This window comes from Pelecanus crispus, chromosome 4 (genome assembly GCF_030463565.1).
Source record: "Pelecanus crispus isolate bPelCri1 chromosome 4, bPelCri1.pri, whole genome shotgun sequence".
NCBI classification, from domain to species: domain Eukaryota; kingdom Metazoa; phylum Chordata; class Aves; order Pelecaniformes; family Pelecanidae; genus Pelecanus; species Pelecanus crispus.
The window spans coordinates 70,252,135-70,540,492 of NC_134646.1; the positions used below are offsets into that span (position 1 = coordinate 70,252,135).

Below are 288,358 nucleotides of genomic sequence, written 5' to 3' on the forward strand. Positions count from 1 at the left end.
CAGTCACTGGGCTGTAGCACATCCTGGGAGTGAGTCTCTTCTGTTCCATGTTGCATAGATAATTAAGTAATTGGATCAGAAGGACTTACTCCATAGCCATCTACAGTTCTCAAGGATAATACCTAATGGTTCTAGAAACCACAAAGGATATTTTAAGTTGGTATCAAAGAGCACTGCAATACCATGTCTGAAATACTGCAACTGTCAAATGGGGTCCAGCGTTAAGTGAAAGTGTTTCTATATTTTTGTTTGTTTATTTTGAAGGCAGATAACAAACAAAACAGAGACCATGAGGATCAAAAGCTTTGGACTTCTTTGTGTGTTGATTCTGGCCTTCCAGATGCTGCTAGCCAACTGTGAAAGACAGAAGGAAAGAAAAAAAGGAAGACAAGGCATAGAAGACAGTGGAAAAAAACAAACTGTATCTAACCAAGAAAATGAAAAAGGGCAGAAGTCAAAAGGAGGAAAAGCATCTCCTAAAGGCAAATTTAAAACCAAAGAAAATGCTGAGTGCACCTGGGCAGTGGCCGACATGAATGCTGCTACTCTGCATGTGGAGTGCAAGCATGGTGACAGCAAGTTCTGGTGCGAATTCTCTGGAGACCCTTCCGCCTGTCCACAGTATGCAGCAAACCAGAAATCCTACTGGAAACAAGTCTCCCGATCCCTAAAGAAGCAGAAGCAGATCTGTCAAGACCCCAAAAGTGTCCTAAAATCTAAATTATGTAGGAAAGGCCCACGAAGTGCTCATCTCAGGTTGGCCCGCTCAAGCCTACTAACATCAGTGAGTCCTGCAAAAGAGACCACAATTCATCACGCAAAAGAAATTGTTCAGACTCCAGCAGCTGCCTCTGTGACTGAAAAAAAGCTAGAACACAGTCCTCAAGACTGTGTTGAAGACATCGATTATATTGATCAGAAAAAGGTGGCTGAGGAATACTGTCCAGAAAGCTTGCTTTCTTTCTGCAACTTTTTTATCACAATGGTGCAAGATAAAAAATGTTGAGGAAGTGTTTCTAAAGCTCTGTGTCACAAAAGTCCGGTCTCACCTAAGTTACTGCAAACTATTCCAGATTTTATTCTCATGTTATATAGTGTATATAAGAAAGAAAAGGCATATATTTTTCTGATTTTGTATATACACAACAGACTACACTTGACATACCTGAAGATGTTATACATTTTATTTGCACGTAGATTGCTACACAGGTATTACCAATGGATGTTACATGCTCTACACAGACGTATATAAGTAGTCTCTTTGCCCCTCTTTGAGCTGTGCTAGCCAAAGTGATGAATTCAGTGCTATGCACTTCTTGGTTATGTACAATACTTTTGACCTAGAAATTATTAAGAAAAATAAACTTCAAAATATATTCAAAATATTCCCTCTCTCTCTGTGTTTAACTAGATTTCTCTGTAAGTGCTAAGCCTTTGTCAAAGATTGATCTTTCACAGGATCTAGGCAAAGTGTTCCTTATAAAGCAGTTTTTAAAATACTTCTGCAACTTTGCAGACTTCATCTTTCTCAGCCAGTGCATGCAGCATTTTGATAGGGAACTACACTAACATTAGGTTTTCATCATCGTGATAATGAAGGGCAATAAGATTTTCAGATTTTTCCATAATTTTGCAAAGCTTCAGCTTTCAAGTCTCATCAAAGGAGGTCAGAGAACTTTGCGAAGTCTAACTCTCTCCTGTCTCCTATAGTATGAAGCATATTACACTCATTTTCTGGCAGGTAAACAGAGATGCAGAGATAAAATGACTTATACAAGTTGGTACATAGGCCCAGGACTGGACCCCTTACTCAAGCAGCTAAAGCACTTGTGCTCGACTCTGCCTGTATGTTCTTTTGAAGTTCCATTTTCTGTTATCTTTATGTATGGACAACACTAATAAATACTTTTCTATGCATTAGACTTCATCTGAATTTCAACAAAAGAAATCCAAACTCTACAAGAATAGACATTTTAGAAAATGTAAAGCTAAATAACAACTGAACTTTGCTAATATTTGAAACTCTAGCTGGAAGAAATGTAATATACAACTTACACTTTTCTGGTGGCACATGGCTGGGAAGGATGGTCCCCTACCACAGTGGTCCAATTGGAGAAACTTGAACTTTCATGAAATACAATTTTCCTGAGCATTTCTAGTAAATTATAATAATATTTCTCTTTCTTGAGAAAATACAGGCAGTTCCTTTCTATAATTATCTCACTGTCAGAATATTTGAGAAAATATTTCTAAGATGTTATGAGTAAATGACCTCCTGCAACTTCCCTCTTTTCCTTCATTGTCACGTATACTCACTTTTTATTTAAATGAGCATGTCTGGGGAGGGCATTTTAATGCTACTCTGTCTTGTTGCTACAGCAATAAAGGCCCTTACCATTACTGAATATCGGTTAGGTGTTTTTTTGCAGTGAAGAATTAACTTAGCAAAAATACTTAAATTTAGATGGAAGTCCTCAATAAGAGAGAAAGTCCTACTAAACACACAGCTTTTCTTTTCTTTTCTTTTTTTTTTTTTTTTCCTTTGCTTGTTAGTAGGAATCAAGCCTTCTTACGCAGGGTTGAAGTGATTTTGGCAGAGTTGAGAAGAAGGCATAGCATCAGCTTGGGCATTAGCCACAGCATTTTAAAGAGGACAGTATTCTGGAGGCTCTCATAAGTACTTCATGTGATAGTCATTCACATTTTTTTGCTCCTTACAATATTGCAATCTCTATGTGACTGATATCTTGAATGTGGGATGCTGCTATTAGTCAGGCAAACTGTCTGAGAAGGATGCAGCTGTATTTTACCAAGTCTGAATGGCAAAAAAAAAGAAGCAGACTGAAGTTCCAGCCTCTGCCTGCCCTGCGGAAACACTGGGTATTACCAGGCTGTGTAGGATAAATTCTGTTAGACTGATGCCCACAGCAAAGCAAAATTCCAGTAAAAAGGGGCATCAGTACTAACTCCTGTAGAGGCTGGAAGACACAGCCATCCTGGTGCCAAGCAGGTTGGAAAACCATCTACCAGCTCCTTACTGTTAAGGTAGATATGTAAGTATTGAGAGTGCAAGTGAGTTCCAGCTGCTAGACACTTTGCATGTTGACCTACACCACTTTGCATTAGGAGATCATTGAGATAAGAAAGTCAAAAGATGCAGAGGAAGGATTAGGAGCACACATTTGGGTCAAGCAATCATATACCGTAGCAATTAATTATTAATATCTAATCAGGATGCAGACACCTGTATAATAGTCCCAGATCACAACCAGAGCACTGGGCAGGCCTGGCTTAAGCGGCTCAAGTGCTCCAGATGTTTTGGAAAATGTCCAGTCCTAACTACCCCAAGCTGCTGTTACACTCAGGAGTACTACAGTAAGTACTTTGTTGCCTGAAGCATGATCCGCCCCGCTTTGAGTTGCCAGGAGGCACTGCTTCCCCTGTGGCTGCCGGCCAGCCAGGCACAGGGATTTTGCAGTGACATACCCCAGAGCAAATTCCAGCTGGGGATTCCAGAGCTGTGAGTTACACGTTCCTGTGCAGGACCATCAGCACCAGGACCCACGTGTGGGAGCTGCACACTCTTCTCGAGGGATGCATTACATTTCTGCTGCTTCATCTTCTTGTTTTCTTTCAGGACTGACTTTTATCTTCATGTATGGCTCTTTGCAGAGGGAAAACATAGAATCATAGCATCGTTTAGGTTGGAAAAGACCTTTAAGATCATCCAGTCCAACCATTAACCTAACACTACCAAGTCCACCACTAAACCAACATGCTTCATCTCAACAGTTCCTGGGTGCATTTCACCTGTGATGCATGCAGTTGTGCCAGTATCCTACAAGGACTGTGTGGAGCATCAGGAGGAAAAGATCTCCATGCAGCCTTTTTCCTTGGAAGGTGGGCTAATGTGAGAATGCAGAGCTCAAAAAGGTCTCAACCAAAAGATGGGATTTTTAACCCATGGGTATGTAGTTTTGACTGTTCTTCAGAAGGGTACATTTCAGAATAGCAGGGTCTGAGGCAAATATATCTGGAGTCTAACTTCATGAACAACCTTTTCTGTAATTGCACAGACCACAAGTCTATGGCTAAGCTCATCTAAATTCTCATTGCAGTTACCAAGCCTTGTGTTTTAGTCCTACATCTACAAAGCATTCACTTGATAGCAATTACACAAGTTGCTTTCTTCTGGGCATTTACAGAGCCAGTTAGGTCAGTATAACTTTGGCACTTCTGGAGTCAAGCTGGTTAGGATAAATAAAACATTTCCTGGCATTCTTCATCTTAGGATCTGTGGTCATTATGAAAAAGTTCACAGCTGAGCTCTATTCTGTGCTTCTTTTCCCCAGGTGCACCAGTTGTCATTGTGTCAGAACTTCATGTTTGAATAACTTGGAATAATGGTGGTAGTGACTTTTCTAACACCTTCTATAGTAGGGCATGTAGGAACATGGTGAAGGAAAACAATGAATGGATTTAAATTATATCTGTGCAACCCAATTCGTCTGTTCCTACCATGTTGAAAACACAAGGATCTCTGCTTTCTTAGCGCCAGTGTGAGTTATGGAAAATCAGTCCCATCTTACAGCTAGGGAAATGAGGTATAGGAAAACTGGATGACCTTGATAGCCATGGGGAGAGAATCAGTGGCTGAATCAGGAACCAAACAGAGGTCTTCAGAGTTCCAGTAGTCCTCTTCTCATGCCTCATGATTAGATCATTCTGCACAAGAACTACATGTATTTGTTCTTGAAAATACCCAGCTAACTCCTAGGTTTTTTAAAATGATTAGGAGTATCTTTGGGAAAAAGTAGCTTACTCTCTAGGCAATATAGTTTGTTTCTCCAGACAACCCTGAGTATTATAATTTGAATATTTACTTGGAAAGAAGGTTAGGGCTTTTGAAGACAGGAAACTCATTCTAGCTTCAGAGATGAAGAATTTTCAGGCAGTTTCCCTGCTCTTGCAATATGGAATACGTATTCATTTGGTAACTGCTTTAGACTATGGATGATCTTTTTAGGTGGACCCAACCCCCACATACTCCCACAAATTCTCAAACTCTCACCAAACTTTGGAGAGTCAAAAAATGGATTTTTTAAAAAAAGGGAGAGAAAAATTTGAAAGTAAGTGTTTTTCCAAAGTTATCTGCTAATATATGACAGTCTTATCTGGAAAATTTTAGATGTATTTTTGTATTCACTAGGAAATGGGGAGACATTGTTAACACCCAGCAAATAGCTCTGGCAATGCAGTACTAAATAAGAATCTGTAAAATCTGAGCTCCTTTAACTTTAAAGCTTTTATTCTTTTATTACTTTCTGCAGTGTATGTCCTACTCACTTTCACATACAATTTCATTTGAATATGTTTCCGTTCCTTTTGCAACCTTCTTTATTCATTTACCACTTTGGCGACAGTAGAGATTACATATCTAATCTCATATGTTGCATGACTACTTGTAGGAGAATAGAGCTGAGTGACTCAACCTTCCTGCTTCCAGGAGTGCCCTACCCTCCTCTTCCCCTGAGGGAGCCAATGAGTCCCTACCGCCTGATATCACCTCACCTGGATTTGACCAACCATAGCAGAGACTGCGTTCAGACAAGACACATTTTACACAGCTGTACTCAATCCATGTAGACATAGCTGAACCTAGATAATAAATTCCACTCCCTTTTCCACCTTTACCTTATTTTTTTTTTCTGATGCAGCCCTGAGCAAGGCAGCTCAATACTTGTTGCTACACCTAACCTGTGCCTTTGCCTGGTTTTCATTCCATTTCAATATATTATATTGTTTGTTCCTTTAGGCTATTTCCAAGAGTGATACCACTTTGATTAGCTGGGAATTGATCAAATGGAAAAATCCAGCTTCAAGGATGGGAAGTTCAGCACGTTCCAGCCTGCAAGTGTTCCTTGCAGTCTTGTCACTAGGGTGGTGGTAACATCCTGGCTGGGGCATGCATGGCTCCTTCCTGTTAGCACCATAAATGGCATAACAAATCCTATGGATCTCAAGACCACTGTAGGTATTCCTGTGTTCTAACATCTTTGAGCTTCTTTTCATTCCCTTCCTTGAAAGAGCAGGGGAATTTTGAACCCTGGCTGCAGTCATCACCTCTCTTCAAAGAGCCAGAGAAGAGAAGGCAGAGTGCGATAATCCTAGTAGGGTTAAAGTTATCAGACACTGAACACATAGAGGTTTCAAAAGGATATCCAGGTGCCTCACTTGCTCCTTCCATTGCCATTACTGCAGTGAGATAACACAGGATCACACATAAAGATCACACATGTGGCCATGTCACAAAGCTTTTTCCCTGTTCATAAAGGTACTACTAGCAGAAAAGGATGCGTTAGGGCCCAGCTTATCTCTCTAATGAGGATTCATGTAACAGGTTTCTCCAGAAACATGCTCCTATCCATGTAAAGTGTGTGTTTTATTCAGCTACTAGAACTTCTTCCAAAGTTGCTTATTATCCCACTAGCAATAGGTGTTTGAAGGCAAAGAAGTGATAATGAGTAGGTGGAAGAGCTGTGAAAACTTCCCATGAAGTTGTTGCTACCTGGCTGCCTCAGTCACTGATCATGCCAGGCCCCATGTAGAAATGATAGACTTAATTAACCTGAAGCTCCCAGTGGACCATGGAAGTCTCACACTGATTTCCAGGCAACGAACAGACACATCAAAGGGACTTTGTTATATAATAAGAGCCTGCAACATGTTGAAAACTGTCTGCGAGTGTGCACATATAAGCACTCTGTGGTGCTTTGTGCATGCCAAGGAAGAGGAGAGTTGTTCCAGTCAGCCAGAATGTTTGATGTTAAGACGAATCTTAAAATCCAGGAATTACAATATTATCTGTAACAGGAATGTATTCTATACATCCATAATATGTGCAGTAATTATATGTAATGAGTGTGTTTAGATAATAGAATAATATTTATATAATATGAGTTACCTTTACATCTGTTGCCTGAAGGTGATGTGGTTTCTAGAGTCACTCTAGAGGTGGTGTGATTCCCTGGAAAATTCTGGACTGCTTTGGGGCTATTCCACAGCAGCTGAATCCCTACAGTTGTACGATGCATGGCAGCTCTGTTCCTACTGCTTGTTCCAAAGGGCTCTCCAACGGAAAGCTGCAGTTCTTCCCTGCAGTGCAAGCTTCCAGGGAATTTTGTGCCTTGTCTCTTATGCCTGTAGGTATGAACATGATCTTTGCTCTGTATGTGTGGCAGCCTATCGACCTTTGTGTCCTATAGGGAGGACTCCAGTTAAATGTTGTTCTCGGAGACTCTATATTCCTCACTTACATGTGCAAATGGCACAGAAGTGAGCTGAAGAGGTCAGTTTGTGGACAGAGAAAAGTTGGGACATTAGGGTTGCTGGTTTGTGTGAGATTTCAGATGACATCTTGTCTCAAAAAAAATCCTCACGCAAAGCATTAGGGGTTGCATGCACTGCTGCAGATGGGGTGTTTGGGTTAACAACACTCCACTTGTGTTAGCAATCAGGTTGCTGGTTGTACAGGGTCATTAGAGCTCCCATGCTACTATCATTGTGAGAGTGAAGATGTTAGCTGATGATGTCCTGGCCGATGTCCAGCCAGGTAATTACACTCTGCTGCCCAAACCCTTCTCAGAATTTCAAACAGATGCAGCTTTCTTCACCACCTTAAACTGCTTTGTGCTTTGACCACTAACATTTAGATGTGGCTGATTTTACTTAGGCAGGGGGCTGGAAGGATATTTACTGAAGTCCCCCCAAGCCTGAAGGAGGACCAGTTCTTAAGGTAATTTCCAACTGTTATTTAGAGAGAAGGCAGAAGGAAAATTAAAAGCGAGGGTGTAAAAACAAAAGCAGGAAAATGGCTGTTTTCAGAGAGGTAGAGTTAATGTTAACAGTTAGAATCAAAGTCTCCTTATCCAGTGTTTTTATCTTGAATGTCCTTGTGCTTGATGTTTCTTTTATACTACAACCCACAGAATCCTATGACAATGTATCTCAGCTTTCATTCAAATAAAAGTATAGTCCAGCCCTCCCAGTGTGAGTAAGGCTTAAAAACACAGACAAGTCCCATCAGCAGTTGAAAAGACAAATGCCAAATATACAGACACCCTCCACCCCCATTTATTAGTCCCTTAAAAACTGCATTCTAACTTAATCTCATAATGGTGAGCCATGACTTTTAAGTGCTTCGAATTAGTAAAATGGAGGGAGAAATTGCAGGCAATGGAATGGGAGCAGCATTAATAGAAATTGCAAGTTGACTTGTTTTTTCAAACTAAAAGGAGATAAAAATGTACATGCAAAAGAAATGTTAAGAAATGATCACATGATATTCTGTAGGTGTGATGCTTAGTGATGAGTAAAAATATAATTCACAGAAAACAGAGACTGGTAATTTATGTCTACTTTGATTTCAGTGTATTTTATTCAGAGTATAGGGGAGGCTCATTAAAAAAAATTATATCCCCAAAATTAAAAGGCTTTGAAATAGTGTGTCTTGCTACATTATGCAGAAACAAAAAGAGGAAAGACCTATTTTAATACCCACTAATTTTACTAACAAAAGTAAAACAAAGCTGTCATGGTATTAAAAAGACTTCTCAGAACCTGAGTATGTAGTTTTTCCTCATTCAGCTGGAGTATGTTTCCAAGCAAAGTTCCAGTGGAGTTTCCCTTTTCAAAAGCTGGCAATGTTTAGCTGGATGCCACTGCTATCATTCATAATATTTCTTGCTTGGCATTACGAACCTACCCCTTATCTTCAGGTGGATATTCAAGTACCAACTTGTTTTATAGCCCTTTTTGGCAATGAAAGAATGGGAGAAGACATACATAAACCAGGATCACTCCAGAAGAACATCACACAAATTTACGTCTCCTTCCCCTCTAAGAAGAACAGATGAAGTATGAGTCAGCGGCATATGGGAAAAAAAAAAAACAAATGAGAATTGTATTAGAGCAGGTTTAGTGAGGCTTGGTGAGTCATTACAAACCCTTGAACTGGCAGGTGCTTGTTGGCTTTTTGAGCCCTTCCCTTTAAAAACTGTAGGCATTCCTTTTTTTCCTAAGTTGTTTTTTTGTTTGTTTGGGTTTTTTTTGTTTGGGTTTGGGTTTGTTTTTTTTTTTTTGTACCTAGTACTGCAGCACTGAGGCCACCTTAATGCCTGAATTTAGGCTTTTATTAGGAGCCAATAATACCAGATAATGCCTGCATGGCTCATCTGAATTTTCCCCATGCTTGCTCCTGTAGACAGTTCTGGCAAGAGTATAGCTAACATTTCTATTACTGTATTGGCTTCAGTCTTTGGAAGCAGGGCAAGATTTACTTAGAGATGGAAACTAACTTGCCTTCCTACAGAGCACCAGTCTTCATATCACCCTTTCTATCTCTTGCCAAATGAATGTTGAATTTGGCTTCTCCTTTGCATTTGAAAACTTTGTTTTTGTATTCATTGAGAGGCCCTGTGTTTTCTTCCTGAGGTCCACCCATTTACACAAACCCACTGTTTTCAGGGACATATATCCATTCAACACTAATGGAGCTCCTCTGGACTTATGTAAGTACTACTCAGAAGTAAATTTGGCTAATAGCCTATCATTAGGATTAATTTTAGTCTTTGAAATAGCTACTGTAATTTACTATTGACAGTAAGCCAGAGGTGGCCAAATAATTAACTGCTTTCAAATAGAATTAATTGAATAACTGAAAACAGGACCAAAGGAGAAAGTAGCAAAGGCACAAAAAATGACTGTCAACAGCTGTCTCTTTCCACAGTCCTCATTAATGTAAAGAAATGTCATACCTTTTAGGCTTCTTCATGATTACAAGGCACAACTGCTGCATGAGTTCAGCAAACGCTCCAGTTAATATGACCTCACTGATACCTAGAGGTAAGGTATCTGACCTGATGAATATGAAAGTTCTTCAGTTTCCAAAAATATGCAGCTCAAGTCTCTTAATGATGGCAGCCAGCATATTGAGCAGTACTTCTAGGCAATATATCTTCTACTTTACTGATGGGGCATCAAATGATGATTGTGTTCGAGCATACTTTTCTCCCTTACATTTGCCTGCAATATCTGGTTCGAGTGGATTGTTAGTCCATGCAGTACATAATATCGACTTCCTAATGTTGTCTTGTTAGATAGTTGTGTGACACAAAGAGTTGCTCTCAGCTCTTCATCCATACAGCTTGTGGAATTAATTGAGAATAATATTTGTATAGTAGCTAGCTTTGTTCTGCTCAGATAAACAGCATACTGTTACTTTTCCTGGCAATAGATGTGTCAGGAAATTTTAGAGAAAGGTAGAGGCTCTGTCTTTAGGAATTGAAATAGCAAGATGAGAGGAGAAAGAGAAAATGTGCATTGCTGCAGGAACAACAGAAGCTGCTCTGTTGCTCAAGTTTGGACAATGGGAACTGTTTGGCGTTTTTTGGGAAGAAAAATGCAGACTCAGTAGAACTGACCAATATTCCCTTTTTTATGTCTTCTGATTATGGAAATCAAACTTTTGAAAAAGTTGAAAGCTCTTTGGGGTGTGATATAAGCAACGGATGAGATCAACCCCCTGGAAAGCAGATGAAGCCATCATGTATCTGTAAGTGTCCTTGGCAGTTCTAAAGATAATTGCCTTCCATGATTCCTGTGGAGCTGAAATAGGTTCTGCCACATATCACAGGAAGATTTGTCTTTCTTAGAACATGCTGAACAAAAATTAGCCATGTTTCATATATCTTCAGAATGCTAGCCAAGTGCTGTAATTAAATCTTTTTCCTGCATTGCTACCATTAGTCAAAGTCAGCAGGTAGCAAAAGAAACAACAAAATACCAAGGACTTTCATTCATACATAGAGAAAGACACCTCTGTGCAGGGAAACAACAAAAGGCCCAGCTCAATGAGTCCATCTTAAGACCTGCAGAATCATTATAAATCCTTTTGCGTTTGCATCCTGCAGCTTTCTGTTCTGGAAGATGTTGAAAGGCTGGTGTGGGTAGTTTTCTTTAAGTCTGAAGTACTGAAATACTCACCACTGCCACTAAGTCAGGTAGATGAGAACTCATCCTCTGTGTAGACATGAAAATTCATGATTAGCAACAACCAGTAATCAACATAGAAATTAATGTACTGAGGTATACAGGCAGAGAAAATAACAGACCAATCTATTTCTTGCTGCCAACCTTTGACTCATAAAGTGCATCAGTTTAGATACATTTATGTGTGTATGCAGGACTGCAGGTACTTGAAGATAGATTCAGAGGGGAAAAAAAAAATCACACAATTTAAAGATTTACAGTGTCACACATCTTGTTAAAATTATATGCCAGAAATCTTTTATTCAGTAGATAGCTTTTTCTTGTTTTCATAGTTGCAGGGTTCAGAAGGTAGAATTTCTGGGTTTGGGGAACAGTGGGCAGAGCTGATCAATGAATGGTTACTTGCATATTACTGAGATTATTTCTGTTTTACAAATAGGAGAATGGAGGCAGAAGACTAAAACGACTAAGACTATATGTCAATGTAGCAGTGGAATCTGTAGAGTACATCTGTTCATAGTTTAAGTGCATTCAAGTTTCCAGACTTATACTAAGTATTAATTTGGTTTCAGAATTTGCAGATTGAGTGTTCATTTTGTTGAGTCACCACAAATGGCACTTGGGAACATCATGAAGCCAAGTGACCAGAATGACCAGGAGCTAGCAATTTCACTGCAATTTCTGATTCGTCTCTCTGAATGTAACAGTGCTCTCCTTGTAAATCTTTGATGACTTCCACCAGCACCTACACTCTCCAAAATCTCAAAATGTCAACACTTGTATCAGCTTCTCAGTTCCTCCACAAACTGGAAGTGTTTATGTGGGTGTATGGCTGAACATAAGCAATATGAACAATCATGAAGTGGGAATCCAGCTAGATTCTGGAAGAACTGATATGTAATCCAGAGCCAGTCTATAAGCTTAATCCAACTCCCCTGTCAAAATTATCAGTCTAGTGGACAACCTACTCTATTCACTAAATCAACTGAATAGCTTTAATTTATAAGCAAAAGAAATCAAATCAAAATTCTGGGCATCTTAAAAACATTTTTATTAGATTATATAACCAGTCATGTGAACAGAAATGTATGGAAAAAAGCAACTTAAAACTATACACTCACATAAACTATATAAATTATGTAAAACAGTTGTGTGCCTAAAAAGATCCAGGCATATTTGTTCTGGCTGGTATTGTGAATGGGACATCCAGTTATCATGGAGTGTTATTGCCACTCTTGGGCTGGTCACTCCTGATTTTTGTTGATGATGGGAAGGTCTTAAGGGTGCCATTCCCTTGTAGCCCAGAGCTCACACTGATTGTTGGTAGTGAGCAATAGTCTCATCCAGTGGCTGCTATCATGTCACAATATCCTTCCTAAATTAAGTACAGAGAGAAAGACACTTCATTGTTTGTAGTAACACTTGAAATGTTTATTGTCTTTAGGCATGTTTCCACTAGTTTAAATGTTCTTGTTGCTGCAACCAACTATGCTGAGTTTCTGCTCATCATAGTCACCTCACATTTCATCTACCAATTGCAGGCGTGCAAGAGACTACAACATATCTGCTGTTTGCTAGAAACACCTTGAGACTAGATGATCTTATGGTCCTATTTTCTCCCCTGTGTTTGGGGTGATAAATGTTTCCAAACGCCTCTGGTCCTCAGAATTCAATCAATAGGGTCTAAAATTTGACTTCTGAACTCTGAATGTTATAAGAAAAGATATTTTCATGGAATATGGGAGTCTTTGGATTTGATCCACCAACTGATGAGCTAGAGGTAGCTGAATTATGCTTCAGAGCTCTGATGGAGGATGTGTAGCTGTGTGCAATTTCATCATACAGTACTAAATCACCAAACACACATAGTGCTGGTGCACAGGAAACAACAAATAATGGGCACAATCTGAGCTGTGAATTGCAGTGCAGACCATTCAGAGCCCGCAGGGGCTCCAGACTGGAGGTATAAAAGAAATCGCCTTTGAAAATCATTGTAGAAAAACAATTACCAGTGCTCTTCTTGTACCAAGTTGATTTATTGCACGTTGGATATACATCTGTCTGGCAACAACCAGCACTTATGAACAATGTTTTCTTTGCTCTTTCCAGAAACCAGCTTGCTTCACTGAGATTTGCAGAGACCTCCCACTGAGATGCTAGTATGCAGTGAAATCTGTCTGATGAAGGCATCGTTACTGGTGAGCTGCCAGGAGAGCTCCAGCTTGGAAAAAGAGTTAAAAAAATATCCTTTTTCACCCACAAGGAAATTCTTGTGCCTCTTTTGTGGTCAGCATCTCAAAATCTGTGAGCAATGAATGCAGCAAATGAAGCAAGCTGGCAATCCTGGCCACCATTCCGTGCGGACTTTTAAAATGCGTATGCAGTGACTTCAATTTTCTGCACAGTTCAAAAAGTTTCATGTCTTCTACATCCACTTTTAAATCGCTCAAACCTGTATGTTGCACTAAAGAAATATCTTCCCTGGCCTCACTGTTGCTTTAGACTTTCAGACTACACTGACAGCTGAGCAGGTCTGCAATGTCCATCCTGCCTTGGAGACGAAGCACCATGCTCGAGGGAAGCTCCCAAAGATGGAGGTGAGTCCCTTTCATATGCCTTATAGCTGAACTTGACTCATGCTTGCCACTGTAAGGAAGACACAAATTCAGGTTAAATGCTGTCAAAATAGCCCTGCAGTTATCACAAAGGTGTACATATAAAAAATTCAGCCTTTGCCCAAAATTTTGGAAAAATCAAAGAGTGGTAATAATATAACAGTAGGATCAAGTAATGGTACCTGCTGCTAGACATTTTGTTTAATGGCCATTCATATGAAGAGACGGATCAAATGTGGAATGAAATATTCAAACAGTCATGCCTAAGACTTCAGTTAGTCAAAAGCCTACAATTATTCATTATTCATTCATTATATATCATCTGCTAATGAAGAAATATGAAGTGCCTCAGGATATATGAGGGACGTGTTTGACTGCATGTAACATATAACCAAATCTTTGTAGTGCTTAGTTACAAGCAGCACTACAGAGCACCCTGATAAGAAAACCTGTTGGCATTTTGGATCATCAGTGGCAAGACCTGGGACAGGAATAAGATGGGAAATAACAAACAGCAGCAGAGCAACAGTAATGGTTATGCTGAGGGGCATTGCAGAAAGCATCCATTTAACTCGCCAGCAACCCTGCACAGTCATTCTCAACCACAAGGGTTATATGATGATGGTGAATACCTTGTTTGCTAGTAATAGAGCAGAAACCTGTTATAATAAATGCTGTGGAGACAGGGGGAGAGAGAAATGTGTTGCAGCTTGATTTTCCTTTGGGGAAATAAACTAGAAGAGCAATGTGCGTGGCCTTGTCTGAACTTCATCTCTTTTTTCCATCAAGAAGTGTTGTCCTGGAGTCCTCTGGGGACTTCAGGCATTTACCTAGGATTCTGGACATCTAGTAGTTCAAACAGAGTTGAAGGAAAACAGCATATGCGTACTATGTTAATAAATTCTGGACGTACTGGTGTCATATCACACGCCGTCTGCAACCAGAGTCAAGTACAGTAGTTTTATTAGAGGAAACACAGAGAGCAGTGACAAGCTGGCAGGAGCTTTAGGAATCTGTGACACCAATGCTAATCGTATCTGTGCTACTTGCAACTTAGACGCATACCTTTGATGTGTGCTATTGTCCAAGGGCCTGTAGGTCACAGATTGAATTTGTGTTATTCCTGTGTTATTTCCACGAAAGATTTAGCCAGAACACATAAAATAATCCCATGGCTTACAAGCAGCATATTGGCAACAGAACCTGCTGATGTTGATCCTGTCTGCAGAAAATTAAAAAGTTAAAGATGAAGCTGACAGGTCACAATCCAACATTACTCACCCTTTACTTGCTCAGTACTATTGCCAGAAAATTGCCAGCAGTATTTGCCAGAAAAGAGCCTTTACCTGAGGCTATCTTGTGAATTTTACAGGCAGGAACATCCCAAGAAACATTTTCTATAGGGAACATTTTGTTCTGTTTCAGTTGGTAACAAGAGCTGTAGTTTTGTTGAGACCTGTGTTGAGATACTATATCCATGGCAGGGAAAACTATAATTACAATAATACAAGTCCTTTATATCTTGATTATGCTATTCTGTCATCATAATTACTCATACATGCATATTACCAATAACTCTGTAATATTTCATTCAAGCACTGAATTTGGTTTTAAATTCCCTGCATTTGCCAGTGTGCTGAGCATCACAAAAATGTGGGTGTTTGGAGGGTGTGCTGGGTGCTAAATGGGAAAGCAGTCAGAGAAGCTGTCTAATCCCACTCTTTTCTGACTGCCTTTATGGCTGCAGCACGCCTGGTGAAACCTCCCAGAGATTACACACTTTTTTCTAAGGCTTACGTATTCTTAGGGGTAACCAAATCCAGACAATCACACCAGGAAGAAAAATTCATGACTACCAATGATACATCATATTTCTTCAATCCTCATCCAGCTTTTTATTTCTGGGCAATGTTTGGTCTCTGGCGACAGAGCTCCCATCCAGCCCCTGGGGGATATTTTTCCTGCAGCCGTTCCTGTTTTCCCTTCCTCAGGTCTGAGATGTTTGAGCAGGCCCAGGGAATGGCTGATGCTCTCCTCCTCTGGGTAGTCTTCCACTGCCAGCACTGCTCTTCGAAAGGGTGTCCATCGCGGATTCTGGTAGCCCATGGACCAGGCTGCTGCAGCACATTAAGGATGCCGCTGCATCCACACGCATGGGAGCTGGACAGTTTCCTGGTTGGACTCAGAACTGGAGATGAAGCAGCATAGAAGGCTGGGTTCTGTCTCAGTAATAATTAACTGGAATATCCCTGTCAATACTAAGCAGACTTTTTTAACCAAATTCAGGTAGTAATAATAACAACGACATTCTTATCTCTGGCTAGGGACATTGTGCAACAGACTCCATGGTGGGTTTATGGACCAGTAGGTGCCTATCAGCTCATGCAACAGCCCAGGCATTTTCTACTTTTGCTGACATTAATATTTAATACAACTCACCCGCTGCTGAAAATAGTACTGGAGGAGATATACAAATAATTTCCTATCCATTTTTAATTTACTGCGTCAAGTTTTATCATGCCAAGACTTGGCCAAAGTAACCTTGCCTGAGTTAATTGAACATGATGTCAATGAAAAGAGTGGCAATTTTAGAAATACAGAATGGTATATTTCTGCTGTGGGACTGTATAATTTTTGACGTTGTAATTAAAAAGCAATTAGTTTTTGCACTGACGCAATTTGTCATGCTGTACATCCCCAGAACAAAATCAATCATCTCCCAATACCTCATCTCTCTGCCACTTATTTTAAGGTAATAATGAGACTGTGAACACAAGCAATCCAAACCAAAAGCACATGGAATATTAAGTGATTTTGCTCCTCTTCTTTGAAATGTCGATCATCTCTTTTTGGCTTCAGTGTTCAGTTCTATCCCACAGCCCACATGCTTGTGCCTTCCATCTGGTTTACTTACGGATGTCTCCATTTTCCCTGGGGACTGAGTAGAAATTAGGCATAAACAGGAAAAATGAGTAGAATTATGGTCAGATGGAACATGTTGCACTTAAGCAGGGTTGAGGCATTAAAGAGGACTACAGAGCATCAGCAGGTCTACAGCTATGTTTCCTTGATTTTCTGTGGTTCAGTTTAGTATTTAGATTAGGAAGGATCCCAGACATTGGTAAAGAGCTCTCTAACTTGCCAGGATTGTTGGTTTTCTCTTGATAAATTGAGACAGTGATATGTTGATGCTGGTGAGGGCTTTTTGGTTTTCAGGAAAGCTAGTAAGTAAAGCGTGATACACACAATTTGTATTTGCAGGTATATTGCTATGTAGAAATTCTTTTTCTCAACAAGGTTGGAGTGACAAAATGGCTGGATTAGAAAAGAAAAATCAACTTCTTGTAGTTCTGTTAAGATAGAATGTTTAGGCTAATAATTAAAGGGAAAGGTTATTTTGTAATCAATTAACCATGGTGGAATGATAAGAAAGTATTCTGGCGTAAGTTTGAAAAAAAAATCTTGCCTACCATCTGTTAATTGATGCCATGATGTTATGTTATGGAAAATAATGCGTGAAATAGATTAAATGAAAGACATACTTGAAAGAGAGGTTCCCTGAAAATTTCCTGCAGCTATTTTGACCACAATGTCCACACACTTCTGCTTGTTAGAGTAACAGCTGAATTGGTTTTCAGTAGTAGAGAATCTGCCTCTCGACTTTGCTCCAACAAACCTTAAGTACTTTCTGTAATCATTTTACTATGACTCATCAGCAATAAACACAATAAAAGCAGGGACTGAATTTCAGTCTAGCTATGTGAATCTAATCCAATAGTCAACATGTCGCAGGGGATATAAAATGTCTCTTTGCACTACAAGAATAATAAAAAATGGGAGAGGACAAAGTAAAAAGTCACAATGTATCAAATGTATCACCCTGAGATGTTTACAAGCTTGATCTCTTTAATTCACCAAAAGAAGAGAGCGAGAAGTGTCTGGATTAAGGAATCCTTCCAGGAAAGAAGCTACCCTTCCCCACAAGACAAAAGATCTTTAGCACAGGATACAAGAAGTTGCTAGAACCTGAATATAGGCAAAGTATAAATTAATTTCCAATAATGGTGCTGAGCAATTACTGGAACAACCTACCATGGGAAGCGTGGATGCTTCATCGCCTCGTGTTATCAGAGAGCATGAGGCTAGTGCCTCTCTGCAAAGATTGCATTAGCCTAAAGCACAGTTTCAGGACAGGGCAGAGGCATGATATAGGATGAAACTAAAAAGCTATAGTATCATAAGATCAGCTTAGATATTATGATAACCCTCATAATCTTAAAATTTTAAAATATCAACTTATCATTCCTCCCATTCAGGCAGGAAATCTCCAGTTTGGAGATTATATTGTTTGCCCAGTGTCACATAACAAGTCCCTGGTAGCCCTAGAAATGAAACCCTATCTACACAGTGCCTTCAATACAGCTACAGGTCAAAGAAAAATGTAGTTGATTAATGGGAAAAAGGATTCAAGCATCCCAGGACTTGCTTAAACTTATCAAGCCATATGTTATTCTTTTACTTCTTCATGCAAAGCAGCCCCACATATCACATATCACGTGTCAGAAATGCCTGATATTACTCATCAAAGTTATGAGCCTCTGATAAAAAATTGTGGAAACTGCCACTGTCTTCCTGCATCCTGTTTATTTCTGTAATTTATGTCTGTCTAGACCACTACTTAGTCTTTTCTTAATGTTTTCCTGCTGTAAACCAAACACATAGCCACAGTCTGATGTTGAAAGTCTGACTTCAGGGGAAGCAAAGCTGGCTCCTTCTGGTCACCTAATGCTGTATGTAGCATATTATAGCACAAAAATATGGCTCTGCATAGGGCCTCATCGCCAAGAAGTTTATTATCTATCCCAGTGCAGGTCCAGCTGGTTGTTTAGTGTATTATACATCCCTTCTGTGTCTGACCCACAGAGGATTTAATTTTGGTAATGTTCTCAGACAGGAGTCCTTTTGCTCAAGCTCCTAAGTTTCAGACCTCAGCTGTGGGAGCCCCAGGTCTAATTGCAATGCAGTGCTATCAATTTGATTAGTATTTCAAGAAGAGTAGGAATGGAAAAAAGTTTTTTCCTGGAGTTTGTCCCAGTCCTGTGCAAACCATTAGTGTAACTCTCCTATATAGACTAATTTCTGGATTTTCAATTTCAGTAAGAGAAAAAAACATTTAAGCTACCCTTTAAGCTATTTGCATTTTTTAAGTTGTTGCATTTTTAGTCCATTAGGAAATAGGAAAGGTCTCTGCCATGGTGGCATCAGGCAATTTTGGCTGTGTTTCTGTAACTAAATTGGCAAAAAAATCTAAAGTATGGCATGTGCACAAAAGGAAAATCCTAAAACAGGCATATGTGGTCTCAGCCTTGAAAATGGAGGCAGCCAACAGAACAAGACCTATGAAATGGAGGCAGCAGATTAATAACAGCATTTTTTTTCCCTAGCACTGTACTAGATTTTCTAACTGACTGCATTTGAGATGCTTGAAAGACTGCATTATCACACAGTCAGCTTCTGAAATGGTCAGCAAATTTTAAACTGTGGCTCTACATACTCAGGAAATTAATTGTGAAATTATGATTTTAAATATTTTGCAAAAACCTTTTGTCTCCTGTATGTAAGAGGATGCTTAGATGTCTTTTTCTGTTCAGGAATATTTCTCACAGGAAAACATTTAGAGTTTGGGATTCGTTTTATGCAACTTTAGCCACCTGGAAGCTAATTTTATAAATCTGAGCTAATAATATAGGCAACTTTCACAGTCAGTGGAGAGAGATAAGAAGCTTCTGTTGGAGCACACATCATCCCTACTGTGTTACCCTCCGCCCAGCGCAGAGTGGGATAACTGCTTTCAGGAGGTGCCTGGTTTGTCCCTTTGACTATGGAGAAAACCTGCACAATCAGGTGACTAACCTTAAATTATATGAATCCTATCTAAAGTATTTAGTATGGTTTTTAACCCTCTCCTCTCTACTGTCCCTCAACACACACCCAAATCCCAGTAGCGGAATGCATCAGGGTTAAGGCAGCTGTACTGTGAAATGTGCTGCCGTGGAGCAGATAGTGCTGTGTGCGCTTCGTGGGCTCTTCTGGCCTGGGCAAGCAGTGCCGCACAAGAAAGGAGGAACAGCGAGCAGGCAGCTGCCCTCTCCTGCTGCACAAAGCAGTGATGAGAATAAGTGTACAGTTTGAAACAAAAAACTTCCATTGATTCACATTTTTCCAGCTAGATAAGTGGGTTTTTTTTCTTTTTTCCCCAAGCAGGGGAAAAAAAAAAAAATATTATCCCAGACCATTTGCCTGTCCTGGTTCATCAGGAGTTTCATGAAACATTTGTGCTGGCAGAACAGAGGGCTGCTGCTGCTGCAGGGTAAAGGAGCGAACTGGAAAGGCTGCGTGGGGACGGCTTAAGCCTGCGCAGCTCTCTGTGGTTAGCCAAACACTGAATCCAGCCCTTTGACTTTGAGGACAGGTAGACGAACACCCCATGGTCATAGGTATGTGGGCAGTATGGTCATTATGATCCAACTACATAGCTAGATCTTTTACATATCTTTTTCTTCTGCTACTGCAGCTCCTGTTGTACTTTCCGTGGTTTTGCTTCTGTCACTCAGCAATACTATTTTTTTTTTTTTATCTTTTCACCAGCCTTCATGTTTTACCTGCACATTGTTTTCTTTGGATTAGCCAGTGCATTATTCCTTTCAAACTATTTAAGAGGAAGGATCAGCCTCTTAGCACATTTAATTGTTGTCTTAAGCCTGTAAATGATATTGTTATTATGAAAGTGTTTCTGAGATGCAGCCTGTTTGCAGGGTTTCCTACCTGAAGGGATCTCCTTTTTCTACTCTTTCCACAGGGCTCTTTTATGTAAGACAATGTCTGCGGGTCACTGTTTTGAGTATCAGGGAGTCGTCCCAGGTACACACATGAAGGGCAGCCCAAATCAAGCAAGGGGAAACTTCTGCCTCTGCCTGATAGACCCTGCAGTGCTGCAGCTATGTCGAGTCCCATCTAAAACCACTCCCCTGTCGCCAGTGTCTAGGGGGACCCAGATCCACTGCGCCGTATGCTGCCAATGCACATATAAACAGAATCAAAAGCCCCTCTCCAAAGACTTTTCCCCATAGATTGTCACAGGCACTGCACTCAGAATTTTGGACGCCAAAAAAGCAGCACAACAGCTTAAAAAAAGAGCTTAAAAAAAAAAAGAACAGATGCTGATGGTAAAGTTTACTGCCCTTCACATGTTTAAATCTTTGTTTCCAGCTTTCAAATTTTTCTCTAGACTCCTAAGTGTTGTTATTTTAAATGAAAGCCTACAGTCACAGTCATTAATTTCACCCACGTCCCTGCACTTAAGCAATGGAGAGAGCTAGTGGCCCCTGAAGGGTGACTGCAGGGAGATTCAGGAGACCGAAGTGATGCGTGGGGGCAGGTACCTGCAGTCAGCCAAGAGGAAACATGGGACATATGGACCTAAGTGGAATTTGGGCCATTCGCATGCCATCCTGTTGGGCCTCTTGACCCTAGGAGAGGCTGACATGTTTTAAATCAAACACTGTGATCCATGGTAAGCACACAAGGCCAAGTGATAGCTAGCAAGGAGAACGGTCTTTCTGTATTTCATTTGTTTCCTGATCTCAAAAATAAGTTTAATAATTGCGAGTTCTCATCAGGTTAAGTACATCAAAGACTGAGGGAGCAGCAATACTGTGGTAATAGGGTGACAGAAGCAGGTTTCCCAGCTCCGTGTGGCTCTGGGATTGCATAATGTTGATATCACCTTACCACACAATACCTCAGATTCCTCTCAGGTTTCTGAGCAGGGCTCTTTGGCAGTGTTTGCTATGGGCCTGGGGCACAAGCTAGCCCATCTATCTTCAACAAGTTGTGACAGAGGTTAGCTTCATCAGATTGAAAGAATATTTTCAAAACCTGACATGTTTTAAACTATATTAAGAAACATTTCCTCCACGTAGTGGAAAAAACTCATCTTTTTCCTTTTAGTTAGTTTTCTGTGAATTTGGGACACTTTGTATTGGTTTGGAAGGTTTTTTGGTTTATAAATTTTTAGCAGAGCAGTAGGATTTGCAATTATACCTGGTGTGGTAGGGCATGTCTGCATGGCATGTCAAACGTGTGATCATGGGTAATAAAAATGTTTCTCCTTGCTTGTTGGAAATTAGCTCGTTCTTGTTCTGCTACACATGTAACCCAAGCAGCACAGACTTGAGTGTGTGTTAGTGGGCCACATGTATACCTACAGTGCATCTGTACTAATAAAGTGGGCCACGTTAATGCTCCCTCCTTAAGGGCAAGCAGCACGACACAGCAGATGACACCAAGCTTTGTGGGCCTTGGGAGCAGTACTGGGGAAAGGGGCTGAGGCATCTCCAGAGGGTGCGAGAGCCACAGTACCTGGGCTGACTCTTCTCCCTTTGCAACGAGTGTTAATACGGGGAAAAGCAAATGAGCCATTAGTGTCCTGCACCCTCTTCCCAGTACATCCACCTGCAAATCCACAAAATTTGCAGCCCTCTTGGCAGCAGAATAACCACTCAGAATGAAACCAGGCAATCGCAAGTTCAATTATTTCCCTAATGTTAATTGTGTTTTATTGCCAAGATTCCGTGTAAAGGCGTGTCATTTTTACATACCTTTAAAAGAAAGATGTTTTGCTGGAACAACGTTCATGCCAACCACCTGTGTTACAAAGTTGTCATTTACTCCAGCACAGTTGCCTGTATTAAGTGTCCACCTCAGCTTTCAAAACCACAGATCTGCTTAATATTTTACTATGTAACCACTGATAAGAACAGTCATCTTTCTTAACTAGTATGGCTGAGAACAACATACATTATCTGAATGTCTGTGTTCAAGATAAAGACACAGGATGTTTCACTTCCAGCCACCTACAAAGACAACAACTTCTCTGTACAAGATGGAGAGGGAGGTAGCGAGAGTACAGTCCGAGGAGGATAGGTGCTATGATCTTTCTCTGCTTTCCTGGGTAGGTGTATGTGGAGTTTCGTAAGTTGAATGAATTTCTGAGTTACTTTTAGGAAGTGGCTTATTTTTACATTCAGTCTGAAGTTAAGTAGAATGTGAAACTGAATTAACAATGTTTGCCATCAGCAATTTTATTATAGATCTTGATTTTACAGTCAACATTTTATACTACAACAGAAGAGGTACAAAAGTGAGCATGAAGACAAACTCTTGACCTATAGTCAGAAATAATCTATTTGAAAGTATTAGTTTGTGTCTGCATTGATGCCTCTAACTAGTTACATAACAGAGTGCAAATAAAAACACATTTCACTTAATGTAAACATTACAGGTGAGGTCTTGGGTGTGGTCCAGCTATGCTCAGTGCAGGCCTGTGTATTACAGAGCAAAAGTTTATCTAGAGACACTCAAAATTACACCAGCTTGTGTAGTTCCATAAGGATGCTTCGCACTCCGAGTAGTCACTAAAATATATGGCATTATTACCTTCTGCCTGTGGGATCATGGAAACCTCAGTCTGCCTAATGAATTGCAATTGCTGGTTATGCTGGCACTGCAACACCTGGGAGTATATCTGTAGCAAAGCCTACTCCGCTCTCCTGGTGTCAATGGCACTGCACAAAGGCACTACAGATGAGGACACAAGCTGGCCTCAGATCTTCATTTTGTTATAAACACTGCACTTCAATATGCATATGAGACCAGCAAAATGGAAATCAAAGGAAATCAGTGAAACCTGCTGTTTCAGTGTACTATGGCATGTCCGTGCCTGTGAATTACACACCGCAAGGCATCACCTTTCACCTCACCAACGGAGGTCAAGAGAGACTCCTTATTGTGGCAACCTTTTGATGTTTGTCTCTATTTCAGCGGATGGCCAAGCTGTGGCCTGAGGGACCTTTTATGAAAGTTGGAAGGCTTATCCTTGCTGCTATATTAAGAATAAAATGTAATCTGAACTGCAACAGTGTTTCCAGTAGGATTTTAATGGGGTTGTCTGAGTCAGTCTTGCTATTTTCTCTCCCCAGCTACACACTCGACCTGTTCTTACAGATGCTGGCAACCCTCTGAGCGGTTTCTGGTCTTTTCTTGGCTCAGCTCAGCCATTTCCCCACCAGCCACTTACCGTGATGCCCATTAAAAGGTAAGAACCACTCTGCCACTTCCATCGCTTGCTTTACCTGCTCAGAGGTGTCACAGTCCCTGGCAGAAACATGTGCCACGAGGCAATATTCTCCTCCGGGGGATGTTGCACTGGGATGCAGGGAGAGTGCAGCATGCCCCGGTCATTTCCCATCCAGTTTTCCAGCTGGGAGGAAGCCAAGCGCTGATCCGGGCGAGTTCTGCCTCCACTGGAAGGTATCTTTCTTCTCTGTGCATGCCCCAGGGAATCCGTGCTCTGAGGCTCTGGGCACAAGGGGAGCTGTACAGGAGGGAGCAAAGCATCTGCCCTTGACCACTGAACGTGACCCAGCCCCTCCAAAATAGCATGTTTGTGTGCGTGTGGATACAGTAATCACACCCAAAGTATCATCTCCTGCTATTTGGCTGTTAGTATCACAGCAAGGATTTCTGGTTATGGACTTTGTACACACCACGCTACTATTTATCACTCTAAGCTATGTAGCCACATCTTTTCCGGCGTTACACACAAATAACAAAAGCCTTCAGTAGCGCGGAGGACTTCGTTTCATGGAGTTGCCGTGGTGTTGGTGCAAAGTCTGCAGTCTGTGTGGTCAGGGTTATGCACACACTGAAGGAGCTGGACTGGCCTGTGATAAGACACAAAACCAAAAAAATATTTAGTAACCACTTTGCAAGTACAACAGAATAGCTCCATAGTTAGTAAATGCAATGTGAAAGTCAAAGTGCATGTTACATCTGTACTTATCAAGTGGATGTCTTTTCTTAGGATAATTTTTTTTAGATCTTGCTGCAGAAAGATAACGTTGGTGTTTGTAGGGGCTAGGGACAAGAGCAAGTGAGCAGGAAATATAGTAGGGTGTGAACTCACAGCATGTCAGCTGCGCTGCAATAACAAAAATAATTATGAAAAGGAAGTAAGATCTCTTGCATGGACTACGGAGCTGCTGGAAGTTCACCATCTTGCTTACTCAGTGGTAGCCCCTACTGCTACAATGTAAAGCTGTGCTAACAATGTCAGTCAGATATGATTAGATTTTTTGCTAGAAGTATATCCAGTGAATCTATTTTTTGAGTTACTTCTGGAAGACCCTGCTGACATGGACAAAAGCAAGAGAAAATGATCAACATCAGTTGCTATGTGGCATGAAAAGCCAGACACTCAGCTGTTATGGACCCACATGGTTCTGTTTGCAATGACTTCAGGGGAGTGAAGCTAACTTACATGGCCTATCCTGAAGAGTTCTACTGCACATGTAAATTGCTTATTTTATTATTGCTCTGTACATAAAATAGTAAAATAAATTGTCCGTGTTGCTCTACACAGCTGTTTATGTGTTAGCTGAGCTCTAACAAAAAGCCCTACTTGTTATTCTATTAAGAAGCGAGCTGTGAGCCACAGCAACAAGTGCGTCAACAACCCTTCATCATGTGTTGCAGGTTTCTCCTTGCGCTGAGCCACAAGGGATCTAAGCTACAACATATTTCCCCTTCCTCCCTGGTCCCTTAGCTTATTTCATCACAGGCTGCAACAATCTTTGCCTACTCACAAGTCCTGGGAGTATTGGTTAAAGGCTGCATTTACCCAAAGAGAAAGCGAGCACGAGTGTCATGATTTGGCAGATTTATGCACCACACCAGTGTTAATTTTTTCACAATGTGCAGAGCACCCATTAATCAGCTTCAGCAATACCTAAACAGGAATATATTGCTCTGCCTTCAGGATTAAAGTCCTATCACCAGATAAGGCATTTGTCTCCTTTGCAGACCAACTTTTCCTTATTTAAAACTAATGTCATGGACTCAGTAGTTTATAGAAATGTTTGTTTACTCTGGAAATGTTCTTATCTAAGTGTAAGTTCTTCTCTCTGAAAAGCTGTTCCTGAAAGATAAGATATGAGTAATATGGAACCTTTGCTGCTTTTCTAATGTCACAAAAGAACATTTGCTCTGTGTGAAGGTCTCTGAACCCACACAGAGGGATAAAGAGTCTCAGGCTTTTGTATCTCCTTAGCAGGCAGATAGAGATTTCAGGCAACTCAAAATTTGGGCTGCTGTTTCCCAGGCTCCTGTTTCTCTCCTGACAATGGTGAATTATAGTAATTAATAATGTTTATCATGTTCTCATGCCTGACTCTCTGACAAAGCAGCTGGACAGAAAGTAAGCTGAAACTATAGTAAAGGAAGTAAGGGCTATCCTTGACTGACTGAGTTATCTGCATGCAGCAGGGAGAAAAGCTGTCTAGTTGGTTCCGAATATTGTAGGTAAAAGTCTGGTCAGATGAAAATCTGATGAAGGGGGCTGGATCGCTCCTTCCCTGAAGGCAACTGGACGTGCTCAGTGGCAAGTGCAGGGCAGAAAGCAAGCCCCAGCCCCAGACCACGAGGTCTGCAGCGCGAGTGGAAGCGCCTGAGAAGCACGCAGCCACGTCAAAGGGACGTGATGGCAGTAACAGGGGAGTCTGCTCTAGTTTGCTGTAAACCTATATTAAGTCAAGAGGGAGATGCAATATTAGTTTTATGTTAGCAAGTTGTCACCGATAAGAGCAGGTAATTACCTGTAATTGTCTTCACAGGTGATCTTAAAGTTTCGCTCTTCTAAGATGCTTTTTAACTTCTTTATGGAATGACCTGAGCAGGATTCACTGGAGAGAAAAGTCTTTTGTTACTTGTGTTCCTTGTGTGTACAAGGAGCTCAGCTAAATTCCACACTATGTCACTTTGCTTTATTTCAGGTAAGATTCTCTAAAAGCTTGTTTGCTAATGTGCTGTAAAGTCCATTGGTTTGTGGAGTTTTGGCTACCATTGGGCCTTTGCTGGTGGAAACTATGTGATGTTCAGCTGTGCATCTTGCACAAGAACTTTGTGTGGGAAGGTGTCTGTGGGAAATAACTCAGTTCCATTCATGGTTCAATGTGCTCTAGAACTGTTCCAGAGCTGCTGGTGGTCTTCTTCCACGGGAACATAATAAAAGGCTCATTCAAATCTGTGGAAGGACAGAGAGATCGAGTCCTCCATGTGATGAGAAAGGGCCAGTCATGAAAACCAGCAGCTAAGTCCCAGGCAGGATGTAAGGTAGGAGGAAGCAGATAGAAAACATGGGAGGAAGCAGGCTATGAGCACCTCCTATCTGTTTGACTCAGCCCGTGGCTGCTGCTACTGTTTTGACAAGGGGCTCTTTCAACCACTTTTCCATTGGTGGGGGCCCTAACTTGTATATTTCTTTTCCATCCAGCTAATGGTTTCATGAAGCACGTGGCAATGTCATACCTTTGAGATCTTTCTCTCTATGCTTAATTTGCCTGAAATAGCCCAAGGGGCCCCAAAGCTGTAGTGAAAGGATTGACAAATGTCATAGACACAGACAGAGACACTGCAAAAGACTTGTTACCTTGGGAAAAAAAATAATCTCCTGGTCCAGAGTACAGGACACACGTCAGGGCAACACTACAGTACTGGGGCAAATCCAGTTCCTAACATACGGCATTAGTGGAAAGCAGAACCAGCTCTTCTTTGTTCACTAGACTTGCCAGATGTGATCAGTGATTCAATACAAAATACAAATCAGAAGATAAAGGGATCCAGTTGGGTTTTGAGTATGTCCACAGATGGAGACTCCACAACCTCTCTGGAAAACCTGTTCCAGCATTTGAAATTGTTTTATCAAAAATGGTTCTGCTCAGCATAATCATACTATTCCTGTGGACAAACATATTTTCCAGCTGTTCACCCTTGCAAATGTAGCCTGCTCTGTGACTTCAGTGCTGCACCCATAATAAAGGTCTGTAGAGCTCAGTGGCGTTGGAAGGAATTTAAAGGTCATGGGATCTTTTGAAAGCAAGGAAAATTTCATTGTGTCTTAGCTATAACTGTTCAGCAGTACCTAGGAAAAATACTAAAGAAAACAACAGTAGAAATGTTATTCTTTCCAGTAAAGTAAGCAGCCAGGAGAGTGAATGTCGAGCAGGTTTTGTGAGCACATTTAAGACAGCGTCAGTGTTAGACAGTCCCTTATCGGAACTGAGCTGCACTGTCTACCTTCTCCATACTGCTCATTGTTTCGTACCAGTGTGACTTACCTTTGAGGTCCACCGATGTCATGCACAAGCCAAATGTGTACTGCAGAGACTTTATCTGGGTTTAGGTTAAAGATCTCAATACTTCCAAAGATGCTGTAAGAATGGGACATGAAAAAGCAAAACATTCTTAGTTATCTGAGAAAGACATACAGAGTATGTTCCCCAAATACTAGTGCTTATTAATGCTGCTATTATTCTCAGTGAAAGAACATTATCTTGCCAATGGATTTTCATAGACTATTCAATTGCCTTATGGCAAAATATTTTCTCCCTGTTCTTATTTCGATTTCAGGGAAACTTTTGAAACTGTCTGCAGACTGAAACAAGCTGAAATTTTTCCATCTTTAATGCCTTTTCTCCTGTTCGGTTTAGTGTTTATTGATTTGGTTCAGTGCAAGGGAAATGAACATGGCTGTTCCCCCGACCGGCATATTCTTCATCTTTCAATATTATTCAAGACTGCACTTCCAGCCAGGTAACCCCAGGAAGCACAGTCTGGAGGAGTAAAATTCAGTCAGCTCCATGAACAGTTAGAAATGTGTCATCCATGTGTAATGAATAAATAAACTGTAATAATAAAGTTACTTTCTGCAGTAACAGCATACTGGATACTGCGCCCACATGCCCTCTGAAGGATTTCAGTTACAGTCACTGTGTAGAAGGAGTTAAGTGAATCAGCTCTACAACAGCCAATGGTTTGGACCTCTGTATGAGTTTACCAAAATCTGCTCTGCACTGGGACTCACTGGCAAAGACATGTTCACCAGCACGCAGGCCCCACAGAAACACGGATGGTAGCATGCTGAGTAAATACCTGCTACTTCTGAAAGCTCCAGCTTCTGCTGATCCATTGAGCATCACTTGAACCACACCACATGCTGCTTCTGCAAACTGAACAAAACAAATGGACACTATACTCTGACCCTACATGCAGTGCCACGTCAGACTCGGGGCTAGTAGAAATTACTGTAACTTCTTGGACGTCATCAGAACTGACTTATACAAGTAGAATATCTGGCCAATATTTTTGCAGAACAAAAAAAAAACCCAAAAACCTTTAAAGGCTATGGCATAACTGTGATAAAGCTGCATTAGCCAGCTATGAATTGGCAGTCTGGGGTTGCATGGGATTGGTATAGCAACTTTGCTGTCACTGCTGTTTTCAGTTTTCATAGGGCTTTCCAGAGCCCCAGCAGCTACAGATGTCTGATGGGGTTGTAGTAACTTGGAATAGTCTTCAGACTGCTTTAACTCAGGTGGTGAGGACAAGCCAGAACAGAGGTACCCCTAGTTTAAGGACACACAAAGCATTGTGTATTCATTACCTTCTGACTCATGCTCTGTGTTCTTTTGTGGCTTGGGATTTTTCTCCCCAGTGGTTTTAGTAAAACTCATCAACAAGTTTTGTTTTATTTGATTTTTAAATTACTGAATCATGTAATCACTACTCTTTTATTCTTTAAAACTCACGTCCAAATATTTGAAAACTAATGTACCCACTCTAGATATATAATCCATTGGTAAGACAAAGAATTTTTAAAAAGCTTAACATAGGTGGATGTACTTATCAAATCTTCCGAGTCCTCTTACATCTAAACAATGTGGCTCAAACTTGGCTCTTGAGAGCTGTGAAGTTGCAGGAAAGTTTCATTATGTGCAACTTTCTAATGTAGTAAGCGTGAGTTTTAGTAGATCTTAAATTTATTTGGCTTAGAAAGCCTGCAGTTGAGCAAGCCTAACTCTGTATGGTGCTTTATCCCTCCCAGACTCTGGAACTGAGGGGATTAATGAGAACATAGAAAGTGTTTTGAGCTTGGAAGACTTATGTACACCAGTTTACCCACAAAACCATTTTTTTTTGGTGAGTAGACTTTTTCTTATGCACAGGAGAGATGAAGCATACAGGAATGCTTGTTTTCCACCTCGGCAGTCATCTACTAATAGTCATATCAAGGGTGAAGTCTTGAGAGACATGTAAAATTAAACTGATAGAGGAGAGCAGGTTTTTTTCTGGCATTTTTCTGTAACATGCTGAATCAACAAAGCCAGGCTAACTGCTTAACTCGGACTAGCAGGCTCTCATTCCTGTGATGGGAGTTGGCATGTGCATATGGGTGGGTACATCGTAGGAACCTTGCCAGATACCGTTGTGGGAGGACGTGCTCTTCAGGTTTATGCCAGGCAGGTGCAAGGGGATTCTCAGCTGCTTGGAAAATTTCTGTGCCAATTTGGGCACCACTCTCAACATTAACATGCTAAAAGGTATTTTATTTTGGCAATTTCAGTCCTGACATTTATTTAAGGTGGTGGTGGTGATGATGATGATGATTATTATTATTATTACTATTATTATTATTGTAAGCATTATTTGCAAAGTTTCAGCTGTCTGCCAAGTGTTGTTCTAGACACTGGCACACAGTCTCTGTGCACAAATAAGAATGCCCAAACTACAGTGACATTAAATATTATACATAAAATATGGGACCTTGGAAATGCAAATTTCCAGCGTCATGATTTTTAGCACCTGAAGCTAAAGCTCATGTGAAATTTTACTATTTCATGTTTTAAGTTCAATCTGCAAACTCACATTTTTGGCAGTGTCAGGAACTTAGTGCCTTTCAAAATTCTTGGATTCAGGGAGATTTATTCTAGGTCTTACCATCTTGGATGCCATTTTCCAGAATACAGAGCTAGGGTTGCTCTCACATTCACTTCGTTTTGGACAAGATTCATAGTTGATTCCTGAGAAGAAATACGTTTATAGATATAGATATAGATATATAGCCAAGGTCAGAATGAATATTGTCGCAATGTTTATATGGCTTTGAGAACTGATTAATGATGGCAAAAAGATTTGCCTCCTACCAAAGCAAGAAGGCTACATGAGGAAAGGGCTCTAAGAGGAAAAGGAACTTGCATGGGTTCAAAGGTCTTCCTGTTTGCTCACACACATTTCAGGGAGGCAGCTGCAGGCCCTGTATGCAAATAATTCTCAGAACACTGAGAAGGGAAAACGTGTAGTCCTAAATGTGAGAGAAACAGGTTGGCTCTTGACAACTACTGTCCGGTTGCATTGAAAAATTAAACTTTGCCCAACATTTTTAGTAATTCCAGCCCAGTTTAGAGGTTGCTAGCCTATAGCAACTAGCCCAGGAACCATGCAGCAGCAATAACCCTAGGGTACCTACATGCTGCTCCCGCCACTTTGACTGGCCTATGGCCAGGACCTTTTTGAATGGCATTCTTTTTTTGCAATTTGTCCCACAGAAGTCACAGGAAGGAAGGGAGTAATCTAGATAAAGAGGGCTAGGTGTGACCATTAGTCCAAGCAGCAACCAGGTTTTAATAACAGCGAAAGTTGTGTTTTGTAAATAAACCTGAGAACAAATATTATTTTCAGTTTTCCATAACATGGGAGAGAAATACAGTTAAGGTTTTAAACCAAACTAGAAGAAAAGAATATACAAAAAGGATTGTGTTTAGGTCTAGATATACAAAAGAAAAGAATAATCTGGAATTCCAGTGTTCATATCTGTTTTGCAAAAAATAGGACTTATTACCTGGGGCAGAGGGGTCTCCACACCATGAAACCCTGTCAGCCATATAACCCAACAAGGTGTCCTCCAAGGTAAGGAAATTTTGATTGGATTTTGTATAACGATGAGCGAGGTCACTTGTCTTGCTCCAAAACAGTGACTGTGAAACAAGGTACAATGTCTAATAAGTGATACTTATACTAGAGCTGGTCAGGAAATTTTCCTGGAGAAAAACAAAAAGTTTTCATGATAATGAAGGAGTTTTAGTTTTTATTGAAATGCCGCAAGTTCACCTTAGTAGGTCAGTTCTTATTTCTGCAGCCCATGGTCCCATTTCCAAAATCTTTTTGGGTGGTTACTTTTTGTGGAAATGGAAGCGTTCAGCCTGTAAAGCATTTTGAAAGACAGGTTTTGACTAGTTCTCATAGGATATATGCCTAATTTGTTGTGCGCTTCTGAGCTGCACATGGAAGATCAGCTTTTTGGAAGCAGTGTCCCTCTAGCAGCACGATAGCACGCTCCTTACAGAGAGCCGTATGCTTGGGGAACAGGGACATCTTCGTCACTTCACCAGGGCCACCCTGGTACTGAGGTGTGAGGCAAGCCTTACACAGGGATGATTCCCAGCAACAGAGAATGAACAGGGCTGCTGGGGGCAAAGGTGGTAACTGCAGGACTACTGCAGTAAGCGCAAGGGCAAAATATCACCCTCGTCAACATACGGACCCTCACAATCATTACGGACAAGATCCCATCACTCAGAGCACTGCACCGACATGCCATCCCACAACAATCCTACTTAAGCAGCCCACCATGCATTGTACTGTTACCTTGTTACAGGGTATAGGATGACTTGCTAACTCCATTAAAGGCTGATAATCTTCTGATGTAATATTACAGGGATTCTTGTAAATGAATGCATGTTTTAATGATTCCCATATTTTTAGGCAATCCTTATCTCTGCCGAAAGATTAAAACATAGTTAATTAGTATTTATGAGTATATATGACTGTGAAAGGATCTCCTTCTGTTATGGTCAAACACTATGGATCAGATTTTAAAAGAGTTCTAACTATGCTCAAGCACCAAAATACATTATCCATTACAAAAGCAGAGTGTCTTCAGTGAATTAAGTACCAGCTGAGGAATGAGCAGTTCTAAACCATCTTTCTCTCTCTCCTGCATTTTACATTACTGATTATTGCAGTATCTGAATGTCCTCTGTTTTCATCTCTTAAAAAGAGCAGTGCTGATATCCCATAACCAGAAGATCAAATGTCTTGATTATTCATACCAAATCATGAGAAGCAAATGTGGCAGACTATAGGTTGTACATTTCAAAAGTCTGGCTGAAGGATACTGCTTCCTCAGGTACAGTGAGCCAAAAAAGTGCCCATGTGTCTCCCTGCAGAGTGTTCGACCCTATAGAAATAATATCTATAACTTTATCTAAAACAAAAGCAGGGGTCTGGCTGTTTTGGACCTGATATTGTTTTCATTTATGCACTAATTTGCAGCTATTGACTTTGCTGGAGCCGCAGCTGATTTGCACATGTATAACCAATATCTAGATCAGGTGCTTGGTCTCCAGTGAGTTTTTTCAGTCTCCTGATCCTCCACCGTGTCACAGGTTCTGGCCCTTTTGCTCTCACTGGCATGAGTCAGAGGGATTCCCCTAAATTTGCATGGGGGGAACTGCTTCATGCCACGACACAACCCTACCACCTCAGCCTGCACTTGTTTCTTAAGATGCTGCTTTGTCAGCCTAGGAAATAAAGCACCTCTCTGCTCACAGAAGAAGGGCTCCTTTTGTACTACCAAGAGGAAATCTGTTGCACAGTGTGGGCAAGCAATCGTATCTCTGTACTGAAGTAGTGCCATGCTCCCTTCCCGAGGCTGCAGCATGCAACAATGTTTGGGACGGCTCAGGACATTTACTTTCTTGTACTTGAGGTAATGAATGAAAACTTTGCATTAAGAGAACTCATAATTATTGTCTGTCTAGTATGTGTTTTCAAGGCTGTCCCCCATGGGTGCACTTCCCTTCCTCTTCATGCTCCCACAGTTTCAAGCCCACGTGGAAAGCCTGCCCCTTACAGCAATGACAGCAATGCAGTGATTCTGCACCCTTCTCTTCCCTATTTTTATGTAAATTTAAAACACTGACTGCATTATCCTGCTGTCTGCATGTCTGAATGGAGCTATTCTGACTGTCTTTGACTCATCCACTCTTTCTTCACTGTTTGCAATCATGTCCCAGTGTGTTCCCACTAAAAGCTGTTTGAAGAATAGACTTTGTCTTGTGTGAAGAAACTAATGCCTTCAGAGGACTATAAAAATAGCACTGATCAATTAGTATGTGACAGACACACAGCTGCAGGATTTGTTACCAGTTGGTGCTTGAGTAACATGTAGGATGTGGAATTTGATTAGTCTTAAAAATAGTCCTAAAGGGACTAAGAAAAACAGTAGTAATTCATTGAAGATTTCCAAACATTTTCAAGTTAATCTTCCCTACAGTTGTGTGATCTTCTCCCAAGTAGTTAGTGATAGGATGAGAGGAAATGGGCTTAAGCTGCGCCAGGGGAGGTTTAGGTTGGAAATTTGGAAAAATTTCTTTATGGAAAGGGCGGTCAAGAATTGGAACAGGCTGCCCAGAGAGGTGGTGGAGTCACCATCCCTGGAAGTGTTCAAAAAACGGGTAGATGTGGCACCTGGGGACATGGTTTAGTCTATTCTACCCTTGATTGGCTTAGAGTAGACTTGGTAGTGTAGGTTAATGGTTGGACTGGATGATCTTAAAGGTCTTTTCCAACCTAAACGATTCTATGATTCTATGATTCTATGATTCTATGATCTCATTCTTAGTACTGAACTTGGTCACAATCTCTACTGGGTGCCCATTTGAGCATCAGAGGGGCAAACTGGAAGGCAAAGAGTTGAGCTGTTCATATTACATGGGTCACACCTAAACTGCAGGACCCAGAACCATTTGTCAGCTCCTGGCCATTTCTTTGCTGTCTGGACATGAACTCTCTTCCTTCCCTTCCCAGGCCTTATGGAAAATAAATATCACACAAAAAGGAGGCCAGACTCTGTCTGGCTGTGTCCAGAAGAAAGCGACAGCACCTGACAGCGCTACGTACCAGAGGGAATGCTGCTATCAGACACACTACAGGGGCTTGGGCCAGTATCATACCGGGAAGGACCAGGCAATCCACGGCAAGATGTCCCTGGCCTTCCTTCCCTCCTGCCTTTATTTACGCAGTAACAAATCTACCTTAGCATTATGTATGATATTGGTTATTAGGAGGTCATACCACCAAGGCGGTTACTACGGCAGGTTTCCATGCCCCAGCTTCTTCCAGTCCTCCCCTGCGAAGGATCTGTGGTGGATATGTCCTCATCTCTCACTCTTGGGGCAGCCAAGTGCACTACGCTGCAGAGCTCTATCTGAGCTGCACATATCCCGCAGCCTGACCTTGCTGATTTAAAACGAGCTGGGGTGTTGCCACTGTGCAGTGCTGTCTGAAACGCGGACAGAGCCTGAGGGCAGGGACAAGGCAGGTCAGCCTGGAGGCTCTCCGTCCGCATGGCCAACCCGGCTTCTGGCCACATGCTGAATTTCCTTTCTTACCATGCCAGTCTGTTACAGGGCCAGCCCCAGCTGTGTTAGTGACCACACCTCTTGTTTATATGAACCAAATTTATCTCCAGGTAAGTAAAGACTAAAAACAATGATGGGTTTTTACTGAGCTATTGTCTTTTATCCAGGAGCACGCACTTTCAGTTACAGTCACTGTAGAGATAAGAAGCCAAACTGGAGATGTTCTAGGGAGAACAGTCATGTCAGGGAATATTCACATGTTTTACTTAGCAGAATTTAACTTGGGTGGACTAAATTTTCTCCTGGAGGAGCCTGTCTCTGGCAGCAGACTGTGTAAGTAACCCACAGACACCATCCTACCAACTTTGGTACTTCATTTAGGGGTTGGTGTCGTGGTTTAGCCCCAGCCAGCAACTCAGCACCACGCAGCCGCTCTCTCACTCCCCCTACCCCGATGGGATGGGGGAGAGAATCTGAGGAGTAAGAGTGAGAAACGCTCCTGGGTTGAGATAAGAACAGTTTAATAATTGAAATAAAATAAAGTAAAATAATAATAATAACAATATAATAATAATAGTAATAATAATATACAAAGCAAGTGATGCACAATGCAATTGCTCACCACCCGCCGACCGATACCCAGACAGTTCCCGAGCAGCGATCGCTGCTCCCCGGCCAACCCCCCCAGTTTATATACTGAGCATGACGTCATATGGTATGGAATAGCCCTTTGGCCAGTTTGGATCAACTATTCTGGCTGTGCCCCCTCCCAGCTTCTTGTGCACCTGGCAGAGCATGGGAAGCTGAAAAGTCCTTGACTGGCATAAGCAGTACTTAGCAGCAACTAAAACATCAGCGTGTCATCAGCATTATTCTCATACTAAATCCAAAACACAGCACTATGCCTGCTACTAGGAAGAAAATTAACTCTATCCCAGCCGAAACCAGGACAGTTGGGAAGTTGTAAATACCTTGCCCTGCCACATAGGATTACAACATGACCACACTGAATCAGCCAAAAGAGAGGGCTCCTGCTGATTAAGGGGTGACATTACAGAACAGGCGGCCATCCCCTTTGCTTTGCACAGTCAATGGTATTGTAAAGAGAATTTGTAGGGCTTGGCTGGAAGCACTGGTACATCTCACAGACATTTATATGGCTCACACTTTCTAATCTGTCAAGTGATTTGTCCTTCTGGCGGGACTCTTTTTTTTTTTTAAGCTACTCCTGAAATCTCTTATGTGTAACAGCATTAACAGCCACAGGTGACAGCTGGTTGCCTGATCATTTATACTTTCATATTGCAAAGTTTTTAAGCCTGGTCTCAGAAGACAAAATATTTTTCACGAAATCATAAGAAAAACCTGTTTTTTTGTTTATAAAGCAGAGAGGTAAGTGATAGACACAGTACAAAGCATTTCTGCTGCTGGACTCAAGTCATGGCCATGAGACGCACGAAGCAACAACCATCCAGGTGATTCACAATCCTGCCAAGACAGCTTGCTGAGTCTCTAATTCAAAGCATCAGTTTTCTAGCACTTCAAGACACCAAGCTCAGCACTTGATGATGTGCATGGATGTCACTCCTATCTGAGAGAAGAGTCTTTATCCACAGTCCTGACAGAGCTGAGCAAAACCATGTATTTAATGTCATAGAAGTGGTAGGGCTTAGCCTTCAAATGTGGGAAGAAGCTCTTCTACCGCTGGTAATCAGTGTGGTACTTTAGCTGCATCACAGAGAAGAATGATAAGCCATGAAAATGGGCTTTTATAAAAACTAGGCAATTTCAGCATAACTAAATCTAAACAGTATTTCATTTTTGTTGTCCTCACCTATCAACATGTATATTTTTACAGCTGAATAAAAACAATTCATTGATTTGCCATCGGAAAGCTATTTCTCTGACACGAAATACAGGTTTTGCCTCACGCCTCAAAGAGATTACCAGTCACATAGAAATGTGATTTTGGGTGATACATGAAAAAACAAGCAGTGAGAAAACTTTAGGACTAGTTAATCCCAGCTCCAGGAAGATATGCCACTCCTTCCAGCCTCACTGTTGAGGTAGACACTATTAATAAAGTTTCACCTGCCCCTTTTTCCAGCACAGCAAGAAAATATTTGTCTGGTGTGCAGCATTTAACCCACAGTAAGCAGAAGTAAGGGCAGAGACCTGCTGTAGCTCTGGGCCTCCCGAATATGAGAAGTTTGCTGGCACTTGGTATGCTAAAAATTCCAGCAAGAACAGTTTCAGGTTGAAACAAGCACATCTGCCTTGCCAAAAAATGCCTGAGAAACAAACTGTCCTCTTAAGGCTACTCCCAACTTCTCACTGGGAAGTTCCTAGTCACTGAATGGGTTCATTTTGTTTTCTTTCTTGGTTTACAAAAGAAAGGAAGGGTGTGAAAGAGATCACCAGCCTACCAGTTAATTAAATTTATCTCATTCAGATACAGGAGTCCATGGTGAATACACTTATGTACCACACTGCTGTGGGGCTTGTGTGTTCTCCTTCTCTGGTGTTTGTTTGTATGTTTTGGGTTCCATATTAATTCTGCACCATATCTGCAAATATCGTATCTTTATGTATAATGGATTTCTTCCTTTGAGGCTAACTTTGTTTATGCTGAAATATTTAAGGCCTTTTATTCTGCTACAGAATCTGAAATATTTAATCCAAATTCAGTGACCTGCAAACTAAATATACTCTAATTTTATGTTTTATTTTTCCAAACCTTTTTTTTTTTTTTTTTTTTTAATGAATAGAGTTTGGGAAATGCTGGTAAATGTTAAATAATAACTAACAGAAGGAACCCCGTGAAACCTGCTATAAACTCAAGAACTGAACCTGCAACCCTTTCTCTGGAAAGCGAGGATTGCAGAACTTGTCTTATGACCTTTTGGAGACACAGACTATATGCTGCACTCAGTTTAGCATTGAATAAGGGCTGGGATACAAATAACCATTAAAACTACATTTCCTTATTAAATCTGAATGTTACATATGCTGCAAAGCATATCCTGCATTTGTCCTAACATTTGGGTAGAAGTTACATTTTCCAATGAATTTGAGTATTTCTATCCATTTACCTTTTATATGAATATCACATCAATCTATCAAACAGAAGCTGGGGCCAAGAATGTTTCCATTAGCAGCTATCCTAGCAGCCAAACTTTAATGTGCATATTAGAAAAATGGACAGCTTCTGCATCATTATCTCTCGCACATCAGTACACTGGTCTGGCTAACCTTGAAAGAGCACCCTTTCACTTAAAGGAACGGAATGGCACTGAGCTACCTGGGAAATCACTGATATAGATTTTTTTCTTCTTTGTGATTTTATTTTTTTTCTTTAACTGACCATGACAGAGCAAATTCATCCCCAATTGAAATCAATTTAATCAGTATAATATCAAGGATAAGTTTCATCCCTGCCGGTTTCAGTTACAGCATGAACAATGTCTTGCTTTCAGTTCTGGACTGACATTGTGCATGCTAAAAACATCTTAAGAAGGGAAGTGTTTCCTTGGGCTGTGCTGCCTCTAGTTTTTTACTCAAAAATTTGAGAGAGATGCTTCAAGTATGGGACCCATTTTAAATTTACAAGTGAAAAATTACTTCCAGACTTTGTTCTGAAGAACTCAAGTCAACTCTGCCCATATTGTTCAAATCACTCTACCAGGCAGAGACACTCCCCTGGTGAGACATGGTCTCCCCTGCAATCAATAGCAGCTTTTCCAAGGTCCCAAGTTTTCTTTCTAAAACATGGCAATGTCTTCAGGCCACACTGAGATTTTAATTGTGGCTCTGTGGTGAGGCTCTGAAGTTAGAGCTGCAAACAGTCTCTCTACGTAACTGGCCTTTGCAGGGATCAAACCTCTCCAGCAGTTGCAATCTGTGTAAGAAAATCCACCTCATTTGCTACCACCGTTAGCCAAAACAGTAATGCAAATATGCACCTAAGCACTCAGAAATCTGGCTCTTTAAAAAGTCAGTGAGAAGTCTGTGGTTATAACAAAGCTCCTTAAAGCCTTATACCAATTCACACTCTGCTGGGAGTCTAAGGCATCATCTTCACCTGTAAAAGCCCAGACTTTTCGCAAATCAAAGGATCTAAATGGTGCAGCAATATTTCTGCATCTAACAGACCCATCTTTGCCCGTGTGTCCATTTATCTGCCTCTTTTAGGTAAATTGCGATGGCTATAGACAGCAGTGCAATTTACACATCCACATTCAATTTGTTTTTTCATGTGAGCTTATGAGTAGCTATGTCTTTATGTCGTCAAAAATTATGCAATGAACAATAACCTTTATGACTGTGTTGAGAGGAAGCCCTCTGTAGCCCCGAATCCTTTTGCTACCCGTTTTGCCCTAAAAACTTCCGATTTTCTTCTGTCGTCCCTTCCCTCCTTCCAGCCTCGCCGCGTCTCACTGCTGCTTTGGAGCAGCTTTTTTGGGGCGGCTGCCAAGACCGGCCCAGGCAGCCGTGCTTGGACTTGTCTGCAGCAGCTTGAGCAGCGGGTGCGAGGAGCCAAAGGCAAGGAGCAGGCTGCCATCCCGCGGGAGCGGGGGCTGCTCCGGAGCAGCAGCCCAGGTCAACCCCAAAGGCGTGAGGCTCTTCATGCCAGGCGATGGCCCTACCCATCTCCAGACCACTGAGTCAGAAAATGGGGACCTGCACACAATGGATCAGCTTCGTTCCTATTATTCCAGCACCTACAATCTCCCACCAGGTACCCCTGTGCTAAAAGTCAGACAAATGTGAATTAAGACTGGTCAGCCAATATGCTGTCATCGCTGAGGATTTGAGGAGACTACTGTCTGCTGCTTTTAGCATTAGGATAATAGAGAAGGGAAAGATTACCGAGGGAAAGGATGAAGGAGAAAAATCACGGAAGAGCTGTCAATCTCAACTTCTTCAGTGAGCACTAGCCTCTCACTACTCACTTAGTTTAATCACTGCAAAGTGTCTGCCACCATAACATTTATGGTAACTGACTTTTTTTCAATATGAGAATGACACACTTGATTTTTTTTGGCAGCTTGGTTTGTAAGTATTGCTCTCTGTTAATTAAATAGTTCAAAAGCCAGTAAAGAAAGCATCGGAGGAACTGACTGGGGGTAGAGACAGAGATCCAAAACTCTGCCTCAGAGAGAGAGCACTTCTGGAAAGGCTGCCTGTAGGCAGAGCAGTTAAATTCCCCACAGCAGAGGTAGGGAAAGGTAGGTCTGGAAAAAGAAGTACAAGGTGAGATTTCCACTGGGTGCACCTCAGGGCTGCATATGTTTGTGTATGAGGAATGACCTGGAACAAATGATAGCTCCTCGTCACACTGGTCCTTCACCTTTGGCAGGAATGAGAAGGTTTTCAGGGCAGGTGTAATTGTGGCTTTGGTTTATAGCTCCTAGAGTATTTTATGTGAGTTGGAAATCAGTGCTCCAGGACAACACTAAGCCTTATCAGTCTTCCGGGAAGGGTTGAGCCGAGAGGTGGCAGCTATAAACCAGTGAAGAGTTCATCTACATAAGCAGATTTTTTTGCTGGCTGGATTTCAGCTTTCCTGGGTGAAAAAACAAGCTGCTTAAGCAGATGGTGTTTTCAGTGATGCTCTGTAAGTGGGACACAGCCTCTAGAAAGGCACAAGTCTCACCTGGACTGCATTTTGACAGAGGGTCATAGTTGCTCTGCAATTTAAGCTTCCAAGTGAGGGCCATGTCATCAACAGATATAGAGGGAACAAATTTAAGCTGGCATCTTACCCCTTGATTAGAAAGTATATTTTTAGTATTGTTTTATTTTTAATATTAAACTCAGAAAAACACTTCTATAAGAATGATCTAAATAAAAGTATGCTATAGCAGGGAAACACTCAATGGCTTAATGCAGCTGCAGATTTTTTTTCCCATAACATGAATTTGCAGTATATTGGGTTTTTTTATAGAACTAAACCTGCTGGGATGAGGCATAAATGCAGTAAGTCAGGAGAAGTCACTCCTTCAAGGGTGGCATGTGTCAGCAGGACAAGGACAAGGGAACAGATCGGAGATTTAGTAGGACTGTGAGTGAGCTCCTTGCTAATATCTTATTTTGGTGCCATCTCCTGGGAAGATAGACTGCATCTTTAGGATCTGGTTTTACCCTTGGACACTTGAGGGATATTTTCATTTGACCCTAGAGGGAAAAAGGATCTATTCCTCCTATCCTTATGGATAAGCAAAGTTATATTTCCCCATGGTGCTCTGGGGTGTTAAACAGTTCTTGAGTTTTAACCATACCTTAGCAATGACAGCTGAACGATATCACCCCTGAGCACGGCTGTTTTCACTGATGTCTCTACAGATGTTACAGGAGAACTGAAGCAGGGAGAGGTGGGAGGGAACAGGATTCCCCCTTTCAGCAGCAAGAAGCTCTTAGATTGGCTCATACAAACATTTAATAATTTCAGTCCTAGCATGGTGCTATAATTTAGACAGACACCAGCCATTGACCTGTATAGACAATTCTATAAAATCAATAAACAAGAGAGAAGGCAAAGAACAGGCAGCTAACTGACTGCGCATGACTAAATAGCTGCATAAAGTTGCAGCAGAAAACCAAGTTGAACAGTATTTCATCAACAAATACTTCTGATTAATGTGTAGAAGGCCAGTACAAACAGAATGATATTCTCTCTGGTATCTGGAATTAAAACCAAAGGAGACTTTCACTACAAGGAGATTTCAATATATGATGGTGGGGTAGTTGTGATGTAGTACGTGTAGGCTAACCCAAATATGAAAAATTATTTTAAATCCTACAGAATCTTGCAGTAAGAACCACTAAATATCTAACCACTGTTAAATAAATGTAATAAGTTTGAGCATATGAGAAATATATACTCATTTAATAACAATTCTTACATGATTATAACTCACTATAGACAACAGACAGATAAGTTGACATATGGCTGTCAAAGTGAGAGATAAATTCAGATCTCAAGAGCATTTTTGTACCTCAGAAGTACATTGATGTTGGCCATGGAGAAAAGACAGTGCATCTTTTGACATGTGCCCCTAAATTTGCAAGATATTCTCAGACTTTGGGTTGCTGTTCTCAGTGGAGTTACAGCCTAGGAGCATAAATTTTCACTGCAGAACTGAGTATGAGCTTTGCACAGAATTGGATGGCCTTTCAGAGTCTAGCATTGGTGTTTATACTCCAGAAGAGCAGAAATAGCTATGTTGGCAAATAATTACCTCAAGAACAAATAAATGATAGCTACCCACTGCCATATGAACTTGCATCTTGCTAAAGAGAAAATTAATTCTTTCTAAGGAACTTCCTCTAGAAAGAGATGACAGTAAAACCTAAATGGAGCCCTATCTTACAGCTCAGAATAGTTATGGAAACTAGCCTTAAACAGTATGAGGACCCATTTGAAGGACCAGCTATAGAACCAATAGCCCTACCTCTAAATTCTAAAGTGCTAATATCCATTTGTACCTACTAAACGTTATATTCCAGTTCCCTGTTAAAGCTCAGTACAGCATATACAATGGAAGTGTCCCTTCAAGTAAGACTCAAACAATTGTTAAGTTTATAATGATTATATCTCAGTTACCAAGAAATTACAAGAACAGTCAAAGTCACTCATATACAAGTTAGGGGAAAACAATCGTAAAAGAAGACCTTGTTCTAAATTTTGAAGGACAGAAGAAATAAAAAAACAGAGCTATGCACGTTTCATATAACACAGGCCAACACAGAAAAGGTATTAAAGTCAACACATTGGCACATGAAATAGGGAGGGGAATATTAACAGCATGCACTGAAGCATGGTTACAAATGTTCTGACTTGGACATTTTAATAAGCAGTGTGTTACTACGATGATACAGTGCCCATCTTGATACTGAGAAACAAACCAAAAGTAGCAACAGATATCAACACCATTGCCACTACATATGAGCCAAAACATTTCTGCATCACTGTTTGTTCTAGTTACCCAGTGGACCTCTTGCAAGTCTAAAAGCATTTTCTAAGAAATAGAAGAATAGGAAGGCATCTCTGGAGATCGTCTAGTCCAACCCCTGGCTCAGAGAAGGTTGCTCAGGGGCGTCTCCAGTGTGGTTTTAAATATGGTAGTATCTCACACAAAATCATGTTCCATATGTTCTTTTTGACAAAATGAATCTCCATCTCCACAGGCTGCAAAGGAATGGAAAGGCAAAATGCATTCATGATCACGCAGTCAGAAGACAAAGCTCTCCTGGATGTGCACCAACTTTTACTAAATTTAATGGAACTATATAGCCTGTTAAAATTTGTTGTAATAGGAATTTGCCACTAACTATAAAAACAACATTAGTTGATTCAATTGTATTTAAGGGGGAAATATAACTTGTGTATCCACACAACACTACCTGAAAAATGTATTGAAGTTCTATGCTTTGCACCTTCATCACCAGGTTTTTGCACCGCTTAGTCAGAGACAGTAGGATTGCTGGGCCTGGAGAGTCACATACGTTACTGAGGTTGCTCCCTGTCTGTGTCCTTGGTGCTCCCTCACTGGCAGAGGTTAGACAAAAAATAAGCTGGTTTGACTTCAGCCATTTTTAAATGGCGGCTCCTTGCAAGGTTGGCTTAGCTTGGGTGAATCAGAGACTGAGAAGTGACTGCAGATCTGAGGAGGGAGTAGTCATTATCTGAGAACAAAAAAAATCTCTTGAGCTGCAAACGTAAGATGAGTTTATTTCTAGATTGAAAGAGCTGCATTGTTTGTGTTTCGAGGTTTGGTGACTATGACCTCCTTTTAGATGTTTCTTCCCCTCTCCTTATCCCCATGCAACACTATAGGCTTGGGGAAGAGGGGCTGGAAAGCTGCCTGGCCGAAAGGGTGTTGGTAGACAGCCGGCTGAACATGAGCCAGCAGTGTGCCCAGGTGGCCAAGAAGGCCAACAGCATCCTGGCTTGTATCAGGAACAGTGTGGCCAGCAGGAACAGGGAGGTGATTGTCCCCCTGTACTCGGCGCTGGTGAGGCCGCACCTGGAATACTGTGTCCAGTTTTGGGCCCCTCAATACAAGAAAGACATTGAGGTGCTGGAGCGTGTCCAGAGAAGGGCAACAAGGCTGGTGAAGGGTCTGGAGCACAGGCCTTATGAGGAGCGGCTGAGGGAACTGGGGTTGTTTAGCCTGGAGAAGAGGAGGCTGAGGGGAGACCTTATCACTCTCTACAACTACCTGAAAGGAGGTTGTAGTGAAATGGGTATTGGTCTCTTCTCCCAAGTAGTTAGCAATAGGACAAGAGGAAATGGCCTCAAGCTGCGCCAGGGGAGGTTTAGATTGGATATCAGGAGAAATTTCTTCACGGAAAGGGTAGTCAAGCATTGGAACAGGCTGCCCAGAGAGGTGGTGGAGTCAGCATCCCTGGAAGAGTTCAAAAAATGGGTAGATGTGGCACTTTGGGACATGGTTTAGTCGGCATGGTGGTGTTGGGTTGATGATTGGACTGATGATCTTAGAGATCCTTTCCAACCTTAATGATTCCTAGTTTTTACTTTCATTATAAATGGTCCAGCCACCAAACCCCCAAGGCATGGGGTTGCTACTCTACCCTTAACTGGTTTAGTTGTGGACTTGGTAATGTTAGGTTAATGGTTGGACTGGATGATCTTAAAGGTCTTTTCCAACCTAAACGATTCTATGATTCTCCAGGTCACAAAGTGCCAATCGTTTCTGACCTCAGCCTGCCAGTTCAAATACAGTGAAGAGGAAAACTAAACCAGTTAACTTTGTATCAACAGGTTTCATGCTAGGTCTGTTACTACCTGTTCTCCCCCAGCAGGAATCAAGGTGCAAAACCATCATAAACAACATCCTTGTGCCATGGGTAAGTTATCAGGTTGCCAAAACTGCTCTTGACCAGCACCAATCTTCTGAATGATCTGGCCCTGCACAAGCCTGGTGCTGCTGAGCATGCATCTCTGCATACCCCATCGTGCTTCTCTCCTCTGATTATACCAGGGATAAATTCTTGTAAACTGAAATTTGTATTGCATGAGACCTGGAGTATGAGGAGTGCGAGTGTTTTGTTAGCCACAAGAGGGAGTCCGGGTTACTGGGAAAGAGGAGACAAAGTAATTTGAAGTCAAATCCTTTCTTCAGGCCAAACTGCCTTTGGCCTTTATTCAGACAAAACTACAATATATACCGATGGCCATGGCTGATGAATACGGGATTTTTCCAAGACCGGTGAAAGCAGAACTTGCAGCTTTTGTTAATGTTGGGGGGCGGGGGGGGGGATGGGGGGGTGGAGACTATTGAGCAGTGACGAACTATTGCTTTAGCTCTGTCTACTGGCATCAGTCAGTATTTTCCAAGGAAGCCAAAAAGAAATACTACTCTTTAATGTGTGTATCTAGATGTGCAACTGTGTGTCCAGGGAATGAAACCCCTAAAGCCTGCTGCTATACCATCTACAGCTTTTCCTAAAAATGAGGCTAATATTGCATATACATTATTTGAAGCATTTGGTATTCCCTGCTTGTTTCTCCCCAATTTTGGCATGATGAGAGTTCTATGGAGGAAGACTAACTGAGGAAACTCTATGTGTACAAATGGTAAGAGTCATCCAGCCAGCAGCAGAAATAAAACCAGGGATTGTATTGCACGCAGGCAGTTAAACAAAATTATTACCAGCAGGTGCTGTGTACAGTACCTGAGGATTGTGCTTTAGTGAGCAAGTTCGCTACAGCGCCTGAACGTTTTGATGATTCTAGAGAATAAGCGAATCAACAGGATAAAATCTGATTGCATGAGGTGCTTACAAAACTCGACTGCTGACAGCAGCAGTCTTTCCAGCGGCCTCACTGGGCTTGGGTTCAGCCCACAGTTTGTATTGGAAAAGACAAGAGTGTGACCAGAGCGTCCTGACTGTGTACGGTGCCTGGGGTCCAGTAAGATGAGGCAGAATGCAAGGAGGTATCCTCTAGGATTAAAGCAGCTGTGACGGTGAAGGTGTACACCAGCACGTCCGTGGCCTTCTCACATGACTTACAGCATGCAGTTGCCACAGCAAAGCTAAATAGGGGCTGTAGAGTTGTGGCCCCTGTTAAATCCATCTGTGGTATCTAGAAACATTATCAAGTCCATACTCACATGTCAACAATCCCCCTCTTTTCCAAAACCAGCCAGCTATTCCAATTTGAAATATGGCACTCCAAAATGTAGTAAATAGTCACACTAACTACTGCAGCAGAACAGATTGCTATTTAAAAAAAAAAAAGAAAATATTGTCAACGATGGAACTTAGTGGCTCTGATACAAGAAAGTAAAAATATGAGGAAATGTCCATGAGTTCATTAAAAACAGAGATTTTTAAATAAATGCACATGTTGGCATAAGATTAAAAGGGCAAGAACAGACTATGGACAACTTTATGAGGAAATTACAAGATTTCTAACCAAGGCAGCGAGGTTCCCATGGTGGAAGTAGTGGCAACAAAAGTCCTAACTGAGTATAGGACACAGCTTGCTCAGCTCATAAGCCTGCCTGAGTTTCTGCAGTTCCCTGCACTCCTTTCCTTTGATTAAGTGCACCAAAGATCTCATGCGACACAAGGTGCAAGGCCTACATTAATGATGAAAGAGTGCGGGATGAAAGATACGGGGGTCTCTGATGTGACCTAAAGGCACCCGCTTTACCATCAGAAAGTGCCAGCGACAGAAGCGGTTGGTTACACGACAAACTGCACTGAGCCCAGCAGGATCAGAAGCCAGGAATCTCAAGTTGGATTCCCAGAAAAGCACCTGTGTTTAATTCTCTGTTCAGGAACCTCCTGAACATTTCAGGTGTATGTAAATGAGCATATTTTTCCTTTTTCACTGCTCTCTGTCTTGGATAAGTTTGACTCTTAAATAAAATAAAACAAAAAAAGGTCCTACTATACAGAAGTCATTTCATCTGAAAGAAAGTGAGCTCACAGCCATGAAGCTATTAAACACTGTTGGATTAAGAATAGCACAAAATGTTGTGCCTCATAAAAACAACCTTTTTGGAAATCTTATGATGATGGGTTTGTGATTTTTTTAAAAAGTGGCCTTGAAAGAATTGCTTAAACAAATTATTCCAGGTCAGATTCAGACTGTGGTGTGAATGAAAACATACGTGACACTGGCCGTATCGTGGTTTAGCCCCAGCCAGCAGCTAAGCACCACGCAGCCGCTCGCTCACTCGCCCTACCCCAATGGCATGGGGGAGAGAATCGGAGGAGTAAGAGTGAGAAACACTCCTGGGTTGAGATAAGAACAGTTTAATAGTTGGAATAAATTAAAATAGTAATGATAATAATAACAATATAATAACGATAATAATAATAATAATAATACACAAAGCAAGTGATGCACAATGCAATTGCTCACCACCCGACGACCGATACCCAGACAGTTCCCGAGCAGCGATCGCTGCTCCCCAGCCAGCTCCTCCCAGTTTCTATACTGAGCATGATGCCATATGGTATGGAATAGCCCTTTGGTCAGTTTGGGTCAGCTGTCCTGGCTGTGCCCCCTCCCAGTTTCTTGTGCGCCTGGCAGAGCATGGGAAGCTGAAAAGTCCTTGACTAGCATAAGCAGTACTTAGCAACAACTAAACCATCAGTGTGTTATCAGCATTCTTCTCCTACTAAATCCAAAACACAGCACTGTGCCTGCTACTAGGAAGAAAATTAACTCTATCCCAGCCAAAACCAGGACAGGCCGGAAACAGTAAGTTACTCACACAAAAGTGTTTTTTACATTTTCAGCACCCCAATTTGAATGAAACAAGCAAAAGTAATAAAGGCCATTAGGCTTCAAAATAATTTCAGATTTAAATAGTGAGTGTATAGTTCTTCAATAAATTAATGCGTGCTTTTAGAAACATGTACATGATTTTGCAAAAGCTTCAGGAGCTTTTAAATTTTATTTGTAAAAGAAACCCCCTTCCCTTCCCTAAACCCATTTACGTGTTTAATGTAAGGCATGCACTTAAAATCTCTGTATGCTCAGGCCATTATTTCCCACATGCCCATTTCCCTTCAAATGCTGCAAATCCGCTTTTTCATAAAGCAGCGGACATCCGAGGCCAAGAGGAGTCCAAATGCAAGCAAACTATGTACAGCTTTGTTTTTATCAGCAAGACGTCATGAAACCGAGAGGTGGTAATTGTCTTTTTGAAGACAAGGCCATGGTGGTTCTGTCACCCGGCCGAGGTGTGTGGCAGGCCCACGGCGCTCAGCCCAGGGTGTTGGAAATCTCTGCCGGAGGCTTACTGAGGACACAAAAGAGAGTGGCTGGTGCCACGGAAGTGATGGCTGGGTCCCTGCTGAGAGACCCGGGCTGCCCTGGATCCTGTTCTGAGGGGCTGGGTGTCCCCGATACCCGCAGGGGGACCTGGGGCACTCCTTATTTCATACTCGGCCTTTCCCTGTGGCAAAGGGGATCAGAAAATCAGTTCTCAGCCCTAATACGCTATTGCAGACCTGGGGCAGGGAATCCCCTCCTGCAGCAGAGGGGCGGGGGGCTGCTCGGGGTGTCGCAGTACTACCCGCTGGGGTGGCTGAGCAGAGACCGCCGCCGGTGAAGGTATTGCCTGGGACTGCCGTGCTGGCACCGTGATCCGTCTGTACTTCTCCGTGCAAGCCGTCTGTGCTCATCACAAAGTCTTGCCCACACGCTAAAAACATCTGTTTTGGATAACTCCAAGATATTTTGCAATGCTTTTCTAACATCTTTGTCCATCCTATAAATCCATGCTGAACCTTCTCCTTCTCCTCCCTCCTGTGTAGTTTCGGTTATTTGAATGCAGTGTCACACGTTACAGGATTTTCGGCAGGTTGGCTTTATAGCCAATTGCCTTCACCCTCACGTACCCAAAGCTGTTAGAATCCAGCTTTTATTTTAGCTGGCATTAAGGAAGTTGCAAGATGCATTTCTGACTGAGTTTTGACCTAGGGTTAGCATTACTTACGTTGGTTCTGCAGGTAGTTTCCCTAAAAAGCCACCGCTCGGGCACCGACAGTCGCTGCCTGAGTTTGTACGTTTTGCTACAAAACAGAGGTCCCACTCCCCTGATTTCTCTCTGCCGCTGCAAACCCAGCGGACGCGGCCGGGCGGAGGCGAGAGACGGCTCTCTTCGGTCCACGCTATGCACCTGGCGCACGACCGAGACCACTACTCACCCCAGCTCAGGGTACCGCGCCGCGACGTAGTTGTAGCATCTTCCCAGGACGAGTTCTTGCAGATGCTTAGTGGTCCCTCTGTCCTTCCACCTCAGCATTTTGGGACGGACCTCGCGCTTCCCGTGAGTCAGGACAGAGGCCAGCACGACGGCGAGGAGGAGGGCGGCCAGCAGGACGGCCATGCCCACCAGCAGCGCGGTGCGCTGCCGCCTGCGGGCAGAGCCCTGCTGCAGGGGCATCCCGCCGGGGCTCCCGGGGAGCAGCGGCAGCCGCTGCCCCGCCGCCGAGGCAGAAGAGCTTCCGACCGCCTCGCCCTGCGCCTGCCCCCCGCCCCGGGCTCAGCCCCGGCGGGCTTGGCGGGGAGGCCGGGCTGACCCCGGGGCCGGCGGCCGGGAGGGGGCCGGGCTCGCCGCCGCCCCGGGGGGCCGGGCTGACCCCCGCCCGGTGCCCGCATCCCGCCGCGGGGCCGCCGGGGCAGAGCCGGGGAGGGCGGGCGGTGCCGGGTTGCCGGCGGGCTCGGGGGGCTGCAGTCATTTTTCAAGGCGAGCAATGGCTTTTCGGGGCTAGCTGTCGTTTGCCTTCTGCTGCTCGCTTTGCCATCACCTCCCCGCGTTGAACTTTGCAAAGCTGTCAGCGATCGCTCGCAAATCTCAGGAGATTACTCGTAAAACTCCCGAAGCCTTTGTTCAAATAAAGATCCCATTGCAGCGACGTGCTCCAGCTAATGCGTGAGTAAAAGCTGAATCCAAACGACCCCAGTCTGTTCTCCCTAAATTAACTCGGTTTTAGATGATAGGTGTTGAATCCGACTTCACCGAAGGCAATTACGAACTTTGCAGTGGTCATAAAAACACAGCTCCTCAACGCACAACGGGCTATTTTCTTTCTCTCCCTTGCAGCTAGGCTTGGATTAGTTGTCACATGAATTTCTAAGACTAGTGTGTAAATTGCGGGTGTTTGAGGCTGCGTGAAATCATTTAACAGAGCATTAAGTGTTCTCTGGAAGACGGAAGTTAGTTCATTATTGTCCTCTCCAAATAGGGCGATTCTACTTCCTTAGTCAAAAGCCAACATAAAATAAGACTCAAATCTTAAAATCTAAACAAAAGAAGCTATGCAATAATAATGCAGAATAACATTAACTATAGATTATTACTAAATTATTAATAATTGCTTACCAAGCATCCATCTTTAACTGGTTGACTGTGAGAAAGGGCACTTGTGACACATCCCAGTTAGGACTAAGCGGCTCTGAAAGACCTGAGAAATGCTCTGCTCTGACCAAAGCCTTCACTGGTAAGCAACATGTTAAGCACATAATCTGAATTTTTCTGATCCTGGTTTCTGCGAAATTATGCAGACTTTGGGAGGGTTTTACTCAGAATTGAAGTTTCAGTTTTGGAGTGGTATATCAGGCTGTCAGCCCTGAAGCAGTCAGGCTGTTGGACTAGATGATCATTGCAGGTCCCCTCCAACTGCAATATTCGATATCTCTTCCTAACAGTGTCATCTCTTCAAAAGAGAGATAACAGTGGTCTCTCTTCATGACACTGCTTGGGTCCCCTCAGTGGTCCCCATCACAAGTTCTGCAAAAAGCACAGGAAGCTCTGTAGGAGACAATTCAGTAAGAATTAGCTCATAAAGGAAGATTTCCCCCCTTTCAGCAAGCATGCAGGTTTTGCCTTGGCAGGCTGAGATGATTGTTCTTTATTTGTTCCTTGTTTTAATCACGCTGTCAATATGAATGCAAGGTATTCACAGCTGAACTTTGTGATCTGCTATTATACACAAGACAAAAGAGATTACTGAACTTGATTTATTTTTCCTTTAATGCTTGTTTGCGTGTCTTTTCAACTTGCTGCTCTTCAGTTTCATTAACTAAGTGCATACCATGCTGGAAAAAAACACAACTAGTTATCCTAAGCAGTTTATGCAGTAAAATGATAATCTCTGCTCTGGGTATTGAAGATGCCTGTCTTCAGTAAGTCTAAGAGTTGCTGTTAGAGTCAAACAATTGAACAGTTAATTAAAAACAGTTAAAAACACTCTTTTCTTCAGTAACATGATGTGAGAAGACTTTTTTCTTCTGTTCAGATATGACATTGACTCACTAGGAATAAATAAATAAGGTGAGTGCAGACTCAGTGGCTCTGAAAGTGCCCTTGCTGCTGATTTTGTAACACCTCAAACTACATAAGGAATGTCCAAGGCAAGTAGATGTCAAGCCTCCTTTCAGCAAGCCTTGGCAGCCTCATCAGGACGAATAAATAGGACAAGCAGGGTTAAGGGGACAGCAGAAAAGCCAGTAAAAGCACATACTCCCAGTGTTTCAGAAGGTGGTAGTGTCTTTCCCAGTATGAATGTGAGCATGAACTCACTCCTTGCAAATGTTCTGGGCCCAAGAGTATTTCCACGAGAGGTGTAAGATGGTAATGGTGCCTTGCAAAGAAGGGATGAAACAGTATTCCCTGAATGAGAGGGTGGGAGGGAAGGACAGAAGAGAAAGTGAAACGCAGAAGGATGAAGGGAGATGAAAAGCAGTGTGTTTTACAAGCATCTTGCACCCCCTTAGGTCTGTGGAGTGAGCTGGATTTCACTTCTTTCCTACGCAGTTTTCCCAGGCAGACGACCTTAAGCTGACTGACTTTATTCCGCAGGAACTCAGTACCCTCAACAGGACCCTAAGGAAACACAAACTTAGGATTTCCGCTGAGATTGCAGGGAAGCCTCACAGATCTGTATCCTTCTTGAACTGGTTTGCTAGTGGGGTTTTTTGCCTTCTATAAGGAAAATTACAGTTTTTAAAAGCACCATGTCTCATAAATTGATAGCCAACTTTTGGAGCCCTCTGAGCTACATGAATTTCCAAGATAGCAAATCTAAACTAATCCTGGTCTTATCAAGGTGTGTGTGATCTTCTGCCAGCCTTTAGTGGTCCCTCTGTCCTTCCACTTCAGCATTTTGGGATGGACCTCGCGCTTTCCGTGAGTCAGGACAGAGGCCAGCACGACGGCAAGGAGGAGGGCGGCCAGCAGGACGGCCGTGCCCACCAGCAGCACGTTCGTTGGGCAGGGTGATTAGAAAATACATGTAACAGATCAGAAGATAGAAATACTTCAGGCACGTAACTGCCAGCCTCTGCTTTGATACCATGTATTGCAGCAGGGGGCTTCTGTAAGAATGGATGTGTATTAGGTGTAATTTATCAGTCTGCATACGTACTGCTAGGAGTATTGGAAGAGAAAAGCAGCTAGCTCCCACTGCTGCCTGCAAGTTCTGCGGATGGTACTTTTGAGTCAGCAAGGGATAACAAACCACCCCCCAGCCATTCCCAAGGCCTGATCACTCAAACGTTTGCTTTATCCTTTTCTTTTTTACTATCCGTCAACTGTAGATTGTTCTGGCACCCAAAACATAGAATCATAGAATCATAGAATCATAGAATCATAGAATCATAGAATCGTTTAGGTTGGAAAAGACCTTTAAGATCATCCAGTCCAACCATTAACCTACACTACCAAGTCTACTCTAAGCCAATCAAGGGTAGAATAGACTAAACCATGTCCCCAGGTGCCACATCTACCCGTTTTTTGAACACCTCCAGGGATGGTGACTCCACCACCTCTCTGGGCAGCCTGTTCCAATTCTTGACCACCCTTTCCGTAAAGAAATTTTTCCAAATTTCCAACCTAAACCTCCCCTGGCGCAGCTTAAGCCCATTTCCTCTCATCCTATTGCTAACATGGCTGAGGACACAAAGAATCCTTCATGGCAGAAATTGGTAAAATGGTAAAAGGTGGTGTGCAGCAGGTGGGATTGAACCTGTCCAAAACAACAGTGACCTGCAAACATAGGAAAGAAAATATATGTTGTGCATCTTTTCAGTGCTTCTAGGAAACTCTGGAAATGGTTTTTTCCTCAGCGAGTAAGAAGTTTGTTAGAAGTATTTTATGATTGTGTGGTTTGCCTGTGTTCTGGTCATTCCTCACTGGCCTCTATTTCTCACCCAGGTGTGCTGTGTGGCCAGCGCTCCGGTAGAAATGGAGACACTGCGCCTGCCTTTAATGGAAGTGAGCTCAGTTACACCCGCAGTGAATTTGTCTGTATGATAGCGACAAAGGCTGCTTCAAATGCTACGCAGTTTAGGAGTCATGAAGACTCATTTTAATGTAATGTCTAGATTACAATGATACCACAGTATTCACAGTGCCACTAATCACTCCCAGTCTTGTGGACACCTGTAATTACTGGCTGTCACTTCTCAGCAGAACTTACAAATGAGAGAATTTGAACTGAAAAGAGCAGAAGCTGTTATAATAATTAAAGAAAGTATGTCTTTCCTGGCTTTTGTTGGAATTGCAATGACTCTTCTCATTGCTTCCCAGTGTCACAGAGCAAATGCTGTCATAACATTTAGAGAAGGTTTGAGACAACCAGCTAGTACAAAGTGACAGCTGTGAAGAGCTGTGTGCCATCCAACCGCACACACCAGCTACTGCGAAAAATGCATTTGTAACTCAGTGTCTCCTTTCTTTCAACTCCCCGGCCTGTGACCACGGGAGCTTTCCTGGAGAGCTGTGCTCTGGGCCTAGTGCATGAGCGCTTGCAGGATATAGGACAGTTAATTAATCTGTAAGCTGCTCCGTGTTTTCCTGGTGGCAGGCTCCACCGAACCTACCCTAGAGCTATAGGCAAAGAGACCAACAGACAACGGTGCCTTAACTCCGAGCCTGCACTGGTGGCCATCTAAAGAACACAAAAAACATCCCATTCATGTCTTCTGCAAAGCCATATCCACTGCTGGGAACACGGACGGTGTTATGCTCCTGTTTACCAGAAGAGCTGTCTGAGACGGTCTGAGCACCACCATTCCCTTCCTGACCCCAAATCTTTTCTCAGCTGGCTGTTCTTACCCAGTTGTCGTCTTCTGCATGGTGGTATTGTCTTGCTCACTTTGTTGTTACTTGACAAAAATTTATACTCTGCATTTTCTTCTTTTGTAAATTCTTTAAGATTACTTCTGATGACAAAACGCTTCTTTATATGTTAAATTCTGAGTATCAGATATTAGGGAGGGTTCATCTCAGAGCAGGACAGTGTGGCTTCCATTCACAGAGATACATACCTTATATAGGCAGACCCCCCTCCAAATTAGATGTAAATGTCTGAGTAAAATGACAGGAACGTCAGTTATGCAGTGCAGTCCAATAGACTTCAGTTGAAATTGGCCAATAATTTCAAAAGTTTTTGGGAGGGAAAGGGCTGACAGATGTAGGAATGGATGAGCAAACCAACTGATTGCTTAGGCTTCCTTTCATTTGTAAACCACGCTTGAGATAAATTACCTTCCCACCTATAAGGGTGCAAACGACTGCAACAGCAATGACACAAAGTGCTGTGTTGTGGTAAATAACAGCATACTGCCGTCGCTTACTGCAGGTGCAATATAAAATCTAGCTGATTAACCAGGTAATTGGCTTTCAGATCTTTGTCAGCTATTCTGATATTGCAATGTTTCATCATATTTTTTAAATATCTTCATCATTTTCTCAGTTCTTTGAAAGGGTATCACATGCTTTTCTCTCTTCCTCTTTGCATACAGAAAGTTCATGTTTGAAAGTTCATAAGCCTTCTTTGTTTTTCCTGTGTGGTTTGTATATGGAGGTCAGGGCTCTGCTGACAGACAGCAAAACGCTGCCCTGCATTAGTTCAATCCTATGGCAAGTGTAGGGATGGACTTTGCTTCCTCTGAGCGACTGAAGCTGAGGGTTTGGTCCATTTGTCTGGTCTATTCTGTTAAATTGTTACCTCCTCTGAGTGGTGATTTAGTTTGTACCTGGCCTATGTCTAGGTAGTTCACTGAAGCAATCACTAATGTAAAACTGACTGCAGAGTTTAAAGATGCACGTATTTGCATTTTCCACGTTTTATTTTAGACACTTGCAGATTTTCAGATCTATAAGATTTCAGACCTGAACTCATCTAATTATCCTGAAAAATAAAACTGTAGATAAATTAGTTGTGCAACAGTCCTCAAAAGTAAAAATGCTCTGTGTGTGTGTGTGTGCACACGTGCGCGTTGATTCATTGCTACTGAATTTTGCATAAGGAGGGACTCCTGAACTGATCTGCTGGAAAAATCAGTAATGTCTTAATTGCTGCCTGCCTCTGAGTTGCTAGTGGACCTGAACCTGTTAATACACCCGTGTTTAAGTACCCAGGACTTTCAATCCAAATGGAAACACCATTAGATCTTAGGTAACCTTATATTCATAGGGTAGAAAGTGGTGTGAAATTGCTTTCTCAAGCCCGTATACCTCTATTCTTCATGAAAGTGACTTTGTACTCTGTAGGTGTTCTGAATATGGCTACTTTAATCTTATTTTTGCTGTAAGTAAGGACACGATCTCATGATCAGTATACCCTCAAGAGCAGCTATCCTAGGAAGGCAGAAGGGTATGCAGAGGGACCATTGCCACTACCTGCTGTTGTACATGTTACCACTTGGGTAGGAGACATACCAAGCCCCATCAGTGTTATCGCTGCATCTAGCTGTGGATGCATGCACATCGCTCCATGCTGACGGTGTGTTTTGGGGTTAACCGCCCTTACGGCATGTAGATCTGAAACTGCAAAGTCATCTGGGCTGCTTCAAACCCAGGTCCTCCTCTGAGTGCTGCAGGCGAGAGCAGGCTCACCTACTGCAGGGCAAGCGGCTCAAGCTGCCCGACCCAGAGCACCGGCAATTATCCTGTAAAATGGCACCCACGAGTCATTATTTGCAGTTTGCCCAGTACAGGCTTCTGGGGCTTCTGTCTCTTATCTGTATCGCTTGTAAGCAGGCTGTTTTTCCACGTGGAAGTTACTAATTTTGTCTCATGTGCTGCTGAGGGGTTTAGGTGGGGAAATGAGTGTGCTAGTTCAGCCCGTGCTGACAAGCACGCTGCCTGTATCCTCTCAATAATGTATTCTGCTCTCTTGACCGGAATGTACTATTTTTCTGCTATGTGTTCTTACACATGAGGAGAGTGTGGGAGGACCAAATGTCACCACTGTGCCTTGTAGTTTTGTTGGTGACCTTTTTATTACCCTACACCCTGGCTATATGTGGTCTGGCTGCTTCTTGTCTCAAGACTTGTGTGGTAAGTTGAGGGTATAAGGAAAGAAAGAAAAAAACAATACAGATAAAAACTAACCAATATGATAGTGTTTCTGCTTTCTGTGCAAATAATGTGAAGAAACATGCGTATGAAGGGCTTAATGCTGGACTGCATCCGAAGGCCGATGCACTGGTTTTGAACCGTAGAGCCAGAAAGAGCCAGAACAGCAGCACATGACAAAGCGACATCTAAAATGAGAAGTCTTCATTCAAGACAAAACATTCCTGCACTTGCACAGGCTCACGCCAGTCTTTTCTCCCTCCCCCACTCTTTTGCCTCCTGTTTCTCAAATACAATACTTGTGCACTGCTGAAGGGCAGGGTGGAGTATGTCTTAAGGCCACCAGCACAAAGCTATTTCATTCCTGTGTGAGTCACTGGATGGTCTGGTCCATCTGTCTATCACCAACCAGATCTGCAACTGGGAATAACCTTAGACGGCATGGGACAGTGCCCGGTGGACCTGCTTGGGTTGTTCAGGGAGATTTCTGCTCCACACCCCCAGCTGCTCCAGCCACCTTCTGTAGCTCTCTGCCTCAGCCCCACTTCTAGGGTTTGTCTTTGTCCATGAAAAATCGACTTCCCAGGACAGATCAGTCCAATGCTCTGGTGCTGGGCACTGACTGCATTGTCTTTCAGTGCCCCAGTGCTGCAGAGGAGTGGTGCTTTGCTATTTTATTAGGGATGAATTGATCTACTAGTAGTTTTCTCAAAACCCATGGAGTCAGTGACCCATTTCTAGATGTTAATCAGCAGGATGGGGAATTCTATGATCAGAATGGACAATTAGTGAAAAAATACTAAGGAAATGTTGAAAAATGGCCTTACAAAGGGAAAAAAGACACAGAACCGGAGTTCGTGTGACAGAAACATTTGTGACTGAATGACTGTGGCTTTTCCAGAGACCTGACAGATGTGACTCCAAGGGATACTGAATGTCAAAGGAGCCCAAGAGAGCAAGTTGATTTAAGGACAATCTCCTCAAAGTGCAAGAGTCGTCCATCTTGATGGGCAGGAAGTTGAAGCTGTGTCAGGAGGCCAGCTTGGCCAAATCAGGAATTCCCAAACGAGCTTAAATATTGGAAGAAAGTGTAGAGGGAGAGCGGAAGCAGGGATGGATTACCTGGGAGAAATGTAGAAGCAGTGCCCAGACTGTTAGGTTATGTGATAAAGCTCATCTGCACACCCACAAAGGCGCTCAGAGAGACAACGGCAGGAGGGGGAGACCAGATAATACACTGCCTGGCTTCTCCCAGGCCCATCACAGGGGCCATCTACCCATCAAAGGCCCATCTGCACAAGCCCAGAGGAGCACAGGGGCACAAAGGCAGGTGGGAACCCAAATTGAAGACTCCTGAGGAACAACCACCTTCTTCAAGTCCCTCCAGGACTGTTGCAGCAGTCATCAGCCCATCACCATGAGTCATGGGGAGCAGCTCTCCAGATCACCTTTTGGACTAAGTGTCTTGCTGCCTAGGGGTGGGAAAAATTGTGGGATGCAGGGGAAAAGCAGTTCATGATCACACAGGACTTATGGGATGTTTAAGGAGAGAACCAAAGTGAGACGAAGGAGGGGTTTAGGTGATTTGGGAGGAAGAAGAGTGGTAAAATAGAGGGGTACAGGAATAAAAAGGGGCCAGTTGCATGCAAGTAGTTGGCTGGTCAGTTCACTTGGCTGGCCATGCCCTGTGCCTGACCAGGGCAGTCTGTCCTGTCATCTTCTTAAAGTGCTTTCCAGCTCTTCCCTGGGTGATGGCTCTCCATTCTGTGCATGCACAGGTGTGTACAGGGGTGTGAGTGCAGCAACGGGTCAGACCATGGGTTGGAGGGCCCATGTGTCCCTGCTGCCAGTGACTGGAGTGAGTTGGGTGTGTAAGTGACTGTGTGAGTGCAGGCTGTGAGATCAAGCTGAATGAGCTGGTGAGCAGGTGACATGACCTGGGAGCAAAGGTGTAAGCAGGTCTCTAAGGGCCAGCTCTGGATCTGAGAGCACCTGGGTGTCTCTAAAGACAAAAGCACAGGGGAGCAGTCAGCTATGGGACCAGGGGAGTCCTGGCTGGCTTTGTGTGTGTGATGGACATGTAGGGAAGGAATTAAGAAAGCCAAACCTGGACGTAAGTTAAAACTGGTGAGGTGTGGAAGGGCACCAAGAATAGCTTCCACAGGCATATCCATAGTGGGATGAACACCAAGGAAAAGATGGTGCCACTGCTCAATGGGTAGGTGACCTAGTCTAAAAGGACACTGAAAAAGCAGAGGTGACTTAAAGCCCTCCTTGACTCACTCTTCACTGGCAAGGTCTGTTCTCAGGCCTCCTAGGGTCTTTGTGCCTACAGTACCCAGGTAGGAGTTTTGAGGAGAAAATTACTACCCATTGTAGAAGACTGAGTTAGGGACTATCTAAGCACCCTGGTTGAATACAAGTCCCTGTGTCCAGATGAGATGCGTCTGAGGATAGTAAGGACAAGCTGGCTTACATCACTGCAAAGCTACTTGCCTTTGAGAGGTGCCTTCCAACCTATATGATTCTCTGAAGCTACAATTTTGTGGTAACAATTTGCAGAATGCAGACAGATCTCCATGCTTTCTAATGAATAACTAGCAGAACTAAAGAACTTTATCAGACAGGTCTCCAAAGATATTAGGATTTGGGGAACTGAAAACAGATGGAAATCCAGCTAATTTTTCCTTGAAGACAATAGCTGAAATCAATTACGTATAAGAGCAAATCTCCAGGTAGCTTAAGGTTGACTGCAAATGCAACATGCTGTGGAATATTTTTTGTGCTGCCTAAATTAGAATTTTAAATGTCCTTGATAAAACATGTTAGCCATCAGGTTTTAAAATAAATGCACCCAGTATGACTGACTGCTAAAATTCTATGGACAGCTAAAGATGTTACAAAAATAAAGCTGTCTTTCCAGTTATGCATTAGCATTATGAAATAAAAAAGGGGGCAGTAGTATGTACGACAGGCCCTTCCAGAAAGAAAACATTTAGTAATTGCATGTCATGGTTTAGCCCCTGTCGGCAACCACGCCCCACACAGCCGCTTGCTCACCCTCCCTCCCACAGTGGGATGGGGGAGAGAATTGGAAGGGCAAAAGTAAGAAAACTTGCAGGTTGAGATAAGAACAGTTTAATAATTGAAATGTAATACTAATACTACTACTAATAACAATAATAATAATAGTAATAAAAATTGTAATAAAAAGGAGAACAACGAGAGAGAGAAACAAAACCCAGGAAAAAAAAACCAAGCGATGCAACTGCTCACCACCCGCCGACCGATACCCAGCCTGTCCTCGAGCAGCAATCCCGGCCCCCAGCCAACTCCCCCCAGTTATATACTGAGCATGACGCCATATGGTATGGAATAGCCCTTTGGTCAGTTTGGGTCAGCTGTCCTGGCTGTGCCCCCTCCCAGCTTCTTGTGCACCTGGCAGAGCATGGGAAGCTGAAAAGTCCTTGACTAGCATAAGCAGTACTCAGCAACAACTAAAACATCAGCGTGTTATCAGCATTCTTCTCCTACTAAATCCAAACCACAGCACTATGCCAGCTACTAGGAAGAAAATTAACTCTATCCCAGCTGAAACCAGGACACTGCCATGCTTGGAAAACTCACAATATCACTGAACAATGTAGGTTGGAAGGGACCTCTGCAGGTTATCTGGTCCTACCACTTGCTCAAATCAGGGCTAACTTCAAGGTTAGATAAGATTGCTCACAGTGTTCTCCAGTGGAGTTTTGAAAACCTCCATGGATAGAGAATCCAGAACCTCTCTGGGCAGCCACCCTCATTGTGATTTTTTAAAAATGTTTAGCTAGAAGTTTGCTTGCTGCACTTTTTGACCATTGCCCCTAGTCTTTTCACTGTGCACCCCTGAAAGAGAGTGTGGCTCTGGAAGAAATATTTCTTTGGAAGACATAGATGAGATTAAGGGCAGCTGCAGTAAAGAGTTACAGCATGGCTGTGTCAGGATCAATTCCTTTTTTTTTTTTTTTTTAATTTATTTCCATTAGGGATTTAATAAAGCAGAAATGGTTGTGGACTCTTCAGTTCCCTTGAGTCCTAGAATACAATCTCTGTCTCGCCCTATTCAGTCCTTCCAAATGCCCTTACTTTCAAATGGGAGATCACAACTGGAGAAAAAAAGGAAGCCAAGTGTCTTTTCCTCTCATCAAACATTGTGCTTTAGTACGGAGGAGAAATCTTTTATCACAAGTGCTAAATTTTCCTGAGCAGGAATTTAGCTTTCCAAACTTTCTGATTGCCTGGATAGGTAAAGTTTGCTTGCAATGTATAGAAGATTACTGCTGTTTGCCCATTTTCCTGTGAAGTTCTTCTGTAGTCTCAAGTAATGATTGAGGGATGTTTTGAAAGGCTTTTTTAGTTGTATATATGTTAATTTTTCTAAAAACCTTTCTGATCAGAAACTCCTACCGAACACTGCATAGAAAATTAACTCCAATCTTTTACGTGTTATTGTTTCACAGCAGACTACAGAGCTAGCATAAGGGATGAGTGCTTTTCAGGGCCCACAACAGAGTTTAAGATCCCTAAATCAGTGGCCTGCTTTTTCCCTTAGTGTTGTGCTCTGCTGAAAAGGCACTGGAAGGACTAGATTTTAAGCTGCTTGTTTTGTAGGATGTGATTTATGGATAGCCAGATTATTTCAGTAGGATAAAGTACCCAGTGAGATCTACTGGCAAGAATATAGCCGTACCCTGATCTTTCTCAGAAGTCGTGACATCTGTCCTTCAGCTCAGATGTTTCAAACTGTGCTACAGTTCTGACTGCCTTACAAATTCGTAACATTATGATGGGATGTGCATTTAAAGCTCATGTCTGGCGAAGGGGTGCTTGGGAACAAGCTGTTCCTTAATCATTCTCCGCACCGACGTGCACAGTGTAGTTCCTTTCCCCTCGTCTGCCTGACTAGCACCAGCTTCTCCGCTTGTTGCTGTGTGAGCTCGCTTGTAGCCAGTTGGAGCCATGACAGCACTGACTGTGCTGTTCCGTGTGAGACAGGGTAACAAGACACTAATGACTGATTTTTTTTCTTTGTTTATTGCAAACAAAGATCCCAAAGGTTCCAAAACTTTCTCCCTTTTTGGACCAAGCTTCTTCCTCCCATTTCTGTGCTTGTTTCCCTTGCTGGCTCTCTTGAGTGTCAGGCCATCTGCTCCTTCCCCTTTGCTTGGAGAGCCTGGCGCTTGTACAGGTGCTTCCTAAGCTTTGCTGCTGCCTGAAGAATTTCCTGCTGTCACCAGTGCTGCTTTTTGCATTTTGCAGTTCCCAGTTCCTTTCTCAGCCCAAGTGGTGGGTTCGTAACAAAACAAAGTCATAGCTGGGGTTTGTGCATTGATTTTTCTCATAGAGTAAGGCAACGTGCCAAGAAATCCCCTATATACAACACACTACTGGTGGGGAAGGAGGTGGAGTGGGGACACAAGCTGTGGAGTAGCTCCAGAACAGTTTGAGGAAACAGGTTGCTTCATTCTTCTGTATCACCTTCACCTTTTTTGATATGCCTTTCTATTTATACATGTCAGAAAACAATGTCCTAGACAAACTTAAAAAAAAAAAAAACCCAACCACATTCAAAGGTATAGTGTTTACAGCACTGATCTGCAGAGTGGGGGACCCACATTTAATGAATCATGCCTTCAACATGAATCAGGCTATGAAGGAAATAGTTTTTTACTCAAGACATGTTTAATATATACAAAATGGAACAGCTGTAACACAAGAGTTTGCAAGAAAGTGAGAGCCATACCAAAGCTATAACCTAGCAGTGAGGGATCTTAACCGTGATTTCTGATGAGGTTGCTGTACTTTTTTTGTGCAAAACATTTTTCAAGGTTTACTTTTAGTGCAGAGGAAAAGCAAATGCAGTAACCTCACTGACTTTCATGAAATTGAGTGCTTGTTTTCTGGCCAGTACCAGTTATTATGCTGCTCACGCATTCTGAAGGGAAATACCCAGCAGGCTCCCATCCCACTAAGGCGGCCAAGGGAACAAAGTTGATACAGAAGTATGCTCTGCAAGCACAGGAGTGTGTAAATTGCAAAAATTCTCCTAAAAGAACTATAGGGGGTAGATCTGCCACTTGGAAAGGATCCATGTGATGGTTCAAAGGTCAAAAAACCAAGAAACTTGAAAACCAAGATCTTTCCTGCTTGCCAGCTATGTAAAATACGCTTTTGTGTACACACATACATCTATTTGTCCAGGATTTGATGCTGTGGCTTCCAAGTTTACTGGTTATTCTTACCGTTTTTAACTTCTATTTGCATGATATATGGCACATACTTTGCTTGTCATCACTCCTTTTTCATATTATTCCAGCAGCTCTTTATTTAACCCCATGCTAATGGGCAGTGTTGACAGAAAATTCAGGGTGAAAGCCCAGAGCATTCATTCTGCTTTGTGGAAATACCAGTGCAATATTTTCTGGCATCTTTCATTAAAACAGAAGGAAAAGTAAGAATGAATCAGGACACAGGCCAGCATGTCCTACAGTTGGGATTTGAGATTGCAAGATTTTGATTGAATACTTATTTCTGCTCATTTGCTTCTTCACTTGCTGCTCTTCAAATTGGTGTAGCGTCACCTAGGAGCTTTTCCACACCTGTACCCTGACTTCGCATATTATATAGAATACCTGTCATTTTCTTAGCACTGCTCTCTTGACTTTACTTATTGCAAATGGGAAAAAACCAGTCCTCCTGCAGTTTGGTGAGCCAGTGTTTGCCAAATTCTTGATGTATCATCGTAGTTTATGCCTGCAATACCTGACCTTCCTTGTTAATTATTTATCCAAGCACTCATTAGCACCTGATATCAGACTGTATCAGGTGTAATCACTAGGAGATGCCCAGGCAAACACAGTTACTGGATTAAAAAATACTATTTCTTCGTTAATTGTTGTAACTGACGGTATAACTTGAGTTACTCCAGACACACAGTTCTGGAGGATCCCCTCTGTCTGCACTTTGGGAACTTAGCACGCCTACTGCTTACATAGCACAGAGCTATTCCTAGTCAAATGGTCACAAGTAAAGGACTAGTTACTTTACTTCACTGCCTGCTACTGAAAGGAAATGTGTATTATAATTTCCTTCTATAATGTGTATTATAATTTCCTTCTATAAAACTTCCAACATCATAATTCTCCACTCACATATTCTGCTAAAAATACAAAATAACTCCTCTGAACTGAGATCGGGCTCACCTCTGCTGCGGCTGCAGGGAAGAGAGGAGAAGGTAGGCGAGGAGGGGCTGCCCAGGCAGGGTGGATACTCTGGCACGGTGTGAGGGTACGAACGCGCCATGCTCCCAGGCTCCGGTTTCCTGCACCCCTCTCCCTGCCAGCCTGCACTTGAACTGCGCGGCTGCACTGAGGGAACGGGGTCACCTCTGAGCTTGCCTTCATAATTCGCAGGGAACTGTAGGAAGTCAGATGCCTGCAGATTATAAATAAAATCTGGCAGATTATATTCTTCGCCTCTTAAAGAAAATGGCAAGTAGATTTAGACTGGGCAGAAGCTGGAATTAGGAAAACCTGAAAAACACTTGCAAAATGCTTGAGCCACCCTAACATTTGGCTAAATTAAGATACTGTGCCTCCCCATACTGAGCTATTTTAAACCAAACTTCTTGGCTCTGCTAAAATGACCCTTCTTCCACTTTACACTATTTTTGAAATAGAATACATCACAATTATTTCTAGCCAATCCAACTGAAAAGAAAACTATCAAAAGAGTTAGCTTTCTTTGAACAATCATTACTAGGCAACTGCTTGAGGTTTCAGTTCAAGTTTCACTACGTTTGAGAGTACTGATTGGAAACACGGTCATGTCAGCTGAGTATCACATCAAGGCCAATATGACAAAAATAAACACCAGCAGTATAAAAAGGGCAGAGAGGTGAACAAGTTGTCCTTGCTTTATTCTCATAACTTCTTACTCCAGAGCCTTCGAGAGTTTGCATTTAAAAGTAGGCAGAGCAGGTATGAGCAGATGTATATGTGTGCATGCACACACATGCTGAAAAAAGGAATTACTCTGAATTAGAGTTCGGCTTTTGTCAGATATAATGACTGGAACACATGCAGCAGCAGAAGAAAGTAGGTTAGCAGAAGGGGAGATTATAGTTATTTCTATATAGGAATGAACCTTGTGACATAACTGAGTTCTTAAGTGGTCCACAAAATGGGCAAAGACAGGAGATACTACCGTAGTATCAGTAGCTTCCAGAAATGCAGAGCACCTTGTAATGCTCCTGTACATGATGCTTTCATTTGCCATGAGTAGTTGGATGTTAACAGATCTACACAGGATTGTGGCATCCAACTGGATTCAAAATGAAGTGATATGCATGATGTTTTCATATGAAACATTTTCCCCCTTGAATTCAGGTCTGGAGACAACTGTTTTTGCAGTACTGCTAGTACTACTACGAACGATTGAAACATTTTGAATCTATGTTTGAAGCACCCTGCTGAACATTACCAGGCTTGCATGAGTTTATGTAGAAGGGCAGATGCCTTTTAGACATTATGATTTCTCCAAATTTGGCACAGCTGTTACACGAGACATTGCTAATCAGAGCATTTACTGAGTGTTCAAGATACCGCACAGGCATACCTAGTTGATTCTCACCACATTAAGTGTAAAGTATATGTGTAAATAGCACTATTCATGCACTTTGTCGATGTAGAAATAAAAAAAGAGAGAGATATACAGGATTCTCTTGCTCACAACTTTTTGTTCATCTCCCTCCCTCCCTCTGGGAGTAACAAGTGACCTTACTGTTTCTCGCTTTGCTGGCACTTCTTTTGCCCCTCTGCTTCTGAGATGCCAGTCACACTGTTCTTTCACACAGATTAAACTCATTGTATTAAACTCAGAACAAGCAATCCACACTCAGCTTGAAATTTGCTGCATTTAAGATCTCAGGAAGCCTATCTATTTTACTTTTTTTTTTTCAAAACAGAATTATTTAGCACTTGCTACAGTGTGTTTGGTATCATACGTAACGGCCAGCACCAACTGCACTGCTGGAGTGGGTTGCATCCAGAGGCTGGTAAGCTTTCAGAGGCTAGAAAAGCAAGCAGGGATGCTTGGCTTGTGGATAGATGTTGCTTAAGAGGCATATGGCTTGTTAATGGTATTTAGCTATTCTCTGAATCCCATGCACACTATGATATACAGGTCCGTGGGTAGGGCAACACTAGACTAAACGATGGCTTGGATGCCTATCTGTGAGCCTCGTATGCGCTATCTCTACAGCCTGCGGTCCAAAACGTGTCATGATGTGACCTGCTGTGGAAAAATAGAAGACTGATCAAAATTCCTCGGGTTTAGTTAGCTGAGATGTGTCAGTGTTACAAACAGATACCTCTCATTATTCTGGCAGCCGCTGTTAAGGACAGCGTCAAACAAACAACAAAAATGAGGAGGTTGGTGAAGGAACTAATCAAAGGACTAATGTTTCAGCACAGGTAGGGAACAATTCTGAGACGTAATACAGCCCAGATTTTCAAAGGCCTGTAACTTCCTATTTCAGTCCTTTTGCAAGTGTCTGAAACAGACATAAAAATCCTTCAAGCTGGAGCCTAAACCCATCTGTGGCACAGGCAAATGCAACTATATGTATATTATAAAGGGATTTGCATTAAAACCAAATTAAAGATTATTACAGGAATGGAATCCAGACAAATAAGCAACAACAACATATTTTAGATAATCTTTCAAACATACAACATTATATAGTCATACCAGGGACTGAAAGGAGCAGTACAATGATTTTTTTATTAAAAAGAGTTGGTGTCTAGATAGAAGTATGCAGGGTTTAAATATGTGGGTTTGCCAGTCCCAGAACTAGGGTGAAATTGCCGTTAGAAATTAGTTAAAAGCCAAATTTATAGCCAGCTAAGGCAGAGGATATGGATTCAGTTGATTAAAGCAAATCTGAATGAAAAGCCTACAAAAGAAACAAACATGAGCTTGTTCCAGCTGCCGCCTCTGTCTGAAGATATAGGTCCTCTTTGTGCTGCTGGTGCAGATCTAAAGAAAAGAAAACAAACAGGATGTTCACAGCACAGAGCTGAGTTAGGATTCTTTTAAATATCAGGGGTTTGTTGCCAAGGATGAAGTTTGCAGTCCAAGGACTAAGCTAGCAGTTCCTTTATAAGAGCTCGCCACCAGATTCCCCTCAGCTGTCATAATTTTATAAACAGGATATCTGTGTGCAAAACCCTGGGAACGCTCCTTTCTGCCTTAATACCTGATCCTCCCTGCCTCTCCACATCCATTTACTGTCTCTGGCCTTATGCTTGAGATCGTATAGAGCTTTTAGAGAGCAGTGGTCCTAGAGGTCTATAGTTTCATGGCACTTGTTGCAACAGTATCCAGATCCGTTTCTAAGTCTCCCTGACATTGCAATAATGCAAGTAATAAATACCACTACTAATAGGTTGCATCTGGCGTCCTTTCTGCTTATGTTTGTAAGCCATCTATGCCATCTAGTGGGTATTTTTTTACTTACAAGTTTTTTTCAAACATCAGGGTGTCAACAAGCCAAAGGCTAAATTTTGATTCAGCAGGAACATAGTTCAAGTCTGGAGAGGAATTAAGGGGCACTATTGCTACCCAAGAAGCCCCAGGTAAATTACAGCACCTTCTAGGTGCTGTACGGACACCTCTGCTACCCTGACACAGCCCTACTCTGCTGATGTAACAGGAGTTGTGACAAAAAAGTCGCTTGCATATCTCTGATATTTTTGCTTGGGATGTTATTCTCTGGAGGCTGAGAAGCCAGCTATCAGTCTTGTAACAGCAAATAGCTGTTGTGAAAGGGGATGCAATGGAGCCTGCATGCCTAGTCTCACTATTTATTATGGAAGTATAAAAACGCAACATGTGTACACGGAACACACACAATGCAAAGGAAGCCTTTTCTTGACAGATACACACTCTTAATAGCAATACCACTACTGACCAAACTGTTCCCCTGTCAGTTAATGGACCATCAGAGAGCAGGGATCCACCCACAGACAAAACAGATCTAGAAGATAATCATCAAATAATTCATATACATCTGCTTTAGGCTCTTTCTGAAAGGGCAGCTAATTTCAATGGAGATGTTATTCATTGCAGAGAAGTAAGTGATTTGGGGAACAGTGTAAGTATGCATTGGTTTGAAGTACTTTAGCTACTTAAATTTCAGGGCGAGGCACTGATAGTTAGCATTCAGATTGGGAAGCTCTGTCTTGATTAGTGATAGCATAGATACGAATTGAATCAAGGCTATTGCATTGCCATGCATGCAGGAGGGAACAGAAGGCTCAGGAAGGGAAGAAGCATCCTAAGGAGGATGATAACAGCTGAATTGCTTAGTAGTTACCCCAGGAGAGCATGAGACCTGTGCTTGGAATACGCTAGTGATGACGTTAATTTAAGTACCAACGGGGATGGAAAGGAAGGGGTGGCTGCTCCCCAGCTTACATGCTGCAAGCACTACGTGGTAATACTGGAGAACTGGTATGCTCATCCCTTAGGTGAAAGAAAAAGCCTTTTCATTCGGATTTCCTCAGCTGAGGAATGTACCCACATCACAAAACTTTGAGGGAAATGATTTAAAACCTGGGAGAAGAGAAAAATCTTCTGTTAAGAGTTCACAATATTCTATTTTTTGAAGTCCTGTAAAGTGCTTTTTCCTCCAGTTTGTTAATAATGTCACCATGTTCACAGTTGTGATTTTGCATGCGACAACTGTATTGTCCTTTGACACGTGAAGAAAAGCCTTACCATCCACTGGCAGAACAAGGAAACCCTATTTTAATCCACCATGGAAGTAGTATCTAGTAACAAATAAATGCCTTAACAGGCCTGGAAGCGTGTTCAATGATCTACTACCTAGGAGGAGTCTGGAGGTATCAGCGATACCTAAATTGCCACTCTTCTCATCACACACTTATAGGTTGGTGCTGGGATATAATTTGGACATAAGAATAAATGTCAAATGATGAGTAAAAGCTTTCAATGACCAGCAGGACCAGAGAATACTCACTTTCTCTGTAAGGGTGTATTAAAAATGGAACGCATGCTACAGAAAGTGATATACACCTTCTTTTCTGTACTGCATGAAGCACAACTGCCACACAACCAGAGGCAGGCAAGCAGGAGTCGCACCTCTCTGCTGCCATAGCCAGGGACAGCAAATCAGATTTTTCATAGCAGAAGTTATCATTGCAGTTATTACATGGTTATTAACATGCAAAAGATTTTCAGGTGCTTGGATTAGGGCAAAAAGGACAGTAGCAGATAGGATGTGGCCAAATATATGGATCATGCATAAAAATAGGGTAACTAGAGAACAACTTTTATGCATCTATGTATACTGCAACTTTCCAGACTGTGAGGAAGTTTTCATATTCAGATGTTCAAGTATCTTATGTGCACCTATACATGCAACAGAATATAAATTAAGAAACTTAAACACAATTGAAAACAGTCATCTTTACTGTAAATTCACTGAAATACATCATAAATTCATTTAATCCTCTTTATACAATAAAGAAAAATATGGATAGGAAGATAAACTATTAAAATCTAGCTTAGGAGTGATGCTTGCTAATTAAGAAAGTTTTGTCTTGGATGTAATCTGCATTCTCTGCAGCTAACCTACTGGCTCAAGGTAAATACATTAAAATATAGAAATTGGGTTTGCACACAAAATGGAAGATTAAAAAAAACTTCCTCAAAATTTGGAACTGAAAGTTCCAGTAGCTGGAGAAATGTTCTTTAGATCTGTTGTCATTTGACCTACAATTTCATTATTCAAGGAAGAATACTAATGAAAAGAATTTCTGATTTGTAATAGATTTTGCATCAGAACACTGATATTTACAAACTTCATTCATACCGTCAGTGATATACAGTGTGATTGTGTGATCGATGAGAACTGATTAACACCTAATTTTGAATAACAGGTGCTCACAGACAATTGTGCACAATTTGTAGACAGCAACTGCTTACTCAATACACAGTAACTAATAAATTCAAGAATACTGTATATTGCGTATGGGTGATACATAATAGATGATAGAGGTGGAATCTGTTGAGCTGTTGACCTCTGCATTATTTATTTGGTTGTGATGACACTGAGGATGGATTGAACTTCTTTTACTTACGATGAAAGGGTACACTTAGAATCATCAGGATAATCCAGGCAGAGTAAAAGCATTACAGACCTGTGAAGGTATAATTTTATTTAGCATCTTTCAGGCAGAAAACTGAGGAAAACAAATGAAGAAACAAAACAAACTCAACAGCTTTATCATGGCTAAAGCTTCCCTTCAATGATATTTATCTTAGAATCTACTGTGAATAACCAGAGCTGTGGATACTACAGTGAGTAACTACTAATTTTGCAGACATTCAACAGTGTTTTTAACTGTTGTTTAGATTTTCAATCCAATTAAAGATTTTACAGTGAAGGGGAATACCTGAGGCCATCTTCTGTGTCTGACATTGGGTAAATACTATGTTCCACTTAATTATACAATTATACAATAAGGTGTAGTGTTTTGCTCAAAGCATGGCTGAATAATGCGAAGTCTGAAAAATGTCAGATTTAAAATAGATAAGGTGCTTCTGCAAATACAGTGTATTTATGAAGGATTTTCACTTACTTGTAATTGTCAGTGCACGTGACATCATAACCAAGGGTTTTTAGCCTGTTTTCTAGTATCTTTACAGTATGAGTTCCACAGGAATCTCTGTGAGAAAGGATTTTAATATTATTGCAAGTCTTCTATTATCTAATTTGCTTTCACTGAACTTGATGGAATTAGCAAAGTAAATCCCCATTACTTTGCCTCTTCCACATTCCTTAATGTCTACAGAAAACTGGTGTACATTGCTATTTATAATGCTTCATTTGCTTATATTTGTTTAACATTTTATACTCAGTTTGCAGAGACTGGAAGATTGGCTTCAGCCTGGGTAGCATTTGCAGATTCTATTAACCAATATTCCCACATTTAATATTTCACTAGACAAACAGGAAAAGAGCTAAATAATTTTGTAAAATAGTAAGTGTTTCATTTGTAATATTCTTTGGCAGCTATTTAGATGGTGCTAAAGTTGATGGTAGCTGTCTTTACAGAATAAGTTGGTTGTAATAAATTAGAATTATTCTTCTTGTTAGAAGCTTGTCCCCCCAAATACAGAACAATAGAAAAACACAGGGAGAATGAAAAAATCCAGAAACAATCCTCAATGCAGGTCCTGTGTCTAGCACTGATTTTCATTTTGTGGTCCAATTAGCAAAAGAAAGCTTGATATAGTACAGAACCTACTGAGACCTCTAAAACTTGCACCAGTGTCAGGTATTAAGGTCAGTGTTACTTACCCATTGGTCAATAAATACTCATGACTCTAAAGAAACCACATGGGGATGAACAAAGTAATTGTAAAAAGCAATTAATAAAAATACACAAATATTCCCATGCATCCAGACAAGCACAAACTGAAAGATAAATTAACATTCAGTGCTTGTCTTCATTTTTCTTTGTAGTAAGGGCAACTTCTGCAAAGGTGAGCTATATATTTTTTTCCAGAAGGGTACGATTTGAAGAGAAAAGGTGAGAAATGCTTATCTGAACCATGCTTCTCTTGTCATGGACTCCACAGCACTATGGTAAAATACATGGTCTGGGTTGGCCATGCCAAAATTTGATGAAAGAGAAGCAAAAGGAAATAGGAAAGAGAAGAGATGGGACGTGAAAGAAAAATGACAACAAAATGACTAAAAAGGGTTGAGCAGCAAGAACAGAAGCCTCACGCTCCCAAGAATGCCGATGACACCAGGGATTCAGGCACCAGTGGTGGGTATGGTGACGTCTGAGTCTGCTTCTCTGGCCCTCTTCAGCCAGGGCAGTTTTAAGACCAATGAAGTGCCACTGTGTGTTATATTAAATTGCAGGGACCCTGCAGATGGTTGCGGTATAACTGACTTCCTCTGCTCCTCCACCCTCGATTCATCTATGTACATTTGTAGGGGCCCCCACAAAAGCTATAATGAACTAATTCGTCCTTTAATCAGTCCCAAACCAGGCCTAATTTTTTTTTTTTTTTTTTTTTGTTAATTTCAAAGTCCATTTTCCACTGTGTTTCTGTTGAAAATCTTCACTTGGTCTTTGACTATTTACCAACAGGCTATTCTGTTTGGACTGATCTGGTTTTTGTTTGTTTAAAATGGAATTAACAGCAGAATTAGACGCGTTAAAGCCTACTCGTTGTGTTGGATTGATTTTAAGTATTGAGAGAACACAAGCCCCCTGGTGGTATTTCCCTCCTCCTCCTAATTTCCAAACAGTTAAGATAGGTAAAAATGAAAAGGATGCATTTGGGAAGGTAAAAGAAATATTTTACATGAACATTTAATCTGAAATTCAGACTGACCCTTTTCTTAGTAAAACTGTTCGTGATACATCTTCACTCAAGATCTGAGGTCCACACATGCGTATCTTTAAACTAATGAGTGGACTCCAGACCTAATATTAGAATTTATTTTTATTTTGTCTAATTCTGGTATTTACATACTCTTTGGGAATGGCAGAGTATGCCTTATGTGTTAGTAAAATAATCTAAAATATTTTTAGTTTAATTGCTATACAAATATAACCAAATAGAAAACTAAGGTGAAATTTTAAAGACAGGTTCAAAAAGGAGAAATGAATTTTTTTTGGAAGATATAACTTACCTATCTGGCCCTTCAATATCATCCACAACCCAGATGACAATTTGTGAGATTTTGTCCTTCTGGAGATTAGGTATTTCATAATCTGCAAAAAAACTGATTCAAGAAACAAATATTTAGAACCGTAAAGAACAGGAAAAAGAAATCTTTTTTTCTCTTTGCAGTAATCAAAGGTCTGATCCTCCTGTAGGATATGGGTTTGCTTTACATTTTATATCTTCCAATTACAATCAGACTCAAAACAGAGTAGAAATAATCTGATTGACATTCTGAATGTCCTCAAAGGTCAAAGGCATTTAATCAGAAGTTTTGTTTTCATATTCTTCATCTTACAGGGGGTCAGCTGAAAAAAAGTTACAACTTAGAGGTGAACCAGAATGAAGTGAACTTTAACAAATGCAAAAACAAAACAAAAAGCATTTGATACTTAGTAAAAAAAGAAAAAGGTCATTCTTGTAGTTATTGCTTTTAGTCACAGCACAGTTTTGCTTTAAATAAAAAAGCAGCAGCCACAAGACAAATATATTTTCAGACACAAAATCACAGCAACAGTAACATGAAGTATTTGTCTAGGATACATAAGACCATAAACAAGAAACTTCTAGCCGTGTCTATCCCTGGCCTAGGAATAATATTCTACTTTATTGCCTTGTGTAAATTGACTTCGATAGGTGTTTAAATGACAATTAAAACAAGACAATAGAATGGCAACTAAATCTTCTTACATTAAATGGAAGATGCCAAATCCAAAGGATTATTTTGATGTAAGTCAATTGAATTTTTTGTGAGATGCAGGCATTTCAAAGCCACAGATTTCTAACCTTTCCAGCAAGATGTATGCCAATGATGTTCAACCTTTTAATTGCTCTATTTTTTTTTCCTCAGAAAGCTTGTAAGGGCTGCCTCTGCACTGCATGTTTGGTCCAAGCTTGAGCCTAGGTGTGTGCTCTGATTTGCCTATCACGGGTCTTCTTAAAAGTCTACTTCTGGGCTGAAGTGTCTCTTAGCCACTTTAAATGCCCTGAGACCCCCCAGCCTAGAAGGGGCTGTTAGCTGTCACCTCCTGGATGAGACCAGCCGTGGCAGTGTGACCACTGCTCTGTCCTCCTGGTGCCTGCAGGCAAACTACTGGTGCCCTGGCATGGAAGCACAAGACATGTGCTGTTGTCAGTGTCTGTTGGCAGGGAGCAGAGATGTGTTCAGGACGTTAGAAAGTCAATTTAAACTTCCAGAGAAGTGGAACATGAGGAGGCGGATAGCAACAGTTGCCTTCCCTGGTCAAGTCTGGTATGGCGGTGGCTAACCAGAGACCAGTAGCAGCAGCAGTAGGTTTGCTTGTCTGTCTGTGTCCAAGCCTGCCTTAAACACATAGTGAAAATATAACCAAAAACAAAGATGCCAGTTATTTTTAACTCATTTGCTCATTCATGCATACGCTACTGCCAGCAAAAATGCAGCTTCCTCCAAAATATAAAGGAATCTTTAACTAGAGGAGTCAGAAACCGTGGAGGAAAAATGTACAATTGATTTCAGTAAACCAATTCTTGAACCGACTAATATTATTAAAGTAGACTGCCAACTACATTCAAACTGTGTGAATAAGCAAAGTTATTTTACAGTGATGTGATAAACAAATCTTAACTGAAATGATAACAGGTAACTTAATGATGATTTAAGTGTACAAACTGTAATGCAGGATAAACTTTGGAAATGGCTTTGAAATGCCTGAAAACAGACAAGAGAGATGTTTAGGAAGACAGGTAGATCTTTCAGATTACCTGCTGCTATTAATTTTTCAACTCTAACGTTTCAAACAAGGTCTCTTAAATGAATTCAGTCATAAATGGGCCAGAAGATACACAGCAAAGAAAACAGATGGAGTAACTGGCTTTGGTTTTTTCATGGCAGGCTGTGTTCCAGTGGTGGAGATTTCACTGGTCACGATACCACTACACAGGTGACCCAGGGAAGTAGTGGAAAGAATTAATTTATTTGTAAAAGGTTTCTGAAATAAGGGATCTGTAGATTAACAGAAATAAGGAATCTGTTTGTGAAATAAGGACTCTATATGGGATTCTGGGCATTGACCTGCTGCCAGGCATCATCACCTGCAGAAGACTTGATCCCAGTTGACCATCTGACCAACCCAAGGAGACCATGTAAGTCTTCTTGATTAGCTGAAACCTGTGTACAGAGATGGACCTTTTGGGGGATGGAGGTAAGTAGGCAGTAGGTGTTTTGGAACAGATGGTTCTTGTTTCTCTCGTATCCAGAGATAAAATTAACTTTTCGATTATTATTTTTAGTCCTCGCTGAGCACACAGGAGCAGGATCTGTTCTATGAGGTTTTTTTAAGATGTTTTTATGACCTGCCTTGGACAGGACAGTTGCTGAGGGAAGGAAATATGTATTTTTCATCAAAGGTAGGCAGTCACTACAGCCACATATTCAGTAAAAGTTCTTAAGGGTGTATTTTTACAATAAATCCTAAATATAAGCTTAGATGAACTTCTGTATAGTGGTACACTTGTAAATCAAGGAAGATACATCTGTCCTTAATATATGAGGGAATAAGGAGAAGAGGGAGCCAATCCTTGCTATTATCCTTCTCAATGAGTTTTTTTGCTTTCTTAAACCATAACGGATCTCAAACTACCTCCTCTCTTGGTCATGGAGAAATAGCAGGACCAAGCACTTTTGTTCTAGAACTTACCAAGTTTGCTCCTAGGCCTGACAGAGGCTACGCTCCCTGTAACGATGTGCTCTCCTTGGAGATGTCCCTGAATAGAAATGTTGTAACACTCATCTTTTTGAAGACAGGCACATTTTGCCACAGTATCTTGGCTGACTTGAAGGCCGCTTTCAAAGAGCATTTATCCTGCTTGCCACCGCAGTTTGTAAAATCCAGGAGTCAAAAGAATTGTTTTCATCCATTTCATGTTAACTCCTACAGCTGGGGACAATTAACAGCTGCCCCACAACTCAGCAGACTTTGATGCCACAGGCTCTTTCAGCTACACGTCCCATGCTTTGTGCAGCAAGAAGACCCAAACAACTGGTTGACCCTTTTTTTTTGCAGGCGTCAGACCTTGTACACAGAAATAAGTCAGTTTTCTTACCCTGGGTCTGGATAAGCTCCTCCAGCTGCAGAACCATTCAACAAGACATGTATCACCCCAGAACTGTGCTGCGCATACTGCAATACATAACAATTTTTTTTCAGAACTCATCTTACAGATTTGTCATATGACTTGGTATTGTGTTGCAAGCAACACTGACCAAGGAAAGAACTGGACGAAGAAGAGTATCACAATTGTGAAAATAGTATCAAACTAGCACCCTAGCAGTCACTGCAGTAGAGAGGAGAAGAATTCAATGCATCTGCTCAAACTATTTTCTCAAATCTATAGTTTCTTCAGCATAGGAAGAAAGCATTTTGGCACTCTGTATTGGGTTTGATCTGTGAATAAAGGCTGTCAAATGTCACTTAGGACCTGTATTCAGTAGACAACTAGTGCGCTTATTCTGCTTAGTAGATGCTTAATATATATTAGCAAAGCTAACACAGAATTTTAACACATTATCTAGCTAAGGTGAAAGTTAGGTTCCCCTTGCTAGAACACTGTACCCCGTCTAATACAGTGTATTTGTATCATAGGAAATAATCTAGCACAGTTACAGACTTCAATCTGTTTAGATCCGGCGATGTTTTCCTGGGCTACCCAGGACACACTCACTAATGTACGAAGTTAGCACTAATGCACTATTTACAGTGATTGAGGCCATCCTCCAGAAGGACTCCACCGCGTTGTTCTCACATTCCGCCGTGGTAGGGCAAGATTCATAGTCCGGTCCTGTAGGAAAGCATGTGATTTGTGCTATTAGAGAGGTGATAACAAGGGTCATCCTGGTTAGCTCAGTTGGTTAGAGCATGGTGCTATCTGTAAAAAGTGACTTTAGAAAGCAATTAAATATATTCCTGCATTACTCGCTGAACACACAACATGGTCTGACACAACACTGAAAGTTGACAGTTGTATTTTTTCTATCATTTTCCACCCTTTGCATTTTACACAAACAGTGACATCCTGTGGACTCGATAATTTGGCTGAAACGGCTCTTACTCTACACCTGGGATGCAGAGAGCTCCATGTTCAGAGGAGTCAGAAGGAGGTTTAGCTCCTGTGCAGCACTGTTTGGATTTCACTGTGTGCTCCCCTGACTGCAATGTTAAATATTCACACAAAACAGGAGAGAATGAGACAGTGAAGCTATATCTGATTTTTCCTGGGGCAAGAGCAAAATTACCTCCTCCAGAACACAGCAGTCGGTCTCCATTATGGTTTTACAGACAGATGTTTAATATAGCACTCATCGTCTTACCAGCACTGTTTGCCTGCCCACACCAGTTTAGAAAATCTCCGACGAAGCCAAACAGAGTATCACCCAGAGGCATGTAGCGGCGGCCTCTGCCAGCAAAGCTATTGACTAGCAGCTGATTATTTTCCCAGAAGAGAGACTATATGAAAAAAAGGAAAAAAAAAAAAAAAAAAGAACCATCACTTGGGTGTGTACACAATGAGATTATAGGGTGTTAAAAACAGTTTAAAACATGTTTTGGTATTTCTTTCAAAATCAAGCTAATAACCAGAAATGTTAGCTACCTCTTTAGAGGAACAAAGTTTGTTCTTACAGTGGTGTAAATTATGATCACTAGAGGCTTGAGGGGAATTCATACCATGCTGGGAATGGATACAGACCTATATTAAATATAGTTAGGCCTAGCTTTGCCTTCCTCAGCAGACAGATTTAGGAAAAGGGAGAAAAAAGGGAACACAGATATTTATAAGTGAGATGTATCTTACCAGAATTCTCTCATACTGCTATGTTGGCTTATAGTATGAAAAAATCATATGTCTAGCTGTTATTACTGTGTTTGCAAAACGCTTTCATGAATTAAACTATGTTGACAGGAGTATTTGTTGATTTAGCTCGTATCATTTAGAGATAAGGAATAACTGCGCTAGAAGAAAAACTGCTTTAATGCACAACCTTTTAGAGAAGTCCAAAGCACACATTCTGATGTGATGTGATGGCACGAAGAGCCATGTTTTTTGCGCTTTCACAGTTTTCTGCAATTACCAGCACATCAAACGCTTACTGTTTTCTAGCACTTAATGGCGTCCTATCTCATTTCTGCTTATGCTTGTTTAACATGTCAGCGTTTAACATGTCATTGCCCTGCAACTTGGCTGTGAGGAGCGGAAGCAAAAGACGATAGCAGGCACAATCTTTGCAGGCAGAGCACCTAACTTGAGGAAAAGTAGAAGTGCAAGTTCAGGGACTACAGCAGAGCTCCCGGCACAGCAGGAAAAATGGGCAATCTTTGTAGGATGAAAATAGAGAAGTGGCTGAGAAGTTACTGTGTAAAATAAATGCAGCCAAACACATTGAAAAATGCCACCAAGCTTGAGCCTAGTTTGTAAACTACAGACAGGCCAAAAATAGTGATTCATAAGTCAGCCACAGAAGGAGTCTTGGTCAGTTCTGAACTGTGTCATGGAAATCTGCTGGATGTCACAGGACTGTTAACATAACATTAATAATCATTACCTTGTTAGGTGGAATTGCGTGCAATGACAGGTTGATAAATAATTCATAGTCCTTAGGTAGAATGCTGCAAGGATCCTTGTTTATAAATGCATTTTTAAATGCTTCCCATATCTCTGAACAATTCTTCTCACTGTAATCATTGAAAAAAACAACTACTAGAATTGTTTTTTCAAAGCAGAGCAAGAAAGTAATTTGTTCCCAACTTCTTCAAACTCCCAAATTAAAAACCCCACCAGGTCAAGATAGAAGACTAAAGCCAAAACTTACAATCCAGGAAAAGCATATAGGTCTTGTCTTTTCCTGACTCCTAACAGCAGCAGATTAGGAAGAAGTAGCAATGAAAATATTAGGATTTACAGCGTGGAATTAGAAATACAGAGTAATTCAACAAAATTCTTAGATAGTATAGTATACACAGCGAGCTTGCTATCCAGCATTGTAGAAATACTAAAGAAAACAGCTCGCTTTGAAATTTTCCAGATTCAAATCCAGACTACTGGCATGTAAAATTACTCTTAAAATGTCAGATTCAAGTGCAGGAGGAGTTGCTAAAAAGTTTCGATGGTAGAATAATGGTTTTGACAAAGAGATGCCTTCTGTGTGTATAGGCCCTAGGATTACGCAGCTCTACCTTGCTGGAATGGGTACACTGACCGTGTGGGACACGTATGGTCACTGTGCAGTAGCTACGGGAATATTGTTAGGGTTCAACATTTAAACAGCTCATGTAGCGGGGGCCTGAAATAAGACGCTAGGCTGGGCACTTCGACAGTTCCCTTCTGCCAGCTCTACGCTGAGGACAATCATCTCCTGTGGAAGGCCAGCCCAGGCCATCTAGGGATGGAAGCGTCTTAATCGCTCTGCATTTGCAGGATCTCATCTGTCACAGCTCTGAGCCTGCCTGGAGTAATTAAAACGGGAATTGTTACTTTCACCACTTTCCCACAGTACCCTCCCCACATATGCTGTGATAATGCCTATGCTGGGAACACTCTGCAGAACAGAGTAATGTATTTTATGTGCATACAGCATTCCTAAGGCGAACAGCTGTAATTGCAAAGCTGTAGCTTGAACAACAGTAGCCCTGGAAAGTAAACCAAACCTTGTCATTAGAGTGTTTTGCTCATTTAACGTCATCCATAGACAGCGGGGTCTCTGCTGGCACTTCTCCTCCTGAGATTCTTTAAGGGGCTGCTTTGTGATGCTGAATCTCACAGATACTTTAAAGTTAAAGTACCCCTTGTGAGGAGCTATGCAGCTCCCATGCAGGAAACACCACAGACTCTCTTACAGTAATCTCTGGTCATGCTTCCAAGAACTATATAAAAAAACCCGATATATCGTAAGTAAATATGGGATCTTGATCTGAAAATCTTCAGTGATGCAATATGACCCTTGATCAGTAGTTCCAATGTTTAAATAGCCTTACTTGATAAAAGGATTTACACCCCATTTCTGATTTCAAGCTGTTAAACTTTAGCTTCTTACAATTGTATATACTTATGCCTCATTCTGCTAAAGACCTGTCTACTGTAAGCACTCACTTATTCATGCTAGTACTTGTAAATTATGATCAACTCAACCCTTAACATCTTTCTTGACAGTTGAATCCAGGAGTAATTTTCTGGTTAATTCACTTACTGCATTTTTTTTTCTTCATGTCTTCTCATCCAGGTTTGAACAGCTTGTAAATCAAAAGGATTATTCTGCTCTGTTACTCAAAATTTCTTAGCTTGCAAAAATATTTTTTGAAACTACAGGGTGGGGAAAGATTGTAGTTCAGGACAATTCCTTCCAATCTTAATAGACACTAATAAGTCATATTAGATTTATTTCATACTAGTCAGTTAAAAAAATATGTTTTCAAAACTTCCATTATGTACTACTGTGCTGGTTTTGGCTGGGGTAGAGTTAATTTTCTTCACAGCAGCTAGTATGGGGCTATGTTTTGGATTTGTGCTGGAAACAGTGTTGATAATACAGGGGTGTTTAGTTACTGCTGAGCAGTGCTTACACAGAGTCAAGGCCTTTTCTGCTCCTCACCCCACCCCACCAGCGAGCAGGCTGGGGGTGCACAAGAAGCTGGGAGGGGACACAGCTGGGACAGCTGACCCCAACTGACCAAAGGGATAGTCCACACCATACGGCATCATGCTCAGCAATAAAAAGCTGGGGGAAGAAGAAGGAAGTGGGGAAGGTTCGGAGCAATGGCGTTTGTCTTCCCAAGTCACCGTTACGCATGATGGATGCCTGCTTTCCTGGAGATGGCTGAACACCTGCCTGCCGATGGGAAGTTGTGAGTACATTCCTTGTTTTGCTTTGCTTGTGTGTGCCACTTTTGCTTCACCTATTAAACTGTCTTTATCTCAACCCATGAGTTTTCTCGGTTATACTCTTCTGATTCTCCCCCATCCCACTGTGGGGGGAGTGAGCGAGCGGCTGTGGGGCTTAGTTGCCAGCTGGGGTTAAACCACACCAATAAAGAAATATGGGAGAAATGCACTACAGGTACATTTGTGTTATATAGCATACTCCTACTAGAAAATTTGAAAAATGATTTTCATTCAAAACCCTCACAGCTACATGACCATAACATTTTGTAAAATGCCTCTTTTAACTAACACTTTGCATGTTGTGTTTTAACGTAAAGGGAAGTTTTTCTTATGTTTCTAGAAACATCTTTATGTTCTAACTATGTTGCAGTGTAAAGACATACTTTGCTAGTTTCTTGTCTGTTAGCAAAGTATTTTTTAAAATATATTCTATTTCAACATAAATTCAGAAGCAAAACCTATCCAGGTGGCTATGCCTCTATAAAAGTTAGCCTGGGGGCAATTAAGAAACAGACAATGAACAGAAAGGGTTATAAATAATTAGAATATCTGTTTTGCACCTGTGCAATATGAAATTTCCATTTTGTTTAGATTACACTATTTGCTTATAGACCTAAGGAAAAGAGGAAAAAAAACATAATATGAAATTAATTGTGCAGCTCTTCTTTTTATAATGCCATTTTGAGCCTTAATTCAGGAAAGCAGTCCTGATGTCCAGCCTGGCTTCATGCTATTCTGAGTAAGAATACTTTGATGAATGTATTCAGATTTCTCAATTTTAAAAATATATTGTGAAAATGTCACAGGAATTAATTAGTCCACTGGCCTGGTTTCAGCTGGGATAGAGTTAATTTTCTTCCTAGTAGCTGGTAGAGTGTTATGTTTTGGATTTAGCATGAGAATAATGTTGATAACACAGTGATGTTTTAGTTGTTGCTAAGCAGTGTTTATACTAAGTCAAGGACTTTTCAGCTTCCCATGCTCTGCCTGTGAGGAGGTGCACGGGAAGCTGGGAGGGAGCACAGCCAGGGCAGCTGACCCAAACTGGCCAGAGGAGTATTCCAAACCATATGGCGTCATGCTCAGTATAGAAACTGGGGGGAGTTGGCTGAGGGGGGCAGTGACTGCTGCTCGGGGACTGGCTGGGCATCAGTTGTTGGGTGGTAAGCTAGACTTGCTTTGTGTATTATTTTATCATTATTATTACTACTATTATTATTAATCATTACTATTTTATTTTATGTTATTTCAATTATTAAACTGTTCTTATCTCAATCCACGAGTTTTTTTTCTTTCACTTCTACTCTTCTGATTCTCTCCCCCATCCCACTGGGCAGCGGGGATAAGCAAGTGGCTGTGTGGTGCTCAGTTGCCAGCTGGGATTAGACAATAACAACCACAAAATTGTCATGAGACAAATAGAAGTACTTTCAAGAATATTGTATTTACATTTCTAAAAACCCAAATCAGTTAACAATAAGGTTAATGTTTCCACAATAACAATCCTTTATGTTGCTCATTTTAGTGTATTCTGTATTATTAGTTATGTCCTGCTTCAGATATAAATGAAGTGACACCTGTTAACTCCAACAGGAACTTTACCTATCTAGAGCCTACTGCAAGACCAGACTTCATGTACCTACACAACTGTTAACTGACTTAAGTGTTCGTAGTTTATATTATATATTATATTGTAGGTGTGTAGAAATCTATAGTTAAAAGTTTACTGGCACCTTCCACTGTGACGTGGTTTATAAATTTGCCAAACTTGAATTGTTCAGCTGAAATTTTAGTACGGTGTTATTGGCATTAGGATGATTTTTTTCTTTCATGGGGAACTCGAACCAAAATGCTTCTGGTAAGTTAAGAATGTTATTAGGAAGAAACATGTTGTTTTGCCTCTGTTAAAAGCCATGAACATGTTTTCAGTCCTGTATCTTCCTGTTTTACAGCAGGAACTGAAAATGGGAGGTTGGGGCAAGGAGGTGATACTTGCTGGTATTACGCAAAACAATCTAACCCTCTTTAAGACCACGATTCAATGCTGCAGGAACCCAGCCAGGCCCTCTCTGCAAATACCTCTTTGAACTATCAGGAAGAATTTTAGTGGCAGAATAAAGGACTGAAGTCCAGGAGACTCTCCTCCTTATTTTTTTCCTTTTTACTGAAGCCCAAACAATGTAAGGAAGACAGAAAAGGTGGTCCTTTTAGCACACACATTTAAGCGTATGACTTAGCTCCAGTTCTGTGTAATTAACACAGACAATGAAAACTCATGGGTAATCGTACTTCAGCAGCTGACTACTACTTGATTTTTCAGGTGGATGACCTAAGCAGTCTCTTTCAGTACCACACAATAGCTATGAAGTGTGCTGCTTTCCTTCTTACATGACCTGACATACAAGGCATGCAAAGTAAAGCTGGTCTTCCCAGGAGCACTGTGAGATTTGGTGCTTCAGAAATACCACCCCCACCATTTCTGTGTGGTATTCTCCTTACAGAACACTGTGGCACTAGGGGTGGGAAATGTGAAATAAAAAGTTGAAGGATTAAAAAATCTTGCCTTAATTACCCCACTGTTATTAATATGACATCCATCAAAGTTCATTTTTTTGTTTCCAGACAGCTACAAGCATGTTGGCATCAATAGGATTGTGGCTAGAAGCAAAACATCAGGGTTCTGATTCACAGTCATTTTGTGCAGAACATAAAAAACTGATCCAAAAACAAGCAAAACTTACCCAACAGCAGGATTCACAATTCTGATATAGTCATAGCATCTTCCAATGACAATACTTTCCAGGTTTTGTGTTGTACCCTCACCTTTCCATTTCCTTCCCTGCACTTCTGAGAAGCTGTTCATAAACAGAACAGAGACAAGTAAGAGAGACCAAAAATGGCTCTTCATCATGAATTCTTGACAACCCAGGTTCTTAAAAAAAAAAGGGAAAAAAAAAAAAAAAGGAGAGTTAAATGATACAATTGAAATGGAAACCTGGAGGCTAAACGTTTAATATCTTCAGGACTGGGTATAGCTCTGTACACAAAAGTTGAAGTTAGACGGAAATTTGAACCTTGTTGGGAACTGTAATCTTACTGTTTCCTGGAACGATTTCAGTACAGGGATACATCACTTCCGCGTTGCTAACCGTTCCCCATTCGGAAAAAATTAAACTTTTAAGGTCATGATATTGCCACCTGGTGATAACTGGGAAGAATTACAATATATTTCAGTAAAGGAAGAAAAAAACTCTTACCCTTCAGTATTTATGATGCCTTAGGTTTGCTTAATACTCATTGCCATGCTCCACCTTCCTAAAACATCACAAGGGCTTGCAAGTGACATGTTTTAAACCAGTTTCTTTTCGTTTTAAAAGGGCTATACTTTTTACACATATTTCTCTAACGGCTGGAAAAAAAATTCTGAAATACCTATCAAGAAATATGCACGTAAAGTGCTGATCTCATAAACACCCAAATTCTCAGGTGATCTTGTATCACACATAGGGGTAACATTAGTCAGCTCTTTTTCCACCTCTCCCTTGGATACCAACAGCAACATTTTGATGTGTTTTAAAGTCTTCTTCATGAACAAAGCCACCTTGCAGACAGGAATCAATCATACCAAGAACAAAAAGGATTAAGATGTACTTCCTGTGCACTGAAGAAATCTCTTCAACTTCTGCTTACTGTTATTCTCCCTCCAGCTTCTTTTCGCTAAGTACTGTGTTAGATCATCAAATGGCATCAATTAATCTAATCTTCAGTGTAAACATTCTGTGGCATGCACTGCTGCAAATACAGCCACACTACTTCTTTCCCTCTTTAAAAAAATTACTTTTTCAACCTTAGAGTAATTTGTCTATGGACTCACAGTTCTGAGGAACGTGCTGGTTCTTTTTCTATTAAAGAGTCTCCATGCCTCAGTGAAATTTTACATCTTTATTGTTTATGTACTTATTTATATAGTGTCATGCTTACATTGATGCACTGGTACTTAGCTGATGAATGCCTTTGCTGAAGGCATTGAGTAAATTGCTGATGATGGATTTCTCCTGTAAATGTGTGTTGCGTCAAGAGAGGCTTTGGAAGGTACCCAATTTATCGTTATAAGTCCGGTCGCGTTCAGTGCACTGAACTATCACGATTACGGATTCACAAATAACGTAGGCACCTTTCGTCTAGTCGTGCTGCATGAACTATCATGGCCACACGTAAAGCGTCTGGTTGTGTTCAATGACCACTATCACGGCTAGACCAATAAATCACAGCAATTTATTGAAGCAACAGACACACACAGGTTCTTTGGATTACCGGTGATAAATTCACTGACTGCAAGGCACATACAAATACCAAAGCTTTGGATAATACAGATGCATCAAAAGACATAAAAGTGACTCTATAGAGGTTTCTAAGTTTCCCAGGGAGGCACTTGGTATAACCAAGTGTTAGGTTCTTACCCAAAGGCATCCCGATGGGGGGGGAGAGAGGCTCAGCCCGTTGACTGATCCCAGAGGTCAGAGTAGTACACGGTGGTATCTTCCCTAACATCCCCTCTCTCTTAGGCTAATTTATAGTATTTTTACACATCAGGTGGAGCTTGAGGGACTCTAGTCATACATACCTTTGTTACAATTGGTGTAAAACTTTCTTGCTTCGTTTTAAACGTACAGGCTCGGAAAAATTCAGAGCGCAGGCTCAGTGAGGAGGGGTCTCACCTTAGAGGCGGGTAGGTTTGGGGATGGAGGTGTGTTTTGGTATTATAATGATATTATAATGAGCAAAGTTTACCAAAAGGACAGCATTTTGTCAAAATCATGACAGCTTGTTGGCTTAGGACATCAATTATGCAGCTTATCAGTGCCATGGTGCTCTTCTGAGTTCCTTATCTCAGAGCTGGGCTGTGGTATCTCCACACCACTCCTTCCTCTGGACAACTCTCTTTAGAGTCAGCACGCCAGGCTCCCCTGATGCTGCTGACACCCAAGGTTGCAGGCTTAGGGAACTTCCTGTGGGATAGATTCCTTGCATCCAGCTGCATTCCACCCGGAAAGCTTCTTCAATGCTGTGCCTTTCTTGAAATCGTAAATCTAAGTCTGATGTCTAAGTCACTTCCAGCAATTACTCCACAATGTGATAGAAAGATAACCAGTTGGTTTGTAACCTGCAGCAGAGTCTTCGGGAAAGCCAGATTTACCCAGAAAGGTATGTGCAGTGTTGTGCTTGATACGGTGGAGACACAGCAAATGCTGTACTTCAGTTACTCCTCTGATGCTTTTTCTCCCTATTTTTCTTCCTAACCCCTCTGAAACATGGCCATGCTGATAGGGCATCAGCATGTTAATCAAATGGTTTCAAGTCACTGTATTGGGTTCAGGATTAGAGTGTGCAATAATCCATGGAAGTAATTTTTTTTTTTTTTTAAATTATTATTATCCACTTTGCTAAAACCAAATTTTGCTCAATAATTTCAGGACTAACAGAAACCAGAGGCGTCACTGATGTGATGTTCTATATGGAACAGGGCAGAAATTGTCACTGATTTTCGCATCAAGACTAAAACTTCTGCTTAAAATGTACAGTCTAAATTAGAAAGACATAAAGATGAATACTGACTTTTGGAATGGCTTTTCTCCAAGGACACACCAGGTTAGGACTCAGTAACTTTGGGAAGAAGATTTGGGTGCTGCTCAGCTGGTGTTCTCCAAAAAAGAGATGACCTGTCATAACATCCCAGAGGGAATAGAAGTAGTCCAGCAACTGCTGGGATCCCCATCCCATCCCCTGTTGAGCTCCCTTTCCTCACTGGCCACTTCTAGAAACACAACATCAGGCCAGAAGGGCCTCTGAGCTGACTCAGCACAGCCATTTCTAATTTATGTTCTTAGTTTTGATTTAAATACATCATGTGATGGCTAAACTAACATACCTCCAGGGAAATTGTTCCAATGGTTTGATAGCCTTGAGAGTCAAACCTTAGCTCTGGCCTGAACTTGTCTACCTTTCGCTTCCAGTCACTGGATCTCATGATGTCTTTTTCTGTTACATTAATGAAGAACCTACCCTCAGAAACCTTCTCTCTGTGTAAATTCTTGTAGAAAATGACCAAGTGTCCCCTTAAACTTGTCCATGAAAAATTCAGTGTTTTAATCCCATTATCAGGCACTTTCTCTTGTAGTATTGTACTTCACTGCCATGAACTGGCTGTCCATCTTGCCTCCCAAGCTCTGGCAATTCATGCTGGATGCAGATCACTGTCCCCCGCTCTCTGCCCCTCTCTCCTAGAAGATGTTACTGCCCATGAAGCAGAGTCAACAAAAATAGCACCATATCTGCTCTGGAGATACTCTAGTTCACAAGCTGAGTATTAACTCAAACAACCATGAAATTCAGCGTATGCTTATATTCTGAAGCCCTGGAAGATGAGGAATGGACATGTTCTCTCTTGTTGTTTCTACCAGATGGGAGTGGTAACTTCTAGCAGAAGGAAGGTGTTAACAGGTAGGAACATTAATCCTCTATTATTACTCAGGCGTGACTTGCTGGCAGAATAACCAGGATTCTGTATGACTTCATGCTTTACGCCTGGAAATATGACCTTAGAACTGCTCATATTAACAGGCTCCTCTGTAAGCAATGAACTTCACCAGTTTTTTGAGGGCTTGTGTCTTTGGTGCATAACTCTACCTACAGCAGCAACCCAAGGTCTCACCTGCTCCCTTGTATGCTACGACACACTCTCTGTGCAAGAAATGCCCAAGCCCAGCACTAGAGCTGTGCTTACCAGCCAAGCAGTAAATGCAACCATGTGCTGGCTGGCCAGCTGCATAATGCCAGTGCTTTGCCTTCCTTTTTTTCTCTCACATGTAACTGCTTGTTTTCCCCAAAGTTGTATGAATTCAACCCTCCAAGATTCGTACTTATTTGCAAATACGATTAAGTAGGTCAGCATATTCAAAAGTCCTTGGAGGTGGAAAGGATGAATGGAAAAGGAAACGCCCAATACTGGAGTTGCTTAAGCCTCATTTCCTTAGATAAAGAGATCAAAAGATTATTGTGGGCACTGTGATCTAGATAACCCTCATCATGCGATCTCTCCTTCTCAGTTCACTATCTACTACTTTTACCAGCAATAATTTTGCATTTTATTCCCAAGCATTAGTATGTTGAGGAATACTGGACTAAAAACTTATGCGTGCCTTTGCTTGAAATTTTTCAATCTGTTTACAGTGAATTGCTTACCTCTATAACCTAGCTAGCTTTTAATCTATTTAGTATCTGCAACATAGATTTTGTACAGTAATAGTTTTCGGTCAGAAAGGTCTGCTGCCTTTATTACATTTGACAATGCATTTTTGGGACATTTACTACACGTGCTGGTCTGATGGTTTTACTACACATTGCTATGTTGGCCGACAGTTACACATTTCGTCAAACTGATGTGTCATCTCAATTCTGCTAAATGTTCCAACTTTTTTTGAAATGCTGCACGGGCAGATGAGCGTCAACTGCTGGTGTTCCTGCTGCTTTTGTCTTGGATGTTAAACAAACGCAGCATTTAACTCTGCTTATTCGGCACAAACGCTGCAAAAAGTTGGGCGCAGGTTTGCCGCTGCAGCCCAGTTTGGGACATGTCGTACGTCTCCCCTCAGGAACACCAGCTCACCTGCAGACACCCTCGTTATTCCTCACGCTGGCGTCTCCGCAGTTTATTTGGGTGAAGCGAGTTTTCCTTACTTCATGTAAGCACACAATGCAGTTTTTAATTCCTTCCGACTTAATTACAAGCATAAAAACCGCTGTGCCCCCGGCGTGCCAAGTTACCCGGCAGGCACGGAGACCCGCTACCCGGGGACAGCGGCCGTGCCCTGGGCACAGCCCGGGAGCCCGCGGGCCCCGGGAGCCGCTCCCGCAGCTCTGGCCAGCCTCCCCCACCCACATTTTGCGGGCCTGGCCTCCGAGTGCTGCTCGCCACACGCACAACCGCGCAGCGGCCGCGCTAGGGCCAGGCGGCCGCCAGCTGCCCCCGCCGCTGCGGAGAAGAGCCCCCCGCAGGCCCGCAGCCCCCCGCAGGCCCGCTCCCCGCCGCAGGCCCACAGCCCCCCACAGGCCCACAGCCCGCCGCAGGCCCACAGCCCCCCACAGGCCCACAGCCCGCCGCAGGCCCGCTCCCCGCCGCAGGCCCACAGCCCCCCGCAGGCCCACAGCCCCCCGCAGGCCCGCTCCCCGCCGCAGGCCCACAGCCCCCCGCAGGCCCGCTCCCCGCCACAGGCCCGCTCCCCGCCGCAGGCCCGCTCCCCCCCGCAGGCCCACAGCCCCCCGCAGGCCCGCCCCCCGCCACAGGCCCACAGCCCCCCGCAGGCCCGCTCCCCGCCGCAGGCCCGCTCCCCCCCGCAGGCCCGCTCCCCGCCACAGGCCCACAGCCCCCCGCAGGCCCACTCCCCGCCGCGCCAGCAGCGCAGCGCGGCCCGGCCCGGCCCGGCCCGACCCCGCGGGAAGGGGGCGGGGCGAACTGCGCCTGCGCACAGCCGCGGGCCGGGCGGCGGCGCTGGCGGGGCGGCCGCGGTCACGTGGGGCCGGGGCCGGCGGGGCGCTCTCCGCGGCGCGCCGCGCATGCGCGGGGCGGATGTTAGCGCCGCCGTTAGCGCCGCCAGCGCCGGGGCTCTATGGGGAGAACATGGCTCCTTTCCCTGAGGAGGTGGACGTCTTCTCGGCTCCGCACTGGCGGATGAAGCAGCTCGTGGGGCTCTACTGCGACAAGGTAGCGGGTGGGGGCGGCCTCTGCCCCGCTCCCCTGGGGCGGGCGGGAGGGAGGATTTCGGGAGTGCGCAGCTGTCAGCGCCCCGCCGCCCCGGCCCCGGCGGCAACTTCTCGCCGCTGCTGCGGGGCTCCCGGGCGCTCCGGCCCTTCCGCTGCGGGGCTGCTGGTGCCGCCTTCGCCGCCGCGCCCCACGCCCCGCTCGGCCCCCGGAGGGCCGGCCCGGGGCTCCCTCGCTTCCCGCGCCCCGGCGGCTCTGCCGCGCCGGCCGCCGGCGGGGGGGTCCCGCTCCGCTCCGCTGCCTGGCGGGGGCCGCCCCTTCCCGCCGCCTTGCCTCTCGCCGGGCCGCGGGGCGCCGGCCCTCGCCCCCGTGGAGCTCCTGCCCCAGGGGCGGGGAGCGGGCGCCGGGGCCGGCCGCGGCGGAGCAGCCACCGGCGTTACGGCGCGGGGCTGCCAGTGGGTGCCCCCGGGCCCCGGCGGGGCCGTGGTGCTGCGGGGGGCAGCGGCAGCGAGCCCCCTCGCTTCTCGTTAATTAGCCGGCGGCAGGCGAGGCAGCGGGGCTGCCCGCACTGCGAGCGGCTGGGTGCGCGTCTGCACGTGGGGCGTGTAGTCGGCGAGTAGCTTGAAGACACCCTTGGTAGGCTCTTGTTTTAATTATTTTAAATAGTCTGACTCGTGGACAAAAGTAATTTTTATTTTTCCATCAGAGCAGTTAGTAATCAAGGCTGATGCGTCACCCGAAAGGCAAACGTTGCTGCAGCAGCTGCGAGGGTAACGGAAGGGTTTTAGGCAAATACTTCAGAGCCAGCACTTGCACTGAGAGAAGTAGTGCCTCCCATCTCTGGGCATAAATGGCTGTTTGGAGAACCAGGTTGGCTCCAAGACGTTTAAAAGGAGGATGGAGTTACATGAGAGACAGTATAATAGCTTACTGCTGCCAGCAGGATGGGGGAGTTCTCCCTCCCTTCCCCTGTTGTCCACATGCCACCTTGCACTGCTCTGGGGCTCACCCTTCGCGTGAGCATGTTCAGTTTGCTCATCAGGTAAAGAAAACGCGAGTTGTTTTTTGCTGGGTTAGCTAACTGCACAGCCTGAGCAGAGGGTCTGGGGGGAGGAGAGGTGAGACCTTGCGTAATTTCGCTTTGCCTTTTATCTGTGAGCTTGTTTGCAGTTAACTCTATTTTTAATCTGTGGCGGCGTGAAAACTTGTGACATCTTAACAGAGTGGATTTTACATGAAGGGAAGGAAACACCTGGGACTCTTCTCCCCCTGGCCCCCAGCAGCAGTATTAGCGTCTTGTTGACAGCAACTGAACAGGTTTTGTTTGAACCTCCAGATACTGTAGTCATTTGGGTTTTGTTGCCACAGAGGCATTTCTGTCACTTTTATTGAGTCGCCCACAAAGTTTTCAACAAATTTACCGTGGCTTGATAAAAGTAAAACTGCCTGGGCAGGAATGGTTGGTTTTCTTAAATATTGGCAAATTTGATTAAAACTACCCAGTTAGCAATGAACATAATCTCTCATTTTCTAAAAACTTTTATACAGGAGTTTTCTTCAAAAGAAAAAAGAAGCAAGCAGTGCAAGCATGAATGAATGGTGCTTTTTTTTAAAGTATTCAATCTTGCATCCTTTAACCCTGTTTCAGAAGTTGGAGGCTGTGTCTGGCCTGTGACCTTTGTATTGGAGTAACAGTAGTTTTGCATCAGGAAAAACTGAACTGTGTTTGATTTTCCTTCTTGTGTGGTTGAGATGCTGTAGTTAGATAAGACTGTAGTTCTGCTTACATGGCAATTATAATCTGTAAAGCCATGCTCTTTATAAACTTAGTTCGTTCTTGAGGGGCCTGTAATTTTGTGACTTGCATGTTACCTCCTGTTCCTCATGCTCCCTGTACACTGTAATATAGTCGCTGTTAGCGGCTGAATTTAGTAAATTCCACCAAATGTTAGCGAGGGTGAAATGGGCGCATCTGTGCTTTGCATTTCAGGGGAACAACTATGATGTTACTGATGGGTAAAGTATGTAGGTACTTAAATAATCCTTTAGGGCAGAGAGACACAGTTTGTGTTCTTCCAGAACTTAATGTGAGACAGAACAGTGAATGAGACATTTAAGATGTTTGGTGCATTAGGAAAGTTATCCTACTTCTTTTTTTAAACTGTTGCTAGCAGAGATCTCGCCATACATTTGCTGCATTCTTAAATGGCATTTTTACCTGCATTGTACACAGTGCCCTGGACTTGGATAGTAAGGATAACTAATATTCTGATTAGTGAGGAAACCCACAAAGTTGTCAAATCTGTTGCCTAATCTGATGACAAGTAGATTCTTTAAGTCCTCAGAGGATGCACCCCCCTGTAGGTAGTGGAGTGCTACAGCAGACACTCTTCATAGTTAAAATGCTTTCCCTAATGCCTGACGTCATCTTTGCTACAAATAGAGCAGATTCTGTTTTCCTATCTCTAGTGAACCGTTCGCCGTGATTTGCAAATTGTAGCCCTGTCCTCCATCTTAGTTATCTGTTTTCTGGCCTAAGCAAACTGATGCATTCTACTTCACCGTATGGGTCACGCTTTCCGTACACCAGTGTACGTGTTGCTTTTGTCAAGACTAAGCTGCCGTTCTGTAACAGTTTAAGCTATCTGACTGCTGCTGTTACGACTGCGTGCCTTTCTTGCTCCCATCAGCACTTGAAGTGACTCACAAAGGCTCTAAGCTGGCAGAAAACATTTTTTTTTTTTTTTTTTCTGAAGCAGGGTAGTTCTGCTGTTGATGTAGTGCTGCCAGCAAGCACTGGTCAGATGAGTACTGAAGCCAATGCGAGGCAGAGGGTGGGACCGTGACAGCCAGCAACTACATTGGCTTAAGCTACTGTGAAACCTCAGCCTAATTATGTCTATGTTTTCCTGAAATCTGTTGTGCAAAATGGGACACTGCTGGTGTTGAGTAGAGCAGATGTGTTTTGGATGTGTTATTCTGCAAGCTCTATATTTTTATTTTTTGTTTTTTAAACAGCAGCATGCTCGCTTTGTGGTTCTCTGTAAATCCCATGCTTCTCTGAGGACTGATATTCAAATTTGCTTTCATATTTTGTCATTAGACTTCTACCCTGTATGTGGAAGTATGCACTTGTCCAAGCCAGCGTGTCGGTGTCCACTAGAGACCGTTTCTGTTGTCGCATTATGATCTTGTGTTTCCTGCACTCGAGAATGCGCCACTCCTGTTTTACCAGCTTTCCTGCTTTCCCAGCTGTGGCTGAAAGTATCGTATCTATCATGAGGCAGCACAGGTTTCAACTGATCGTGTACTGAAAATCCCCAGCCGCTGTTTGGCTGGAAGCGCTGGTAGCTATGGCTGGAGAGCACTGTTCGCAAGTGCGTGAGCTACCCTGTGATTTCGTGTAGACTGTATTAGTTTGCTGTAAGGCATGGTTTCTCTAAGGTTTTTTTAATACTGTTTTGATCTGTAACGTGTCGTCTTCCTCTTAACTAGTTTTGTTTTCTTATAGAAAGGAAATCAGATATTCCCCCCCCCCCCCCCCCCCCCCCAAACAAATCTGTGCTGGCCGATTGTTACTTCATTAGCTTCAAGATCAGGGCTATTCAAGCAGCAGACTCTGGTCTAGCTACACACTGAGATTAAATTTTGTCTGGGCCTTCCCCAGAGACAAGACACCTTGTATGGGATTTAAAACTCCCTGCTCTCTTGTGGAGTTACTGCAGCTGAAGAGTATGTTTTCAAACCTTTGTGTTATAGAATTACCCAGCAAGTTTAGGCTGCTTTAGGAAAAGGAATAGGAAAAATAGTTACGCTCTAAATGCTGTAATGCAGTTATCGGTGATTGATGACTTGTTCTCATGTCTTTCTCCCTCTCAAAACTAGCGTGAGACTTCTTACTGTGCCTGAGTGGATCGAACAGCTAGCTGCTGCTGGAAGGGTTAATTTTGGATTATATCCTCTGTGCTTGTCTGCCCCCTTGAAGAGCAGCTAGTTCATCCAGTGAAGTGAAAGGTGAATCAGTAAAACTGGCTCGCTAAGAGGTCAAACAAGCTCTAGAACCAGATTGATGGTATGGGATGAGGGAACAGGACTAACCATTGCAGAAGTAAACAGCTGCTTTAATGGCTCAGCTGTATTGTGAAATCTTTGGGTGTTTGATCAAACACATCTAAGGTCCTTCTTCTGTTTGCCTGACTTCAGTCTTCTGTGATCTCATCTTTCTACAAAAGATCTCTGCAGTTATTTCTCATGGTTCAGTAATTACTTTGGCTAGTTCTTCCAGGAAATTTGGATCAATTTTGTCATGTTCTGCTGACTTGAATGTATTGAACTTGTATAAATATTTAACTAGTATTTTTCTTTTCTAACCTATGCTTCTGACTCCTTGTTAAAAATTAATTGCCATAAATATTTTTCCTAATTAACTTCCTTATGAAGACTTCAGCAAAGACGACATTTAATTTTTCTGTTGTCATCTCTGCCTTTACTGATAAATAGTTGACTTAAAGTATCCTTTTTATTCCCTTATCCAAGTATATATAGATTTTTTGCTGTTTTTCTGTGTCCTCTGTTCTCCTTGTTTAAAATCTAAATGCTGTTCTGTTCCACTTACCTGCAGTGGTAAGTTCCTGGTTATTTTTGTAGGATTCTTTTCAAAAATTCATATAGCTAAAAAGTTCCTCTCTTTGTTTCCTAATAATGGTTTCTTTTGATAACTCACATTTCTTTAACCTTTGTGTCTATTTCAGTAGCCGCCTATTGCGCTTCAGTTGTTTCTCTTCCCTGCAAGCTTTGGCCACCGCTGAAGAGAATGAATTGTTTTCATGTGTTAAGTTTGTGATGTTCTTACAATCAGGATATTGCAGATGAACCATTTTAGGAGTGAAAAATACTCCTGAATTAAGTTGAATTGACGTTGTAAAGCACTGGGCAGGGAATTAGATGACCACATTATGGTTACGCTTTTTGTGGCAGCAAGTGGGACTGAAGTATGAAAAATTAGACAAGTTAAGTCTTTTTCTGTTTCTAACAACAAACGGTAAAGCTTTCATTCTACTTTTGAAATCCCTCTTCAGTATTTTGGTACGCTGCCATTCATTTTCCACTGCTGCTTCAAATATGTGTGTGTTGATTTAGAAATTCATAGGATTTGGTTATTGCCAGTTAACATTATGTAGCATTGAGCACTTGCCTTCGCCTACGTTCAGAGTGAATAAACAGCTACTTAGGATGCTTAGTGTTAGTAAGACTGCAAATGATGGGCTACACTATCATTACAGGCAGTAGATGGAAGGAAATTCCTTCCTTCTTGATGGAAGGAAATTAAACCTCCTCGTTAGCATCCAGAGATAGGTGATCAATTTGCTGTCCATGCCTCTGACTATTTCATCAGAGACTCTACCAGTTGTCTTTACATCTTAGCTTCTGGATGCTGAATAGTTCAGTAACTTCTTGCTATACCTATTGGGAAATAAAAGCTTTGAATTAATTTCTCATGCAGAAGAATATTTTGAAGATGAATCTGGAAGTGACAATGTGTTTTAAATATCTACATTTTAAAGCAAATGCATTTTAAATAAAGTGCCAAAGGGGGTCTGAAATGGGGGACAACGGTGACAAAACATGTTTGGATTTTAAGTGAGATTCTTCAGACCTGCATAGCAATTTTGCTCCTTTTTTTTCAGGACACTTTTAGCTCTTGTTGCCACCTCAAACCTTCTCTCCATTTCTTTTTTTTTTTTATGTCTAGCAAAACACCTATATTTTTCTTACTGTCAAGAAGCTTCACCCTTTTGTCTCTCTTTTTTGCCTTCAGAAGAAAAACATGAGGGTATTTTCTTATGCCAGACAAGTAGCAGAGTTTTTTCCAAGCAATTGCTTAGCACCTATTTTTGCCCTTGAGTTGTAGGAAAAAAAGTTTTCTGTTCACCCTTTGCATGTTGCTCTGATCTTTTGTCCTCTCTTCCATCCTGCTCTGGAGAGCAGTAATAACCCACCTTTGCCCTTCTTTACTTTAAGCAACAATTTATTCTCTCCTACTCTGTGGCACAAAAAAAAAAGAGAAACTGATGCCTTCTAAAAAGCTGGAGACTGTAATTAGTGTGTATCCGTGTTCATACAGGTTTTATGCAGCTATCCTAGGATGTGCTTTAACTGATTAAATAGAATGTAAGTTGTAATTCTTGAGAGACTTGGCTTTTTATTTGTTTTGTCAGTTAGTGCCCAAGCTGGATGAAGCTGGAGTGGTGAATTTTTCCAGTGCCCACTTTTGATTGTGTTAGGAAATGGCAAGGAGACTGGTGCAGAGGGTCAAAGGCATTTTTGCTATGTTTGTAGTTTGTGAATTACTGCAGTGGGAGAGCAGAGAGGAGCTTGAGGCTGCTGTTATTTCACTCTTGGGACTTCAGATAACTCCTGACAGAAGGCAGAAAGGCCAGGTCTTAGCAGGAACCTATCTGTGTGAGGATATGAGACAGGAAAGAAGTCTTCTATGGTATCTAGAATGAGTATGAGAAACGCCGTGACACAGACACCTAAATCACAGCACCATTGCAAGTGTTTGTCATGCTTTCGTTTGAGGCCCTTGTATTTCATATCCTTGCTAGATTTCTCTTTAATGTTTTATTGAGGTCATCTCTGCAGACCTGGTGACAGCCTGTGTCCCTTCATCCTGGTAGACTTCTGCTTGTGGAAGGCACATGGTGGAGGAGGCTCAGCTGATTTTACCAGTGCTTCCCGAGCTGTGCTTTCTGCTACGGTCCCCAGGGAGGTCTGACACTCATAGCAACTGCATCACTGAAAATCTTTGTGCAGTCAGTCCCGTATTGTTATTTATGTCTCTTTGTGAAAAGCCCTCCATGATTCAGAAGCTGATCTACAGGTGTTCACTGGACAAAATTGATGTGTATGTTGTGTAAGAGAGTGGTATGGAATTCCCAATAAAAATGGAAGTACAGCATTTTGTTTCCACCTCTCCTGTGCTCTTATGCATGGCATTTGTCAGCTTGATCTTAGCCATTCAAAGTACAGAGTATGAAATTTTGCCTGCCCTGTTGCCTGTGCTCGTTGAAAACCAAAATAATTCTGTGTACCTTAATCTTTGAGTTAATATAGTGTTTGTTGTTCAGGTTTGTTTTTTCTTTTTGAAAGGCTCTTGGAAGATTTTAGTTAAGCTGCAAAACAACTGATAAGATTACATAGAGGACAGGATTATACAGAGATGATGACAGACGGGCATTTGAAAGTTTTGGATTTCTTGTTGAGTTCTGCCGGATCCTGTCCTGCCTGCCTTACTAATTACTATTATTTTGGGTTGACCCACAGCCAAGAAGAGCACCCAGGGTAGAAAACCTGTATTACTCCTCTGACTTAAGGCTTCATACATCTGAACTGGAGCATGAAGTAATTTAGCTGATTCTCTTACTGTTTATCTCCTATACCTCTACATAAAGATAAGCCAAGGAGCAGATGACAGTGAGAGGACAGTCATCATTTTTGCTAGGCTATCTCGACACTATAGCTCTTCCTTGGGGACAGTATAAACTGAGCTTCTTGTTCTGGATTCCTAGGTAAGATGTGGCATGTAACTGGGTGTCAGTGCAGGCTGTCTGTCAGACTAGCTCACTGGCCAGGTGAGAAATGAACCCACTAAAAAGGCACAACTTCTTACTGGATCAGTACACTCAACGGGTTTGTCTTGCAGCTGTGTAATTGCTGGGGCACATTCCAGGGAAGTGGTAGGAATGCACAGCTGGAAGCAGGGGCAGGGCTACTGCTTCTGGGTGTTTTCCTCCTCCACCCCCAACCCCTAATTTACAGCAGATTAAGTATAACATGAAACCACATGCTCTTGGTGTTGACACAGGCACACCTTGTTATGGTCTTTGTCCCTCCATTTTCTTGCTCATAAAATTGAGATAATATCTGCAGAGTCCAAGTTCCTGTCCTTTAGTGCTATTGCAAATGTGAAGTGATAATACCTAAAAATGTAAGAGTGAAAAGTTGTAGCTGACTAGTGATGCCATGCTGCTTTTTTTTTTGTTTGTTTGTTTTCCTGGTGCTATTCTAGTCTGAAAATGTTAGGTTTTCTTTTTAATCAAAGTGGTCTGCCAGCTCCATAATGAAAAAGATTCTATTATTTTTTGTTAATGAGTTTTAAATCTGCCGCGGTAACTAGTGGTAGAAATCTAGTCTGCATTGATCATCAGAAATGCTCTATCTTTATTTCACCTCCAGTAGCAATCAGCTGCTTGTATAGGTCTTAATGAGCAGAGTGGTTACATGTGGAAAGCAGAATATATAGGAATGACCTATTGAAAATGTTACTTGTGATGATCCATGAAAAGGAAGAAAAATTGCCTTTTTTTTTTTTAGATCCCAGATTGAATTTTTAGGGTTAGTGCTTGTTCGCAAGTTATATATGCTGATGGGGAGACCCTTCATTTGAAATAAAGCAGTTTCTGAATTTGTAGCCACTTTTGACTTTAGCCTCGAGTAACTATTCCATTTTAAATTTGTGAAATTTTGGTCAAAGTAGAAAAATTACTTTTCTCTTTCCTGTTCTCTTTCCTTACGTTTTTGTTGTTTTCCAGCTTGTAGTTGGGAGTAAAGAGATACTTGTAACTGGGAAAGTTAGCAGACAGCATAGACTCTGCTTACTGCTGTGCTAGTGTGATAAAATAGTGTACTTCTTTTTCTTTATTCCTGTTTGCTACTTTCTCCTTGCCAATTAATAGTATGCTTGGATATTTTTAAGGAAGATGCAAGCCTTTTCCACTCGTTAAATGTATTTTTGGCATAGATAGTATGAAATAACTGTTTCAATTTACTCACTGTAAACTAACATTTCTGGAAAATTAATTTTCTTCTCCTTCTAGGAAGACATTTTTCCATATTGGCATGCATGTAAAAACACTTCCAGAAACCAAGTAATACTGTGTTTTGTTTGGTGATTTAATTAGCTGTCTTGAGCTTTCTTATTTATTCACAACATTTTGGATAGAAATATCTGTCTTCATCTGACAGAAAGTTTCATTTTTTAAAAGAAAGCAGTAAAGCCACAAAGGAGATGCAAGAGTTGAATGTAGAATTACCTTCAGTTGAACGTCACGAACACAAAGCACTGTATAAATAGCAATTATTGTTAATCTTGCTGGTATTGTCATCTTGCTCTTGAAGCACAAAAATGAAATAATTGCTTAAAGTAAGGAAAGGTGTTTGCTACATCTCTGTACATTCATTCGTCTTGACCGTGTTAATGGCACTGTTGTAGTCCAGTGGAGTTGGGCACTGACCAAAAGCTGGCGTATGATTGTCTGAGCTACAAGGATTTTTTCCAAGCATAGCTATTCTTTAATTCCATAATTTGAGGTTTTAAAAAAGATGTCCATCAAGTGATTTCTTAATTCAGAGTTACTCTTTTTTCCTGCAAAGGAAGGATGGAATTACCTGATCTTGAATCAATGCCAAAAAACTTCCAACATCTACTTCTTAATAATCCTAATACTAGTTTGCATATTGTTTTCAACCCTCATGAAAACCCAATATTTCTGATTTTTGTCTTGATTTTTAATACTGTATACTGCAAAACCCCTAAACCGACCAGTTAAGTATGAAGAACTTCAGAGAACAGCAGTCTTAGGTTAGCATAACTATCCCTTGTCATGCTGTTACTTGGAATAGGTTTGGTACATTTTGTGACCTTGTGTTTTACTTCACGGCTGGCACTACAGTGGCCCTTGGATTATTGATGTGCCTTTCCCAGTTTACATGAAATAAAGTTGATGTGTGGTGTGGTGTGTGGTTTTTTTCTTTTTAAGGGTTTAATAAATAATACCAAGTTTAACAGCTCCTGGCTACTTCTAGAACATGCCTGCATCAGCCAAAGGTCTGTGAAGTGTTTCAGACAGAATTTGCAATGCTGTGGACTGACTGTTGTTTGGCCTGTTACTCAGGCTATTTGGATTATGTAGAATTCTTAAGTTTCATGAGGCTTCAGGAGGCACCATGACTGTTTCTCTTCTGGTGCTGCTCCTCAATTCCAGTTTGCATTCCAAACACAAAAACAGTTGTACTGTAACTTACAATTGTTTAAATCTAATATCTTCAAAAGTCCAGAAAGCTCCCAGGTATCTCTAACACCTGTGGCTGTGATAATCGGTTTAGTGTGCTGTGTTTTAAGCCTGCTCAGGGATCACACATGCACTGTGCTTTGTATTTTTGACCAGTCAGCAAATATTCTTAATACAGCCCTCCTGCCGTTCTCTTGGGATTCTCCATCTGAGTTTGGGGGGCGGTGGTTTTCTTTTTGCACTACTAAACTCCTGCACTAGTTTTCCTTGTGTAGAGCTGGTAAAAAGTGGACCTCGGAGCATAGCAGCTACTGTCTGTTAATAGTCTTGGTCCCCCATCGTAAGATTTCATCAGTCCTGGTAATGAAATTACAGATCTGACCAAGTGACTTTGTTGCTAGGCTACCTGTCCTCTGAAAAACCAGTTTTCCTCAGCTTCGGCTGACCTTTTTAATGTACCAATTGCTGATTCAAGTACAGTCATTAAATTGCAATATCCTCTCCATAGTTCCTAATCTCCTGGATATCTGCTGGAAGGCTTAGTAGCAGACATGAATATGCAAGCATTTCATGTTACAGTGGCGTTTATAACAATACATTTATAACAGGAATTCCTAAATTGGATGCACCAATGGATTCTTTATATATATATATATATTTTATAAATATTCAGGTTTGTGGATGATAATAGGTAGATTCAACAGAAGTTTGAGTCCTGAAAAGATTTTGAGTCAGGAGGATGAGTAGATGCTGTTTTGTATCAGAAGTAATTTCGTGTGGGTTTGTGGTTTGGTGTTTTTTTTTTTTTTAACCTAACAGCAAAATACAATAGTTTTGTCTAACCTTCCTGTTACACACTTCAGCAGCCTTGTTTACGTTTCTACGTCAATCAGAATGCCAAGCATTTGGGAGCAAACGGGATTCTTGGGGAGAAAAGGGTCTTTGGGGACTGACTTCAGGTGTTGTAGATCCTTATGGGTAGAATGAACGATTTTGAGACAGTCCTTGATCAAGAGAAATGCTACATTAGAAAGCAAACTTCACCATTATTGAGGTCTGAATCAGAAATGGCTGGAGGTGAGGGGGCTATCCTGAAGATGTATTTCTGCACCCATCTCCCGTGCTTGTTCAGGCTTCTGCTTTTTGGTGTGGAAAGTGTAGCCTGTAGCTTCATCTAGTACCACTGCTCTGTGTATTGCATTCTCTGAGCTTAGCATAGGATAGAAATGGTCGTCTGAGCCAAGATCTTTTCCCGTTTGTGATATGTGCATAACAGTGCATCACAAACACACAATTTTTTTTCTGACCAGTCAGTAGTTGGTCTAAAAGATCCTGGGGAGGAAAAACCCTTACCTTTGCCTCATTTTCTGTCTCCGCTGAGGCTAAGTAAACGTGTTTTTCCATAGTGGCAGTCATTTTGCTCGTATGTAGAGCACGTAATGTACAGTAGGCACAGCTGAGTTGGAGTTGCATAAGCACTTGGCAGATGTCCAGCGTGTTTTGGTTGCATTGCTGGTGGTTGTCAGGAAGTGGCAATGCCGTGTCAGAATAAATAAGTGCGTTTGGGTTTTTTTTTAAACCATAGAAGTTTTCGGTATCTCAATTTATGGTTATTTTTGATGTATGTAAGTATTACATATGAACATGTAAGTCTCAGATTCCCACTTCTAGTAAACCCCTTAGATACCAGAATCTTTGTAAATTAAAACACTTATGAATAGTTTAGTAGCTTGTTTTCGGAATTAAATTAAAATATTTCTATTTTTAGAATGTTTGCTCTTGTATATTGCTGTAGGCTATGATTCTTGAAGCTGCACGTTTAAATAAAACATAAGAATGGAAAAAATTCTGGTTTTCTACATTCACCAAAGGAAAATGCAGTTTTAAAACATATTGTTACTAGTGGTGACTGTACGCATGTAAAAATGGCACATTACCTAGAACTTTGTGCTGTCTTGATTTGTTGGTTCTTGGTCTATTGGAAACCTTTTCCAATAGCTAGTATAGTTTGTATTCACTTGGTAGGACTCGGCGTTCCTTGTGGATAATACATCCCTAAAGGTAGGCTCAGGGGCCTGTGATAATGGCTTCTTAGGAAGGACTAAAATGCAGATCTGGGAAAGTGGCTAAGCCTTTCAGTTACCTGCCGGGCTGGTGTGATTGCATTGATTTCTACCAGGAAATCTTTCTACATTTGTTTATCTCAAGGTTTCACAACATGGGTTTATGTTCCTTAAAAACAACTTTGATCTTACCGGCTTCTTAAAGCTAATGCTATAACCACGTTGTTCTCTCAAGGATGATCTTCCTTTAACAGTTTATGGTACTACTTTGCTGTTTTCTTAAGCTCTGTTCATTCACATGGAGTGAGACAGTTGCCTTCAGAATTTGTGTGATTGAATGTAACACACCTTGGTTTACAATGTGCGTTATTGCATGTATTACGCTTTGTTAAACTTTTGTAGTTATCATCAGTTCCTTGTAATACTTCTAAAATCCGTAGCTTCATTTTTTTTTTCTTCAGAGCCTGTGATGGGAAATGCAGTTACATAGTTGCTGCTGGAAATGGGAGAATTGTGCAATTAAATCCCTTAGTTTACTTAAACCTCATTCGGAAAGCACAATACTGTTGTAAACCTGTTCTGTTAACTTACTTTCTGGAGTTAACAGAACTCAGGTGTGAATGGCTTACTGTTGTAATGAACTGTAAGAGGAAACATACATGAAATAACCATGCATAATGAGTTTTTGAAAGTTTTAAAACAAGTTTGAGGGTTTTTATATATAATTTGTGTCAGTTCCTGTGAACAAACAAAAATCAAATGGCAAGTCAGTCATGAAGGTTAAAATAATAATGAATTCTAGGAATAATTTCAAAAGTCATAATAATAGGGATATTATATAAATGTTTGTTAATCTGTAGTATTCAAATGCCAATATTAATTCTGCCCACTTCTGGAAGCAGTTGTATTAAATTATATTTTAATGTACCAATTAGATAAATTACAGGAAAGTTACTATTCAAATAGAAGACTAGTTTGTGTATTCCTATCTATGCACTTGAATCTCTGACTTTTATCTGTTGCACTTGAAGACTGGAATTAAAAGCATTCATTACTCTAATTTTTGATGTCTATGAAGTGAGTTGCTCGAATTGCAGACTCAATTTTTATTTTTGCCAGTTTTCTTTATAAAACTGAAGGTTTTCAGCTTTTATAAGTAATGGGAGCAATGAATAACAGGAGCCTAATACCTGTTCTAAGGATCTAACTTGACCTTGACATGATTTTCATTGGGGTTTTTATGAGCTTTTCTTTCTTCTAGCTTTCCAAGACCAACTTCTCCAACAACAATGATTTTCGGGCTCTTCTGCAATCTCTTTATGCCACATTCAAGGAATTTAAAATGCATGAGCAGATTGAGAATGAGTGTATCATTGGTTTACTTCAGCAACGTAGCCGGACAGTGTACAATGTGCACTCGGACAACAAACTGTCAGAGATGCTTAGCCTCTTTGAGAAAGGGTTAAAGAATGTAAAGGTAAGTAGACACTAAGAAGGACTGGTGTCCTAAGGAAGACATGTTGTGATTATGTATTAGTTTGCCTCAACTTTCTTCATATTCTCTACAAAGAAATTAAGGAGGAAGAATAAACATTTGTGGTTTCTTGACACAGTAGTGAAAGCTTTCCAGTCTGAAACACAAATTCTTTTTGCCATTCATCACAGTTACTAAATTTCTAGTAAAAATTCTTTTCAGAGGTGGATTTTGTGACAGAAGTCCTTTGCTGCATAACTGGAGGTGTTTTGGAGAGACAAGAAGTTTGAAATACAAAGACTGCTCTGCTTATTGGTCAAAACAGTTTCTGATGATAGAAATAATGTTTTTTATTAATTTGTTAGGAAACCCCAAGTATCTTTTTTTTTGTGGCATGTAGCATTATATTACTGTCACAAATGGAGATGATTACAGGACTTCAAAACAAAAAAAGCATTGTTTTATTCTGTTAGTGGGTCATGTACCTCCTTCCAGTACAGTAATCTGTTGCTCAGTAATGCTGTTAATGTTCCAGTCCTCAACAAACAATTAATGTTATTTCTCCAGCTGGCTTTTTCACGACTTAAAGTTCTCAAATCCTTCTCCAGTAGAATCCTACTTGAATTCTGCTGTGACTTTCCTCTGGGGTATCCAGCTCAGCTTCCCCTTCCTGCACTCTAAGATAGTCTCCAGTAATAATTTTTCATCCCATATTACATTTCTAGTACACATGGTCCGTATTTTCAGTAAGAAAAATACTAAATACGCAGTTGATTGATTCCATTTTACTATCTAAGGCCGTTTATGAGCTGGGAATGCTGCAAGTAATTTGCCCCCCCACCCCCCCCCCCCACCTCAAAAATTTTAAACCTTAAAATTTCTTTGTTTCCATTAATGAATTGGAAAATGAAGGAAAGTGAAGGAGAGGGGAAATGTCACACTTGACTTTGTGTTATACCTTCTCTGATAGGATGCTCATGTTACTCTGTTACTTGACTGAATTTCCACGCTTTACTTGAAGTGTGGAAAAAACCCCAGATTTCTCTAGCTCTCTTTAGATACGTTAACTGTTTAACTTTTTTGGGGAGTGTGGTTTAATTTAAACATGATGGCTTAAGCTGTAACAGTCAGGGTTTCTTGATTTGTAGAAGTTGGAAAACAAAAACTTACATCATTTACTGTAAGAGCTATGAGGAACTTCAGTATGTTGCAATTACTGGGCAGCCTTCAGAACTAGCTGCTTATTACTGGCACAGAGAACAAGCTAACAAATTGATAGATGAGGTTGGTCTAACTTTTAAATATTAAAGACAGTTACATCTTTATTTAACAGTTCTTTCCATTTCCAGAGTAAATATCTATAGAGCATGTCTTACTATAAATTCTGATTATAATTTGGAAGATAGAATTGTAGAACAACTAATGTCAAATGTATGCAGTTAAAAGTTGAAGTGGAACTGCTGTATCTTAGAATAATTCTTACCCAAAACATGCAAATATTTAGATGAGTCTGTTACTGCTTTGAACTTTGGGTGAGACTGCAGACTGGCAGACTTCAGTCTTTGCTCTAAAATGTGATTCAAGAAGTTAATTCATATCTGATAACAAAATAAATTTGAATCAGGCAGGAAGGGAATACTTTGTTCTGCCTAGTAAGAGGCCAGCAGAGACTGTCAGCTTGTCATGAAACTTTGTAAGTGAACACATTCTTACCATGAAATAGAGCAAATGCACGTATGGGGAAGACATAATGGGCTTTACTTTGAAACACTGGTTTATTTAACAGTTCGACCCTTGAATGAATGGACAAGATTAGATAATAGTTAAATCTTTGCTTTCTTCTCAGAACGAGTATGAACAGCTAAACTATGCGAAACAGCTGAAGGAGAGATTGGAAGCCTTTACAAGGGATTTCCTTCCTCATATGAAAGAGGAAGAGGAGGTAGGTAAAATTCTTCCTCAAATATTATGCTGATCTTCCTTGGGGTGTGGTATGACTGAATAGAGACAAAGAGCTTAGGTTCATTTTTTTTCACATTTCTCTGTTTTTATTACTATGCCAATTTGCATTCAGGGCGGTGGTGTCATTGTTCTGTTCTCTGACTGCGAAGTGACACATGTTGAAATAGTGAATATATTGAAAATTTACGATGAAATTCTGGTCCTTTAAAAAATTGATAACAAGTCCACTGGGGCTCGGATTTGTTTGTAGCTGGTAGTTATTTAAGAGGATGTGTAGCAAAACTGAAAGGAAAAAGAGAAGTCCTGTAAACCAGTCCTTCATGACTCAAACTGACGCTCCCAAACAGCCTCTGACCTATATTTGAAACATAGACTAGTACTGCCAGTCTGATGATTTATGGGTATCCAAAAACTGGGAAGCATCTTCTGGAGAGAGTAAATCTTCCGAAGTCTGTCCAAGAGAAATCTTTTCTTATGTTTTTCTTCCTTGCCACTTTGTGAGTACCTCGATAAGTTATATAGTTCAAGCAACTTTAATCAGTTTTCTGTTGGGGAAAAGTGTTAAACAGCTTGCCTGAGACTATGCAGTGATCCATTGGCAAGCAGAGGGTTGGAACTCAAAACTTTCATGGTCCTGTCCTTGGGTTTACTTAATGTATGACATGTTTTACTTGGAGAGAATTTGAAATAGGAAATTCTGTTTTGGTCGGTCTGTGTAGCATTATCAACTATCGCCATCAGCACCAGACTTTTTTTTTTTTTCCTTTTTCCTTTGCTTTAGGTTTTTCAGCCAATGTTGATGGAATACTTTACTTACGAAGAATTGAAAGATATTAAGAAGAAAGTAATTGCACAGCACTGCTCACAGAAGGAGGCTGCAGAATTCAGAGGTCTTAGTAAGTGGAATCAAGCAGAAGAGCTTCAGAAGGTCTTTAAGTATTCTGTGGATGAGAAGGCAGATCAAGGTGAAGCATCTAAGTAAAGTTAAATAATTTTCAAACTGCAATTTTTATCTAAAAAGCCACACCAGTGACATACCTAAAGTTACATACTGGCAGATAATTTTTTTTTATTTTTTTATTTTTTTTAAATAGGAATTTCTTCAAACCAGTTTTGAAATTTCAGGAACTTTACTGTTTGATAAGGCTTCTTGGCAGGTTGTAATGTAGATAGTACTGTACTGTTCACCTGTTCTCAACCTTCTTCCTCTCCCTTCCCTCCCATGGTAATATTTGATATAATAAACAGGCAGAAATGATAACTTCTAATTTCATACTTCCATTGAAATTATATTTTCTATTTGCAGACCCTGCATTTAATTCTTGGTTTTCAGGACTGCTTTATAAGCTTTTCTGTTGATGGTTTAATAACACAGAATAGTTAGCTAACTGTCAATATTTCAAATTAAAAGTAACTTACCTTCCCCAACTCTACTACCTAACTTCCCTGGGCCTCTCAGGAATCAGAAAGGAGGAAACTGTGTGTGGGGAGTGATGCAAGGGAATGAATCCATGCAGCGTGTGAGTAGGTCAGATGAAACATGCATTCTGAAAGTGGATATTTAATTTGCGTTAATCTGTAACTACCTTTCCTGATGAAACTTAGAATAAATGGGTAACTACTGAAGTGCAGTTCAGGCTTGTTTTATGATTGCTGAAGCAGCTTAAGTTGTCTGTGTTTGCAGTTTTCACTCCTAACTAACAAAGAAGAGTTAATTCCCCTTCTTTGGGGCATCAGTACACCAAAAGTGTGAGACTGATAAGTAGAGCAAGCCCTCAGGAACTGACTTTGTTGTGTTGATAAGATGTGGTGCTCTCATTAGAAAAAAATTGAAAAACTACTTTGTAATCAGCTTTTTTTTTTGGATGAAATTTGACTTCTCTGAACTACTGAACTGGTCATTTTCTGCCCTCCAGGTGAAATCTTCAGAAAAGATCATGGTCCGTGGTGTGAAATACTCTTGAATCTGAACAGATGAATGTGGCAGAAGTAGCCTTATGGCATTACTTGCTGTTAAGTCTAGCTGGAATAGCAGTTTTGGGACAGTAATAATTCTGCAATGGTTGTGTTCTAGACTTCAGGGAGAAGAAAGTACATGTCCTGCATCCATTTTTTAAAAAAATGGAAGAAAATAACACAGCTTACAGTCCTGTGCAGTTTTAACTGCATTTTAGTGTGAAATTCTCTGTAGTTTACCTGCAGCGACTTGCCAGGTATACGAATAAATATATTGATTTATCAAGTGAAACGGTATCTAATTACATTTTTTGAAGTAGCAGTAGATTGTCAGAGGGTGAAGTTCACGTTATGCTCCCTTTTGAAGCTTCTTTGCAGAAAGAAACTGGATCCTTGTTTCACTGTAAAGTCTTATGTACTTTGTGTCCTAACTTTTAAAAATAAATCCCTACTAATTCGTGAAACCTGCTATTTCTAAGGACTCCTGAAAACTATTCTAGAAATATTTTTTTCTCAAGTAAATGGTCCTTAAACAAAGCATTAAAAATTCTCTTAAAACGGCAAAACCGCTAACCAGAGGACTGAATTTGTTATTTTACATAGTTTGCAGCTCTCTTTGTACTACAGTGATAAGGGAGAGCTATTGGAGATGGTTCCTACTGCTGTCCATTGAAGTATTAATTACAGTGGTCAAATTTTAGCCTCTAACCTAATATTTAGTATTACCTTCCAAGCTGGATTGCTTGTCACCATTCAGAAGTTAAAATTAATTGTCTGTGCTAGCAGTTAAGCTAGAAATAAAATGAGACAGCTGCAAAGAGTTAAGCATGAACTTCTTGCTGTGTCCCAGTCAAAAGGTTGAGTGCTTTTACTGAGAGTGGTCCCAGCTGGTAGGTTCTGTGTGCTAGTACTGTTTCCTGGGAATGTGGCAAAGCAGGTATATATATCATCTGTGACATAAGGTATTTTTTTAAAGCATTTCATTTATAGCAGATACTGCTTTCATCTTGCTGTGGTTCAGTAGCAGTAGTTCACTCTCATCCAGGGATTTTTTGGACCCTTGGGGGTCAGGGTTGGAAAAAACTAGCAAGTTGAGAAAATGACAAACAGAAAACTGAGATGATTTTGTTTGTTTGTTTAAGACAGTATTACTGTGAAAGCTTTTTAAAGCCAAAGTGATACCTATTTTTTTCAACTCTTTTGCCAAACAATTGTTTAAAATTTTTTTCAGAAACTATTTTTCTCATTGCCCTAGTCAAAATGTGAGTTCCACTATTATTTAAAGCTGTGAGGCCGTGCTTCACTTAACACACACTTTCTGTATTTCAGAAACCGAAGTAACAGGGCACACCACAAATATTACTAATCTTCCTCCTGAAGTAATGCTGACCATTTTCAGTTACCTTAACCCCCAAGAGTTATGTCAGTGTAGTCAAGTAAGCACTGGATGGTCACAGTTGGCTAAAACTGGATCTCTCTGGAAACATCTTTACCCTGTTCGCTGGGCCAGAGGTAAGTTAAATCTGATTCTTCCTTTGGAAGCATGTCAATTATCAGAATTTCTGAGTCTATAGAAGAGAACGTTTTAGTATAGGCTGTCATGTACAATGAACCTGACAGCTGAGCATGCTTCTGGCAAGGATAGTGCCCCGAAACTTGGTTAAATGTTAAAAATCCCCAAAACATACTTCCCTCTTGTAGAACTAAGAAACTAAAAGCCATCTTGGTTGTAACTTAACGAGGAGCTTTTTTATACAAACTGTTGATTAGTTTTACTGAGGTTTGTTTGCTTGGATGAATGCTAACAAGTATATTCACCAGTACATCATCTTTCTTATGATTTAAGCATCTGTTTTGAGTTATAAATGCTGCTGTTAGACCTGTATCAGTAATATTTTTATTTCATTAGGTTACTAGCTAGAAATAAAATATATATTTTTGTTAGTTCCTGACTAGCGTGTTCTCCTCTGAGAGGTCTGTCTTGTGATTTGGATGTAACTGCAGAATGGAAGTATAAAACAAATGGAGTTCGAACATTTCTTCACAATCTATTCTTACTTTTTATATTCAAACCTCAAAGAAAACTGTGTGAATGTTAGTTTTAGTATTTAGATATATCACTTCAGTAACTTCTACTGCACTAAGGACTAAGTGGTTGGGTTTGTTTTTTTTTAATAACTTCTGTTCCTCAAAATCTCCTGTTAATTAAAATTTCCTATTGAGAAGTATAACCTTTGCAAAAGTACCTGTTCAAATAGACAAAATACTCTGTATTCCATTGAGGCCAGTTACAAGTCATCAGAGTATATTTGTAGCTTTAAATATTTCTATTTGTATTTGTCCATATTTATGTGAGTATTAAACAATCACTGGACTATGGCATTCCAGGCTTTGCAATTGCTGCCATGTCAGTGTAGTTGAGTAAAAAGCAGACCATTTGTGCTGTTTAATAAGCTATACCTTATGTGCCTTTGTAAGATTTTAGGAGAGAAAGCTAACAATATTTAACTTAAATTTTGAGACACATAAAAGCCAAAAATGTCTTTCTTGCCAGACCTTTATGGCTTCTAAAATCTGTACAAGCCAGAGAGGAGTTAAATGACTTCTGGGTCTGAATTAATTTTTTTGGTTGGATAAATCTTACTGAAGATAATAGATTGGTCCCTGAGCTGCAAAAGACTTAGTAGAGAGGAAGGGTTTCAGAGTTTAAACTGTTAAATTTTCATTTTCATCTAAAACCTAGTTGTCTTGAGAATTCAGTGCTATGCCAAAAAAAAGAAAAAAAATTGGCAACTGCTTAAAATGACTTATTCCTAAACCTGGCTTTGGCACAACAGGAGGCTAGTCGCATGATGTACTGTCTATACTACTACAGTTGTTTGTGCAGAAGTGCTCCAAACTGGGTGGAAGCTTCTCAAATAGGATTTACTGCCAGAGGGGGAAAAAAGAACATAAAACTACAGGCTTAGTTCATATTTTAACTTTGTTTTTTTCCTAATACAGAGAGGGCTTCTGAGGCTTTTTCTGTATTATAAAGATGGGTTAAAGAAGATGAGAAATGTTACCAAAACCTTTTGTTTCACAATTGGTTGACTCAATTAGGATTTCATTGTCACTGTACTGCTTGTATAAGAAACCTTGTTCCTTTAGCTGCCCCTCAGCAGGGGTTGCTCTTGCTTTGGAGATAGTAGGATCCCCGACTAGTGAGATAGTAGGGTAAGCTGTTTCTGTTTTAAGCATGTCTGTGCTGAGGGAGGCAGCAGACCTGCTTATACCAAGCCCAGCATTACAATATACCCAAACTAGAAGTAAATTATGCCTGTGCAGTAACCCTCGGGGAGAGGGAGTGCCCTACCAGCTAAAACAGTGGAGCTGTTGCTGTTACTCATGTTCATCCAGATGTTTTAAAAAAAGATTGTCTATTGATTTGAGTCATATGTATGTTATAATCAAGTATTGTATAGCTGGTTTAAGTAGGCTACTTTTGGAACTTGGGTTTCTTGATCCTGGAGTTGTCATGTGCATGGTTAAAACAGGCTAATAAAATATATCCTGGTTGACTGTGAGATTCCAGAGGAAAATGGAAATGTCTTAAACCAAGTGTTATAGTAAGAGTTGATGGTTAATTTATCTACCAGAAAGAAGTTCAGCACCTACACAGTCCAAACATTCCATAGTTGTTCTTGTTATTTTTGCAATCATACTGGGCCCTCCTAAGAAAATAAGGGCAACAGGCATGTCTCGGAATAGCATAATATGCTGTGAGTTCTCTACTGGTACTGAAACTGTTCCAGGAATCTTTTGAAGCTTTAAAATATTGATCAAACAATAATTATGTCAAGGTTCAGTCCAACTTTAGAGATAAATGCAAAATTAATTTATATCTTTAGGTCAGGTCGCAGTATAGTGAGAAGTTATCACTGCTGTTTTCTGCAGTGATGAGAAGTTTGTCTTAATCTCTTTTTCTTCTTTTTTTTTTCTTTTCCTTTCCTTTTTTTTGGGGGGGGGTGTGAGCAGGTGATTGGTATAGTGGTCCTGCGGCAGATCTTGAGACAGAACCTGATGAGGAATGGGTGAAAAACAGAAAAGATGAAAGTCGCGCTTTCCAGGAATGGGATGAAGATGCTGACATCGATGAATCGGGTAGGTAAACTCTGATTTTGGTGATTTCCACCCCCCCGCCCCGATGACATAGCTATAAGGAATAAATGTCTAAGATGGAATCTTTTCTGTAAAATCAGTTTAAAATACAGATTTTTTTTTTCCATACTTGATTCCAGTACATTAAAATAATGACAAAGGCAGTAATACTTACGTTCTGTCTAGATTAAATGCTTACTAAGCCAAGTAGACTTATACAGTAAAAAAGGTCTAGCAACTACTTAAGGTTCCTGAAAGGAGTACTTTTTTCCCCTCATCTTCATCTCTTGCTGACTCCCAGCTGGGTGAAAACAAAGGGGAAAGGAGGGTGAGGGGAGGGAGAAGCTGGCAGCTGGTTTTAATAAGCTGAGTTAATTCATCTAGGAGAGAGCAAACATGAGTGCAGGTAGAAGAAGAGTTACGGGGATATGTCTGGAGTTAGGAAGGAGGTAGAAGCTAGGCTTCATCTCTTTAGGAAGTTTGGATGAATCGTCTTGCATCCTAGGCTTAATTTAAAGTTTGTCTTAAGCTGTTATATCACAGGATATGAAATGTTCTGTGCAATTGTATTTCAGTGTATAAAGCAACTTGGTGGAAACGGCTGCCCCAGACAGCCCTGAGCAGTACATAATCTGTAGTAAACATTTTTCTAAGTCCTTTCATGATGATATTCTGTTAAGACTCTTACTGGTTTTACTTGCCATTGGAGTTAAAACTCTTCAGGACTGTCAGAAAAACAAGCAGATAGTTTTTAAAGATGAGGCTTAAGTAGTATGTTGAGCTAGAGTCAGCTAGAAGTTTGATGTAAGGTACTTTCTGAAACTTACGCCTTGCTAAGCTTTCTCTAGTTTCCTGATAAATTGTTTGATCTAAGATGGCAATGTGAATTCCAAATGACTCAAAGCATATTTTAAGGCTTTCTCTTTGGTTTTATTTTGCAGAAGAAGCAGATGAAGATTCACTTGCCATTAATATAGCACAAATGGAAAAACATTTAATTCATGGCTTAATTCATAATGTCCTCCCTCATGTAGGCTCCTCAGTGAAGACATTAGTATTGGCCTACAGTTCTGCAGTGTCTAGCAAAATGGTATGTAATTTGAAACTGGCATTTCATAATTGTGGCTATGCAGCCTCTAATTAATAACTGATGTGTCTGAGTTTAAAACACTCGGGTAGTGAAAATGAGTTGCAACTCAAGAGAATGTTAATTCTGATGTTGTCTCTTGACACTGTGTGCAGCCTTATTGGCTTGTGTCTTTGCTGATTATTTTTATTTCCTTTTCCAGGTTAGACAGATCTTGGAGCTTTGCCCCAACTTGGAATATTTGGATCTCACTCAAACTGATATTTCAGACTCTGTGTTTGAAAGGTTAGATAATTGTTGTTTCTTTTGGGTGGGTGGGGGGGGAATCGAGCATTTTGGGGAGGAAAAACATTCAAACATGTCTTAGTCCATTGCCAGTAAAGAGAGAAATAGAGAAATCACATTCAGGATTCACACATAACTCAGAACTTAACCAGAGTAACAAATCAATGAAATAGCAAGTGAAGCATGTAACTTTGTAAGAGCCATTAAAAATGCTGTGTCTTCACTATTGGATATGTATTACCTATCAATGTGTAGCTATCCATAACAATAATTGTGTTTTTGTTCTAGTATTAACAACTTGAAATTGTCCATAGATTTTGTGGAGTCAGTCAGTTATCGTAGTTCTTGGTCCGATATAGCTGGTAGTGTTTGGAATACTGCTATTTAAGACACTGATCAAATGGTGGGCAAAGCTCTGAGGCTTAGGTGTAGTAACTGTGGATTCCTGAGTTTTACTGATGCCTGCAGAAATTTCATTAATGTCACTGGGATGGTGCATGGATACAGAGCCTGCGCCAATGGGTCTTATTGTGGTACTGAAACTCAGTGGCTGTTTCAGCGTTCAACACTTTCATCATATAGTGCTCCCAAGTTTTAGGTGTTAACAATGCAGAAAATTTTACTAGCATCTGGTAACAACACTCTGCAGCTTATGCAAGAAGTTTTAGTCAAAATAAAAGCCTTCCGGAATTTCTGTGGCTCAGAAATCAATCTTTGTGAGCTTTTGTTGGTCTGTAGTGAAACATTATTTACTGCTCCTCATATATCTATATTTCCAACATCACAGTTTGTAACTCAAAAAATGAGTTTGTCTTGCTGTAAGTATAAGTAATCACTTACGGAAAGTAAATAATAGTTAACATTAACTATGGATAGGTAAAGGTCACTTAAATCAGCTATATACTTCTATAGCTAATAATGTAACAATATTACTGTAGATCAAATTTCTATTTTGGTTGAAAAAGGTAAGGCTGAAGGGGTGAGGTTTCGTTAATACGAAAAAGTCTGTTTTCATTAACATCTCTAATCCTAATCACTTTTATAGAATAATTAATACTGTACACAGAATGTGTTTTGGGAATCCAGCTGTTCTCTCTGAAAGAAATGGGAAATGACAGGAGGATAGATGATCAAAGTACACTGATATTTCAAGATGTATAAACAGCCACACTTGAGAAACTCAAATACTAGAAATTACAACTATTAAAATACTTTGAAGTGCATGTAACATCTCGGAGGCATTTTTTTGGGAGGTGGTGGTGAAATTTGCTAGTTCAGTAAGTTCACTTTTTTCATCCTTCTTAGAAGTTAGCTGTGATGTCTAGTAACTTAGATGGCTCTTGGTAACTGCATTATACACAGCAGAAGCTGCTTTTTGAAATTGTCACATGTATTTGGTGTTTGCAGTCTGATCTATTTAAAAATTTGTTCAATGTATGGCAAATTTGGACTTTTAAGTCTCAGTGGCAAATTTAGACTTAAGTCTCAGTGTATGGAAAAATACAGGTTGTTACTGATTCATGATTCATTTCACATTTCTTTAGACACAATTTTTCTAGGCATATATACAGCACTTGGAGTCTCAAATCTAACCTATCTCTGGGGTATTTTTTTAAATAGTCTATGAATTAATATAAGTATTTTACTTATGAAATGTCCTTTTGTATATTTAGCCTTAACACCTGTTTCTGAACAAAAACTAAAAAAACAAAAACAAACAAACAAAAAACCCCCCCACCAAATCAAAAAAACACCAACCAAACCATTTTTTCCCCTGATTTCAGTTGGTCTTCAGTTGGTTGCTGTCAAAATCTACGCCACCTTGATCTGTCTGGATGTGAAAAAATCACAGATGTGGCTATAGAGAGGATTTCCAGAGCGCTGGGTATCATATCAACTCACCATAACAGAGGTGTTCTGAAAAGCTGCAGAAACAGGAATGCTAAGACTTTGTGGAAAAACAGAGAGATTGCTCTGCAGTCCAACAAGAAGTACAATTGTTTGCATGAAATCAACAATGAAAACCTCATCGAGGGAGGAGATAGTGGGCAGCATTGGACTAAACCTGAGGGCTCAGAAAACTTCAATTCTCCTTATGTGTGGATGCTAGATGCAGATGATTTAGCTGACATTGAAGATGCTGCGGAGTGGAGACACAGGAACGTTGAAGGATTTTGTCTTATGGAACCAACATCCCATATTAATTGTTCTGCATCTTGCTACAGTAGAGACATTTATGGATTAAGGACTAGAGGGTGGCAGCAGCACTGTGCTTCTACTGACTTGATTTACTGCGGTCACTCATTTTGTTGTGCTGGGACAGCACTAAGAACTATTCGAGCACTTCCAGAGTCCTCTGCACTGTGTAAAAAAACAACAAGGACTAAGCAGTCAGAGAAAAAAGACTCTGCGTACTCTGGGAGTGAAAAAACGGATGAAGAGACTGCACGAGTTCTTCAGTTTCTCAGTCTGTCTGGATGCTACCAGATCACAGACCGTGCTCTCAGGTGAGGAGACATTTTTGAGCTATTTTGCTGCAGTATGTTTTTTCTAATTTTATTTGTTGGGTCATTCTGGGGTGAATCTGCCCAGTTTCAGTAGAAACACTTTTATTGAAGAAACTCTGGTAAGTTTTAAGTGGTCTTTGCATCTTAAAATATTTATGGTACTGGACTTGAAAACTTTATCCAGCTTTTCCTTCAGGGATTTAAAAAAACAAAAAAACTGCCCACAAATAAAAAATTTTTAAAATTTAGACATATCCTCTGAAGTCAAGTTTTTTTGAGAATTTATTGTTCTAGGCAGTATTAATGCTTTTAGATTTGATCGTTGGTGATTTCTTGTTAGGAAATTGTGTTGATTCACTGATTTTTTTTTTCTTTTAATTTTTTTTTTAAGTTTTGTTTTTTTCATTACATCTGTCAGTACACTTGAAACTTTATACAACTGGAGTAATATCTCATTTAACCAGTCTGGATAATGACATAATTTATGGACAGGCTGGATTGATGGGCTGAGGCCAATGTATGAGGTTCAACAAGGCCACGTGCCGGGTCCTGCACTTTGGTCACAACAACCCCATGCAACGCTACAGGCTTGGGGAAGAGTGGCTGGAAAGCTGCCTGGCCGAAAAGGACCTGGGGGTGCTGGTTGACAGCCAGCTGAACATGAGCCAGCAGTGTGCCCAGGTGGCCAAGAAGGCCAAGAGCATCCTGGCTTGTATCAGGAATAGTGTGGCCAGCAGGAGCAGGGAGGTGATTGTCCCCCTGTACTCGGCACTGGTGAGGCCGCACCTGGAATACTGTGTCCAGTTTTGGGCCCCTCAATACAAGAAAGACATTGAGGTGCTGGAGCGTGTTCAGAGAAGGGCAACAAAGCTGGTGAAGGGTCTGGAGCACAGGCCTTATGAGGAGTGGCTGAGGGAACTGGGGTTGTTTAGCCTGGAGAAGAGGAGGCTGAGGGGAGACCTTATCGCTCTCTACAACTACCTGAAAGGAGGTTGTAGGGAGGTGGGTGTTGGTCTCTTCTCCCAAGTAGTTAGTGATAGGATGAGACTAAATGGCTTCAAGTTGTGCCAGGGGAGGTTTAGATTGGATATCAGGAGAAATTTCTTCACAGAAGGGGTAGTCAAGCACTGGAACAGGTTGCACAGGGAAGTGGTTGAGTCACCATCCCTGGAGGTATTTGAAAGATTTGTAGAGGTGGTGCTTGGGGACATGGCTTAGTGGTGGACTTGGCAGTGCTAGGCTAACAGTTGGACTTGATGATCTCAGAGGTCTTTTCCAACCTTAATGAGTCTATGATAAGTTTGTATGTGCAGAACATCATGTTAAACATGACTTCATATAACAATGAAAGGAGAAAAAATAGTTGAACATTGAGATGCCTTCAAGAATTACAAAATTTGCTCTGTGTGGTAGTATTTGCCACTGATACTTTGTATTGTGTCAGAAAAATTTAGTTATTACTTCATAATGAAAATTGGATGAGGCTGAAGTACTTGCAGCCACCTGCTCAGGTATGCTGCAGCACTTCGGGCTATTTAAAGCTTCTTGGAGTGGGAAGACTTCATGCCTACCTGTGCTGCATGCTGTAGTGAACTGAGAAATAGCGTGAGGCACTGCTGGCATTGACTTGTCTCTGGAGACTTCATCCCCATTTGATGTTCAGAAGTACCAGCTGTTCAGATCTCTCCTGTAGTGGTTTTTCTGACACTTCCTCTTCCACTCACCAGTGTTAGTCTTGCTCAGAGTAAGCTCCAGATAGCAGTGCTTTGTGTTTGAGCTTGCTGCTGTTCAAGTGGTAGAGTGGAGTGGAACTGCAGAGTTTTCTTTGGTGCTGATTAGGTCATGCGGTGCATAGTTTGCATGTTACCGGTCTGTTTTTTCATGACTCGGTAATCTAAGACCAAAGCGAGATTGGGTCATTGTGTCATGGGAAGGGTTTAGTTGTGGTGCCAGTTTCCCATTGGTGCTTTTTTGGATAAAAGGCAGTATTTAAGAGCTGAGGGCGTGCTGGAACAAGTGCTTCTTGCACTCACCAGAATAGTTTTGAGTCTCTGAGGAGAGAGAATGAAACCTCATAATAGAAACACTTGCCAGTTCATTTCATAGAGAAGTTGTGAACTGATCGCTGGTTTTGTGGTCAACAGTTCTGCCTGCTGACAGGAGAAGGGTGTACAGTGATGCTCTGCATTTTCAGTTATATGTCCTGGCTTGGATCTGTAGCTTGGTGATTCAAGCCTGGTGTGTTTTTTCAGGTGGGTGAGCTTGTTTGTGGTTGAACTTGGGCTGGCTGCTCTGTGAGCTCGCAGAGAAGCAAGCAGCCTAACATGGAGTGATTGCTCAGGTGTGATACATCCACGAGGCTGTTGCATCAGCAGCAAATCTCTCTTGCAGTCAGAGGAAAAATAGAGAATTCCAGCTGAATAATAAGGTGGTGTGTTGGCAGAGAGAGGCTCCACTGTCAGGCCTAGGAAAATAGAAATTCAGACTTCAAAATAGTTTTCACCAAAAAAAATACAAGACACTCAAACTTTTGGAAGCATAATGCACCAAACTTGGGATTGTCATGTTTTCACGGTGGGTTGAGGAGCATACATCATGTTGGAAGAGTTGCCAAAATCAGTGGTGTTTTGGAGAAGAATGTCTTGGTACTTCTTAGAAATACTTGGTCATCTTTGGAGTCATTCATAAACAAGTGATTTACTGTTTAAGTCTGTCAAAAGGAATTGTTAGTTTGTGTCGACATCATTTTTCAGGTCGGTTACGCAGCTTTATAGGGTATGAAACGGCCAGATTTAAAACCACATGGTTTATTAGAGGTGTGGGGTTTTTTTGTTACAAGATGCAGTTAAGTCTGACTTGGTGACGGAGTGGAGTACTTGTCAGCTTAGCGCTGTGCGGACTCTTCAACACCTCTCTTCTGTCTGTTAACAGGGCATTGACGCTGGGAGGAGGACTGCCGCATTTGGAACACCTTAACCTCTCGGGTTGTCTCACTGTAACTGGTGCAGGCCTGCAGGATTTAGTTTCTGCCTGCCCTTCGCTAAACGATGAACACTTTTACTACTGTGACAACATTAACGGTAATGTATTTTTATGAAGATGTGATGCTTTTCTGGACACCGATGTTTGGTTTAAGGACACTTTTTAAAACAAAACGAAAAGAATCACCAAAACCCCACCTTTTTTTTTTTTTTTTTTTCTTGGCTCTGTAGCACTGAGTTTCACAGACTAGTTATGGAATAACAACTGTTAAGTCAGTTTTTCCTTATTTGTTCTTTTGGTTTTTTTTGCTTGACACTAGTAGAGTTATGTATTACCTAGGAAAGCATTTTTAGTCCATGTATCTCATAATTTAGTTTAGCATAAATAATAGGGGCTAGAAAGTAAGTCTCCATATAGCTAATACACGCTTGCCCTTTCCACATCTTCCTTGTAAACTATGTAGTTGTATGTTTTCTTTATGGTCTTAACTGCCGACAGAGGCTTCATTAGATTGGTACCAAAGCAGTGATTTTTAAGAAAGGAATGACATGTGTTTTGCCATGCAAACCTCCCATATTGCAGTAGTTCTATTATAGGATATTTTTGATCCTACCATTACGTGTCCTTATGGAAAATATAATTTAGTTTTTCTGGTTTTGCTTGAGTCAGTAACTTAGGAATGGATCTAAGCTGGGGAAGGATCTGGATAAATGCATAAAATACGTTTATGAAGCAAGTCTTTTCAGTGTTTATCACACTGGAATTCAGTCTGGGTTAGGTCCAGTAAGCATTCATAGTGTTAGAGATGGGAACCATGGTGTGACTTGTATTCCATGTGTGAATTTAAAACAGGTGAGTGCAACAGAAAGGAAGGGAAAAGGAGGATAATAACTGAGTTCATAGCATTAAAAGAGCTAATTGTGTGTAAACCAAAATTATATATATACCAAAATATGGTAGTTCATGGTGTTCAGCTCTGTCGTTTGCATCTGTACTGAGATGCAGCCACAGCAGGTACTGCAAGTAAATCTGTACTGACATTTGGGTTTTCAGTCCACTGACATGGATATAAGATGATGCACTTGGATTGGATCCTAACATTACAAGTGAAAGCATTAAATCATACTTTGCTTCCATAATTTTTGCACTTTGTGCACTTTTTTGACACTGCTGGTTTTTTTTCTTTTGAGATGCTTGCTTTTTGTTACTTCCTTCCATTCTATCCAGACTACAGCTTTTAAAAATCTTCTAGCATTTTGACCTGAAAATTTTAAGGTTCCATTTTTAAAATCCTTCACTACTCTCCTTTCTGCATTGTGTTGAGTTTAAAGATGCCTTCAAAGACCAGTTAAAAGCCTTTTTCCTTTTACATCTGATTCCTTGCTGGTTTTCCTCTGTTTTCACTTCTTTTAGTAATACCAGACTTGATGTTCTGGTTTGTCTTCAGACATTTCTGTTTCTTTCCTTATCCCTAAAATACACTATGTCATCTTAGTATTAGTTTACAAAGCCAGAATCTCTTGTGTGAGTCCACCACCTTAAAGCTTGGCTGTTCTATAAAATTCTCAAGAAATTACTTACATTTAAACAGAATACTTTTTGGAATTATTCTGTAAAGTTGTCCTGATCCTCTTCCTGTTTATTTCCTTCCTTTTACTGCCTGCTGGAAGCTGTGAGCCTATAAGCTTTGCTTGGTTCTGTAAAGCATCATGCATGCCTTTGGATGAACAGTTACTCCTGTAGAGAGAAATCAACAGGAGAGTGAGGCTGTAATGGTCTGACTTCTCACATCTGTTAAGAAACAGTAGCATCACAAAAGTTTGTGTCTGTTTCCTTTAAGAAGGAAGTTGATAAAAACTTACGGGATGTCCTAGCAAAATTCTGAAATGGGAAATAACCTTTTATAACTGAATCTCCTGCAGTTCTATCTGGGTACTGTTCTTTGTATTTTCACTCAGACGTCATTGTGATAGGGCTGTTCAGTGTGAAACTGATGCCTTGTTCCACCCTAGGCAGCAGGATTTCTGTGACATCTTGAACTATTTCTGTATCATTTGGTATTTCTAAAGTAACTGTAGGAAAAGCAATAGCTGTTTCATTTAAATCAATCCATATTTGAAGGTGTTTATGTTTGTTTGCCCATATGTAGAGTGTATTGTTAACTGCTGCACAAAGATTACTGCTCTGTAAGCATGTAGAGAATAATTTAATAATTTTCTTTGCCCACCAGCTTATCAGGGATTGTTTTCGGGGAAGGAGTTATGTTCTGGGATCATGTTGGAAAACACATCAGTCTTGCAGAACAAAAAATGGAGCCAACAGCATGGACTTTAGTCATCTTTGAATAATAAAGATACCACTTTGTCATCTGTTGACATATAAGGGCTTTACTTTCACCTACAGTCTGTTTTCACTTTTTTTTTTTTAATAAACACTGAGCCTAACTGGGACCCTTACACACAGCTTCATTGGATTTTCTTTGTGGAGGGCTTGCTGGATTTGTTTGGTAGGCATGTTTGCAATTTCCAGATTTTCATTGCAAGTGCTGGTCTAACTGTAGCTGCTCTACCATTTTAGTAGGCTAAAACTGAGAAGGTAGAGCAGCTATGGTTAGACTGACGCAGTTGGGTCTGAGTCAGAGACTGCTGTTGCACAGTAGTAATATGATGCAGCTTTCGTGAGCAGAGACCATGCATTTGCATACATTTCCAAATCTATTTGCTGTTTGTTTACTGTTAGTATGACTTCAATTCTTGGTTTGCATACTAATATTTAGGATCTCTACCTATGTTTTGCTCAACACTGGAGACTTGGAGTTAGATAAACAAATCTGTCAGTATACACCCCTTCTAGTTGCTGATTTTGTTCAATGTCTAAAACACATTTGATTGTAAATCACACTGAACTCAGTAAGAAGAGTTTAATGTTTGAGTTGCCTCTTGCCACTTACAAGTTTATACTTCCCCATAGGCTGTTTTGTCCAGCTGTGTTCAATCTCCTTACTGTATGCTCAGTTTTAAAGCCTGGAGTGCTGTCAGCTTCAAGATTAGAGAAATGGGGCTCCCTAATTTCTGCAGCAGTAGCTCCTTGCAGCTTTTAAGTATGATGCTGTTTCTAGAGTTTTTAAATGATGTGGTCCTCAGGTGCTGTAATTAAAGAAATAGGGCATTAATGAAATAAAGTTGTGGTGATTCTGATGATTCACTCTTTTCTTCTGGCATTTAGAAATTCATTGGTCAGTTTGATCTGTCTTCCAGCAATGGAGCCAAGATTTTGGAATTTCTGTTAAGATTTATGGACTCCTGTGTGCAGATTTATACGGGGAATGTGGTGGTGTTAGACTTCAAGAGTTTGGTCTCTCTTTAAGTTCTACAGATAACCAAGGTGCTCTCATAAAGGTCTGCAAGTGTAACTTTACCAAAGGCTGATACAGAGTAGCACTTAATAAACTCAGATTTTAATTTAATATTGCTTTTATATTTTTTTTAAAGCTGATGCTTAATTTGATCAGTTTTTTGGTAATTACCCTGTAATGTATTACTTTTGCTGTGTTACCATCAAATATGGTATGCAGTGTTGATGGAGCCTCTCGCTGGTGATGGCTGTGAAAAAGAACTGTCTTTCCTTCCCTCCTTTGTGTTCCTCCCAGCTCATTCTTACTGCCTTCCTGTGGCCGGGCCGGCATTAGTCTTGGTAAACTCAGTCAAGAACTGGGGTAACTGAAAGCCTTCCCCGTGCCCCCCTTCCTAGATGGGTCAGGGATCCATCTTGCTGTAGACCACATGAATGTTTCTGCTGCCACCGGCAAGAGCTATAACAAGTGGCTAAAGGGACGTGGTGGTGGCAGCCAGTTGTCCTGGCTGGATTGGCTCCTTCACCACGATCTTGGTCTGGGTTGTCCTGTATTCTTGGTGAAATGCCTAACTTCTTTCTAGGAAATTTTGACTTAATTTCTGTTTCACTAGTACATGCAACAAAACGGAGTAATCAAATAGCTGTGCTCCTTTCTTACATTGCAAGACATGTTTATATGTACTTTATTTGAAAACACAGAGCTGTTCATTGTGAGTAAACAGACCTCTGTTCTGGATCACCTGAAGCATCTGAGTAATCAGACATGCATGTAAAGAGCATTACAATAATCCAGTTTTAGAGGTAACTAAACCAATAATGTGGACTGTGGCAGGTTAGATGAGAATCTGATTAACTTTGCTTTCCTAGGTGACCCAGCCCAAAACATGTTAATTTAGGCTCTTCACTGCTAGCGCTCATTAAGGCTTCACAGTCAGTAGAAAGAGAAACCCTTCTGAATCAGCCCCACTGTAAGATCTGAAATGACCGTCTCGCTCACTGGACAGTATAAAAGGAACTGTATGCAGTTACCATATTGCTTAACCTGGTGCATCAGTCAGGTGAGATAAATTGGAGACCTTGTACACAGAGTCCGAAGAAAACAGGAGTGTGTTTTGTCAAGATTAAAGAGGCCATTTGAATTTAAACAGAGATAGTTTGAAAACAAAGTCCAGTCCAAATGAGGTCAGTAGCAAAGACGGGGGAAATTGGAGATTAGGAAGCCAAAAAGGTATAGCCAAAAGTCAGCTGTAGTAAATAAAGCTAGGGAAGCAAAAATGGTCTCTGTGGCTATCAAAAGTAAAGGCATTTTGATTTTGCTATCTGCATCAAATGTGAAAAGAACAAGCTAAGGAGGGCTAGGGCATTTGTTGAGGAGATAAATGACCTGTGATGGAGGAGATCACTTGCTATGTCAAAACATAAATGAGTCATAATGAAATAGGCTTACTGTTAAAATAACCGTTAATGACGCTTACTACCTTGTTGTAATAAAAGCATAAAATACCCTCCAAATTATGGGAATTGCCTGTACAGGCTAAGAAAGAATCCAGGGTGGGAGATTTCAGGAGATGAGGTTTGAACCCTGAATATTTCATTTCATCTGAGTTCTTTATCAGAGGCTATAAAAGAAAGTTAGTGATGGTATAAGGATTAGGCATGGGACAAGAAATGCAGCGTAGGAAGAAGGTTGAATTTTCACTGTGATGTGGCTAATGTCATTTGTAATTCAGTGCTTAATAAATTAGGAAATGAACCTATAAACTTTTCAGATGATGCAGTTTACTTGGAAGCTTCTAAGTTTTTGAGATTTTAAGTTGCTGTTAAGACACCTGGTTTGAATTTCAAAACTGAAAGCTAATTAAAGGATAGGAAGAAAGGCCAGGGCTTAATGACCACTGTTGAGGATGGACAGGAATCTGGGAGGTGACATCTCTCTCCTCTCCTCTGCCCCCCCCCCCCCCCCACCCAAGAGTTCTGTGCTGTGACCAGTCTTAGCATTTCTGTTGGTGTTGTGGCATAAGAAATGCACGCAGTAATTACCAAGTTTTTGAGTGGTACTGAGCTGCCTCAAGTAACAATACTGGTGCTGAAGATTTCCAGAAGGACTTCTTATGAGCTTCAATATAGCTGTATGTATGGTTATATGTCTGGGTGGTTGGGAATGATCAAACTGTGATTGCATGAAACTGAATTCGGAGCTGGCAGTTGCAACGTGGAGACAATGATTTCAGAGAGCTGTCGGTGCTAATTCTGAGATCTTTCCTGTTTGCAGCAGCGGCCAAAAAAGCCACCAATGTTGTGCATCATCAGGGTGTTGAGAACAAGATAGAGGGTGTTGCTGCATGGTCCTGGAAGCCTTGGGGCACTCACATTTGGAGTACTGCATGCGGTTTTGTTCTCCCCATCTTGAGGAGTGTATGTAATGGAGTTACAGAACATACAGAAGAATTCTACTAAAAAGAGTTAGGGAACTGAGCAGCTGTCTTGCAAGGAGACACTCAAAAGGTTGGAACGTTTCAATATTGGAATGAGAAGGCAGGAAGGGGGATGCCTGTTTACAGAACTGGGCAGGCAGTAGGTGAGGTGAATGTGCAACAGTAACTCTCCAAATTCTGCAGTATTAGAGCTCAGGGACAGTAGGTGAGATGAGTAGGCAATCGATGTAAAGCAGATGCACAATCGAGTGAACTTCTGGAAGTTGGTCCTGTGGGGAATTGTGGAAGCAGTATCAGCAGGTTTAAAAAGAGGTTAAACAAATGCAGGCACAACTGAACCATAAAAAAATTCTAAAGGGGGTGGACTTTAATGTCCTTACTACAACAGGTAGGGATGCTGGGGAGATCTAAAAGGTATGCATGATAGGCTTATATGGTCTCCCTAGATAACACTTGCTGTTGCCAGTGATGGAGGTAGGGTTAGACAGACCATTTGTCAGACCCAGAAGGGCAGTTTTTATGTTCCAGTTATGGGCATGAGGAAGAACATTCTTAAAATGAGCAAGAAAAGGATGGAAAACAGTATCAAAGGATGCATCCCTTCCTTGGGATGTTGTGCTTCTGTACGTTTTGTCAACACGCATTTTAACTAGAAATGTGATGGTTGCTTCAAAATTACTGATGCGCTGCTTAGCTGTGGCAGTGATGAGGAGGGTCAGCTACGACTTGGAAAATGCTACTGCACAGAACATGCTCTGCTAGACCAGCTATTCAGAAGCACCGAGTCTCCTTTTTAAAGGACTTACGAAGAAGCTTTCAAACTCTAGCTCGTAAGTGACTTGGAGGATCAAAAGTTAGTTCAGGTGAATAAAAAGATTTGAAAAGGAAACGTGAGTTTATTGACAAATGAAAGGTTTACTGTTTTGCATACTGTAACCATTGTCCTTCATTATAGCTTCAGGTTTGTTTCAGTCTCATGCATGTTAACTTAATTACCTTGTAGAATATTGCTCATCGGTGTGTGGCATGAAGCAGAAGGCTGTTTTCCAGACACCAGGTTCTTGGAAATTAATTGAATTATGACTTTAAGTTACTGTTCAAGGGGTAAAAACAAGACAGACAGAGCATGGTGCCCTAGTTCATGACATTATTTTGCTAGTCCTTTCCAAACGTATTAAAAACACCTTAAATATTTTTTGATTTGTCTCACATACAAAGGGGAGAAACTTGGGTTGTCCTGGTTAGGTCTTTGCCAGCTTGTTTTAGTTAACTCAGCAACCCACTTCCAATTTGTGTTGGGTGCTAGAGTTCAGCCGACCTGAATGTAAATTTTTGTGTCTCTAAAGCAGGCATATGGCTGCAGGAAATAAAATCCTATGCTAATAAATTTAGTAGTTTCTTATCTCATGATCACTTTAACATTTCAAATTAAAGGGATAACAGTAAGCAAAGGTAAGTGGAGGTGGGTAGAATTACAGTGTTGGTTTATACTGTCTGTGCTCGCAACTTTTTCTTTCTTTTTGAAAGGCTAGCTTTTAGCCTTGTGGCTTCTGATGACTGCAGTGATACCAAAGGTGATTTTTCTCTTTAGTTTTTTAATTTGTAGTCAGAGTACATGAGGTCTAGCCAACCATGAAGTGTTCATGGAGGAAAAAGCCTTCCAGACTAAAAAACTGTTTCCATTATAGTAGAAATAGTTTTGGAGATTGTTTTCTTTGGTAATGCCATGAAGTCATCATCTGAATTTGAAAAACGGGAGTTAAATGTGAAATATTGTGAAATTTGTGAAAACATACCTCAGTTCTGAAAGCTAGCTGCGAGAGCTTGCTTAGACTTGCTCATTGTACATCTGTGTCACTTTGAATGTGTTATCTTCATGCGACTCAGCTATCAGAACAAAAATCTCTTGAAAAATAACTGTTGCAATTGAGGCTTTTGTACTGTGATAGTACTGGCAGTGTTTCAGACTTCACAGTGCTGAATGAAGTTTAGTGTATTTAAAAAAAAAAAAAAAAAAAAAAAGGATGCATTTTCTGAATTACCAGGTTACAAGAATTCTCAATCTAAATAAATGGCCTTTTCTTCTTTTCACATATGTTCTGTTTTTGTGCAGGTCCTCATGCTGAAACCGCCAGTGGATGCCAGAATTTGCAGTGTGGTTTTCGGGCCTGCTGCCGCTCTGGCGAATGACCGCTGACTTCTGATCTTTCAGTCTACTTCATTTAGCTGAGCAGGCTTCCTTTCATGCACTTTACTTACAGTTCGCATCTTGTGTTAACAATCCTTGGAGTGAGATTTGTTATACTAGCCTGACCCTGCCCACAACTTCAAAATCTTAATTATAAGTGTACTGTGCAGTGTTGTAACAATCTCACAAAATCTCATTTGGTTTGAAGGGGTGTTGGGTTTTGGTTTACTTAATTTGGGGAAGATGGGAAAACATTCAGATTTTTTTTAATGCCACTTTCTTTCAAGTTTGGCACTTAAATATACTTTACTGATTATTTTGTGTTAAGTGAATTTTTTTTTTATTTTGAATCTGTAAGTACAATATAAAGCTCTGCAGAGAATTTGAAATGTATTTGGGTAACAATTATACATCTTTAGGAGCCTTGTTTCTTCCCCTTTCCTCTCATCCTGAAGTTGTTCTTTACATTGCAAAATTAGGGAAATTCCCACCTTCCTTTTGCATTTGGTTTTGTATTTGGGCTTGAAGGACATACTCAAATAAAACATTCCCACCAATAAAAAAATTATGTAGCAGTTGAATATATATACTTTTAAGGTGTAATATCCAGGCGCACTATGCCAGTAGGCTGCAGCGATTGGGTGGGAGGGTGTTGTGGCGGTTGCAGAGCTGTGAACCTTGCAATTGGGGGGGTGGCTTTGTTTTTGTGTGTGGTTTTTGTGGTGGTTTTTTTTTTTTTTCTTCTTCCCGTGACACTGTTAAGATGCATTTTTTGAAACAACTTCCAAGGAAGTCAGTTCTCATCCATACGTAATCCGTGGAAGACAAGAATACATTTTCCTCATTGCTTTGATTTTTAAGACGACACCTCATTGAACAGTAGAGACAGTAGAGAAGGAGGGAATCCCTTGTTGGGCTGAGTAAAACCAGTGCTAGGAAGAGAAATGAGTAATGTGTGAGTTGTGGGTGAGTGTGCAGGGCGGTATGGGGAAGAGCCCATTGCAAGAGGGAGGGAGTGTTGTAGCCCATGTTAAGCTGGAAACTTTAATGGCCACCTGCTCATATGACTGGCATAGTTGCAGGTTGTTTTTCTCTGGGGCAGAGGAGGGGTAGCTGGCAGTCTGTAGAAGGCAGACAGGTTTTTTCCCCCATCCTGCCTAATTTTGAAGGCTGACAATATGTCAGACTAGTAATTTTTACCTGTCTTACTAATTGGATAAATTCTCTTCTTGAGTAGTATTTATTTAGGACAGCAGTCATGATGACATATGTAGCTTTCAAGTTTCTTGGTGTCTGGGAAGTTAGCTTGCAGGCGTAGCTGGAGATGACAAACTGCAAGTTTTGACACCACGTTGCTCCCACTAATACTGAAGAGTAGCAAGGTAAGAAAAATACAAGTGGACGTAGAGTTGGCGCAGAGTTGGCTGTTCATGGTTAACAGCTGAATGCGGGCTAGAGGCAGAATGCATGGTGCTCAGTTAGAAGGCTACAGAGGAGGCGCAAAGGAATTGTTCCAGCAACTGTTGTTTCAGGGAAGCTGTATTATATTTACTCTGGTGCCCAAAGGTTAGAGTAGATCCATGGCCGTTTGTGCAATGCTGACTGAGGCAAGATGAGAGTCGTAAAGTACACGGTGGGCTTTCTTCCATCTGTCCTTGTTCCAGAACTCGTTTCTGAGGCTGGGAAGGTGCAGCTAGTGGTCCTTCTCCTCCTTGCTGCTAGGTGGTGGTTTCTGTGCAGATTGGTAGAGAGACAGCTGAGGGCTGAATCAGCTGCAGAAAGTTCTGCTCACTTAACATCATATTTCTTCTTCACCCTTCTCTGAAGGGGAGCTGGACTAAACTTTGGAGATGTCAGCAATGTTCAGCAAAACATCACATGGTGACAAGTAGCTGCTCCTCTCTGCTGGAGGTTTATAGAGGGGACCTGTGGTGGCAACCACAGGCTCTAAACCAAAGATTTTGTCTAGTATTTGTTAGATGGACTGAGTCTAGTTTGGAATTAAGCTCAAGAACAATCTTAACTTTGATATGTTGTGATGGACATCCTTCCTAGCTCAACCGACCGTCATTTTTGCTTGGAAGAGTTTACTTAGTAAGGTAACTGCAGGAAAAGGATATGTATTTATATCAGCATTAACAGTTAACACTGCTACTTACGCACTAATAAGCAAATCTGAGTTTTAGTAAACTATTCTTTTGATAATCTTTTACTAGGGTAACTTACAGATAAGGATCTCATACTCCAAAGTAATTTAATCAAATTCTTGTATAAAATGAATGAGCTTCCACTTTGTTTTTGGTATAAATATTTATTAAATACCTTGTCTTTAACTTTTAAACAAAATGTCATCTTACACCTCTAAATGGTGCTGGCATTATACAGACACTAAGTATGAAGTAGCAGAAGCAGCAGCTTCTTAAAAGTTAAAATACGGCCTTCACTGATGGCTCTTTGGTGCATGAAATTTATTCATGGGTAAATAGTCCTGGTCTTCATTCAGGAGCTCAGCTACTGGAAAACTGTAACTATCTGCAACTGAATGACAGTGTCTTTGAAGGGAAAGAAGGTCTGTAGATAAACTGGCTAGCTAAAAACACAGTTTTCAAGGCTTGATTCCAGGAACCAAGTTCCACTTGAAAATAAGGTGGCTGAACTCTGCCATTTTGCCCTGCAATGTCACTGTCTGTGGGCATGTGTAATGCTTTTCAGAGTGTGATGACCCACTGGGAGCAATAAAATAGTGTATAAAAATCACCTATTAGTACCAGAATTTTAAGCTGTCAATCTCTTCCTTAGCAGTACTAAGTAGTATCTTCAGTGGTTGTAGGGTGAATAAAGCTCATGTGTTTGCAGCTACTAAAAATCAGGTTTTCACTCATTTGATAGCTCAAATCAGCAACGTGAGAAGTCTGTTACATTTACCCCTACCAAAGCAAATTTCTTGAGGTATTCAGACTGGTCTATACTACCTGTTTCGAACAAGTGAAGCAACATAAATCCATACAGAGAGAACATTTTGGGGATAAGCATGAATATACACAGCTAGAGCAAATTCAACATTGGAAACATCAATGGTATGAACTCCTGTGCTGTGTACAGCTTCTATTAAAGGTCTGACTTCAGAAAATGGCATATGAATAGGAAATCCAGAGACCTGGAAGAAAGAAAGAGGAAAAAACAAACACATAAGGTAAGAAGAAAACATAAAGGCACCTGAATAAATACATAGTTTTAAAAATCTGTTCTACTGTGCATGTAACTTTATCTTTTCTGTTGTTGGCCTGAGGAGATGCAATAAAAAAGCCCATTTTGTATTTTAATATTGCCTCCCTATCTCATATACTCCAGGCAAACTTTGACATTTTTCCTCTTTAGTTTGCATTAAGTTCAGAGTGAATATGTTTAGAAATCCACTAGAATAAAGTTATATTATCGAACACATACAGCATAACTTTGCTGCTTTTCTGCCTCTTAACTGGTTTTAATTCATTGTGGTCTCCTTTAGAACAGCCTGGAGGAAGAACGCATGGGTACGCTGGTGGCTGCAGTGAACACTTAAGTAAATTTTCTTCCGTCTTTAAAGAGGGGAGCAAAGAGTAGACAACTGAAGTAAAGCATGTTGTTGTGTGGGCTCCTGCACCTGTGAGCAGACTGTGTGTAGCACTGCTCGGCACCAGTGCCAGGTTCTTACTGACCAGGCTTGAGGCTAATGTGCCAATCGACCCATAAGCATCCAGTGCTAGGAAACTGTGCTTGTATTTATGTGTTTGAGGTAGTGACTGGTGTGGTACAGCAATAACACAAGAACAGTGCACCCAATTTATCGGTATGTTCTTATCTTCATGTTCAACAGAAAATTTTTATCTCCAACACCTACAAATGACAAAATAGATCATCGCTCCTTCACTCTGTAAACATTACATTGGTTTATCTTTAGTAGAAAAGCTCTTGTGACTTTTGGTAGTAGAGGAAATAAATAGCCTAGGACATTCTTCTATACCACAAAGTAGCAATACTAAATCCTAGGGATTTAGATTCCTGCTTCCATGCACAAGCCATATACGTTTACAACTGTACCCTGTAATCTCCTAGCTGTTTTTGCAGCTCTGCCTGATGGTCATCTTCTACATCTTTGCCTCGGTTTTGTTCCAGCAGCGGCAGAAAGTTACGTAGGGTAGAGGTACAGTATCTATTCCAACGAGTTAGGTGCCTTGGTCTCCATTCCATAATCTTATCTTTCAATATTTTTTCAATCCTGCAATAAAATATACTGTTTATTACAGTTCTGGTATTTACTGGATGACTGATCTCCCTTGACGTACTTAGTATAGATTATCGGGAACACAAAGGACCTCAGTTAAATTTACCAGTACCTAAAAGCACAGAAAAGCAATGCCAACATAGCTGTATGGTGCCTTGCATGTTCAGTAACAGCATGGGAGCCCAGGGGCTTACAACCCTTCTTAGTCTACACCCTCTCCTCTCATCCCTCTACAGCATTTCGGCTTATTAGGAAACCATACAGCAGTGCTTCTTCAGTTCTTTCTATCTGGTAATCTCTATTAAAGAGAGAAAATTTTAGAAAGCCCTGCAAGCTACAGTTCCTGATTTTAAGCCATTCTCAATTCCTAGCATTTAAAGCAGGTTTTTAGGACCTAGGAGTGAATATCCTTGAGGAATGTAGGAAGGTGCTCCACCTCTGGGATCACCGCTAGCACTGACAGCATTTGTTTCAGAGGTAGAATTACCTGCCCTGTAGTTCCACCGCAGCAGCCTTGTCCGAATGCTGATAAACTAATTCTTCAGGCTAGCAATAAATAAAAAGTTTAAATATTAAAAAGCACAATCTCTTCCAGGAATGCAGCAATGCAACTTCAGGAGTTACTGCCTTGATGGTGCTCACATGTTTTTACAATTATGCTACAATAACCTATTACTCAGTAGAGACACAATAAAAACATTGATAGATGTTTGTGTGTAATGCTGTTTTCTTTTCCCAGTAAACTTCAACTGTTTATACCTTTGATAAAGTAGAAAAATTCCTGTTTGTTTACTAAGGATGTGTGTACAGCTTGAAATAATGCCTTCCTAGCTCTAAGACAAAAGTTGACATTTTCTTTGTAATACCAAGCTAGTTCTATTGGATAGGGTTGTGTTAACAGTGAAGTAAATGGGACATTTAGAGGACAACATCTGTGCATTCATTCTGTATAAAACCAAGTACTTTGCTGTATTCCTGCTTTCATTTATTAAGGAGTGCCTGGGAAAATTTTTAAAAAAACCCAATACATCATATTATTTAAATACCCAATACATAAAACCCATTACCTAATTACAGAAATATACTCAACCACAGAAGTCTCTTTCTTTATACTAAGTCTGATTTCTCAACCCCTCAAGTGAAGTTGGTAATAGATACATTAATACCTGGATGCTGCAGAGCCCAGGGTATGGCAAGCTTCTTGAAAAGAAAGACTTCCACAGTTTTGGTTTGCTGATATCAAAATTAATCCTTACTGGGGAATCATATTCTTGCATATTAAACCAAATCTACAAGAAAGCAAGTTTGTTTTAACTTTCAGCATATAATCACAGCTATGGAACACATTCCACTTACATTGTGATAAAATACTATATAATCCTGACCTCCTATAGCAATTAATTACCAGTATGAGTTCATATGAAACAAAGCAATCTTGTATAGTCCCAGCTGATGTGCAACTTTTGCATTCTTGCATCAAAAGGGAGGGTGCTGGTCTGTCATAGGTTCTGCTTCCGAGTATGGATTGAGACCAGCATATGAACAGAATTACTGTCTGCAGTTGGCACCTCTTCCTGTTGAATCTTTGCTTTCTCTGGTATTTTCTTTTCAACACTTCATCTACCATGCACCATAGCAGTTTTTATGCTTTCAGAAACTTTCTGCTTTTACCATCACTTCAGCATCATCTGGTGTCGCAGTACAGTATACTCCAGAGTTTCTTCTGCTGTCCTGCGCTGCATTTCCCCCCCTCTGGATTGCTACGCCAATCTCTTCTGAATTCTGATGAAGTTCTTCCAATGGCCCAGCACAGTGCAGCTGTTGCTGTGATGCCTGGTAGCCTGCTGCACCCCAGCACCATTGATATTTCAAGCTTATGATGCAGAAGATACGTAGATATTGCAGACATGCACAGGCCCTACATCTGTTTTGTCATCAAGGGGAACCCATGTCTTGCACTCGACTTCTTCACAGACACGCGCTTTGGTCTGTGTTTGAGCCTAGTCTGACACATGCAAAAGCATAGTAGGCTTCTTGTTCAAAACAACCTTTAAATAATTACTGCTAAGGCTGCAAAATGTACCAACAATTAATATATAAATGTACTAATGAACACGTAACCATTTGTAACTGACGGCTCTGTGTACAGCCTATATGACGCAGCACAGCTGGTTTTTCCCATTGGATACGAAGTGGCATCGCTCTGCTGGCAGCGCACCTGCTCTGAGGCACATGTGGACTGAAAGATGTTGTTGAGCTCTGCAGTTCAAAGTTAGCTGATAAGGTTGTCAGTGCTGAAGTCCTTAGTTGCTTCTTCCAGCAATCAACAATTAAGTTACATTTTCCTTAACTGTAGGTTTAGTACTACTACAAAAACAACAACAAAAAAATCTCCAAACCAATTCAACCACTCCCCAGAACACTTTGAGTGAAAGACAGAACTGACACTTCTAAAATAAATATGCTTTAAATATGCTTAAATTCTCATCCAAAGCCTTGCGTTTAGAATAAAACCCCAGAAGATTAAAAATCAAAACAAAACTTGCAATGCATGGTGCTTGAAAGGACTTCTCCAGGTATGTTTTGAATACAGAAATAAAAGCGAATGTTTGGTATATTTTGGTGCACAATGGAAGCCTGACTCACTGTTTTCCTATAGCAGTTCCAAAAAACTGAGCAGCAAACTTTTAAACTCAACTTCCAGTTTTCATTCAAATAAATCCTGGGGTTCTTTTTTTGAACTCACCTTCTGTTTCCTCAGTTCCAGACTCTCACACATCTCTCTACCTTGCCATCGTGTCCCCCTTTCTGTCCCCAGGAGCTGCGAGGGTTGGCCTCCAGCCAAGCCAGGGAATGCTGCTGGCAGGAAAATGCCCAGGGTTTCTGTCCCTCCCGGACACAGGCTCAGCTCTGCCCTGTGCTGCGGCCTTTGGTTCAGCTGCCCTGAACTGCACAGCTCTTATAATGTCTTCTCTCTCCTCATCCCCGCTGCTATCTCTCAGAGGCTTTCCAGCCACACAATGAATAATATATTGTGAACAGGCACTAGTATTACCTGTATTTTATAGCAAATAAACAGGAGGACTTGACGCCAGGCAAAAAAAAAAAAAAAATCAATACAGCTTTTGTGCTTTGTAATGCCAGCTCTGTTTCGCACATTGGACCATTCAGGGCTGTGCCTACCATTATGTATGCAACTCAATTAACTCATTCCAACATGCTTTATTTTTCAGTTTTCAGTTACATTTCACCTGCAAACTATTAGCTTTGCTGAATTACTACTCCTCAGCTAAGCAGTGGTAAACTGAATGTATTCTTAGGCCATCCAAGTTGGAAAACATGTAAGTAAAACCCAGTAACAAAAATTACATGAATGGATGTCATGATCCACCTAAATGCTGATGTAAAAAAAAAAAATTTTTCTTATTTTAAGTAAAGTAGCTGAAAAACCTACTTAAGATTGAATAAAATCACGAATAACATGACAACATAAATATAGTTACATTGATGAACAAATGATGCATAAGGTCAAGAAAAATACCAGGCTATCAGCTCTTATGTGTATAGAAATGTGGCAAGACTGGGTACACTTACATTATCACAGCTGATCAGACAACACACATTTTGTAAGGGGCAGAAAGTATCATACTGCCCATAAAAACATCCAGTACTGGGATTCCAAATTACATATTGACTTTGTTCCAAAGTTAATACATATGCAGTTGGTCCCTAGGAAGGAAAAACAAGAATGAGAAAAGATGTTTTAAAACTGGCTACAAGGACAGTAAGTTTTGTATTGTTTGGAATATTAAATTTTTACTATTGAGATTAACAGTACTTTTTGGGGCAAACTGGTTGGAAGAATTTACAGGTTCACTACCATTCAACTAACACACACTTGCATAACAATGTGTTCTCTATCTCTTACATGGCAGAGAAATGTTAGACATACACAGCCCTGAGCTATTCTTAAAATACAGATTCTGAAAGTTGACTTGGTTCAGTTAGAAACTGATGTGAAGTTCCATATACAGGAATGTTTAATGTATGCCACTTCAATATCAGCATGTCTTACTTGGCTACTGCCACAGCTCCCATCCACAGGCAACCTCTGAGTTGAAGGACTGCCGCCTAGGCAGCACACTTCATGCCTCATCCATCAGCCTTCCCTCATACAGGCACGTAAGGAATTTCCCAGCTATCTTTTTATATTCTCTATCAGGAATCCCTAAACTGCTCTTCTATTTTCTTGTTATCTCCCACATTTTCCAGGTACCTTGAAATACCTAGAACAATTCCCCTCCTTACAGCACGTGTAAGCTGAATGCTTTATTAAGGACTACCATCTCCATCAGATTTGGAGTGGAAGGAATGTACCCGAGTACCTGTTCCTGCCACTGCAATATCTGAGAACGTGCTAAAGAAACTAGTCTTGACAGGGATTTTTACCAAAATTCTGTTCAGCAAAACTTTCCCACGTGCTTGGTAATTTAAGATATTAATGGTGGAAATCTGCATTATAAACAGTCTTACCATCTCTTTGAAAAGAACAGTATTGGTTACTTGGAAATCTGCGTGCTTCCCTGAGAACAAATGGATCTCCCACGGGGCAAACCAATCTAAATGTTTTAGTTCTTAGCCAGTCTAAGCCAGATTGCTGCCACAGGGGGCTCACAGCAATGACAAGGTAGGCGGCAGCCCAAGGCAGAGCAGACTGCCTAACCTGCCTGTATTACAGAACGCAGATGAAGACTGACTGGTCGAGCCTGAACAGATCTATCATTACTCTTGCTGCAGCTTTGCCATCAGCTGGGAGAGAACCAAGGGATGTGTACGTACCAGTAAGAATCCCTGTCAAGCCCCTAACCCTCTCCCGCCACCTCTCAACCTTTACCCAGCCCCACCCCGACTCTGTCACAGGCTGTGTATTCAGGATGTGGACACTGAATGGACTGTCTCCATTACCTTTGTCCCAGATGCACCATTTATACAAGCTCAATTCCAATCAAGGTTTACAGATGCTTGGTATTGTACTATGAGGACGACAGCTACTACCAGATTAAGCACGGAAGCATGCATCCAGGAAAAAAAAACCCAGATGATATTAATACTAAGATACACTTTCAACTTTTTTTTTTCCCCCCTCTCTGGAAAGAAGCCGTTCCAGCAGCACCAATGTTTAGATAACTTCCCGGAAAAACATGCCAGCAAGAAACAATTCTATCCATTGGTGAGAACCAAAGACTTCAGAGGATAAAAGTTAATATTCAGACCAAATGAAAAAATCCTCTTACCTCAGGAATAGCATTTCCAATGATAAGCCAGGCTTTTTTCCCCATACCAAGAAAATAATTACACAAGAGCACAGCATGTTCTTCCTCATCTCCCGCCAGAAGATACAGAAATTGCTAATTGAGATGATACAAAAAAATAAATAAGTCTTTCTATGCAGTTATCTACCATATTTTGAACTTACAACATTTAGTAATATTTCTTAACACTTCTGAAGCAAAAGAGTCCTTTCAGATCTTTGCAACTGATCTTTATTGTTTATTGGGCACTGCTTCAACATGCAGGATGAAGAGTGAATGCTGTGAAAATCCACGATGCAGATCCGAGATTTTACCACAAGAACCAAGGTCTTTGTCTTTTGAGTTATTCTGAATTTTGTAGAAAAGTTCTGAGATGGTAAAAACATCATCTATGATTAAGTTAATGTCTGCTGTTATTCTACAGATGACAGGATTTATTTGTATGTTACAAAGAACACTAAATCTCCCATTATTGCTGATGTTACATACAATGTTTTTTTCTGTAGTTCCTTGGAACTACAATGATCAATTTTAAGTCTATTTTTTAAGTCTCCATCAGTCAGCATCCTTTCACTTGTGCGTGACTAGCCATTTTGGATTGTTTTATAACTGAAAAAAAACCCAGAAAAAGCTTAAAGCCCTAAGCATTTTTAGGGTCAATCAATTGCAACCTATCAAAGATAAAAATTTTGGCTCATATAAGGATGAGCAGCTTTTCTCAAGCTTTGGTCCTCATTCTTTGAAATAAACAGCTTATAAAGAAAAATAGTCCTCACAATAATAGAATCACAGAATAATTTAGGTCTGAAGGGATGTCAGGAGCTCATCTAGTACAAACTCCTCCCGGAAGCAGGGGCTGCTAGGAAGTTACATCACATTCACGAGGATAAAGATCTTCTGTTTAATGCATTACTTACATCTGATGTACTCCATAAATCACAAATTCCAGCAAATGACACACTATCTGGCAAAAAAGGAATCAAAGCAACATATCGAGCCACCAATTCCTGCAAGAAAACAAAACAGAGCAAGTCACGCCTTCCATTCACGACACAGATGCATAACAATAGTAGTACTATACCAGACGTGAAGCATAGGGCCATTTCCACAGATATCAATGACAAAACACTGACTAACCTCATTACAGTATAGCTAGCTCATTTTAGAATTTATATCAAAGACTGATATGATTTACTCCCATGGAGGTTTGGTATAATTCTTTGTCTTTTAAAGGACAATACACATTAATATATCTATTATTTTCCAGAGAAGACAAATACCCTTTTCCAGCATCATTATTGATAGACTGTGTATTACACACAGTCATTACTACTTCATTTTGTATCTCTAGTTTTTCCCTTACAAAAAGCGTAGCTATACAGCAAACACAGAAAAATGTTATGTGCCTATGTGCACACGCAAACACACACACACACATTCTGAAATCTATATCCCAGAAACTTCACTATCTTTTCTAAGTACTTACTGCTGCTGTTTGAGAACTATTTGGGACATCATCAAGAAGCTCCTGTGGTGGATTCAGGGGTTTGATATATCTGGTAATAAAAACTGTTTTCCCACTGAGGTCAATTACAGTTGTTAGGCATTGGCGGCTTGGAAACTTTGATGTACATTCCGCTTCGTACTTTTCTGCTGCCTGGAGCAATTTCTCGTCTTCTTGGGTATCAAACTTCAAAAGACAGTAGAATTTATACAAAAAGTAGTTTCATTTATAGTTTGGGCTTAAGTCTTTACTGTATTTGGCCTTCTTTCACCATTTACAGGAGCATAAAAGGAGTGCAAGATTCTTTCCTAAGAGCATTTTGAACTTGCTTGTAGTACATACATTGGCTCACAGACGTATAAGAAAGGTCAAGGTAATGGAAAATCAAGCAATTTGCATTTACTTATGAATGCACATAATGACCTCTACCTGTAAGATGGCTTTATTAAAGTACTGAAAAATGTAGTGAAAGTTATGGCCAAGTAAAACTGCAAGGATGAGTATGTAACATCACATATTAATTCAAAGGTAAACAATTATGGGTAGGTACTAATCCTACATGCTGTTCACATAACACTCCATTAAAACCACAATTGAGGTTATGCACAAAATCCCAGAAATTTTTATATAAATAATACTACGACAACCCTACGCAATGCCACAATATTTGCAGAGAAGGTCCAAGTAATTTTTAGATGAATCCTGGTAATTCAGACTTGTCTAAAATTTTAATGGTTTTAGAAGAGATTTTCCAGAAGCAAAGCTAGGACTCTAGCACCTATTAATTATGTCAAAATGACAATTATTTGCTCATATGTCACCATCTTTTAAAGGTATTAGGATCAGTCAAAAGAGTGTTTTTCATCTACTTAGAATCCCTTGTATATTTCTAGTGGTGCTGAGAATTAAAGCTTCATAATATTTTTGTTCAAAATAAACCACTTTGTCCTTTGTTACCCTTCTTCTCAAACTACCCAGAAGTGGAACAGCTGGGCAGGGCCCTGCAGCTAGACCTCCCAAGTCAGCAGAGAAGGCACACAGTGGTGATTCTTCTCAACCATAATTAACAGCGGAAATAGACAGCCTCTGGCACTTTGTAAATTTAAATGTAGTAATTCACTGCAAATATTACTGACAAATAAACAACTACTATGCCAGAGTCAAGTAACACAATGTGCAAAAAGATTGCTGAATGGCACAAAATCAAGCCAAATCTTAAACAGGGAACAACACGAATATCTCAACTCATTTAATTTATTAATATTGTACCTTCTTAAGCATTTCATTCACCTATACAGAGATTCAGGAAGGACAGCAACAAAGAGAGGAAAAATAGGTAAAGAAACAAAAGTATCATAAGATTAAACTAAAATTAAGCTTAGCATCCTAAAACAGTACACAAGTATTTGAAATGACCTAACTACAGAAGGAATGGCTAGAAATAGGAACAAAGGACAGCAAAAGTATTTAGTTAGTTTTTGTCATTTTATGCCAAACACTTTCTATAATATGTATATGTTTACATTTGGGGAGTTGCCGCACCGAATAATTACTTTTTCGGTCACAGTCAGAATACACGCACATGTCACTTTCAGTAATGTTTTTATGTACAGATTTCATTAGATAAATACCACCTAAAATTGAACAGTCTCTTAATGAGTTTGGTCCTGCTTTACTGAGTTTCCTCTAACATGAAATTGTATTTTATTGTTTTCTATTCATATTGCTTTGAAAAAAAATGGATTATTTGAAAATCCTGTACAATATTTGCTAAAGAAATAATTTGGTTTGGCTTAGTATCCAAGGTAAACAAATCATCGGCTGTGAAGTAAAATTTTTATAAGATTTAGAAAAATCTCTAATTCAAAGAGCAAACAAAAATCTGACAAAACTACTGATTTATTAATCACAACTGTTTTTTCACTGCTCTTCAAATTTTAGAAAACAGATCTTACGTACCAATAGTTTTCTTACCTCAGCAACATTTTCCTTATTCCTGGTTTTACTTTCAATGCACTTCAGTGACAATGCATACTTTTTGGTACAGTTTAGCTTTGATAGAATCATAGAGCACCCCAGGTTGCAAGGGACCTTGAAAGACCATCTGGTCCAACCTTTTGTGAGAAAGGGAGCCTAGATGAGATTATCCAGCACCCTGGGGACTCTACCATGTCTCTGGGGAGACTGTTTGGGTGAATGATTGCTCTCACTGTAAAAAATTTCTTTCTCATATCAAGATAAAACCTCTCCCCATGCAATTTGTACCCATTGCCCCTTGTCTTCTCAACGTGGCTCCTTGTGAGGGGAAGCTTTGACATGTAGTATTTCTTGCTACTTAGAACAGGACTCATTTCCTGTGTTGTGATTTAGGGTGCTATGATTCTTTGCTGCATCTTCAGAATGGAAGGTACTTCAGTCTCCTTCAAGTTCTTTATGTCTGAGTTTTGGCAAGGGGCAGTTAGCTCCTACTGTCACATTTGAAATGAAAGAGAACTTATGTCAGAAAGATCTATGACTTTAATAAAATATGCTGTTTTTTTCCCTCTGAAGTGTTCAAATCAATTCTAAATATAGCTACCAAACTGCACCATTTTACTAAGCATTAATACAATACACAGCCTTTTGGTCACTAAGCATCAAATTACATTTGTGCAAGAAATTCTGAACTCATTATTTAAAAAGGTGAAGATTCGCAACATATAGTCCATAATATTTTACAATAATCTCACCCCTTATTTGAATTTCTATGATTTTTCTTTTGCAACAGTACTGGAGACAAGTCTTGCTCTAAAGAGAGATCTATTTCCTTACAAATTCAGTACTTTTTTTTTTCCCCAGCAACTAATTACTGTATGTGAAGATTAAGACCATGAAAATCTCGAGTAAGGTCTCATCTATTAAAGGTGCATCAAGGCTGTTAAGTTTATATTTATGATTTCGAGTCCTAGTAATAATCTTATCATTCAAACTAATTTACCTTAAAAGGCATCCATGAATGCACTGTATTAATTTTCTTAATTTTCAACAATACTAAATTGTAACAATTCCCACAGTATTGCAAGAGAGCAAGAAAACACAGGACCGGATAGTTTCCAAGACTATAATTTAAGAGGAAAAAGGGTTTTTAGAATGCATCATACAATTTGATATTTATTCTGGAAAAGAAATTACCCAATGATAGACCTTTCTCTCCAGTTCCTGTTTGTCTCTAATAAGTGACCAGTGTAGCACTGAATTGGAAAAGAATGAACTGCTGCTGTTTGTGCATGAAAAACATACATCCTTGCTGAATGGATCTCAAAATCATTGCATAATGTTACATAAAATAGCAAGCGGTGTATGCATTTTAACTACACATTGTTGTTGTTAGTGTAAGGCACTTCTGGTTTAGTAAAAGAACTGAAAAAAATAACAGCTGCTATTTAGAAATAATTATCTTCAAGACTTGGAGGCATGCATGAAGCCATAAATAATAAATGCTGTATTTGAATAGTATAAACACAGAAGCAAGAAAATACTGTTTGCACCTGCCACCTCCTTTTCGCCCACTGTTCACAAATACTCACGTGAATACTTTATTGTTTACAGAAGTAAATGGGAAAATTACATGCTCACAGACAATGAATGCAAATCTGCTTCCTATTAACACTGGAACTAGATACCTGGTGAAAGTTATTTCTCATGCATTACGTGTCCGTCTAACTTAATGGTGCATCCAGTTAAATTGAACTGAGCTAAAAAATTTGAAGCAGAACACTCAGAATTTGTATTAATGTCCTCCTGTACTTGTATTCATGTCCTTTGGTACATGACGCATACCTATTTATACGCATCTCAAGAACTGCATCACTGGAAACAAAAAGCAAGAATATGAAGTACTGATTAGTTACCTTTTCTCTGACTGACTCTCCAGGAATGAGCTGTGGTTCAATAGTAATAAACAGTGTTATATACGAGCTGTCACTCAGATTTCGCACAGAATCATAACCTCTCTCGATTCCCAGGTTCTTTTCTTTGCTGTAGCCAAGGAGGACTGGAGGAATATCCACCTTAAATGTACCATCAATCTACAACATATACAGAGAAACACGTCTCATTAGAAGCATAAAAGCAAAACTTCCTTCTAAAATACATTTGTTACCTGTATTCAAGTATTTTATTCCTTTAATTTATTAATCTGAGTTATGAAACAATAAAATGAGAGAACATGACATATATACTGATTAACTGTGGAGAAAATATGAGACATCTCATTGTTAAATGTATTAAGTACAACTGGATTTCAGCCTGTCCTGCATATTATGGACACTAATATTTAATATAATGGAAATCATACACACTAGTTCATAGAGAAAGAAAGAATGCCAGCCTTTCACTGTTTTTCTTTCAAACAGCAACCTCCACATGGCACTATTTACCTGGAAAAATGACAGAATACAGGTTGCAGGACTACGCTTCCGAAGGCAGCATCACACCAACAGGCCTTTGCCTATGTTTGAGTGACGTGGGAATGATGCTCCAGCGTCTCACAGATGGACACCTTCCATGCAGAAGCTGCAGATGCTTCCTGGGTGCAAGTGGAACTGGGCCCATTCAGCCAGCTTCCATGGAAGAGTGCTCTGACAGACTCACCAGCCCTTTGCACCTCCCTCTGCCACCACAAGCAGAAGGTAAGGTCTTTCTGAAAGATTGTGTCAGACAAGAGATGGCATGCCCCACACCTGCTTGGGCAAGTCTCAACAGTGGAAGTACATAGCTTTAAGAAAAAAGTGAGAAGATTAACTTCCTGATTTGGGCTGAATTCTGATGACTGCCATCAGGAAGGACATCTTCAGTGGATGTGGAAGACGAACAGATGACTCACTGGGCTGGCCCATCAAACATTTAAGAACAAAATTAAGTTTTGATGAGGAGAAAACTCTAAATAAATCTCTCGGAATTTCTGCTGCAGTATAGTGGAACGGGATAAGGAAATGCTTCATTTGCTACTGAAATGTAATTGCACCTTGATATAACCGCTGGACTGATCAGGCTTTTTCAAATTCAGTAAGAAATCCTGTTCAAATGAAAAGAATCTCTAATGCTGGGAAGATCTATGCAGGCACGCACACTATGCTTAGGGAATCACAAACTGCAACACCTCCTCAAAGAGAGTCAGGAGTGCATCTGACAGGAATACGGCAGCTACTTGAGTTCTACAACAGAAAGACTGATACACCAACAAGAAATATGAAGAACAGAGCTTGACATCAGTATTGGTAATCCTCAAAGATGGATTCCAGGCTGTGTCCTTCACTACGTCTTGGTAAGCAGCCTGTTAAAATGTCTAAGTCTGCCCATTAAGTCTCTCAAGGCTGTGAGCAGACACACTTCTTGGGTGAATTTCATGGATTCAGCATGGAACATTTCCCTAAAAAGAGTAAAGGATCTTGTTCTTTCTTGTTTGTTGACCTGTAACAATGGTGGTCACATTATGTGACATCGTCTGCACAGGATGCCCAAAGACTCATGAAAAGAAGGCTACACCTTTTTACTACTTGCATCTTCTTTGAAGTCAATGAAAGTTTCATTCTGTAGGGCACCACAACCCTCAAACACCTAAATTCATTGATTAACCTCCCAAGTTGAAGATAGCATATTATTAATGATCTAGCAGAAGCAAGTGGACTGTCACTGGTTAGACACACACTGTCCAAAATTTCTCAGCAATGAAAAGAATCCCATGTTTTCTTGAATCCCACAACAATTATGTTCTGTTATGCCTTGCCAACGGAGAGCCCAAGAAAACCATTTTGAACTCCAAGCACTGCACTTAAATTAAATGAGACCTCTACAGACTTATCCTTCACTCAAAGAATCCAGGAGGCTCACACTATGTCTTAAAGCCCTTAAGGTTCTGAGAAGTGCCCCATATAGCTAGAGAAGAGCCAATTAATGTGTCATTAGGTATGCGACTGATGTCAGAACCTTCATGAAGTAAGAAACTGAGACTTTTATGATATGACGACTTGATCTACACATGAAAGTAACTGCCCGGCAGAAAAGAGTCCTACAGCAAGATTACAGTATGATAGGACTATTGATGTGAAAAGTTAGTTTCCTTAACCTAAGTCCAGGATGGGTGGCTGGACAAAAAAATGCCTTTCTCCTACAAAGAACTGCATGCTTTACTATCACTCCCATGACTAATTGTTGATATCTCTTGAAGAAAGCTTCTCTCGAAAAGTTCTAAAAATGGAGGAAAGAAGAGATTGGGAGAGGCAAAGGTGAAAATTTGGTGATTCATGAAAAGTGTGAAAAAAGAAGAGTGAGGTCAAGTTTCCTATCATCTATCTAGGTGATATTTCTATTCCTAGTTCACCTATCTAGGCTGTGCAATACCAGAGATCTCAAAAGCCACTGACAAAACCATCTAAAGAATTTGCCCTTTTAACCTCATTACTGAAGGAAGCCAGGCTGCTTTGTCAGTGTGGAAGTACGTTTGTCTATCTCTTCTCCCTTCAAAACATTGAACTTACTGGCAAATACTCATGAAATTTGACAAAAACCAGTGGTTTCAAAGACATTTGCAAACAATTCCTTACAAATAAACTAACAGATACAGAGAACATCATTAAATCTGACATTCCATTACCAACCCCTTTCCATTCTCCAGTTTTATATTTTAAGAGATTTACTCCACGTGATTGATACTTACCCTCGCTTGAAAATATATTGTAGTAAATGGAATCTTAACGCATCCCAGCCAGTGTCTCTCAACACGAGTGCTGATTCCACTTCCTCTTTCATGATCATCCTATTCAAAAGTTGCCCAACATAAAACTTTGTAAGACAGCTTCATTTCCTTTAATGCCATCAACAATTTAATCAAGGCATTAGTAAAAATTCTGTACTGGTTTAATAATTTACTATAAATAAGTTCAATTACTAGTATGACAATGATTATTCTTCATGCCTTTCGAGCATGCCAGATACTGAACAAATAAAAGAACATCATGGTCCATGATACAACATGCTTGCCCTTCAGGGTTCAACTCCTGTATAACCTGTGATGGAGAATGCAACAATCCAACAAGGAGTCCTCAAGAGTCTTCTCAGACAAAGTAAATTAAGCTATGGTCTTCTAATGAAATACTTTACTAGTATTTAGAAAAGCTTTTGGAAAGTAAAATTATATGAAAATCTAACTAAACCCTGTGGAATGGAAACATTGTTTTCATGTGTATTGCCTACCAGGGATTTCCAAATCTAGTATGATCAGCCTGCAAGTTATTTTAAAAAAATTCTCTAAAGGCTAGAGTTACATCTGAGTTTCAAGTCTGTATCTTTCTTCCTTCTGCTGCATCAAATTTCTTTTCAGTTTTGAGGACAGAATTCTGTTCTCAGTGAAATGTGTGCATTATTTATTTCTGGGTTATATTTTCAAAGAATGTTGCTGCTATTTTTGTGTATGCTGAATTGACTGGGAAAGCTTTCACTGGTTTCAACAGGGGAAGGAGTTATGCCAACACTGAGAGCTTACAAAAATTTGTTACTAGTACTTGCAATTGTTATCTCATTCCAAAAAATTAATATATACGACCAAAAGATTTTTTTCCACCAAACAGCTTGTAAAACAGGACAAGTAAAAATCCTGATTAAGTTTAAGAATAGAATTCGGATTGCAATTCATATGTAGCCTCTCAATTTTAATATCTCCAATTTCATGAAATATCAGTAAAATAGATTACATACACACATTCAACTCTAGCAGCAGATTATACAGTACAAGCTTCACTTGTACAGACAAACATTAATACTGTAAAGACTGCTCCCTCTAACAATCTTGTGGTATTGACTAGATATAAAACTGTAAGGAATGACAAAATAGAGAAAAAAGAGGCACAGGAGGGTGAAAGCTGTTACACTGAAAAGTCTTATTCTGTCGACTTCAAAAAGCTCATAATATTTTGTAATGTACACTGTCATTCAATTATGAACTCACCTCTACAGCATCATGAAGTACTTCATCAAAAACATTAATGAAGACTTCATCCTTCACTGACTGCAAACTGTGGGTGCTGTAGTCACCATTAGGAGCTCTGAAAAGGTTAAATAAAGCAAAAAAGTGATTTGAACAGAACAGGAAAATTTGAATAAATTTGCATGCTCAAATTAAATTATTATTTGTCAGAAATAATTTTATTTCATTTTGCCATACCTAAACGGAAGCTCAAGTTCCTCATTCCAGTTGGGGTTTGGACCCTCTGCTGTTGTTGTCCGGCAGACGGTTCGCTGAAAAGAAACTTCTACAAAAGGACGGACTAAAACCTATAAACAGCGATCAAAACAAAGGAAACAGACCTCTATAAAAACTGAGCAGAACATATTAAATTACACATTGTCATGTATTTAGAAAAATACACGTATACTTTGTGGAGATCAGGTTGGTCCAGCCCAGATAAAACTTTAATACACCTTAAATATTGCATTTCCCATGCTTCTAAGCATTTATGAAGCTTTTAAAAATATTTTATATATTAGCATTTCCAAAAGAGACTGTGTGTTCAGAATACTTGACATATTTATATACACCAGCAAAACCACATTTTCCCCTGAGAGTGGGAAAGCTACTGGCTATCTAATCAAAGAACGTAACTGAAACAGAACATGCGATCCAGACACCAGTGGAAAAAAGTGCACTTGTATCCTCTTATCTGTAATCCAAGAAGCCTACTGCTACAGTCCTGGTTGTCTCTGAAACGGTCCATTATTACAGATAAGCAACTCCTACTAGACACAACAAACCCCTAATGTGATTAAAAATGCCTTAATGGTGCATTTCATTAGCGTTCAAATGCATATCGCAGAACCTTTTCCACTTTTCAAGAAACAATAATTTTGAAGGAAAATCCTAAGAAAAACAGGAAAAAACCCTGAAGGGCTTCCATCTTCATTCAGAAGGCATGCTGAATTTATATTAGCAAGCAAACGTCATTTCAGTATCAGCCATAAGAATGGCTGTGCTAGTTTAGACTAAGAGTGCACCAGGCCCAAAATTCAGGCTATGAAAATGGCCATCAGCAAACATACAGAAGAGTAAGAACAGAGCAGGCAAATATGATATTTTCTCCTATTACTCTTTCAGGCTTCAACTGTTTTCAGATGAAGGCCTTTCCTAAGCCTGTAATGATTTTTCTATTTAGTAACTCCCAATGGATTACTCTTCCAAATACTTGTCCAATACCCACTTCAACGCAAGCAAACCTCTTTAGTCCAGAACACATGTAAGCAACTTCTCTGGGCACCTACTAACTGATGCACGAAGAATCACAACCTTCTGTTTGTTCTGAACCTAAGTCCTACCAGCTTCATTTTACGATCCCTCACCCTTGTACCGAAAGAGCCAGTAAACAGTCAATGCAGTGTCTCCACAATACTCACGATTCTGTGCCTCTCTACCATATTCTTCCTCCCCTACTCGCAGTTACTGCTATTCTAGCTGAAAAGCCCTACCATTTTGCACTGTACAGTAGCCATTCTGTATTTCTGACATCTGTATCGCCCTTCTCTGAACCTTTTGCAGCTTTACTATCTTTTTGGAGATCAAGGAGTGGGCAAGCCAACCTCACTAATAAGATTATCTTTCTGACGGTAAACGTCACTGTCTGTGGAAAAGAGGAATGCTCACAACTTCACGTAAGAAAATGCTGGTTTTGTAATATACCTGGTTGAATGCCCAATCTGGGCTATCAGTTGGGCTCTGAGCTGACGGAGAGGCTGCAAACATCTCACTAAAGGACCTTGAAGATTTGGATGGCTGTTGAAGTTTGCTATGGAGGAAACAACAACAAGAAGAAAAGACAGAGAACACATTACAAAATATGAATCCCTCACATTCTGTATTTACCATACAGAATTCTGGAAATACTTGTGATATTTTTATGTTATGACTTTAACCTTGGAAAGATATTTATTGAATCAAATAACACAAAAAGAATGCCAGAAAGGGGTAGCAAGTGTATAGCTCTTGTAAGCCTCACTGCAAAAGAGTGCTTTGTGCCCGAAGGCTCTCTTTTCTGAAGAGCTTATCAAGCCCAGACTTCTTTTTTTGCCTCCCCCGTACAATCTCCTTGAGCTACAGGTTTTTCAGTTTAAGAAGATGAATCCCCACAGAATTCATAAACAGTGTAGACTTCATGGTATCCAGGCAAGGCCTCTACGACAAAATTAAACCCATATGAATATTACACAATCGGCAACCCATGAGTGAAATAAAATAAATGTTAATACATTTACTTTTATAGTGTTTCCACTTTTTGTAGTAACACCACAGTAGAGATTATAAAAGAATAACTATTCATGTAGAAAGCAGCTCAAAATAAGATATCATATAATGCAAAAAGACTGGGAGGGTTTTCTGTAATTTATAATGTAGTTATTTTTATGATACTGATAAATGAAATTTTCATCTTTTCCTTCTTGTCAACATGTTTCTAATATGAATTGCTTTTCTCAGTGTGAACTTATTTACAGAAATCCAACAGAACCTTTATTATAGTAAAGAGATAAAACAGAAGATGCTACTAAATTCTGTATGCACAGTAATTGGTCAGCTTCAAAACACCTCCGAGTTAAATGCAAGGTGTGTTCACTCTGGGGGACAGAGAGAGAACACTGGACTAATACATTGCTTCTGGAACTGAACCAGACTGTTCAGAACTCAAGTACCTTTACATGACACAGCATCACACAGTGCAGGCACTGCCTTAATGTGCCTGAAGGTAATGGTCACCTTTAAAATTAGTCAGAGCCAAATTAGGCTCAGTCCATTAAATTAAACAAACAGTTCATGAAGGAAAAGACTAACATGCTACACTCAGGAGGCAAATATAGTATCCCACAACGAAGAACTGTAATTTTTTAATACTTATTTTTGATATGTAATTAAGATATTGTAAATTAAAATTGCCCTGAGTATAACTAGCAGGCTTTCTTAAGGTATAATTCATCTGATATTACCAGAGTTACAATGTTGTCAAAGCTGTAAGTTATCTTTCAGACAGTTTTTTCCTCAAGCAGATGAATGCTGGTTTTGGTAAAACATTAATTTAGCAGTTATTGAAAAATGATCATATTATTCTACAAACTTACACAACAGCTGTTCTTCATTATTATTAATAAAAAGATAAATGTATATATATTTTTATCATGAGGATCAAAACAACATACATGGCGGAATTTCAACAACAGCTGCAACCAGAAAATGAATCTGTACTGGACACAGCCATTTAAACATACCTCATCACTGGTTTTCTCACTGGAATATCATAAGCTCTAATGATGTTCACTAAGAGTTTTATGTCTCCATCTGATAAATTCTGTGCTGTGACCTTCTTCCTTTCTTTTCTTCTTGGCTTTAATGGTCGTTTTGGCTCTGCCAGTTTAAAGAGGCTGAGTCCCAAAATACTAATAATCATAAAACACATATTTAGTCATTTTGGCATAGAATCCAGCATTCTAGTGTTTCCATGACACACATGCAAATTATGCACTAACAAAAAAAAGGAAATATACACTCCTGTTAGTGCCATACAAAACTCTATGAAATGTCAAAATGTTGTAATTTTTTAGTACTACACAATCCAGTTCTGTCTTATATTTTAGGAATTATAACCTAAAATGTGCAAAGAACTTTCTTTTTTTCCCCAAAACTAGGTAAGATACAAATAAGACAATTACACAGCTTCAAGACAGATCTAAACTACAGTGCTATAAACAAGGTATCTAGCAGATGATGACAACCACTCTATGGAGTAGGCAAGAAATCTAATTACACAGCTATGTACAACAAACAATAGGCTATAGAAAGGAAGCAGAATGAATATGCCACAACATACCCTGGACCCTCAGAACTTACAACGCAAGACAAAGCAGAACCAAAGGAAAAAAAAAAAAAACAGGAAAAGAATAAAAAGCAGATGTATGTTTTTACACATCATTGATATTAACTGCAGACATTCCAAAATCTACTTTAAAAACTGATAGCCAATGGCATTATTTCCTTATATATAATAAAAAAATCACAGTAATTACTGTTAAAATAACAGAAAATCATGAGTTACTGAAATATCTCACTAACTAGATGCTTTAAACAAATCATGGTGTATTTTAAATTCACTAACCATATAAACTAGCAAATAGAATCCAGTATGAATTAATATTTATGATAACAAAATATCAATGAAGCAGTTGATTTTAAACAGCTCCAAAAGGTGATTATAGTCTTGTTTGGATTTTTCCTTTCTGTGATGTGAAAACACGAACTAAAAAATAGGATGAACTCTTTTGTAAGAGAGCAAGTCTCTGTATCTCCAGCAGATGGGACTGTTTAGATTTATACTGTTGATTGAAAAAGCTTTGGCTGTACTTTAAGGGTGTCACTTTTATAGTGAACACAACCAACTTCCACATGAAAGAAAAAATAACTCTTTTTCACACCTTGTTTACTTACACAGATTTTAAGTGAGCAATACTAATTAAGAGTCATCTATGCTGTGACAACTGATACATGTCAGAATCAACAAGTATGGGATTTGGAACAAAAATTCAAAGCATGTGCTTAAGTAATAAAACAAGTAATAATCTGAAACGAAGAAAGAAGTAATTTCCAATCCTAGTATCATTTCTGAAAGTAAACTGCATATGATGACATCCAACAGCAGCGAACAGAAATACATGAGAAGTAAAATAAAGAAAATGACCAATAAAAAAAAAAAATCTATTGCACATTATTTGCAGGGCATATGCACTGACTCAAAGTGAGCATCACCTATAGAACCAGTAGTAGTGTTACTACCTCTGATCCTTGACTGATATTTGGAAATCATTCAATCTGGCACCACCTAGGGCTATGATCAGCTCATCAGATCACAGCCTGATGCATTATATCATGCTAAACCTTATTTACATACTGTCAAATTACTTCTGCCAAAACCAGATTTTGTCTTAAAAAAGTTTTTACACACTTTGTGTATCAATACACTGCCTGTACTGGCAGAGGTGTGATTAGAAGTTTATATATTATACTGAACACAAAATTGCATCAGTTGGTCACATCAATACACTTTGCAAAAAAAGATCAGAGATGGTTTGACATTAATTATTTTGATTAGAACAAATAAAGATAGCTCCCTTACCCCAGGCTGGGAATCTGCTCTTCATTGACAAGGTCAGAGAGAAGGAAATGGTGTTTTGCTATGAGGAAACGGTTTATTACTGATTCTCGAACCTGTGAATGGGGAGGGAGAAGCAGCAAATAATTTTTCTAATTTCTGATTACTACATTTCTAATTTCTAATTTTTCTAATTACATATCTAATCCAAAACCACTGCAAATACTTGCATTCTGCCTATTAAACACAAACAAAATATGCAAATACACATTCTTTATTTTTTCCCAGTTTTAAGAGAGTCCTGGTCTGAGGAAAATTTTCATTCCACCAGACCTTTCTTCAGAACATAATATAAGCTCATTTTATGAATACAATGATTCTCTAGAAACATACTGATTTGCCAGATATAAGAATATATGAAAGCATGCATGCAGAAAATGAAGTCTTATCTGCTTACAACTATTCATCAGAAACAATCACAACAATAAATGACACTAACAGACGTCTCTTTTCCAAATGAAGTTGCAGAAGAGCCTGTAGGGAAATCTATATGGTATTAGTTATAGGGAAAAAAGCAACACTTCAGACTGCAGAACAATCGATGAAGCCTGTATTACAAAGACTATGAATTCAGATAGATGTTTGAAATCCCTAGTTCCTTTCATTTCTATGCTGAGGTTGTAGACTGAAGCACAGAGATGAAAGTCTTCCTTCTTCTCTCAACAACTCTGTGGAAGCAGACTAAGTACTGCCTTTGTCCTTTTTTCCTACCACTAGTGCTAGTAACGCCTTTCTATACTGTGTTAATACAAGATCAGTTGCAGAACAGCAATAACAAACAATTTTCTGCAATACATGTCCCTTTGTTATTTTTAAAAGTTTTTAAGTTATTCTTATTATTCTTATTACATCTTCGTGTTGAAGTGATAGGCATATAAAGATCCCATTTCAGGGTGAACTGAATTTCAGTTCTGATGTAAGCAATCTAATTTTCAAGCACATCTGACAATTTAGAAAAGTGTAAAATATCCAGATATTATTCTAAAAAAGGCTACTTGTATTTGATCTAAAAGAGTGACAACTAAAGGTACTATAATTACGTTACTCTGTACTACTATACTATTATACAGTGTGCTGCATAAGCCATATGTTTGAGTACACATTTAAATAACATGCAAAACATATGGGGCTGACACAGACATGACAGCTCTGTTAAAAATAATTTTTTTATATTATCATACTGAATCTGGGTTTTGACACTTGCCTGGAAGATTTAAACTTCATTGTCTGTGATCCTTTCACAAACCATTGTTTCTAACAGACGATTTGTTTTGTCCTACATCAAATCAACCTTATCATCATATTACATGTTTTGCTGGCTGGCTAGGATTTGATACACATTTTGGTATTTCCAGTACTGGTAAGAAACTGGCAGCCATGTTTTGCACTTGCTATTTTGCCAAAATAGTCTGTAATTGCAAACTTCTCTTGGTTATATGACCAATGTTTTCCTATAATTTTCTTCCCTAAGGATTAAAGAGAATGTAATCCTAACAGAATGAACAGACTAGAAAAATAAATTAAATCAAGATAAAGGGGCTAAGATGTTACTCTAACACCACAATGAAGGTAATGTGATGGAAGATATGCCCTCTGCCTCAGGCTGCAGGGCAAGACACTCTGTGTATTGCATTAAATGATTTTTAACAGCCATTAGGGCCACTTTCATGGAGATAATTATGTTCTTAGCATCACAGCTTACAAGAAGGAAACTAGGGAGGAGAGGGAAATCAGTGAATACCTGGGACACAACAGTACAAATCTCTGGGACACTGGAGCAAAAAAGAATGTACAGAACTGCTAGAAAAGTCCAGAATGGCTGGTCATTTTGTATATTGCATCTTTTTCAATAACATTGAGTCATTCACAAACCTCCACTTGTTCAACTAGACCAACTTCAGGCCTAAATTGGATTTTTAAAGATGTCTATAGGTCATGTTTAGAGATAAATCAGTTTTTAGTATTCATGGAAATAAAGCATCCAAGTATATAAGCAACATAGGGCCTAGAGAAATACGGTGGATCCATACTTTTTGCAGCTTACCTTCTGTAGATAGTTGGCAACAACTGCTCTGTGTGCATCTAGGTAATTTTTGCTGTCAATCACATCCCTCTCTTGCAGTCTCTTCTCATAGTCCTAAAGATATTTACTAGAGTTTGTGATTCAATATATATTCAGTGCTTTATTACATACAAGAAAAATGGTAAATATTTCATTAATATTAATGTATGGATCACAGTAAACCAAAACAGATGTCAGAGGTTTCTAAAACTATTTTTAATGCTATGGTATACAGCAATACCATTGCTAAACTTTCATGAATACAGACAAGAATTCCATTAAGTTACAAGATTCATGTGGTTTAAATTACTATGAATAACTTGAAGATTTCCCTCTCTTCTTTCAAAGCTGAACTTTGACCTGCTGCTGTAAACTGAAATTCCATTTGAACTGGAAATAGCTGCTCCTGCTGCAACTGCAATAGGGAGAATCCTTTATAAAGAGAAGCGATGCAGTATTCATGGAAGATGACCTGAAATCTGAACTGTGTTTTAATACACCTAACTAGTTTTCATAGCGTCTAACACTGGAAGAAACTCTACTTTTGGGAGAGTTTGTTGAGAAACAATTATTGAGCTATTTTTAAGTTATATTCAAGAAATAAAGAGATTTAATAGCATAATAAAAAAAACTTTGGTTGTACATTGTGAGAAAGTGAAAACTCTTTAAGCAGCCAGAGTGTGAAGATTTTGCTTTGCCTGAAGGTTGATAAGAGTCTGTAGCCTAACTGAGGGGCTGAGTTGAATACTGGTTACCACCACAGCAGCAGATTTATGAGAAGCACTTGGTTCTTGGGGAGAAGTATGTTAATGGAATATTTCTCACGGTTGTGCTTACTATTCTAGTGGACTACAATGCAAGCTATACTGACAGATGCAACTTTTATTCACAAGTTTAGGGAAGTGTCTGATAAATTAAGAAAAGGCTAGAGCTGACACTCAGCTTCCAAGCAAAACATAGAGCCTACAAGTCCAAGGGGTCTCCCAGGACCTGTAGCTTAATGGCAGTCTGCAGACCAGGTTGGCTTCAGAACCACAGCTAATCATCATGTAAAAGCTACTCAGTAAAATTAATCTTCAGGTCATTTTGCTACTGTTGTTACTTAAAAGAACCTAATTTTTTCCTAAGATGAAGGATCCAGGAAGTGCATTCTGGAAACACACTGCTTCGTTATTTCCACAATAAATCTTTATCTACCTTTTCCAGTGGATAGTAATTACTGTTGAACAACTTCAGATTAGCTGCAAAAGAATAGCTCTTCTGAGCCAAAAATCTTAATTTTTAGGCAGATCTGGTAATGACTAAGCTAGAAGTCCAATAATGGGAGTTGAATGTCTAACCGGTACATGCATATGCATAGCTCCCTTCAGAAGTCTTTTTACTGCAATATGATTTTAAGTACTGCAAATCATTAATTAGTACTTGTTAACTGTTGGTAAACTGCTGGCATTAAATAAACTTTCAGAAGAAATAGGAAAAGATCATAAACTTCTGATAAAACACTCAGATACAGACTGACTGGCTCCTACTCTGATGTCGAACCCCAAATTGAAACTCTTCCCATTTGACCCAAGACACTTGTATTGCTTTATTTCTGTAAATGTATCAAGACATTCTGCTTGCCCATGAGCATGGCATGTCTTGGATTATCAAAATCCTACAGCCCATGCTGCTGGGTTCATTGGTAGAGATGATGGAGCCATTTGATCTGAGGAACACAAGGAACCAAAAATAGAAAGCAAAAGAAGATTTCATAGCAGTACTGCGTATTAGTGCTGAACACTGTGAAAAGATTGAAGAGGATGAATACAACAGAATCACTTTCGCAAACACCACAGTGGGGAAAAAAAGAAGATAATTTCATGGCCTAATTGTATTGGGTGTGGCTGGGATGGACCTGATTTTCTGCATAGCACCTGGTATAGTGCTATGTTTTGAATTTGTGACTGAAATGGTGCTGATAACACACCAGTGTTTTGACTGTTGTTGAGCTGTCCTTGCACAGTGTCAACACCATCTCTTTTTCTAACGCCCCCCCGGCAAGTAGGTTGCGGGTGCGCAAGAAGTTGGGAGGTGACACAAGAACAGCTAACCCAAAATGACGAAATGACCAATTCCATGCCATATAACGTCATGATCAGCAGTAAAACTGCAAGGAAGGGGAACTTAGGGAAGGTAGCCATTGCTCAGAGACTGGCTAGGGATCAGTCTACATCTGGGTGGTGGCAAGTGTCTTTACATCACTTGTTTTTTTGTTTCTCTGTTTTTTTCTTTCTTCTTTCTCTTCCCTTCGCTTATAAAACTATCTCAACCCATGAAGCTTCTTCCTTTTGCTCTACCTATTCTCTACCCTGCCCAGGGTGGGAGGGAGAGTGGAAGTGAACAAGCATCTGTATGGTGCTCAGCTGCCTACCACAGTTAACCAACAGCAGGAAACTTCCATTATCAGGTTTAAGTACAACTATGGAATTTGTCATTTAGGAATAGAGCTAGGATATAGATTGAAAATGTCACTACTGTCAAGAAGTAGAATGCAGTAACTCCTGGTTGGGATAACCTGAGGAAGTATGGGTTTGAATGGACCGAATGGACTGCTTGCTGGGTTGAAAACAGGATGGACAACTGGGTTCTAACAGTAAGGATCAATAGCTCAATGTCCAGTTGGTGTCCTTTAACTAGCAAAGTACCACTGGGATTGATTATAGGGCCTATATTACTCAGTATCTTCACCAGTGACCTGGATGGGGAGACACAATACACTGTCAGCAATTTAGCCAATGACACTTGATTAGGAAGATTGGTTAATACACTGAATGACTGAACCACAGTTCAGAGGGCTCTTGATAATTGAAGACTATGACCACTGAAGTCTCAGTGAAGAAAAGGCAAAATTCTGTATTGAGGGTGGAGTAACTCCATGTGCTGGCACAGACTGGAAAGCAACCAGCAGGATAACAGCCATACTGAAAAAATCTGGGGGTTATGGTTTAATGACAACCAACTTGTTCTTTTGACAAAAGACAAACCACAGGCTACATCAGGAGAAGTGCTCAGAACCTTAGAATAATGTAGGTTGGAAGAAACTTCTGGTGGTCATCTGATCCAAACCCTCACTCAAAGCACGAACAGCTCCAATCAGGATGCTCAAGGCCTTTACCAGTTCAATTTTCAGTATCTCTAGAGATGGCAATTCTACAAACTTGCTGGACAACGTGTTCTAGCATCTAAATACATTATTTGTGAAAAAATGTTTTAATTATATCTAACTGGAATTTCTCTTGGAGTAACTTATGTCTATCAACCTCCTGCCTCTAAGATGAGTCTCGCTCTGTCTTCTCTGCACTGTCTCACTAGGTACCTGAAGGAATCAGTACGACAGCCCCCTCAGCCTTGCCTGCTTAGGCCAAAACAAACTTAGTCCTTTCAGCCTTTCCTTGTATGTCATGTGCTCCAGCATTCTGGTAGCTCTATGCTGGACTTGCTCCACTATTTCACTGTCTTTCTTGCACTGGACAAGTTGTTCAACTTAATTAGTCTGGTGAGGAAGAGATTAATGAGCAATCCAGTATCTGGCCACAACTATTTGAGGGGCAGTTAAAAAAGAAGAGTGTGCCAAACTCATCTCTCTAGTTCCAGACAATATAACAAGGGAAAACAGCCATTAATACAACTTGGAAGGCTGAGGTTGGATGTGATTTTTTTTTTTTTTTTTTTAAAATAATCACTGGAAGGATGGTGCAGCACTGGAACAGGTTATCCAGAAAGGCTATAGAATCTCCTATTTTAGAGGTTTTCAAGACTTGGCTAGACAAATACAGAGCTGACCTCATCTAGTGCTGGCAACAGTCCCACCACTTCTGTGGAAAGCAGGACTAGGTGACCTCCAGACAATATTTTCCAAACAGTATTTCCACAATTCTGTGAATTTTCAGACTACTTTGCCAAATAGCTAGTAAACCAACTAGCAACAATACTGCTTTAAACTTAGTTCTGAAGATCATGTCATATAAAATGAACTTGGAATGGGTGATCATGGGTTTATCCAATTTACACTCAATGAAAAAATCAAATAAAACAATTAAATTTTGAATGATAAAATGAAATGAACAGAGATAGTCCGTAAAATCGACTCAATCAGAAATGTGTATCAAAGATGTGGCACATCTTCAAATAAAAGATACAAAACTAATCTAAAATTTAAAAAGGACAAATATTTATTGTAAAGAGCCAGACATGATTGAATAAACAAATATCTTTTTTTAAAGATATAATCCAAAAGAAGTGGAAGAAAGGAATTTTTCAAAGAAATTTATGTAAGAAGCAGCAGGGATAAAGCAGCAGTTGCCGGAATCTGAGATGATTCTGATCCTGCTAAGGAATGAACACACTAAAATGCTCCTTAGCCACACGAATTGCTAAAGAATAAAAGAATGTGTGACAATCTCAACTCCATTATTAGTGTTAAAAATAATTTAAGTATGACCCAAATAAAAAATGCACACATTGCACTGCAGTAATTAACAGACAGGCAAGGACAGGCTAAACTAATTGGAACAATGTACTAAACCAGAAATAACTGCAACATAGGCTGTAGTAAAACATAAGAAAGTTTTAATTCTCGTTAAGAGTCATTGCTTCCAGCAGTCTCCACTGAAAGGGCTGAAAAATTAATAAGCCTAAGCCTGAATTATCTTTGCATTACCTTTCTATATTTGAAATCACCTTTAAAAAAAAAGTCTTTTACCTTTAAAAAAAAAAAAAAAAAGTATCTTAGAACATTTGCATCTAAATTTGTGTCTGTTATTTTTCTCCTTCCACAGTATAGCGGTGGAAACATTGCCTTGGAAGGCAATCTTAATTAGATTAAAATAACACCAAAAAAGACTTGAGGAATAAAATTCTCATTTTTTACTTATCAGCATAGCTGTACATTCTTTAAGGGACCAACTGACTTAACTGCAAGTCAAACATTATTAGCATTAAAACTAGAAAGAAATATGTCAGATAACACTCTACCTGGAAGATTTTCTCACTGATTTCTCGTTCATGTAAAGGGACTTGCTTATAGTTTCGGAACTCTGCCACCTCCCCATTTCTGAGCTGCAAGAGTCGGAATCGCTTTGATCTATTAAATTCCTCGTCAGAAACAAAATTAAATTCTTGCTGCAACTGTTCCAATCTGAAGAAATCAGGAACATGTGCCTCTCCACTTGTGGCAACCTAAATTAGTCAAAAAATTATTAACTGTTTCATACAAAGTCACAAAAGTCTATAAAATAACTTTTTTAAGTTTTACATACATATTGCAAGGATGTTCATTTTAAGCAAAAGCAATTGAGATGGATCAAACTGAGACTGAAGCACTAAGTTTTTTAAAGTAGGTTTTTGTTGAGCAAAGTATATGAGATTATACATTTAAGAATACAATAAAATTCTACGTCCTCGTAACATAAACAAAACATTAAAGAGTAGAAAAACTGTAACATAGCAGAGTAACCTAGCAAGCTGTACTGTAAAGACAATTTATTTACACAACTTCTCCTATGTAAATAGCTCCTCAATTTGACATTTAGAAAAGTTCCAACTTCTACAATACACTAGATCTCTTTGTGCAATTGTCACTAATGAGCAACCTCCTATTTAATACCACACAAGTACTCTGGGAATACCCCTGCACTTCGAGGAAGTAACAAACTCAAAATTAGTATTTTTAATTTGTAAATTTTGTGTATTCCCTTATACCTATTTTTCACCACTAGAATACTACTGAATAAATCATACTGATTAATAAATTGTTAACCCACTACTAAATGGATTAATAAATCATATTTTCAGTAGACATTTTGCTTCTTAACACTGGCACAAGCATGTCCATCACAAACTCAAATGCTACTACATCCCTGGCATGCGTGCAGATTGCCTGAGAAAGTACTGGTGGCTAGGTGTTTCACAGCTCTATTAACCCTATAGCTCTGAAAAAGCCACCTACCGTGATCAGCTGCATCAGAGCTGCATTGTTTGGGTCATTTGGATCAAGTTTTGCTTCTGCTGCCCACTTAGCTAGTTTCTTCATGTCAGTTAAGCCCGATGTGCCAATGGATGCAATAGCATCAATATTTTTTAAAGCACTAAAAAGACAGAATTGACAGAACTTATACCTAAACCACATGATTTAGCAATATAAAAAAAAAAGTATTTAAAACAAACTTAGAAAAAACAAAAAAGCTCCCCACAACCCAAACAGTAAATTCCACTACACAATTCTTAGTTGTAGCTATGCAACTGAGGGAATGATGAATTGCAAAGGAAAGTAAGGGGGATGTATGAAGGAACTGCTGGAAGGGAACTCTTATATTAGGTAATAAGGTGTTTTTTGATACATTTATGATATACCTACACTATTCCATGTTGCTGATTGCTAGGAAGTAAGATGATAAATTGCTTCACAGCATGAAAGTTAACATAAAATTCTGACAATCCATACTGAAAAGAACTTCTTAGATGTACACTCCTTGTTTGCGCTATGTCTTAAATCCTGTCTTTGACCTGTCTCCTGGGTGACTCTCTCAGACCTGCATTGTAGCCTGGGTCTCTGCCCCCTTCCCTACTGCTTCTGGAGAGACCCTGGGGCCCGATTTATCCCCTCACCACGTCTGGGACTGCTGCCAGCACCCTGCTCTGCCTGTCGTGTTCAGCTCCTTTAGGACTGCAAGGTGGCTGGCAAGGGCACTGCCTGTGCTGGGACACCCCTGCAGCCTTCTCCCTTGTGGCGCAGCCCTGCTTTTGGTCCTCCCTGACACTATGAGTCCCAGCTCCACTCCTTATCCTTTGGATGCTCCTGCTCACTTTCTTGTATTCATAGTAGGCAAGGAAGTACAGTAGGTAGTCTGGAGGCCTGTCAGTCAGTACACTGACTTGCTGGCCAGGCTTCTGGCATCATCTCACAAAAGCCACTCCTGAAGCCCCACCACTACCAAAACCTTGCCACGTTAAACCCAATACACCAGGACATGCATGTTGTTAGCCAAATATCACAGAAGGTGGATGTTGCCCCTTCTCTTGTTAGGGGTGCTAATTTGAGTCTTTTTTCTCTATTTTCTCTAACATTCTCTGAATATTAGACCAGCCAGGTTAGCCCAGTTGGTTAGAACACGGTGCTAATAACGCCAAGTTCACAGGTTCAATCCCTGCTTACTGCAGGGGGGGTTGGGCTCGATGATCTCTCAAGGTCCCTTCCAACCCAAAGCATTCTATGATTCTATGATTCTCTGATTCTATTTTCAAGAAAGCTTTAAGAACTTATGGATCTTTCTCGCACTTGGTTAGTCAGCCAAATATCCAGCAGTTACTGGAACAGCAGACAAAGCGGTAAGACCAAGGTTGTATCTTTAGGCACCAGTCTTGAACAAATGCACACTGAATCACAATTATGCTGAAAAGCTAACATGCAGCAAAACATAACTTTAAGCATGAAAATCTTGTCTCCAACTTACACAACAGACAATGGAAAGTCACAGAGGGCTGTTCATATCTAGAGGGTGAGATTCAAAGAAGAACGTTTTACAGCTAACTTCCTTCTGAAATTTCCCATTTTTCCATTTACTACAGTGATTAGTCTCCCGAGTTTAAAGTTAGCCTTTGGGAATGCATCCTGATGTTTTAATCTCATGTTAATTCTAGTCTCACTGAAGTCAGCAGGTTACTCATATGCTGATCAGCAAATTACTCTAATGGCTGCAGCTTGGGTCAAAAATAGTGACAGAGTGATTTGGATGTCAATGTCTAGTCTCTAAATAAATAAAAATCTGACAGAATCTAATTAGTTGGAAGAGGTACTTGCTCAGTGCTAACAAGTATGGGAAAACTCTTAAGGCTTTACAGTCAAGTTACCTGAGGACATTACAAAAGCAGACTTTATGTACCATCTCCTTGACTTTACTGGAATTATCTAAAAGCAACAAAATGGACAAATAATCTACAATATCCAACTTGCAGCCACAGGGTAAATTAGATTGTTTTGAATAGAATAATACACTCATTTCTACAGGTCAACAGGCTTCAGATGGAGAAAAGTCATGAAAGAGTATTATCTTGGAATGATCCAACAAATGAGAATTTTTCACTGATTAATTCACTAACAGTGTCAAGCCCCCATACTAACTTCTACTGCTTTCATAGCATAATTTTTATCATTAATTACAGAAAAGGCATTTAAAGCATGTGTCCCAGTAGCCTCCCCAAATGCACTTCGGATAAGAAAGAGCTGGAGCTTCTGTTCTTAGCAAAGTGGTTACAGGAAAGTTCCTTGCCAATATATACATCTTCTAATAGAAAATCGTAAAAGTGAATTAATCAGCTTGAGTTTAACTTTAATATTGTCTATAAATAATATACTAAAAGATTAAATTTCTAACTAAAATCTATTTACCAAAAATGTGTACCCTAAGATATCGGCAGAGGGTTACAGTGCAAAGTAAAATATCTAAACTTAGGGAAAAAGATTATGAAAATTCTTCGTTATGAACGTCTTTTTTTAAAAATACTAGTATAATCAGTTTCCCATGAATCACTGAAAAGTCCTATCATATTACCTTGGAATGCCTGTATTTTGCTGAGATACTGGAGGAATTAAGGGGATTCCTTTTTCTCCAACTGCCCAGGAGACACTATTGGATACTTTCCCAGACGTCATTAAAATCATTCTGTTGCTACCATCAGCTTCAAATGAAAAGGACACACCTATCAAGGAGGAAAAAACCCAGAGTAGAATACTTATGCATTCAAAACCAATGTCTAAACATTTTAAAAATACTTCCTGAAAATCATATTCAAATAACCTATGCCTTTATATAAATGGGGTAATGTGAAACAACTTGATTCTGCTGCATGCTGTAGGGAAGGACTCCGCTCTACAAAAGGAGGGAAAGATTCCGTTCCACCTACAGAAAGGCTTTCCATTTGGGTTGGAAGGAAAGGCTATGCCTTGAAAGCTATGCCAAAGGCTTTTTTTTCCTTCACAGATGCACATTATTTAATATTTCTGGTAGTTTTCAGATTCAGCATACTGTTATTAATGAAACAGAAATTCAGAGTCAAAAGAATTATGCATGACTGAAAAGTCAGTCCTAAAGCTTTGTGACACACTATTGTATATACAGTCATCATAGTCAATGACATTTACACATGCATTTGTTGCAATGATTTTTTACATTTCTTTCCTCCACAGTTTTTTATCTATTCTTCTGCTCTAGCTTGATCTGTTTTTCATATATGGCAAATATATGCAAGCCAGTCATCTCATGATGCTGTTCGAACTTCTTATATAAACTTGAAAGTTCCATATGCTACTGTGTATTATTCTTGTTTGCCCTTTTCCTATCTCTGCCTTATCTTTCTAAAGTCCCAGGGATAAAACGTGTTGCAGGATGTCAACAAAGCAAACAGGAAGACAAAAAATTACTCTGCATATACACTTATATAGCCAGTTCTTCACTGGTTTAAAACATTGAAATCACTGGAGCTACATTGATTAATACTATCTGCTTGCTCTGCAGTGTCAGAGGCCCGATTACTTAAAATACTAAAAAAACCCCAAACACCTTCTACAGCTAGTAGAGCTCCACTAATACTACAAGCCAAATAATAACACACACACATTTTTATTATATATGGCTTAACATTAGTAAGAGACAAAAACTCCAGAGCAAACTTTAATAAGAATCATGACTATTTTATAAGATTTAGTTACAGAAGCTGTAAACACTCAACAGAATTTACTCTGAAACTTACTCCAGCCTGCTACATGGTTTCAAAAAAATGAGAAACATTGAACTGAGAATGACTGAGCATCCCTACCACTCCCAACTCCTTCATGGTCCAACATCACACGCTGATTGCTGCTGAACTCTATTTCTTCCATAGGAGCACTGCCTGTCAGAACTGTAGTCTCAGGAACAGGTATGAACACTTCAGCCAACAACATGGTACTGCTCATGCCCATTGTTTCGTATATCTTGAAAAAAATATTGTGACAGACATAGTAAAAAATTTACACATCTATTCATAAGAAGTTGAAAACATATTGTAGGGTATTTGGACAAAAGGTTTTAATATGACTTAAGCATGAAATAATTCATTTAATGCAACTGAATTCATTTACTTTCTAAAATACCCAATTAGCAGACATTTCAGCTACCAGCAGCTAACTTGGTCTGAATTCTTCTTAAAAGTATATCCTTCTCACCTTTCTAACACACCTGAGAACAGTATGACAAACTCTAGGCTTTAAAGAGCATCACTGCACAATATTCAACTGATTGTGAGAGTCACTGGCATCAGGTGAAGATGCCAGAGGGATTCTGCCTCACTAATTCTCCCTTGCCACAAAAGGCAGGGTAAGGCACACAGTCCCCGTTCTGGCAGTACTGCAGGCTGCTTCCCTCTTTCCTGGCCAGTTACAGGCTCAGCATGATGTGAGTGATTTCTCCGTTCAGATGTTTTTAATCCAAGAAGATGGCATTCCTTTTCCCTTTCAATTTGTGCACTACCTAAATGGAGCAGGTGAGGGGTATACACCCTCCCCTGAACTAGCAGTGATAAGGTACCTAAACAGCAAAAGTAATCTAACAGAAGTAAGATCCTGACTGTGTTCCTCCTAAAAATATACTGTATTGGCTCTGAAAATTATTCATGTGACTCATTAATTCATACTTGGAATGGGAGTGGTGGTGGTTTGACTAAACTGCACTGTTGATCAAGTCAAGTACAGTTATGGACATTACTAGCAATGAATTTTTTTCTTATTGCTCTCCAGCAAACATTATGATGATTTTACTGTGTGGACAATAATGTTTTAAGACGACTATTTTGGCAAGTTCATCTGCAACATAAATCAGTTTTTCTGAAATTAAGAGGCTGCTCCACTAACATATTTAATCATGTCCCAATTATTTAATTTCCCCCCATAGTCATGCTATATATAACACATATATATACACACATATACATATATACACATATATATAACACACACGTATACATAAAGCATACACACGCACACATATATATATAAAAAAAGCACAAGCATCAAAAATGTAGCAGCGAAGCTGAAAGTTTGTGACTGGAGAAGCAAGGAAGGTGTATAGGACTGATGATTTACAAAGCATCTTTCACAGGTTTTACCATCTTTACAACACTACCATAAAGCAAAATACAAGCATTATAGGAGTAATTACATTCCATATTATCTTTTTAAAAGTTACTATGATAAATCCTGATCTACCTGTAGTTTCAAACTCTCTGGCCAATTGAATATTTGTAAATTGAAAATCTGTCCAAAGTGAACTCTGAAATCTGAACTTATTGGTCGGGTAACAGTCCTTGATACTTCTTTGGAGTTGAAAAGGACTTTTATAAACACTGACCGTTTCTTCACATCTTCTCGTCGCAAAACTTCTGCTCTGCAAATATATCAAACAAGCTGTCATGTAATAATAACATTTTTATTCTTTTGTTATTTTTAATGAGAATCTGATTCCTCACAGAGAAACAGAAGTCACCTAAATAAAGATGGTATTCTTCTAAAAATGTCACTACACAGGAATTACTTTAAAACTATTATTCAACAGTTGTTTTATCTTCTCATGAATATAAAATGACTTAAAAATGAACAGGTCAAATTTTAGATCCACTAAAGCCACCTCCATATAAAAAGACTTACTTAGGGAAACAAAATTCCCTTCTACTCTCTTCTTCCAAAGCACAACAAATGATATCATATTGAGTTAAGATTTTGAAGTTTTTAGTTATTAGAACAGCCAAGCAATATTCCTTGATGAGGCTATTTGCTGAGTAAGTATGAAACAAAGCAGTTTTTAAATGACTGAAGTCTCCTAGATGTATATTAAATTGTGTGTGTAAATGTGGAAAGTTAACACAAACAGGTAAATTTATTTGTTTTATCCACAGTGAAATCTCTCATTTACTATATGATTTCTTTATTGTTGACTATAGCACAGACCTGGTGTAAAGGACTACCTAGTGAGAGTGGTACTGCCCGAAGTGACCTAGACTCTACACTGAAAACAACTTCTTTATGTATACACTACTGTTCCATGCAGATGCTCAAGGAACATCAGAAGGTTCAAAGGGAATGCATAGACATAGCCCAGTATATACAAGGTTACATGTGACTTGAAAATGAATTAAGTTATATTGGCTTCAGAAGCAAAAGTTTTATCACTGGGCTAAATGGAATGGTGAGCACATGCTCCTGAAGTTGTACAAACAACCAATTAATAAGTAACAGCAGAAAATCACGAACAAAGTAATTTGCAGACCAACGTTTATCTTACCGAGGACACAGCTCAGTTGGAGTTACGCTTCCTGACAGGACCAGTTCAGGAATTAGAGCAGGCTCTCCAGGTTTCCGTCTGCAGTTGTCAGCTTTTTCTCTAACTTGCTGCTCTATTTCCAGGCTATTGGCCATTTTAGGTGGGATGGGTTTTAGACGTTCCTCACTAAGATCACAATCTTCTACTGACTCTTCTTCATGAATGTCTTTTTTCTTCTTTTTCTTCTTGGACTTCTGCATATAAAAATAATAGTGTTCTTCCTGAACTACAGTCAGGAGCATTTTTTTCTCTTGTTCCCTTGATTCATAAGTGATAAACATATATGAGAAATGACTGTATAATTTTAAAATCACCACACACAAAAACAAGATTTGTCATTCCACAGTACTACTTCAGATTCAAATTCAGCAATGCATTCCATTCATATGCTTCAAAAACATAATGTGCTTCAAACAAAACATTTATTTAGCCTTCCCAACCAACTTACAAAATAAACATTTTTCTTGAACATTCTAGCTAGCAGCTGACTTCTCATTTAGCCTGAGTTACCATGTGCCTTCTGTTAGGATTGAAGGAAGGTTACTCAACCAGCAGACACAGTTCTTCAAGATGTATTGTCTGCATAAACGTTGACAAAGTGAATGCATGTGCCACAAACTTTGGAGCCCAAGCTTTTTAGCTTAACAGTACCTTTAGAACAGAATGATCCTTTCCTCTATGCCAAACAGAAGAATAAACAAAAGGAACACCACATGCCTTTCAGCATCTCCTAAACTGCAGAACTCCAGCGTTCATGTGCATGTTCAGCTTTAAACAACTGCAAGCAAGTTCCTGCTTCCACAGACTTACAGATTACTTGGGAGTACAGCTTGCTTGAAAGCACCAGTCACTTCATGATTTAAGACACCATAAGCAAAAGAGGAGGAGTTGAGAAAAGCGAACAGTTTCTCCTCACTAACTGGAGTATTTAGCCAAACAACTTGTTCGCATATTTTTATTAATAAATATTCTTTCTTTCTTAGTCTAATTTTATGTTACCCTTTTTGTTCTTGTATTTCCTTTTATATTTATCTAGTCTCTTCTACCCCTAGTGTCTTCCTTAGATTCATGTGATCTGTGCTAGTAAGACACCAACAGCAGCGATTAACCAACAAAGTACTTTGAGTAAAATAAAATAAAGTACTTCTGGGCATGAAAAGAAGATCTGTGTACTACATTTCACTCTAAAGGGAAAGAACCACAACCATCTCAGTCTCAAGACAGTTTGTGACTAACACAAAAAGATGCCGAGAGAAGCTTTGGCTGGAACCAATACCACCATGGTATTTGTGAAGGCGTAACTGGCTAGAGGTAGACGAACAGTTCCCATTAGGATCAATGCTCAAGACTATCTGCCTTCATCTTAAGGTTTACATTTATTCATCTTATTCTATAGGTGAACTGACATGATACTAAGAAGTCATGTGCCCACTAGTGTTCTGGTAACAGGAATTTCCAATACTGGCAGATCAGCTTCCCCTCAAATATCTTAAGTGCCCTTCATAGATGCTGCTAAAGGAAAGAACTTTACATTGAAGTATAGCAGATGCACTAGATTCTTGAAAACTGTATTTGAAGCATTTCCTTAAACTTTATTTTGCTTTGGTATCAAAAAACCCACAGCGTTCAAACTGGGCAGTAATTATATTCAAGTATAATCACCACTACCCTGGAGTATCCAGTACATTGGATGTACTATGAAAGCAAGTCTGATTTTGCTGGCACTGCCGCAGGCTATTTCAAAGATCATCCTGTTGCAGTGTATTGTTCTAGCTCCTGTATTTCTCAATATCCACTTGAAGCATGACTGAGACCTTAACTATAGTTCAGACTATTAGCAATAAAGCTTTTCAGAGGTAAAAAGGTAGAATACTAATTACATTTTTCAGTTTTGGGACATTCCTGAACATAAATTTACATGAGATGACATCAACAGCTTGTTCATTAGAAACACCCCACAATTATTTTGCTTCACCACTCACACACACAAAATTTATCCTTTTTTTTTTCTTTGCAAGAAGGACATGAATTTAATGGGAATGCTGCAAAACTCTTAAATTTAAAGAAAGAACTGCTGAAGTGCTGAAAATCAATAGCAGGAAGACAATGCTCCACAAAAACCTAGCACAATTAACAATTAATTTACTAACAAATTCAAAGTAGACAATGTATCCAAATACATTACAAAATTTACACATAACTACCCTGAAATAGATTTTTTTTCTGTATTAGAAGGACAAATTTTGAACACATTTTGTAATAGTTTTATTTTTCATGAAACTGAATGATTTAAACAAACCTGTGTCTTCTTCCAGGATTTCCACTCTTGTAGCTCAATTTTATACTCCTCCATTTTCTTTTCATATTCTTCCATAGATTCTTCTAGTAATTCATTTATCTCAGCCTGAATTTCTGCTTCATATGCTTTTTCATCTAATCTCTGATCAACCTCTTCCCTTCAAACAGTTATCAACATGTTGCATAAATTAACATAAGAGCTACAATTAAGTCTATAATATATAACATAGTAAGACTATTTCTCCATGAATTCATTTCATTGTATCAAAAATGTGTCCTATTTAAAAATACTAGCATAGATGGTCTAAGAGTTGATAGCAGATAGTTACCACCCAGAATGAATATAATTACTTTTTCTTTACTTTTAGAAAACCTTTAGAAATTCCTTTCTGGTACTTGTTATTTTAACCTTCCTTCCTCCCCAAACTCAAAAAGAATAGTGGCAGGCTCAACCAGTGCCAGACGCTACTCAAATTCTTACTTTTGCACCCTTCATATCAGAATTTTAAGTTCCCAAATTGACTAATCTTATTAAAACTCCACTGCTGGCAAATGAAGTACAAAAAGTGCTATCAAAACATACTTCCTCAAATAAAGTTTCATGGGTGTGTTAGCAAACTTCTGAAAGTCACGGAGGGATTTAATTTGTTTCCAAACTTTTATAATGGTCTTAAGCAACATTCTGTCTTTTTCTTGTTCAGCATCACGAAGTCTTCTGGTTTGCCTAGAAATATATATACATATGCACAAAATCAATCAGGATTGTATAACTCAGTTCAACAGAGTGAAAACTTGCAATACCAAAAGCCAAGTGATGTGGGTTTCAATCTGATTGATGGCTGTAGTAGTTTAAATCCAAGGAGCACAGAATCGAGACTTGAAGATGGCAGGATTTGATTTCCTTCTGTACTCTAGTCTCTTGCATTTTGGACAATCTGACTTCAATTACAGTTCATTCTCTAGAGATCTCAAAGTTTTCTGAAATGCTTATTACAGCTGTACATCATTAAAAACATTTTAAAGTCAATTCATGTAAACAACAGCCCAGGAAACATACACTGCTGCTATGAAGTAATGCTTATTACAATCATACATTACAAAATATGTTTTAAACTTAACATGCTTGTAGCTCCAGTAAAAAGGACTTGCAGAGATGAAGTAATGTAGTAATGTATGAAGTAATGTAAGTCCTTCGACAGCCCTACAAGATTCTTAACACAAACAAAATTAACAGGGCTTTTTTTTGCCTCAGAATTGGTATTTCACATTTCCACCCTCTAATCTGTTTGTAAAAGAGCTATTCATTAGCACTTTTAATGACCAACACACACTGCCGATGTAAATGTCTATGCAGCACAAGCACAGACTGTTTCCAGTACTATCTTGGTAGCTAAACATGTCTAGTAAAAATAATGTGATTTAAAAACAAAAAATAGAAGATGTAAACTAACACATTACTACTTGTAATATTCAGAGAATATAGAAGACAGGGAGGCTGAGTTAGAGCTGAGAGAAGAAAGACATAATACATTATTTAAAAGCATAAGCAAATTTAGTAAAAACAATAAACAAAGATGAAATACAGACTTTCCAGAAAGCAATATGAGTAACTTCTCCACTTCATTAGCTAGCAGTTTGAATATTACTTATCCATGCAGCTTAACAATCTTTTCTTCCTTGTCTACCACATGAAGCTAGAAGACGAAGCTTAAAGACATGAGGAATATACAGGTCAGTAATTACACTTATCTAATGTATTCGATTTGGAAGCAGGACCTTTCAGTAGAGAACCACCTCTGCTAAAATACATCAGCCAGAAGAGCCTGAAACCTGCAATCCGCAGCATATGTTGGCATCCTCCTCAGCAAATGAGGACAGTAGGGCTGAAATTGCTAATTTGCAAAAGTTTTCTGCGTTCAGATGACATTTCTTCCTCAAACCGATGGAAAACTACAGCTCTGATCTTCAGACAGCGAAGAGTACACATCAGTTATGTTATTAGAGGGTGGAGGAAACACTTAGATTATTTTCCATGCTACAGGCTCTTCACATCTGTAATTTCTCATGAGTGTACTACATTGACCATTAGGGAAATGCAATGTTGAGAGAGACAAGGCAGGTCAGATGTTTTTACCAACATATGTGGTCCAAGTTAGTATTAAACACCATGACAGTAAAAATTCCTGAGCCCATCTGAGCCTCATATGTGTAACAGCTTCCAACAACAGAGCTGTAGCCAGAAAGAATTACAGATATGAAAAGCCCTAGAATAATCCCAGCCAAGCTCATCTCACATTACTTGCGCAACTCTGATCTCACTAATTTCAGCTGAGTTCCTCCTGATTCATAACAGTGTGACACTAAGCTAAAGCACTGAAGACCTAGAAAAATACTTAAGATACCGAGAAGGAATATTCTATCTAATCAGAATTAACCATCAAGCAAGCCCCAGGGTTGGTGCCAAAATCCAAGAATCTCCTTCCCACAGTGAACCTTCTCATTACTATTCTCATGCTTTCCCTGGTGAGAGCGCCTGTCTCCAAGGTACTGTATGGTAACTGCACACCTCCTGCTCCTATTCCTCTAGCAGGTGCATTAAGAAAATATTAGTAAAAGCTACTCCTTTCTCAATGAAAGGAAGATTTTGCCCTTCAATACCAAATAATACATTATAGACTTCTATATGCCCTGCACAGATACCAATGTATATTACAAGACAGCGTATTTGGAGGATGAAAATCTGAAGAAGCAACTCCCAAACTAAGAGTAATGAGTGGATGTGTAAGTGTAAGCAGATGTAGACTTCAAGGCTGCAAGTAGAACTATTACCAAAAAAAAAAATTTTTTTTAATATTGTATTATCACGTGACCCATTACATCACTCTTAACTTGTTTATATAAATTAATACATTATTGCCTACTTTCAGATTGTGAAAAACTTTCAGAGTTTTATTAAGTATCTACTAGTTAAAAGGCTGTTCAGCACAGATCTCCAAAAATAATTTTTATCATACTGCTTACACTTACAGCTCACCATGGTCCATTTGCCAGAAATAATACTAACTTCCACTACCAAGCCAAAAAATGTAATATATTTTTACTACCCAGTTACTGTCCAAGAACAATAACTGTAATCTTGTAAAACAAAATTCTACCATTTTATGTAGGTTAACCCATTGGCAAAAACATGGCCAAAATACCCAAGAATGGGAAGTGAATCAAGAATACTTGTGTAATAAGGAAGATGGAAAAAACTAGGGCTTTTGACTGTTCAAAAAATTACATCATTGCATTGTTGTGAGAGCTTCATACATCCAGCTGATGTCTATTGAAACCTTATTAAATTTTAATTATGCAAAACACACCAGTAAACAGCTACTAAGTAATTAATAAAAGGTAATCAAATTAGACCACTTTTGAATCAAGATTTCAGCCTAAGCTATATTTGCTTCATACTTTCTTTTATTCAACTTATCAGTAAGAAGTCTTAAGCCCTCAAAATTCTTGTAGAGCTATTTACAGCAGAATTTAAAAGTCTGACGTGAATCATATTCTGTACCAGCATGGAAAGGAAAAAAGGAATACAGTTTTAAAAAGCAATGATTTCATGAATCCATACCTACCTGATCTCAATTTTGTATTCAGGTATGCTCTGTTGTGCCACAGTACTCGGAACACCAGCACCACCACTGTCTATACTACATTGCACAGCATTCCTCAAAGCATGCAGCTTAAACGAACAAACAAACAATTAACACATGGTCTGACATTTGTAAGGCATACAGTGTAATGCACCTTGACACAAAAGAGCTAGTTACTACATAACAGAAAACTCTGAATTGTCTTGATTTTGTATTTACAGGGTTTTCCCATGTCTGTAAGGTGCTGATTCTTCAAGATGAAATTCTAATTAGGATCCCTGGATGCATGAAGGAGATTTACTGACTTTGATCACTGTGACAGATCTAAACAAGGGGACAAGACTGATCTAGGGATTATTCTGAAAGCTTACCAATCAAAGAGATAGGGGAAAAAAAGTGCGTCTGCCAAAAAAACACCTTCTATAAAAGATTTTTTTGGGACTAGGAAGGGCCACTGAAGGTAACCCTAGAAAATCAATAAACAACAAAAATGAGTGGATTGTGGATTTGATGAATGCCTTACAGAAGGTGGGCACCTTGAGACAAAGCATTTAAGCATAACACATTGCACGTTACAACTGGAAGAGGAGGTCTAAGGACAAGACAGAACTGGGAACAGTGGTACAGTTCAAATGCACTTTCAAAGCCATACTGTTGAGACAAGAGGCCACCCCTTCAACTAAGATTTCAAGAGAGGCATCAAATGATTATATGGAAGATAGGCACCTAGTTTAGGAGAAAGCAAAAATATACATGGCTGTGAACATAAGAGAATGTAAAGAACTGGCTAGGAGAAGAGAGAAAAAATAAGAAACAGCAGTAGGACAGGAACTAAAATTTTAGTTATTATGTTGCTGTAGATCTCCTTAAGGATAATACTGCATGTGAAACCAGAATTTTGTCGCACTGCAGGAGATGAACGCAACTACATCCACAGTAGAAGCAATGAAAGTACAAATCAAGGAGCAAAGATTTTTTAAACAAATCTGTCAAACTGGAGAGACAATGTAACTGGAGAGCAGGAAGCATACAGATGAAAACATACATGGGCAAACACAAAATGAAACTCACTGGCATTAAAAAAAAAAGACATTGAAAGAAATGTTGAAAGAAAGAGTAAGTGAAGACATGGAAAGCTGCTAGTATCATCTGGGGCACATGTTTTATAAAAGGAGGCAGAAAGTGCAGCTTCTTTAGCCTGCCAAAACAAGGACTGAAAGGTGATATATTTTAAGATAGAAAGAGCAAGCATCAAAAGTGGATAAGGAGAAGTCCACTGGCACATGGCAGGGCAGAAGGGAGAAAGGGAGGAAGAGTTGTTTAGGCTTAAGAACAATTTGGCCGCAACAGTCTGGCCATTAAATAATGACTGTTAGAGGAGACAGGTTTTAAAACTGCCTGTCAGTAGCAGAATGGTGGATAAAATACCTAATTGTTAAAACCTGTTTATGAAAAATATATTATGCAGTTGCCTACAACACTGGCAACATATTGTGGAAACACTGAGGAAATCCCTTCCACACATAGGTTTCCGTAATGCAGGCATGGAGAACCCAGATGTCCTATTTTACTGTTTCATGGAAAACAAAAGCCAGTCCTTCAAAAGTAATGACAGACTAAAGTATACCAAAGAATTATTCTGAGACACTGTATGAAATATTTGTCCAGCATTAGAACTATAACCTAATGCTTTATTCCAAAATTCAGAAGTATCTGTACAACACCTACTGACCCTCATTACAGCAACATAGAAATGACCTTGCATACAATGATTATTTTTCCCTTATAATAGTCCTTTAAAGTAGACAATCATCATCACCTTTAATTTATGGAAATCTGAATTTTTATGTACTTAATAATCAAACTAATTTTTAACAGGCCAGCCTTACTACATAGAGCTATGTCATATTACAATATTTACCTCACATTTCTAAATAATTGTTATCCTTTCAGATTTCAAAAGCATTTTAAAATGCTTTAAAAATAACCTTGTGCGCCTTGATGATATTAGAATTGTACTAACAATGCCTAATGTTCATGTACAAATTTACACCAGAGAAGATGACTAGCATTACTTCCAGTGTACAGAGGGAGGAGGAGCGATGGTACACAGAGCAGCTCAGCCAAGGTCAGCCAGCAAGTCAGTAACGGAGCCAGGAACAGAAGAGTCTACGTTTGGCCTAGGGTTTTGCCGTGTCACAAGAGTGACATAGTAAATGTGACAACAGTATGCATTTAAAACACAGCATCTGTCACAGAGACATACCTGGAAATGGGTCATCAACTTTTGTAGAATTTGGTGAAATTAAACTGCTTCCTTTTACTTTTAATCAACAACTGCAACTAAACTTCAACAACTTCCCTCCATCCTTGAATACTGTCTTTTGCTGTCTGCCTGTCAGAGCTGCTGTACACAATCCTGTAAAGTCTTATCTGTCATTCACTGGAAAAGATTTTGGATACTCTAAGGAATACTATGTAAATACCGTATTCTAACAGTTATATTCCCTTTACCTCAGAAACTGCATAGATTTCATTTTAAACAGAAGATCAAAGACATTCATAATCTTAAAAATGCAGTTCTGCACTGAGCACACAGCAACCTAGGTGAAATACTTAGGTTTTTACCTTCTGACAAAACACCATTCATTATACACAATTAGAATTTCATCACTCTACAATGAAGAAACAAATTCAGCTGTCACATCATTATCTCAATAAGCTATAATGACGGAACAGAAATACCTTTTCTGTGAGAAGTTTGGTAAGATTCTTCTGTCTTCTTGCTAAATACTGATCGTATAACTGAGCCAATTTAGCTGCTAACACATGCTCACGGCTAAAACAGGGGTGATGGGTGAATATCAGTCCAGAAATATCAATATCCAATTGAAACGGCCCTTGAAAATCTCCAGGTCCAACAAGATACTGATTGGCAGCTGTCATTTTTATTGCCTGGGGAAAAAAAAAAAAAAAAAAAAAAGGATTTACAAGCCCTGACAAAACTATCTTGCAAAGAGATTCTGTGACAGAAAGTGACCCATTCAGCACTGCCTACATCTAACTACTGAGTCTGAAACCGTAAAGGCTTCTGCAGTAACCTCTTTGCTTTATTGACAAGTGGGTGGCATAAAACCACCACGGGTATTCTACATAACAGAATTTCGATAGCCCATGTGAGACTGAAATAAGAAGTCATCTGCCTGTACTGCAGGTTTTGCTGAGCAATTAAGATGATGACACTGAATTGGAAAAAGAAAAGCCTGCCAGTTCTCTTTTTACCTGTTTGTTTAGTATCCCTTTATTTCCTCCTGGAACTCAGCTCTAAGATGAACAGTCCAGCTCTGAGAGAGCAGCTTTCCTTATAGACCATTTGGATCGTGCAGAAGAGGAAATGTTATTTGCTTCCCCATCCTAATGCCAGGGAAATCAACACCAACAAAGCCCAATGAAAGCTATCAGCCACAAAGCTTGAAGAGTCTGCTTCAACCTGCTGCAACTAAAAGGCAGTCATGGCTTATATCCTCAGGTGACTGAAATCAGAAGAGAATTAGCAGTGCTTCCTGCCTGACTACTGCTGCTCCCCTCTTAGAATTCTTCAGAAGAGATTCTGGGACCATAAAAGATGAAGTTGTTAGTTATGTAGTGTTTGTTGCAGCCCCTTTGTAAGAACTGGAAAAGGGCGGACTGAGAGGGGAATTCAGCTACTGCATAGCTCTTTTACAGGACTGGTATAAATGGCCACGAAACGCACTTAAGTCCACCTGATCCTTCCACATTCAGTTTCTCATCAAAATGTTTAATATGACATAATCTGTTATAAAAATGACAGCTTTGAATTCCTTATGCTTTAACTGTTTTTCTGCCCATAAGGGACCCCTAAGCTTCATGTCTTACTTTCAACAGTGATTTGGGTATTTACATGTCACTATCCATGTAAACATGGTGTTCTTCAAACATAAGCTCTCTTGGCCTATCTTTACTAAGATCTAAGCAGCAACCTCTTTTCCTGTATGCAGAAAGACCCTGCATAGATCTGTGGTACTGGATGCATCCTGAGAATTACGTATTTGTAACCAGCATCAATTAAAGGGCAACATTCAAGTCTGCATCAACAGCAGCAGACAGAAACACTTGTGCGTCCCAAAAGAGCAATCTACCTTAAAGTCTAAAAGTCACAGTTTTTCCAAGGGGGTAATAGAGTGCTAAGAAGCAGAACAATTAAAGCTTGCTGAATGGTTTTAGCTGAAACTTATTTTGATTTGTACTGACTGCACACTGCAACTGCTGTTTGCTAGGGTAGGTATGTTGTGGTTGAGGGAAAAGCAAAAAAAACCAAAAAAAGATCTGAACTGATGCAACATAACTCAAAATTAGTTGCTTTCTACATGAGCAACTGCATATAAAGACTTATTTTGGAGGATTTTCATCACTGTAAAATAACCATCATGCACAAGCTCTTCAATTATTTCTCTCTTAAGCTGCAGAGAGCACCTCTGTCCTGATCACCAAGTCAGTCTATCAGCTTCTCCCACAAGGAGCTTTATAGATACAGTAATACAGGAACCACCCTACTTTGGCATGAGAATATCCAAGGGTGCCTCACAGAGACCTTAGTGACTCACAGACTTGAAGCAGTTCGTCATGGACTGTCACTTTACTATTTTAACCAGTACTACTGGCTAAACTCTTCACCCTTTTGTCTGCATTATTTTTTACAGAAAAATATAGGTGGAATATACTTGAAAAAGTAGAGCACATTTAAAGACCAGTTGCGGAACCTCAAAAAGCAGTCAGTACTCATGGTTCTTAGCACGAAACCCTTCAGCTCACCAGGGTTTCTGGTACAGAAGAACTGGGATACTGGGTCTCAGGAACCACATATGTGAAATATGCCTACCTTTCTATACACAGTTTCAAGTTCTGGTGCAATGCCTTCTTCCAATGAGAATATTGGAGGCCTAGTAGAAGACTGTTTAATTGGATTAGGCAATGCTAAGATTTTGCCATCATCACCAAACCACTCCTTCCCCTACAAATAAAAACATAATTTTACATTGTTTCTTACTTTACACAGACATAACTTGCAAAATTATAACTCTTATGAAAAGCAATTATGGAGAAAAGGTGACTTACGAATTCTTTGTGACTGAATTAACCAAAACTCTTCTAAGACACCAAAATGAAATCTTCAAATATACTATAGGTAAGTTTTGAAATCAAAAGACCAAGAGCTTGCTCAAACTTTAAATATACCAAATTTTTTTCCTTCAACATTCAGTGTTACAGATTTGCAAGGAAAAAAACAAACATCAACACTTACAACACTTAACATCTAAATGTTATGTTTTCTGAAATCACTAAAATTGAAAGAATTGTACTGTTTTACACAAGACTGCCACCCACATCTTCAAATTGGATTATAAAAACCATAAAGCAAAGAATTGATGAGCTAGATGGCAGCTCAGAGAGATCATTTAGCAAAGCATCGCTCAACTTTTCTAGTCCACAACCTGAACTAATTAAACAGCATCTATGAAAGCAGATGAGTTAAGTATCTTACACACCAATTGCTATCCACGGCTTCACATGTTAACCATTGTCCTAATTCATCTCCCTGCTCTCATGACCTGGATTCAAGAATAGCTTAAGCCAGTGTAGCTGGTGAAGGATGCTGGCCTGCCCTTTTATTCCCACACCTGGTTTAAGCTGACCCTTGAACCAAACACTGATGTGGCAGCACAGTGAAACAAACCAGAAAACTAACCGGGTTGATGCTGGCCTGTTAAAAATTTTAGATCCAAATACTCCCAATCTGATTCACAAAAGTACCTCTGCTAGCCCATGAAGAATTCACAGAATCAAAATAAAATATAAAGGGCAACTGCTGTATAGTGGCTTAAATCTATACTAAACTATACACACACTTACTGTGTATCAGAGGATAATATATCAGGATAAAATATATCCAAGCCACCTTCACAGTGGCTTCCATACGCCGTTCTTAAAAATCTAAAAGGATTCTAAAACCTCTCCAGATAATCTATACCAATATTTAATTACCCTCACAGTCTGATCAGTAAATTCCTACAAGTCTGTTATTTCATATTATCTTCAGTGGACAGAGAAAACAGCCATTCCATATTGCTTTCTTTTGTTATGATCCTCTAATAAATAATAACAACAGTGCCCAGCTCTTGCCTAAGTCTTTATACATACCACTAGCTCTCACAGCACTTTATAAAAACAGTAAATTATAATTGCCCCTATTGTAATGGCAACTAAACTCTGGCACAGACAAGTGAAGTGATTTGTTCCTCAGCAGGCTACGACCAGAGACAGGAAAAGACACCAGTTTTCTAAGACCCAGTCTGGCACTCTGACTGTTGGGATACACTACAACACACTCCTGCAAAAATCCACATTTCCAGACATCTGATACTGCTAAACATTTTAAAGATGAAAGCCCCATATTACCATGACCATCTACCTACTTAACTATAACAAAATAAAATACTGATAAATAAAGGATTTTAAAAAGACAACTAAGAAGGTAGTGGTGACTTACTTGCTCCTGTCTGAGTATTCTGTTTTCTAAAATATTTTGATTAGTCTGTGATACAAAGGGCCTTTCTCCTGTGTAAAGACCCTCATCCTCAAGGTACCTAGGCTGCATGTTTCCAGGCATCTTCTCAGAAGTGGGCACTAATGAGAAATTGAATAGAAAAGCATGTAAAATATCTTGTAACTGCAGTTTTAGTTCAGTAGTTCTCTAAGAACCTATGCCATTCTTAAAATGGCACTGCATATTAAGCATGCTGTCAGAAATATTTTCCTAGCTAGGAAAAAAGAAATAAATATATAACCAGAACAGGTCGTTTTCTTAATGAGGACAGATCCACAGTTTAAACCTATCACAAAAGTGTCACAAGACTTCTAAACAGATAGTTAAACATTTCCTCACCAAAAAATACTTCAAATAAATAACTTAGTGGAGTTTGGTTTTAATGGTTGCTTGCATAACAGTGTAAAAACCCTTTAGCAGCAACAACATTTCTAAGCCCTTCCCATATAAAGTCAAAGTTTAACTAAGATTAATCCAAACTACTATTGCTAGTTTGCTTAAGGTACTCTTGTGCAAAATATGAAACATGCATAAAAAGTCATGTTAGCCCAATAACAGCAAGTGGAATTCTTTAAAGCCTGCCTACAGGACTATTTCACGGGTGTGTATGGGCTCAGTATTTTTCAAGGAGCAATCTCGAAACAGGGAGAGATTATACTGAGGGTTACAATAAAAGTTATCCCCTAAATCAGAACACAGTGGACCACACTGGAAGCAGTCAGAACTAAGTTACAAGACACGAAAAACCAGAGGCACCCAATGTCAAATATTTTGACGTCGCATAGCAAGCTGTGCTGATACCATTCTGGTACAGACCACCGAGAGACTCATTTCTGTTTCTTCCACTTCAAATATTAAACAGCAATAAATAAAGCAATTTTTTCAGACTTTGCAGTTCTATGGGAATAAGGCAAAAAGGTCAGAGACATGATCAATGTTGACTAACTTTTTCCAATTCTCAAAATCAGATTTTGGGAAAAGGGCCCCTTGAATTACAAAAATCCTTATGTTACTTACATGACTCTTGACAACTTGCCACATGGAAAAAAATGCAGATGTGGCCAAGTGAAGAAATAGTGTGAGTTACAATGTACAGTGCATGAGCCACTCTTAGTACCTAAAGGTGTGTACACAGTAACCTGTCACATATGTTAAATAACGTAATAGCTAAACCCCAGTGAAAGAGGGGCCAGCCATCTTGCACTCACTATACACAGCACTAAGGCAATTACGCCAGAGCAACTGATGTGCTCTGAGTTCACTTGCTAGCATACAAGCTGGTGACCTGCTGAGGTGTGCATGTTCCTAGTTAATCCATTTTGTCAGACCTTTTCAGACTTGACCAGATGATCAGTGTCAGAGAACCGCAATTAAATCTCTCTCTACTGCCACAGACAGTCTGATATAAGATTTTTCAGCAGATCAAAGGGTGCCATGCTATGCAAAATCCAGGAACAAAATGTGTAAGCACAATCTTCAAACCTGCTAGCGTGCTGGGAATGAACAGAAATTCTTTTTCCTTTTTGAGTTGCTCAGAGTAGCTTTCACAATAAGCAGGTTTCATTACTAGAAAATCTTCAGCTGTCTGCCCTATAATGAATAAATCATCTTTAACTAGGCGTACGTCTTCATCCTACAGTTTAAGCGCAAACATCTCGGTTAGTTCATCTATTTCTTAATACAGAGATCTTTACAAAGTATACTTTCAGAATTTTTAAGGAAACAAAAGTTGCTATTTTGTATTAGGTGATTAAAATTAATTCAAGAAGTCTGAATAAAAAATATGAACATTTATTCTATAGCTCAGACCATTTCATCCTCCTCTTGTTCATCCTCATGGGTTTCTACACATTCTTCTTCTGCCTCCTCCTCTTCATTTAATTCATGCCTTTTCCTGGCTCCAGCCTTTATACTGTCTGGTTCAGGATCAAAATTGAAGGTAAAGAAATTATATGCTTCTTCAGCAGAAGGAAAATCATTCTGGAACTAAGAAAAGAAGACAAAGATACTTTATTATGACGTTTATAACAAATTTAGGGCAAGTAAAGATATATTTCTATTAATAATAGTAATAACAGCGTGTATAAACACTTGTCGCAGGATAATAATTATTTTACCTCAAAGAGAACTCACCCAAATGCTGAAGCTGACTGAAATTTTTAAATGATACATGAAACGTCCTCTATTGCTATACTATTATTTCATTAAATATTGTTTGCAATGTTTTATTTTAAAAGTTACCTGGTTTAATTTTAACAAACTTATTGTTTTAAATAGAAACAATTTGCAAATGAGAAATGCTGAAGTTTAAATTCTGGCCATAATGCAGATAGCCAGGTGAAGGATATGAAGAGAAATTTCTAATGCCATTTTGCCTCTGAAGGACCCAGGCCCCTTTAGCATTAGGATGAATCCTCTTAAGAATTAACAGTAGCGTTTTGCAACTAATAAATATCAATACACTAATCTGTAAACTGCTTTAACTGCCAATTGGTGGCATTCAATAAAAAGCATTTAAACAAAAGAAACATTTTTCCTCCAAGCTCCAGTAATTGTATCCAGATGGACGCTTGATTTTTTTTTTTAAAAAAATCAAATGACCCAAAGCCATTCTTACATTTGATGAAGGTTCCTTTTTTATACTTCAATTGTTGCATATACTGTTTGTGAATTTTTAAATTAAATAAAACCCTCTCCACTGCTTAAGGCTGAATTCTGTCTGCTTCAAACAGAATCATGAAGCCATATAAAGTTTAAATGAAATTAATATCAGTTATTGAAATGAAGGAATTGGTACTTACTGTTGACTTTTGCTTAAACTTTTTTACAGAATCACGAAACTTTATTTTTGATGGTAAGTGGGATTCATCCTCTTGCATCTCCCTAAATTTATCAGTATCAGACTGCATAAAAATACATATATGAGTTACAGCATACATTTACTGATCCATTAAAAAAAAAAAAGACAAATAGCTGAATACAGAGATTAGATACTGCATTTTCACAGAAAAAAACCCAAACAAACAAAAAAACAAAAAAGAAACACAGTGACTGTGGTAACAATTAATACTGATTTTGTATTTATCTTAAAAGGGTACATCTAAATATTACTTAACTCCTTTCTCCTTTAGGTCAAGAAATAGACTGCAGAGCATCAAGAAATGGTTCATTGCACAAATGTTAGCTTACTTTCTTCACTGCTGATTAGATCACTGTTTCTGCACTCCTGAACACAAGCAACCACAGCCTCCTTTTCTCCCCTTGGCCTCCTTTTCTCCAGACTAAACAATCCCAGTTCCCTCAGCCACTCCTCATAAGACTTGCTCTCTAGACCCTTCACCAGCTTCTTTGCCCTTCTCGGGACATGCCCCAGCAACTCAATGTCTTTCTTGTGCTGAGAGGCCCAAAACTGAACACAGCAGTCCTTTTTGCTATTATTTTGCTAATAATAGCAAAAAGAAAATCTCAAACCCTGGCAATCTGATGGCCAGTTGTTTAACAACAAAACAACACTTCATACGTGTGCAAGTAAGTACAGGAAACAAAAACAAACACGTGGAAGGTTTCAGATATACTTTATATAAAATTAGTAACTACCTTTAATAAGGGTATCACTTCCATGTTTTCCTAAAACAAACATATTAAAACAATACTACTTAACTGAAGGCTATGACAATTAGTTTTTATAAGAAAACACTGCCAAAAACCTCCCCACAACCTACATGAATAGGTAATTCTCCCCTAGACAAGCAATTTAGCCAGGCTAATTCATATTGTTTGGAATTCCAGATAAAAATGTTACTGCTACATACTGTTATTTCCTGGGCATACACATTCTTTGGAACACATTTTCTACAGGCAAGCAATCTCTTTGTGAATTCTGAAGACTATCTGGGTGCAAGGTCTGCACAGGTATAGTGTTTGTTATTTTTTTAATACAAAACTCATATTCTAACAAAGAACACGCTAGTACTAGAAAAAACCCTGAATATAAAATCATAACAAGGAAATACAATACAGTGCAATGACATAAAGTTAATATCCAGCCTTTAGCAATTACACTGTGCAAATTTATATAAAGCTATAATACAGTGGTCCTTTCCGTTACAGTAACTTTTAAATACTTCAAGGCGTCTTAAGTGAGAGAAGTCATGAACCTGTAAATGACATAAGTTTCACATGATGTCTATACTATAATGAAAGCAAATTATTGTTGTTAAATATGTAAATTTAAAGCAATAATCAGAGAGGTTCCTTCCTGGTTACTAATTCAAACAATAGTATAATTAATTAATTAAAATAAATGAAATTGATCTTCAAGTCTCTGTGTAGTCTTTGATTTATTTCATGTTTCAAATTCACTTTCTCATTATCAGAATAGCAAGACCCAATGCACCTTCTTACCGTGTTATCCAGTCTGACTTCTGTTTTCCTTTCTCTGATGCTTTTTAAATGCCTTGGTCGCGGACTGAGTTTTTGTTGCAATAAACTCATTTCTGCTTTTGACTAAGCAAACAAACAAACAAAAAAAGCTTAGCTATAACAGAAATATAGTAAGTCCAAAGCTACAATAATTCCAAGGAACTCAACAATTTATGCTCATTTGTGTTAGGGACAGAATCTTTTAACTATATAATCAGCTTAAGTGATTTTACAGACCTAGATGTTAATACCGCTTATTAAACTGCACAGTAAACTTACAAGGAAATCCACTGATCTCAAAATAGTGTAAAAAATTTTTTGACAAAAACACAGAAGGATCTTTTGAATTATAACACAATGATAACTTTTACATTATTACAAACAAATTAAATATAACCTTTAGAAAAAATACAGCAACAGAAATACACCAGAAAGTAACTGTACGGATGAACTGAGTACTATTTAGGCATTAGAAATAAAAAAAGCAGATATCCCAATTCAGATTCACATAGCACTAAGCAAGCAAAAGGAAGTGGGTGGTACTTATAAGACTAAAGTCAACCAAACAGGACTTCTGAAGGATTCTCACCCTTGCTGCTTTTAGTTTCTCTCTCATTCGCTCCCTAACAGAAAATTCTGCAAAGCCTGTCCTCGATGTAGAAGGAACAGGTGGCAAGTCTGAAACAGAGAAAACGTGGTAACATATTTAAATTAAGTATTTTCTGAAAGAAACTTAAGATTATGTAAAATAAAACCACATATACCATACAGAGTCCAATGTTCCAACAGAAAGAACCTGCATGAGAAAACGTGAAGGAATGAAACATTTTTTGGAATTCAGACCTTATAGACTATCACTTAAATGCTTTTAGCTCTGACAGATCCACCTTTCATTATATACTATGACCCACCTTAAATAAAGCATATACACACTTTTTTCTATTAAAAATACGTAAAGAATTACCTGGCATTTTATAAGCTGCTAGCCAGAGCTGTGTAGATCTAATTTTGAACAGTGGTGTGCTCTAAGTCCTGATACAAGTGTGATCAGAACAGTAAAGAACTTGCAGACTTGCTTCCTTTTTCAGCTTAGAGCTACCTGCTTTCTGTAGTGACAAAATATTAATTTCTCCAGCAGTGTTTCTGTGCTATAGCTCTAGGACAATCAAGAGAGTACCGTGCATTTTACCCTGTCCCATGTATGACTGACAGCATCATCAAGTAACTTCCCATTTCACACACAAGCTACTCTCAGCTCTACTTGTGCCACCCCTCTGGAATCAACAGCTCACCTCCTCCAAGCTCAAGAGCAGCCTGTCCCCATACTCAGAAAGTCAAGGAAGACCCACAGGAGGCTACATGGATGAACTAACTCAACTCATGCATAAAACCAAAACTTGCAAGAGATGTAGACAGGGACACGTGACCTGGAAGGAATACTAAAACACTGTCCGACCATGCAGGGATGAGCTTAGGAAAGCCAGAGCGCAACTGGACTTGAACCTGGCAATGAATGTGGTGGCCAACAAGATGGGATATTTCAGGTGCATTAGCAGCAAAAGGAAGACCAGGGAAAATAGTTACCTGCTGCTGAATGGGGCAGTGGACCTGGTGACAGGGAACACCGAAAGGACCCAAGTAATGACTGCCTTCTTCATCTCAGTTTTTACTGCCATCAGAAACACCAGGCCCCAGAGATCAGTGCAAAAGCCTAGAGCAGCAGAAACTTACCCTCAGCAGAAGATCAAGTAAGACCACATTTATACAAACTGGACATACACAGATCCACGGGTTCTAATGGGATGCTCCTATGAGTGCCGAGGGAGTTGGTCAATGTCGCCTCAAGGCCACTCTCAATTATCTTTAAAGGATTGTTGTGATGATCAAGGGAGGTTCCTGAGGACTGGAAGTGAGCAAACATTACTCCTGTCTTCAAGGAGGAGAATCTGAGGAACTACACGGTGGTCAGCCTCACCTTGATGCCCAAGAAGGCAATGGAGCAAATAATCCTGGAAACCATTGCCAAATATATTAAGTACAAGACAAAAACTGGGAGTCATCAGCATGGATTTATGAAGGGGAAAAACTTCTACCTGACCAATAAGATAACTTTCTATGATGAGATAATTGGACTAGTGGATGAAATGAAAACAGCGGATGTTGTTTATCACTGTTTCCTGTAACACCATTATAGAGAAACTGATGAAATATAGACTACATAAATAGGTGGACTGAAAATTGGCTGAACTGTTGGGCTCAAAGGGTTGTGATCAGTAGTGCGAAGTCCAGCTGAAGGTCATTAATAGAGGCTTACCCCTGGGGCTGATTTCACAAAAATACCAAAACCACCCTCCAACTCCAAGAACTCACCAAAACTCTGCATCCTTTAGGATCAATTATTCTCTGCTGATCTTGTGAAACATACAAATCTGAGTTTTAAATCAGTGGCATATATTTAGATTTTTGGATTGCTAGTAAATACCACGTTTGGACACTGACTTTGGTAATCATGTGATTATGGAAAAGGAGAATTACTGTTTGTTGCAGCCTTTGAATTGCTGCTCCCAAAAAGCCCAAGTTTTTCTTCCATAATTAAAACTGAATGAGAACGTGTCTTTGATAACCAAACTTATCAGGGCCTCCTTTTCCTTTGAAGGACTGATGGTCCTTATCTTCCACATATCAGATCCTCCTAGATTATGATTTCTTCAAGTAGATTCCATAAATACTAGTAGGGTGACCCTGTACCCTACTGCATTCCCTGATACCTAAATAAAAAGAATGAATAATTATTCAGTTGTTTACAGAGAAGCTACACTCTTGGGGTCAGAAATACAAAGTAGTGGATACCTACAACACATCCTCTCATATAAACACAGATGAAAAGCATTTTAAATGTACAATATAAATGAGATTGTATGTGTAAGCAAACACTTCTAGCAGCTTTATGTATTAAACACAATTATGCCTGTCTTCTGTGTGGTATTGTGAGAAGGTACCCATCTCCCTCATGGACTGGCACCACCACTGTAAAAGAGTCAAGGTTATCCTCTTTATAAAAGTCTCCAAAATATTTTTAGCTGAAAATACGATTTTATATACCCAATAGCTTAGAAATGAATCACTTAGGTATTTTTCTTTTGAAAGACCTAATTCATTTTCTCATTAACAAAACTGATTCTAGCTCCCTAATTGTCTCCCCATCTGCATAGACCTCTTCAGTCTCACTGGAGCCCTGGAGTTCACGTGGAAATTCTCAGGAGCTTACTGAAGTTTAACTTTGACTGATATATACAATATTAACATTTTAAAGAGAAATGCTTTACATCCCTTCTTATATGTGGAATCCTCATCTTACTTTTTTCTCCTGAACTTTTGTAACTAGCTTTTATTTCCAGAACGAGCTCCATCATTCCACACAGAACATATTCGCCCTTTTACTGGAACAACTGTATGATGATTAGCAGAACAAAACTGTAGCTCTTTTCACACATGTGCTTTGTGGCGCATTGGCTTTTTTTCTCTTTAATTTTTAATCTGTGAATACATGACATTCTAGGTAAATAGTTCTTCTAGTTATCTCCACTTAGAGATTTATATTACTTGTCAGTTCTTTGAGCCAAACATTGATTTGTTCTTTGCCCTTATGAAAGAACATTGTTTGCCAAGGTCTAAGTAAAGGGTGATTTCAGGTTTATATAAAGCATTAAATTCATGAAAATGAGATAAAAGAGCAAAGGGTAAGGACTTAGGAGTGGTAATGTCACCCAACATATATCACATTATGGCTGATTCAATATTATTCCAAGAGATTTACCAGTGGCAGAAAATACTGCATGTTGAATATGCAACTTAAACATTTAAAGGCGACCCACTATACCAAAGTCAAAGTGCAATCTAATTTCTAGGATGACCTTAGTCCACTGTCATTTAGAAAAGAAAAATACATTAAGATAAACCCCACTAATACTGATCCTACTCAGAAACGTCAAAAGATTTGGGAAAATCCTAATATTTTCAAATTACACAATTTACTGCCTCTACTTGTAAAAAGAAGCATTCATTGTATTTGGAAACTTTCGAAAGAAAGAACAGGGCACAAAGTGAGTATCACTAGCATAAGACACATAAAGAGAAAGGCAAGCATCCCATAACTACTTCCTTACCAAGAGGAATACTAGAGACAGAAATAAGCAAGTACTCAGCAGAGGCACTAAGAGATGACATACGGAAAAGCCTATTTCCATTTTGTCTCTTCTAACAAGGAACACAGTATGAGTAAGAACAGAATTAATGATGGGACAGAAGACAAGATCAAGATAAATATCTATCAGACTGAGCTAATTAAAAACCATCATTGCAGGGTATCCAATAATGAACTGGCTGCAGCAAAATCAGAAACATCAGTGATTCTGAGAAGTGGAGAACAGGCAAGTTAAAAAATGCACTTGCCTGAGATTTTGGAAGAAATGGGTAAGAGTGAGCTGCAGAAGCATACAGAAGTCAGTCTAACTTCAAGTCTACAAAAAAGATTCAGCCTATTTGTAAATATTTAAAAGAGAGTAAAATAATAAGCAACAAAAGGCCTAGATTAGCCAAGATCAAGACCTATCAAGCCAATTTAATGTTCTTCAACATACATTCTACCCATTCTTGTGAATAATGGAAAAAGCATACATCTCAACTTTTGAGCCTGCCTTATAGAAAGTATCTCTCAGTAGGAAATATTTTGATTAAATGACGGGGGGGGGGGGGGGGGGGGGGGGCGGGTGGGAGGCACATGCAAATCACTGGAAAACCACGTTCCAAAAGACAAGCAAGTAAGAGTTCATAATTTTAAACCCCATACTGAGTAGGTATTTTCAGGGTAAAACATTTATTAATGGTTTGAATGATGAAATAATGTCTATCTGTGTATAAAACATGCAGGCAAGAATTGTCAGAAGTCACATCTGCTCAAAGACTGACTTTAAAGAAGTTCTGGAATGGAGAAAAAACTTCAACATCTTTTAAAACTTCAAGCCCACGAAAGGTTGTTGCACACAGAAAAGCTCTCTTTGTCTGCTGGAGATGGAAATGATGGACTTTAATTGCAATAAAGAAGGTGGTTACACGGTAGAAAAGCTTTTTAACTTTTGGGGTATTCTAGCATTGGAGTTGAGCCCCTTAAATAGTTATGGAATCTTCACTGATGCAAGCTTTTAAGTTAAAACAAAACAGAACAAAAAAACAACAAAACCCTCCCCAAACAACCCAACCAACCAAAAAACCTGCACCAAAACCAGGTATCAAGACTTTAAATAGAGTTGAAATGCCTTAGGAGAGAAGTTGGTCTAAGTTACATTTTTATTTACTTTCTGTGACTTTTTTCTACCATTGTATTCTGTTTGGTTAGCAAGTAAAAACATACTCTATTTCATTGGAGCAAATGCTTCATTTCAATTCCATTCTGATAAACGAAAACTAGAAAGCAACAGACTAGAACCTGCCTTTGATCTTCTGAAATACTTGACAATTGCTTGTAAACATTTCCAGACAAGCCAGGTTAAAGTGAACAGCGTAAACATGCAAAATTAGTGCAGAAACAACCTGCCACTACTTTAAGCACCTCTTAAAGCATCAGAACTGATGCTCTGTATGCAGAATTCTTTATGAATGAATCAGTTCCTTGTGACAACAGAGGAATTATCCTTTCTATACATAATGAAAAACATTTCAAGGCTTTAATAGTGGCAGTAAAATTAATTCAATGCATCAATTATCGTGGGATCCTGTGGTCCCTTGAAAAAAGGACCACATAAAAAATATTTTTGTTACTTTCTCTGTAGATATGCTTTTGTTCTGCTTACGTGAATGGGCTCTATAGCCAACTAATTTGTGCTGAACTTCAAAATATATTTTTGAAGTGAAAGAGTAAGACTGATATCCATGAGAGCATTACTTCACAGGATCACCATTACAAGCCTTTATCAAAGAATTTTACACCACATTTTACACTGGCAGTGTCATTATCCTACAATGGCTCCATATTTTACTTTGGGCAGATCTAATAAGCTTGCTGGATAGCCAAACTGAAATTATGCCAAACCAAGAACCTGAAAATGTCATCTAATAGGTTTCTCCCTTGATTTCACCTGCACTCGGAGAAGCCCAAACCCGCTAGGTCTCTGTGTGACTTCAAAGCTCTCTACACTGCCACAGACCCAGAACTGCTGCAAGTATCTTGACACCAATCCCATATCTGAACGGGATGCAGAAACAAGGCACGAGGGAAAGCAGAGAGACAGACATTTATGCTGTGACCAAAAACATCAGCCACAGGACAGAAAATAGGGAATGGTAACTTCCAGCACAGGTCCCAGAAACACACTTGTATTTTTCACGGATACAATCACTGCATAAATGCATAGCAAGACGCTCCAGAAACTGCAACCAAATAGCTAACAAGTTCCAAAAACCCAACAAGGAAGAAAAAGGTTTTGTAACTCCATAGTTGTCCTGGCTTCACAAGGGAATAACGATCAGACACAGGCTTCTTATTTAAAGCAATTCTGCAACTCTTATTTATTAGTCTGACTAGTGGACTGACATATAGCCAAGTCTTTCCATTAAAGAAAGGTATATAGGCATTTAAACACAGAAGTTATTAAGATTATAGTAAAATAATAAATTTCTGCCATCGGACTGCATTACAAAATAGCAGAGACTGACTGAATGCTTGAAGGACTAATAGGGACAAAGACTATGATGAACACTAAGTGAAGAAATAGTTGATGGATATGTTTCAAGATAAGTTTGCCACAGTGGGACCAGAATGAAAAAATGATCATACCATGCAAGCATAAAATAAACCAAGTATTTGAGTAACATCACAAACCGATAATTCCACAAACGTTACCTACTTCCCACTTGTTATAATACAGTCCTTTTTTTTTTTCATAAAAAGGGTGTGTGCGTGTATACTTTTAACATCAAAAATTTAACATAAACAATGAACAAATATGGTGACAACCACAACAAACTAAAAAGACCTAGAAATAGAGGCAATGTGTTATCACAGGCACTAAAGCAAAACCAAAACAAGATAGCAGAGGAAACTGCCTATGTAGAATTTTTCAATGGCACCTGGAAAATGGGTGAGGGTGTTGTTATATTTTAATATTTTTGTAAACGGTTAGTTATCACTTGGCAAGACAACGATAAGCAGAAATTCATACACAGATCATCAGCCTAGTAAACGCAGTGAGGAACTGAAATCTACTTTTACCTTATGACTGGGCAACACAATAGCAAACATCAGTGTCAGCATATTCAAAAGTTTAATATATACAGTATGGAATTTTAAATTATTTATAAAACTGTCAGACTGAATTCCAGGGGAAAAAAACAAGTAAGTTTTGGATAGATGCATGAACACTTCAGCTCAAGGTGCAGTCTTTCTCAAAATTTAAGATTTAAAAAAAAAAAAATCAGATGGATAAATTATACTGCAATTAAGTAAACCACTGATACAGTCTATTCAGAATACCACATGCAGTACTTTTCACAGAATCATACAAAATTAGCAGAATAACAGGGATTTCAGAAGCAGCAGCAGGAACAAGTTACAGAGCAAAATACTTAAGTAAACAAAACATTTATCACATAGGGGAACTAATGGCTAGTTTTCTTCTCAGAGTACTGCTGTGCTGTTCTGTTTATTCTTGGAAAATGAGCTTCTGTAAAAGAAAACAACCATCACTAGAGGGTGTCTCTTCATTTCCCCATGCAATCAATTCTGAAAACTGTTTGGACTCCATCTGTCAACAACACATCACTCCCTAGCACAAGTTGGCACAGTGAGACTCAAAAATCATTCAAAAGAAAAGTACACAGACCTCGAAAGAGCTGGAAATATCCCTAAATTTTAATGTCTGTAACAAATACCATATTTTGCTAAAATTAGTTTAAGGACCATACATACATTTTATTTTTATAAACCTTAATACTGATGAAGAACTAAGCATGTTTATACTTCACTGGATTTTGGGTTTATTGGCTTTTTAATACTCTGTTCTTAATTAGCACTTTTATGCATCCTACTTAGGTAAACCCATAAAACCATGCAGTAAGATTCACAACATTAACGCTGTCCAAAGTATTTAACAGGAATATTGCAGCGATTCTGCAATATAATAATTGAAGATTAGTTTTCCAAGTACCAGCAGCCTCCATTCTTTCCAAGCCTGCAATTAGACATTCACTTCTTCCCACTACATCATTCTCTTCCACTCTACTTCGTAAATTATTTTACATATGACAGTTAAAATAGCCCATCAACAAATCCATACACCATCATAAGCATGAATAACACTTCAAGCACAAAATATCACGTTCACATTCAGATATGTAAATACTGCATGTCTACACGTCCACCTTTGAAAAATGTGTATTTTATGCGAGCACATTTGAAAATCTACTCATGTTTAAATACCATAGAAGCATGTCTTTTGAGTGCAGCGCTCTGACTGTATGCGTAATTCTCGCACTGACTTGGCACAGGACGGACAGACACTCCTCCGTCCCTGCTCTAATACTGCGAAAGAACAGCGAGCTTAAGGAAGCTCTTCAAGGGCAAGAGCTAATTAGCCCGCACCACGCCCCTCCCCTCACAGGCAGACCCCGCAGCAATTCTATGAGCTGCAGGCAACTTCCAAACAGAAACACCCAACCCCGGCAACACCGCTACAGCCAGGGCAAGGCTGCCGCCCTGGCCCTGGCCCTGGCCCTGGCCCTGGCCCTGGCCCACCCCCGGTGCCGGGCAGCCGATAGGAGCCGGAACCCCCGCCGCTGGCTCAGGGCCCTGCGGAAGATGGCGGAGCGGCGCCCCGCCCCCGGCCCCGCCCCGCCGCGGCCGTTAGCGAGTCACTCACCGCGCAGGGCCTGAGGGTCAGCGGCGGGGGCGGCTGCCGCCATGCTGGCGCGGCTCCTTTCCTTCGCCCGCGGCTCGGGGGGACCGAGAGCCTCCGGCAGCTGCAGCGGGGCAGAAAGGGAGCGGGGCGGCGCCTGAGTGAGAGGAGCCGAGACAGGACAAGAAGCGGGCCCAGCGCCCGCCGCCGCCGGGACCCCGGCCCGGAGGGGTGGGGGTGGGGGGAGAGCGAGTGCGCATGCGCGCCGCGCATCCCGGCGGCGTCTGGGCATGCGCCGTAGCCGCCGCGGCCCGCGGAGGGGTGCCCCCCCCGGACGGGGTGCCCCTCAGGCGGCCGCCGAGCTTGGGCGGGACGCGGAGCTGAGGGTGCTCACCGTGTTCTGCCTCCTCCTCTGCCTGCGAGCTGTCAGGGTCCTTCGCAGCCTTTCCACCGCCGCAGGGCCCTCGTCCGGCAACTCCTCCTTTCACAGAGAGAGCGGGCTGCGCCGTGGGGTAGAGGCTGGCCTTGCCCTCAGACCCACGGAAATAACGTCTGGTCTATCAAAATGCCCGACTTAAGCAATTTTCCCCATATACGCATGTTCTGCTGATGCCATTGACTACAGTCCTGCCACTGACTGAAGTTAGCACACACTGCTGTTTGTTAGCAAGATTAAAGGCTACTGACAGTTCTAAAGCATCTTGCTTTATCTTTAGTTTGTCTCCTCTTCATGCCATGAAGAGGTGGTTTTGGTTTTATTTTTCCCTTCTGACATTTTATTGACAAAGCACCAGGCACAGTGTAAGCATGATCCTTTCCAAAGCATTTCTGCAGATGAGAAAATGTAACTTTCTGGTTTTGCAACCTACTTGAGACTAAATATATTTAACCAATAGTCTGAAGACAATCAAGTAAGGGTTGGATCAATATGAAATAGAATAAAAAAATACACATTAAAGGTGCCTATTTCACAGCATATGGTATCTATGATTGCAATGTATTTGCACAGAAATGAATAATTATTTAAACCTGCATTAACTAGAATGACTGAGCTAGGGTTAACAAGAGCTTGCAAGACACTGTTGACTTACTTATTTCACTTTTCTCAGTTAAATATATAAAAGATTCCTATTACTCTCGGTGAAAAAGAATCATACACCATTTTTGTCTCAACTCACTGGACACTAACCTCCGTGATTATCATCTGGGATTCTTCATCGCGGTTCATCTGGTCGGCAGCTGACACCTGGCTGTCACAAGCAACGCGGGAATTACTCATGAGAGATACACTTTAATACGTGCATAATGATCATGAGATACATTCATGTAACCTTTGCACCCTGAACACTCAAATGATATACCATTTAACATACAGCCTTAGTACTTAAAAAAACCCATATTTTTTTCAGAATGGAATGATTCAAAAATACATGTATCCATTTATTTAATTATACCATGTAATAGTGAATAATGTGGGCATGTATATGCTGTATGAGCACTCTTGTTACTTTTTTTTTTTTAATAAAAAACCCACCTACAGTCCATAAAGTCAACTGCAAGATTCAGATCACAGAGACATGTTCAATCCCTTTTTTCCTCAACTTCCAGCATTGGGCTTGGTTGGGGTTTCAATTTCACCAAACTTGGAACCCACCAAACACTTCAGCTTTGTTTACACTAGAAAGTTGCAGTATTTGATTACAAGCATTTAGGAAATTTTAAAATTTATATCTGTACAACTCAATTCATTGCTACTATTACTGTAGGTTCCTGTCCTGCTTTACCTTTATTCGACAGGAAAGCGACCTCAGCTGTACTTGTTCCCGGCACAAAGCTGGCACCAACGTAGCTGCACCAGTGCAAAACCCGAGTGCTGATGTACAGAGCTAACGGATGAAGTCACTCGCAACAGCATAATTTATTCTGGATTTCAAAATCCCCATGAAACAACTCAGGGGAGTAAAATGTGGGGCCTTTTTCTGTACCTGGCTAAATCTCCTCTAGCAAGAGGGCTAACTGAGACCTACGCACGCCATCCTTTGTTTACCCATCACCTTTTTTGTACTGGGTATGTCCAGGCTAGCACCTGCTTGCCTCAAAAAGTGCTTCCAGCCCAGGCTAGAATTGAAGAGTGATCTACATATACCTCTTTATATCTTAGGACATGCCTAATAACAAAGCAGCAGCAGCCGAGGAGGAGCAACGTGGTTGTCGCCTGCCTGAGACTCAGCCCTTACCAGCTACTAGCCCCAAGGATTTTCAGGTTTCTAAGTAAGTCCCAACTAGCACAAGGAGCTGAACTCACCCTAAACAAGTGGTTGTCTTAGACAAATGTGACTATCCCTGAAACCACCTCTGCATTCACCTCAGCACCAATCCCCTCAGCAAGTATCTTGCATCAGGGCTAAGGGTGATGTGCCCCAAAATGGTGACATTTCCTTGCTGCAGGCAAGGTTCATCAAATACCCTCTTCATGGCACAAAAAATATAGCACTGCAAGAAGCGGCAGCATTTTTATTACTTGGCACATAAGCCTCTTTTTCATAGTGAGCTTTATGTATCAAATTTAAACAGTCTTTCCTAAAGGCACGTGGAAATGGAGAATGCTGGCAACATAGCAGATGGGCCTTATGGTTGTGTTCTCTAACAATTTTCTAGCATTTCTTGAAGTTAAGTACTATAGCAGGCACTTTTAATGCAATAAACAACTGGATGCAAGAACGATAAAGCTCTCCATTAGCTCAGAGACTGTTTCTAAAGCACTGAAAACTGACAACAGAAACGCGGTGAAGTTTCTCTCACTCCTCTTTAAAAAAAATACTTACATCAAAAATACCTAGAAAATAATTTGGAGGATTTTGGATTCTTAAATCTGACTCGTTCATGAAAGCGCTCAGAATGCAGTGCTATTGAAACAGATCTAAAGGAAAATGTTTGTTTCCTACCTGGCTTTTCTCATACAGCAGCTTTGGGAGTACAGACAAGAGCCAAGCACGACACTCCCCTAGCAACGAAGCCTCAGCTTTGCTTTTTAAAGAGAAAGAGTCAGATTCTCCTCCTTAACCCACTAAAACAGTTCCGGAAGACTTTTTTTGTAAACAATTTCTTTTACAGTAAAAGGGAAAGTAATGAATAAAGTATAAGGAGGGTAGAGTGACTGCAGCTCCTGCAGACAGCAACACATTCCAGCTACTGCAATGACTTGAAAAAGAACATCAGTTGTATATTTTTGCAGGATCACGAATGGTTATTTCAGACTGAAATACAATACAGTCACTCTTCCTAACTTTAAGTACCTAACTTTGCTAAATTATCTGACCTAATTTCTGTGTACTTCCTCTGCAACTAGAGGAGAGCCACAGACTCTTCTTGGACGTGTACAATTCAGAGCAGTGATTCCTGAATATCAATCATTTGCGGAAGAGCCTGTCTCACTCTGTTGACTAAAGGGAGGTGTTAAACCTCTAACTCAGACTATATGCCAACATTCCAGCAAGTAAATTTTTTTTAAGATTAATTTCACTCTGAAAAACATCCCTGGCATCAGTCATGTAGGGATAAATCCTTAAAGTGGACGGTTAGCAGCCAGTTGTTTTCCAAGTGCCGTCTCTGTTCTCCAATGCATTACAGTACTCAGAAGCTGTATTAGGGGTACAACGATGCATTATTCCTTGCAGATGACCCTTACAAATCAGCATAAGCCTCAGCAAACTTCTTAGCATGTAATTTTGGGGAAAAGCAATGGGAAACATAGCAGAGGAAAAAACACTGTAATCTCTCAGCAGCTGTACTTTGAAAAGACAGGCTTTTTGCCACACCAGGATTAAAAAATGTGTCAGTAAATGTTATTAGTCGGGAGAAGGCGGATTGTGAAACCAAAGTAAGAAGACAAATCATAACTTTATGAAGTTATCAATATACTTTAATACTTCTGTAGCAGAAAAAAGAAGGCTATGAAGGCTTCATTAAAGTTGTTCTAGAGACTGCTTAAAGGGAAATACAATCCTTAAGCCCTGGTTAGAGAAGCAGTGGAGGGGTGGGTTATCTGCTTGTTAAATGCTCACAACCAGCTTATGTAGATACTAGGAATGGCAGAAATGTCAGCACTGTCAGATAGTTTGTAGAAGTGTGGATTGTCTTATATACAATTCCCAATTTTTATAGGTACAAAACAATTTATAATTTTCCTGTCCACTCTGGAGAGGGGTCTTCTCTGCTCCACTGAATTGTTTAACAAAGTAATTCCTTACGTTAACATGTGTATTAGTATCTTTAGTACGACCAGAATAAACAACATTGCTGATACGAAATGGAGTTGTTATTAGGCCCAATTTATAATTGTCTTTATATAAACAGTCCCTATAACATCTGAAGGTCTGTTACTGCAAACTTTTAGTAGCTGGAATCACATGAAAAGAGATGGCTAAATTGTTTCCCATTTATGAATACTGTTGTAAGAAGAAGATCATGGGAAGAAGTAAACAATCATAGTAGATAAAAAGATTGGGAGTATGCATTTTTAATTGCTAAGAGAGGAACTATCACAGTTAGAAGACACCTGACATGACAACAGCTTTCAAGAACAGGAAAGAAATGGAATCAGAAGACAGGTTTCTTAGGGTAACATATACAGTACCCTGTCTCTGTTATCTGCTAAGTCTCACCATATGTGGGACTGTGGAAATGATCTGGTGGGTGAACTTTCATCCAAAGTTTTGGCAAGGACTCAGGTTCAACATCTTGTTTTGCTAATAATTCTGTCTCCCAACAATTTATTCCAGTCTCAGAAACAGTTGTACAAACAGTTTAAGTGATGGACAAATATGAACAGCATTATGTAAGGAACATTACTAAAATACCCTAAAGGAGCAGTGGGGGACCTTTGCTTAACAGAATGGAAAGCTGCTTAAAAACACATGGCAGTACAATGACTCTACTCACGGGAGACATACAGAATTCAAACAACCCCAGTTGTTTCCTGGGGTGGAGAACAGCTCATTTATCTCAATCAGCATTGTAAAAACAAAGGCAAGCCCAATGTCATTGATTACACTGGACGGCAGACTTAGTGCTCCAAATAAGGTGTGATGTGAGCAGCTCTACTCTGTTAGATGTGACACTCTCATACTTAAATGCTTATTTTGTTAGTGATGGTCAAAGATGGCCTTTGGCACAGGCAAGGTAGACAGCAGCTTGTAGTGACACACGGTCCAGGCTGGCCCAGGAGCGGGCAGGCTAAAGGATCACAGACCCCAAATTCAGTGGTAAAACAGTTTTAAAATGAATAATGTCAGGTTTGGACTGGCATATACACCTCTTTTTACCTGCCTTGCCTTTTTACAAGCCAAAACTTGTAAAACCAAATTAAAACCGAAGCCAAATCTTACAAGCCGTGTGCAACATTCACAAAATAAAAGTACGTGTTGCTGTGTTCTTGGAACAGGAATATCAAATACTGTGTGCAACTCTACAGTGATCAAGGAGGTTGCAAACAAGGGAGAACAAACTCTGCTCGTCTTGATGGCTTTAAACTGATTGCACCTTACTCCAACATGACAGAAATCACAAATAAAATTTCCTGGAATTTGTCACAGGTGAAGAAATCCGAGTTCACGTACCAGAACATCTGACAGAATGCAGGTAGTGTGTGGAAGGGACATCCGTATTAGTGATAGGCAAGTTTTCAGATGATTAGAGAGATTGTTCTTCAACTCAAAAACTGAACATCCTTTCCACTGTCTTCCGAGCTGTCCTGGTTTTGGCTGGGATAGAGTTAATTTTCTTCCTAGTAGCAGGCACAGTGCTGTGGTTTGGATTTGGTAGGAGAAGAATGTTGATAACACACTGATGTTTTAGTTGTTGCTAAGTACTGCTTATGCTAGTCAAGGACTTTTCAGCTTCCCATGCTCTGCCAGGTGCACAAGAAGCTGGGAGGGGGCACAGCCAGGACAGCTGACCCAAACTGCCCAAAGGGCTATTCCATACCATATGGCGTCATGCTCAGTATAGAAACTGGGGGGGGTTGGCCGGAGGGCAGCGATCGCTGCTCGGGGACGGGCTGGGCGTCTGTCAGCGGATGGTGAGCAATTGCATTGTGCATCACTTGCTTTGTATATTATTATTATTATCATTATTATCATTACTATTTTACTTTATTTCAATTATTAAACTGTTCTTATCTCAACCCAGGAGTGTTTCTCACTCTTACTCCTCTGATTCTCTCCCCCATCCCACCGGGGCAGGGGGAGTGAGCGAGCGGCTACGTGGTGCTTGGTTGCTGGCTGGGGCTAAACCACGACACGAGCCTAGGGATAACACCTTGTTGAAAGTAGACAAAGGAAAGGGACTGCTGGTACATTTCCTTCATACAATTCACTCATTTCTAGAAATCCCATCTGCTTCTTGCTAAAAGTTCACTTTAGAGCCTGCCGAGATTCATAGTTCATTTATGTTTTTCAAGAATTCGGTATTTTTTGTCCCTTTGTTAACATGACTAAAGCCTATCCTTTCACAGAGATGATTTTACAAATATTGCGTTGTGTTTTGTATTGTGTTTAGGATTTTGACAGGTGCTTTAAAGTTGAAAAGAAACAAATTTATATTTTTTTTGGTGTAAGTATACACACTCCAGGATACATTTAGGTTTTCTGCACCTAAAATTAAGTATCCTTAAAAACGTCAATATTTTATATATACTTAAGTGTGTTGAATTTGGAGGCATGAGCGGATTATCTAGCCCACCTTAATATACTGTAAAATTTTCTGGAGGACAGGCAAGTTCCTGCAGCTGAAGTTGTCCCAGGAGGAACTTGAGCAATACTTTATAAAAGGTCTGACAAGAGGTCACTTCCATCATTATAAGGGTACTTCTATGTTCTCATCAGTCCACATGTTCTCTCTAGTTGTGAGACGTATAAATTGCCAAATTAAATTATGCCAATTTTCCCACTTAGCAGATTGTTCTGTAAGTGCAGACATCTTATTTAACTTTTGCCATCTCAAAGTTAAAGGCTAACCTAAGTTAGTCATGTAGATACAGGCAATGTGAAGAGACAGGTACCTCCTGATTCCTCCTATCTTAAAGTAGGTGTCTAATACAGTGTCATCCAAACAGAGATTTACCCCACCTATTTCTTTGCACTGATGACAGGAGAGCTAACAACTAATTTAGCCCAGGCAGTGATCTGAGCTTTTAGAGATTAAAGTCAGGTAAGATAAATTTTACAATAATACTTGCTGCTGCAGGAACACTCTGCATAGAGGAAAAATCTCCTTACACCTCATCTAGCCAGTAGCTGCTGGATCGTACCAAAATAATTATACTCAGAACTGAGGGATATAAGCCAAATACCAAATAATCAGAGACACCTTCTCTTTGTATATGTTTACTGTTAAAAGATATGTGTATAATATGTCTAATTATTTTTTCTTTTGCTTTAGGTAGTAACTTTCATGAATTGATCTGACGTATGTAGCTGGGACAAAACCGAGTATCAGAGACTGAGAATTCTGTGAGAGTACTTGGAAATTTCTTTGTGCCAATGTGAGGAAGAATCATACCTCTGAAATTCAGAAATACTGACATAACCTCAGTTCGGAGTTTAAGGAGTTACAGGGAAGTGAATATAACCTCTAAATGCTCTCTGAGCTGAAGTCTAAATGGTTTATACTGAAAGGAATAAATTGCTTCTTGAAAGCAATGTATTACTCATTGAGAAAGATTCTAGTATATTGCTTTCTCAACTATTTTTCTCCTGTTTACACTCATGTATTATTTCTTGGGTGGGATTCATCACCTACTGAAATACATATATAAAGTAAGCCACATTTCCACATAAAACTGAAGTTCCTACTGACCAAATTGCCTAGTACAGCATCAGTATAGTTATCCTGAGTATGAATTACCTGCCAATGGATAAATTAAACCAATTTGTGAAAAGTAAATTATTCAGTAAATGTCTTAGTGAATGAATATGAACTGAACCTAGTGGGTGACCTGTGGAAGGTAAATAAAGTATTACAGGAACTGCACCAACTGGTGAAACATGCTTGGTAGGGAACGAAATAAGCAGGTTGTCAGTTTCATATATTTTTGCCTATCCCCAAAGTACATAAATGGCATTAGGTAGATTTAAAAAGATTTGAAGAATGTAGATAATGTTCACAGTACTGATATCCATTAGTTACTATTTCCTCTATATTGTCTGAGCATTGTAAAAAAGTCTTTAGGACCTGAAAATCCTGAAAAAATTGTACAGCCTAAACCATATGGATATGAATACCAGTAGTGAAGAGAGGTATTTTTTCAAAGTAGCATACTCATATCAATTTGAAGATAGACTTTAATTAGTTATCTAGGTTAAAAATGTTCAGCAGTGGAACATGTGACAGACTTCTTCCTTGGTGTCACTCTACGAGGTATAAAGAAAGTCTGAAAGAGGAAAAGATTGTGGGGAGCTATTTTGTTTCAAGTAACTTTATTTTTACTTATGTATATTTACATACATATATCTCAAGTGTGTATATATACATTTTTATACTTATGAATCTCAGGAACACTAATCTTAATATTGTTTGAAGGTTGCCTGGTGGTCTCAGGTTTGTATGAGTTCTTGCAGTCTCAGTCAGGAAGCCCAAGAGCTGGTGCTGCAGCAAACGCACACCCTCCTGGGAGTTTCTCCTGGTGATACTAATTTCTCTCTGCTGACTGTAGGCAAAGTCTAGATGACTAGCTTGGTCTGGATGCCTAATTTTATATGGCGCTATGGCATGTGTAAAATGACATACATATTGTGTAGAAATCCTTGATTTATTTCAGATTTAATCCCAAAGAGATTTTGCTCTTTGTTATCCTACAACGTCTTGAAACCAAACCAGACCTCTCCACCTACTATTGCAAACAGTGGGAAGACTTCAGCCCAAGGTATTTTCCATATAAATTCAAATTTAGACAGAGGAATACCCCTAATGAAATATCATGTCATCAAAGTTGATCTATTTTCATGTAAAGTAATAGCAATAGCAATGATTTACTTTAGGATACTGTCTTGAGATCCTGAATGAGGGCAGGGACACTTGCTACTTGTATACATGTGTCGTCCATACATGTAATAAAAAGATTCTTTTTGCCAAAATCTATAGGAATAATTCAACAGAATTACTTATTTTTAACAGTTCATGCCAAAATATAAACCGTTCAAATAACTACAGAATTCAAGTGGGAAAACTTAGGGAAGCTAAAATGACTTTTCTATGATTGTACAAACATAAATCTAAAATTATTAAGTAAAGGGAAGCAATAACTCTTGGTTTACTTATTCCCATTATGTCATTTTCAACATAGGTGTGGTTAAAATATCTCTTCTATATTTCATTCATTTTTACAAGATTATTGCATGGAAGCTGTTTGCTTTTAGTTAGGATTGCAACTAGGAACATTTCACTATAAAGCCCTATTTTTTCTCTATTCAGTTGTGAAAAATTAGTTCGGTCTGAAAATTTCCAGATTTATTATAACTACCAAATATGTTTCTGTAGAGTCTGAAGAAGATAGGTCATACTCTTTTCATAAGTTTGGCTTTATAGGAGATTTTCTAATTCTAATAAAAATTGACTTGTTGCTCCTAACGCAAACTTTCTATTGGTTCAAATGTCATAAACCTATTTCCATATTTTTTAAAAAATAAACATATAATTAAATACTTCTATTAGTTGCTTTTGCTGCATAATGCATATTATAGGTCCAGTTCTGCATCTATTGAATTATGCTTCCTGGAAGTCATGGGCCTGATTGTCTGTTGTCTGTTCTATCCTGTGGAATTTCAGTGCAGACAGCACTGAGCAATGCTGTTAGTATTTGTGCCTTGTATAGGCACTGATGGCTGTGAAGCATTGGCATCAATCATTGTGGTAAATGACGATTGGGCTGTATTTTGCACTCATATTGTGCTTAATTTGCAAATGTATAAATGATTGTACAGCACAGTGAGAAACTGAATCTGTAAGTGTTCCCTTCCATATTTTTCACAGGAAGCAGCCCTTGTATAACACTAATAAATTAGATGTCTAGTTAGAAAAATAATCCACTTTTGTCTTCTACCACACATCTCTCACTGTCAAATAAAATAAGGGTTGTACATGCATTGCCAGTTTGATTTGTGGACAGGACTTTGCACATATTCACCGTATAAAGCAGCAGTCATGTACTCAAAGACATGCGTCAATGCATGGGGAAATGAGCACACAGATACAGGGCACATAGATTAATGTCCCATACAAAGCTGTAGTGATAACATATCCTCATTTTGCAATCTCAGCAGTATTTTTGTGTAATTTTATTTGGTTTTAATTTTCTTAATTAAGTCAAGTACACAGAAAAAAAACAGAGATTTCCCTCCACCTTGGTCATAAATAAAGTGGGAACAGGAGTTGTGCAATGCAAACCACTAGCATTTGAAACTATCTGAATAACTGATAAAAATAGCAGGTTCCTGTAAATCTGGGATAAAGAAGATAAGATTGTAAGTTCTTGGAAAGTAAGAACACCCAATTAAAGATTGCCAGTCTTGACTTAAAGATGTTGAATGCTGGAGAACTCATGATGTTCCTAGGTATTTTTACAATGATTGATTACTGTGTCTGGTAAAATGGGTTCCTCATTTCCAGTGGGAACTGATACAGTTTCTCACAGGTGGATCTTGCTGTGCTCCTATCTGATACAAGGAAGTGCCAGCTACTACCAGAAATTTTATCTCCAGACAGGTACTTGCAGACTGTGATCAAATCACCTCTTAACCTCATTGACAAGAAAAATAAATTGACCTTGTTACATCTCTAGTGTAACACTCATGGGTAGAATTACAACCATTTTGTTTTTCAATTTTCCAGTAAGTTTTTGAAACAATGACAGAAGTAGCAGCTTCATAAGTAACTACTCCTTACTCCTACTTGTAATTCCATTTATTATACATAGAAAGGGCTGTAGCCTACTCTGATGACTCATATTTAGCTGATTATCCATGAGATCCTGTGTACCTTTTCCAAGTTCACTGATTTCCTGCATGCAGTTTCTCATCTTCTGTGTGACCTACATTTATTTCATTGCCGTTGGCCATATTGGAATATAAGTAAGTCTGTTTTAATGATGTGACTCAATTTGTTCCATATAATTTATTCTCGTTACTGGTTACTGTGCTATCAGTTTTTTGGCATCCATAATTTTCTTCAGCAAAAAGTTTATATTTTCTTCTAGATTGCTCATAAAGATTCTGAATAGCATTGAGAGAATAGCAAACCCACTTGGAATTACACTGAAAATACCCACATTGAATACTGACTGTCTTATCTCCAAGTTTTCAGATCTCCCAGTTTTTAATTATTTTATATGTGTAATACCTTTGTTCTGTTCTTTTATGACTGTCATTGGGCAGTCCTCAGCTAGTACAAATCTTCGTATATCTATTAGGAGGTTAGTTAATTATGAATATAATTTTCTGGTGTAAATATCAGATGGGATTGTCCTTGTGACCTCTTCAGCTGCATCCTGAAGCAGACACTCCTATTTTATTCCTCTCCTTTTTTAGAATCAATGTTTTCTCTGTTTTTAATGTATTTCCTGCCTTAAAATGACCAAAGATGATATTGCCATCAGTTTTTCAATTTTACTTTAATGTCATATACAAAATATCCATTCTACCTTACAACTTATATAAAATCCAATGTACAGTATCTTAAATTTGTTTAAATAGTATTATAAACATAACTTTCAGGAGGAGTCAGTCCTGGAGTGATGCAGTCTTTTGTTAATTACAGTTCCTTTTGATATCCCTGCTGTTCAGTAAAAAGTCCACCTTAGATTCGAGAAAGATCCTTATGAGCTCAGATTTGGTTCTTATCAAGCAAAAATAAACTCCCAGATTATTTTTTTTTCAACTTCGTGTCCCCCACACAGCTAGACAACATTCTGTGCTGGGGTGTCCATCCAGTTTGAATGTCATTTGACATCATCTACTTCAGAGCTCATCTTCATCCGATAAAGCGTCAAGGTAATCTGTATCAACGTATAAGAGAAATCCAGAAAACAAACTGTCTGCCCATGTTGGATCAGAAAATAGACCATTTTGGTCAGCGTAGAAGATCTCAAGCCATACTTCGTCTTCTGGCTGAAGGTAGATCACTGTGGATCCAGAAGCTACATCATGGTTGCCTGTGTTCGCATCAAATGTCTTTATCCGGTACTTCCCATTGTGAACCAGCCCAATCGCAAGATGCTTGTTTGCTAAGGTGATATCATAAGAAAAATAATAAATCCCTGGGATGGCACAAATAAACTTCCCTGTGGAAGGGTTGTAATGCTCCCCCTCATTGAAGAGGACTTTATTGAATACAATTGGTAATCTTTCCGCTGGGTAGCTGGTGGTGATGCCAACAGAAAAGGCAGATTTCAGCACTATCTTTCCACACTTACAGACCCCTGGTGCACCTGGCTCTCCTCGGTCTCCTTTATCTCCCTTAGGTCCAGGTGGTCCAGCTGGACCTACTTCACCTTTGGCACCAGTCAATCCTCCAGGTCCTTTTTTACCAGACTGACCTTGGTCTCCTTTCTCTCCAGCTGGTCCTAATGGCCCAGTCTTTCCTCTTAAACCTTCAAAAACATTTTAAGTTAGTTAATCGTTGCATATATCATCTCAGTAAATGACTGTGTGGGCTACTGTGTGTGCCTGAACAAATAAGAAAAACATGGTCAGAATTTCAAAATGCTCCAAAAATACTTTCAAAATCTTCTAATAAGTTTGTGAAAGGAATGGTAGGTTGGAACAGAGGACCAGGCTCCACAGCCCAGGGGTCCTTTGTTTCTATGTTCCTCCTTTTCCTCATACGTCTTGATTACGCATTGAAGAATTTTATATGTAATCAGTCGATTGCCGACTGAACTATGGGCACTGCTGACGGGAAGGACAGCAGAGTGGCTACCTATATTATGATACTTGTGCGCTAAATATCTCCTACTCTTTGAGCATTTTTACTGTGTACCTAAATACCTGCTAATCTTTTATTTCCAGCTAATGGCACAAATGAGACTATTTATTTGACACCACACATGCTTCATTTTTCCCAGACTTTTTCTTAGCATCTATGCGCAGAGAGGCTATGCATTTACATTTATTTACACAGATTTCAGTATATGCATATTAGACATATCTAAAATATATCTAGATATTTTCTTTCTCTCACTATATGTACATGCATCACACTTAAACCCACACAGCCACATACACACATTCATCGTGTATATATCTATATATGTAGAACAGTGATGATGGAAGGTCTTACTTTGTTCTACTACTGTGTTAGATGACACAAATATTCAATACCTGCGCTCCCCTTTTCACCTTTTTCTCCCTTCCTGCCATCTCTACCATCTCTTCCTGGAAGACCAATGCGTCCATGTGGGCCCGGGGATCCGCCAGCTCCAGGGGGACCTGCAGGGCCCGGCAAACCAGGGATGCTACAGATGTATCTGGTGTAGTAATTTTCTCCTTTGAACTGGTTTTGAAGAGGTTGTTCGCTTGTGTAGATGGCAAAACTTGTAATGTAAAGCAACACAAACATCCTTGGATCTGGAAAAAATACATATGAATATGACTATTTATGCATATTATGGCACTCTAGTCACATGGAGATGGCTCTGAATATGCTAATGAGAGTGACACTGCAGTGCATTATGCACAGGTACATGTGCAGAGATCACCCTGGGATTTCTGCATTACCAGAATCCATGTAGGAGGCAAGGAGGAAAATCTGTCAGGTTGGACCTTTTTCTGGTCACCGTAAATGTTACTGTATGTCTTTCAAGTAGCCTGTAGACTGACATAGTATAAACTGGCCAATACCAGCTTTTTTGGACCAAATTTTGACACGTTAAAAAAAGAATCTGGATTTTTCAATGCAGAGTCCTTGCTTGCATAGTTTGGTTTGGGTTTGGGACTGGTATAAGCTTTATGGAGAAAAGCCCTCTTGCTGGAAGCAGTTGTGTCTGTACTAGGAGAATGTGCCTGTAGGAGCAGTCTCTTCTAGTGAGGACAAAGCTTACACCTTCATTTAATTTTGAAATTTGCCCTTATGGTTACACATTAATCTCCAGCCTGAATAACTGCAGCAGAAACTTGCTGAGCCTACAGAAGGGATACCAGTAAGACAGCTACAGCTTCCAGTGCCTGGTTGGAAACCCTGATGACCACAGCACAAATAACCACTTCACCCTAATCCGGCAGGTCAAATCAGGCAGCTGCCCTGTGGGGAATTGATGGAGTGTGAATGGGCTGCTAACAGGTTGGCGTTTTTTAAGCCTGGCTCGGACTGCCATATGAAATGAACTGTGTTGCAATATGTTGCAAGAAAATTGTTTAAAGCTTTAGATATAGTATTTAGGTGTTTTCATAAATGATTGAGTGTAAATCGGATTTCTCTGTTCCACTATATACTGGGAGAGAAAAGAAAAAACACTGTAACATGCTGAGGAGTTGCAATACCTGATGTACAAAGGTGTATTAAATTAGTGTTGCATTAGCAGAGTCAGTCATGGGTCAGGTGAGATTTTGCAAGTCAAGCTGTTTTTTCTAGTTCCCTTGCTGGCTTCTCAGAAGACTTGTGTGGGGTTTTTTGTTGGAGTTGTCCATTCCTTCAGAGCTAATTTTCAGCATTCAAGGAAATCAGACTCCACTGGTTTCTGTGCAGAGAAAAAGAAGATATGGAGTGGGGGATTCAGAAAAATATATGTGTGAGATACCATCTACCTTTTTTTACAGTGAAACTCAGGTTCATTCTCAAACCCAGAGTTAAAGAAGTTGCAAAGTGAATTAATCTAGAAATCGTTGTTCCCATTCCTTTCTCTGTAATACTGATTGGCATTGACTGATTGATTTAAAAATCCAAACCGTTACATTTATTTGCAGTTCATGATATTTCAGCTGGTGTATGGCACAGTCAAATCTATTCAGCAGAGAAAAAGACCAGCATATACACATACACATACACAGTCTTTCTGAAGAATCTTTTCTGTTTTACAGAATAGAAAATTAGAAACTGTCTTGGTATCAATGGCAATGCAGAAAAAAGCATGAAAATATTATAGTTGGAGAGAAATAAGCAATGCTCCAAAATTCTCTTCAGTGATGTATATTCTGCTTTTCATATTAAGCATCTTCTATCAAATTGGCAGAAATCAAACTATTAATTTTGCTGTCATTTGATAAAGCCTTAAAGTACAGTCAGGCACAACAGCCTCCAAGAGTGGATTAACATATGAATGCTTAACATTACAGCAGAGCAGCAAATGATAACTCCAAGGCAGTAGTTAGCTACAAGCACAAACTTCACAGCGACGTTTGCTCTGATGTATTACTGAGTGTACCCAAATAAAGCTCGTGGATTTTCATAGGACTTAAATCAGGGACAACAAAGCTCTCTGCAGAGAAGAACAACTTTAAGCACTTAGCCAGGAGAGAGCAGCTTGGAGGGAGTTCATGCCTAAGACTGCATATGCATTTTACATAAAGCTGATGGATAAGAAGCAGACACGACCTAAGGATCAAGGACTGGAGCAAAAACTGCCCTTTGCCAGATGAAAGCCTGAATCAGTAGGCTAGATGTTCCCACACTGTTGCACGTAAGCCAAGCAAAACCAATCTCAACAACTGCTGGTTTTGCCTATGTCCAGGATCTTTTACAAATCAGAGTAAGAGCCTTCACACAGCTGCTCCTGTCACTGGCTGGCCAGTTAATTTATTGATGCATGAAGCTGTCTCCAGCTCCCAGACCTCCCCTGCTGTTCTTCTCATGTGCCTACAGGAAATGAATTAGTCTGGGACATGTGTTTCTGCTAAGGCCATGGGAAAAAAATAATTTGGGGAAGGTGAGGGGAATGGGGTTATTGAGGTAGGGATGTGCCTTAGATGGCTAGGGTATTGTGGTTGGAAAACCAATTTGGGAAGGAGAAGGCATAGAGGGGAGTATGTGGAGCTTTCAGCTATGGGTTGGGGGTCTTAAGGAGTGATGGGGCTTTGAAGCAGAATGGTGGGACTGCAGGAAGGGGCACAGAGCTGGGATTGGGAGGAAATGGTGATAATATTCAGGCGATGATGTTTGCAGCCCTTAATTTAGGCTTGGGGGCAGTACAGAAGGCTGCTTCCAACAGTGGCACCAAACAAATGCCATTTGGGAAATGATGCATTAAGCCACAGAATCAGGACTTCTCTTGCCCTTTGACTTCAGACTCTTGCATATCTTCCTGCATAATGGACCAATTTTAAAGGAGGGGTGGAAGGTGCCTCTCAGTTACTGCAGCAGTCTCTTGGAAAATGTGAATCTCCTCAGACCAAGGAAGGATGTACATCATTGAACCCATGCCCTGTTTCCTGGTGAGTGCTCTAAAAGATAAATTGTAATGTTAAAGGTGAATGATAACATATAGCCATGCTTTTGAAATTTCAGGCTGAATTAGGAGGCCAAAATCAGAGATTTCAGTTCACCTGGGCTTATGAAATTAGAGGGTGGAATAGACATCCCAGATCACTTCCTCAGGAGTCACCTATGTTGCAGTGAACTACTTGATCACAGAGAGTTAACTGGTAGGCAGAAAGCGAGTCATAAATTACACTTTGGTCCTGGCTTCTGGTTACAAACTTTTGTCCATAAACTGGGGTAGGAAACAATGTCATTTATATATGCAAAATAATTTTTCTTCTGGGAAAAACAGCATTTGAGGAGTTCATTCTTTTTTCCAAATATTGAAAGCCAGAACAAGCACATGGTATTCTTGTTCACAACAATAACAATCATCTTCATCAAAACCATCACCAAAAATAATAATGAGAATGATATGAACACAGGATTAGAATAACATTATTCCAAGTTTATAAAATGGCATTTCAATAGGTTCCAAATCCACTAGGTAGAGCAAGAGTGCATGCCAAGGCATTTGCTGGAAGAAGATGGACATGCTGATCAGTTCTAATGTGCAGTGATTTCTGGAACCTCCTTTTTAAGTGAGGGTGGCAGATTCATTTGTTCTGTCACTGTTCAAATTGCACAAGCAGCATGATCACTGCCCTTGTGCATAAACCCAAAAGATCATCTGATTCTTTTGATATTGGAAAAATATTAAAATAGCTATTCTGGACCTAATACCTTGTTGCAGTCTGTTAAGGTGACAGATCTAATGAATCAAAAGAAACATCAAAAGAAGCGTGGCCAGCAGGTTGAGGTAGGTGATTCTGCCCCTCTACTCCATTCTGGTGAGACTCCACCTGGAGTACAGTGTCCAGCTCTGGAGTCCTTAGTTCAGGAAAGACATGGACCTGTTGGAGTGGGTCCAGAGAAGGGCCAAGAAAATAATCAGAGGGATGGAGCACCTCTCCTATGAGGAAAGGCTGAGAGAGTTGGGGTTGTTCAGCCTGGAGAAGAGAAGGCTCCAGGGAGACCTTATTGCAGCCTTTCAGTACTTGAAGGAGGCTTATAAGATGGGGACAGACCTTTTAGTAGGGCCTGTTGTGATAGGACAAGGGGTAATGGTTTTAAAGTAAAAGAGGGCAGATTTACACTAGATATAAGGAAGACATTTTTTATAATGAGGATGGTGAAACACTGGAACAGGTTGCCCAGAGAGGTGGTAGATGCCCTATGCCTGGAAACATTCAAGGTCAGGTTGGCTGGGGCTCTGAGCAACCTGATCTAGCTGAAGATGTCCCTGCTTATTGGAGGGGGGTTGGACTAGATGACCTTTAAAGGTCCCTTTCAACCTGAACTGTTCTATGATTCTATGATCTACCTTGAGAAGATACTCTGTATGTTACATTCCCATCTAAGCTAGGTGCTGGGCGGAGGGTCTTTAACATCAAGCCTTTAAGAAATCTCACTTCATTACTAATATACTCAGACTATGTCATTAACATTTTTTTAAGCTTAGGAATTCAGGGACTGTAGCAAATTCCCAGTTTTGAGACTTTCTGGTATATGATCTAATCTTCTTCCCTTGTCCAGCTATGCAGGTCTTAATTCTAAAAATTACTAACTGGCATTGTTTTGAAACAATCCTAGAAGATTTCCCATGAATGTGTTATAAATAAAAGCTGGGTCAAAAGCCAGTAATTATTAGTCACAAGTTATCCTGGCTGTGTTCTTACTTTTGTCTTTCGTTGCTAGCTTTGAATTCACTTCCAATGCATATATATGCACAACTATTTGAGGAGGAGAAGAAGATGTGTTTTAACTTCCTTGTGGAAAAAGATGTAGATGAGAAATAGTGATGCTCCTGGGCCTTTTCTGTCTGCAGCACTGGCAATGGCTTAGTGGTGCAGAACAGGATAGTCTATACCTCATTGGGCTCTCCAATAGCAAAGGCCCATACTGCCTCACATCACTACCTTGCATCCCCACTGTGGCATGTACAGACCTTCCCCAGCTCTGCCATCCAGGAGAGCTGTGGTAGGAGAAACAAGGAAGGCAGAGCAGGAGGTACTAAGTCAGGATGAGAAGCAGAGAGATACAACCTCAACAATTAGCTTGAACTCTCACTAGCTATGCCTGTCTTTTCCTTCTCAAAACATGATCCACAAAAATCAGTTGTGTCCACATGCCTGAAGGGTCCAAACCTGCCATTCATTTTGCCACCTCCACTGACCTTTCTACAAAGCCTCAGAAACAGTGGCTTGCAGTTTAGCATGCCACACTCTGCAGTTTATTTGCACTGTATGATTTTCATGCTATTTAGAATACAAGTCTTAATTACGGATTTTTTCCCAGGTATTTTATGTTGATGATTCACCTTCAATTGGGCACAGGTTTATGCATCTCCCAGCTTGTTTTGTGTTATGAGGACCATGCTGGACTTCCAGAGCTCCACCTATAAGACCCTGTCTTACTCTACGGAATCAAGACCACAGCTGGCCACCACCACACTCCAACACAAGGGAAGCAAAGACAATGTAAAGCCATGTGAAGATTGCTGGATTCTATAGCTAACCTTGTCTTTGCTTCCCTTATGTAAGAAGGGGAGAGTGACCTAAACACTTTTTGAGCAGTCTGAACTTTTGATTCCCAGTCCCAGAATGGCTGATGGTGCCCAAAGGGATCAGTCAGCCAGTGGGAAGGAACATTAGCTAAGTATTTCTGAGAAAACAATCCTTAAAGGCCTTATTAGCAATGCTGACATTTAACAGTCTCACTTGCTAAGTTTGTACTCAGTCATGTTTGAACAGTCTCCTTCATAAGTACATTGAACACAGTCAGATTCTTCAACCACGTCTCAAGCCTTCAGGAAAAATAGAGTGCTTATAATCAAGACCAGAAGTTCAATGTGTTTGATTTTTCAAAATATCAAAGGAGTGGGAGTCATTCTGTTTCTCAGTGTCTGACTTGAAACATAGTCTCTCTTTTTGGTTCCAGCCATTCCCATTATTTGGGAATGCCCTAGAAGCTGATCAAGGCGTGTATCGGTGAGATAGTCTGACTCAGCTGGGGGGAATTTTAACATGAGGGCTGGCAGGCAAAGCAGTTTCACTGCCAGCTGTACCAGAACACACAAACAAATGAAACCTGACAGAATTTGTCTTGACAGAGAGTTGAGAAACAAGGCCAGTTGCTTACAGTTGGCAATTAACATGGAGACAATAATATGTTTGCAATGTAGTGAAAAATGGCCAGGACTTAACACTGGAAGACTCAGGATACAAGTGTCCCTACACCTCGGGTACAAGCTTCTTTAAAAGGTTTTCTCTATTTTCTTAAAATAAAAAGAGACAGGAGCCATAAATCACAAGCTGTCTTCAGGGATGACCTGGAATTTGCAGGGTTAGTTATGAATCTGAACTGACACCAAGCATGTGGAAGTATATAGGCATCTAAAGATGTGGATGGATGTCTAGAGCAGTGTGCCCATCTCCCATGGAGTGCCTTTCAGTTCAGGCAGGCTTCCTCTTCTTGGTTCCTCCTCAGCTCTTGCCAGGGGAATTTCCATCTGCTATCTTAGATCATTCTGCTTTACCAACCTTGCAATGATAGAAGAGAAATGGAGAACAGACTGGGAAAACCTTTTCAGATGGCATGGAAAGAGGAAAAACAGAGGGCACAAAATGAAAATGTCAGACTGCATGGCACATGAGGACAAACAAGAACAAGAGTCATAGATTATTGCCACAGGTCGTAGGGGACAGACTCTCACTGCCTTGTGCCTTGTGCTCACTTGTGTTCACACCTGGGCTTTGTGAGCAGAAATCCATAAAGAGCTCCCATCATGAGAGCAATCGCTTTGCACAGGGATGAGCAATGGGGACCAGCCAGAAAAGCGAGCTCAGGAAACACACAGCAAGAACAACTTTGGGAACTTTGCTGGATTTCTGTCTCAGTATGTTCTAGTCCCCGGGCATGGCTTAATGCTCATCCCCTCAAGGTAAATGTCATTTATTAGATCACAGACACCTCTGAAGATGGATTCTCCTTCACCCGGTTGCTCCCTTGGTGACAGCATATTGTACCAAAGAACAGTGTTCAACATTTAAAAAGATAATCGTGCAGAGAAGAAAGTTTCCAGACCCTGAAAGGGTCACTCCTCCCCCAGCACATTGTTTTCTTCTGGAAGTTTATCAAATGATATCACCCAGTAGTGTGCCTTTCTGGGAACCCTGCGGAAAAGTAGGCATCCAGCCAGGGACTACATTCTACATTAAACTAGGCAAAGACCAAAGGAGCAATTGAAATGCTTGGACAGGACTAAGCTGGTTGATTTCCCCTGAAGCAAGTTGGGGAAGGCTCCTATAAACTTCTCTGCCAGAGGAGCAGTGGAGGCTCTGATCTGGGGCAGGGAGCAGCCGTGTTCAGCTGAGTGGCAACCTCTTGTCCCTGCTCTGCTGTACATGGAAGAGGGCATCTGTCCGGGGCTTGACATGAGTAAATTTTTTCACACTGCAAACAGTCATAGTTAAGTTAGCAATATTTTTAAGTGTACAAAGGGTCTCTCTGCACTGCTGTTGCAACACAGCAAGCCATTAGCTTTTCCAGGAGGGGAACTGGAAATTTTGCCTATGTGGGCAAATCTCCAGGTAGAAGTGGCTTGCTAAATACTGTGTTTCCTTCAATCCCGGTGATATTGTAAACCATCCTTAACATACTGGGGAGTGCAAAAGTAGGATAAAGTATACATTTTCTAACTTCAAAATTTGGGTAAGTGTGCATGTCTGACAAGACTGTGGAGGACTAATTAGGGGGGTTTTTTGACACTTAGAAGATGGAAGGCATTGTAAAAGCCCTATAGTATGAATTTAATTATCTTAAACCACTCTGAATTTTATTACTGAGAGTTTACATGTTGCAGCATAAAAGCAGAAATTTCTGAAGTGCTCCATACTAGCCAAGCTGTGCTCCCAGGAACAGCAGAACTCACAACAGAGCTCAGATAATACCAGTCCTGAAAAAACCTCACTACAGCTCCCAGGTTCCTGCTTGAGAACCTTCAAAAGATAACTACACAATTGTGCATTTGAAAACAGACTTAGAAAATCAGCATTCAGGAATTAAATATTCCTGGGTAAGAAATAACTGTGTGGTACTAAGACCTTTGGGCTGAATTTACAGAAGTTCCTATAAGTTCCAACTTTTACATATGACTTTCACATATAGAAAATGCACCTTGGGGGGAGTTGGATACCCAAGTCCAAATGAATGAACCGTAAAACCTGTGATGTACCGACTGGAACGTGAGAGGCTGCCTTAGCCTAGAGTTTCTGAAGAGAGCCTCTCCAGGCACATCCACAGGAGCAGCGCTGTGCAACACAGGTACTCAGGACAGGAACGTGAGACCCAGGCTGTGCACACCTGACATGGCTCAATGCCCAAGCAACCTGGAGCCATGCAGATACTGCTGGCTTTCTTGCAGGACTGCGTCCACAGGGCACTGCACTATCCACTGCCCAGAGTTAGCTGCAAGGTCTCCATCTTCTGACCCTTGGCGCACTGCTGGCATGTTCAGGAGCACCAAAGAGAGAGCCTCAACATGAAACCAAAGAGTAAAACTTAAGAGAGAGGTTGTGGCTGTGAAGGTGAATCTCTTAGGAGTCTTAGTCTTAGTCTTAGGAGGCCACGTCTCAGTGACACAAACAACAAATGCATTTAAAAGCTCAAGCCTTGCTATAAATAGAATCATAGAATCGTTTAGGTTGGAAAAGACCTTTAAGATCATCCAGTCCAACCATTAACCTACACTACCAAGTCTACTCTAAGCCAATCAAGGGTGGACTAGACTAAACCATGTCCCCAAGTGCCACATCTCCCTGTTTTTTGAACACTTCCAGGGATGGTGACTCCACCACCTCTCTGGGCAGCCTGTTCCAATTCTTGACCACCCTTTCCGTAAAGATCAGTGGGGCTTGAACTTCTGAAAGCCTAAGGCATTTTGAAAATGGCACGAGAGCTTTGAAGCCTCATGTGCTTTTCAAAATGCCACCCACTTTAACGTATGTCCCCAGCCTCTGGGACTGCCAGGCTCTCACATCAGCCCCGGTGGTCTCCATGCTGGTGCTCTAACTTGTCAGTACAGGAGATAAAAATCTGGCCTCAATATCAGCATACTTTCCTGACTGTGGCTGTTCTGGGAAAAATCCTGTTCTTGTGGAGTGAGTCTACCTCAAAGCTATTACTTCAACAGTATTACTTCTATATTTATACTGGAATAGAAAAAGGAGAATTTGTCCTGGTTTAGTCACATGTGTGATTGTTATGGTTAATGTCAGATTGAGGAGATTGGAGCCAGGAAGATATAAAAATAGAACGAAATTTATGTAATGTCTGCTTTTGGGTAATAGCACATTTTTTAAGTGTGCTGCTTCTTAATTAAATCAAACCTTTAAATAACAACTTGATTTTCAGCAAGCTTGACCTCTTTGCGAGACTAAAGGACATAGACATTAGAAAGACGGCTCTAAACAGTTTGGAGCTGTAAAATAAAATTCCATTTAAATTCTATATGGTATGGTATTTTCTTATTGAAACAAAGACTTGTGTTTCCATAGAAGAGCAGAAGGGACAATGCATCCTGCCTCCCATCGGGCTTCACAGGAACACCAGCTCCACCCAAGCCCACTCTCTGGCAACCCCGTTGGTACCCAGCAAGCACTCACACAGGGCCTGCGTTTCTAGTTGATGGCCCTAATGTCTGATGTTCTACAGCTTCACGTCTTGTGGAGCTGTTTGTGTTGGGCAGGGGCTGGCTGCTCCCTGGGGCTGGGAGTGATGGAGCTCCCCACAGGGCAGGGCAGGGTCTCTCCAGCCAGAGCCCTTCCCATCACCCCAGCAGGGACCAGGGCAGCCCGGAGGCGCCCAGGGGCACCCCTAGCATCCGAGGCCAGGCCAGGACGTCAGCCTGTGGGTGGGGGTCAGCTGGGCTGGAATGGGGTCCTGGACCATGGGCAGGGTGGTGGGACGCTGCAGGAGGGGCTGGCAGGGCCAGTCAGGGATGTCAGTGCCCTCATGGCTCTGACAGTTTGTACTTATTCAAAGAGGAAAAAAGCATTGTGATCCCAATCTGGCAGCATGAGTCCACTCCACATATGGAAATAACAGTTTTCAGCACACGGCATTCAAAGGTCTGTTTAATTCCTTACCCCTCTCCCCACTGCAGCACTCACTGAGCCACATAGCCAACTCGTGTCCTTCAGGATTTGCTCTTGCTTTCATCAGTCTCCTGATGAGAACCATTTCTATGGTGGACTGTTTGGATTTGCGTGGTCTCAGTCTGAGTTGTTTGGGTTTTTTGAATACCTAAACTGCTGTGTGTTGTGAAGATGTAAGTGTCAAGCTTGCTTATTTGAAGAAATGTTTGGATTGTTCTCAAAACACATTGAAAAATCTAAAATCTTTTATAAGAGCTTTTTATCATTGAAGTAACACTGACTAATCTTTTTTCCTCTGTATTTCTGACTTGGACATTTCAGGCAGGCAGCGTTAAACCTCCAAGAAAAAAAGAGTATTGTTTTATAATTTATTTGTTTTCTAATTTGTACAAACCTTGAAAGTGAAAAACTCATTCTGTTGTATAGAGCTCTGGAGAGTCTGTCAGTCTGTTTTGTTAACTACTATAGGCTACTGTATATCCTAATTGCAATATATCCCAATAAGTCTTTAAAAAGTTTAACAAGCATAAGATACTGAGGAGAGAACCAAAGAGGAGAGGGGAAGTGAGAAGAGCTGAGCTTTGTCTTCTTTTGTCTGACAGAAATTTGTATGACACAAATTCACTTAGAAGAATGACAGTTTTTCCTGTGATATGATAACTTCAGTTTGATACACATAATCATTGTCAGCCTGATTCTGTACCTACTGAAATCAAATGCAAATCTCTCTTTTATTAGTGGTGTTTGATCAGATTCACAGAGAGGAAGAAAGAAAACAGAGCACAGAGTTTTCTTTCAGGAGATCTGATTTCTGTTCCTCGATCAGAAATGTCTATTCCATGGCAAATATTTAATCTTACATGCTTCTCTTTCTTCATCAGTAAAACAACATCAATAATATTGGGGTAATATTGCTCTGCTGATGTAAAACCAGATTATTTCAAAAGCACTTTTCAGATTCTACTTTTTTTAAGTAATTGTGAACTGCCATTTCATATTTCAAATCATTTATCTCATGGGAGATTAAAATGGGTGAAGTCAGCATAATTCCTGCAGTTTTTTCAGTACAGTGCAGATGAGGCCTGGCATCTGATAGCTGGTCATTTCTGACTTTGTAACAGAGTGTCGTGGTTTAGCCCCAGCCAGCAACTAAGCACCACGCAGCCGCTCGCTCACTCCCCCTGCCCCGGTGGGATGGGGGAGAGAATTGGAGGAGTAAGAGTGAGAAACACTCCTGGGTTGAGATAAGAACAGTTTAATAATTGAAATAAATTAAAATAGCAATTATAATAATAACAATATAATAATGATAATAGTAATAGTAATATACAAAGCAAGTGATGCACAATGCAATTGCTCACCACCTGCCGACCGATACCCAGACAGTTCCCAAGCAGCAATCGCTGCCCCCCGGCCAACCCCCCCCAGTTTATATACTGAGCATGACGCCATATGGTATGGAATAGCCCTTTGGTCAGTTTGGATCAACTATTCTGGCTGTGCCCCCTCCCAGTTTCTTGTGCACCTGGCAGAGCATGGGAAGCTGAAAAGTCCTTGACTAGCATAAGCAGTACTCAGCAACAACTAAAAACATCAGTGTGTTATCAGCATTCTTCTCCTACTAAATCCAAACCACAGCACTATGCCTGTTATTAGGAAGAAAATTAACTCTATCCCAGCCGAAACCAGGACACAGAGCATCAGCCATACTCCTGCTTATCATTAAGAACAAAATTTGGGCCTCGTAGTTGGGCATAGCTCTGTTGAAACCACATGCCTTGTATTCATATCTGGCCTTGAAGGTGTTTTCTCACTTAAGTTCTTGCAACAATAATTTGCCTGTGTTTTGAAATCCGTCCTATCCGGGAAGTGCTTGTTTCCTTGGGTTCCTCCAGGGAACAGCACAAAGAAGCTGCAGCTGTCAGTCAACTTGCCACTCTTCAGTTTGCAAATCTGACCTTTGGCTGGTAACGAGTGGGCTTTACCTTGACTTTGTTCTGCATGTGTGTGATGCTTCAGGGTGATCTCAGCTGGGTCTCCACGGGACAGAAGTGGGCATTTCTGGATGGTATGAAGGTCACAGAGTGTTTCGCAACCAATTTAATTTCATTTTCATTTGAATTTGCCCTGATCTCAGCCTGCCAACAAGTCCCACCTAACCTTGAATTACAGGGTGTTAGAGTTGCCCTAGGAGGTCCCCAACCCAGCTGGTCTTCCCCACATTGATTAAGATGCCACTGTGTTGCAAATAGCATAGATGGAGACATCTTACCCAAATGCAGCATGCTGAGGTTAGTCCATGTCCTGGTTTAGGCTGGGATAGAGTTAATTTTCTTCCTAATAGCAGGCATAGTGCTGTGTTTTGGGTTTAGTATGAGAATAATGCTGATAACACACTGATGTTTTAGTTGTTGCTGAGCAGTGCTTATGCTAGTCAAGGACTTGTCAGCTTCCCATGCTCTGCCAGGTGCACAAGAAAGTGGGAGGGGGCACAGCCAGAATAGTTGATCCAAACTGGCCAAAGGGCTATTCCATACCATATGGCGTCATGCTCAGTATAGAAACTGGGGGGGGTTGGCTGGGGAGCAGCGATCGCTGCTCGGGGACAGGCTGGGTGTCTGTCAGCAGGTGGTGAGCAATTACATTGTACATCACTGGCGTTGTAAATTATTATTATTATTTCCCCTTCCTTTTCTGTCCTATTAAACTGTCTTTATCTCAGTCAACAAATTTTACTTTTTTTTTTTTCCAATTCTCTCCGCCATCTCACTGGGGAGGGGGAGAGTGGGGGAACAGCTGTGCGGTGCTTGGATGCTGGCTGGGGTTAAACTGCGACTGTCCACAAAGCCAGTAAATGTACATTTGGGTGGACCCTAAGCTGTGTGGTGCACTGTGCCCTGGGGGTACCAGCTGGATTGCCCAGACACAGCCCCAGAGGGGTTCCTTTTGGGGAAGGAGTAAAAAGGACACACAGGTAGCACAGAGTCATATCGACGGATGACACAGTCTTGGGGTGCACCTGCAGTGCAAACACAGCCCAAGGTGGTGGTATGTGGTAGGTTATGCCAAAGTATGCATATTTCTTAAAAAGAAAAGGGATTATAGATAACCCTCTTTGCAATTTCATAATCGGTGAATATGACTTTGCCTTATTCCAGTTTCTGGAGTTTTGCTCAGGTGTCTCATTCAAATATCCACTGATATAGTTTACAATGATGACAATAAACTTAATGTTATTTTACAGTTGCGACTCCATGGCAGCTGTCTGCCATGAGCCTTTTTGCATTTTAAACAGTGACCTTGATTTTAATTTATTTCTTAAGAAATTCTGGCTCGTCTAAGACAAACAGTATGTCAGAATCACTTCTAATGATCTGTCCCCCAGAAATTTCCTTACATAATTGTTAATACAAATAAAATATATTAAAAAAGAGGAGTCATGCAAGGCTTAGAGCATATTAACTTCAAGTTTCCATCAGGGTAAAGGGGTTTGTAATTTCCACTTTAATGGAAACCTATGGAGATTCAGAAAGTATTGACTTGCAAATAAAGTTGAAAATACATAAAACATTGTGAAGCTTTCTCTTGCCTTGGTTAAAATGACCTTTCTTCTCAGTGATAAAACTATTTAAGTTTTATGGCATGGAATCAAGATATAAAACTGAAAAAAGTTCTTATAATTTAAAGTCTCTCAGATCAGTTCAGGCAGTTGCTTTTCCCTCAGCCAGGGCATAATTTGATGGCAGACAAGTGTGTATATGTGTGCATGTGTGTGTGTGCATACACATATACATTTGTACCTTTAGCAGCCAAAGGGGTCCTGATTCTCACTTAGCTTTTCTTCAAGGCCCTGGAGCATGGTGGATGCATTTTATGTCAAAGATATTATTAAAGTTTTTTTTTTCTATTGACTTTGACCGATGGAGTTAATTTTCTTTAATACAGATCTATTCTCTGATGGCCTGAATTAACGATGTACTTAGATTTGTTTCTAGCTGATAAACAGTAAGCTGGCATGCAATAAGCCATTTTGTTGTCTTTATCTTTGTGATAGGTATCTTCACTGGGCATTGAAGAAAGTTCTATTTTGATATTTGTGTTTGTTTATTGCTTAAAATACACATTATGTCTTGAACAGGGTAATTGCAATTGAAAACTCTCCTATGCTTAAATGTCATGTCTTTCCTGCTTAGAATTCTCTTTTTCTTTCTTTGAGATGCTGTGATTTCTTATGAGACTTCTGTTTTTCCTTTTTCTTTAGGAAAGTTTAAATGTATGTACGTATGTGTACATATATATCTGTACACATAAACTGTAAAGTTAAAAAATAAGTTTTATAAATTTATCAGCTCATGGGAGAGAATATTGAAACACTTCGAGACAATTTTATTGACACATCTTCTCTGTTATAGATTTTATTTATTCTGCTTATTTTGTTAATGCATGAAGTTAGGTCTCTGCAGAAGTTCATAAGCCACTGCTTTTCCTTCTCCATAAAATTAATTAGTGTCCCAGTTTGTTCTCTTGGGGCAATTATGAGGTCATCCACAATAGTCATTTCATTATGTCTCTGTTTTGGGATTAATGTTCCATATGAATGACTCTGGTAAATATGATCAAAAGCCCTTCTAGCCCTGTACCCTCGCTTTCTGGCAGTGTCCTGTGGCAGGCCCTGGTGCTCTTCCCGAGGACATGGGAAGCACGTAATGATGCTTGCCGGGAGGTTATCTTCCTGCTTCGGGTGCTCTGCATCTGAGGTCTTCTGAACTGGAGATATTTTCTGAATCTTCGCTTTCTGCCAGCCTTGCTGGACTCCTTATCCATAAACTTGGAAAGAGTTCAAATTCTGGCTTTCCACAAAATACCTCATCAGTAAATTTGGTGGATTAATTATGCACAGAACACATTTGTCTCCCTTAAACCTTTTTGTCTTTCTTAAATCTTTTTAACTGATAATTTCATTTGATTCCTTCTATTTCTTGCATTATAAGAGACAGTGATTAATCTCCTCTTTAGTTTGTTATCTTTCTCAGAAAAGTGGTAACTTTGAACTCCTTATGATTGCCACAAATGTTTCCATGTTGAATATTTTTAATTTACGATTACAAATTCTAGCGGTTACATGTCCGCTAAATTGTAACAGCCATCTGCTCTTTTCCTCTAGTGTATTAACATTAGTAAGCAAGATTCTGAAGGTCAAGATCAGTAGGTCTAGCAGCTTCGCTGCTTTCATGTTACATCCTCAGATCAGTGTAAACCCATCATCTCTAACAAACATGTAGAAGTACAGCTGCAAAAATGCAGCTGCCTGAGATTGTGTTATCTGGTCTCTGCCAAAGAAGTACAACATGGGACAGAATCTCCCCACTGTAGCGATTGTCATTCTGCTAGACTTAAAAGGCAAGAGAAGTAGTAAAAAGTATATATAATGTTTTCCAGGAGACATTGGTGGCTCTTATAGAAAGAAAAAAACCCTTTGAATTCATCAAAGCTGCATAAGGTCTCATGTGTTTGCTACAGACGGCTGAAAGGACAGTCTTCCAGATACTCTCTAAAATACTGCTTTTGTTGGCGCACTTTTAACAAAACAATCATGGTTTCTTAATACAGATGTGTTTCATTATTAAAAATCAAGTTAGTTTATTTATCCGTTTTAACCACAGAATGTCAGATTATACAGGCTCTTGCTTTGCTCTCCATGAGTAGCCCGCTGAACGCAGCGGTGTCACTGATGACCGCATGTCTTCACAGCCACAATGCTGGCTAGGTTACGGGGTGATGACATTTGCCATTCCCTGTCGGGGTGGCTCTCCTCCTCCTCCTCCTTCTCCTCTTCCTCCTCCTCCTGTGCCTGCCAGTGCAGAGCTCCCCTCTCCTTGCTGGGCTCCTGACATTGCTGAACTCTCCTCCCAGCATCAGAGGCCCAAAGGTCAAAATCTGTCCCGCTTCCAACAGGCATATGGGGAAAAGACCCTTTTCCCCTTTGTTCCCTGTCTATTGGGATGCAGATTCCTCTGGGTTTTCTCTTTAATTGCCAGACACTGAGGCTGGAGGTGAGGGAGAAGGAGAGATGCAGCAGCATGTGAAGCCCAGGGGCAGCCACGGCTATCCTGGTGCACCTCTGTACGTCCCTCCAGATTGCCACCAAGTCCACATGGGACAGAGAGAAAGGGGGGCCTGTCTGGAGAGCAGTGTGGTGGCAGTGCAAAGGCTGGTCCCCACTGTGCGATGCTACAGCTGGCCAAGATGAAAGATGGCTGGGAAAAGTCCTTAAATGGAAATCTCAGATGTGCAATTTGTTTTTCCTGCCAGAAGTCTGGACGAAGTAAATTGTTTGTTTTAGTGAATGTTCAAGCTGTGGTGAGCCCAGATATCATAGTCACTTCTCCCTGTTTGAGGTCTATCTTCAAACCACGACAGGGATGCAGTATGCCAGCAGTTACAGAGGAGGGACCTGCTGGAAGGTCCCGGGGTGTAGGGTGTAGCCCCGAGCCCCCATTCACTGCCACTGCCCTCTCCTTGCTTGCAGACTTTTGAAGACTAGTCCTCTCTTTCAAACCCTGGAAACAGAGATGCTGTGCAGGTGGTACCACTTGTGCAGAAATAATCACAGCCAAACCAGCCTTCTCTCCAGAGGCCCTCGACTGTGGACAAAGGGCAATAATGACTCACTGCCTATTAGCAATCGTAGTAGGTTTGGCAAAAACAAGGATTCCGTTAAGCGAAGAGGTTGTTCTGTTTTGGAGCTTCATCTGTAAGCTGTGGGCTTGCTTTTTTCTATAATTTTTTCAAACCTTTCCTGTTTCTGCCCTGTTGGTGGGTGCCACAGTGAGGCCCGGGGAGAGCCAGGCCATCTGCAACTCTTTCTGTGCCCAAAAGCACAAAGACCTGGAGGCAGACGGGCAGCTGGGACCTGCTGCATGTAGCAAGTGCATGGAAACAATGCTGCTGCCATTTCAGAATGGCTAATGGTTGGTAGCTTCTTGGGTTTGCATGGGTTCATTTTGATATCTCTGAGGGAAAAATAAATGTGGCCAGAGGATAAAGCAAGAGGTTGTGCAACCTGAAAGGAGGTTGTAGCGAGGTGGGTGTTGGTCTCTTCTCCCAAGTAGCTAGCGATAGGACAAGAGGAAATGGGCTCAAGCTGCACCAGGGGAGGTTTAGGTTGGAAATTTGGAAAAATTTCTTTACGGAAAGGGTGGTCAAGAATTGGAACAGGCTGCCCAGAGAGGTGGTGGAGTCACCATCCCTGGAAGTGTTCCAAAAACGGGTAGATGTGGCACTTGGGGACATGGTTTAGTCTAGTCTACCCTTGATTGGCTTAGAGTAGACTTGGTAGTGTAGGTTAATGGTTGGACTGGATGATCTTAAAGGTCTTTTCCAACCTAAACGATTCTATGATTCTATGATTCTAAGTCTCTCTGTGCTAACCAAAAGGGGGGCAGCTAAAACCCACAGTGGGGAGAGGCCAGATGGAGGCTTTGTTCAGCATCCCTCTTGCCCGTGAGCTTGTACAGCTCAGGAACCCTGAGATCTCACTGTCTGCCTGTGTACATCCCTATTTACCATCCTGGTCTAGTCTGAATGCCAGGAAAACGTGCCGGGGGAACATGAAGTCCAGTCTGACCGTTTGAGTTACCAGTACTATCCTCTCCATAAAGACAACAGAAATTGCATCAAGGGCATCTGTTCCCTTCTGCTCATTGCTTGCCCCTTGCTGTGGCCTGCCTGTGTAGGATAAAGCAACTCCAGCATATCAGGGGGTTTTAACACTCACAGTCTTCCCTCATTCTTCTGATTGACTTTTACTGTGGGCTGAAGCTTGTAAACCTTTGACTCCTGTTTACAAATAGACAGCCTGGATAACATTAGCAAACATAAACAGTACTCTCCCTGAAAATCCTATTTTAAACACAGATTTTAAAGACCAATTTTATCTCTACCATCTGTAACTGGTTAAAATTCCAATTGTTTTTCTTAAAAAAGTTTTTAACAATGGATAGTAAGCATGAGGTAGATTAAAAGTAATTTAAATTGTAAGTTTTTTATTAAGAGTTTAGAAAAAATCTGTTCAAGACCTGGGTTATCTGCAGCCTCCAAATGGTGCTGAAAAAATGATAGTGCTCTCAGTTGTCATAGATCATTTTTTTCTTTTAATCTGTATATGTTTTTCTAACATTTATGCACAAACTTGCATTGGTTTATCTTCAAATAATTTAGTTAAATAAATTCCAGATCCTCAGTGGACACCTTCATTGATCTAGAATCAACCAATTTATTTTTATTTGGCCTAAGCTGGAATAAGGAGCTGTATAAACTAAGGATATAGTCAGGCTCTTGCTGCAGAAATGTGTGTACCAATTTAAAATGTAACTATCCCTCTGCAGTTTGTTACTGCTCTTCTGCTGGGGCTCCCTTTCTTTGTAGATCAGCCACTTCCACAGGCTGTTTAACCCATCTGGCACTGCATTAAATCATATGGGGAGCATCTGCATGCTTTGCTATCCAGTACCATTGTGTAGGGGAACATAAGAGCCCGGTGGGTAAGAGAGGGAAGGCTTCCCAGGTAGTAAATGGCTGACCAAGGCATAGTGCAGTGCAAACCATTCCTACCCTTGTTGGACCCATCGAGATTGGCTCTTTCAGCTGAGACACTGGGCTTTGCACTGCTGCAGGCACTCTTTCCTCCCACTGCCCTTTCTGCAGCTGTGGTCACCTTGCGCAGGAGATCTCAGCAGATAGTAGCTTTGTAAAACACCTCATCAGGATTCACCAGACTTATTTGTCAAAAGTTTAAGATGCCAGTGTGGCTGATACATCCTCCTTTCCTTCTGACCACTTTGCAGCTGGGGCAGGTGAAAACAGTTTTTATCCAGCACTGTTGTTTGCTAGGTGAATGGGAGCCAAAGCCCTAAAAATGTCCAGATGGGTGCTTGCACTGGTCTAATTAAATCAGCTGTGAAACATGTCTTTAGGCTGTGGACAGATGTTCATTTTGTAGAGAGCTGTGCCAGATGAAGATTACAAGCCACACCGCTGGAGGTTATTGCCCTCGCAGCTCTGCTGGCAGAGCCATCCCAGATCCTCTTTGGCTCAAGCAGGGTGCAGACATGCATCTCAGGTGGTGATGGCTAGAGAGGTCACTACCTGCCTGCCCACGCTGGCCTCCTTGGCACAGCACCAGCTCTGCTGGGTGCTCCAAAGTGTGTCTCCTGGCCTCTTTCAGTCAAAATGGAGCAGGTTGGCTTGTGCAGTGGGAATAAGATAGCTCTTTGCTCTGGTTGGTTGTGTCTGACAAGGAGTGGGGAGCCCTAACTAGCCAGGGGACAGTGAGAGCACAGGGGACAAGCTTGGGCTGGCACAGCTGGATCTGGAGAAGGCTCTCTGTCTGCAGGCCTCCTGCACCAGGGTAGGAGCAGAAACCTGTCCTATTGAGGAAGCCATGAGGGGCGACCTGTGGGCGAGGTATTTTGGAGAGTGGCAGGGGACTCAACTGCTTTGGGCTGCTCCCTTCCCAAGGTCTTGGCATTGGCTTGAGCTAGGGCCGTGGGGGTTGACGAAGGATTGTCAAAGGCAATCCAATCCAAACAAGAAAGCTTTTCTCGTCAAGCTGTTATGTTTTTACCAAATGTGTTAATGTGTGTAGAAACAAAGTATGACACAATGTTGACCAAGTCTGGTGAGCTGCTAGCTTCACTTGGCCAAAACTATCTTAGCAGATGGTATTAAACTTTCATTGTAACACTAAGGTCAACTGTGACAGATTAACATGCTTTTCATGTCTTAAACCCTATCTGCATTAGGAACTATCATATTCATTCTCATGACAATTCTCATTTAAAACATGTTAGCTTAAAAGCACCTTAAATGGCTTACAGATACATCTATATAGCCGTGACCTTAGCTGTTGAGCTGACCTATTTTCAAGCATGCCAAATTTGTGGTTTCTTCTCGTTGTTCAACAGTTGCTTATTATTAAAGAAGGCAGGTAATGCTGTTTCCACTGAAAAGTAGGATGAATGTCACTATAGCTGATGGTGCTGTCTGGCTTTCCTTAACTCTTCAAGCAAGTTTTTAATTAAGCATACATAATGCAGTCCTTCCTTACTGCCCTTTAGGGCAGTATTTCTTTTGATTGCACTTTTAGAGATCATCGTTACATGCAGAAATAAGTCCCTACCTGCATTTTTCGAGCAGTGAACCAAAAAGTGGCTGAAAGTAACCCCAAGTCCATGCCCTGTCCCCAAGGTCCTGCATTGCTTGTCCTCCCCGCCCGGACCAGAGGTCAGCCTGGCAGAGCATGCTTGGCCAGTACGTCATGACGTGGGGCAGAGCCTGCCATGGCCGTGCACAGCGTTAAGGTACAATGGGAAGAAATCATTAATTCATGGATCTGTCTGCAGAAAACAGAGGTCTCAGTGCCCATCTGTTTCCATGAGGGTAAGAAGGAAATCTGAGCCACCGGGGTCATCCCTGTTCTCCAAGGCACCCAGTCGTGTCCGTCTCCTTGGGAAACAAATGACTAATCTTTTGTGTATATAAACTGTATTTATGGGTTGTTTCATCTGTCCCCACAGTTTCCTTCACACTCTCCAAGCAGTGGAGAAATCATGTTCCCTGTTCCACGGAAACACGGCATTTATGTAAGTTGAGAGTGCTCCTGAGAGTATCCATTTACTTAACTCTGTTTTCAGGCCACTTCTTATTGCAGCTTTCCAGAGTTTTAGCAGCACAGCTCGCAGCCATGCAAGTGAAAGACTGACAATGGTAGCAGCAAAAGAAAAGGAGGCACAAGCAGCCCTAACTGAGGCAGGGATTGTCAGAGCAGGAGCTAGATTTGCTGCGGTGCCTTTGCTGGGTGGAACGCTGGGTTTGAGCTTGGCATTTGATTTTCTGTGACCACTAGATGGCATTAAAAATGCTGTTGTAGGCATCAGCTTGTCCCTGAAAAATTACCAAGTGTTGGGGTCATGCTGCAGTTAAAGGAGATACTTACGTCGCTTTTAATCAAAGGCATATTTTAATGTTTCTCTTAGGTGCAAAAATGTATTGGTAGGAGTCCTTCTATTGAGTGGAAATTAACCTTAGCAGCCAAATTCAGCTTCAAATAGCAAGGACTGCTGAAGTCAGTGCCATTTTCAGGTGGAAGATAACATAGCAGAAGATGAGGAGAAGGGAGGTTGCTCTGCTAATTACATTACAGGACCAGGCGCTAAGAAAAATCATCAGTTCTCATGTTGGTTCTGATGATTCTTTTTGTAGCTTTGGGCAAATCACAATCTGCTTCTTTTTTCTATTTCCATATGAAGGGCAATGATTTCCTGCCTTGCAGTGGTGCTGGAGGAGTTAGTTAATACTCATAAAGCACAAATGGAAAGAAGAAAAATACCAATGACTCCCGAAAGCTACTTGTAAGGAAGAGCTCTCCTGGTCTGTCCATCCTGCACCATCCAGCTATTGCTGTACCACTGTGATGGTTATAATAAGATGAGGGAGTACAGATAAATTTAAAATATTGCTGAATGCTACTGAAAGAAAGGAAAACAACTGAAAGAAAAGGACTAACATTTTTTTTGTTCTGTTTGCAGTGTAATTCATTACGGAAATTTCATGGTGAGTGAAAACAGCCCGCCTGCTGCTCTCCAAAACCCCTCAGAGTTAAAGAAACAGCCTGATGGATGGTGGCTTGCATGGCCCGACTCCCACCCGCAGTCCAGCTTCCCTCCGGCTGAGGGCGACTTTCAGTTCAAATCTGAAGCTTTGGTGCAGTCTCTGGTTTGGTTGCTTATTCATGATTAAAACTGCTAGTTGCTTGGAGTGCTTTGCAGCTGCTGTGAAAGGTAATGTCTCTTGTACATCCTCAGGACCAAGATCTTTGGTGATTTTACCACTGAAATATGCAATCCAGTTATAATGGCTTCTCATATTGCCAGACCATAAACAAAGACATTTCTGAACACTGTTAGGAGCTAAGTGAAAAGAATAGGGAATCCATTGTAAATTATTAGTGAGTGGGAAAATCTTGCCACAGCAATTGGTATGACTGCTGTGGTCATGAGATGACATATTTATTTTTACTCTTATCTTTATCTTTATTATTACTCAATCTTTATTGAGTGTAGTGGATATGAATACCCTAAGGAGAGCCAAAGGATTTTACAGGGCATACCGGGAACTACTTTTCATCATTTAGAAAGAAAGGGTTTAAAGGTTCAGATAAGGACAGTACTGAAAAAAGAGAATTTGGCATGATGTCCCTGAGAAAACAATACTGCAACAATGAAGAATGATATTCAAGCACGCTTTATACGGTGACTTCACTGCCAATGAAAAGAGACTGACTGTATGTCTTCCCATAATCACAGAGGGTATTTATGGCATAAAAGTAATTTTTGGTTTATCTGAAACTGAGTTTTATCAGCTGTCCTTTAGCAAACTGAGGAATCAGACTGTGGATGAGAGAGACATGAAAACTGTCAGAGCAAAACACACCCAACAAAACAAATGATTACTGATTGGCCTTGAAGTAAACTGAGAAAAACAATTTTCATAACAAAAATAAGACACTGAAGTGCTGTAACTGCAGTGCCAGACTGATTTCCAACCACTACTAAGAGTATCGGCTTTGTTTTTCCAAAGATAAATTTAGTTTTTCCGCTTGTCCCCACTGCACATTTTAGTGATGATGTTGGAGATTTTTCAATTTCCATTTAAGATTTTAAACAGCAAATACAGTTATCTTGGCAGCCTGCAGGAGAGCTGATGCGGTAGATAGAAGATGTGTAGCAAATGGTTTATACAAAGCTTGAGTTCAGGTTCCACTACACTCTCCGAAGCCATGCCACGGCCAGGTGACAGCAAGCACTGCGCAGCCTCAGGAGCAGCTAGCAGTCCTTCACATGGACCAGAAATGCAATGAGATGCTTTATTGGCTTGTTTCCTTGTTCTGCTAGGGCGGTGGTGCCCCTGTGCCTGGGCCTCACTGCCTGCAATGCATTACCCTCTGTAGAGGAGAGGCCGTATGGCAGCGCCTGTCCCCTATAGCAACGTGCCTGCTGCGTACGTGCAGGATGAGCAGACCCAGCGCGTGCTGTAAAACGTGTCCAACCCAAGCAAGACCAGTCTTGCTGTGTTCGTACACCAGGTGAGTGGCGAGAAGGCCCCTGGGTCTTCTGCAGGAGCCTGCTATGATAGAGGAGGTAGGGCAGGAGGAAGGCAATGAGCACAAAGAGGCTGCTGCCGCCCCGAGGGGTATCCCACAGCCCCTCCAGGAGCGGGCTGTGAGCTCGGCTGATGCAGGTGTGCTGCCCTTTAGTTATCCCTAGTGCTGAATATGCTGCTATGGAAGAAAGTCTCGGGTTCCAGCTTTGGATGCTAGCATCATGATCGTGATCCTTTGGGACTCCTGACTTGTCCTCCCTCATAGCCAGGGCTTGCCCAAGTTCCTCTCCTGGCCAGAGACTGTGTGAGGCAGTTACCTCTGATGGCAACCTGCAGAAAGTGTTTAATGATCCTAAAAACAAACCCTTTATATAGGAAATACAATAACATGCCCAGCAACAGTACTAAATTTCAGCCCTTAGCATAGTTTTGTTCCAAATAATTAGTCTTCTGATACTGTTTTTTTCTAGATACTGAAATCTTGGTATGTTGTTACTCTAAATAGATGAACATGAATCTCAAATTAAGACCATAATAAAGCAATAACAAATTAGAGATGATTTTAGTTTCCAAAAAAAATGATCAAGCTGAGATTGAAAGTCAGGGAATTAAATGAAAGGGAAGAAAAACACCATAAAGAAGTGCAAGCGTTTGACAAATAGCTAATAGACTTAAGAAATTCCCTTATTCTTACTGCTCAGGGAATTTACTTATTTTCCCCATGTAGAACATGCACAATACCTTATTTAGTAATATTTCAAGAAGCTTTTTTAGCATCTGGCATTGAACATAACTGTTGCAATGCTCTGGCAGCGTGCTACACTGTAAAGCTAACACATTAGCATGACACAGAGATGAAAATAAATGGAGAAGGCTGAAGAAATTTTCAGTGCAAGGTGTGGCTCCTGTTGCACCATGGAGGATTCCTGCTCTGATGTAATTCTCCTGCTTTCTACTCCTCTGACTGAAAGTACAGGCATTTTTTGCCCTCTTTGGTTTTTTTTTGGTCAAAGGGTTGTCAACTTCAAGCACATTGCGCGTGTTGCAATGCATCAACATGTGGGAGTAGTGATGTGAATCAAGTCAGGCACATGCACTGGGTTTATGGGATTATGCAAGCTATAAGCAGAGAAGCTGACTTGGCTCAGCCATGCAGGATTTTCTGAAGCATCTTTAATGGCATAAGTAGAATTGGATGGGGCCTAATAATAGACCTAGAACATTTTTCTATTTGAATTTGCTACAAAAGTTGCTATGCAACTGATCTTCAGTTTTCATTAACAGTTGTTAAATGCCACACTGAATGGTATTAACAAGGTCAATGCAGAGATCAGGTAATTATTATCAACATTTCTTATAACTGGCTAAAATCTTGCAGATATCCTTTTCAAAAAGGAGATAAAAGAAATTTTAGTTCATGACATAATTGTTGGATGTTATGGATTCTTTTTCTTTCAAAACTCTACAGGAAGTATTTCCAAACACAGTAGTGTATTCTGGGGTTAAAAAGAAAAGACTAGGAAAATCTAAGCTGACAACAAAATACTATGACAAGCAAAATGAGAAGTGCCAAATACTTCACTAAGTTCACTAAAGACTTTGCAACTGATGTTGATTTTTATGGCCAAGATGCTCACGAACTGTGGTGACAATAGCAGAAGACCAAAAGAGATAGGGTAGAAGTAGTGAAGGAAGCAAATGTATTTTTAAATAAACCTCAGTAAATAACATTATTATTGGGCTCTTAATAAGCATTCAGATAGGTTTTAACACACTGCGTGCATTGTCCATGTCCACTGGGATGTGATATAAAATTAAACTAAATTATTAAACTAAATTATGTTCTCATTGGCACTGGTGTAAATCTAGGGTAAGTCATTGGACTACATTGTGATTATTTCCCATTTTCCAATGAGTAACCAAGTAAATTGGTCAAATGTTCCTCTACTCTCTCTTCCACTCCCTTGTATAGTAGCTACTCATAAATAAATCAATGAGAATATCCTGCTGACTGCAAGTTCTCCACTTGTTAATAGGAGGAAAAGTAACACCACCATGTTTTTTCCCATGTACCTTCTTAGTAGACCACCTCTCACCACAGTAGACACCGGTATGCAAATACAGGGATTGCAAAGTACTGCCAGCCTTGAGGATCCTATGTTCTAAGAAAAATCAAGCAAAAAGGCAGTACTGAAAATACAGAGGCAATCCTAGGTGTGAGAGCATGGAGAGAAGGGGGTAAGGGAGAGCTGAGAGAAGCAAGCAAAAAGCTAGAGATTAAGGAAAAACATTTTGGCAGATGGAGCTGGTGGCTCTGGGAGGCAGAAGCAGCATGACGCTGAAATCGGGAGCCACTTGCCACCCAAAGGATGCCTGGGGATGGGGGAAGTGACGTGGGAGTATCTGATCGTGGTCAGCTGGAAAGTAAGGAGCGTGATAGAGAAAGATGTGGAACGAGCGGAAACTCCCACCAGAGGCCTCCGAGCACCGGGAACTGGGGTAAACAAAGATTTCAGTGGCAGAAGCAGAGACTATGGTTGTTCAACAATACAAAGACCAAGTCCTGTCATGGCCAATACAGGAAAAAAAACCCAAAAAACCAGAGCAGCTGCCTGCCTGGGAATGCTGTCGTCCAGCTTGTACGTTGCTGCACTTTAACCTGTCACTGCATACAGACTGAACTGTCTGGGGACAACTAAGCTGTCCTTCTACCCAGCCAACTAAATACGCAGGAATTTGACATGCAATCTACCCTTTTATCTTATTTCCCAGCAAATTCTCAGCCTCCATAGGCCATACTCACCAATGCCCTGCCATGTAAGTGGTGGTGCCTAGGAAGAGCGTGGTGGGTATGACACACAGGAGTGAAAGCATTTTGTCCTCAGTCTTCAAAAAATGATGCTACAGCACAGTCCAGAGATGAATCAGACCCTATAGAAATAGTATGACTGAGTGGCTGCAGGCAGATGTGGATCTTTGTAACTTCATTACCACGGATCTGCTCCACCTCTGGTGACAGTCCTGCGATGGCAAAGTGAATGTGCTGTTAGAGCCCAGACCTGGTAGAAGGGCTTTGCATTCCTAAATGATTGAGTCAAAAAGCAGAGCATAGACCCCACAGGCAACACGCCTTGCGTGAGGTTTATTTTTACTGTGTGAATTCAAGCGCTGGAATGTCCTGTACCGATTCCAGAAGGGTTAACACTTTCATGCCTCACAGCCTGGCCAGGCAGGATAACCAGTGACGTGGGTACAGGCTGTATCCTCATTTTCCTTATACCTCAGTGACTGAAACAGCCATGCCCTCCCTGCCTTTCTCAGCTCACCATTCCTTTGGGGGCTTCTTGAACTACTGCTCCCACACATCTTGCTTCTCATCCCCCTTCCTTGTCCACTCCTGTTCCAAGAAACCTTCAGGAATGCCAGCCAACAGAAGTGTTCCGTCTTATTTCTCCAGTTAGAGCTTAGCTGGCATATCTCTGAAAAGGGCACGTAAGAGGTGCGAGGTATAGTTGGAAATAAATGGTATGGTTACTAATGCTGTTGTGCTGTCTTTGTGAGGCCGGCTCTCTGGTTTAAAAGTAATGCCAGGCTAAAGAGGAAGATACTTCACTACCAGTTCCAGGACGTGGCTGGAAACAGTGCATAGAGGAAGATGCTCTGCCATTTCATAAGGGGAAATGCTGTTCCCTTCTCCCCTCCAAACTGGTGACACCACTGCAAGAGGCGAGAGCAGGAGGGGATTGCAGAGGGCAAGGTGCTCAAATCTGCCACGGCTGAGACCCCCTGCCACCCAGCTCACAGCACCGACTGGGCCCCCCGGCCTCTTACCAGAGGGCCCATGTGAGCCCAGATGAACAATTTCTTCTTCCTAACCTTGGCAAATCATCACTCCTGTGTTCACAGTTTGGTTTTTCACTTGGGAAAGTGTTGCCTTGCATTATCTTAATGGGACAGAGACACTGTTTTACTTGCTCGGAGCAGGGCTAAGCAGTTAACAGAAATGTGAGAAGCCACATACTGACAAAAGGCAGCACTGCGGGCAGCTGCCGGCTTATGTGCTTCCTGGAAGAATTCAGAGAAAGTGGGAAACACTGGTAGAAACAAAATTTGTTTGCTACAATCTGCTTTTGGCTGATCTTCTAAAAAAATGTGCTCTTTAACCAGGGCTCTAAGGTCCTACTGCTGAGCAACCAGGGTCACCTCTTTTACTACAGCTTTTAAAGATTTTGAAAGATGGTAGGATAGACTATGTTGTGTTTCATCCTGGGCTTTCTTATGTTCCTTTCTGATGGAAAACTAAGAGGCCAGTACTGGAAAACTCCTTAAGCAACATGACTTTTCCAAGGTCTGCTGTCATGTCATTTAGCTGGCTTTCAGTTTTCTCCAGTCAACGTCACTTCGGCAAGTGAGCGGATTACGACAGTCCTGGTGCCATGTAGACTTCCACATTGCATCTCCATCCCATATGGGGTTCTTTTCCCCAGAATGTTCCAGTTCTCTTTCTAAAATCATTTTTGCCTCTCCAGCCTAGGCAGGGACTTAAAAAAACTTCTGTTTGAAGAGACAAGACAGTTAAAATGCAGAAGAAAAGAAGTCTTTGTTCAGGAACTGAGAGTTCCTGCTTAAGGGTATAGACAAGCTTTCCAGCAATGAAAGGCCTGAACCCAGCTACCCATTCTGTAGCTTTACTGTAAAACAATTCCCTTGTCCAGAGAAGCAATAAAGCACAACAAGTGTGAACTCATCAGAACCTCAGTTTAATTTTCAAACAGATGTCTTTTAAAGGTAAAAAACCCACATAAGTATCTTCTTCAACCCCTCATTATCCATGGGCTCCATTTCCCTCTCATATGTGAGTGAGAATTAACATTTCTGCAGGTCTAATGAGAGTCCATTACTCAGTGGCATAACCCCATCTCAGCCACCACCACAGATCTATACGCAGCACAGCAAATTTATTCATTAGATTTATCCTATGTTTATTAACAGCCCAGCTCAGAAAAAGAGTCAGTGACAAAAACCATCTGGAATAAACATAATGGAAAACAAACAATGTAATATATTCCATCACTCCAGCCTAATTACACTGTTTGGTGCAAATACTATCAATCCAAGTGACAATTTACAAGCCGAACTCTTATTAAGGGGAAAAATGAGCTGTGTGGGGAAGCACAAATCAAAGTAACTAATCAACACAGACAACACATTCAGGGATTTAAGAGCCAAGGTATGGTAGCCTTTTATTCCTCCTTGTTTTCAATTTGGGAGACCTGCTGTGATGTTGCAGTACATTATACATTGTATCTACTTATGCAACATTGGAGAGAAGCATGTCTCTGGCTGTTGTCTTATTTTTCATCAGCTACAGCCTGTGACTTTTAGTTTTAAATGCTTTTCTTGTCCTATCATTTAAGCTGGGAGCAAGTTACTCTGTCCCATGCACCAGTTTTCTTTTAAGGCAACTTTCCTCTTCTAGGATATAGTAAAAGCTTGGAATTCAGGAGAAAGTTAGAAGAGGTTGGAGTTAGCTAAAAGCAATGCCAATGTGATCTAAACCAAGTTCTATTGAGTGAATTGGTTCAGCAAGAGAGAAAGGAAAAAGATCTGTCCCTCCCATGCAAGCATCTGAATAACACATGGCTGCTGTCCATGATCTGTTTCAGCTTGGAAGCTGGAACTGGACTCATTAAATGCATCTGGTGTCCCCAGGGAAGCAAGAGAAAACACTGGCAGCAATGAAGAAAAGATGGTAGAAGCCATCTGAAGCAGAAATTTGCCAACCACCCTGTCTGCATTAGAGCATGAACTTCAAGAACAGCATTAGGCACCTGCATGAAAGCTGAGCCCTCAAAGACATAGCAAAGTGATACAGTGCTACAACGTGTAACACACTGTCAGTTTAGGGAAAATACACCCATAGTCTGGAAAATACCACCCCAGGCCAAGAGGGAAAACTTAAGACCCCATTACAACAAGGGGCAATAAGCTAGCATTACAGTGAAATCAATCTGGACAAATATACATGCAGCCCTGACCACAGAAGTGTGGTCAGAACTTCCATAAATGTTAGCAAAATATGATTTATATAATCCTACACTGAAAAATGCCCTGTTAGTGAGGAGGTGCCGGAGGAGGTTTTTTTAATTCTTTCTGTGGGGAAAAAACAGAGGGGTTTTTTGGGATGGTCTTTGGCAACACCTTCATCTAAGCATCTCTGCATGCTCTCTGCCTGGTGCCATCATTCTCTTCAACCAGGAAGATGAACATGAGGATGGCTCTTTCCATCACGTGCTGAGTCCATGCCTATGCTTAAAAAACAGTGTATTTAAGTAATCTGTCAAACCCCACAGGTATTGTGTTCATTTGTGTCTCTCTTCTTGGACTTAACTTCTTTGCTTCAAGCAGAAACCTCCAGAAGTTGTTTTTTTCTCTGATTCCCACCTGGGCTATAGGAATTTCAATAATGTTCAAAAGCAGGTATAGATAAAAGAAGAATGACTCCTCATTTGTAGATTACAAAAATCTAGGAGTATGTGGTGTCTATCAGTAATTATAATGATAAAATAGCTTAATTTTCAGTCTATCTGGATCCTAACCCTCTTGTTCTGTGACCATTGGTGCTCAATCTGACTAGGGAACCTGATCATTTTCCTTCCTGAACAAGGAATGGCCATGAATACAGAGCATTTTCTTTAAGGAGCAGAACATAGCAGCTGGGGTATGGCCAACCCAACAGGGTCACATAGTGTCCACATCTTTAGCTTTGTACCTGGGAATTATTCTGCCCTTTTGGGATGCTTAGACACTTGTGTTGTTGCTCTCTTGAACCTTGAAGATTTTATGTAATCCTCCAGGATTCCCTAGTTTGTTTTTTTCCCTCTGAGGGAGGAGATTCAGGGGACATGCCAATGACACTGTGCAGGTAGGTGGACGCTGTTCATGCACTGAGGCAATGATCACAGTATGTCGGCAGTGCCCTTGCTGTTGTGACCATGTGATGCTAAATCTGGTTCCCCCTTGCCACAAAAAAAATTCAGCAAACAGTCCCAATGCTTTCTTGTGACTCCCTGCATTGCCACCCTTTCCCACATGCTCCACCAAAAGCTTTCAGTGCTGTCAAGGATCTGAACTACTGATAACTACCAAAGTCAATTTGTGGTGGATGGTGACTTTTCTCAGTGTTATCAAGGACCTTTCAGGGACAAGGTAGCTGAGATACTGAGCTATCTCAGTGAATTCTCTATGAACAGCACCTCAAGGCAGAAAATAATTGCTAGAGCATCAGCTGATAAGCCAAAAGGGAGATGAAGTTCAGAGGAAGAATTGGTTTAATTACCACATAGTCTGCTTCACCATTATTTTAGAAAAAGCTGGATGCAGATGTTACATGAATGTAATTGCAGATTTCAGGAAACATCTTAAAAGCCACAGATGAAACCTTAAAAATATAACAAAAATAATTCCCTCTGGAATATGAACACAAGCAGATTCCCCCCTGCCCCCACTACATTTAAGATATCAAGTATGTTAGGTACTTCACTGAACTTCAGAAATGGGCAGTTGCTCAAAGATAGGTTGCATTAGCTAACAGCTATTGATAACAAAGGATGACAGTATCTGGTCCAGAAGATTGATTTTCCTACAAGCAAAAAGGCCGCATTCCCATTGCGACCCTCCATTGCAGTGGCTTGCTTAGAGCAGCTTCCAGACTAGATTCCATCTGCAAACTGGGATGCCACTGCACTGCTTCCTTGCCTGCCAAGAGCTTTTCCATTACGGGAACCACAGTAATGGTAACTGGTCTGGACTCTCCATACTGGTCATCTCTGGATGTTCTGCTACTTACTGTCCTTTGCTGTCTGTTTTGCTGATTGTCTTGTACAGCATTTAGGTTGGAAGCTTTCTGGCAGGCTCGGAGGGTTTGTTTCTGCTTCTGACCCTATGGGAAGACTATAGGCACACAGCAGTACAGCAAGGGTTAAAAGCTTTTTTCTTTCCCTCTTTACAAAGAACCTGTTTATTTATGGATGACCATGAATGGACACATATTTGCAGAACTGAGGAAAACTACCTGCAGTTTTCTGTATCTTCACAGGCTTTCCAGTATGATCTCAATTCAACAGTCATTGAGTCTTGCCTCAGTCCTGACGTCTGTAAGCCCAAGAGGTGGTATTCAGAGAAATAAATACAAATGTGCTGAGGTGTTGCCCCAGACCAGTAATGGATAGTAGGGCTCCACAGAAAGAGAGAGACATCTTGAGATAGATACAAGAGAAGTCTGGCACGCATCAGAATGTAATCTCTTCATATTATTGCAAGGATTTATTTAGGACAGCCTCTCTCTGAGTTATATTGCTGTCAGGTAGCAAAGTACTGCTTGCAGTTTTTGAAGTATTTGAACATTTGCAGCCTTTAAACAATTAGAATTGTCAGAAAGACAGACAGCCCATCAATCAGAAGTTTTCACAACTCCTCCTCATTTGTATGTAGATTTCTAAACCTCATATTGTCAAATAACAGACCATAAAATAGAACCCTTCAACAATTTCCTTTTTTTCTTCTTTTTTAAATTTTTTTCTTTTTTCTTTTAAACCCTACACCATTTGATACAGAAGAGATCTTAAAACTTTCAAAGTGGAACACAAGGAACTGCTCTCTTTGGTCAAACTAATGGTTCTGTTAGTCCACTGTTGTCTTGGGTAATGACCAGTTCCAGAAGATATCTGGGTGAGGAAACCACCAGGAAATGCACAGCTAGTCAAGGCAGTGATTAAAGTAGCCATAGCCTTGGGCAATGGACTGCAAGGGTCAGCAGCCTGCATGCTTTGCTTACATGTGGGCTACTTTGCTTGCAGCTGCAGAGATGGGGATTAGCCACTGCAGTCCCAACAGTGGACTTCAGGCCCTTCCTCCCTCCCAAGCTGTCCCCATCAGGCCCTTTCTCCATCCCAAGCCTTCTTTTCTGCAGCAAGGCTGAACACCAGCCCTGGTGCCATGGGGTAAGGAGAGGCTGATCTGAGGTGCCAAAAGAGGAAAACCTGTGTTCTGGGACAGCCTGGCATTAGGGGTTACTGTACCCTGGAGAAGTGAGATAGGAAAAGGTTCCCAGAGGGAATGGAGAAAGAGAAAAAAGGGAGGGAAAGAGCATGTCCTGCATCACCGCTGAGCCCTTCTAGCACCCCTCCAGCACCACGAACCCTTCAACAGCCCCATGCCTTCTCAAAGGTGGAAACAAAAACTCCAAAGCATGGCTTAAATGAAGCATTTCTCTTCTTTCAAGTCAGGCTGGTGCCTTGTGTAAGCACTAAGTCCATGCAACAACATGTCTTATGTCATTATAATTAACAAAGCCTTTGACAATCTGTGCAATAATCCAGTCTTAAGATCAACTAATTCAAGTTTAAGCAGTTCTCACATGTCACAGGCTGTCTGAAGAGATTTCTTTAAAAAACAAACTCTTCAAGTCTGAAAGTCAGGTGGGGAGGGAGAAAAGAACTAAGATTTTTAGAGCAGTAAATGAATATCCAATAGGAAAACATTTGGATCAAAATCTGTTTATCTGGTTTCTTTTCTTTGAAAGAAAATGAGAGTTATCTTCTTATTTGAGATTTATTCTTTCCATTTGTGTTCCCAAATTTATTCCTGGTCCAAGATCTTATGTTCTTAGGTTCCCCGCTCATCAAATTTCATAGCTGTACCTCCTGAAAAATGAAATTTTAGAATAAGAAAGATCAAAAGATTTTTTTCTCAGTTATTTCCATAGGCACTGCATTATTTCCTCTGGGAAATTTTGCAAGAGGAAGATTTCAGCCTGCTCACAGTATACATTAGAGTGAGAATGCAATTCACAACCGGGGCAGCTCCTTTGACTCTTTTTGTTGCTTGTTTGCTTTGACTGAGCTCAGACTAGCACATTTCGCAGTTGGTTTGCAACTTGAAAACACAAGTTGAGTAATGGGGTGAAAATATCTCACAACAAATAATCCTGAAAAACATGTGGTTTATTGATTTGCAAGCTAGGAAGTGACATCAAGCATCCAGACATGGATACTTTTCATTTAATGCATCAGTTCTGCATAGTAAGACAGAGTACATTTCTCCCCATAAAATATACACAACAAAGTATTTAAAGACGTTCAAATTCAAAGCCATAACCATCTGCTTATCACAGCCATCTGTTGCTTCAAAGCAAAGGACTATATGAAAGGTTCGGAAAGCTTTAGAGCTCAAAAGATGCATTTGCCAAGAGACTAACAGAACACATGAATATACATAAATTCCAAAAATATAACAAACTGCTGTTTTCTCCCTGGAGTGCAGTTACACCAGCTAGGTACATGAGAGCTGAGTTGCAAAGAAAAAAATATTGAAAGAGTTACCTCAGCTCTTACCCATCTCTGTACTGAAAATTAAAGTTTTTGTCACTCTTCAAATACTCTTGAAAAGCAACATCTTCTTCCTCCATCAGCAGATGAGTCTGACTTTCATACTGACCCCCTACATCTCTGAGTCGCTCCTGACAATGCACCTTCAAAACGTGATTGTTTCCACCCTGCAACTTTCTTTCTCCAGAGCCTTTCCCCATTCTCCTCAGGGAGGTGACACCCCAGCTTCACCAGGAACAACACGGTGCAGCTCCACAGTCCTGTGTGTCTATTGGTTTCCTTGCTATTTTGGCACCCAGGTCTGACTGCCTGGCTGAAGTCAAGGAGAGCCTTCCCATTGACTTCAATGAAGCGTGGGCACCTCCCTTAATGGACAGTGCCCCTGTCCCCACATGGCTCTTGCATCGCCATGGAAATGAAGGTCAACAGGAGGGCTGGGAGCAGTAACAAGCTCTCGGGGCAGCAGCTGTGTTCCTCTGAGCATCTGATGCAAGAGGTAATTGTGGTGGCTTATCTGCAATAAATAAAGCTGGTATTGCCCTGTGGGTATGTGCCTGATTTCTGCTGTGAGGGTTGCAGGGCAGAGTTCACACCTTGCAGACCTGTGGGTCCGGAGGGAAGGACAGGCTAGAAGTTACTGGGAGAGCTGGGAAAAAGTGTGAGCCAACTAGAAGGTGCAAAGTCAGAGGGATTACACGCTTTTGGAAAGGTTGCAAAGAATGCAAAGGGGCTAGAGGCCATCTGGACAGAAAGATACCGGGAACCCTGAGTACATTAAATTTCTGTCTCAGGTTAATACCACCTGTACTTGGTCAGTGGAGCTAATCAAGCTTCCTGGCACAACAGCTAGTTTCTGTTCACTTATTACCCTGTCTGCGTATGTGCAGCCATCAAAAGCGCAGGGAGGACCTCACAGATAACAAGAGAAATTTGGGATGTCAGTGCCTGTCTGCCAGGCCTTTCAATGCCAGTATGTACATGAACTGCATAAAGAACAAGGAAATATTTCATGACCTTAAATTACATTGTGAAGCTCAGAGAAAGCTGATCCATCCCCTGCAATAAACTCCAAATAACCATACAGAAAGCGATTAACTTAAATACGAGCATGAACATCAGGATACATTTTATAAAGCAATCAAAATTTTTCTTCTGTCATTTAATGTTCCTCTTAGTCACATAATCTGTGACCTCTTAGACCTCACTATAAAGCATATAAAATCCCACAAGACCACAAGTTCAACATGGGGGTTACACACCACTTTTGAGTTCACCGCTGCTGCTTTATAAACTACCATTCTGCTCTTTGTTTTCCTTTGCACAGGTTTTGCATTTTACTGCCAGCTTCCCGTTGTCCTTGAAATCAGAGTAACAAGAAATCAAAGAAATCAGACAGTTCTCTGTGCCGATCACAAACAGGGAATAGAAATCTTTGGTGATCGGAAGAACAAGCAGAGCCTTCCTGAGCTACGTACAGATTCTGCTCCTCACACTACTCAGAAGAAAAACACTTCTAGAAAGGTAAGTTAGTTAGTTATTGTGCCGACATACGCGCATTACTCAAAGCAGCAGCAAGACAACAACGTTACTAGTGTTAGGAAATTCATCTCAAGTTTAGATTGTCTCAGAGTATTTATGAGGCAAGAGAATATACAAAGTTTGCTTCAGCGAAATAAAGCCCTTTACTTACATGGCTTGCAAGAGCTTCCAGCAGCTGGAGCCTCTGAATTGCAGTGCATGCAGATACTGTGCTGTGCTGAAAGCCCCCTAACTTTGGCACTGGAGACGGCACATAACTCACCGGTGCTTCAGATTGATAAATAATTTCCTTTAAAAATACTCTCACGTGTTGTTTTATCAGTGGTACACACTGACAGTAGACGGCAAAGCAGAAAGCCTGTCTGGTGTTATGAGGAAAGAGTTCCCTCTCAGCTGAATGCAGAAAAAAAAGGAGTCCTGGACCTCGACAACTAGAATAAATCTACTATATCTGCTGGCTCTTTTCTGAATGCATACTTGAGCAGTAACATAAGAGTGAGCGATCGGAGCGCAGAAACTGTGGCATGTCATGCTCCGTACCAGTAGGGTATGTGAGCAATGCTTCTAGTGCAGGCACTGCAAAATGAAAACACAATGCGTGTTTTCAGCTTTTATTTTGTTCACATGTTTTAAAAATAAAACTAAGGTGATAGGCTTCTCTGTTTCAGGTCACAGCTCCCAAGTGGCAGCGCTCTCAGCTCTGTCCCTTCTGGTGAGGCTCTTTGTGTTCCAGATGAGGTTACTGCTGACTTTCTGTTTCAAACCTCGATTTTCTGAGAATCTCTGTATCTCAGCCAGGAAATGTAACCCAGGCTGAAGTTTAGCATTTCGGACATCATAAATACAATGAATTGCCTGCAAACAAAATGAGTGTTTTTCAGATATTTTTTTTTCTCCTTCAAAAGATCTGTTTACTTCTCTTTTTTTTTCCTCTCTCTCTTTTCTTTGGTCTACTTAAACTTATTAAACTTCATAAAAACAAGCATAGCTTTTGGAACAAGTCCCCAGTAGAGCAAATAGTGAGACGAATATGAAAAGCAAGATAATGATGTAGCTTAAAATAAGGCAAATGTAAAGTTTCAGCATAAAAGAACTTCCCTACTCCATTGTAAAATTATATTTACAAGAATAAAGACATTACTTTAAACATAGTCATTCTTTTCCCAGACAACGAGGACAGGAGTTTTACAGAGAGGATGAAAAAAACCCCATATTTTAGGCATAATAAAAGAAGTAGCAAAGACATAAGAAAGAAAGAAAATCGAAGTCCTAATTCATTCCATTGTATTCAGTTGCAAAAGAGGGAAAAAGGGAAACAAACTTACAGTCTAAAGTCAAACTTTAAACTTTTGTTGTAAATGCAGTATTCCTTGCTTTATGAAACATAAAGATTAAAAAAAAAGCCCTCAAGACTTTTAATAAGCATTTATAGCTTAAGGAAGTAATAGTTCTTAATGAAGAATGATCGAATTATCTCTTTTGTCTAGCGTGTTATTCCCCTTGTGTGACAATGGAATTGAAAAATACGCTACACATTTTGCATGTGTTATCAATGTTTTTCTTGAACCTCAGACTTGGGTTTGGCTTTTGTTGTTGCTTCTTTTTTTTGCAACTTTATTAAGACATTAAAACACATGTACAACTTCAAAATTGTTTATTGGTAATTAAATTGTCTCTCCCAGTTGTAGCTGACTAGTAGCAGTGATGTATTGTGTTGAATAAAAGAAGTCTCAGTTTCAATTTAGTTTCCATTTATATCCACTTCCATTGTCAAATACTGAAACTCTAAGTGTACTACAAATTAATTTTGATTCTTTTCAGCTCTTCCTGCTGTTTTCCCTTTCCCTTTCTCCACTAACATTTTCAAAATATGAGGCACTATCAAACCATAAGTGTATATTTGAATTTGAAAGTATTGACTTTTTTTTTTTTTAAATTAAAAAAAATTAATGTTGCTTTAAAACTAATGTGGGTGCAAGTATTGTTCTTCATATACCAAAACACCTTTTCTCTGCAGTGGGCTCAAGTCTCATAGCTACGGCTTACTTACGTAGGTCAGTGCTGAACTGCCCTGCGCTGGCTCCTGCTCAGCCACGCAGGGGCGAGCCCGTTGTCACCTGCCACGCCAGACCTCTTCCCTCTCCGCTGAGCCATCAGCAAGCACGTTTTCTCCCTCTCTCCCAGTTCAACTTTTCTATTTTTAGAAAATAGCTGGGATTTTTTTTACTTCTAATCTTGTTTTATGACATGGAGGCCTTGTGACCTGGTTTGTAGGAACAAGGCTTGGCACGCAGGAACACTCGCGCACGCCCAGGTTTCAGAGAGCAGCCCCATGAGCGGGGCGTATCGGGATCCCATCCAGCTTTCTGTCCGTAATTACAAGAGGCTAAACTTCAAAACCTGCTTGGGAGCTATTCCCTGCTTCTTTGTGAAGTGTTTTGAGACAAGCAGAATATATACCTAACTTCTGAGAAGCTAATCTTGTTTTCAGTAAGGAAATCTGAAACGCAACACTAATTAGAGCACCAGCTAATTACCCCCAGGCATGACTCGGTTTCTGCCCCAGGGACCTGGCTTTCACTTGGGGAAGCAACAAGCCATCGGGCAGGGCACTTGCAGCTCCCTGTGCACGGACGGTGTCGTTTCTCCCCCAGCCCATTTCAGCCACAACACAGCTGTGGAAGCCCTGCAAGCCTTGGGGCACTGTGTTTTACTGTGGCCACGTGCAATCGTGTCTCGCAACTGGAGGCAGCGGTAGTCTCTGAAAATATCAGCTGCTTTACTGAGTATTGTATATGCATTCACGGACTTTTGTATAGGAGTTAAGAAAACCGTTCACAAACTAAGGGTCACAGTTGCAATTGCAGTTGTGAATGTGAAAGCTGAAGCTTGGCCAGGACCCCAGAAGCTGTAAAGCATGCAGAAATGTATGAGACTTGTTGGGTGAAGTCTATGTCATGATCTACCGCATCAAAAACTTTAAAATCTTTTTTCTTCTTTTTTTTTTTTTTTTTCCTGGTAGAAGTGTAGACCCTTATATGTACATTAAAGTCTTGAGTTTCTCATTTATCTTTCAAACACTGTTCAGGAGATAGGCTGGGTTGTGCTGCCCGCAGGCTGGGAGCGCTGCTCTGCTGCCATGACAATGTATGGTTACCTCTGAGACCCTGAGAAAGTAGGTCCCTGTGTCTGATGTGACGCAGTCCATTAAACTCCCTTGATCAGACTTTGTTTTGAAATTGTCTGATTTTACGCATAGCTTTAAAAAATTTGGGCATCACAGGGATATACATCCCAGTACCTGTTTTGTCCAATGTCAGCTCGCAAGGCTTTTACAAAGCCCACATTTAGTTACTCAGTGAGAGATGCAACATACACAGATTCAACAGGAACCACAAGGCTCGGCTTCAATATTGCATGTAAAGGCTGGGTCAGAAGGGCTGGAACACTGATTCAGTGGCAGTGTAAGGTGGCATGGCAGGTAAATGTGAACCAGAGAGCACTTTTCCCAATGTGGTAAAGTTTCATTACCTTTGATGGTCATCTGGAAATAAACCATGCCATTGATTTGCTCGGTGGAGGTGCAGTGCTACCTAAAGGCACTTACACTGCTTCTAGGATCAGGGGCCACAAGTACTTTTGGTGGAGGCATTGAGCTGCCCTGAATCAGTTCAGTCCATCATGACTCCATTGGTGTGTCCCTGATGGAGGCAAGCTGTCTCCTGCAGCGCTGCCTCGGGGGTGTGCATCATGGTCTCCAGTGCTCCAAGAGGACATGTTTGTGGAGGTGCAGCATTAGAACAGAATCACAGGAGTAATTTGGGTTGGAAGGGACCTTTGGAGTTCATCTCATCCAACATTTGCTCAAAACAGGTCTAATCAGCTGGCAGCTGTCTCTGGAGTATATGCCATGATGCCCATTGTTCAGGGTTTTCCACTCCATACAGCACACCTGACCTCCATTACCCCCAAGAGCACGGAGCTGACTCCATGATTATGATCCAGAGGGATTTTGCATACCTTACCCCAGGTAATTACAAACTCTTGTTTATTGCAGCATCTGGTCACCCAGTCATTTGGTTATACTTATCTGGCATGGAAACAAAAAAAATAGTATCTCATGATTTTACAGATGTGGACCTAAGGGACAAGGATGACGTTATTTGTCAGAGTTCACATAGGCTGTGCAGAGTAAGCAATTGAGTGGCAATCTCAGGGCTGGCATCCTACCTGCTGTCACCTCTCTGTGCATTCCTGCTATTAGTTAGCTATTGGTTATTAATAGCTACCCTGCTATGACAGATCGTTTTTTGAGGCAAGGGGCAAAGTAACACAGCACTTGTTAGATGCCAGCTATGTAATGGGTTCCAGTGCTGAAGCTGAAAGTGGGGGGAAATTGAAAAGTGCTAATGCTGCTGCTGTACATGTGGTGGGCAGCTGTACTAGGGATCATCAGATGAATGATTCTCCTTAAAACACAGCCCTTCTGACAATCGGGAATGGGATCCAAATTAGTAAAAGCTGCTTTTGGAAACCAGGAAAGGTCCCCATGATCTCCACTGCTGTCAGTGAGAATTCAATTATAATGATCAAAAAATAAATGGAAGTGAGTATTGCTGTAAGTTGTTTAAATTGCAGGACTGAAAAAATATACTTGAGACATCTGGAATCAATTTTGGTTTTGAAATTCAGTTTATACATAAGGAGGGTTTGGGAAGAACTGAAAGACAAGATAGTCTTGTCTTGAAAGACAAGAATGAAAATGAAAATGTTTAAACAAGTGGCTCATATGCATGGCCCTCACACTTCAGTCTCACATTTAGCTTTTGGTGAGTAATACTGGTTTATGCATGGTCCCACCAGTATATATGTAAATGGCGTGTAGCTAGGCAACAATATATTACTTCTGGGAAAAAACAAAAGAATATAGCATGGGTCACAGATCTGTGCTAGACTTGTTCTGCTTCCTGGAGCGATCCATTTAAGCTTCTTTGCAACCCGTATGTGGATGGCCCATACTGCCAACCCCTGTCTTGGAAACCATGCTGCGTATCTGCTCAGACTTGCCAAGCCAGCCAAATCAGGACTGCAGTGATATCTCGCTTAAGGTGAGGTGCTAATGGCACTTGTTCACATGGTCTCAGCTACTATATGAGCTAGCGAATAATGGGCAAGAACTCAGGAGCTGCAAATTCCTGTTGATACTTCAAATTGCCCATTAAAAATGAAGAATTCTGCCTTTTTAATGTGTAATTTATTTTAATTTTAATGTCATTAATGTATAAAAAGCAAATCTCCAGGTTTACTGTAGTGTGTAATTTCTTGGCCATATAACTTCTCAGTCTCGAAATCTGAATGTCCAGATCCTGAGCTGACGTAAATCGGTACTGCTGCATTGATTGTGAAGGCAGCATAATTAATTTACACCAGCTGAAGGTCTGGCTCAAAAATGTGCAGAAGCATATATATTCCCTTTCAGGTCATGTGGGTGCCACTGGAAGATGACTTAGGGCCTGACAGCTACCATGGCTTTATAGCCACATCAAAGCTTATCCTTAAGCCTTTTACCATACCCCATGGAGGCTGAACATTTGTTTTTGAATGCTTCACTGAGCTATATAATTTAGGAACATCAACAACGCATACCATTAAAACCCATCAACAGCAAACCTTAAGCTCAGATACAAATGTCCTGAGCCTGCACTTGAGGAGCTGTGACATCTTCCAGCTGAGGGACAGAAAGGATTTTTTAATAAACTGCCTTGCCTCTTAGAGGTCAGGCAACATGGGTGAAGCCTGGAGATGCTTTAAGGCAAGGACATTCTCTCTCTTCCATTGTGGGGTGTATCTTAAGCCAAAAGCAAAACTAATTTCAACTACTGGCTACTTCATCAGAGCTAGGAAGGCAAAATAAACTCCCTGGGAATTAGAAAGCATGCTTTCTATCAATAGCTTGTGTCACTTTCCCATCAAAACTCTGCTGCTCATGTACCTTCAACATGATAATAAAACATTATGTTTAATTTTTTGATAGCTTAAGAGAATTGTCCTTTTTGCAACAGATCAAATCCCACATAAGTTAAATCTGTAGCCCTTTCTTCTCCACAACCTTGGAAAAAACAGTCAGAACCAAAAATCAGTGTCCCAAAATGTCATGTTTAAAACATATCTGGAAATTTGAGACAGGTTTCCTCCTTCAAATTCATTGGTCTTTTTATCAGGTCTGGAGTGAGGCTGAGGCTATTTCACACTAAGCTGCTGAAAATATCAAAGAGAAATGTTCCATTCTTGCAATGATCTGCAATGGTCTCCTTCCTGCAAGTACAAGGCTTTCTGACACAAGGGTATCCCTTGTATATATATATATATATATATATATATATGAGTATAGCGTGACTAGGTAGAGAAGAAGCTGCTTAAAGTGTGTATCACCATGTGAAGTGCAGTCCAGTTTGCAAGAAGTAAAGGGCTACACCACTGCTACAAACTAATGTAATGGCATATGGTTTCTTCATTCCGGAAAAGGCTTCAAAAATGAAAAGCAGAGCACAGTTTTGCAGAATAAACTGGTGCTCTCACTGCATGTAGCTTAAAACTGCTTAAGCAATACAGGCTTGTCTGGATTGAGTTAATTTTTTTTTTTTTTTTTTTTTTTGTTTAGTCCAAAAATAGAAATGTTTCAGCCCTGTTCAAGCTCAGTGTTGTTCCAGTTGTCTTCAGTTTTTTTCTCAAACCCACTGTTTTCCCAGATCACTTTATGGATATTGTCTATGGGAGGGACAGGAGTGTAGTAGCTGGAGCAGAGCACTGAGGGCTCTGATTCCTGCTCTTAGTGCTGCTGTTGACTCTACTCCTCCTTTCCTGCTGTTTTGCTTCTGTTCTTCTATTCTCCTGCTAACCTTTGCTTCAGTCTACTTGATATTCAGACTTGATGAGAAGTTATTTGCAATCCTGGTACATTGTCTAATCCTACCATTTAATAGAAATAACAGAGGAGAAGGGTTTCTTGACTGCTCCAGCCCTGGGAGATGGTGCTCACAGCAGAAGAGACTGCTGAGGTGAGGAGCGTTGGCCATTGCAACAGCATCTCACAGCCTTATCACCATTCCTGTGTAAGATTTGATTTCCCATGCCCCTAGCAAAAAGCTGCATAGGAGGCTATTTTACATTTTCTTACAACCCACTCAGCTGCTGCAGTTAAACCTGAAAGCCCAAACTTCCAAAAGCAGCGTGCTATGCCATGGCTGCAGTACTTGCACCCACATGCCTGGGGTTGCAGGGGATTCTTTTTGTGTGTGAGTGCCGGGGGAGCACAGCGTGCATTGTTGGGTCCCTTTCTGCAGCAGGGGCACTGGCATATGAGGAATGGGGAAGACTGCAACATCTACTCAGAGACGACACCTAATTGAACCCTATTTTTAAAGATGTAATTGAAGAAATTGGTACATCCATCCATTTCCTACAAAACAGGAATAAGTTTAGCACAGCAATTTGCAGATCTAGCTCAGTATTCTTCCTGGTTTACCTCTTAGGTAATAAACCCACAAGCCCCTGGGGTTCAGGTAACACCATATAATGAGCCCTGCCTCCCTTGCCCTGCCTCCCTGAGCGCCCTGCTCCTGGCTGCACAGCGACCCACAGCAGCAGGACCAGCCCTGCTGAGCCCCAGCGTCCCCACCCCGTCAAACGCGCAGGCAGGGGTCTGTGGGCAGCCGAGGGCCCGCACGAGGACCCCCTCCCATTCCCGCACCCAGATACTTTCTGTTTTGTGGATGCCCAAGCATTTTGACTGTCCTACTGCTGGTAGGACTTGCCTTTTCCCATCACCTTCCACAGACGTCCAAGGCGCCGAGAGGTCTATTGGCAGCCCCCAAATTCTGCGCTTCTGCAGAACTGGGCCGGCATTGCTGCCGTGTCTCCAGGAGCTATTAAGATCTTTTTAAGGCTGCTGCGTTGCTGTGACTTCAGCGCTGCCTGTGCATGGCAGACGTGCTGCAGCTAGGTGCCAAGCTGCCTGGAGAAGAGCCTTTTTTAATGAATAATAACACAAGCTATAAGTAGTAGGAACTGGCTGTCTGAAGTAGGTGTCAGCAGAAGTAGGGTACGTACATCGTTTGTAGGCTCAATATATGGGCACGTGCTAAAATACAGGCGCCCTGAGGTTGGCTGTGCCTTCCAGCTCTCATACAACATAGGTAAACCCAATAATTTTCTCAGTCTTATCTGGAATGGGTTTGGACTTGGGCCCCTTTGCATCAACCAATGCCTTCAGCCATTTCGTTGGGTGAAGCAAACGTTGTTTCTGTGAAAGCTCTCGGCGCGGTCATAGAATCATAGAATCGTTTAGGTTGGAAAAGACCTTTAAGATCATCCAGTCCAACCATTAACCTACACTACCAAGTCCACTCTAAGCCAATCAAGGGTAGACTAGACTAAAGTCTATTCCTGCCTGGGGTTTTGAGCGCGCCCTCGTCCGGGCGCCGGCGCCGCGCTGCAGCCTTCGCTCGCAGGCAGCCGGGGGGAAATAACGTCTTCAAAAGCAAGAAGGGGTGCGTGCTGGAGCTGCCGCCGAGGCCTGCCTTTGGCAGCTGTGCAACAGAAGGCTGCAGCGTCTGTTAGACATAAATAACGTTCTGAAGGCCTAAATAGATAAATATTAGAGTTGTTGATGAAAGGAAGCAGTGCCAACCGCTTTTGGCCAGTGGAACAGGAACATGTCCCGTTGCCTCAGGTTGAAAAGGCTTTGGATGTTTAGGGTTTGCAAAAATTAGAGGGGAGGAAGTGCTGGTAGTGATATCTGACACATATTTGCTTCATTCATGGACAAATTAACCTTAATTATCCAATTTATAAATCAGCTTTAAGTGGAAGGGCCCCTCCTCACTCCCCACTTCTGCATATTTGGGGGATTAAGTTGTTTGTTTTTAGTGATAAATTAGAAACATCTGCTTCCGCTGGAAAGGAGGCACGTACAGCAAAGCGGCTCCGACACTGGGGGGGATTCGGTACCAGGGCACGGTCCTGCCAACCTCTGGCCACGGGGTCTGAAAGGATCAGGCCCTTTCCCATCTGCACAGGGGCTCGGCGGGGCAGGGGAGATGCGTGGCTGCTCAGGATGGTTTCTGGGGAGGTCGGAGCAGTGGCGAGCGTCTCCAGCAGCGTGTGCTCGGGAGAGCCTTCCTTTTAAGGGTGTCTTGGCAGTTTTTCCATGCAAGCAAAACTGTTTCTGCTATGGGATCATCAAGTTTTAATGTCAAGGAATCCAAACCTCGTGCCAGAGTCACCGCAGAGGTCTCTCAAGCCTGAGCAACGATGGCAGTAAGCAGTCTGGCCACCCCTTCTGATGAAGAAAATGGTGGTATTTGAGGGAACGGAGATGTTTTACAGCCCTCGTGAATCTCCCCAGCGGTGATACAACTTCCCAATTGCCGAGGTTGGAAACAGTGAAGACACACATCACGTCAAAGCACTTTACATGGGCTTTCACCTCGTGCAGGAGCTATGAAAACAACCCTCCTGGCTACAAGCTATTATCTGCAGGAGTGGAAAGCTGGGGCTAAATCCTGCCAGGGTCAGCAATCCAAATATAACCTGGGCATCCATGAAGCTGCACCCATGACAGACCCGGTCCGTGCATCCCCTTACACCACTGCGCTGAAGGGAACTGCGAGGCTTGTTTTGACTTTGGTGTGGCCTGGGTCTCACTGCGGGGCTTTCATACTTGCCCTATTGGGCTGCACAAACAGTTGGCTTACACGCACCAGTCAGATATCTTTTTCAGCCTTTGGCAATCAAAACTATCAGACAGCACCACTGGTCTGCAAGGACAGAGCACGCCTGCAGAGAGGGAGAAACCAAGATGCTGGGTGGTTTCTGACAACTCCTGTTCCCAAGGTGCCCTCTTTTTCTGCCTGGATATTTTCTCCAGGTGGGTTTGAGAATTATGTGCATTTAACGAAAATTTTCCAATAATCTATTGGATCTGTCAAGCAAGAAACCCCAGGCAGATTCAGTGCATGCTCTAAGACTGTCTGTACAGTACAGGTCCTACAAGTTGGATGCCTGGCATCACAGGAGCCACTGTTCAGGTGTGATGCAGTGCAACGTAAATGTATTTCTGTCTGAGAAATTCCAGGCGCAGAAATTTGGAATCGTGGTTCTGCCCCAAGTGGGCTACAAAATCAGGACTGAAGTGTGTGGCCCATCATCATGCAGAGGAAACTCTCAATTCTCCTTAAAAAGCTGAAGGCAACCTCCAATGCCAGCCTCCAAAACCCCATTTCAATGTAAAGCATCATAATCCAGCTGTAAAACTTAAAATACAGTGAAATACAGAGAAATACAGTTTCCTCTAGAGAACCCAAAAAATACCCACTACACGCCCATGGACCTGGGTGTGCAGCAAAGCCCTCCTGAGACCTGGGGGCCAGCCCTGGGCAGAGAGGACCTGCTCCCTCTGGGGGTGCAGGAGGGAGGGGAGGGGAGAGGTAGCAGGACAACCTATTTCTCAGCTAGCCAGGACCACTGACCCTGCTTGGCCTGCCAAAGTTGTTTTCTTCTGCCTGACTGCCCATGTTACTTGCTCTTTGCGCTCCCATGAGGGACACTCGGATACAGGATGAAGTTGATGACAATGAAGTTGAATCGGGAAAGGGAACTTTTTTTCTTTCTTTTGTCTGTACCCAAGCTGGGGAGAGAAGTGAAAATTTCCTTCCTCCAGGAGAGGAGTGGGGCCTGTGTGAGGTGTATGTGTTGGGAAGGAATGATTTCTTCCTGCCCCACCACAAAGCTGGCGCTCAGAGGTCATCTGAAAATTTGTGTCACCACTTTCTAGCAGGAACACCTGCACTGAATAACAGAAACAGTAACTCAAGAGAGGCCAAAGCAGTCTCAGTCTTCCTCCAGACACTGGGAAATCAGCTAGAGGAAAAGGGTAGAGGAACCAAGGGGAAGCTGGAGACAAGTAAAGACGTGTGGGACTGGGAGAGCTGCTAAAGCAGGGCTGTGACCAAAGGCCATTCTCAGGTTTTGGGACACAAAAAGGACAGGCTCTGGAAGATAACCTTCAGAGCATATCTGTGCAGAGCTGGAGCTCATAAAGACTCAAGGAAGCAAATCGCTCTGTAAAAAAATACTGACATGATGTCTGGAATAAGCAATGGATGCAAAAAGCAGCCTAGGCGTTTCTCTGTTAAGCGCTGAAAGAGCCACTTCCACTGTTTAGTGACAGTGAAAAAGGACTTGAAAACAGCAGTCTGGGATGTGCTGGAGAGGTGGGCTCAATCCCCAGGTGCATTAAAGCGCAACAGGCCGGCACTGTGCAGGAACATCAGTGCAGGGCTAGCAAGGCTGGCGTAACATCAAGTTTTTATAGGCTGCTGAAAAGGGAAAAGACTTTTGGTCCTGAGTTGTAACTGCTAGCGAGAATAGCAGATGTGTGTTCCAGCACAGGGAGCGTCTCCCTCCAAGAAAAGAGAGAGTTTTCCTGGAGAAATCCAGAAAAAGGTTCAGACTTTTTTTTTCCAAAGGGTGAAAAAAAAAAAAAAAGGGATGTCCCTCGCTCAGCAGATCACAGATCAGGTCCCCCCGTGCTGTGGTGACGGGATGCCCACGCTGGCCTGGACCCAGCCACGAGGCCCATTGGACCAAAAGAAAGAGGTGGGGTGAACAGGCTGGACACACACCTCTTCAGCTCTGCCCTTCGAGCCCTCCTTGTTTTTATAGCATCGTCACTCCCTGTTTTTATTGCACATTTTTTAAACTATATTTCAGGTCCTGCCTCCATTATTAATACCCTCTCCGCTCTCATTTTTCCTGAAAGAAAAATATCTTTATTGAAAGAATGTAGCAAAAACTGAGAGAAATAAAACAGAGCGCATGAATTACAATACATCTGAAAAAACCATCCCCTTCCAGTTCCCTTCCTTCCCCAGCTTTAACTTCGGACTCTTGCCAGAGGTTCCTGTTTGTTGCAGGGTGTCTGATTTTGGGTTTGGGGTCTCTCCAAAGGGGAAGGGCAGAGCGTAAGCTGAAAATAGGATGGGTGGCCTGATGGCGTCCAAACACAACCAACTATCTCCATTAAATCTTGTTTGAGATTTGGCCTCCATTTCTGTAGGCCCCATTTGGGGCTGAGAGACGCGATACTCACACAGATGAGGAAGACAAATCCAGTAGATAGACTGAAGACGAGCCAATCAATACATTTAAGCCAGCGCAACATATGGACTCTCACATCTCTCACCCTAGTAAAGATTGCTCTCCACAGATTTTCGTCTCCACAGACGAAATAAAACATCCCAGCCAGTGAGAATTTTCCCTTCTTTCCCTCTGGATTATTTTATAACCGTATACCTCTCACTGCCAGGATCTTTTTCCCGTTTTGCACAGCCTATTCTTCCACTTTAAAAATGGTCTCCATTATCCTCTGTGTTAAGAATTGGGTTAATAATAAACAGTTCTGCCCTTCCCAACACATACACCTCACACAGAAATGTGTAGACTGTCTGATCATATTGTCATATCCCCTCCACCCCAAAATTTAGTGAAACCATAAAGTGTCTTTGAAGACTTGAGTCAGGTCCTCTGCAGTTCTGCCTTCATTGCCTTGAGCTTTCCCATCTGCATCCAACATCAAGTGAGGCTTGAGACTAGACACCCAGGAATAGATTCACACTGCTTTTCCAAAACGAAAACTGAATCCTAATTTATGAAGAACCTGAACAATTTACTGAAGTAAATTGCAAAATCAGAGTAATCTGGGTTTCTTCTTGAACCCAACAGAGAAACTACCCTACTGATCTGCACCTCTTACTTTAGAGAGACTGTGAGCAGAAATGAATACCTTTTGCTGACAGTTGCAGCCTGATGCCTGTAACTAAAATGTAAATCTGGCCAGTAATTATCTCACTTGCAGCCTTTATTTTCTGGGTATGATCACAAAGACAAGCCTGCAAAGCCTCTAGATTTCTCTGCCAAGGCAATCACATAATTGCTTTGCTGTCCTTTTGACTAACAAAGAATCCACTTCAGCAGATAACATGGAGTTTGACCTGTCTTGTATCTGTGACAAGCAGCCTCTAGGAATCAGAAACACTGTATTTTTTTAATGCCTCTTATTTGTATAAAAGATTGCAGCCTTAGGATTTTCACTCCCCTGTGAAGTTACGTTTTTCTGGCCAATCTAAATTGGCATTTCATCATGTGCAGTATGTCTCTCTGGGAACATGGATGTTACTTGATCATGCAATGACAGTGCATGTAATGTTGCTGTAGTATCTGTTTAAGAACCCTGGAAATTAGGTTTACCAGTGCATGGGACAGACCTGTGAATGGACGCGTCATGGAGAATTAAGGGTGTAGGTCAGCTCTACCACAGTGAACGGGACAGAGGATCTTCTCCTGGAGGTACTCAAACCCAGCCCTTGGGACACTGCTCATATGTGGATTTCCATCCACCTTGTTGCCTTGCCACTGTGACTGAACCATAAATAAGTGCAATAGTAAAGTGTGGAGATGACAGAGGAGATGAAGTAATATAAATACTGCATTCTTCATTTGCATTATTCCCTGTTACTGCTGCTGAGCCAGGAGCAGTCCCTGCAGCCGAGATACTCAGTTTGAGAAACCATCTTGTCTACCTGTGTCACTAAGCAGTATGGAGTGGGACCAGCCTTCACCACCCATCACCTCTCACCTACCCATCAGATTGGTATTGCGCGGTACTGTGGAGGAAGGACAAGGAATAGGCAGCCACTAAGTGAGGGGAATACACTTCCCAATCCCCCTGCTCCATAGTCCTTGCTCAGGTGACAGCTGGTGGACGTGTCCCTGGCACTACCTTTCCAGAGCTCAGTGGTGACGGTGAGCTTCCCACTCAGCACAAATCCCAGGGACAGCTTCATAGGGAGCCAGGCTCTCAGGATTTCCTGCATGCCAGTGGGCAGGCATATCAGCTCCTCCACTTCCAGTTTTGCTTTTCCACACCCTTTCCCTCCCCTCTCTGCTCCATGTTTCTCTACTCTTAAATGCATTTCTTAGGTGGAGTGTGGCCCATGGGGACACAGCATCAGGGGGACCAACATCCCTGCATTCCCACCAGGGAAAATGTGCTCCAGTAGCACAGCTGAAGTTGTCCCAGGCCAGGGAAAACAGGAAGCAGGCACTGTAGGAGGATGGGATTTTCTGCCTCTTTAATGCACCATGCTATATGACACTGTAGTTATGTGATTTCTGAAGCAGGTTGCTGTTTCTCTAGCCATCGGTGTTAGCAAATTTCCATAGCTTGCACAGCTCCAAGGGCTGTGGGTAATGCTGCGCTCACACCCATATTTTCCTAAAACTTCAGCCTGAAAGCTCATCATTTCCTTGAAAGTGAGTGGGTTAGAGAAATCAGCCACCATTGTGAGTATCAGGTTTTGGGCAGCTGGCATGCAGGCAAGCCTTGCCTCAGCCTTGCCTGGATAACGGTAACCAGAGACCCAGGGGAAAAAAGGGAGCAAGAAACTGCTAATCCATTTACACTGTCACCTACCCAGACCAAGGCTGTGTTTAATCACTTACTTACACTCAGCATTTCATTTATATTTCACAACACACGTTCTCTCCCCAGTTTGCACATAGGCACGAAGCATACTGCTGGTAGCAGTGGAAGCACAAAAAGTTAAACGACCTTGGAAAAAACCCAAACAGAAGAAACACCACAACAAAATAACAAATGGATATATTTGTGAGACTTTAATAAGTTAAATGCAGGAGCTTAACTTTGCAAGAGCACAACCCTGAAGCAAAATGATTTATTTGGTATTTACAGATTTTTTTCTTTTCTTTTTTTTTTTTTTTTTGCAAAACAATTTTCTATGAAACCATAGCAACAAAGGTTCAAGTGAAGATTTGGAATGATGTTGGAATCATTCACGAGGGAAAAAAGCAATAATCTCTGTTTTGGGTTGATGGAATGTAAGATTAAAGCTAAATAGAGATAAATATTTCAAAAGATTTTAGGCAATTAAATCACCCTAAACCCTGTGAAAGGTAGACATTTAAAAATATTTTTTTTGCCAGGAAATTGTGTCCTTGATTTTTTAAAAAAAATCTGTCTGGTAACTTTCTGATAGTGATGTTATGTGCGTAAATGTCCAAGTTTATTACTCTTCTCTTACAAGACAAGATGCATAAACAGATTTCACTGAAGCCGTACTACAGTCAATTTCTAATGGAATCACATGTATCCCAGCAAAAATCTGCATTTTTCTGAACAGTCTCTCTATTGTGTTCCCTTTGTCAAATGCATTTCAGAGAAGTTAGAATAGGGAGGTAGAATCAGTTACAACTTACCTTTACGCTCGAGTAGATAACATCAGTGTTTCTCAGGGAAAGCAATGCGCTTCTTTTGGGTAGTGTCGTAAGAGTTGTAAATTCAAGCCGACAGGTAATTGTTGGTGATTCAAAATCCTTTAAAACAAATTTAAACGTCGCGATGACAAATAACGTATTTCGTGAAAACTTATTTGAAGCTTGATGCTCTTGTGTTGAGTTTTGTAACTGTCTGTCTCGGCTAAATAAGCTCCCACTCCTTTCCTTGGATACTTGCCAACTTTTCTAATTTAAAGCAACTGTGAGCTTGCTGTAAAACTCCTGCTGGAAGGAGCTCAATGTATACCATGGAGCAAGGAGCGAGCGCGTGCTCCAGACTGAAGCGGTATGACAGAGTCCTAACAGGACCTGGGGCATAGCCTCCCCAAGGTAATGTTATATCATCTTTGGAAAGCATGAGAGGCTAAGTTGTCTCCTTCTTGGTAAAACACAGAGAAGAGGAAAAAATAATGCTTCTTCTGGCATGTAGTCCCCTCAGCGTGGGATTTGGGAGGAGCAGCATCTGCCTCAAAGTGGAGGAAGAAGCAACAGCCTCAAATACACAAAGAGCTCAGAGGGCCCAAAGGAGCCTGGTCCCCGAATTGGCCAAAAGACTCCCAGTATTTTTAGAGGCGCTGGTTCTTGGTCTGAGGCTTTGGGGACAGGTCCAAGGGCTTTCTCCTGGGCTTCCTCTGCTAATGCAATGCAGAATGTCCCTCTCACAGGGGGTGGGACACCCAAGCTGAGCACAGCCCCACACTGCTCCCTCATGTGATTTTGGAGAGTTTCGAAAGAAACTCATGGCACTGATCCTATCTTCTGAGACTCTGTCAAGCTCTAAACAACAGAGGTTTGATTTGCAAAGGCAACCACTTACCAGGGATGGCTCTGTTCTGCTTTGCTCAAATTAAGATAGTGGAGCATGTGAAAAGTTGTTCATGCAGGAGAGTTGCCTGTGCCCATGCTGAATTCCTCCTTTTTACAAGGAATTTATTTCAACCAGCTATGGTTGACACACATGGCGTGCATTTATGAATTGACAGAAAAGGTCCCCTTTTGCAAATATGAGTTCCCTCTGCAGAGTAGCTAAAAGCAAGGGATCAAAAAGCCAAATTTAAAACATTATTATGATTTGGGAAATTTCAGCCTCTGAGCTTCCACATTAGTACCTGTGCTGGTTTTGGCTGGGATAGAGTTAGTTTTCTTCATAGTAGCTAGTGTGGTGCTATGTTTTGGATTTGTGCTGGAAGCAGTGTTGATAACACAGGGATGTTTTAGTTCCTGCTGAGCAGCGCTTACACAGAGTCAAGGCCTTTTCTGCTCCTCACCCCACCCCACCAGCGAGCAGGCTGGGGGTGCACAAGAAGTTGGGAGGGGACACGGCTGGGACAGCTGACCCCAACTGACCAAAGGGATAGTCCACACCATACGGCATCATGCTCAGCATCTAAAGCTGGGGGAAGAAGAAGGAAAGGGGGACATTTGGAGTGATGGCGTTTATCTTCCCAAGACGTATATTATATACTTTTATGTATATTGTATGTATACTTACACGTGATGGAGCCCTGCTTTCCTGCAGATGGCTGAACACCTGCCTGCCAGTGGGGAGTAGTGAATGAATTACTTGTTTTGCTTTGCTTGTGTGTGTGGCTTTTGCTTTACCTGTTAAATTGTCTTTATCTCAACCCATGAGTTTTCTCACTTTTGCTCTTCCGATTCTCTCCCCCATACCACTGGGGGGGGGGCGGGGGGGGCATGAGTGAGTGGTTGTGTGGGGCTTAGTTGCCAGCTGGGGTTAGACCATGACAGTACCATAACAAACTTTTGCTTAAAAATGAGGGCTCTGAAAAGCCTATCTCAGACTATGTCCCAAATCACTGAGTGCCTTTGGAAATTCATCCAACCAACCTTCTGATGCTAAGGTGACATAAGGTTTATTGTAGTTGTTATTAAGTGACTTTGGCTTTGTCAGCCATATTTTCTTGCAAAACTAATGTAAGTAAAGACAGAATCATTAGACTGAAATTTTCAAAGATGTCTGATGCTCCTGAAAAAGGAAATTAATCTTCTGCAACAAAACAAGCCAATGTCAAAATGCCACCTTTGAAGTGCCTATAAAAGATCTTGTTCATTTGAATGTTCTAATTTACATGACACTGAAATTTCATACTTAAAATTGAGAATTAAAAAACAAGGTCCTGTGCATACAATAATATAGATAAAATACTGCTGCCAATAATGGGAGAAAGGGTTTAAGGAAAACCAAATCTTTTTTTTTTTTTTTTTTTCCCCCATTTCTGATGGAGTTTCATTCCAGTACTAAATTATAATAACCAGGATACGGAATAACCATGATACAAAATCATATGGTACTGTGAAAATGTCAGTATATGATGTGACAAGTCTCAATTTTCCCCTGAAGTATAGCTATCAGAGTATTTTTATTTTGCTCTGTGGATCTGCTGGTGGACTTGGATGCAGGTGGCAATAGTGAAAGTACAAATGCCATCCTATCATGTCACTTAAATGTACTGTGAAAACAACCTAAATGATTTCTGTATCCTAATTTTCATTTTGTCATCAGGCATTAGGCATATCCTTTTAGGCACTGGAACCTCTGGAAACTTGCACTTTCATGCTTGTGGGAGTTACCCAGAACTTTTCAAGTTCATCTGGAGAGCATTGCCTGCAGTTGGCCTCTTTCTGCTCCTGTTTAGGGAAGCAAGAGATGTTGCTTTCTCTTCCTGATGAGCCATTCTGGGGAAGCAGGGCATGTTGCCCCTGTCCCATAGGAAAAAAAGCGTGCTTTCTAACAGTCTGTGGAGAAGACTGGCAGGAATTATGAACCTGGGTTCTGCCGTTGATTCATACCTAGCTCTGAACTGAGTCTTCCTCACTTCCATTCACTAACCTGTCTCATAGGAATATGACTAAGGACTAAATAGGCATTAGTGAAGTAGCAAATATTATTAATCCCAGTAATTTTATAAGAGCAATAATAAAAATCAAACATTTCTTAACTGTTAATGTTTTATGCCCTCTGAGATAGTTTTCTATGGTCCACAGCACAAAGTTCCACAAGGCAGCTGGCAGTTCATCTCTTAAGTTATAGATAAGGAGGCTTAAGGAGAAAGATGCAGTTAAAGCTTTATCAGAGGGGAAGGGATGTGAGCTCCAACATAACAAGAGTCTTAAACAGAAGGAGTTGAACCCGTTTCTTTTGCTTACCAGGCTTTCCAGATCGGAGGCAGAAGGCAAGAGTAAAAGTGGAGGAGAAACTGCAAAGCACACTGCAAGCCTTGGAGGTTTAAATGTTCAACAGAAAATACAGGTTCAATTTTTTTGGAAGAAAGATTATATTTTTATAGGGTTGCTCACTGGTACCTGTGATAGGCACATTTTTAGTCCCGCTAAAGTTACTATTCTAGGCAACTATTTCATATTTCAGCACTTCACCAGAACATTGATTTTCTTGCTTTTGGCTTTGTCTAGACGCAGCTGGGGTAGGATGGAGCTGCTAGCCACAGCAGCTGAACCAGGAACTGCTATCTGGCATTCATGTCCTCACAGGTACAACACAGCAACTAACACAGGGGTTAGGAAAAAAGGAATCATTCATCTCAGATAAATTTCAAAGGGGAAGAAAATTCCTCTTGCCTCAACTGTGAGTGCAAGTCTTCATATGGTCCTGTACATGTGGATATTTCTTGCATAACAGATTGTTGCATCCTGAAGACAAATAAACATGAATCCATGTTATAGATGCACGAGTAAATGTGCTCTAATGAATATAGTTGTCACACCCTTGACAAATTGTCATCTTTAATCCTCTCATATGGCAAGCAGCTGGGACTTTTTCCTGGTGACATCTTTAAGTCCTTTCTCTGACCAAAGTGTTTTAAGATTCAGCAGGTTCAAATAAGTACCAAGGATGCTTCCAACACAAGTGTCTGAACCAGGAATCAAACAAAGTCCTTCATCTGCAGTGAACCACTAAGAAGTTGATGTGCTGGCAGGAAGGAATTATGACTTTGTGGCATTAAAAAGAGAAGTATCCTTTGATGCTGGGATTTGGGATTTTCCTGTGTTATGGCTGAATGCATTTACATCCAGATAATACTCAGTTCAATTGCCAAGATGTGAATGTAACTCCTCAGGATTCATCTTCCTTCAATACCGAGAGAATGAGCAGGTTAATGCAGCACAGTGCACTCTAGGAGGTCACAAAGCTGCTAAAAGCTAGAAGCCTAATTCTCCGCTCATACAGAGTGATGTGAATGAAGACTGGCTTCATCCAGGTAAACAGAAATATGTCATTGTCCAGTGGCCCTAAATGACAAGAAAAATCAGTTGTTACTTGGAAATATGATGTCAAAACACATGGAAATTTTTGCTTAGTTTGGTTGTCTGGGTTTTTTTTTTGTAGGATTCAATAGCTAGCTCTTGGCATTTACAGCTTGGTCAGTAGAAGAGCTCATATTTCCAGGGTGGTAACACAGAGACAGTTAAGAAAGAGATCAGAATGAAAACTTCAGTAAGTTCAGGTATCACTATTAAGGAAACAGAAGAGGGAGGGATGGGCGGTCTGCTTCTAAGGGGTGCTGCTTTCATGACTCTCAGTTGGCGCACTCATCTGGTGATGCCCAGCGAGTGAATGGCTGCAGGATGGGGACACATCAGTGATGAACAGCTCATGTCCAGATGACTGTGCAGGTGCTGGGGCTGCACACCTCAGGGAGGCATCTGGGCACCAATGGATTAACTCCACATGCTTTTTTTATCTATATGAGATGCAAAGTGCAGTTCCAACAGGGTCTGTGACTTTTCAAATTAGTATAATTTATTCTAAGTCTAAATTTGCTAGAAAACACAGTCCAAATCTCATTTACCCAATGAGATTACCTAACTAAAGACACCTCTGCTCTGCACCTCCATTCAATCATTAGTCACCAGTGTAAAACTAACAAGAAGGGTTTAAATCTTATCTGCTTGGAACAGCTTGGAACAACTCTGCTGTGCGTACTGTTTTGAAATCAAATGCTATTTGTTGCAAGCAGTACAGCACACTACATTTCTCACCCTCCAGTGAGTCAGATCACCCCAGTGTTAGGGCTTGGAGTCTTAATGGGGCAGAGCATTGCAGCTCCATTGCCCCCACTATACATCTGCAATTAAAATTTTAGTTGGAGTTTCACTTCACCTGCCTATGCCTCCACATGATGAGGGGGGCTTTTTTCCTGCTGGTTTTTACTCTCTCTTTTCCTTCAACAGCACACTTTTCCAGCAGGAGTCTTAAACACCAGAGCCCAGACTTGCAAAGATGTTTTGATGCCTCAGGCCATCTCTGGGAACCTAGTGAGATTTACAGGGCTCCTGAAATGAGTGGGGGCTGTTGTAAGCTGACAACAGCTGCGAAAAGAAATGCTTTGGCTAAATCTTCTATCTTGTTCTCTCTCAGTTAGTCTGTTTTCTCAAAGCAGAGAGAATGACCGTCATGCCGAATGCAGACCAAAATGTCTGTTCTCCAAATGCTGAACATTTGTGTTACTCAGAAAGTGTCAGGTTAATATCACTGGCTGCAGGTGCTTCCTTAAAGTTAACAAAACAAGGTCTGCCTTCACGTTACCTCGAGTGGGAGTTAGGACCTCACATGGGCTGAGGTGAAGCCTCTTCAAAGGTTATAGAGATGTTTCACTAAATACCCAGGTTTTATTTCTTCCAAATCCACACAAACAGTCTATGATGGAAATCGAAATAAAGCCCACATCTGTCAGTTCACATCCCTTTCAGAGCAAGATTACTGTCTTTGTGTCATGGGTGGCTGTACAGATGCACCCTCCAGAGGCACCACAGCTTCCTCTCCATGAGGTCTCAGCTTATCACTCTCCTTTATTTTGGAAGAGGAAATTAGCCACTACTTTATCCTCTACTCATATTAGCTAGACAGAGTGAAAACATGCTTGGTATTCAAGATAGTCTAATAAGGATGGCTTATATTTATTTCTCTTCTGCCAAGTGCAGTCAAGCAGCGACTAAAAATAAGTCTGCAAGTAACGGAGACCCATTTAAAGTTAGCGCATATACTGATTTGGGAGGATTGGGAAACCTCTGAGCATTATTAACAGTTTCCCCTTCCTGGGTGCACTTTGTACAGGTGAGAAAGCAAGCTCTGCTGGCCCCTCATCAGCCCTCTGCTGACACTGGTGAAGTTCCCACAGCCTTGCTGCTGCTGCCATGTCGTGGGCAGGAATCCCCCAGCACTACCCACCAAAACATCAAATCCTAGGCATCCATACAGTTATTACAATGAAGGCCTGTTGGCATTGGAGACCACAAACAGTGACCATGGCAGCAGCAGTACACAAGCACTCCTGCCCTCCTATATTCATTGCCCAGGACTAAAGGGTACATTAGAGAGGTCATGTTTCTACAAGCCCCTCATTCAAAACCCTTATGAAGAAGAATGCTATAGCTATTCACAAAGGTTAACAACATTTCGCTGCTTGCACACATCAATCTTGATTTGCTTTAGATGTTGACACAAATCTATTCAGCATCACAGATGCAAACTACTTGTTTTTGTTCTCTTCTGTTTCAACAGGATAGTGCAGGAAAGGACTTTTATCCTGTTTCATATTCCACAGGGCTATGCATGTAGCACTTCAAGTCATAAAGAAAACATTATCAGCTTGAACTACTTTCTAGTTTCCTTATTTTGTTTGTTCAAAGAGAGAGTTATCAGATTTATTATGCTTGGTTTATCTGGAAGCAGTCCGCAATATGCTAGCTGAGTGCTTTGACCTTTTGCATATTCTGTAGCTGATTGGTTTGGCCATCCATCTTCTCCACTTGTTGAAACCCTCACTTAGCAAAGAAAGGCCAACAGCCAAGCCTGCGTGAAAAATGTGGTGCAAAAGGAATCAATTAAGAACGGGGTATATTTCATTGTATTTCCCATAGATCTTGAAGATTATGCAGAATTTGAAGAGTTGCCTGATGTGCCTGGACTTCACAACTGCTGACAAATTATGACTATATTACAATATTCTGAGAAATCTTTTTGGGAAAAATAATAATCTTGTGTGATCCCATCACCCCAGTACAAAGCAGTTAATATTCCTATTTCTCACAGTGATCTAACTTCTACTGTTGGTCTCTCCAATTTCTTTCTGACTATCTTGCCAACTCCCTTAATTTAACATAGCTAAAACCAAACTCTGTATTTTCCTTGTTTAATTCCCTGTAACCTATTGCTTTTGACTATTCCATCCTCACTTTTGCCCAGGAATGTGAAGAGGGGAAAAAAAAAAAACCAGGGAGATGAACAAGCTGATACAGAGTTAGGAGTTTAATCATAGCTTTCAGGCAAGATTCTCCAGAGTAAGCCCACTCTGCTGTGCCCATGCACATGTTCAGGTTTGCCTTCCTACTAGTTTTGTCAAGCAACCATCTCTCTGCCTGCCTCTCATGAAAGGCTCATCCCCATGAGTGTTCAGGGCATGCCACACTCCCAGCCCCAAACTCCTGAACAAATCAGGGGTGAGTGCTACGTTCATTTTAACACTAGTATTGCTAGTGCTAGGAATGGGTACCAAAGCAGCCCTAGAAGCACAGGTGGGAAAGAAGAACCACCATCTCCAGATGGGGGCTCTAATCACAGGGCTAATGAGCAAATAAAGCTCCCATTTGCTCAGTGACCCTTGGGTTCACAACTTCTCCTTTGTAGTGTGGCACAACTTCAGCAGAGAGGTAGAAGACGTCCTCTGGGCAGAGGAGCACATAGCCTGGTAGTCAGTGCACCCTCCGAGGGAGGAAGAGGTCTAGACTTGAACTCCCTCAGGCTCAGGGTAGCTCTCAACCTGCATATAAGACTTCCCTGGACAAATGCTGTTTATTAAAGGGTATCGAGCCTTTGGATGTGGAGAGCTGCGTCTATCCTAATCATGTTTTAGGAGGAGCAAGTTCTTCAAAATGAAGGAGGTTATGAAAGTGTTTCAAGCGCTATTGGCCTTGAGCATGGGTGAAAAAGCTCACTGTAAGAGAAATTTAAACACCAAAAATGTGAGTTTTTAAGTGTACATGCATGACAATTTGTGCTGAAATGTTGGCAGTCCTGTCTAGACAGAAATACAGCATTTGGATGAGTCTCAGCCCAGTTACCCAGTCTCAAAACTCATGATTAAGTTCTAGCAATTTGTCACTATAGTAAAAGAGAACAGGATAAGAAAAGGCTGTATACCTCCAATAAGGACAGGAATTGTACTGAATTCATGCAATACATAACCAGGAAGACAAAATCATTCAAAAAATACACATTTGCTTTACCTGATGTGAGTGGTTGGTATGAATGGAGAAACTGAAAAAGTCCCTTACCTGAAGAGGGGCAGTTTTTCTACATAATTCAGAAAATGTCCTGCCTTCCAACCTACCTGATGTGGCCCTTGATCCATGCATCTCTCAGGCAGAAAGCGTGGCTGCCGAGTGCAGCTCGGTGTTCACGCCACAAGACAGTCAGCCAGACAGTCTTTAGAGCTATCTTCATAATCCAGAAAATATCAGCCTTGCACACGAGGCACCATATGGTTCTCCCTGACATTCTCACATACAGCTGGCTTGGGTTTGAAAAAAGCATTATCTGACGCCCTCCTGCGAATGATTCAAGGGTTACTCCAGGATAAAATGGCAATTGCTCAAGAAAACCAAACACTACATATGGATACGCATGTATATTCATTTCTGCTGTTCCTTCTCTGTCTGGCTGATAGACTGGCCTTTGGGCTGCTAAACTGCTACCAGAGGGTGGGACTTCTTTTTTTAAAATGCTCTTTAATTTAATGGAAAGAGGATTCTTTTAATTAGTAGTTGACACCATTCCCCAAAGCTAAGACAAAGCAAATGCAGGGAGGCTGAAGCTCAATTAATTACAGATGGCATCGTTGCACAGCAGTGGAGCAGGATGCAGCCTGCATTACCAGCAGATACCTAACTACAAGGACTCAGCATCAAAAATAATCACTTAAGCTCAGCCTCTTTGGAAAGACTGGAAAGATCCATGCCATTAAATTTCTGTTCATAAAACTTTATTGTCTATGGATGCTTTTCCAAGTGAGTAGGCTGTTGGCTGTACACATTTCCTGACCTATACAAGTTCTCTGACACTAATGGTAACAAAACATAGCTGGTAACTTTCTGAAGTGAAACGTCTGATTCAGAACAAACAAATCACTGCTGTCACAATTAGCTTGACTACTTAAACCTGCTGAGGTAGCTTAACAACACTGACCAGAATGAGCAATTTATCTTAAAAAGCTGGAACATTTATTTTCGTTAGCAGAAAAGCCTTTCTTTTGTCCATTCAGAGATGTATCAGAAAGGCCAGAAGTTTAAGTTAGGGACTTCAGCAGGCACAGCTGAAGGTTTTAGCGCTCATCCTAAATCTCCAGGGTGTGCTGCCATGGTGGAGGCCTGCTGATACCTTTGTGCAACTGAGTATTGTTACCAGCAGAAGACTGGGGATCAGGTCGAATATACAGGTTTTCAAACATACAGGTGCTGGGGAACCAGTTATCGCAGGGTGCAATCCAAAAGACAGGCTGAGCTTATCTAGGAGTTCCCTACTGCCAAAATGGGGTGTTTGCCCCGCCCAGCACCCTGCCCTGCTAAGCCGTGCAGTCCTGCTGCTGGTTGTCCCACTCATTGGACACCTCCGTGGGCAGATTCGGCTCATTAACCTGACACAAATTCACCCAGCAAGAACTTGCATCTTTCTTCTGCCAAATGAACAAACTGAAAGAGTCACTGGAGGGCTCAGGATGCATTAAAGGCAGTGCGAAGCAGGCTCAGGATGCATTAAAGGCAGTGAGAAGCAGGCTCAGGATGCATTAAAGGCAGTGCGGAGCAGGCTCAGGATGCATTAAAGGCAGTGAGAAGCAGGCTCAGGATGCATTAAAGGCAGTGCGGAGCAGGCTCAGGATGCATTAAAGGCAGTGCGAAGCAGGCTCAGGATGCACTGAAGGCAGTGCGAAGCAGCTCAGTGGTAAGCAGGCAGGGAGGGACCCCCTGCAGCAGGAGCAATGTGGCATGTGTGGGGCTGCAGCACTGGCCCCGCAGGTGCCCACCCACGCCAGGCTGCAGGTCAGACCCCGGCGGCTGAATGTGTTACCACCCGCTGGCATCACCACCCTCTCCTCTGCAGGCTGCCAAGCCCACAGCAAGTTGCAGTGGCGTATGCTGGACCGTAGAAGATGCTGCAGTTCATAGCATGTTCCAGTTTTCAAGAACGTGGCTGGAGGCAGTGGTATTGCAATCGCTTGCTGAGACGGGGAGTACACAAGCTTGCCTGGGTAGCAGGATTTGATTGAGGTTTGCAGGGCATTTTTCACTGAATTAAAGAAACAGAGACCAGAGTCCGTGAGTCTTTGTTTTAGGTTTTTATTGGAGTGCCTCAAGCAGAAGATGCTACAACCTTACAGTCTCTTCCCATGGTGTCCTGGCTCTCGGCATCCCTTTCTGTGGGAGGGAAGGAGGCTGCCCAGCCTGGCTGCTGGGGCATTGCACCGGGAGGAAGGGCTTGGAAACTCCGCTCCTTCCTGCCCCACTGCTCTCACAGCGAAGCTTGGCGCTGGGGTGAAGGTGCGGTGCGGATGGAGAGGAGATGCTGAAGCAGCAGCGGGGAGCAGCCCAGAACTGGCTGGTGGGACGGTGTGGTTTCAGCCAGGCCACGGGACAACAGCTCGCGCGCTTGGCCAGGTGGCACTAGCGGAAAAAGGAGCGGGATGGGGAGGAGAGGAGCGGTAACGCTTTCCTTGCCACTGCCGGGAACAAGTGCCTCTGCAGCTTCACCGCCCAGGGATGGGAGACAGCCCCCTGCCAGAGGCTGGGTCCCCTCTCTCCATCCTCCCCCAGCCCTCCGGCTCAGCCTTCACCACTTGGAAATGAAGGTACAAGTATAATATGAAGAGCAGCAAGGAATTTGGAAAATCCTGTGACGCGGCAGAAGTTGGAGCGGTAACGAGCCCAGAAAGCTGCAAAGACCATCACCACCATGCTCCGTTCCCAGCGAAGGCAGGGGGCTGTTTAACTAGCTCGCCGCAACAAAGATGAGAGCATGCAGTCTTAGATGAAAAGACGGGCATATTTGGATATGGAAGTCTAAAACGAAAAATGCAGTCTTCTATGCACTTATTTTTTTATGCTTTTGTGTGTCTGTGTTTCCTAACCAATTGCTAATTTGGTCCATCTATAGTGAATAAACAGACCAGTATTCTGGAATCTGTTTTTAATTACAGTGTTGTTTCTTTTTAATGATGAAAAATGAGGATATCCTTTCTCTGTCCCATGTGACCTGTTTTCTATAGGGTTTCTATTTTAAAAATTTCCAAATATTTTTCTTTTCTGGTTCCAAAATGTCCCTGTTTTCCACCCTTTGTATTTCCTGGACAGCATTTTAACTCCACAGTAACTAATTGCCCTGTGAATATATTTATCCTCGCAGATACAAGAGAGACTTCTAATTTCCGTAGTGCTGTTTTCCAAAATTTCTTGAAGCTTCCCATGCGACTGCAGCCAAACAACCCAGGAGTAATAGCGCTGCAAGGCAAAAGAATTACATCATTAGGAATTACTAAGAAATCATGGATTCAATCTCTTTTTGCAGTGTGTGCCGCTTTGGGGCGTTGAAGAGGGCTCGTTAAGGGTTACTCTGCCAGGGCAGAAGTACCTGAGTGGACTCACACACGTAAGGCTCATCTTTGAGAGACAGAATTACTTTGGTTGCCAAACGACCCTGAATGCAAAGAGCATGAACACAGTTTTAATTATCATTCTTTGATACCCTCTCTGCCACTAAAAGCCTGTCCTTAGTGTGAGGATGGAGCACCTGACAACTGGAACCATTTTTATAGGGTATTTTTTCTATTTTTAAGCAGATATTTCTCTCCACTTTCTGAATCTCTTCTAAAGAACCTTCAGAATCACTTCTCCCAAGCAGTGAGGGTAAAATGCTTTTCTCTCCCAGCACCCACAGGTTAAACCTCTGAAGATGTCAAACCCTGAGGTGTCCTCTGGGATTTTTGGGGAACTCCCTTCCTGGCCACCCAAAGCTATGCCTGCAGAGACCCTCGGGTGCTGTGAAGGACACACTTTTGAGGACAGGTGGTATCACAAAACTCACAGAACTCTAGAAAGAGAGCCAGCCAAAATGGCTGAGGGAAGCAGGGAGGGATCCACGTGCGTCCGAGCTGCTTTTGTGCTGCAGGAACAGAAGGAAGGAGCAGCAGCAGCAAATCCCGCCAGGACGGGATGTTCCCCCACCCGCGCCCAGCTGCGCTTGAAGCCAGCGGGGAGACTCCCCCGGGCATCAGGGGTGTGAGCTGGGGGAGAAGGGCATCCCACACGCGTGGGTGTGCGCTCCCCACTGGTGTTGCACGCTCACCCAGAGCTGGCACCGCGGCAGCGTGCAGTACCTGGAGCCGCTTTCCTGAAGCCAAAGGCCGTCATGCCGAGGGACAGGCTACCCTCCACGCCAGGTCCCCTCCTGGTGTCAGTGTCGAGTGCAAGGAGAAATGGCAGTTTTTAGAGGGGATGAGGTAGCAAAGGGGTTTGAGCATCACTTGCTAAGAAAGAGGCAACTTTTTTCTCTTAACTTCGTGGTTAAAATCAATGTTTTTTCCCTCCAACATGCCACAAGTCCTTGATTACAGCTTAATGCACAGAGGAACTCTATACATTTTGCTAGTCATGCCAAGAAAGGGGGCACGGCTTGACCTTTCCCCTTGCATACCAACATATACACAAGGAGATAACTCACCAGCTGACAGCTTCCCTCTATTTTCCACATGAGCTAAACTACTCTTTCCCTCTCTATGTTGGACTTCGTGTGTGTGTGTGGTTGTTACCCACAAACAAGGAATCTGCTATTTTCAAACATCTGCATTTGACACTTTTCTATATTAGGTTAAAAAGTCTGGATAATGCTTTTGCAGCTCAAGGATTTTTTTGATTCAGCTGCCAGTTGGGAGAAGAATTGGGCTAGGCTGCTTTGAAATACTTAATGTTGCTTTTGTCTTTTTTTTCAAGCAAAAACAAAAGGAAAAATGGAGGAGGAGGGAAAAGCTGCTTTGAGGTGGAAAAAATATTTAATTTTTTGAACACTGACATTAAAAGACAATAAAACAAAAGAATTTGACTGTCATGAAGTGTAGGAGACCAACTCCTTCCTCTACTTCAGGGGTATGAATCCATCCCTCCCTCCAGGAAAATATCCTGATGTCCAGCCATGAGGATATTCTTGGGTGGATCCTCTGAGTCTCTCTGACATAAGTTCAGCTTTACACTGGCTAGGTAAATGTTTTCTGCACTGGAGAGAAGATTATTTTATCATTGAGAGGGTGAGGGCACTCCCCAGTGATGAGGGAGGCTCCATTTCCCCGTCACTCTTCCTGTGACTCAAAGCAAAATCTCAGCATGAGTTCAGAAATTCTCATCTGCTGCTTCAAAATAATTTTATTTCCAGAATATGTGATTTGTTCCCCTGCCCCCTCCCCAAAGAAAAGGCAAAGGAAACAGAATAGTCCTCTTAGCTGTTTTCCAGATAATCTGTCTGTTAGCTTAGTGGCTACTTTTAATCCTTTAGAAAAAAAAAAAATCATGTAAAGGCAATATTTGCTATTGTCACAGTTGAATTCCATGGGCAGAAATGATCGAATCAGTGTTCCCAAGCCACTCACTGAGGGGAGTGCCTGCCGCTGAGCAATTAAGGAAAGTCCCTCCTTGCACAGATGTATTGCATCAGAGAGGGAAGATCTGACGTGCTCAGGGCAGAGCGGCGGTGGGGATACAGGGATGTGGGGATGTTGGGATATGGGGAAGAAGGGATGTGGGGATGTGCAGATGCAGGGATGTTGGGATGTGGGGAAGAAGGGATGCAGGGATGTGGGGATGCTGGGATTTGGGGAAATATTGGTGTGGGGATACAGGGATGCAGGGATGTGGGGATGCAGGGATGTGGGGATGCAGGGATGTGAGAAAGTGAGAGCTTCCTTCCCAACATGGAAAATCCTCACAGATCCACAGGCACATCTGCACTGCGTGCCTGAGAATGAGTCCAGTTCCCTCTGCAGCATCAGTCTCCACAACAGCCATCCAACAAAATTTTCCTTCAAATGAATTAAAGCCAACACCATTAGGGAAAAAAAAAACCAAACCAAACCAGCAGAAAACTGGCTCTGCTTGTAGCAGCTTGTTTGCTGCCTTAGGCGAGAAGGGTTTAGGAACACGCCTGGACTCTGTCCTTCAGGAAGGTGGCAGAGAGCTGCCTGAGGCGAGCTGCGGGCCCGCTCTGGCTGCCCAGCCCCTGCCCATCCAGGGCCAGGGTGGCCGGACTGCGGCCCCGCTGCCTGCCCCAGCCAGGCTCGGCCGCGGGGCTGGAGGGGAGCTCTGGGTGCCGGGGAAAGAACGTGCTCCGTTTGCTGCCCAGATGCAAAGAAGTCTTTACAAAGGCTTGACATGTAAAGTTCTCTCGCATTCCCATGCAGACTGAGCAAGGAAAATCAGGGGGGAATTTTTTTTTCCCTAAGACAAGTCCAAGGGCTTTCCATCACCTGGAGGTGAGATGCAAGAAGCACCCAGTCCCAGAAAGCCCAAGGTTAGCTCGTTTTCTGCCTGTTATTGCCCTCTGGTGGCACTTTTGAAAAATACCATCATCATTTTATTTGTTATTGGGACTGCCATTTAGTCCCCCATTGCTTTTGTTCTTTATACTCTTCTTTTACAGTTTGCCTCTAATGTGTTTGACTGCATCATCAGATTGAGCAGCCTCACACTGGTGATGCTAAAACATAGTGTGGTTGCCAAGCTTGTCTAAAAGCTCCTACTTCATCGGTAGGTATTTTGGTACTGACGTTTCACCCACCTAAGCCACTCTGGGTGGAAACTCCTATGACTACACCAAAATGTACCAGCTCAGAACATGCCCTTCTTGGTTTTGTGTACCCTTTAGTGCATTCTTTGAGCAGCGTGTCCCAGTGGACAGGCTTCAATGTCCCCCTCACCCTGTGTACAAGCTAAGAGCATCACTTGATTTATATTCCAAAGACAAGGCTTTGTCCAAGAAAGGTTTTTTTTCTGAAGCCAGGTTAATAACGAACTGGTTGCCCCAGTGCATCAGTGAAAATGGATGGAGCTGATTTGCCCTACAACAAGCTTAACATTACGGTTTCTTGGTGTAACTTTTGTGCATTTGAAAGGACCAAGACTAAGAGTCAGCTCCACCAAAAAAAAGAGGCAAACATCTTTTTTTGAGGGGTGTAATTTAAAGCTTAGAGATCTTTCATATAAAATAAATGAATGAACCCGCCCTCACCCACACTTCATCTGAATTTGGGAAACATTCACAGTTTTTAGTCAACTTGAGTAAACTTGGGAAATATCCCCCCAAAGACCAGACTGCCCACAGCTTTCGCTGTTGTGAGGGTTCGCTGTAGGAAAGCTGGGTGCAGGGTGAGGCTGGCAGACCCACCGTGCGGGACGGCGCTGGCTGGCTGCAAAAGAGGAGGAGAGCTACAGCCTCCCAGTCTCATAGCCCACCTCCGTGTCATGCAGAGTATGAGCTCTTTTGCCTCCTGTTAAAAAAGGTACCTCAGCTGTCAAATATTCATCTCACAAGTCCTCCCCTGAGCTGGCTTGGCCAGCTGCAATGTGAGGACAGCGTTGCCTTCGCTCCCTCTGCACATAGCATTGCTTCTGCTGGAGAGCGTGCAAAGTCTCCAGCAAGTTATTTTGATGAGAACTTGTTTCTACAGCATAGGAAACCTTACTGCTCACTGCATTAAAGGTCCTGACAAGCAGTAACCCCAGTAAACCAGCTGGCATGGGGTCCTCTCTTTCTGCAACCAGACAGCAGCTAGGAGCCAAGCTACTGTGATACACCAACACCATCCTCTGCTTTCGTGGCTGCGTAGCAGATCTGCTCTGTAAATAACACGAGATGGAAGAACATAAAAAGGATGATTTACACCTGGGTTTCCAGTCTGAACCATTCAGCCCAGCTATTCCCAAACTCCGTGAAGCTTTTTTCTAGAGGTTTAAAAATAATTGTTGCATTCCCAGAATGAGGGTTCAGACCTAACAGAAAAAAAAAACCCAAAACCAGACAACAGAAAAGCAGCGCTCAGATCTGAGCCCTGCTTTATGCCAGCCCGGAGGTGAGACAGGAGCAAAGCCAGCCTGCTATTTCAGAGTCTCCTGCTGTTGGCAATACCTTCTACACTTACAGGCCTTCGGGACTCCCTCCGGTCAGAGTGGGAAAAGAGCATTATGGTGCCTTCCTGGTGGGAAGCCTTCAAGCCCTGGGGCTGTGCAGAGGAGAGAGAAAGGACCAGGGAGCTCACAAATGCCTGCAAGGATCAAGAGGCATCTGCTGGGCTGGGAGGAGGAAGCAAGACAAAGTTGCAGAGGAAGGAAAAGAGAGACCTTAAAAGGGATTTAATGTGCAGGGAAGGCAGCAGAGCTGAACCCAGGTGCTGAATTCTGTGCTGCGGTAGGAAACCAGGAAGTGCATCCATCTGTAGTCCTTGACATTGCAAACTAGTCTGGGACATTAATTCCTCATTATGGAGATGAATATGCCAACAGAATGAGATTTGACTAATAGGGATAAAGAATTGGTCTTAGCGAGAATGCTGCGGCTGAGGGATGGTGCTGAGTGTGCCTCGGGATGCTCAGGCACCGGCTGGCCATGTCGTGCTTCCTTGCATGTGGATAAAAGGATGAGGTGTTCATCTTTTGGGCTTCTGCCTGGGGCTTCAGTGGCAGTTTTATCTGATGAACCATAGGGCTGGGTTCAAAGTTTGGAACTGGGAAATTTTATACAGTGTCATCTAGAAGATGCCTTTTTTTAGAAAAACAAGGTAGGAAGAAAGCCAGGGTCTTCCCTTGGTTTTCAAAGCCCTTGCACTCAAAAAAGCACATTCTTCTCTCATTTTGTTAACGTCTCCAGTTTAGCTTTTGGAGATCTGAGATGTTAATCCCCCCTGGTATTTTCAATAGCAGCTGTGTGGCACACCTCTCTCCTGCTGATGAAGGCTAAGATGTAATTTGGCTTGTCATTTCACTCCAAGAATGGTCGTAGTGTATCAGAGTTTTCTCTTTATTTTTGGATATACGGTTATGTGAATTCAGTACCTGTTCAGGATCCCTGCCAGCACCTGCAAGTCTCCTGAGTGGGATCAAATACACATTTTACTTCAGCAATATCAAGCTCCCAGCACTCTGCTGCAGTTTCTTCTTACAAAAAATTGGATTAGTAACATAATACAGAAAATTCAATAATAAACTTGTTTATGGAAGTGGAATTTCAGGTTGCTTATTATAGCTAATCACTGAAAAAAACCCCAACAATTTGACCTCAAGATACATAATTAAAAAAAAAAAAAAATCTCTAAATGCAGAACAAGAATGTTATCTGCTTTCTGGGATAAAAGCAGTAAGATGGAAGAAGCAATGTGGATATCAGTTTACTGCTCATTTGTAATAGCCAAAAAGCCATTTTTAAGCTACAAAATGCCACCACTGTAAAGCTGGGTAGCACTTTCCTTGCACTATAAATGGGGTGAATTCTGGGCTGGTGAGGTTATTTCCATGTAGAAATAGCTCATGGGCAGGTGCGGGGAAAGGGGACACAAAGGCTCAGGGGGGAAGCCAGGGCCAGGCTCCAGAGGAAGAGGATGGACAGCAGATGCAAAGGAGACTTACTTTTACTGGTGTGCAGGACTAAAGCAGCCATATGGAGGCTGAGGAATAAATGTTTGGGTGCTGACGTGCCCATCACAGCACCCAAACACTTAACGGCCTTTAATCTGTTTTTCCTCAGGACATGTCCTGTGGGAGCGCAGTGCTGTTATCCTTACTTTATGAATGAGCAGCGGAGGCAAGAGGTTTCACCTGTGCGCTCTGGCTGCTCCCCATCCCTCCCCCCATGGCCACTTCAGTGCAGGTCTGCTGTGGGACGGCTGGTGTGCTGTCCAACCACCCCTGGAAAGAGGGCGGGGAGGTGCGGGGGGCTGAGCACATGAGTTGATGGGCACGGCAGCCCTCTAACAGCCCGGAGCATCCAGCCAACATTTTGGGATTTAGTAGGACTACAGCTCTCCTTAGGCGTTGAGCCACCCTGTGCTGCTGGGAGATCTCTAGGAGCACCAAGGGGGCAACACAAATCTTGCAGCACTTGGCCTGAGCTATGATTATGTCCAGATTTATACCAGTTTCTTCCTTTCTTTACTTTAGCCTGGTGGTGAGGTTTTTCGAAGTGTTCCTTGTTGACCGAGCTCCCCTATTCATCTGAGTCTCAGTCGTGGCTCATCACTTCCAAGCCAGCTGAGGAGCTGGAGGTCACAAGTCCTTGAGGATGCACTGAAGAAAGCAGTGGAGATAATTTTCTGGTGGATTTGGCAGGTTTCTGCTAACACAATGGGTGAAAAATACAATAGTTGTGGAACTATTGTATGCTCTTTATCTGAGACAATGGTGAAAAAATGTAGAATTTGTGAAAATACAGCTATTTTAGCATTTAGCTTAAAATAGCGATGAAATGAATTAGTACATGTAAAAGGGACTCAGTTAAAAGGTATAAAAAATATACCCCAAACAGATCCTCTATACATCCCTGAAGGAGTTTTTAATTATTGTGAAAGCAGTGTTCCAATACCTTTAATTTCTGCAGCTAACAGGCTATTTTATGTTCAAAATGAGTAAATCAAAACTAGAACAGCGTTGCGCAGAGGCGAGAGCTGAGATTTTACAGCAGCAGCCCAAGCTGAGTGGCATGATTGCAGACACCCTGCATCTGCAGAGATAAACACAGCTCAGAGCCTCAGAAAATTTAAGGATGTTGTTTTTATTGTGAATCATTCTTTTGTTTAGCCTTTGAAGTGAACATTACTCCAGCAAAAAGGCAGGCATTTGTCAAAAGAGGTATCTGATTTTCAGCACTAGATGTGCAAACCTGTGCTGTGTGTTCCATTTTTGTATCGAGGGTTTATAGTAACTGTTTGGGTTGGACATGCCTGGAATATATGATCAAACTGTTTGCTGTCCCAATTTAAATGTGTTTTGGATAATTCTTTTGTCTCTCTCACCCATCTGATCATTTGGAAAGCTTTCATTTGCACATTTACAAGCAATTTAAGTTTTTTTTCCCTGTCTATGAGCTCCCAAAAACAGATCTGATTATTGCTACTTGCATTTGATTTAGGCTATGATTATAACAAGCGCACTTCCAAACATTCAAAATTCATGAATTCAGCTATTCCCAACCCCAAATGATAAAATGTTAAATACAATAAATGTGGGAGTCTTCATTTTCCTTCTGGCTTTTTTATCTTTCTGATGAGATCAGCCCATATTTTCAACCTTTTCTGTATAGCTAGGAGAGTTAAAGGCTTTCTATCCACCAGCCCAATTTTTCCTCAGTTTTTCAAGCACAAACGCACACAGTACAGAACAGGCCAGTCAAAAAGTTGCTAAAAATCTTTGTGAGCCATCTGCAATCTCCAAGTAGTGCAGGAAAATAACCCCATAAAAACTGTTACTAAATAACAGCAGATTAGAAGCTGTGTAAAATATTCACATCCCAAAGCCAAACACACTAAACTCACTGTTTGGGCAGAGAAATTTTTGGCATCTTTACTGAAAAGCAGCTTTGCTACACCAGAAAAAGAAAGAGGAAAAAAAGAAACTCATTTCCCTATTGGATTCCTTCCTGCTTGTTGGAAAATTATATGAGAATGTGCCTTGCAGGTGTTACAGCTACAGCCTTGGTAAATTAAACAAACTATCAGGTTAAAGCAAATTCATTCTGCAAAAACAGGAACTGCAGCAGTTTCTGTTTCTGTCGCACAAACCTGAAATGGGAGCACAAAAAATATTGTCTCAGAAACCCGAAATGGGAACACAACATGTTCTCACATGAAAGCTTGGAAATACTGCATCCCACTGAAAGATGTGAGCGCAGTGTCAGGCTGGAGGATGGCATGAGGATGGGGGACATACCAAATACCCCAGTTTATTCTGCTGCTCCACGCTGGCTTTTAATATGAACATAATTTATGGGGACTAAGGATGAGCTTTAAAACAGACAGGCTGGTGAATCCTGAGACATTTCCACCCACTCTGTTTTCACTGCATAAATCAAAGCCTGCCTTTGTTCAGCAGCGGTATTGTAGCAACGTCTAGGAGTTCAGATCAGGGATTGAGTTGTCTTTGAGCTAGCCACCCTGCAAAAAATAAAGAGTAAAATCCTCCAGAGTGGAAAGTTCATGTGCCAAGTGCCTGGTTTGATGGGTACAATCCAGAGCTGCAGGCATGGCTGGAGCCCCTGTTATACCAAAACAAAACCGGTCCATCTGCAGCTCGAGCAAGGGAGGGACCAGGCAACAAACAGCACGCTCAGCAGCAAGTTATAGTGGCTATACATAATCTGTAGTTAAAAAAATCTATGGGAAAACATGTGTGTCTTTGTACAGCACAGAACAACAGTAAAATGAGGGCTCTTTGCAAAATAGGAAGCAGCAAGACTGTTGGCTTGTAACTGGCCGGTTGGACGGCTGGCACTTCTCAGGGAGCATGGCAGCAGCGTTAAGTTTTTGTGGAGGAGGCGAAGTATCAGCCATGCAGTTACAATGGGGGGCTGTTCCCCCCTTCCTTCCTGAGCAGGAGAGACTGCCTGGGGAAAAGATGAAGGTGTTTGAGAGAGAAAAGAGAACAAACGGTACGGAGGGTCAGCATTGCTGCAGGACCAAGTGCTGGGCTCAGCACTGCGGGGAGGGCATTGGGAGAGCATCTGCGACTGCCTGCACTGCAAGGGATGCAGTGGCTCTTCGGGGCCCCTCCTGCCACTGTGGTTTATCTCCGCAGGAAGGATCCATTCCTACGCTGGCCTGGAAAGCCACGCAGAGGCAGCATGTCCTGGCCATGCACTCAAGCATGTGGGTGATCAACAAGGCAGCGTCGTGCTCGGGCACACCCTGACAATTTGCTCTGTGGGTCTGTGGGCTAGTATGGAGCCTCCACCTTCACCCAAAGTCCTCATGCAAGAGGTGCCTCCTCCGTAGTATTTTCCACACACCTGTACTCCCAAATTTTCCTCCTGTCTTCCCGTAACTATCCACCCCCTGCATTTACTGAGCATCTCCCAAAGCATAAACCAAGGAACTATCTCTCCTTCCCCGGCTGACAGTCTCATTTCAACACCCATTGAAAGCCACAAACAGCAGCTGTCGAGGGAAAAATGGCAATGTAAGAGCATGAGGATGGTATGCAAAATAATGAACCATATAAAGTAGCTGTTTCTTTTTACTCAGTCATCATAAACAGAGAAGGGGAGCTCTAATAACACTTTCCTACAGAGCTTATGACCACAAAATACCACTGAGGATAAAAGCTTGGGAGATTAGAGTTTACTGATCCCACATGGATATGGGCAGAAATGATATGCATGGTTACATCCCTATAGGAATAAGGATTGAGACTACTGACTGTCTTAGCTGAGCACATGCATCCTATGAACTAACAGGAGAGTAAAAATATTCTCTCCATAGGCAACAAATACCATTCTGCCCACTATGAAATAACCAGTTTTGCCCTCTGGAGCACCTCATCTTGGCTGTTCGTCGAAGCAAGACGCCCGCGCACCCCTTGTGCTGCGCTGGCATGATACCTTCTTGTTCTGACCCTAACTCAGTCTTCAGAGGAAAACTGTCAGCAAGTCCGTATTTCTTCAAACAGATTAATTGCTCTGGCGTATCTGTAACACAACCCAGAGAATTCTTTCTCTCAATAGCCTACAAGATGTATATTTCTGGCTGAACCCAAGATGAAAGCCTTCTGTAAAACAGAAGGAGCAACAAACTATAGCACAACCAACAGAAATGAGCTTAGATTTCTGAAATATTTATGAACAGCTAAACAAATGAGTGCAAGAAAGTATTTTCTTTGCAAGGGCAAGTAACCCAGGAACTGTAAGATGAATTACGTGATGAACTATGACAGTTAGTATTTTTGTAGTATCTGTACTTGTGTTGTAGCTAATTTAATTGAGGTAGCTGTATGATATAAGCAGGGGTCTCAGGAATTAACCTAGTCATTCAGATGTGATCTCTCTAATGCTCAGAAATTAGCCATACATCATTCGTTCTTTTAAGATCTGTGGTATCTTCAACTCTGCCAAGTGCTTACAAAAGCAATTGTAATTGTGCAAAAGAAGCAAAAGGGATGGAAAACATCAGATCAGAACAGCAGTGGCATCACTTGACTCTGAACAGACTTTGGTGTAGCTGAAGAGCTGAAAAGCTCTTCTTTTCTTTTCTTCTTCCTAAAATTCATCAGCTTCTCAGACCTGCCAGCACAATTGTATGTGCTAGCTAGCTCTCCAAATGACATGCGTTGCAAAAGCTCTAGTGCTAAAAGTCACCCACCCAGATCCTCTTGCTGGGAGCCGATCAGTGTGCTGGAAGACCTGAGGATGAACAGCCACCCCGCAGCTGGCCTCGGCTCCAGCCTGGGCACCGTGCCTTGGCTTTCGGAGGCACAGAAGCTCCTCTGCTTCTCCGTGTGATGCGGGTCCTGGCACAGGACCCTCATGGCAGCAGTGCTGGGACCCACCCGTGTCTCAGTGGGAGCGCGTGCGCCTCGAGCAGGCACAGCCATGTGCCTGGAGGTGGTTAGATGCAGTGAGGTAGCAAACCCACGCTGGTCTCGGGGCATCAGCTGGTGACAGCCGGCAGGGAGGACAGGTGTCCTGGTTTCGGCTGGGATAGAGTTAATTTTCTTCCTAGTAGCAGGCATAGTGCTGTGTTTTGGATTTAGTAGGAGAACAATGTTGATAACACGCTGATGTTTTAGTTGTTGCTAAGTACTGCTTATGCTAGTCAAGGACTTTTCAGCTTCCCATGCTCTGCCAGGCGCACAAGAAGCTGGGAGGGGGCACAGCCAGAATAGTTGATCCAAACTGGCCAAAGGGCTATTCCATACCATATGACGTCATGCTCAGTATAGAAACTGGGGGGGGTTGGCCGGGGAGCAGCGATCACTGCTCGGGAACTGGCTGGATATCAGTCGGCGGGTGGTGAGGGATTGCATTGTGCATCACTTGCTTTGTATATCATTATTATTATTATCATTATTATACTGTTACTATTATCATTACTATTTTACTTTATTTCAATTATTAAACTGTTCTTATCTCAACCTGGGAGTGTTTCTCACTCTTACTCCTCCGATTCTCTCCCCCATCCCATCGGGGTAGGGGGAGTGAGCGAGCGGCTGCGTGGTGCTGAGCTGCTGGCTGGGGCTAAACCACGACAACCGGGAAGATCAGGTGTTTTAGTGCCACAACGACACACCAAATTGCATTTCCTCTCCAGAGAAGCCGGTGTGGTCAGAAAAAGAGATTTCCAAAATAGCCTGCTCATTAGCAGGCATCTTGGAGCAGTGGTCTGAGAAACCCAGACTGATGCATGAGAGGTGTTCACCCATCTCAAGACAGTGTGTGGAAGGAAGAGTCACTGCAGGGTGCACATCAGGTGTAAGGTGAGTGTGTGTGTGTGCGTGTGTGCATGGCTGGAGGTGGGCACTGCTGATGCTCCTCAGGCCCCAGGTGCCCAAGCCCAGCTCTGTCGAGGGCTCGGGGTGGGACGCTGGGGCACCCTGCCAGCCCCTGCCTGTACAAACCCCTTCATGGTGGTGCTGGGCTGACACTGCCCCGGCACTGGGGCAGGCTCTCCTGCTGCAAAAAGGAGAGGCTGAAATACTGGGGTTCCTGATGAATGATACTGTCCCGTGGAGGTATGGAGATGCAACCCAACCTACAGCAGCAAACCAAAGGAAATCTGCTTTTCTCTGTGCTGGAATTTTCCTGACCTAGGGATCTTGGTTTGGTTTTAATACCAGACAGATATCAATAACCTACATCTCACTAAAGAAAGGATTTATCTTCTCTTTTAAAAGGTTCTCTATATTTTTATCCAGGGGCTAAAGTAGGCGGAAGGGAAACATTGAAAACAGCAAGAGAGAGAAGGCAATTCTGGATAAGTGCTACAAGAGCTTTCCCTCAGCTCAAATCTGCTTTTTTCCTGCCCTTTTGCTTCTACACCCGGTCACCTGACTCGATCTCTCTTCGATGTATTTCACCAGAAATAAAAGCTGTCACAATATTTCCTCTCCAAGTGCCACTGTGTGTTAGGTTTCAGCTCCTGACAGGTGGGTGAAATACCAGCTTCATCAGATGCACGCGAACACTGAAGCTTTAAAATGGCTCTGTGTGCCACGGGCCCACTTTGCCACGTTGCGTCATGGGAGAGGTGACTTTTCAAAGGTTCACTTTTAAAAGGAGAGAGACTGATCCTGGCGGTGACATACTTAAAACTGCCGAGTGATGCCTTCAGAGCCAGGCAAGGGACGCTGCCTGCAACCTGCCTCTGCTGGGCAGGGGAAGGGACTGAAGCTCCTGCTTTTTAAACTGTGTCAAATCACTGGTGCCTTGGCTGAGCTCTATTTTCAAATACTTTTCCTTTACTTACTTTAATCCCTTTCCTGGGGGAAAAGTCAAATCTTCCCTCTCTGGCTTTGATCTCAGCTCCTGATGCTGCATTTCTGGAGCATTAGCTGGGAAACAGGAGCAAAGACATGGAGAGATGCTGACCCGGTGGGCAGGGAGCTGGGGCAATCTGGGTTTTCAACTGGGTTTGCGCCCTGCAGCACTGCACTGCTTTCCTGCATACGTTGCTTTCTGCATCTAGAAAATCTTTTTACTCTTGCAATAAACGTAATGTGAAGAAGAGTGATTAATTTTGATGAGCACAAACCCACAGAACCTGCTCTTCTGTTTGAAATGGTGGTATGTCTATCTACAGGTAACACAATTTATCCATCTTGGCCCATTTCATTTTCTGTTTTAACATTTCCTTGGGCTTCGATTGCACTTGAGGATTTTTCTAAACAAAAAATTGTATGTAAAGACTGAAAACTTACTGACAGGCCTGTAATTCTGGCCAATACATTGTTCCTGCCGCAGAGGAGCTGCAACAGAGGTGTCATGAACGTTGATGGCCAGCACCGGGATGGACCCTGCTCCCACCACAGGATGGGGGATTTTGTCCTTGGTTTCAGCAAACCCTAGCTGGCCTGATGGTCTTCTGCTTTTAGCATGCGGTGCACTTCCGAAATGCATATAGCGCCTTTTCCTAACGTTGCCATTTGAGTCTGTGGTTCTACAGTGACTGAAGAAATAAAAATGCTATAATATATGGGCAGCTGGCAGGCCAGGGCGGGATAGGGCTATTTCTCTGTCCACCAGGAGATGGCAGTGAATATGCTGAGTATGGGTTTTTTCCCCTTTATTTCACTTGTACATACTCCCTGGAAGATAACAGGTCCTTTGAAGACAACTGAGCTGTAACGCTTTCATTTCTGTTTCATTTTCTTTTCCCTTGCTCTCATTTACACCCTTCCCATACCTCCTTCTTCAGCACAATGCCCCCTGCACCCAAGATCTACGACTCACCTTTTCAACGCCAGTGGCTCACCCCTACAGACAGGCGCAAAGCAGCGTCACAGATGCTGAACAACAATATCTGGGGATGAAAAAGAAGAGGGGGTGACACGTTTTGGAGCTGGCAGGCAGCGTGCGTGCAGGCGGCTGCACTGAGTGCACAGCCTTGATCCGGGTGGTTTTCTGCCCGTCTTTGCTTCAAAGACAAATATGCCCTTGTGGCAAAATTGAATTGACATTTAGCTTCTAGATTTCATCCCTGACGTTCTCAGCTGGCCAGAGGATGGCAGGAGACACATCTCCTTGTCTGTACCAAGCTTGTGTGCCTTTGGGCCATATAACTCATAGCGCTGCGAGTCTCCTGCTAAGGACTCTGACATTTTCTGCCGCAACGTCTTCCATCAGAGGTCTTCCCAAAAGGGTACATTAACATATGAAGTCCCATAGATTTTGGGAGGATGGAAGGAGACAATAGCTCAGAAACGGACAGTTTTCCAGACCTGCCCCTCTGGCAATGCTCATGGAGCAGAGTCCGTGTGTTCTCCCTTCCCTCACCATTTTGGAGTGGACCCTCAGGAGTTTTGTGCCTTCTGCACTTGGGGATGACAGGCAGATGGGACTGTTCAATGAGTTGCAAATAGATTCAAATGCCACAGCTGAAAAAATGGATTTTTTTTTTTTTTTGGGGGGGGGGGGGGGGGGATGGGTAGTGCCATAAATAAAGAGACTCCATGTCCCCATTTCATGTAATGTTCTGAGAACTTTCTCAGGGACACCTGAAATGCCCCAGTTTTTCATTGCTCCTATCAAAACATTTTTCTAAATAATTACAGAGTGTTAAAAATGGATTTCTGTACCCAGGGGAATTTGCTCTTTGTTTGCCAGGAACAAATAGGCCAAGAGAATGAGTGCTCAGCATCACGAGTGGTGTTTGAAGGAAAGAGCAAAGTCAAAAGCCTGTAGACATCACCGGAGATGCTCTTTTTTCAAAGTGAATTTTTATTACACATTGTCAGGGTTGCAGGAGAAATTCCCGCATGTTGTGCTCCTAGAGGCTGGGGAATAAGGAGGAATCTCCTCATCTGAGAGTAATGCTCTTGCTGCTGTTGACCTAGAGGAATTTTTATTATTCTTTTTGGAAGTGACCTCTTCAAAACTACTCCTTTGCTTCTTAAGATGTTGCTTCCAAACAGGCTCTGGGTTTTGATTATAACAATCACCTTCATAGCTGTTTGCACTTCAATGGCAGTACTGTGCCTCCTCTGAGAATCCCCAAGCCCTGAGCAAACACAGACCTGGAAATGTTCAAAGCATTCTGCTGCCATCAGTAAATGCAAATTGTTTTTCACTTTTAGAGTATCCTTCTTGAGTTACATGTGCCTGAACAATCTGTTTCCTACTGTGACTGTGATGCCAGGTGGCAGGAAGATGAAGGATGGCTCAGTACACCTAGTTTCCCTTAGGAAAAGGGAAAAACTGGCCTCAAACCACCCCCCCAAACAACCCTTTACACCCCCAGGAGAGGTTCAGGATGTGCTGATTCCCTGTGGGTTTGCCAGGCTGAACCTCCACACCCACATGCATGGGTAAGGCTTGCTGAAGCTGGGAACTGGTTAGGGGCTCTACAAGAAATAAGGTGATGCAGCAGTTGTTCAGCAAGACTTGAAAGAAACATTAAATTTTTGAACAATATACAAACAAACCGATCCCTTTGGGGTGAATTTTGCTGTCGTCCCATTTGCTTCCTGGCTCGGTTGCAGTCATGCCCCAGGCAGCAAAGAGCATGTGGCTGCAAGACCATCCCCTCACGCTTGTTCCAGCTCAAAGTCCACGTATCTCCTTAATGGTTTCCCTCTCCTCCCAAGGGCACTCCTCGCCAGGCCCTGCCAAGGAGGGTTTGCCAAGGGCCTGAGGAGTGGCTGGCAGGATGATGCAATCCCTCTCGGTGGTATCGCAGTAGCTCTGTGCCCAGCTTTTGTGTGCTGCCCACCTGAAGTCCCCACCAAGGCCACTTTGCAGAGTCCTCTTACTTCTCCTGCTTCCCAGACCAAGGCCATGAGGTCAACTGTATATATTATGTATACTGAGAAAGAAGAGTGGTTTTGATCAGATATGTGACTTGGTAAGAGAACTGCCTGCAGACCCCAAAGCTGCTTACGGTATGGAAAAAGGCTGAGTCAAACCCACACGTGTACGTTGCTTCCTCAGCAAAGAGCAAGGCAGGTCTCTCTCATCCTCCAGCCCTCCGCCCCATGCATGCATTTCTTTTATCAATTATTTCTGGATGTCTTCTATTCAGGTTAAGGGGCTTCTGAAATCTCTGTGCACACATTAATCTGTATGTAGTATGTATGTGTACACATACAGGGACTCCAGGGACAAGTGCTTTCCACCATTTCCATCAACCCTCTCCCTTCTAGTCTCTCTGGTTGTTTGTTACTTCCACTTGCTGTGCCTTGTCTTAAATTAAACCATAAGCCTGCCCTCGCAGGAGATGTCTTTTATTGTGGGTTGTTGGGAGGAGTTTTGCAGAGAAACTGGAGCAGCAGATAGAGCTCTCCAGGCACTACTGAAATAATAATGAAGTAGTTTCACCAACGTGGGACTGGAGAGCATTATCGGCTGGGTCTGAATTCTGCTTGTCCCTGAAAATTGCTTAGGTAATAAGATAGCTTCTTTAAAATTGCTGGGGGTATCCCACAGGATTCTGCTTTGACTCTGATTTCCATTTGCAGCACATGTTCTGCCATTTGGCCAGCACCATCCACCCGTGTGAGCTAATTTAAGGTTGCTAAACAGATGACACAGAACATACATCTTTTATATTTGATCTCTGCACTGGTGAGTTATCTGACTGATGGTTAATCTCAACTTGTAATAGGATTTGCCTACACTCCTCCAAGAGTGAGATATTGGTCTTCTATAAAACTGCAGTTCAGGGGGAAGTGTGCTCGGGAGAAAGGTGGGAGAGTTAATTCGTATTTTTTTTTGGCTTCTGGTTTTCGTAGATTGGATCCGGTGCTGCATGCCTCTATGGGGAACAACGGGGTCATCAACTGGAGGAGCTCGGCTGTCAGAGGGGATGGCAGGTGCCAGCTCCATGGCCATCCCTGCATGCCAGCAGGGTGAGGAGCTGGCTGCCCGCAGCCGGCGTGTGACCAGTTGGGCTCAGCACCCAGCCGGGTCAGTGGGTGCTCTGTACTGGTCCTGAGCATGGGGCTGAGCTCAGTGGCTGGCCAGCCCCTCCATGCTTCACTTTCTGCCTTTGTTTGTATGCATCAGAATGTTGACTTGGAGACTGTGTCCAGTCTGGGGGTTTTTTTTGTACCTACTTCATCAAGGACAGTGCTCAGAAAGCCAACTATTAGGCACTGACGATGTTCTGCCCACAGGGCAAGCCCCTGATTTCCAAAACAATGTGCCCACTCTGTGCCCCAGTCTGCAGGCTGTCAGTCTGCTGGCCATCCTGCTGCATTTTTTCCGCTTAGTCCCCTCATGCCAGCTTGGCCTCTCCCAGAGGTACGGCAGGAACAGCCCGGGGACCACGCTCTGCAAGGAGCACACTCAGAGCATCCCACCTTTACCTCCCCTAAGGTGGGAAAAAGTGTCTGCTGCCCGCCCCCCCCCCCCCCAGAGGAAGACAAGGCTCCTGGTGCTGGAGGCAGCACAGCTTGGTCCTGGCAGAGCGGGCAGAGGAGGGAGCTGACAAGCACTGGCTGCACCCCCTGGGTTCCTCCCCGCGTGCCCAGGGGGAAGCAAGGGCACTGCAAAACCATGGAGACCAGAAAAACTCAATGCTTCTGATCATATGACAATTTGTATTGACACTTCAATTGCTATGGTCACATAGTGCTCAACCCACATTTGCAAGTGAAGAACTACAAAAAGAAGCCACGAACACGGATATCCCCAATAAAAATCTCACTCGCACGGGCAAAACCTTCTCCTCGTCCTGCAACAACAGCAAATGAGGACAGCAAATGTCACAGGCTGCACCAGCGAGCGCCCTGGAATGACGCTGTGTGTTCTAGCTGATGTGGGTTTGAAGTAGGTGTTAATTGCATGGTTTAGAAGGTTTGTCCAAGTTTTTAACAGCATAATACCATGCCAGCATGAAATTTGTGATTTGTTGCTCTTTTCTTGTGCGGGTCAGCAAGTAACTTCTGATGTGTTAGACGAGAGCCAGACAGTGCCAGTAAGAGGCCAGTGAGGTCTGTGTCCCACCCCCCCTCTCCTGAAGTGCTCCCTGCTTTGGCCAAAGGGTAAGGTGCCAGGCATGGTTGGGCTTAGGTCCTGACTTCTTGTTGTGGCAGTTCCCTGGGGCTGGATGCCTGTTGTACATTAACTAACCTGTACTATGGAAGGAAGAAAGAAAACCACCAAAAAAACCACCGAGTCATCCACGCTACATGTTTCAGACCTGAGCTGACTCAGTTTTCCATGGAATTGTGTTTCTGCACCGAGCAGGGTCACCCCACGGGGTGAAATGTTGGTACAAATGATGCTGTTGTGCTACACACGGGAGATTTATTAGTGAGATCCATATTACAAGGCCTGGATCTGGCCATCATCTGAAGCTTTCTGAATATACTGTCAAGGCAGTTGATCTCAAATTCAGTGCTGTGCCTTTTGGGTTTGCTTTGGTGTAGTATGACATTCAGGATTCCTTTACAGGCAACTGTGCAGAGTGGGAAAATCTATGTGAAATGCTTCCTACTGGAGTCACCATCTGGCCAATATTCATCTTGTTTAGTGAAATACCAAGATATCCATAGAACGCAGGTGCTAATGCAGATCATAAGGCACAAGTGACCGCAGTTATAAACCAACATGCAATGAAATGTAATTAACGCACCTGGTGCTTGGGTTTGAAAAGAATTTCAGTGCCTTTTTATTTTCCCTGCACACTGATGTGCATTTTGGTAGTTGGACTTTCAATCATCGCTTCGCAGCCAACCCTTTAATCATATTAATTCCCTCAAAAAGTGAACTATAATGTTTGCTAGTAAATAGTATTTCATAATTTAAGGGGGGGGGGGGGGAGGTGGAAGCACACATGAAACTATATGCTGCTTAGTAGCCCTTTTGTGGCATGAAAAAGACTATTGTCCTGTTTCTGTCAGTCTGGTTCTGCTGCTGGCAAAGGTTTGTTTTCAGTCTTGTAATCCTTGTTGATATGTTCCAAGTGCTTTTGAACGAGCTGGAACAAGTGAAAAGATCCCAGGCAAGAAAATAAATGATTAAGCTTTCTATCACTGGATTTCACAGTGTGTTTTTCATCTCACCTCTGACCTGCATCAGTAACGAATGCATTTTTGTAAGGTTAAAAACCCCCAGGATGACATTTGTTCCAAGCAGACCAAAAAAACCAACGCAACACAGGAAATGTAGATTTTGTGTGTGTGTCTGTAGGTTCCGGAAAATCACATTATTTTCAAATGTCCTTTCAGAGCAGAAACCTCACCCGATCTTGTTAGTCAGCTGGCAAATCCCGAGCAGACAGGTCATGTGTGGGGGGAAAGGGAGAGGTCGAAAAGTCAAAGACAAGGGTCACGGGTAATTTTTATTTGCATGGGTATTTCTCAAGGGTGGTCTGAAGGGTGTGAGGAGCATAAATCTACAGGGGGGATACTCGTGTGCCGACGGAAAGGGACGGTCCCATCAAGCGACTTCCCAATCCGGTGCTATTTAATAGGGTTTCAGAGCATGTTTAGCTCCCCAGAGAGGCGTCTGCTGCAGCCACTTGCGTTGCTCAATCCCTTTCCCCAGCCTCGACACGGGTGCGGATCGCTGTGTTTTGCCACCAGCAGTCAGTGCTAAGCCACCGTAAATGAGCTGCCAGCAAGCTGGGGCCGTGGGCAAGGGGCAACCACCACCAGCCAGGCACGGAGGGGCTACTCCACCACCTCTATGGACGGTGGCTACATTTTCGCCTTCATCACCGGAGCATCGCTGTAAAGCAGGCTTTGGCTGCCAGGCAGGACGGACAGGCTGCTGAGGGTCACTGCCAAGTGACAACTGTGCCATGCAGCTGAGGGTGCATCAGGGACCTCTGCAGCGTCCCCACCTTCCACGAGCCAAGGGAAACCAGGAAAGGGACAGCCCATGCTGCTGCATGCTGCTGCGTTTTATTGTGCTCAGGCGAAGAGAAAGAAATTAAGGAATGCTTGTTGACCCCGGCTTCTTTTACCAGCCTCCTTGCAACATTGCTTTCTTGGCAAGCCCCGTGAGGAGGGCGCAGTCAGCGGGGGGGGAGCACGGGGAGCGACACTGAGTGAGGCTGTGCACCAGCCTGAGCAGGGCTGCAGAAGGGCTGACAGGGATGTCCCCTCCCGCCCTCGTCTGTCCCAGCGTCCCTGCAATTTCTTCAATGACCTGGCTCGATTTTAGGAGAGAAAGTACTTAGGGCCGTCCTTGATGCTTCCTGACCTCTCTTACAGCCACTGTATCCTACTAACAGGTCTCCTCAGGCACCTGACTTTATTCTTAAATTAGTAACCTCGAAATAGAGTACCAGCAGCAGACAAGACACATGCTACCCTCAAAGCAAACCCTCACTGAGAGAACTGGGTGCTGCAAACAGTACAAACAGTTCAGGCTCTCCTGAACCCCAGCACTCGTAACAACTAAGACAAGAACACCAATCTAATTTTTTACTTCTTGACCTGAGTCAGCTTTTGAACCCAGGCCCGGAGAGGTGAAAGGTTAATGTATTAAGCTGTCTGCTCTTCAATTAATCCCTAAATCCTGGGCAGATTTACAAACTATTGGAAGATTTTAAATCACACCTGATTTATGAGATGCCCTTTTTAAGTTCAGATTGCCTTTACAGATGGTCGCCATACAAGGCAATAAGGATAATTACTATACAGATTTATCGTCAGGATGGAAATTTTAATTTCCAAAATAATGTACACCTGTCTATCCTGACACTGTGGCCAGGCTGAACATCTGAAATGTTAAACACTAAGATCCCTTTATTTCTTACATGCCTCAGAGAAGAAATCAGTTGTATTGAGGACAGACTAGAAGCCTGACAAACTGAGGCAAAGAAATCCTTCTGCCAATGCAGCAATGCAAACAACTTGTTGAAAATAAAGCAATACACCGTTGCGGCATGAAGCATTTCTTTCAGATAATATTGTATAAATATACCCTTGGGAGGAAGCTCATGGTCTTTAAAGGAAGAGCTTGACGTTGGAGAGCTGTGAGGATGTGTGGAGGGGTGTCAGAAGCTAGGGGAGTAGGCAGGCTAGTCTATTTGCAAGTCAGCTTTCTGTGTGGATTATAAAGAAAGCCTGAAGCCTCAGGTACACAGATTTTTTTAATTGCATTTTAGTGCATTAAGGAGTCCTCTGGTGCCCTGAGAAGCCCCCTGAAGCCCCCACTTCTGTCAGGCAGAGCATAACTAACAGTCAGGCCCAATAGTCCAGGAAAAGTCACAGTGCCATCACCACAAACACTGAAGAAAAGGCCAGGGAAGCTCTTCTTTTCTAGGGTAAGTAATCAATCTGCTCAGCTAACAGAAAGGACTGGGTTGTAAGCTGAAGGTTGACATGCCGGTCAATACAGTGAACCCACGCACTCCATGTTATCCTGTGAAGAAGAGGGCCACTTGCCAATAAAAGACCCTATCTCCAAGAGTTTTTACTGGTACAAAGCCATTTACCTGTCTGTCAGACAACGGACATGAATCACGCCCAGCGCTCATGATTCACGATTGCTCACGAGGCTGAGCCTCCCCAGGTATTTCAAGCTCGATATCAGAGCAATTTTCAGCGGCTTTCCCACCCAAGTGGGTTTAAACCAGCAATGCAGAAGGGAAGAGTCTGTGCACAGCCCCGGCCCCTGGCTCCTCAGAGCAGCTGCGCACCGTTATGGAGGAGACCGGTCCCAAAAGATGCAGGACAAACTTCGCTCACGTTGCCTTTGCAGACATCTATCGCCTCAGTCATTATCGTTGAATATGCTCTTTGTTTAAAAAGTGTAAGGCCTAGAAAGGACTTTCATCCATCACAATTTGAAGAACAAGAAGTACCTCGTTCCTTTTTTTTCCTCAGCAGACCCAGTTCTTTATGCAGAAATATTGTATTATAGGTATTTGGAAGAGGGAGGCTGAGGAGCGGAGAAGAGAAATTGCCAGTATCCCGGCACCATCAGTTGCTGTCAGCTCTGCTCTGGGAATAGCGTGTAGCTGTTAATTGCTGCTGCAGATCCAGCAGATGGTGCGTAAGACATTGTATTTAATGGAGCCCCTCAAAGAGAGTGGCATCTGTTTGTTTAATTTCTTGGCAATGGAACGGCAGATTTAAAAAACAAACAAACCAATTGGACATTTAGCTACGGACGTCCCCCGAACAGATTATAAATGTTTTAAGATAAATAAATAGGTCAAATGAAGGAAAATATCAATCGAAACATTTGAGAAGTAAGCCAAACTTCTAGACGTTGGCTCTTTTAAAGATTAGATTTTCAACATACGGCAATGAAACTCCTTAAAGAGGCTTTTAAATAAAACATTGACACCATCCTTTTGACTATGAATTGTCTAAGTGTTTGTAGAACTGTTACAAACACTAATTCAGAAACTAATCCGTTCTGCCTCTCTCTCTCACACGCACCCTGAGGTTAAAATACAATCTCTAGATCTAGACACTTTACTTCAATCAAGTGCATCTCCTACATTTAAAAACAGCAACAGAA

General features: G+C 41.2%; 6 protein-coding genes across 8 annotated transcripts in view; 2 read left to right on the forward strand and 4 right to left on the reverse strand.

Annotated features, from left to right (window-relative positions):
- Positions 1-1,006, forward strand: part of FGFBP1 (fibroblast growth factor binding protein 1) — a 7,465-nt gene extending 6,459 nt beyond the window's left edge. The window contains exon 3 of the mRNA XM_075709774.1: positions 265-1,006. Within this exon, the coding sequence (XP_075565889.1) occupies positions 265-1,006 (742 nt within the window). The remainder of the gene's footprint in view (positions 1-264) is intronic.
- A 23,360-nt stretch (positions 1,007-24,366) lies between these two features.
- Positions 24,367-49,479, reverse strand: LOC104026992 (ADP-ribosyl cyclase/cyclic ADP-ribose hydrolase 1). Its single transcript, XM_075709662.1, has 8 exons — positions 49,241-49,479; positions 32,265-32,394; positions 31,459-31,594; positions 30,558-30,640; positions 28,713-28,789; positions 27,899-27,991; positions 26,378-26,464; positions 24,367-24,448 (listed from the first exon to the last, which is right to left on the reverse strand). Exons 1-8 carry the CDS (start codon positions 49,477-49,479, stop codon positions 24,367-24,369), a joined length of 927 nt encoding a protein of 308 aa, XP_075565777.1.
- Positions 49,480-66,362: 16,883 nt separating this feature from the next.
- LOC104030339 (ADP-ribosyl cyclase/cyclic ADP-ribose hydrolase 2) lies at positions 66,363-83,050 on the reverse strand. Its single transcript, XM_009482024.2, has 9 exons — positions 82,866-83,050; positions 77,792-77,921; positions 76,562-76,697; positions 75,950-76,032; positions 75,298-75,374; positions 72,182-72,274; positions 70,107-70,193; positions 69,606-69,665; positions 66,363-66,477 (listed from the first exon to the last, which is right to left on the reverse strand). The coding sequence occupies exons 1-9, from the start codon at positions 83,033-83,035 to the stop codon at positions 66,363-66,365; spliced, it is 951 nt and encodes a 316-aa protein (XP_009480299.2). The 5' UTR covers positions 83,036-83,050.
- Positions 83,051-88,750: 5,700 nt separating this feature from the next.
- On the forward strand, positions 88,751-125,952 carry FBXL5 (F-box and leucine rich repeat protein 5). 3 transcript variants are annotated; one of them, XM_075708701.1, is made up of 12 exons: positions 88,766-88,885; positions 102,280-102,495; positions 104,339-104,434; positions 105,236-105,419; positions 107,740-107,922; positions 110,428-110,553; positions 111,492-111,640; positions 111,840-111,922; positions 113,707-114,429; positions 117,361-117,509; positions 123,038-123,180; positions 125,314-125,952. In XM_075708701.1, exons 1-12 carry the CDS (start codon positions 88,802-88,804, stop codon positions 125,395-125,397), a joined length of 2,220 nt encoding a protein of 739 aa, XP_075564816.1. In that variant the 5' UTR covers positions 88,766-88,801; the 3' UTR covers positions 125,398-125,952. The 3 variants fall into 3 exon arrangements, with proteins under 3 accessions (XP_075564817.1, XP_075564816.1, XP_075564818.1); XM_075708702.1 differs by lacking the exon at positions 123,038-123,180 and having other exon boundaries at positions 88,751-88,885; XM_075708703.1 differs by lacking the exon at positions 123,038-123,180 and having other exon boundaries at positions 88,766-88,883; positions 102,329-102,495.
- A 2,090-nt stretch (positions 125,953-128,042) lies between these two features.
- Positions 128,043-181,738, reverse strand: CC2D2A (coiled-coil and C2 domain containing 2A). The gene is made up of 33 exons (XM_009482598.2): positions 181,712-181,738; positions 181,105-181,206; positions 179,502-179,603; positions 178,510-178,686; positions 178,183-178,333; positions 176,644-176,780; positions 174,976-175,107; positions 172,821-173,030; positions 170,058-170,164; positions 167,018-167,158; positions 166,436-166,592; positions 164,098-164,330; positions 163,026-163,203; positions 161,600-161,756; positions 160,336-160,483; positions 157,734-157,872; positions 156,761-156,964; positions 151,727-151,819; positions 149,647-149,738; positions 147,749-147,916; positions 146,175-146,280; positions 144,669-144,778; positions 144,453-144,549; positions 143,166-143,264; positions 140,359-140,535; positions 136,451-136,654; positions 135,882-135,971; positions 134,947-135,060; positions 133,247-133,381; positions 130,819-130,941; positions 130,140-130,198; positions 129,469-129,646; positions 128,043-128,545 (listed from the first exon to the last, which is right to left on the reverse strand). Exons 1-33 carry the CDS (start codon positions 181,736-181,738, stop codon positions 128,357-128,359), a joined length of 4,536 nt encoding a protein of 1,511 aa, XP_009480873.2. The 3' UTR covers positions 128,043-128,356.
- Positions 181,739-202,021: 20,283 nt separating this feature from the next.
- On the reverse strand, positions 202,022-203,621 carry C1QTNF7 (C1q and TNF related 7). Its single transcript, XM_009485425.2, has 2 exons — positions 203,384-203,621; positions 202,022-202,653 (listed from the first exon to the last, which is right to left on the reverse strand). Exons 1-2 carry the CDS (start codon positions 203,619-203,621, stop codon positions 202,022-202,024), a joined length of 870 nt encoding a protein of 289 aa, XP_009483700.1.
- Positions 203,622-288,358: the final 84,737 nt, after the last annotated feature.

Bases quoted from the DNA above. Each gene is read 5' to 3' on its own strand.
- LOC104026992 (XM_075709662.1), bottom strand. From the start codon at position 49,479: ATGCCCCTGCAGCAGGGCTCTGCCCGCAGGCGGCAGCGCACCGCGCTG. The intron at 31,595-32,264 runs GTAACAGTACAA...CTTGTTTCACAG, and splicing joins ATCCTATACCCTGTAACAAG to TCACTGTTTTGGAGCAAGAC. The intron at 26,465-27,898 runs GTAAGTCACACT...TTTTCTCTCCAG, and splicing joins GACATCGGTGGACCTCAAAG to TGAATCCTGCTCAGGTCATT.
- LOC104030339 (XM_009482024.2), bottom strand. From the start codon at position 83,035: ATGATGAAGAGCCATTTTTGGTCTCTCTTACTTGTCTCTGTTCTGTTT. The intron at 75,375-75,949 runs GTAAATAGTGCA...TATGTATTGCAG, and splicing joins GGAGGATGGCCTCAATCACT to TATGCGCAGCACAGTTCTGG. The intron at 70,194-72,181 runs GTAAGTTATATC...CCTTTCTCACAG, and splicing joins GATATTGAAGGGCCAGATAG to AGATTCCTGTGGAACTCATA.
- FBXL5 (XM_075708701.1), top strand. From the start codon at position 88,802: ATGGCTCCTTTCCCTGAGGAGGTGGACGTCTTCTCGGCTCCGCACTGG. The intron at 102,496-104,338 runs GTAAGTAGACAC...CTTTCTTCTCAG, and splicing joins AAGGGTTAAAGAATGTAAAG to AACGAGTATGAACAGCTAAA. The intron at 105,420-107,739 runs GTGAAGCATCTA...TCTGTATTTCAG, and splicing joins GGATGAGAAGGCAGATCAAG to AAACCGAAGTAACAGGGCAC.
- CC2D2A (XM_009482598.2), bottom strand. From the start codon at position 181,738: ATGAGAGAGAAACTAAAAGCAGCAAGG. The intron at 163,204-164,097 runs GTAAGATAAACG...ATATATTTGCAG, and splicing joins CCAACTGAGCTGTGTCCTCG to AGCAGAAGTTTTGCGACGAG. The intron at 146,281-147,748 runs GTATGTTTAAAT...TTTCCTCCATAG, and splicing joins GTGAGAAAACCAGTGATGAG to CAAACTTCAACAGCCATCCA.
- C1QTNF7 (XM_009485425.2), bottom strand. From the start codon at position 203,621: ATGTTTGTGTTGCTTTACATTACAAGTTTTGCCATCTACACAAGCGAA. The intron at 202,654-203,383 runs GTATTGAATATT...ATGTTTTTGAAG, and splicing joins AGGTGAAAAGGGGAGCGCAG to GTTTAAGAGGAAAGACTGGG.